The 278,073-nt window shown below is 33.0% G+C and overlaps 20 protein-coding genes, 9 long non-coding RNA genes, 1 other non-coding gene and 3 pseudogenes across 41 annotated transcripts; 17 read left to right on the top strand and 16 right to left on the bottom strand.

Moving 5' to 3' along the window:
• Positions 1-6,055: 6,055 nt before the first annotated feature.
• On the top strand, positions 6,056-14,081 carry SCPL34 (serine carboxypeptidase-like 34). Its single transcript, XM_085702903.1, has 10 exons — positions 6,056-6,335; positions 11,073-11,183; positions 11,421-11,516; positions 11,587-11,679; positions 11,761-11,849; positions 11,951-12,226; positions 12,566-12,702; positions 12,846-12,938; positions 13,205-13,310; positions 13,816-14,081. The coding sequence occupies exons 1-10, from the start codon at positions 6,080-6,082 to the stop codon at positions 13,963-13,965; spliced, it is 1,407 nt and encodes a 468-aa protein (XP_085559029.1). The 5' UTR covers positions 6,056-6,079; the 3' UTR covers positions 13,966-14,081.
• A 7,052-nt stretch (positions 14,082-21,133) lies between these two features.
• LOC146931403 (NADH dehydrogenase ubiquinone 1 beta subcomplex subunit) lies at positions 21,134-23,135 on the top strand. Its single transcript, XM_085702904.1, has 4 exons — positions 21,134-21,273; positions 21,382-21,427; positions 21,525-21,584; positions 22,880-23,135. The coding sequence occupies exons 1-3, from the start codon at positions 21,167-21,169 to the stop codon at positions 21,573-21,575; spliced, it is 204 nt and encodes a 67-aa protein (XP_085559030.1). The 5' UTR covers positions 21,134-21,166; the 3' UTR covers positions 21,576-21,584; positions 22,880-23,135.
• An 11,875-nt stretch (positions 23,136-35,010) lies between these two features.
• LOC146931404 (uncharacterized) lies at positions 35,011-38,058 on the top strand. 4 transcript variants are annotated; one of them, XR_015006689.1, is made up of 3 exons: positions 35,011-36,497; positions 37,089-37,352; positions 37,621-38,058. It is a non-coding gene; the product is annotated as an uncharacterized LOC146931404 (long non-coding RNA). The 4 variants fall into 4 exon arrangements; XR_015006688.1 differs by having other exon boundaries at positions 35,011-35,193; positions 35,506-36,497; positions 37,089-38,058; XR_015006686.1 differs by having other exon boundaries at positions 37,089-38,058.
• A 4,845-nt stretch (positions 38,059-42,903) lies between these two features.
• LOC146931405 (uncharacterized) lies at positions 42,904-43,879 on the bottom strand. Its single transcript, XM_085707657.1, has 2 exons — positions 43,312-43,879; positions 42,904-43,241 (listed from the first exon to the last, which is right to left on the bottom strand). Exons 1-2 carry the CDS (start codon positions 43,877-43,879, stop codon positions 42,904-42,906), a joined length of 906 nt encoding a protein of 301 aa, XP_085563783.1.
• Positions 43,880-55,493: 11,614 nt separating this feature from the next.
• On the top strand, positions 55,494-57,639 carry LOC146931406 (uncharacterized). The gene is made up of 2 exons (XR_015006691.1): positions 55,494-55,696; positions 56,026-57,639. It is a non-coding gene; the product is annotated as an uncharacterized LOC146931406 (long non-coding RNA).
• A 4,182-nt stretch (positions 57,640-61,821) lies between these two features.
• LOC146931407 (uncharacterized) lies at positions 61,822-63,660 on the top strand. Its single transcript, XR_015006685.1, has 3 exons — positions 61,822-61,942; positions 62,199-62,409; positions 62,600-63,660. It is a non-coding gene; the product is annotated as an uncharacterized LOC146931407 (long non-coding RNA).
• Positions 63,661-65,123: 1,463 nt separating this feature from the next.
• LOC146931408 (putative protein FAR1-RELATED SEQUENCE 10) lies at positions 65,124-69,678 on the bottom strand (annotated as a pseudogene).
• Positions 69,679-77,641: 7,963 nt separating this feature from the next.
• On the top strand, positions 77,642-80,006 carry LOC146931409 (uncharacterized). Its single transcript, XR_015006690.1, has 2 exons — positions 77,642-78,286; positions 78,389-80,006. It is a non-coding gene; the product is annotated as an uncharacterized LOC146931409 (long non-coding RNA).
• Positions 80,007-88,482: 8,476 nt separating this feature from the next.
• LOC146931410 (uncharacterized) lies at positions 88,483-90,443 on the top strand. Its single transcript, XR_015006695.1, has 3 exons — positions 88,483-88,598; positions 88,909-89,810; positions 90,019-90,443. It is a non-coding gene; the product is annotated as an uncharacterized LOC146931410 (long non-coding RNA).
• Positions 90,444-90,451: 8 nt separating this feature from the next.
• Positions 90,452-96,874, top strand: LOC146931411 (protein FAR1-RELATED SEQUENCE 5-like). 2 transcript variants are annotated; one of them, XM_085702906.1, is made up of 9 exons: positions 90,452-90,837; positions 92,663-94,963; positions 95,046-95,132; positions 95,218-95,310; positions 95,405-95,614; positions 95,700-95,867; positions 95,959-96,123; positions 96,215-96,299; positions 96,631-96,874. In XM_085702906.1, exons 2-8 carry the CDS (start codon positions 92,663-92,665, stop codon positions 96,293-96,295), a joined length of 3,105 nt encoding a protein of 1,034 aa, XP_085559032.1. In that variant the 5' UTR covers positions 90,452-90,837; the 3' UTR covers positions 96,296-96,299; positions 96,631-96,874. The 2 variants fall into 2 exon arrangements, with proteins under 2 accessions (XP_085559032.1, XP_085559031.1); XM_085702905.1 differs by lacking the exon at positions 90,452-90,837 and having other exon boundaries at positions 91,054-94,963.
• Positions 96,875-102,006: 5,132 nt separating this feature from the next.
• On the top strand, positions 102,007-104,904 carry LOC146931412 (uncharacterized). The gene is made up of 10 exons (XM_085708330.1): positions 102,007-102,222; positions 102,376-102,631; positions 102,716-102,819; positions 102,895-102,985; positions 103,423-103,509; positions 103,608-103,697; positions 103,816-103,953; positions 104,031-104,158; positions 104,256-104,328; positions 104,529-104,904. The coding sequence occupies exons 1-10, from the start codon at positions 102,098-102,100 to the stop codon at positions 104,667-104,669; spliced, it is 1,233 nt and encodes a 410-aa protein (XP_085564456.1). The 5' UTR covers positions 102,007-102,097; the 3' UTR covers positions 104,670-104,904.
• Positions 104,905-108,782: 3,878 nt separating this feature from the next.
• Positions 108,783-111,948, top strand: LOC146931413 (uncharacterized). The gene is made up of 10 exons (XM_085702907.1): positions 108,783-109,013; positions 109,983-110,058; positions 110,144-110,247; positions 110,324-110,414; positions 110,499-110,585; positions 110,685-110,774; positions 110,892-111,029; positions 111,104-111,231; positions 111,314-111,386; positions 111,599-111,948. Exons 1-10 carry the CDS (start codon positions 108,889-108,891, stop codon positions 111,761-111,763), a joined length of 1,077 nt encoding a protein of 358 aa, XP_085559033.1. The 5' UTR covers positions 108,783-108,888; the 3' UTR covers positions 111,764-111,948.
• A 1,065-nt stretch (positions 111,949-113,013) lies between these two features.
• Positions 113,014-115,599, bottom strand: LOC146931414 (uncharacterized). Its single transcript, XR_015006693.1, has 2 exons — positions 115,370-115,599; positions 113,014-113,366 (listed from the first exon to the last, which is right to left on the bottom strand). It is a non-coding gene; the product is annotated as an uncharacterized LOC146931414 (long non-coding RNA).
• A 1,954-nt stretch (positions 115,600-117,553) lies between these two features.
• On the top strand, positions 117,554-118,444 carry LOC146931415 (uncharacterized). Its single transcript, XR_015006694.1, has 2 exons — positions 117,554-117,956; positions 118,079-118,444. It is a non-coding gene; the product is annotated as an uncharacterized LOC146931415 (long non-coding RNA).
• Positions 118,445-123,311: 4,867 nt separating this feature from the next.
• On the top strand, positions 123,312-124,102 carry LOC146931416 (thioredoxin-like protein YLS8). The gene is made up of 2 exons (XM_085702909.1): positions 123,312-123,463; positions 123,587-124,102. The coding sequence occupies exons 1-2, from the start codon at positions 123,344-123,346 to the stop codon at positions 123,794-123,796; spliced, it is 330 nt and encodes a 109-aa protein (XP_085559035.1). The 5' UTR covers positions 123,312-123,343; the 3' UTR covers positions 123,797-124,102.
• A 14-nt stretch (positions 124,103-124,116) lies between these two features.
• On the bottom strand, positions 124,117-128,066 carry LOC146931417 (NADH dehydrogenase ubiquinone complex I, assembly factor-like protein (DUF185)). The gene is made up of 10 exons (XM_085702908.1): positions 127,825-128,066; positions 127,680-127,741; positions 127,434-127,577; positions 127,229-127,339; positions 126,885-127,089; positions 126,656-126,714; positions 125,631-125,683; positions 125,330-125,552; positions 124,725-124,833; positions 124,117-124,622 (listed from the first exon to the last, which is right to left on the bottom strand). Exons 1-10 carry the CDS (start codon positions 127,943-127,945, stop codon positions 124,360-124,362), a joined length of 1,350 nt encoding a protein of 449 aa, XP_085559034.1. The 5' UTR covers positions 127,946-128,066; the 3' UTR covers positions 124,117-124,359.
• Positions 128,067-133,911: 5,845 nt separating this feature from the next.
• Positions 133,912-136,494, top strand: LOC146931418 (L-ascorbate oxidase-like; annotated as a pseudogene). Its single transcript, XR_015006697.1, has 5 exons — positions 133,912-134,052; positions 134,342-134,548; positions 134,672-134,879; positions 135,159-135,196; positions 135,442-136,494. The product of XR_015006697.1 is annotated as an L-ascorbate oxidase-like (transcript).
• An 836-nt stretch (positions 136,495-137,330) lies between these two features.
• On the bottom strand, positions 137,331-139,295 carry LOC146931419 (uncharacterized). Its single transcript, XM_085702910.1, has one exon. It carries the CDS (start codon positions 138,947-138,949, stop codon positions 137,603-137,605), a length of 1,347 nt encoding a protein of 448 aa, XP_085559036.1. The 5' UTR covers positions 138,950-139,295; the 3' UTR covers positions 137,331-137,602.
• Positions 139,296-144,075: 4,780 nt separating this feature from the next.
• LOC146931420 (small nucleolar RNA snoR126) lies at positions 144,076-144,169 on the bottom strand. The gene has a single exon (XR_015009275.1). It is a non-coding gene; the product is annotated as a small nucleolar RNA snoR126 (small nucleolar RNA).
• A 1,634-nt stretch (positions 144,170-145,803) lies between these two features.
• LOC146931421 (protein ELC-like) lies at positions 145,804-147,548 on the bottom strand. The gene has a single exon (XM_085702911.1). It carries the CDS (start codon positions 147,369-147,371, stop codon positions 146,130-146,132), a length of 1,242 nt encoding a protein of 413 aa, XP_085559037.1. The 5' UTR covers positions 147,372-147,548; the 3' UTR covers positions 145,804-146,129.
• A 4,318-nt stretch (positions 147,549-151,866) lies between these two features.
• Positions 151,867-155,638, top strand: LOC146931422 (Pentatricopeptide repeat (PPR) superfamily protein). Of its 2 annotated transcripts, XM_085702912.1 has the most exons (4): positions 151,867-154,644; positions 154,690-154,808; positions 154,878-154,942; positions 155,285-155,493. In XM_085702912.1, exons 1-4 carry the CDS (start codon positions 151,981-151,983, stop codon positions 155,356-155,358), a joined length of 2,922 nt encoding a protein of 973 aa, XP_085559038.1. In that variant the 5' UTR covers positions 151,867-151,980; the 3' UTR covers positions 155,359-155,493. The 2 variants fall into 2 exon arrangements, 1 of the variants encoding a protein (XP_085559038.1); XR_015006698.1 differs by having other exon boundaries at positions 151,867-154,949; positions 155,285-155,638.
• A 1,862-nt stretch (positions 155,639-157,500) lies between these two features.
• LOC146931423 (uncharacterized) lies at positions 157,501-161,231 on the bottom strand. Its single transcript, XM_085702913.1, has 7 exons — positions 160,902-161,231; positions 160,757-160,815; positions 160,197-160,256; positions 160,041-160,110; positions 158,618-158,687; positions 158,043-158,069; positions 157,501-157,931 (listed from the first exon to the last, which is right to left on the bottom strand). Exons 1-7 carry the CDS (start codon positions 161,136-161,138, stop codon positions 157,882-157,884), a joined length of 573 nt encoding a protein of 190 aa, XP_085559039.1. The 5' UTR covers positions 161,139-161,231; the 3' UTR covers positions 157,501-157,881.
• Positions 161,232-165,297: 4,066 nt separating this feature from the next.
• Positions 165,298-166,190, bottom strand: LOC146931424 (peptidyl-prolyl cis-trans isomerase 2). Its single transcript, XM_085702915.1, has one exon. The coding sequence runs from the start codon at positions 166,068-166,070 to the stop codon at positions 165,552-165,554; it is 519 nt and encodes a 172-aa protein (XP_085559041.1). The 5' UTR covers positions 166,071-166,190; the 3' UTR covers positions 165,298-165,551.
• Positions 166,191-168,292: 2,102 nt separating this feature from the next.
• LOC146931425 (nucleoporin (DUF3414)) lies at positions 168,293-186,112 on the bottom strand. The gene is made up of 32 exons (XM_085702916.1): positions 185,756-186,112; positions 185,503-185,676; positions 184,898-184,993; positions 184,086-184,155; positions 183,815-183,945; positions 183,276-183,416; positions 183,032-183,189; positions 182,226-182,394; positions 182,033-182,131; positions 181,803-181,880; positions 181,663-181,722; positions 181,400-181,557; positions 181,060-181,261; positions 180,317-180,436; positions 179,451-179,539; positions 179,224-179,328; positions 178,953-179,051; positions 178,335-178,423; positions 176,919-177,067; positions 175,905-176,048; positions 175,718-175,825; positions 175,400-175,510; positions 174,796-174,903; positions 174,595-174,705; positions 173,573-173,748; positions 172,942-173,413; positions 172,282-172,389; positions 172,037-172,095; positions 171,389-171,767; positions 169,243-170,769; positions 168,834-169,038; positions 168,293-168,725 (listed from the first exon to the last, which is right to left on the bottom strand). The coding sequence occupies exons 1-32, from the start codon at positions 185,861-185,863 to the stop codon at positions 168,643-168,645; spliced, it is 5,886 nt and encodes a 1,961-aa protein (XP_085559042.1). The 5' UTR covers positions 185,864-186,112; the 3' UTR covers positions 168,293-168,642.
• A 1,226-nt stretch (positions 186,113-187,338) lies between these two features.
• Positions 187,339-189,813, bottom strand: PRP4 (proline-rich protein 4). Its single transcript, XM_085702917.1, has 2 exons — positions 189,559-189,813; positions 187,339-189,066 (listed from the first exon to the last, which is right to left on the bottom strand). Exons 1-2 carry the CDS (start codon positions 189,728-189,730, stop codon positions 187,700-187,702), a joined length of 1,539 nt encoding a protein of 512 aa, XP_085559043.1. The 5' UTR covers positions 189,731-189,813; the 3' UTR covers positions 187,339-187,699.
• A 3,232-nt stretch (positions 189,814-193,045) lies between these two features.
• On the bottom strand, positions 193,046-193,769 carry LOC146931427 (small ribosomal subunit protein uS19x pseudogene; annotated as a pseudogene).
• An 18,585-nt stretch (positions 193,770-212,354) lies between these two features.
• LOC146931428 (translocon-associated protein subunit alpha-like) lies at positions 212,355-216,011 on the bottom strand. Its single transcript, XM_085702918.1, has 8 exons — positions 215,902-216,011; positions 214,983-215,144; positions 214,833-214,883; positions 214,546-214,634; positions 213,873-213,950; positions 213,551-213,754; positions 212,799-212,870; positions 212,355-212,663 (listed from the first exon to the last, which is right to left on the bottom strand). Exons 1-8 carry the CDS (start codon positions 215,969-215,971, stop codon positions 212,613-212,615), a joined length of 777 nt encoding a protein of 258 aa, XP_085559044.1. The 5' UTR covers positions 215,972-216,011; the 3' UTR covers positions 212,355-212,612.
• Positions 216,012-219,816: 3,805 nt separating this feature from the next.
• On the bottom strand, positions 219,817-237,121 carry LOC146931429 (MAP3K epsilon protein kinase 1-like). Its single transcript, XM_085702919.1, has 24 exons — positions 236,815-237,121; positions 235,835-235,969; positions 235,061-235,081; positions 233,344-233,417; positions 233,154-233,244; positions 232,981-233,064; positions 231,761-231,862; positions 231,402-231,533; positions 231,121-231,192; positions 230,180-230,283; positions 228,857-228,944; positions 228,351-228,698; positions 227,309-227,647; positions 227,167-227,211; positions 225,802-225,981; positions 225,612-225,695; positions 224,310-224,401; positions 224,140-224,223; positions 222,964-223,802; positions 222,232-222,620; positions 222,014-222,148; positions 220,964-221,370; positions 220,440-220,554; positions 219,817-220,261 (listed from the first exon to the last, which is right to left on the bottom strand). Exons 1-24 carry the CDS (start codon positions 236,872-236,874, stop codon positions 220,100-220,102), a joined length of 4,182 nt encoding a protein of 1,393 aa, XP_085559045.1. The 5' UTR covers positions 236,875-237,121; the 3' UTR covers positions 219,817-220,099.
• Positions 237,122-249,755: 12,634 nt separating this feature from the next.
• On the top strand, positions 249,756-252,242 carry BHLH121 (basic helix-loop-helix (bHLH) DNA-binding superfamily protein). Of its 2 annotated transcripts, none has more exons than XM_085702925.1 (5): positions 249,756-249,961; positions 250,531-250,648; positions 250,907-251,034; positions 251,124-251,591; positions 251,686-252,242. In XM_085702925.1, the coding sequence occupies exons 2-5, from the start codon at positions 250,549-250,551 to the stop codon at positions 251,836-251,838; spliced, it is 849 nt and encodes a 282-aa protein (XP_085559051.1). In that variant the 5' UTR covers positions 249,756-249,961; positions 250,531-250,548; the 3' UTR covers positions 251,839-252,242. The 2 variants fall into 2 exon arrangements, with proteins under 2 accessions (XP_085559051.1, XP_085559052.1); XM_085702926.1 differs by having other exon boundaries at positions 250,539-250,648.
• A 2,249-nt stretch (positions 252,243-254,491) lies between these two features.
• LOC146931432 (uncharacterized) lies at positions 254,492-255,127 on the bottom strand. Its single transcript, XM_085702927.1, has one exon. It carries the CDS (start codon positions 255,125-255,127, stop codon positions 254,738-254,740), a length of 390 nt encoding a protein of 129 aa, XP_085559053.1. The 3' UTR covers positions 254,492-254,737.
• On the bottom strand, positions 254,492-267,789 carry LOC146931431 (Urb2/Npa2 family protein). Of its 4 annotated transcripts, none has more exons than XM_085702924.1 (12): positions 267,739-267,789; positions 267,407-267,648; positions 265,392-267,000; positions 263,778-265,154; positions 263,208-263,575; positions 260,959-262,718; positions 259,912-260,353; positions 259,558-259,723; positions 258,837-258,940; positions 258,436-258,527; positions 258,259-258,354; positions 254,492-256,877 (listed from the first exon to the last, which is right to left on the bottom strand). In XM_085702924.1, the coding sequence occupies exons 2-11, from the start codon at positions 267,607-267,609 to the stop codon at positions 258,278-258,280; spliced, it is 6,198 nt and encodes a 2,065-aa protein (XP_085559050.1). In that variant the 5' UTR covers positions 267,610-267,648; positions 267,739-267,789; the 3' UTR covers positions 254,492-256,877; positions 258,259-258,277. The 4 variants fall into 4 exon arrangements, with proteins under 4 accessions (XP_085559050.1, XP_085559049.1, XP_085559048.1 ...); XM_085702923.1 differs by having other exon boundaries at positions 267,407-267,651; XM_085702922.1 differs by lacking the exon at positions 254,492-256,877 and having other exon boundaries at positions 257,808-258,354.
• Positions 267,790-272,712: 4,923 nt separating this feature from the next.
• LOC146931433 (uncharacterized) lies at positions 272,713-274,227 on the top strand. Of its 2 annotated transcripts, XR_015006700.1 has the most exons (5): positions 272,713-272,822; positions 273,038-273,135; positions 273,478-273,592; positions 273,689-273,753; positions 273,921-274,227. It is a non-coding gene; the product is annotated as an uncharacterized LOC146931433 (long non-coding RNA). The 2 variants fall into 2 exon arrangements; XR_015006699.1 differs by lacking the exons at positions 272,713-272,822; positions 273,038-273,135 and having other exon boundaries at positions 273,428-273,592; positions 273,921-274,221.
• Positions 274,228-274,274: 47 nt separating this feature from the next.
• LOC146931434 (uncharacterized) lies at positions 274,275-274,873 on the top strand. The gene is made up of 2 exons (XR_015006701.1): positions 274,275-274,479; positions 274,595-274,873. It is a non-coding gene; the product is annotated as an uncharacterized LOC146931434 (long non-coding RNA).
• Positions 274,874-278,073: the final 3,200 nt, after the last annotated feature.

Here is a 278,073-nt window from a genome sequence, read left to right on the forward strand (position 1 = left end):
CAATTTGTTTCGGAAGTAGAGATAAATATGAAATAATTGTTTCGGAAAATAGAAGAGATAAATATGAAATAGTTGTTTCGGAAAATAGAAGAGATAAATATGAAATATGATCAATGGCTAAAATTGAATGGCGCCTAAATGTGCAAGATCCAATTGCTTAGAAAAGTGGAGGGAAAAATGGGGGAAAAATATTAGGGTTAGGGTTAGATTTAGTTGTTTCGGAAAAATAGGGCTATAGATAAATATGAAATAGTTGTTTCGGAAAAAAGAAGAGATAAATATGAAATAGTTGTTTCGAAAAAATAGTGCTACAGATAAATATGAAATAGTTGTAGGGCCAATTTGTTTCGGAAGTAGAGATAAATATGAAATAGTTGTTTCGGAAAATAAAAGAGATAAATATGAAATAGTTGTTTCGGAAAATAGAAGAGATGAATATGAAATATGATCAATGGTTAATATTGAATGGCGTCTAAATGTGCAAGATCCAATGGCTTAGAAAAGTGGATGGAAAAATGGGGGGAAAATATTAGGGTTAGGGTTAGCTTTAGGGGTTAAGCTTTAGTAAGTAAGATGTTTCGGAAAATAGAATAGATAAATATGAAATAATTGTTTTGAAAAATAGAAGAGATAAATATGAAATAGTTGTTTCGGAAAATAGAAGAGATAAATATGAAATAGTTGTTTCGGAAAATAGAAGAGATAAATATGAAATATGACCAATGGCTAAAATTGAATGGCACCTAAATGTGCAAGATCCAATGGCTTAGAAAAGTGGAGGGAAAAATGGGGAGAAAATATTAGGGTTAGGGTTAGATTTAGTTGTTTCGGAAAAATAGGGCTATAGATAAATATGAAATAGTTGTTTCGGAAAAAAGAAGAGATAAATATCAAATAGTTGTTTCAAAAAAATAGGGCTATAGATAAATATGAAATAGTTGTAGGGCCAATTTGTTTCGGAAGTAGAGATAAATATGAAATAGTTGTTTCGGAAAATAGAAGAGATAAATGTGCAATAGTTGTTTCGGAAAATAGAAGAGATAAATATGAAATAGTTGTTTCGGAAAATAGAAGAGATAAATATGAAATATGATCAATGGCTAAAATTGAATGGCGCCTAAATGTGCAAGATCCAATGGCTTAGAAAAGTGGAGGGAAAAATGGGGGGAAAATATTAGGGTTAGGGTTAGCTTTAGGGGTTAAGCTTTAGTAAGTAAGATTTTTCCTTTTGTTCTTCTTTAAATTATACAAAAATAAAAACACGACAAAATCTTTTTTATTTTCCCTTTTCTCTCCTTCATATTGTCTACCACTATGATCTTCATCTTTCTCATTTAACATCGTCATAACTAAACACAAACTCAAAAAAAAATTCTCCTTTAGTTTCATCATTCTCTACACAGGCATGAATTTATCATCAAATCCAGAAAAATAAAAATAAAAATGAAAAACACGATTTCAATCTACCCTCAATTTTGACTCTTGCATCAAACTTTTTTTTTTAAACAAAAGGGATAAAAAGAATTAAAGAAATAAGATAATAAGAGTGCGGTGAGGAAAGAATTGATGAGTAGTATAATGGGGCAGAATTAAAGGAGGAAAATAAAATGAAAGAAGATATGACACTCATCATAAAAAATTCAACTTTGATTCTTCTAAAAATGGATGTTTTATTTTTTCTAATTAAATCTTGCCCCATGTTATATTTGCATGATTGCAAACCTCTACATCCATAATCATTTATGTTTTTCTTCTTTGCTAAGGTGAGGTAGTTCTCCTTTTTCCTTCCTTTCCTTTTATTTTTGTGTTTGGATTTACATTTGCAATCCATACACTCGTTGATATATTCTCTCAAAAACAAGTTGATATATGCCACATATATAGTGTAGAAGATCATACCTAAAGAACACATTATTTTCTTAGACTAATGTAATTTTGTGTTTTTGTTAATTTGATTTCAGGTTTTATCCATAACACTAGAAAGAGAAACACATGATTACTAATGGTGTCGATTTTTTATGTGAGTGACGCTTCGTCTATTTCCTATCTAATAATTTATTTTAGTAGTTTTTATCCTTTTCACAACTATTTGTTGATGCCTTTTTGATAGTTGAGTTTTTTTGCTCATACCTTATTATTAAAAATCCTTTTGAAACCAGTATTTTTTTTTATTTGCGGTATATTTTTTTGAATTAGTTTATTCATGGTCTCTACATGAAATTTATTATCTCAAATGTGGCTTTGTCTTTAGTTTTTATTAGTGATATTGCTCTATACATGATCATTATGTGTATTTAAAAAAAATGATCATTATGTGTATAAATGTATGGTTTTTGCGATTCGGTGATAAATGTCTGTGGCATACATTTTGGTTCATCTTCACTTTTTTTTTTTTAAAGAAAATCATTTAATTTTATATTGTGGTTTTTGTTTGCCTTTTTTACTCTTCATATGTGTTGACTATTCATTGGGTTATATAACAGGATATGGATTAAGTTATTCTATTGTATAGATTGTGACAAATGATATATTTTTTGTTTTGGTCTTTCTTACTCTACACATGTGCCTTGACTATTCATATGTTTATGTGGTAGGATATTGATTCAAAAGTTATTCTATCATGTTGATTGGCCAAATGTTTTTTTTTTTTTTTAAGGAGATTGGCCAAATGTTTTAGTCATACTTTTCTAGCTTTCTCTTCTATTTTCTTTTATTTCTTAGTATAAATTTAACGATTTTATGTGAATAAATAGATGAAGACAAACGAGGCTGCTATATTACTTATGTCGCATTCTTAGTGTTTGGAAGCATGTAAAGAATGACATCTTATGTATATTATTATTATTATTATTATTATTATTATTATTATTATTATTATTATTATTATTATTATTATTATTATTATTATTATTATTATTATTCCTTCGTAAGATGCATATCATTTTTATTCTATATGTCGAGTTTTTTTTTTGTTTTGTACAAAGTTATTTTTGCTTATATATATATGGTTACATTTTCATGTATTGATTTTTGTTGTGGTAGGTAATGTGTAGTCAATATCTTACGATGTTAAGTATGTGAAAAATTATTAAAGTCGATAAAGTATGATTATTTATAAGTGAATTTTTTTAAATAAAATAGAAGGTAGGTAACCATTGAACTAGTTAAAAATAATTTTTTTTAGATAATAAACAAACAAAAATAACTTATATATTTTTACAAAATCTTTAAATCTCTAAATATTTTTAACGCAACATCTAAAATTTTTTTCAGCCAAAACAAAGTCAATATCTTACGATGTTAAGTATGTGAAAAATTATTAAAGTCGATAAAGTATGATTATTTATAAGTGAATTTTTTTAAATAAAATAGAAGGTAGGTAACCATTGAACTAGTTAAAAATAATTTTTTTTAGATAATAAACAAACAAAAATAACTTATATATTTTTACAAAATCTTTAAATCTCTAAATATTTTTAACGCAACATCTAAAATTTTTTTCAGCCAAAACAAACACACCTATAAAGTGATTCGTTATCCCCGTCTTTGGTGAAATTAAGAGCATGGTCTATATCAAAAGAAATTGTAATTTATATAATTGTTTATATTTACTGATTTATTGAACTGTTTTTCTTTTAATCGTTAACATATGATAATCATATAATATCATCTAGCTTATATATTTTTTACAGGCATTTAGCTTATATTTTATATTTTACAGGCATTTAGCTTATATTTTATAGAAACCATATTGTGATCATATTCTAAACGCAATTATAATTTATTCCCATGAGTTTAGCTCAGTTGGTAAGGACAATGAATAATATATGCAAGGTCCGGGTTCGAAACCCGGACACCAAAAAAAAAACGCAATTATAATTTATGTTAAAAAAAAACCTTAATTTTAAATTAGACTCCTGCATATCACAAAGTTTGTTTGACTTTAGTGTTGAATTTATATCTAAAAACTAAACTACCACAACTTAAAATTAAGTGAAGAATTGTTTGATGAAGGATACTCCATCCTTTTCTATTCTAAGTAAAATTTACTTTTAAAAATCACATCAATTAACTTAAATGTGCAAGACAAATATCAATGACGGCTAATAACAAAAATAGTAGCAAGCAACAACGGATTTAGATCTGATCTAATAACCAAGTGTAAAGTAAAACCACAATCAAGCCAAAGAGGAACATGATAAAGAGAGTATAGAGAATAGAGAACAACATTCGGAGAATTGAGAATTTTTTCCACTTTGGTTCAATAATGACCTAAATCGGGAGGAGATAAATCTTTCCACTTCACTATCAAACAGTTAATTTACTTAGAGATACAAAAGAGTTACAAGAAGTTAGCTTCAACAAGCTCTCCAAGAGCACACCTAATTTATACCCTTTTTCTGAATATATTTGTGTGACCAAGAGACTCAAAGATTTCACTACCCAAGGCGTGTTTTCAAACGCTAGAATCTAACCGCAAAAGAAATCGACCCTTAACCTTTTATTTCCTAAGGATCTCCTCTTTTGGTCTCCTAAGATTCACCCAAGTTGCTCACAAAGACGTAAAATCTCATGTGTTTCCCATATTTCATAAACCATGAATCTCTCTCCAAAAGGCACCAGCCATCTTCCAAAAGCCCTATCTCTTGCTTCTAAAAAATTCACATTTTTCTCTCTGAATCTCACCCCAAACCCAAAGACCCTCAACTTTTAACTTCTAAGTTCCTTAAAAGTATCATCCTTGAGCTTTGAGATTCTGAAGCTCCTTCAACAAATAGGTCAAAAACTGCTTAAATTGTGCTCAAATCTAGTGCCAATTGCGCCATAATTACACTAGATTGCGCTACGATTTTCATTTTTGTACTCAATACCGTTGGCCCGTTGCTGCCGCCAGCTGTCTAATCTCGCCACGATTTCCCACCCAAATCTTGTTACGATTTCTTCCAATCACACCACGATTGCTTCCAATCTTACCACGATTTCCGACGAATCAAGCTCATCTTCCAGCTTTCCAGCTTCATCAAATCGAACCACAATTATTCCAAATCACGTCACAGTTTAATAGATTCAATAACATCAATCTTGAGTCACTTTTTAACATTTACAATAGCAACAAGAGGGAGTATATATACTTTTCAACTTGTAGTGAAAAAATTCCCCTCGTTTATTTCACCTTTGCCGTTTTGAGGCCGGCTTAATTATTTTCGCCTTTGAAATACTGTAGTTATTCTTCAATACAAAAAGGCCGACAGAAAATCCAAAGAGAATATTCTGCAATTGATAATAACTAATACTGTTTTGATCATGTTTAGTTTATTTTTTTGAAGATGCATTGATCATGTATTTATTTATTTTTAATAAATTTATGGATCATGTTCAGTGTCTACTGTACCTGCCATTCTAGACGATTTCTAGTATCTGTATATATCAATGACAATGTGATGGTTCATTAAAAAGATACTAACTTGAACCATATAGATATTGATATATCGTTGGCAGAATCTTCAAACATTTCAACCAAAAGCAATTGACCACTCCGTAAATCATGGCCCTTAAATTAAACTCCCTATGGGATATTCTATATGAAAACAAAATAATAATGAAATATCTCATATTACAAAGTTCCACTCAACCTCACATAAATGAAGCTTTGGAAAAGTCCAAATATGTATATATACACCATATAAGTATAATGTATGGAGTATGTATCTATACCCTTTATTTACAGTCAAAGCAATTATAAACAGCTAATTTGAAGGTGTATTATCTAACATTCAATACTATTAATATTGGAATCGTGATGTTGACTCACAAGAAAAACTTTTTGTTTTTTTTTCTTCTTTCTATCATTCTTATATACTCTTCCAAAAGCATGCTTTCAAAACCGGGCATGTCAATTGTCAAGCATAATTTTCATAAATTTTTTTATATAATTTTTTTTAAGGTAAAGCAACAGTAATAGCTAGCTAGCTACAGTAATTATACACATGACTCTTTGCCTGTTTTCTTAAGTCACCCTTCATTATATATAGAGACAGTGTCTTGTGAGGGAAATAATCTATCAAATCTATAAGATAAGATGGGTTTAGGTTCAATTATAAATTTTAATGTTGTTATTCTTCTTCTATATGTTTGTTGGACCAAACAAGCTTTTGGTGTGACTGAGCAAGAAGAGGATAGAGTGTATGGACTACCTGGGCAGCCTCCAGTGAATTTCAAACAATATGCTGGTTACGTAAATGTTAATGAAAGTCATGGAAGAGCACTGTTTTATTGGTTTTTTGAGTCTGTTGATCAACCTCAAACAAAACCTCTTCTCCTTTGGCTCAATGGAGGTATTTCTCTCACTCCTCTCTTAATTATAGGCATATATATAGAGAATTATAATTTACTACATATATATCAATCATGTTTTATTTATTTACACTACTTAGAAATAAAACTTAGTAGTGAGGAAAAACATAAAATCCCATATGAATTCATTTGTTTTTTAATTTTTACTTTGTCGTTAATTTTTTTTTTCCCTTCTAATAGTGACAATCAATAAGGTTGTAGAAAATAGAGGTGTTTCTTCAATTATCTATACTTAAGTAAATATAATCAACCATTGATTAATAACTGTTGATTTTCCCCTTTACACTTTATAAAGTCAAATAATGGTAAAATATCTCATTGAAATATGAAATGTTAACGAAACTAGGATGTTTCATAATATATGTATCCTCCTCTATAATTGGATTAACCGTTACTATTAATCTACCAATTTATGAATGATTGTGACAATGTTGGTATATGTGTATATAGTATCATTATCGATTTGATCATCAGTCACTACCATGTTTAATTATTTAAAAAATTGTTTGAAGAAAAACAAAACCTACTAAAAACAATTCTGGATAGGCTTAATCTGATTTTTTTTAAGGGACAAGAATTTCAAGATGTTTACCATAACAATAACTAATTAGAATATATATTGTAACATAGTAGTAACTATACCTATTACCTGTCAAGAAATCTACAACTATTAATATTTGCATAAGTGGGTCAACAAAAATTAATATTTGCTGAAAAGAACTCTAACTAATAGGTTGCAAGTTGAAGTGTAAGAACCAAACATCATTTTAGGTAAAATTGTTTGTGAGTAAGGATATATAAATATAAGATCTTAGACACTCGTATTATTATATACATATAAATATAAAGTGCTGCCAAATAGAGGGTTACGCTCATGCATGCATTTAATCCCATCCACTCACATGGCATGGTTTTCCAAAACTTATCATATTGTGCTACAAGCCATAACTGACAACTCACAAATTCCTAAATTGGCTTACAATTCTAAACCTTGGGTTTGTTGGAAGAATTGTAATTTGTAACGATTTTTCACTGTGTCTTTGTCAATAGTGTTTGGCATTATTGTATAGAGCTAAGAGAGACTTTCTTATATCAAAATGTGTAACCAAATTGCCCACTGCATCCTTTTAACAATTTTGTTGCTCTTTCTGTCAACTAATAATTGTTACATGTCTCTTTCAATTTTCAATGTAGTTTTAATTAAAAAAAATTCAATTGTACTACCCTTAAATTAATAATAAGGGCATCACTCCCTCAAAAAAAATAAAAAATTAAGGGCATCACTTCCATTTATATGAAGATGAAAATACTTCAATGGTTAGTAAGAATAATTTTGTAAAATCACCATTCTCTTTTTTTGGTTTTCATCTTATGCGTTGTTCCCTTGATTATTACTAGTAGTTATAAAATGGCCTATGAAGTTATTTACTTCCATTTTTATTAAGTAATTGGTGCCCTCGTTTTTAATATCATTTGCTTTGGCTTTCTTAAAAAAAAAACATATATCAAGTTCATTTACTTATCAATATAGAATTAGAAAAGTCATAAGTTGCAAGTTTGCTATAGTATTCAACTGCTTAAAACAAAATAAAAAATGGCAATAATTTGTATGTACAAAGACTAAATAATGGAATGAATATGGCCAAGCATGCGGGTGTGGGTGTTTGACCAAATTCTTAGTCAGTGGCTTCAACTTGCAGCAGAAACAGCCATGATGAAATTTGATAGAAGTAATAAATATTCCTTTGAACCCAAGTTATAACCCCTTTCTATTAGATAATGCTGATAGCAACATAAAGGCAAGAAAACTTTAGATCATCAGTGACCACAAAAGGAAGGGATACTTTAAAATAATTTCCATAAATCATATAAAAAAAAACTTGGGAAAATTTTGCTTATGAATATGATAATTTACTTTTTTTTTTTGCATATAAATATTGTTGATATTTATCTCAAAAGCAATTTTTTTTATATATTTTATCGTCACAGTTGAAACCCATATCTTAAAACATTATTTTATATGGTTAATTAAGTAAATTGTCCCTGTAAATATTCAGAATTTTGTTTTTAGTCCCTACAAAATAAAATCACACTTTTTAGTCCCTATAAAATTTTCCATCAGCTTTTTTAGTCCCTATAAAATTTTTTCATCAACATTTTTAGTCCCTGTCAAAAATTTCCATCAACATTTTTGGTCCCTAAAATGCTTAAGGAAAATGTCACAGGGACTAAAAAGTGTGATTTTATTTTGTAGGGACTAAAAGCAAAATTGTGAATATTTATAGGGACTAAAAACTTAATTAACCCTATTTTCTATATTTCATTAAAAGAATTATTTGTTTAATGTATTGTACTACTATAATTTTAAAGGTCATGCTAACTTGTGCCCTTAAAACACATGTTAAGGAACCCAAAAATAGAAATATTCCTTCAAGTTTTGTGCATTCTATTTAACACAAATTCAAAAATTAAATTCAATGCAAACATTTCAACAAAAAATTACAATATTTGATTCATTAATTTATGCATTAAGGGCACAAGTTTGCTTTTCCATAATTTTAAATAGGCAAAGTTACACAATTCGTCTCTTAACTTAATTTTAGATAACACTTTCGTCCTTTATTTTTTTTCTTCAATTTAGTCCTCTATGTAATAAAATGACAATTCTTATCATTTTTTATGAATTGTTTTCAATGAAATATGAGTTTCTTGTTTTGTATGATGAAGATTTGAGTTTGTTTATGAGTTTGATGATTTTTTTAGAGTTTTTGATGGTTTTAAAAAAGGATGATTTTGTTGATATTTTATAACATAAAAGACTAAATCGGGACAAAAAAATAAAGGACGAAAGTGTTATCTGAAATTAAGTTAAGAGACGAATTGTGTAATTTTGTCTTTTAATTTTTTTTTTGTTGTGGTGGCCGGGTTCGAACCCAAAACCTTGCATATATTATGCATTGTCTCTACCAACTGAACTAAGCTCACCAGGACTTCTCTTTTAAATATTACATATATTTCATTGACTATTATTAAATTAATGTGCCTATCACTAGAATATCCCTTACTTATTCTTCTAAAATTGATATAACATAGAATACTATTGACAACTATAATAATCGTAATCATAGAATACATAAGTGCAACTTGATGAAGGTTGTTGAAATGATCTCAACAGCAATGTGTCATGTGTGAGTGTCTATTCTATAATACTTCTGCATTTTCGTATTTTTTTAAGCAAAATTTTATCAATTAATGAGATTACAAAAGATACTCTAACTTATAAACATAGAGATTACAAGTTTAAATGTTATGCAAACAACATAAATGGTTACTCTATCAATAAGAGTATTGTAATTTGAAGTGTCTGTTCTATTTATGTCCCTAAAAGAGAATTTTGATTTGAGTCACCACTTTAATTGGGTATGCTATTTCATCTTTGAAGAGTATTTTATTTCTCATATCCCACAAGGAGCTCCTCAAGTTAGTTGTTATCGTTGATTATTTTTTGAAACCATCATGATGCTAGCTAGTAAGCTTTTAGTCTCAATATTTCTCTAGTTTGTAAACTTTATGTCATTTTCAAAGTTAGTTAGTTGTAGCTTTTGGTTTGTGCTTAATTGGGCATTTAATTAAATTGGTCTTTCTAATCATAGTTTGAACTTTGAACAAAAGTTCGAAAGACAAAATTGCAATCAAATTGTAGTGTGTAGACTTTTTTTTTTTTGAGAGATTGTGTAGACATTTTAGTCATCAAGTTTAATCCTGTCCACTAAATTGCCGGCTATTCCTTAAGTCGATTAGTTCATTAATTAAAAATGCTTTGGATCACATAAGTCATTCTCCTAATAATGAATTGGAAACATGAATTGGACTTACTTGGGCAACATGACGTGCCCCAATATTTGGCCCACATAAAACCCAGCTTTTCATCTTTTCACAATAAAAAATTCAGCTTTTGATGAGTCTACGCAATCCCGAAGTTGGAAATTCTCAGCAAAATGATATCATTCAAGTTCCAAGTGATTATTACCCGTAACTACTTGATCCACTTCTATAAAAAGATTCATTAAAGTTTTGCTTACCAATGATGAATTGGTTTAAGTGATAAGAGAATTAGACCTTTTAACCAAGTGATTAACAGTTTGATCCTGACTCTTACGTATGGAGAATTCTCGAGTCGAAACTTGATACAAATTACATAGTAAACATTTGTGTCTGTATTGACGCTAGCATGTGTGTGTATGTATATACACACACAACTAATTAGCGTTACTGTTGTGGTTTGTTTGTGAGGATATTCTATGAATAATTCCTGGTTTGAATCCAATCACCACATTTCCTATTGTCCGTGTGTGTTTCTTTGAATATGAGTTGATCAATAGACCAATAGCTAATAAAAAAAGGGTTTTGTTAACGAGTGTCCCCGGAGCACTCTTTAAGCATGTTAAATTAAGCAATTATTTTTTTAAAATGTCAAAATTTTCAAGTTTCAATGCACTGATTACACAAACTTTTATAAAAAGTTTCTATTTATGGTCCTTAACCAGTGCCCCGGAGCACTAGTTAACATTTCCCTAAAAAAAAATATAAAAGTACTTAGTAAAGCCTAAACAGTCATTGCATAAGAAACAATAATATACAATTAGCAATACGAATTGATAACTAGGTCTGAATGTGACATAAATGTGCATTATAGTAAATATGTATTAATGTTTCAGGCCCTGGTTGTTCTTCAATTGGCTATGGAGAAGCTGAGGAACTTGGACCCTTTTTCCCCCAAAATAGCAGCCAACCTAAGCTCAAGTTGAACCCATATTCTTGGAATAAAGGTGGGTCAATTTCAAATTGATAACTTTCACACGGGTAACATAATTTGAGATAAACTTGTATATCTTGCACAATTTTCTCGTATACACACACACACACACTTTAAATATTGCAATAAAGAAGTTCTCACATAATATTAATAATCTATCAATAATGTAGTTATTTGATTTTTTTTTATAAAAATAAACTAAATCTATTCTAAAGAAAAATAATAATCTCATACCATATGATTTCTACAGCTGCAAATCTTTTGTTTCTTGAATCCCCTGTTGGAGTGGGTTTTTCCTACACCAACACCACCAGTGATATACGTGAACTTGGTGACACCATTACAGGTAACAACAATTTTTATTAGTACTTTCACTTTAGATGATTTATTGACGAATACTTTATTTCATTGACCAGCTAAGGATTCACACACATTCCTCATCAATTGGTTTAAAAGATTTCCTCAATTCAAACCACATGATTTCTACATTGCTGGTGAAAGCTATGCAGGTATATTTAACTTCTAAAATAATTTTAATAAACACTAAGTTCCTAACTTTAAATTAATTTGAGTTTGTATTGAAATTTCAGGACATTATGTTCCACAACTTTCTGAACTCATTTTGGATAACAATCACAATTCTTCCCAGGAAGATTACATTAACTTCAAAGGGATCATGGTATAATCAAATTAATCAATAATAATAAAAGTCATAAAGAAGCTAACTAAGTTATAAACCAATATTAATATTAATTTGACACAATGAAATGTTTGGTACAGATTGGAAATGCTTTATTGGATGATGAAACAGATCAAAAAGGTATGATAGAGTATGCATGGGACCATGCTGTAATATCTGATGGTTTATACCATAACATCACAACCATATGCAACTTCAGCCATCCAATTCAAAATCAAACAGATGAATGCAATACGGAACTTAATAAATACTTTGATGTGTATAAGATTATAGACATGTATAGCTTGTACGCTCCCATGTGTTTCAGCAATATCAGCAACGTCAGAAGGGAAGCCCCTCATTCTTTTTCCAAATTTGTGAGTTTCATCAATCTTATACTTTCCAATTTCAAACTTAAAAGCTAGTACTTGTTAAAAAAAAAAAACTTAAAAGCTAGTATTTGTATTTTTTTTAAATTGTACCAAAAGCACAATAGTACACTGCTAAGATGAGGTACATTATAAATTATCAACAACTAAGAATACTTATCGAAAGTGAAGTGTGCAACTAATATGATTTGCAACATTGTATAGATCACTAGCGTATGAGACCTTTGTTCAGAACGAGTGTGACACATGAACTGACACAATGTCGATAAGCGAACTGTGTTTTATTAATAGTATGTTGTATGATGTTGGAATTGTCGATTTTAACAGGATGGGTGGCATAAAAATCTGGCAGGATATGATCCATGTGCATCAGATTACACTGCAGCATACCTAAATAAGCCAGAGGTTCAAAAGGCACTTCATGCTAATGTCACACAAATTCCCTATCCATGGAGTCACTGCAGGTATGTGATTCACTAATTTCATTCAATTTTTGTGAACATATTACATATTAGAATGTATACATATATAATCAAATCTACCTTATAAAGTGTCATTCATATTAATATAAATCAACATTGATGCTATCTTATGTTTTTGTCCTTAGTAATAATATAACATTTTGGAATGATGCACCTGTGTCCATGCTTCCTGTCCTCAAGAAGCTTATTGCTGGTGGTATTCGTATATGGGTTTACAGGTAAATAATTAATTGCAACATTTTTATTAATCCTCTATAAAAATAGACTAATCTAGTATATTTTTCTTAGAAGTTCTCTCACTTCATTTTTCATAAATATGTTTGTAGTAACTTTTGGACATTCAGAACCATACGCTTGTTTTATTTCTCTGTTTATTTTAAATATTTTTTTTATAAGTTGTAAGTTAATTCAAAAGTGATATTTTTATTTTCATTTTTTTGTTTATTTATTCTTTTTCTAATTTACTTTATTTTCATTTTTATAGTGGAGATACAGATGGAAGAATTCCAGTAACTGCAACAAGATACACATTAAGAAAATTGGGACTCCCTATAGTTCAAGATTGGACCCCTTGGTATACTAGTCGCCAGGTAAACCAAGTTGTTCTAAGTTGATTTATTTATCAAAAGTTCATATTATTCATTTTAATTACTTTTTAAAATAAATTGTTCACGATGTCTTATCAATTAAATTATGCTAGAGTATAGTAATATACAACTTCTACTTGAGGTTTTGTTCCCCTTAACTTCAACTTATATTCTTATTTGTCTATTAAAAAAAACTTGTATTCTTATTCTTGTGAATAAATAGAAATAGAACTAATAATGTTGGCTCAATGCGAACGTGGTGAATGAACTTTGGATTACATGACTGTTTTCTCTAAGAATCAGAGGGTTAACAAAAAAAAAGTGGTCTGACGAAGTGACTTTTCTAAAACTGTATACTCATAAAATTTCCTCAAAATTGTAATTTTTGTTTTAACATGAATTCATGTGGAATTGATATTCTTATTATTCCATTTTTTTTTCTTCTTATTATTCCAATTTTACTCTCCACTTTATGAAACATTTTTTTATTTGTGGTATGAAATTATAGGTGGGAGGATGGAACATTGTATATGACGGACTAACATTTGTGACCATAAGAGGTGCTGGTCATCAAGTTCCTACTTTTGCTCCCAAACAAGCTCTTCAGCTAGTTCGACATTTCTTAGTCAATAAGAAATTACCACAACATCCTATTTAATTACTCATCTCTTAATTTATCATTTTGATGTTAGTTTGTTACACATTAAGATTGGATATATGTTTGATTCTTTTTTGGGTTAAAATTAACCCATGATTGTTTGTTTGTACTATTCACTGAAACTCTCATTCAAGTGTGAATGGTAGTACTATATATACACACAACTTAAGTTTGAATCCAGTTATTTATTTTATTGTTAAAATGAATGAAAAAAAATATATTTTTACATTAAAGCTTTTATGTAATAGAAAAAATTATCAACAGTTTGAAATAACTTTTTTTCTCATTTTTTGTACACGATTCCTATATTCATTGATACCTTTGAATATCTAAGAACCATTTTTATAGCCATTAAATTTATCTTAATAGGCTTTTTGATATAATATTAAATAACAAGACTCATAAGAAAGATTAAATCAAGTCTAATTTGTTGTGAGATACATCAAAATTCCCACCATCTACTTATACTTGGTTGAATTGATCGCCTAGTCACATGCATCCTTGGATATAGAAAGTCTTGGGTGGTCGCAAGACTTAGGCATACCATTTAAGTATGTACATAAAAATAAAAAGGTTGAAGAAGAGATAGTTAAATAATTTGTATATTAAAAATAATTAAATGATTTGTACTTTTTTATGTGCATCCAAATAATTTGTATTTGGTTGTGACTACACAAATACTTCTCTCCTTGATGAAACTTACTCATCTACATGATATACTATGGTACTACTTTACTTCCTTTCATGCCAATGATGTACAACATTTTAATTTTGGCATATGCCTATTTGTTGATCACTTTGGAACGCCTAAATGATTAGAGGGTTCATGGTTTCAAGTGATTCGTTTAACCTACTAACCTAAACTAACTTGATCTTGTATTAACAAGTGGGGTGTACCTTCTGAGTATGAGGTGTGGTCTTCAAACTGATGAACAAATTCACTGTGACTAGTCATATGCTCCTTCTCCAAACAGGGGAGGGTATGCTTGTGAAAGACACTCAAATGTCCAAATAAGTAAGGTGCTAGTAGATAGCAATATGAGTAAAAGTAGGGGTGAGTAATATGTGATCATACCTGTGAGTGCGCTCCTTGGTTGTTGCGATCTTTGCTCTCTTAATTTAGTTCAGTTTGTTATTAACATGTTCCAACTGCTTGGAGTAATTTGATTCGAGACAGGAAGGAGCACATATCAGATTCAAATAAGCTCCATGTAAGTAGGAACAAGTCAGTTAGAATATGATAGTTTGTTGATACTTGAGGTGGTGGAACACGTTGCCGATTTGTTCATTCCTAGGATATGAACAAGGTAACTCCTATGATGGTGCACGAGTTGATGCATGAGGTAAGATCCTGACCTGCACCATGTTGTAAGATGAGGTAACTTGAATCTGGTCCCCTTATTTGGCTACATGGCATATTCTTAGTGAGTTTTCTTGTTGGGCGACCAAAGGGATATTTAGGTAGGGCATCTTAAACTCGTACTATTACACTATCCCCCAAGATCCTTAATTATTGTGATGGGTAATAAGTCTAAAAGTATGGAAGTGGAATTTTTTTAAAATTTTTGATGCAAGTGAAATACCAAAATTTTTCTACCGATGTGAAATTCCTGAGATGAGCTCTCACTTATATACAGTATTCCCTTCCATCAAGACTTGTAACTCAAGAATGACGTAGGAGTTTAAAGGGTTTCTAACGTGTTTACTGACTCAAGGGTTACTTTGCTTGGCTATCCGAGCTTTTGGACACGTGTTTATGTCATGACATTTTACCAACTTAACGATGTGATTGTTGCTTTTAAATGGGAGATTTGAACACTTGGAATCATATGTGTGAGATCGTACCGTTTGATTGAAATAATTGTTTTATTGTGGAGTTTTCATGTGTTATCTCTATTTTATATGTGTGATTTATCGTAGCTAATACAATATTTTAAAGTTACAATATTGATAAATGCCAGATAGAGAAGCATGATGGAATGAGATGAGATGTTAAAGTTCTTGATTAATAAATCCTACATGTCCTATTAATAACCTAATTTTGTAAAAAAATCAATTTGCACACTGAAATCTAAATTAAATGATTTACATATGTATGTAGGAATTAATAGGACAACTTAAACCAAAAGTTGTTCAACATATCAATAATCAATAGTAATTCCTCCATAATTATTGAAATCATTTAATAGTCCCCCCACGTTAGAGCAAAGTTAATTTGTTGAAATAATTAGTATTCCTTACTCAAACCGAGTAGTATAAGTTGAGCGATAGTAAGAATGCCTCTTTATTTCAAAGATCTAAATCCAAATGGCTTAAAGAGGGCGATGAAAATTCCAAATACTTTCATAGGTGTGTTAAGACTAGAGCGGCGAGAAGTTCTTTAAAGGCTATCAAGGTGGAAGGGGGTTGGGTTGATTCTCCGGCGGATGTGCGAAGGGCGGTGGTAGATTATTTTAAAATTCAAGTGGCGGATGATAAGTGAGATAGGCCTACTTTGGATGGGGTTCATTTTGATATGATTTCCGAAGAGGAGAATAGATCCTTAATAGCCCTGTTCTCCCTTCGGGAAATTGAAGTGGTGGTGAAGGAGAGTGATGGGAATAAAAGCCCGGGTCCCGATGGGTTTAACTTTGCTTTCTTCAAGGAATTTTGGTATCTTTTGAAGCATGAAATCCGGATTATGTTTGACCAATTTCATGCCAATGAGGTGCTTCCTAAGAGCTTTCTATCCTACTTTGTTGCTTTAGTTCCAAAAGTTCAAGTGCCGTTGTCATTGAAGGAATATCGCCCTATATCTCTTCTTGGAAGTCTATATAAATTCCTCTCGAAGGTGTTGGCGGCTAGGCTTTCAAAAGTAATGAACTCTATCATCTCCGGATCTCAATCCGCTTTCTTGAAAGGGAGGCATTTGGTGGATGGCGTGTTGGTAGTGAATGAAGTGGTTGATTTGGCTAAAAGATCTAAATGGGAATGTCTCATTTTCAAGGTTGATTTTGAAAAGGCTTATGATTCCGTTGATTGGGGATTTTTGGAGTATATGATGAGAAGAGTGGGTCTTTGTGATAAATGGGTGAGGTGGATGAAGGCTTGTGTGTTTGGGGGCAAGATGTCAATCCTAGTGAACGGGTGTCCCACGGAGGAAATTAGTGTTCAAAAAGGTTTGAAACAAGGTGATCCGCTTGCACCTTTTTTGTTTCTCTTGGTGGCCGAAGGCTTTAGTGGTTTAATGACAAATGCGGTGAATAGGAATTTATTTCACGGTTTTGAAATTAAGAGGGGAGGTTTGACCATCTCTCATCTCCAATATGCCGACGATACTCTATGTATTGGTGTGCCCACGGTGGAAAATCTTTGGACTCTTAAGGCAATGCTAAGAGGTTTTGAAATGGCATCCGGGTTGAAGGTAAATTTTCACAAGAGTTCCTTGATTGGTGTGAATGTCCCTAGAGACTTCATGGAGGCGGCTTGTCGGTTTTTACATTGTAGAGAAGGAAGTATTCCTTTTGTTTATTTAGGCTTGCCGGTGGGAGCAAATCCTAAAAAGTTTTCCACTTGGGAGCCGATGTTGGTGAAACTTAGGAATATGCTTAATTCTTGGGGGAGCAAGTATGTGAGCCTTGGTGGTCGAATTGTTCTCCTTAATTCGGTGTTGAACGCTATCCCAATCTTTTATTTGTCTTATTTAAAAATTCCGGAAAGGGTGGTAAAAGAGGTGATTCGTATTCAAAGGAATTTTCTTTGGGGAGGAGTGAGAGGTGGCCGGAAGATTTGTTGGGTAAATTGGAAGAGGGTTTGTTCTCCTAGAAGTAAGGGCGGATTGGGTGTGCGAGATGTTAGATTGGTGAATTTGAGCCTTATGGCGAAATGGAAGTGGCGAATTCTTCAAGAGGAAATGCCTCTTTGGAAAGTGGTGTTGAGAGATAAGTATGGGGATTCTTTTGCCACCCCCATTACGGTGGAGGGTTTTAGATGGCCGCGATTCTCATCCATTTGGTGGAAGGATTTGTCTAAGTTAGAAGGAAGTATCGCCGGTAATTGGTTTTTCGATAGGGCGGTGCGGAGGGTATCAAATGGAAGAGGCACAAGTTTTTGGCAAGATAAGTGGATTGGTGACCACCCTTTAGCTATCACTTTTCCTAGGCTCTTTAATATTTCATTGTTTAAGGAGGCCAAGATAAGGGATATGTGTGATTCCATTGATGGGGAGATTACATGGAATTTTGGTTGGAGGAGGGAACCTTTTATTTGGGAGCAAAATTTAATCGATAACTTGTTGGCCCTCTTAGAAGATTTCACCTTGGGGGCGGATATGGATAAATGGTGGTGGACGCCGGATGATGGAGGTAATTTCTCGGTCAATTCTTCATATAGAGTCCTAGAGGGAATTGTTTTATTGGATGATGGTTTGAATGACCTTGAGGAAAGAGTTTTTGGTGATCTTTGGAAGAGTTCGGCTCCATCAAAGGTGATAGCGTTCTCTTGGATGGCGCTTCTTGATCGTATTCCTACGCGATCAAATATTGCATTGCGTCGCGTCCTAACACAAGAGGATCCCCGGCTTTGTGTGATGTGTGGTCTGGGGGAGGAAACAACATCTCATTTGTTTTTACATTGTGATGTGGCTTGGTTGTTTTGGCGTTTGGTGTTTGATTGGTTAGGAATTAATTATATGACTCCGCAAAACTTGTATATGCATTTTGCTTGTTGGAGTGACGAGGTTAATTCAAGGCGGATAAGGAAAGCTTTTTGGTTGATTTGGTATTCCGCAATTTGGACGATGTGGAGGGAAAGAAATGCGCGGATCTTCAAAAACCAATTTAAGCACGTTGACGAGTTGGTGGATGAAGTCAAGGCTTTGTCTTGGTGTTGGGCACTTAGTAGGCTCCGGATTGCTTCTTGTTTCTTCTATGAATGGTGTTGGAATCCTAGGGATTGCTTGCTTAGGAGAGGTGGTCTGGCGCTTCGCGGTTAGGGGATTTTGACAGCAGCTTTGGTGTGTTTTGGGGACTGTCCAGGTGCAGGCAGCTGTGCTGCGTTTTCTGTTTTGTAGCCTTTGCTGTGGCTGTTTCTGCCTTTGTCGCCTGCTTTAGGGTGTATTGGCTTGTTTTACTTTTGTTTTTCTTTGCCTTTGTCACCTGTGTTATGGTGTATTGGCTTGGTGTTTGTTTGGATCAGCTGCTGTTTCTGTTTTCCTCGCCTTTGTCGCCTGTGTTTTGGTGTACTGGCTCTTGTATTCCTTGCCTTTTAGCACGTCTTGTGCTGGGCTGTTGTTATGTATATGCTGTTTCCAAAAAAAAAAGCACGAAGAAAATCAACATAGTTGAAAGAAACAATGGTACTGAATACAATGGTCAAAGTTGCAGTGGAGAAGAAAAGATGTGGTCAATATGGAGCTAAGATTTTTTTTTTTTTATATGTTGGTACTACCAATGCCTCATTTTTCCAGGAAGTTGGGCTTTAACAGAGTTCTCAGTGTACTGCATTGCTTTGAAGAAAATATGAACATAGCTAAAGAAACTTTTTGATGATGAATGTCATAGTATTTCAAACATCTCTTCACAATTTTTTAGTAAAATTTGATAGTATTTGAATTCATATAGTTTCACTTAAGATCTATTCTACTTATGAGTTTGAAGAGAATGTCGGATAACTTTTCCATGCTTAGTTTATGATATTTTCTTCTGTCAAATCCCTTTTCTCCTTAGCGTGTGTTTGGTTATGCGGTGACGAAAATTGATTTTGGTTGAATTGATTTTATAGAATTGATTTTGATTAAAAGTGAGTTGAATGAAAAGTGATTTGTGTTTGGATACCTTTACAATTGAAGTGATTTGTATGAAATATGATGTTTGGATATTTTAGGTCAAAATTACTTTTGGTTGTGTAAATGACCAAAATGGGTTTCTCATATGTGTGCATTTAAAACATATTTCATTTATTTGATTTTTTACAAATTTCATTTACATCTTTAGTTAGTTATTAAATTTTATGTTTCATTATTAAATTTAATACAATTGTGTAAATATTATTAAAAAAAACTTTATACAAAAACAAAAGATTGTTAAAAAACTATCGGTAATTAAACTACTAAAATTCATATTATTGTTTCATAAAAATTAAAATTAGTTGGGCTCTTAGAATGACATAGGGCCATTAAAAAAGCCTTTCAGATGGGACTTAGTGGAACAAGAAAACAAGAAGGCGTCACAAAAAACACTGTTTCTTCCCAACAACAGTGTCTTCTTCAACCTTTGTCCTTCAGATTTCTGCAACACAAAAATAATATTTCACAGCAACAAAAAAATCACGCATACCAACGGTGAGATGGAGTAGCGGGTTTCTCAGGTAGGTGAAGAGATTTGTCAAATATAAAAAGTATATAAAAGAAACTGATGAGATTCAAGGGCAAAAGAGACAAATCCTGATATGTACTTATGCGGTGGAAAGACTCGATTTCAAAAAGCTAGACATAGCAGCTTCTTTCAAAATCGATTCTGAAGAGGAAAACGTGCGACGGCGGTAGAGTGTTGCTCGAGAACCAAACACGTCGGAATTGCGTTTGAGAAATTGGACGTGCGTTAGACCGTTTGCACCGCGTAACCAAACAGGGACTTAACCTAACACTAAGTGAAACGTTGCTGAATAGATAAAGAAGTGACCGATTGATGACATGTATGGTTCTAGGTTGAAGTTGAAGTAAATGTCATTAGAAGAGGGGTTGAATAATGATCCTTTAAAAACGTCTCTGATCTCTTTGAAAATTAAACTCTCAAGACTTTGTTTGGAGTAAGATGATTAGTAAAACAATAAACGAATATGACTTAATTACAATTTTGAACCCTCAATTATCACTTAATTTGTCCCAACATTTTAAAATCATTTAGTTTTGCTTCATCTATGGCATTTTTACACTTAAAATTGATGATTTTACATATTATAAATGACGTGAAATACGAGTATACGACTGATGATGATGAAGATTGTAGAGTGATCAACACTCGTAAAAAGGTTAAAGAGGATTTTGATGATTTTATTTTAATAAAAAAATCGGATTGATTTTTAAAAGAAGGGATATAAATGGAATTTCACATATTAATAAAAATAAAAATAAAAATAAACTATGCTAGTTAGTTAGTTAATACGAAGGGTGAGATCTAGTGTCGGAACCAGAAGCATTTGAGTCAGAGAGAAATCGAAAGAGATGGGTGGAGGACATGGACATGGCGGAACAACCTACAAAGGCGTAACAATTCATCAACCTAAGCGTTGGCACACTGTCACCGGCAAAGGCTTGTGTGCTGTCATGTGGTTTGTTCCTCTTTCTCTTTTCATTTCTTACCCTAATTTTATTTTCAATTTCGTTAATTGAAATTTTTGATATTTAGCTTCTGATTTTAAATTAATTGTTTTTCTTAGGTTTTGGGTCATGTACAGAGCAAAGCAAGATGCTCCTGTAGTATTGGTAACACTCTCAGCAATTTGAAATGAACATTTTATGATTGCAAATAATTGTAACTTTTTTTTTTTTTATTGATTGATTTGTTTTCTTTTACATTTAGGGCTGGAGGCATCCTTGGGAGGGTCATGGTGATCATGGAGACGAGCATTAATTTTCTTAGGTATGATCATTGTTTGTTAATTGTGAATTCGAATACCTTTTTTCCGAATTGTGAATTGAATGAGTAAAAATGTCATTTTTAAGTAAACAAACAAGTGACTAAATAAAATTATAAGCCGATATGTCAATTATATCAAATGACATGTGTGGGTTATGGTTATACAATATTGACAAAAAAGTGGTTTCCTACACTATGTTTAGGCGGTGATTCATTAGAATGAATTGGGATTCATGATGAAATTCATGTCCAAATAGATAGATAGATACACACTAGAGGTTCATATTGATTGAGTTCAATTTAGAATCAAATTCAGATATTAAGTTACAACATTACAACTCATGTATTGTTTAGATACTGATAGCTATGATTTATACACCCAATGCATCTAGGACTAGGAGGGTTTGGCAGATGAAGCCTGTGACGTTTCAAAATCTGGGTCGTTTTATATGACAAAGTTCCCAGGGGTGGACACTGGATGGAATAGTGGGAGGGGACAAATAAGTGTAACTCTGGTATTCAAATATTTGGTTTAATAAAACTATCAATTTTGTTTGTTTGTTTGTTTGTTCATGAGAGAGTAATTTGTGTATCATACATTGGCTTGTTTTAACGTGTTATCAAATGTGTTAGTTTTCTGTCTAAAAGTGTAGTAAAAGTTGGTATGTACATGTGTGGTATTCATGATTTACCGGTAGAGATTTTTTTTTCTTCAACAAGAGTTAGAAAATGCCACCATAGAGCCACACCTAGGAGGCTAGGTCCACCCCTGATAGTTCCACATGATGTCCCCCGATCTTCTTCCGTTGAACCTGATTTAACCCCTGCTAAGCCTACTATGTACTTTGAAAATTAGGATTTGTTGACCTTTTCTTATGGGAGTATGTCTTGTAATTGTTTATTTAGTACAATACTTATTTTGTTCCCAAGAACTAATACTATTATTTAAGTACGATTTATCACCAACAGGTCATACTAAACTTCTACAATAACTGCTTTTTCATATCTGATAAGAAATAAGATCATTCACTTTCTTCAATTTTCATATGGTATACCTTTTAATGAAGCAAGGACAATTAAGTTCTATTATCCCTCTTTATTTTCACATTTGCAAATAAGTGCCTGTTAATTCATTCATATTTAGTAAAGGACATATGCTATATATGTATACAACTTAGTCTTTGACAATATTTGTAGAAGTGGGGTTGGGGCTGTAGACAATGAAATAATTAATGAGAATATTTGTAAGAACATAATTTGCATAATTATGATTAACATATGTATTGATTTCTTGGCAGGCTTCAGCTGCAAAATCAGGAGCATCAGAACGTGAAGGATCTGTGTTCATGAATGTGTTAATCAAATGTTTACTTTGTTTCATTCAATAAATTGACTATAAAAGAAGAGATTTTTTTACATGATTCCATGAACATAGCTATGTTTGAGCACCTTACTTGTTAACTTGGATGAAGCTTTATGGTCGTTGTTGTTTAGACAAATTATCCATGTTTCTTGTGAGAAGTTTATGTTAATATATTGAGTTTGTGTCAACTACGACAAGGTTGTTTCTATGAGTTAATAACAACACGATATTATAGTGTAGAATTGTCAAGGTGAGCCAGTCCTACTCACTGAGGTTGGTTAGAAAGTGAGCTAATCTAACCCAACTCATTTTTTTTTAATGAAGACATTATGAAATTGAAAAAATGCAGAAAAATACAAAACAGGAGTAAGAGATAAGGGAGGGAACTTGAAAATGGTGGCACACTTGTATGGTTTGTTGGTTGCAATTGGCAGGGGAAGATAACAAGAGTGAGAGGGAATAAACAATGAGAGTGAACTGTGAGTTTTAGAATCTGGGAGATTTCTGTTAGCTGTGTTTTGCCATTTAGGGAAATGAGGAGAGACTCTGTATAAGAATAGAGAACTTAGAAGATGTGAGTGTGGATGAGAAGCTGAGAAACCAAGAGGGATGGCTTGTTGTTGTGTGGGTGAGAACCTGCGAATAGGGAGTTGAACAAGAAATTAGAATTTTAGAAAGGGGGAGTTTGGTGTGCCGGTGTGGTGGAAACTAACAGAGTAGCAATGGCCGGTTGAGCAGAGGGTGATAAGTATAGCAGTGTGCAAATAGGTGTTTCTCTGATGTATATAATTGTTATTGTTATAATAATTTTTTTTAAAATTCATTCTAACTAAATCACATTCTACTAATCCACTTAACTTGGGGGGTTAATTGAACTGATCAAAATCACTCACAAAAATTTGAGCTGGTATTTTGAAACTCTTGTCACTGAGAATTTGGTTGACATGCAAGCCAGAACCAAAATTTGCAGCCGTTCATTTCCATTTATTTCAAAGAGCTTTCTTTGTAAAATCTTGATTGGAATTGAATGCCTTGGATATGTTAATACATTCAGAGGAATGTACTAATGAAGCAGCAAGGTTATATTCCAGACATACTGTGATGGTAGCTTAGGGCTAACAGGGAGTTTGTATCGAAGTAGTTAAAAATGAGAATCCGACTCATCTTTCTTTCATTCTTCTATTCAAACTTGCAGTAATCAAAACAGCATTGTATAGATACAGAGTTGATAGCTCTGGGATTCTGGTCAGAAATTCTTTAAAAAACATGTCAGTTTTTGTAAAAACAAAAGTTCCTAAAACAATTGGAGATCTAAACAATGCAGAGTGATTCTTGAATGACCACAATGTCTAATGTCTAGTATAAACATAGTTAATTAAAAGTATAATTGAATAAAAAAAGTTTAAGAAAAATGCAAGCCCCATGAACATTTGTTAAAAATCAAATATAGTAAAATTATCTTGAAACTTGTGTAGTCAACTTTTAAAAGTGTAAAAAATGTGTTTTTCAATTACAAATATATATATATATATATATATATATATATATATATATATATATATATATATATATATTTTTCTTAACAAATGCACCCGAAACACTACTTAGAATGACCCAAAATTTAATCACCGTAGATTATTTTGACACAAATAACAGTAGATAAAATTATAAGATGCAGTAACTATATAATATTTGATTTCTCTTATAGTTTTAAATCGATTATACTTTTGAACAATAAATCTTTTGTTTAAATATTTAAAGAGTAAATAGACAATTACCTCCTGAAATTGAAAGTTTCGTCATTTATTCCCATGAAATTAACAAAACTTCAACTACCCCTGAAATTGCACAACGTTAATCAATTTACCCCCTCCGTCAAATTTTTCTGTTAGTCAACATGACGTTTTGCAAATACCCCCCCTGAAGTTTTGCACTTATGTACAAAATGCCCCCCGAACTTGATTTTTTTTTCTTCTTATAATTGACTCAAAAGATATTGAAGACAAACAATTAACAGTTAGCTTTAATATCTAAGTTATTTAAGACGCAATCTCTGAATTATCATGATAGAAACTGATATCAAACATAGAAATATAACAGGAATAACTTACTTTTATTGATGATAGGAATAACAGGAATAGCTCTAATGAGTGTTTTGAACTGCTTCTTTTTTTTTTTTTTATCAAAACAATGCTGAATTGAAATTCTTTTTGAAATTCTAGCTTATGACTCCCAACATAGGTGTCAAACACATCAATATTGCCAAATAGTGTTAGGCTCCATAGGGTAATGCTTATGTTGATTGTCACGTGCTCATTGTATTTACAAACGAAGTATTATTGAGTTTGGATTTCCATATCTAATAAAGTATTACAAAGTGGTTATGGACTAGTATATTGTTTTGCTTTTTGTTATCTAAAATATTGAATTGTAATACAAGATCCAAATGTTAATTGTAATATTGGATTGTAATATTGTAGATTTTAAAGTATTAAAATTAACTGTTAATTGTTTGCTTTAATATCTTTTGAGTCAAGGATAAGAAAAAAACATATAAATTTTCAAGTTCGGGGGGGCATTTTGCACATAAGTGCAAAACTTCAGGGGGGTATTTGCAAAACGTCATGTTGACTAACAGAAGAATTTGACGGAGGAGGTAAATTGATTAACGTTGTACAATTTCAAGGGGGTAATTGAAGTTTTATTAATTTCAGGGGGGTAATTGATGAAACTTACAATTTCAGGGGGGTAATTGCCTATTTACTCAATATTTAAACAAGAGTACATGTAGTTGAACATATAATTTGATCAATCGCATGCAATTAGAAGGAGAAGAGAGAACTAAAACATACTCCCTCCATTTCTTTTCTTTTGATGTTTTAGGTGATTGCACAAGTATTAAGAAATCATTAAAGTATAGGAATAGTTGTAAGGTTTAGACTAAATTGCTCTTTCTCAAAATTTCAATCTCCTTAATTATCAACACTCACCATACAAATTGAAACTTCAATTGCATTTATTATTGAAACTTCCAATTAAATGTTGTGTTTTTCAACAAGGGTAAAATTGGATAAAAAATATTAAAAATCCTAAAACATCAAATATTTTGAAATAAAGTTGAAGTCCTAAAACATCAAAAGAAAAGAAATGGAGGGAGTAAAACATACTCCCTCCGGTCACTATTATAAGCAAATTTCTACTTTTTAGATTCATTCAATAAATGATGTATGTGGTCTATATTGTAGACCACATACATCATTTATTGAATGAACCTAAAAAGTCAAAATTTGCTTATAATAGTGACTGGAGGGAGTAAGAATTTAGAGTATAGTTTTTTGTGTTTTTTTTTGGAATAAGTAATATAGGAAGCTGTAAAATCAATTTTCATTAGCTATTGATTATGGAGAAAATGAAAGAGAGATAAAACTGAATGCAATTTGCATTTAATTTCATGAGAATAAACAAAAGTTTTTCTTGGAAAAGGTAATTTAAAAAAAAACAAGATTAGATAGGATAAATGATTGTTTTTTTTTGGCTTAATTGCATGTTTGGTCCCTTATGTTTATTTTAGTTTTCAAGTTGGTCCCTTATGTTTTGAAAGTTTCAAGTTGGTCCCATACGTTTATTTTAGTTTTCAAGTTGGTCCCTTACGTTTTGAAAGTTTCAAGTTAGTCCCTTATGTTTATTTTAGTTTTCAAGTTGCTTACATTTTGGGACAAAGAAATTGAATTTTTTTTTCTTACATTTTGGGACGGAGGAAGTATATATGAATCTAGTACTAATTAATTATTATAATTAGAGTTGTAGGGTCCTTAAAAAAAAAAATTAGAGTTGTAGGGTTTAGGGGATAAAATCAAAGTAGCAAGTCCGAATAAGGTTTTATGGGAATTTGATCGAGACAGTTTTTTTTATTTTTTATAAATGGATCACTTATTGTGAGACAAAGGGAGTATCATATTACAAGTGGATGATATCAAAGGACCACAACCATGTGAAATTTTGTTGGATCCATATTACTCAAAAACATTCATGTCAATTGAATAAAGATCCCCTCCATTTATAAAAACAAATGGAGATTGTCATTAAGAAAGCGATAGAAACAAAAAACAAATGACGAGTTCTATCATTAAATGAATCACACTATCATTAATTATTTTTAAGTTTTATTGTGTTTTACTCCATCCGGTCCTATTTATAAGAAAAAGTTAGGTCAACAAAAGTTAACGTATCTCGACTGAATTTTTAACTACATACATCAACTTTTGTTGACCTAAATTTCTCTTATAAACATGACAGGAAGGAATACTATTTCTTCAAATGCAGTGGATAATAGTACATACTCCCTCCGTGTTTAATTATAAGTAAATTTGACTTACTAGGTTCATTCAATTAATTATGTATGTGATTCATATTATAGACCATATATATCATTAATTGAATTAACCTAAAAAAGCAATCTTGCTCAGAAACGGAGTTTCAATTGCAAATGGATGATATAAATGCAAACCTTCACTTTTCATATGGTTCATGCGCAGTGACACTTTTATGCACATGCAGTGCAGTGGCAAGCCAATGTTAAACCAGAATCTTTTTTCTTCTTGAAAGAACCAAAATTTCAAGTTGTCATCAACATTTATGGTTCTTTTAATTTCTCAACTGGTCATTTGGTGAAAACCAAATATTTTTTCACCTATATTTACGTTACTGATTATGTCAAACCTCATGTCGGCAGCATACTAGTGCCATATGTATTGGGCCACATGACTCCACTTGGGCCACTTATGACAATTTCAATTCGAATTCTGCTCTTTACCCAAACAGTTTTGCTCACTCCCAAAGTAAAATACAAATATACCCCTACGCATGTTAACATGCGTTACGTAAGTTAACTTACGCTAGTTGTAATGTTAACGCAACTTAAGTCACGCTGCGTGACTTAAGTTGCGTTGCGTGATGTTATTAGCCCAGGCAGAACCTCATTCTGCCTCATTTTCATCAAACAACACACACAAATCTCAATTTTCTCTCAAATTACCCAACTCCAAAATTCCTTCAACTTCAAATCAAACAACACTACAACAACAAGAACAAGTAAGCTTTCACTTAAACTATGTTGTTATGATAAAAAAATTTCACTTAATCTAGAATTTTTTAGGTTTATTGTTTTGTTAAAATTTTAAATTTTTTTGCAAGAAATTATAGAATGCTACATGCAAATGACTTATAGTGTTTAATTCTTATGATGTTTAGATATTTGCATGATTATGTTAGATTTTTTACACTTAGATTAGATTTTTTTAGATTTAGGGTTTGTTTAATTTTTGGTTATTTTGTTTTTTGCAATATATGATACAATGTTACATGCAAATGAGTAATATTGCTTAATTATTTTGATCTTTGCATGTTTATGTTGTAGTTATCATTTTTAGGGTTTATGTATAATTTGCACTCCAAGTGTTTGATGAAATATTTGAATGAGTTTTTCATTGATTGTGTTTAATTTGTAATTGTGTAGATTTGAAGCAATGGCCGGGTGGATCGACGTTCATGCAAAATTCAACGGCGGAGAAACTCAGAGGTTGAAGGTTCGGTGCCTTGATGTAACGTTAAGAGGTCTCAAGGATCAACTGAATGAATTCTACCAAGGAGTCAACCCCAGAGACACAAGGAGGGTGCAAAATATTATGTATAAACGTCCAAAGCTCGACGAGGGGAGGGTATCATTCACTTGGGTGGAGTTAAAGAACGACGAAAACGTGACGAGCATGTTTTGGGAGCACACCAAGTTCCAGTGGATCGATATGCGGGTGACGTTGCTGAGATCAACTGAAGATATCATCAAGAGCTTGATTCCACCAGAAGATCGTCGTTAGTTAGGGTAAGGTGCATTCCAACTACAACAATTGTCTTACCTCTGAAATGAGGTAATTCAAATTTGCCAAACGGCGAGGACTCAAGCATTTCGCTCGGCATTCATGTTTTTCCTTTGAAAAGATTAAATTCTTGTTAGGCTGGTTTAGATGAAGGTATTAGGTGTCAAGGAATGGACCTCATTTCGGTGGCACTTGAATACCTTAATCTAAATCAAGCCTAACAAAAATTTATTCTTTTCAAATGAAAGCATGAATGTCGAGCGAAATGCTTGAGTCCATGTTGTTTGGCAAGTTTGAATTTACCCCATTTCAGAGGTAAGATGATTGTTGTAGTTGGATTGCACATTTCAACTGCAACAATTGTCTTACACTGGATGGGGCAATTCAAACTTGTTAATCGGCAAGACTCCAACATTCGATGAGCATCTTGAACGATGGTATTCAAGTGTCAAGGAATGGACCTCATTTCGTTGGCACTTGAATACCATCGTTCAAGATGCCCATCGAATGTTGGAGTCATGCTGCTTAGCAAGTTTGAATTTGCCCCATTCAGTGGTAAGATAATTGTTGCACTTGAAAGGTACATTCCGGAATGTAATGTAATTGTTGACATACATGTCGTTTATGTAATGTAACGATACCTCTATCGCAATTTTTATTTGAATTCACGCTATCGCAATTTTTATTCGAATTTACGCTATCGTACTTTTTATTTTATTCGAATTCACGCTATCGCAATTTTTATTTGAATTCACGCTATCGCAATTTTTATTCGAATTCACGCTATCGCAATTTTTATTTTATTCGAATTCACGCTATCGCAATTTTTATTCGAATTCACGCTATCGTACTTTTTATTTTATTCGAATTCACGCTATCGCAATTTGTATTCGAATTCACGCTATCGCAATTTGTATTCGAATTCACGCTATCTTACTTTTTATTTTATTCGAATTCACGCTATCACATTTTTTTATTCGAATTCACGCTATCGCAATATTTATTCGAATTCACGCTGAATTTATTCTAATTCTTCAATACGCAATCGTAAAATAAATGCAACAATTAACAAAAATAAAGAAACAAAAATAATGGATATAAAATATCATTTTATTAATATAATTCTTATTACATTTACAATGGGGTAAAACTAAATCTGCGAAAAAATAAAAACCACCAGAAAACCTATCTTCCTGGGGTAAAACTAAAAATAAACCACAAGAAAGCCAACCTTCCTGGGGTAAAACTAAATCTGCACATTTAGTTTTACCCAATGTGGTTCTTTTCCCAAGAAAGCTGCTCACTACTTATCTTTTCCCCAGCATTCCCAGTACTTATCATCCTTTCTTTTTTTACACCAAAATAAAGAAGGAAAAAGAGAAGGAAAGGAAGAAGATTCATAGGGGAGAGAGTGAGAATGGGAGATGGTGTGAGGAAATGGGGAAGTTTAGAGGTGTATATATAGGGGGAGATTGTAACATAGGTTATATCTACCATAAATAGGGTCAAAAAACGTGTAAAAACTTAACAAAAACGTGTAAAATCAATTAAAATGCATTGAACAAAGTCAAAAAAACGTGTTCTTGAGCCCAGGATTAACACTAGCGTGAGTTAACTCACGCCAAGGATTAACACTAGCGTGAGTTAACTCACGCACAGGTTAACACTAACGCGAGTTAACTCACGCTAGTTAGGCCGGTGGTCACAACTCAAGAACACGTTTGTTGGACTTTGGTCGGTTATTCAACCATGGTTTTATTGATTTTTACAAGTTTTTTTTACTGTTTTTTGACTGCATTTAGTGCATATAAAAACTATGCACTAAATAATTTTCAATTAGGCCTTTTTTTTTTGTTACATTTAAGAAATTTATTCTAAATTAATTTATTAACTTTATTATAATTTTTTGTTTACATTAATCTAAATTATTTTCTTAACTTTATTCTAAATTATTTTATTAACATTATTCTGAAATTATTTTGTTTACATTAATCTAAATTATTTTCTTAACATTATTCTAAATTAATTTTTTAACTTTATTATAATTATTTTTTACATTAATCTAAATTATTTTCTTAACTTTATTCTAAATTATTTTATTAACATTATTCTGAAATTATTTTGTTTACATTAATCTAAATTATTTTCTTAACATTATTCTAAATTAATTTTTTAACTTTATTCTAAATTATTTTGTTTACATTAATCTAAATTATTTTCTTAACTTTATTCTAAATTATTTTATTAACATTATTCCGAAATTATTTTGTTAACATTATTCTAAATTATTGATTCGATATTATTCTTTAAATAAATACAAATATAAATAAAAGTAAATGGACTAAATTAGCAAATAGACTAAATATAAATAAAAGCAAATGGACTAAATATAAACAAAAGTAAATATAACAACATCTCATTTCATTGATAATTCATACATTACAATTATTCATTACAATTATTCATACAATACTTTTGAACTAATTCACTAAATCTACTTATTTTATCCTTTTTGGGGTAAAAAGTAATCAATCTTCGTGGGGTAAAATAGTGAGCAGCCTTCTTGGGGAAAATACATCATCAACCCTTGAGCTAAATTTAAATCTGGTTTTTTTTTACCACAAGAAGTTCTTTTTACCCACGCTAAAAAGTTTCTGCGGTTAAAAAAGCAGATTTAAAATTATCCCAAGGGTCGATCACTTCCCCAAGTCGGCTACTCACTATTTTACCCCGGCGAATTTTGATCTTTTTACCCCCAAAGAGAATATTGAAAAAAAAACAAAGAAAGAAGAGAATTAGAGTGAGAGAGTGGGAGGAGATAATGTGAGGAATATGGGAAGTATGTGAGGGTATTTATAGGCAGAAATGTGAACCTTAGGTTGTATCTAACATAAATGTGGTAAAAAAAAAAACGTGTGAAAGTGGTAAAAAACGTGTATATGTAAAATAAAATTTACATATCCCCCTCGAATGGAAAAATAAAATTTAATGAAGATTTAGTTCACCCTACACGTACACGTCATGGATATCCTGCTTTTATATGTAATATAGACTTGTATGTAACTATTGAAAGTGACGATATTATACATAACGTGATTATTCCACCAAAAAGTTTTCTATTAGTTCAAAATGATCAATATGTAAAATCAGAACAAGTGATTGCTGAGATCCGCGCGGGAACATATACTTTTAATTTGAAAGAAAGGGTTCGAAAACATATTTATTCTGACTCAGAAGGCGAAATGCATTGGAGTACCGATGTGTACCATGCATCCGAATTTTTGTATAGTAATGTACATATCTTACCAAAAACAAGTCATTTATGGATCTTATCAGGAAAGTCGTGCAGGTCTGATACAATCCATTTTTTACTTCGCAAGGATCAAGATCAAATTAACATTGATTCTCTTTCTACTGGAAAAAGAAATATTTCTAATCTTTTAGTAAGTAATGATGAAGTAAAACGAAAATTATTAAGTTTGAAGACTTTTGGTACAAAAGAAAAGGGGATTAGCAATTGAATGTTGAAAAGCTGACCAAAGTTGGAAAAACGTTTGTTCTTCACCGGCCAACTAGCGTGAGTTAACTTGCGCTAGTGCTAAGTGGTACGTAACTTAAGTCACGTTCATACTACACTAACGCATGTTAACATGCGTAGGGGTATTTTGGACTTTTACTTTGGGAATGAGCAGAACCGTTTGGGTAAAGAGCAGAATTCTTTCAATTCAACATTCCGTTGGAATATAATATTAGAAAATTGCTTTTTTGACATAAAAAACTTCACAATGACACAAGTAAAATGCTAAAATGCCCTCAGCGGTAGTTAACTACCGATGAAATCTGTTCTTCAATTCACACTACACAGCACTCCATCTTCTCCATCTTCTTTGCTCTCTTTCCCAACCGTTCCATTACTGCTAGCATCAATTATACATCATACTTTCATTACAATACTCTTGTTTCCCCAATTATACAGCTTCACTAATTTTTTTTCCTCATCAATCTGTTGAAGAATTGCCTCTTTCTCCATGACCAAGCTTTTGTTTTTTTTTCTTCATATCCATAAATAACAGAAACATTGGACTTTTGTTTTGAGTTCATCTTTTCATTTGTATGTTGCAGCAATTCATATCCTCCAAATTTTGACAAGTAAATAACATAAGTTTTTGAGTAATTAATTTATGATTGTTTTTCAACAAATCAACAAAGATGAAAAACATTTTTGAGAAATTGAGAAATTTATGAGTAATCAAGTTGTTTTGGAAGTTGTTAATCTGCTCTAGCTCCTAGCTTCAAGAAATTGCTATAAAACTTCAAGCATCAGGTAAGAATTTTATTTGGGTAGTGAAGAAAAGCAACGAAGATGGAGAAGAAGAAGTGCTGTGTAGTGTGAATTGAAGAAAAGATTTCAGTGGTAGTTAACTACCGCTGGCACCAGCGGCAGTTAACCACCGCCGGTTTACCCAACGGTAGTTAACTACCGCTGGGGGCATTTTAGTATTTTACTTGTGTCATTGTGAAGTTTTTTATGTCAAAAAAGCAATTTTCATAATATTACTCCATTTGTTTCAAAATGAATGTCGCTTAAGGTTTTTACACACATATTAATAAATGCAATGATTAAAAGAAAGAGAATTGTTATTTTACCAAATTATCCTTATTAACTATTGGTTAGTTTTAATAATAATACTTTGGAAGTAGTGTGCATAGTATTAATTGGAGGGTACAATTGAAAAGAAAAAGTTATTGCATTGAAAACTGAAAATGACATTCATTTTAAAACAATTTTTTTTGGCTAAAGTGACACTCATTTTGAAAAAGAGAAAATATTTAATAATAAGAAAAGTTAATTAATGTTCCGAGAGCACTGGTTAAAAATATTTTGGCATTGGAAATTTTTAAAAAGTGGTATGTTCAACCATTTAAAAGTCAAAAGTTTGTTATTTCAAATAAAAGAAATTCTATTTTTTACTTTCTTAACTAGTGCTACGAGGGCACTGGTTAACATGACCTTTTAATTATACTATTTCAATGTGATTATATAGCCAAATATTTTTATAATAACTAACGTTTAGACGCTATCGTGTTGGTTCTTTTTATTGCACTAACACATATAAATTATGAACAATGATTTTTATGAAATTTTGTTTTTCTTTTAAAAAAAATGAAAGTTTGATTTTGATTAAAATTATCTTGATTTTGATTAAAAATATAAGTATATATATTTTGAATTTTCATATTGTAACAAATTATACTTCTTTTTTTCAATGACCCCAACAATATAGCAAATGTAATATAAATTCTTATATGTTTGAATGACACCAACAATATAACATTCTTATAAGCAAGTTTTTTTAAGGGTATAAATGAAAGTGAAAAAGTCGGTCCAAAACCATGTATTCTCTTTATACATTGTATAAATTATATTAGCTAATTATTAATTATGAGTTTTTATTGATTAGTGATCAAATAAAATAAAAAAGCTAATTAGATTTATATTTGGATAATTAATTATTTTAATTAATTGATAAGGACTCAATATAAGTGGATGTTTGGATGACTCATTAACGGAATAATAAGAAACCCTAATTAATTTTCATCCTATATAATATTTCTCCAATACACCGTACACACAGATATTCTTTCTACTTCCCCATCTGAACAGAATTTGAGGCATAACAAGTATCGAGTGAAAAAGAACCAAATTAGCTGGCGGAGGTCATTTTAATCATGGATCCAGATATTTTTTATACCTTTAATGTATATATTTGATAGATCAAACATGTTGTAGATTTAATCATATTCATGCTCAATGTTTTATTTATTTCCGCTATTTTTTTTTGTTTTTATTTCGTATTAAGCATGTCCTATGAAATTGTATCTCTATTTAGAACTAATTCTAACAAGTTGTATCAAAGCGGACCTTCGTGTTTAATTAAAAATGATATTTGAACAACCATTTTGTGACAACTTTTGAACAATTTTATCTTTCATACTCACATTATGTTTTTATTCTCTCTCTATTGTTTTTGACCAATAAAAAGAGAGAAAAAAAGGTTATCACAAAAATTGTCATCAAATGGTTGTACAAATATCATTACTCTTTGAAATATATTTTGACTAGAGCAATCATTAAACACACAAGAGAATGAAATTGACACAAGAGTGAGCTGTATGTGCCCATCAATTCAGTTTGTCTTATTTGTTTACTCTCTCTTTATAAACACATGCCATGCTACTTGTTGATGAACAACATAGGAGGTTAGAACACAATTATAAGAGAGAATGAATTGTTCTATAAATAATAGGAAATAGTGAACAAGAGTGTGCAACAAAGAGATTGAACAAAAACAAACTCGCTCATCAATCTCACTTGGTACTCTTTCATGCTTACTTTCACTTCCTTCCATGTTTTTTTTAATGGCCTCAACCCGTTTTTTTTTACTACAAAACAATCCATGCTAATATAGTACGCAGTACTTTTTAAATTGAATATTTATCGTTTTCTTTTAAAGTTTGAGATTTTCCAAAATTTGTACAGTGACCTTATTAATAGTTATTTTGAAGTAGTCACCTATGCATAATTTTTTTGAAGTATCTTTTTATATTTTCTGTTCTTTTCATTTTGTTTGTGATTTTCGGGGAAGAAATTAATGAATTAAGAGAGTCTAATTTGGTGTTGGTGCAGGTTCAACTTGTCGGAAATTATATGTCAAAGGAAGTTGTATATCATGTATTTGATAGTGTCAACTAGTACAAAAAATCTATCTATCTAGCTAACATATTTTTACACAATCAATATACGAGTAATGTGTAAAAATATGTTGGAAAGATAGGTTTTATGTACTAGTTGACATTATCAAATACATGAATGAACTTGAAAAGCGTTTGGAAGTTTTAGAAAAACAAAAACAGAGTTACGTACGGGCGATTCTGACCAAACCAGACCTCTGTAGCGACGACGATTCCTCGTCATTTGATGAGAGCATTGAAGGTGTTGTTGGTTCACCATTTCATGTGGAATTGCATAAGTGTTAGGGAAATATATGTTGATTTGGATCTAATGATAGGAGTACAAGGTACTTCTAGTTAAAATTATGGTTGATATTTAAAATTTAAACTATTTGTTGTCAAACGCAATGTCTTATCTTTTGGAGATTCCATCCTTGACAATATACGAGTAATGTGTAAAAATATGTTGGAAAGATAGGTTTTATGTACTAGTTGACATTATCAAATACATGAATGAACTTGAAAAGCGTTTGGAAGTTTTAGAAAAACAAAAACAGAGTTACGTACGGGCGATTCTGACCAAACCAGACCTCTGTAGCGACGACGATTCCTCGTCATTTGATGAGAGCATTGAAGGTGTTGTTGGTTCACCATTTCATGTGGAATTGCATAAGTGTTAGGGAAATATATGTTGATTTGGATCTAATGATAGGAGTACAAGGTACTTCTAGTTAAAATTATGGTTGATATTTAAAATTTAAACTATTTGTTGTCAAACGCAATGTCTTATCTTTTGGAGATTCCATCCTTGACATTACCATCGTTACTCACGCAGGGATTTTTTTTTTTTTTTTTTGTGGTGGCCGGGGTTCGAACCCCGAACCTTGCATATTTTATTTTTATGCATTGTCCATACCAACTGAGCCAAGCTCACGAGGACTTACTCAGGTAGGGATTATTATTAAACTGACAAATCGTTTTTTTAATTTTTGTTGTTGTTGTCATCATCTTAAAATAAGTATTTTTTATTCTAGGCTGTATTCCATTATATTTGCTAGATATATTCATTTTGTTGTCTTTTTATTTTGGGGTTTTTTGTATACGTATTATTAATTACCATTATATTTAATATTAATCTTATTTATTTTATAGTTGGGTGAAGGCTACAACTTGAGCATAAAGTAACTTGCAAAGAACCTACGCATGATAGCATTGAAGTTTATGTCGTCATAATAATAACATGAACACGAGCACGACACGAGTGTTGTTGTTAGCTTCCGCTGAACAAAAGTCACAAATATTTTCTTTATTTATCTACAACTTTTCGATAAATGTATCTTTGGTTTACCTCATTTTAAAAATTTATTTATCTATAATTTTCTTATCTATAATTTTCTTAAAGTGTTGAAACAATCAAACGAATATCTTCAACCTTACTGGAATATGCAAATCTATGTTTCCTTTTTCATTAAGATAGTATGTATATTGGACAAATAACAATAATTGTATTCTTATCGTCCGTTTTTTTTTTAAATTCAGTTAAGAAGGTGGATTTCTCGCACTGTGGGCTGTGATCCTCGCATCGTGAGGTAGAGCGACAAGGTCAAAGGAGACACTCTCACTCTACTTCGCATTGAGAAGTATATGCCTACATGACGAACCAATTTCCCTAAAACTGAGTGTAATGGACGCCTATAAATACTGAACTCTTAGGGCAGTAGAAAAACACATTTTGATGAGCAGGTGAAGGAAAAACCACATTTTTTGAAGGATTGGAGCAACCAGCGCCATTCGGAAACCAAGGTATCTCATCAATCAATGATCCTTTTCTCATGCTTTTTAATTATCCCTATATAATCATATGTTCTAGAAGCTATGATTACTTAATCCTCTTTAGGTTAGATCATGAATGAAGAATTTCATTAGTTGTTCATGTAACTTTAAATGATTGTCTTAATATTAAGTCAATTACTTTGTTATTTCATTTGGTTGATCTGTTCTTAATACTTTCCTATAAATTGATCATTAGGTCTCAATTATTACTAACCCTGACTTTGTTGCCTTGACCTAGTTAAACGTTTAACCATTCAATCATGACTTATTGTGAGACGGAGGGAGTATCATATATCGCCTGTGATATCAAAGGACTACAAGCATGTGATATTTTGTTGGATCCGTATTACTCAAAAGCATTCATGTCATGGATAATAATATTCAATTGCCTTGTTCTTGTCATCAATGATATATCAAAACTGATTTTTCTCTTTTTTCATATGGTTCATGCGCAGTGGTACTTTTATGCACATGCATGCAGTAGCACTAATGGTTGTAATTGTCAATGTTGAACCAGAATCATTGAAAAAAATTCTTAGTCTAAAAAAGGAAAGACCTCTGATCCGTCGTTTTCGTGTACCAAGCTATGTAATTTTACGTAGAAGCAACACTAGTGTTTCTCTTGTGTATATAGTAATTGTTATAATAATATTTTAAAAAGTTCAATTTAACTCAATCCCATCCACTTAACCTTGGGGTTTAAATGAACCGATCAAAATTACTCACAAAAATGTGAGCTGGTATTTTGCAACTCCAGTCACTGGGAACTCGGTTGACATGCAAGCCATAACTAATATTTGCAGTTGTTCATTTCCATTTATTTCAAAGAGCTTCCTTTGAAAAATCTTGATTGGAATTGAATGCCTTGGATATGTTAATACATTCAGAGGAATGTACCAATGAAGCAACAAGGTTATATTCCAGACATACTGTGATGGTAGCTTAGGGCTAAGAGGGAGTTTGTATCGAAAATAGTTAAAAATGAGAATCCGACTCATCTTTCTTTCATTCTTCTATATTCAAACTTGCAGTAGTCGAAACAGTATTGTTGCAATCAAAGTATAGATACAGAGTTGATAGTTCTGGGATTCTTGTCCGAAATTCTTTGAAAAACATGTCAGTTTATGTAAAAACAAAAATTCGTGATGCAATTGGAGATCTAACCAATGCAGAGTGATTCTTGAATGACCACAATGTCTAATGTCTAGCATAAACATAGTTAATCAAAAGTATATATTAATGGAATAAAAGTTATAAAAAAATGCTAACAAGCCGCCTAAGACACTTGTTAAGAAACTAAATATAGTAAAACTATTTTGAAACTTGTGTAGTCAATTTTTTAAAAGTGTGAATCTCCGTTCTTTTGAATACAATCTTTACTCTTTTAAAAGTGTGAATCCCATGTTTCATTATTCTTCTTAGTTGAACTTAATTCCTCAAACATATCATCTTTCCATTCTTGTTTCTTCAATGCATCTTGAACATTAACTAGTTCAGTATCAACATGCTCCCCAACGATGATGTGGTGGTTGCTTCTGTTTCAGCAGGCTCCTAGCCATATTCATTATACTTTAGTTGCTTCTTGCAAGTGTTTTGAATTATTTGAATACATTAAGGCATCACTCTTAGCATTAATCAAATACAACCAAAACATTGTAGAACGCGGTATTGAATATTCAACTACTCTTAAAGGAATTGTGTTTGTTAAAGTTCACATTCAATACGTAGTTGTATTGAACATAAGGGATTTTTTTTTTTACTCTCCAGAAGGACATGAATGGAACGCATGTAGCAATATTTCTTTTTGAAAAACGTAGTCACATGTTTCTTTATATATGTATATCTATGTATGTATGTATATGCATGCTACTCAAAGTATTTCTTTTATATTTATATCAATTTATCAACTATTTTAAACTCCTTAATATGCGCAAATTTGTACATGATAGAAAAACCCTTTAAATATTTGCTTGATTGAGGATTTATGTTTTGTTTGCAATTTTTAATTTCGAATATGAACTATAAATATTATGAGATTAATTGCATATTCTAAGAATTAAAAAGTAAATTGGTTTTAAAATCTCTTTGCTCCCCTTTAATCAAACATATAAAAAAGTTATCCATTTTTAAGTTCCATTAGCCTTATTGTTTATCTAGAATAGAATAAATTGAAGTACTATTGTAATATATGGTCAAATAATGTTTCCCTTATTTATCAAAACGTAGCGGTATTTAATCTATTTTTGTTGGTTAGTTTATAAAGATACGGCAAATTCTATGGTATACTCAATATATTTGAGTGTACACTCGCTCTTTAAATTATAGTTGAATGAGTTGTTTTTTGAAGATTTTTTTTTTATCATTTATAATAATAATAACTAAATCTTATTCATCAAAAGTGTCAACGAAATAAAATTAAGTCTTTTTGAATTTTTATCACTAATAATTGTGAACATTGATTATTTTTTACGATAATATGTAAAAAAATTACTATGATTCTTATAAATAATGAAATGATGTTTTTTCTTATGAAATGATGTTTTATAAAATATAAATATTGCCAAATAGCTATTTATTACATAAAAAATGATCGTTAATTTATAAAATTATGAAGCAAGAGTACCGGTACACCTCATTTTGTGAGTGTTGTAACACCCCGTTTTCCCAACATAAAAATTTCATAATAAAAATCAGAGTTTCTCAATCATAACGGAATGTCACATTCTTTTCTTAAAATCATAAAATGAATAAATAAATATTTATCCTTCAAAATCCAACAACGTAATTATTTTAAACTTCGCAGCGGAATAGTTTCAACAACTTAAACATAATCTTTGACACAAGGGCCTTAACATAAAATCTCATAATATCTTGGTTCATCAATAGCTCTTGGAAAATTTATAAGGTAATACGTAAGGAACAGAAAACAATGACAAAATTCCCATCCCGCTACGTATCAGAGCACCTAAGACACACACTTGTGAGGAGTCCACTCACGACCGCAACTAGTCTTGGTTACCTGCAAGTTACTCATACGAAGAGCAACATTTTCAAGCAGAAGGGGTGAGATTTCACAAACAACAATATTAAGCATATAATTCATCAATTACATTTAACAACATAAACATCATCAACATATCATAATAATAATCATGTAACATCATATCATCATCATAAACAACTTCGTAAATTAATCTTTAACAACTTGACAACTTTGACTCGACCATGCAACTTCAACTTGACTATGCAACTCTTAACATCTTAAATCATCTTGACAATGCAAATGCATGTGGTACCAATCAGGGCATCAAGCCCCCAACATATTTGAGCAAAAGCTCCAGGGCATCAAGCCCCCAACATATTTGAGCGTAAAAAGGCTCCAGGGCATCAAGCCCCCAACGTATTTGAGCAAAAGCTCCAGGGCATCAAGCCCTCAACTTTGAATGAGTATGCATGGACTCAACATCTTACATCTTAAAGATCTTGAACATCATGAACATCTTATACGACTCCAATATTTTGGACGACATCTTACAACTTTACAACTTAGACCGACATTTACAACTTTATGACATTAATGGTCAACAACAACAACAAAACAGCAACATATGCAGCAAATAACAGCTCTATACATCATATAATCATTAAAGAATGAATCGCATCAACATAATCATCATAAGTAATACTTAAGGTGCATCGAGCCCCCAACATATTTGAGCAAAAGCTCCAGGGCATCAGCCCCCGACATATTTGAGCGTAAAAAGGCTTCAGGGCATCAAGCCCCCAACATATTTGAGCAAAAGCTCCAGGGCATCAAGCCCTCAACTTTGAATGAGTATGCATGGACTCAACATCTTACATCTTAAACATCTTGAACATCATGAACATCTTATATGACTCCAATATTTTGGACGACATCTTACAACTTTACAACTTAGACCGACATTTACAACTTTATGACATTAATGGTAAACAACAGCAAAACAGCAACATATGCAGCAAATAACAGCTCTATTCATCATATAATCATTAAAGAATGAATCGCATCAACATAATCATCATAAGTAATACTTAAGGTGCATATTTAACAACATCACATTACTATTAATATTAATCATCTTAATTCAGGTCTTCTGGACAGCTTCTAACATCATCAATAACTGTCATTTCCTACCCCAAGGTCATCTCAAGACTACACGTGCGAAAAGGATCGCAAGGCAACAATTCAAGGCAACCTACCACTAGTTAGACTCATCACATCATAGGTTAAATACTCTTAAACACCTTAATTAAACTCATAGTACACAAGCTTTGAAGTTTGGAGACAATCCATAAGTTTTGGTTTAACTTAGAAATAGTTATGCTGAATTTTCATAAAGTTTTACTAAGACCCACTTGAAGTATTTTCATCATGATTCAAAATCTGAAAATCATTTTTGAGCCAAACCAAGACCATTAGAAAGCTAACACAATTATCTAAAACTTTCATGTTTACACCTAAGGCCAATTCAAAACAGAAATGTGTGAAAAGACACAAGAACGCAAAAATCGAAGTCTTGACAGCACGCAAACGAAGGCACAACAAAGCAGTCACCAATGAGGAGCTGCCTTGCTGCGCTCAGGCGCTGGCAAGCTGCGCCCAGGCGTGGGTAGGAAGTTGCCAGGGACCTGCGCTGCAGCTCTGTGCAGTCCTGGTTTTTCTCCGGTTTTACCGTTTCGTCCGTAAAAACCTAACCGTTACCCCGATTCCAATTCCGTTTTCGCCTACGCGTTCTATTCGACAAATCCTATCATATTTTACTGAAAAATCATATTTTCAAATCTCCAAAACAGCTTATCCCAGAATCACTTATTTCCCAAAAACACTTAAAATCACTTTTTCTCAAAATCTCAATTTTCATCAACCCAACCCCAAAACTGGTTCTAATCATTGTACTATGAAAGTTCTAAGGTCTGAACACTGTTTTCTACATCAATTCAACAGGTTTCCATCATCTAATCAACAATTTCTCTCTAAACCCTAATTCTCAAAATCCCACAAACTCAACCTACAACATGTTAAATCTAATTATCAGGAATATAAACTTAAAATTACTGAATGTTAGTCTCACCCTTACCTTAGAAAGTAGAAATCGCAGCACCTCTAGGTCTTCTCCTCTTCTCTTGACTTTTTCTCCCTTTTTCACCAAAAACTGATCGTACACGTTCTATGTCTTTCTAACCCAACTTCTCTTATTTATAACCCCTCATCTAATTTATCTTATTCCTCTTTCTACCACTAAACTTTCTAAATTCACAAAATAACCCCACAACTTAATATTTATTTTATTTTCGAATCTTATTTTATTAAACAATAAAATAAGTCACAACGTCTCATAAATTTCTCTAAAATCATATAAATCTCATATAAATCATGCCAATTATATAAATATGATCTAAAACTCATTAAAATAATTAAATAATCGAAACGGGCGTTACAATTCTCTCTAACTTATAGAATTTTCGTCCTCGAAAATTTACCTCAGATCAGACGATCCTCATCCTCTGTCTGAGTACCAGATAAAGCAAACACCTTCCCACTAGCCTGAGCCTTCTTAGGTTTCTTGCATTGTGAACCCATGTGTCTTTCTTCATTGCAATTAAAACACACCACATCATCATGCTCACATTCCGTAATAGTATGTCCCTTCTTACCACAACGGAAACATTGTTTCACCTCTTCAGTACAATCATTACTCTTATGGCCTTTCTCACCACAAGTGTAGCAAACAACCTCAGCAGTAGTATCTTTCTTTCCAGGTCTCCTCTCATCATTCCCTCTTATGACGATTCTATTGGTTCTTACTCTTCCGCTCATTCCTGATCTTGTAATGGGCTTTAGTATCTTCTTCATAAATTCTGCAACTGCTCACCAGCTCGGAAAAGTTACGGATCTTCTGATATCCAATGGCCCGTTTGATCTCAGGACGCAAGCCATTCTCAAACTTAATACACTTAGAAAATTCAGCAGTCTCAGCAGTGTAGTGTGGATAAAACTTAGCCAATTCCACAAACTTAGCAGCATACTCAGTCACCGACATTTCACCTTGCTTCAACTCAAGAAACTCAATCTCTTTCTTCCCGCGAACATCTTCCGGAAAGTATCTGTTCAGGAACTCCCTCCTAAACACAACCCGAGTAATAGCCCCATCTCCGTTCTCTAGGATTGGTTGAACACTCAACCACCAATCATCAGCTTCCTCAGCTAACATGTGCATGCCAAAGCGCACCATCTGAACTTCACTGCATTGCATAACCCGAAAAATTCTTTCCACTTCTTTGAGCCACGTCTGAGCTCCATCAGGATCATACCTTCCCTTGAAAGTAGGTGGACGATTCCTCATAAAAGTTTCCAGCATCCTAACTCCATCATTAGCACCAGCATTAGGCTGATGTCCCACAACTTGAGCTACAGCTACCAACGCAGCAGCAATAGCAGCATCATTTCTTCCAGCCATCTTAGTTCTCTACACAACACACAACAATCAGAATAACATAATAATGGTATTCCAACTGTTAGACGACACTACTCGACTCAACTACTTGGCCGGATGGACCGACATGCTCTGATACCAATTTTAACACCCCGTTTTCCCAACATAAAAATTTCATAATAAAAATCAGAGTTTCTCAATCATAACGGAATGTCACATTCTTTTCTTAAAATCATAAACTGAATAAATAAATATTTATCCTTCAAAATCCAACAACGTAATTATTTTAAACTTCATAGCGGAATAGTTTCAACAACTTAAACATAATCTTTGGCACAAGGGCCTCAACATAAAATCTCATAATATCTTGGTTCATCAATAGCTCTTGGAAAATTCATAAGGTAATACGTAAGGAACATAAAACAATGACAAAATTCCCATCCCGCTACGTATCAGAGCACCTTAGACACACACTTGTGAGGAGTCTACTCACGACCGCAACTAGTCTTGGTTACCTGCAAGCTACCCATACGAAGAGCAACATTTTCAAGCAGAAGGGGTGAGATTTCACAAACAACAATATTAAGCATATAATTCATCAATTACATTTAACAACATAAACATTATCAACATATTATAATAATAATCATGTAACATCATATCATCATCATAAACAACTTCGTAAATTAATCTTTAACAACTTGACGACTTTGACTCGACTATGCAACTTCAACTCGACTATGCAACTCTTAACATCTTAAATCATCTTGACAATGCAAATACATGTGGTACCAATCAGGGCATCAAGCCCCTAACATATTTGAGCGTAAAAAGGCTCCAGGGCATCAATCCCCCAACATATTTGAGCAAAAGCTCCAGGGCATCAAGCCCCCAACATATTTGAGCGTAAAAAGGCTCCAGGGCATCAAGCCCCCAACGTATTTGAGCAAAAGCTGCAGGGCATCAAGCCCTCAACTTTGAATGAGTATGCATGGACTCAACATCTTACATCTTAAACATCTTGAACATCATGAACATCTTATATGACTCCAATAATTTGGACGACATCTTACAACTTTACAACTTAGACCGACATTTACAACTTTATGACATTAATGGTCAACAACAGCAAAACAGCAACATATGCAGCAAATAACAACTATATACATCATATAATCATTAAAGAATGAATCACATCAACAAAATCATCATAAGTAATACTTAAGGTGCATATTTAACAACATCACATTACTATTAATATCCATCATCTTAATTCAGGTCTTCTGGACAGCTTCTAACATCATCAATAACTTTCATTTCCTACCCCAAGGTCATCTCAAGACTACACGTGCGAAAAGGATCGCAAGGCAACAATTCAAGGCAACCTACCACTAGTTAGACTCATCACATCATAGGTTAAATACTCTTAAACACCTTAATTAAACTCATAGTACACAAGCTTTGAAGTTTGGAGACAATCCATAAGTTTTGGTTTAACTTAGAAATAGTTATGCTGAATTTTCATAAAGTTTTACTAAGACCCACTTGGAGTATTTTCATCATCACTCAAAATCTAAAAATTATTTTTGAGCCAAACCAAGACAATTAGAAAGCTAACACAATTATCTAAAACTTTCATGTTTACACCTAAGGCCAATTATAAACAAAAATGTGTGAAAAGACACAAGAACGCAAAAATCGAAGTCCTGACAGCACGCAAACGAAGGCACAACAAAGCAGTCACCCATGAGGGGCTGCCTTGCTGCGCTCAGGCGCTGGCAAGCTGCGCCCAGGCGTGGGCAGGAAGTAGCCAGGGACCTGCGCTGCAGCTCTGTGCAGTCCTGGTTTTTCCCCGGTTTTACCGTTTAGTCTGTAAAAACCTAATCGTTACCCCGATTCCAATTCCGTTTTCGCCTACGAGTTCTATTCGACAAATCCTATCATATTTTACTGAAAAATCATATTTTCAAATCTCCAAAACAGCTTATCCCAGAATCACTTATTTCCCAAAAACACTTAAAATCGCTTTTTCTCAAAATCTCAATTTTAATCAACCCAACCCCAAAACTGTTCTAATCATTGTACTATGAAAGTTCTAAGGTCTGAATACTGTTTTCTACATCAATTCAACAGGTTTCCATCATCTAATCAACAATTTCTCTCTAAATCCTAATTCTCAAAACCCCACAAACTCAACTACAACATGTTAAATCTAATTATCAGGATTATAGACTTAAAATTACTGAATGTTAGTCTCACCCTTACCTTAGAAAGTAGAAATCGCAGCACCTCTAGATCTTCTCCTCTTCTCTTGACTTTTTCTCCCTTTTTCACCAAAAACTGATCGTACACGTTCTATGTCTTTCTAACCTAACTTCTCTTATTTATAACCCCTCATCTAATTTATCTTATTCCTCTTTCTACCACTAAACTTTCTAAATTCACAAAATAACCCCACAACTTAATATTTATTTTATTTTCGAATCTTATTTTATTAAACAATAAAATAAGTCACAACGTCTCATAAATTTCTCTAAAATCATATAAATCTCATAAATCACGCCAATCATATAAATATGATCTAAAACTCATTAAAATAATTAAATAATCGAAACGGACGTTACAAGTGTACCGTAGAAGTTCCCTAAAGATACTCCCTTCTTTGATTTTTTTTTATAAAACCAACTCTTTCTTTCGATTGTTCAGCCATGCTATTTTTAAATTTTGAAACATGGGTCCCAATAAATTGTGGCGTGGAATATACTTTTTCAAGCAAAAGGAGTTCATGGAGAAGTATGCTTTGTCAATTTCAGGTACAAGCAGGGTTAGAATTTGTTGAAAACGGTGGTGGTGTTATTTCCATTTTCCATCATTTTGTATTTACTTGTAAAGATAGTAGGACTTTCAATATATGTAGACTAATGATCTGTAAACGTTAGAGAGGTATTGATTACACAACAATACACAATCCTTTGTCTAACAAATCATTAAAGAAGAGTTTGAGGAAAGAAAGGTCTATAATTGTAGGGTCTGGGAGATAAAATCAAAGTAGGTAGGTCTGTATGCGGTTTTATAGGACTTTTTTTTTTAAGCAAACAGAGAATAAAATAAATAAAAAGAAAGATACAAAAACTGGGGGGACGTAGGACCTGACCCAGGAAAACCCAAACGTGGATACAACGTGATAAAACAACCTAGGTGGATCTTCTCTAATGTACCCTAACAAAAGTTCACTAATCACAGACGCAACCCAGCGAACCCGCGTACGGGCGCGAAACCAGGTTACAAAAAAAGAAGAATGAAAAGTGAATATCTGCACAGAATAATCAGAGTGTAGTTATGGCGAATGGATCGACCGCCAACACGGTAACAAAATCCAAGTGCCAACAGCTCCCTGTGCAAACAGCAAGTATAAAAGCTCTTTCGAGCAAGCAACACGTTAGAACTCAAATCGAGGGATGAGTCCAATACGTCAGAAAACAGACTCTTTCGGGTTATTGTAACCGACCCTTTCGGGTTTTGTGAAACCGACCCTTTATGGTTGACGAACCTACACCGCAACAAGTAAACAGTACCACATCAAAAAAAAACAGGTCTTCAGCCACCCCAACCTCTGCTAAACCAGAAAAAGGAAACACACACCAAACTGCCGGATACCCAAACAACAAGCGACACGACGGCGGCGAAAAAGCCACCCGCAAACGCCACCGACGACCCCACCCGAACAAACAAACCACCAACGAGCAAAAAACACAAAGACCCCGGAGGGAGTCTGCCACCAAATCAAACAAAAAGCCACCACCGAATCTGAAAAACACGGCCACCGGAGCAAACCACAACCACCGACACTAGCTACCACCACCCATCACGATCTTTGCGACGGCGATCTAAAAGAAGATGCGTAGAAGGAAGTTTAATCGTGAGAGAGGAAGAGGCCACCACCACCTACAGCTGCCGGTATAAACTCGGATCCGCCGTACCAACAAACACACCGGAAAACTGCTATAGATCTGGATCACAGACACCCATTGAGGGAAGAGATGGTGCGGAGGACAGAGCCACCCATCGCACCACCACCCACCACCACTACATCTTAGAAAAGGGGTTTTGGATTTGCAAGGGAAAGGTACGGCGGGGAGCAAGTTAGAGAGAGGTCAGAGAGGATTTTATAGGACTTTCATCGAGACAATTTTTATTTTACAAATGGATCATTTACTGTTGACAGGGGGGGGGAGTATCATACTACAAATTGGTGATATCAAAGGCAGGTCCAGCCCTTAGCAAACGCAAGGTGAGCTACCGCGTCGGGCCTCAAAAATTTTAGAAGCCTCAAACTTTTTTTAATATAGCATCCAAAAGTGTTAATTGCATATAATAAGATATAAAAAATCAGTTGACACCTCGTAACGGTTTGGTGGTAAAATAGAATCCATTTGAGTATTTTGTATTGATATTCAATCCAGAGCATTTGTGTGAACTTGAACCAAATATAAAAGTTTCATTTACATACACAATTATCAGACCATTACAATTTTTTTATCAAATTTACAATTTAATATGCATTTCAGAGTTATTTATGAATGTAGAAAACTACTATATACCATGAATTTTTCATCATTTATTTTCATTAACAACACAAATTAAATCCATTAAATAATTAGTATTTTTTTCTTCTATTGTTTTAAGTTTAATCATGCATGCTAGTACTAATTTGCTACTACTTTTCCCGGTATTAGTACTAGTTTGTCACTCTTTATATAGCAAAGACACTTTTTTAAGCAACAAGAACCAATATACTTAAAATCCATTTTGCACTAAACAAAGTGATGATTCTTTTTAAGTTTTTGGCATTTCTTTTTATTATGAACCCAATTTTTAATATTAAAACAATTAGTCGTTAGTAAAGTTCAACACAAGTTAGTTATTAGTTCCTCCCATACAAACTTATTTTTACTTAATTTATATGAATGGCTATTTTTGATGTTATTTACAACTTAAATAGATGATTACTATTGCTTAAAAAATCTTGTTTTTTCATTGGAGGCCCGTTTTTAATATTTGAACACGGCCACCAATTTTAGAATTTTGCTCTCCACCCAGCACGTTTTGCTCCCACCCTGCAGCCCTTCCATATTTACCCTTGCGCATGTTAACTAACGCAAGTGTAATACTATGCGTAGTTAACATGCGTTGCGCAACTTAAGTAACGCAAGTGTTAAACACTGCGTGAGTTAACTTGCGTACTCATTAATACTGCGTGAGTTAACTCACGCACCCGAATTGTACATGTGTGAGTTAACTCACGCACACTCTGTGCATACAACCAGAAGAGGCAGAAACCTCTTTTTTCCCTGTTTTTTCAATCATTCTTTCATACATTCATTCAAGAACAGAATTTTCATCATTCATTCAATAATACATTCAATCAACATCAACTCATAATTATATTACGAAAAATAACGGGATAAAATAAGCGAACAAGATAACGGATAATGTCATAAAAACGCTAAAAAGCGTAAGTGTAATAGGAGTACAACGAAATCCAACAAAATGTCAAACAAAAAATAAAACTACACAAGTCATAAAACATAAAAGCCAAGTCATGCTGGTCCATCCCGTGGACTCCTACTCCTCCTCCGCGGTGTCGGCATCTGCTCCAGCATGCTCCACTCAGACTGTATGCCCTGTATGATCCGAAGAACCTCTGGATTACCAAACACATCTGGATGCCCAAGTGCACTGTCCACTCTAGCCCTGATGTTGCTGATGATCTGGTATGGGTCCGGAGGATGTCTGGCCACTGCTGCTCAACAAGAACCTCCTCGTAAGCAGGGACAGGACGAGGAGGGGCATCAGCTGCGTAGTCAGGAATGGCCGCAGGGGGGTTCACAATAGGATGTGATACTCTAACAAACCATTTCATGTACCCCTTAGTATGAAACCACGGCTGGTTATCTGGAACCGGATGACCCCTCTGCTGATGGCTGAGGACATGTAGAGCAAACTCAGTGAAGGCCTGGGCCACATCATCCGCCGCAAGATCCTCTATGTCTGTAGGAGGCCTGGGAATTCTCTGGACATACCCGTACTGCCTAAGAACCCACTTTGGCAAGTGACGGACCATCCTGTCTCTGCCGGCCATGATCCATCCTGAGTACCAGCATATATCCTGAAAGGGCGTGAGGTGTCGTCGTCTCTCGTACGGCATCCAGGTGACATGAGAAAGGTCCATCGCATCGATGGCAGCTCTGTAGTGACGAGGATCAGTAAAGCCCCTGGGAGGTTTCCATTGACTCACAAGTGGGGAAACAGTAGGGTCGTAGGCATCATCATCAATCCTCGGAATGATGTTCGAGAAGTGCGCCAAAGTCCATCCCTGCAAACACAAAGAAACAAATATTTATATCACAAGCAATTATTACCACAAGTATTATTAACACAAAGAAACAAATATTTATATCACAAATATTTATAACACAAATATTTATATCCAATAAGTAAAAAAGAAGAAAAACAATTATTACCACAAGCAATGTCATGTAACCGCCAATGGAGGCCACAGCTGAGTCGGAGGTAAGAGATAGCTGCTCATATAGGAAAGCAAGTCCCATCCCACCCCACGACCAGTTGTCCAACTCGTCCATATCTTGCAGAGCAAGCAGCCAAAGCAGATTAATGTTTTTGCTGTTCTTGGCGGAAAAAATGGTCCAGCCAAGCAAGAGCAACAGAAACGCCTTAACGCAGGCTAATCTAACTACAGCTCGCTCGTTCTCCTCCTCAACTGTGTCAACCTCAAGAAGCTGATTACACCTATTCAAGAGCTCCTCATATCGCCTCTTCAGTACACCAAAACTGATGTGAGAACCACCCTGTTTTATCAGCTCCTTAGCGGCTTCATCCTCTGTAAACAGTAGGTCCGTCTGCATCATCTCTAACCCCTCCTCACGGGTTAACTCTCTATCAGGAAGGAGTCTCCCAGTGATGGGAATGCCTAGGAGATACGCCACATCATCTAGTGTGATGGTCATCTCTCCAACCGGTAGATGGAAGCTGCTGGTCTCCGCATGCCATCTCTCTGTCATGGCACAAACGAACCCGTGAGATATGTTCTCGTACCCACTAGTCAGGAGGGGAGTTAGACCGGACATATTCACTTCATTCCAAAACCACTCATTTTGTTCCCCCGGAATAAGCAATGCCAAATTTTTAATGCTCAGCTTCTTCCCGTGGGAGATACCTTTCACCCTATGTTTTCTTCGAAACTGAAATACAAAAACAAAACACAACAAACAATAAGTCGTTAAATAAATAATAAGTAAAACAAACATTAAATATATGCTAACATAAATGTTAATTCTAACATTAAATAAGTAAAATAATAATTAGAATAAGTTGTATAAATAGTAAAAGAAGTAAAATAAACACTAAGAAGTAAAATAAACAACATTAATTATTTTAATTGAATTTCAAAACAAAAAATAAGTAAAATAAACATTAAATTATACTTACATCGGCATCAAACCATATCCTACATGCCACATGTCCACCAAAGTTAGGTAAAAGCGAGAGTTCAGAAGGCCCCCCTGCATAGCCGTCCGGACCGGCCTCGTACACCACCCTCGGCACCCCCTGAAAACGAGGCTCGGGCTGCTCATGCTGCTGAGGCTGCTCAGGCTCATCATTCTGCTGAGGCTCCTCAATAACAGGCGGCTCCTCAACAGCAGGCTCCTCAATAACAAACTGATACTGGTGAGGCTGAGGCTCCTGAAACTGATACGCATCATGCGACTGCTGATAGACCTCATAATGCGGCTGATACTGCGTCGGGTCCATAGTCTGGGATGGACCCGTCTGCGGCGTTGACCCCTCTGCAACGTCATCTCCATCTCTAGCAAGTCTCGTTCCCCCACCTCTCCCTCGACCAGCCATAGGAGGGCGTACTGCTTGCTTCTCCCTCCGTGCACTACTAGTAGAATTCTGCACTCTCCCTAACCTAAGTCTGTCATTCGTCACCTCAGGCGGCCTCTGAGACGTATTTCTCCGAGACATATCTGCACAACATTTAAAGAAGAAAAAAATCAATGACACATTTTCACACAGACATTGTGTCATTTCTAACAATTCAACAACAACACTAATATTTCGACAGTGTCATTTCAATCCGTAAACTACCACATTGCAGTCAAACATGTTATAATCAAAATTAACAAATCATGTGTTAACTAATTTGTTAAGTCACAATCCAAAACAACAAAATAATTACCATTGAGACATTTTACCAAACACATGGTGTGCAATTTTCAAACAACTACCTTAATCTAACAATTTGTAGACCCTAAACTACCACATTCTACTCTAAACAACTTCTAAACAACAATTCCTAAGTTAATTCGTCACTAACAATCATCAAAACTAACATGCAAACCAAATCTATAAAAACCGAAAAATGTCATATTTCTTAAAAAAAACTAAAATTTCTACAAGTTAAATGCAATTAAGTAGGGTAATCATCACTTACTTGATAATGTGGGAGAAATTGGCTTTGAATGGTGCAAGAATGATGAAAATCGGATATGGGGGGAAAATTTTCGAAGTTGAGAAGTTGGAGAAATGAGGGAAATGTGTTTCTGTGTTGCTGATAAATGACTTAACTAACGCCGCGCAAGTTAACTTGCGCAACGCATGTTAAGTCACGCATAAAATATACCTTGCGCAAGTTAAGGTGCGCAGCGTGACTTAACTTGCGCAGGGGTAAAAATGGAATGGCTGCAGGGTGCGAGTGATTTGTGCTGGGTGGAGAGCAAAATTCCCAATTTTATCGGAACATGCCCAATCATAGGACTACAAACATGTGATACTTTGTTGGATCCATATTACTCAAAAACATTCATGTTATGGAATAAGGATCCTTTCCGTTTATAAAAACAAATGGAGATTGTCGTTAAGAAAGAGATAGAAAGAAAAAAAAAAGGTGACGAGTTTTATGTCATACCATCATCAATTATTTTCAAGTTTTATTGTGTCTTTATCTCATCAAATGAAAGAAATGGAGAGGATCTTAACTCCCATGTCATGGATAATACATATTCAATTGCAAATGAATGATATAAATGCAAACCTTCACGTTTTCATGAGTTAAGATCTCAACCGTTTTCATATGGTTCATGCGCAGTGGAGCTTAAATTTTAAGCGCATGCCGTAGCATTATTGGTTGTAGGCCAATGTTAAACCAGAATCATTGAAAAAAATTCAAGTAAATGAAAGGGTAGAGTGACTGTTCCGTACGTGGGTGAAAACCAAATTTCAAGTAAATTTCAACATTTATGGTTCTTTTAATTTCTTAACTGGTTATTTGGTGAAAACCAATAATTTTTTCAGCTGTTTACTTTGCCTCACTGTACGTTATATTGATGATGCCAGCCCTCATGTGGGTCGCATACTAGTGCATGGTTTTGTATAGTTTGCACCCATGGAAAGATTGGTCCAACTTCGACCATTTTTTTTTACGGTTAGATTAAACTATTGAGGAGTGATATTTTGACAACCAAAATCAAATAACTTTAATGACAACCTTTTTTTCTCTCTTCTTATTGGACAATAACAATAGAGAGAAAAAAGGAAGAGAGAGAATAAAAGTATAATGTGAGTATGAGAGAGAAAGTTGTCACAAAAGTTGTTTAAAAATGGTTGTTAAAATATCATTTCTCTAAACTATTCTATCAAACTTTATTATGGACCCTCTACAGTAAATCTAATCATCAACACTACCTTTTTCTTCCTTCACCTTGCTTTTTAGCCACAGCTCAAGCAAACAGTAACAACAGTGAAGTACTTATACATCCATTATCACCATAGCCACCACTAGATCCGAATTGGATAGCTTCGGGTCCTTCATCTTGAGTACTTGAATTGAAGTGAACTATACATTTTTTTTTACTTCTTTGTTCTTTAGATTTTTATATCAATGACATTGTTGAGGATGATAGAGATAACTTTAATAAGGGTGAAAAAAAAAGGAAAATGCTGCTTCTCAAGAAAAATAGCTTCAAGAATTTTTCAAGACACAGTTGACAAATTTTAATTGGATGATTTATTTGTCCACTTCCTATTTTTCAGCCACACCTCCTTGAATTGTGGCAAATAGTGCATTGTGATTGACTACTCTTTATTCTTGAAGAATTCTTGATGTTATTTTTCTAGAGATATAGCATTGCTCGAAAAAAAAATGGTCCAAGTTGGACCAATCTTTCCATAGGTACAAGCTAAATGGAACCCTAGTGCATATGTATTGGGCCGTATGACTACACTTAGGTCATTTATGACAATTTCAATGCACCTTCTCCTCAAATATATTATTATTTAATTATGGAAAATGCTAACCTGTATCCTTAAGGCACATGTTAAAGAACTTAAAATGAAAATTTTGTCGAGAAATTGTGCCAATTTATCCTTCTAAAAATTGAAAATTAATGTTTTGTAATGTTTCTGCACTTTTTATTACGCTAATACATATAAATTATGAACAATGGTTTTTACGAAAAAAAATCTCTTTTTATTTTATTTTATTTTGATTTTGATTTAAAATATATGTATAGATATTTTGCATTTTCATATTGTAACAAACTATACTTATTTTTTCAAAGACACCAACAATATAGCAAATATAATATAAATTCTCATCTTTTTTAATGACATCAACAATAACATTCTTATAAGTAAATTTGTTTAAGGGTATATTTGAAAGTGACAAAGTTGGTTCAAAACTATGTATTCTCTTTATATATTATATAAATTATATTAACTATTTATCAATTATGAGCTTTTATTGATTAATGATCAAATAAAACAAACTTGCTAATTAGATTTCTATTTGGATAATTAATTATTTTAATTAACTGATATGAATTCAATGTGAGTGGATGTCTGGATGACTTATTAACGGAATAATGAGAAACTCTAAATGATTATCATCCTAATCCTATATAAGGCTATGGTCCCCAATATATCGTACGTATACACACATATTCTCTACTCTCCCCATCTGAAGAGAATTTGAGGTAAAACGAGTGCCGATTGAGGAAGAACCAAATTATCCGCCGCTAACTTTTCTCATGTTTTTCATATCATTACCGGAGTTCCTTTTCATCATGGGTCCATATATTCCTAATATCTTTAATCTATATCTTTGATAGATCAAACATGTTGTAGATTTGATGATATTCATGCTCAATGTTTTATTTGTTTCCTCTAATTATTATTTTTTGTTTTGTATCGAGCATGTCCTATGAAATTGATCTTTATTTAGGCCTAATTCCAGTAAATTGTATGAGAAAGAACCTTCGCGTTTGATTTATTGGGATATATTTTGAGTAGACCAATTATTAAACACACAATAGGAAGAAGAAGTTGACACAAAAGTGAGCTGCATGTGCCCATCAGTCTGTTGGCCTTTTTTTCTCGGCAAACTATATCTTTTAGTCCTTTAAATTTGACAAAATATCATGTTAGATCTTTAAGTTTGTTAAGTTTCAAATAAATTCTTTAAATTTTTTAAGTTTTAAATAGGTCCTTTAAGTTTTTTTAAGTTTTTAAAAGGGTAACAAGAACCTATTTAAAACTTAAAAAACTTAAAGGACTAACATGATATTTTTGTCAAATTTAAATGACCATAAAATGTATTTGGCCTTTTACTCTCTCTTTATATACACATGCTACTTGTTAACGAACAAGAGCAGGTTAGAACACAATTATAAGAGAGAATGAATTGTTTTAGAAATATAATAGGGAATAGTGAACAAGAGTGTGCAACATAAGATTGAACTTGCTCACCAATCTCACTTGGTACTCTCTCACGCTTACTTTCACTTCCTTCCATGTTTTTTTAATGGCCTCAATCCTTTTTCTATTATTACTACAAAACAATCCATGCTAATATAGTACGTAGTACTTTTTCAAATGGAAGGAATATTCATCGTTTTCTTATAAGTTTGGGATTTTCCAAAATTTGTGCAGTGACCTTATTAATAGTTATTTTGAATTAGTCACATGAACATAATTTTTTTTATAAGGTCACCCCTCGTATCTTTTTATATTTTCTGTTCTTTTCATTTTGTTTGTATTTTTCGGGAAAGAAATTAATGAATTGAGAGTCTAATTTGGTGTTGGTGCAGGTTCAACTTGCCGGAAATTATACGTCAAAGGAAGTTGCATACGAAAACATACATATAAGCTCTATCATGTATTTGATAGTGTCAACTAGTACAGAAAACCTATCTTTCTAGCTAACATATTTTTACACAATCAATATACGAGTAATGTGTAATAATATGGAAATATGTTAGATAGATAGGTTTTATGTAGTAGTTGACATTATCAAATACATGAAAGAACTTGTAGAGAGTTTGGAAGTTTTAGAAGAACAAAACAAAAATAGAGTCACGTAGGGATGGTTCTGACCAAACCAAACCTCTGCGGCGACGACGATTCCTCGTCATTTGATGGGAACATTGAAGGTGTTATTGGTTCACCATTTCATGTGGAAGCAAGAGTGTTAGGGAAAGATATGTTGATTTGGATCCAATCACATGAGTATAAGGGATTTCTAGTTAAAATTATGGCCAAAATCCAAAAATTTAAACTATTTGTTGTCAAAAGCAATTTCTTATCTTTTGGAGATTCTATCCTGGACATTACCATCATTACTCAGGTAGGGATTTCTTTTTTTGGTCAAGTAGACTAGTGGGGTGTCCGAGTTCGAACTCAGATAAGAACTATTACTATTATTATACTCACAAATCTTATTTTAGTTATTATTGGTGTTTTTATTTTAGTAGTTATTGGTGTTGTTGTTGCTATCTTAAAATAAGTATTTTGTTCTAGGTTGTTTTCCATTATATTTGCTTGATATAATCATTTTGTTGTCTTTTTATTTTGGTGTTTTTTGTATTCGTATTATTTACCATTATATTTAATATCAATTAATCTTAATTATTTTATAGTTGGGTGTGAAGGCAACAACTTGAGCATAAAGGAACTTGCGAAGAACCTACGCATGACCACATTGAAGTTTATGTCATCATAATAACATGAACATGAGCACGAGTGTTGTTAGCTGCCAGTGATCAAAAGTCACAAATACTTTATTTATTTATCTACAACTTTTCGATTAATATATCTTTGGTTTACCTCGTTTTAAAAATTTATTTATCTCTACTTTTCTTAAAGTGTTGAAACAATCAAACAATCAAACAAATACCTTCAATCCTACTGGAAGATGCAAATCTATGTTTCTTTTTTCTTCTTAATTAAGATAGTACTATGTATAATGGACAAATAACAATAATCATATTCTTATCGTTTTTTTGTTGTTGGTAATTCTAGTTAAGAAGGTGGATCTCGCATTGCGGGCTATGATCATGCATCGCGAGATAGAGTGGTAAGGTCTTCTGTCTACCTCGCATCGTGAAGTATAGGCCTACATCACGAACCATTTTTCCTAAAACTTAGGGAAATGGACGCCTATAAATATTGAACTCCTAGGTCGGTAGGAAAACACATTTTGAGGAGCCGACGAAGGGATTGGAGCAACCGACACCATTCAAAAGCCAAGAAATCATCAATCGATGATCTTTTTCCCATGCTTTTTTATTCCTATCATCATATGTTTTAGAAGCTATGATTACTTAATCCTCTTTAGGTTAGATCATAAAAGATGAATTTCCTTGTAATTAGTTGTTCATGTAACTTTAAATGATTATCTTAATATTAAGTCGATTACTTTGTTATTTTCATTTGGTTAATCCGTTCTTAATACTTTTTTATATGATCAATGAGTACTAACTATAAATTTTTTCTATAAATAAATTGATTATTTGGTCACAATTATTACTAACCCTAATTTTGTTGGCTTGACCTAGTTTAACCTTTCAATCGGTTAGGCTCTGAACTATAAGACATTGGGGAGCAGTAAGAGTTGAAGAGTTAGAGACCAAAACATATTGGCCTAACTATTTTGATCAAAAGTATTGAAATCATGTAATCAGTAACACTGTATTCAGAGTTTGTAGTTACTCAATTAGTTCGGGGAATGAAACCCCTTTCCACCAAGAGGACGTCGGGCCCACCTCTCATCCCAATATGGCAAGAAGTCACCACTGAGCCATACCTAGCTGAGAGAATGCTCACCGCAGGCAACTTCTTGTGTTAAGTGTCCTCCACCTCTACGCACAATCTTTTACCTTTGTAGTAAGCTGATGGAAATTTTCCAACTACCATTACCAATAAAACTATAGACTTAGCTTTCGAAACGTAGCAGTATTTAATTTACTTTTGTAGGTTCGTTTATAAAGATACTCGCTTCTTTATTTTTTTGATAAAACCAACCCTTCTTTTGATTGTTCAGTCATGCTATTTTTAAATTTTGAAACAAAGGGAGTTCATGCAGAAGTATGCTTTGTTGTTTTGATTTTCTTAGTTCGATCTGTGGCTTTTGCAACACTAACTGATCGATTTTTTTATTTTCAAGCAGGGTCAGAATTTGTTGAAAACGGTGGTGGTGTTATTTCCATTTTATATCACTTTCTATTTACTTGTAAAGAAAGTAGGACTAATAATTTTACCAAACCCAGTTTTCAAAACTAATATTAAGAAAGAAAAAAACAATGATAAATCATGAACATGTCATATTCAATCGCCATGTTCTTGTCATCAATGATATATCAAAAATGATTTTCTCTTTTTTCATATGGTTCATGCGCAGTGGTACTTTTATGCACATGCATGCAGTAGCACTAGTGGCTGTAAGCCAATGTTAAATCATTGACAAAAAAATTCTTAGTCTAAAGGACAGATCTCTGATCCATCGTTTTCGTGTACCAAGCTATGCAATTTTACGTAGAAGCAACATTTATGGTGCCTTACATTATTTTTTGAAGGAATGGTGCTTTTAATTTCTCAACTGGTCATTTGGTGAAAACTAATATTTTTTCAGCTGTTTACTTTGCCTTGCTGTACGTTATATTGATGACGCCAGGCCTTAATGTGATATATATATATATATATATATATATATATATATATATATATATATATATATATGTATATATATGTCATGTTAACTTGTGCCCTAAGGGCACATGTTAAGCAATCAAAAGTAAAAACATTCTCTTGAATTTTGTGCATTTAATTAATCAAAAGTCAAAAAATTAAATTTAAATGCATTAATTACACCAAATTATTTCCACTTTTGGCTCATTAACTTGTGTCTTAAGGGCACAAGTGAACATTTCCCTATATATATATATATATATATAGGGTTTTGCTAGTATACACACACTTAAAAATTAAAAGGTGTGTTTTAGCATCCTACACATATTTGATTTAGACAAAAAATACCCTTCCTCTCTTTTTTAATTGTCCTTAAACGCATATCATTTTAGTAATTTTCTTACATATGACCCACCCATATGTTTCTCTCTCCTTATGACATCACCATTGTTGACTTCAAGGTCTGCCATTAGCACAGCTTCGACTACCATAATCAATTTGAAAGGGATGGTGATTATTTTTGCAGCATAGTACTCCCGTTTTCATTCACTATTGATGACCATCACAGTGGCCATACGAAGGTCAGAATGGGACCACGATCGTCAGAGCGGCGTGGCGACGACAACGGTATATATATATGAGGCATATCAAGTGAGAATAACATTTGTTTATATATATATATATCCTACTAATTTTCACTTTTTTTTTTATGTTTGTTTTGTATTTTTTTATTGGTTCAATATCTTTTTTTTTTTAACAATAATATAGGGGTGAATTGGATTGAGATTTTAAAAAAGTCTTTAGGATTTTAATAGACTTTGTAGGATTGTATTGATTCTGTGAAATTTTAAAAGACATTTTTTTAAAGGCTTTTTAAACTCAAGATAACACAGATTTTAATGAATTTATAACACTGATTTCAATGGATTTATAACATTGTTTTTTTGTTGTTGTGTAAACCAGGTATTCTCCGTGCACAACTGTGGAGACTAATCCCTCGAGCATAACATTGACTTTTACACTAAAGACTTTTAAGATTTTTTTTTGGTACAAAAGAGGGCCAAAGCCCATTTAAGATTTTTTTTATAATTTGAATAAAGAAAAATAAAACCGATACAAAATTCTGTACTAACTAAGTGATTATTGCTTTTCCGTAAAAAAAAAGTGATAATTGTGTAAAAATCTGTTCAACATTTTGTTTGCTGAACGACCCATTGACATCGCATCTATTTATAGGGTCCACAAGGAGGTGCAACAACTCAGTAGTTTTATCCATGGTTCAAATTACGCAACTATCTTTATCTTTACCCTTTTCTCGGTTATTTTCTTGTTGTGAATCCCATAAGGAACGAACTAGTTATTTCACTAGAACAACTGTTAATTGTTTCCTAATTGTCAAAAGCATGGTGACTATATACCAAATAATTTTTTTGTTGACACAAACTATATACCAAATAATATATATTCAATAAAAATAAAGAAAAAAACTACCTAATAATAAAAATAACTCTCATTTATTATATCAATGAAAAGATAATAATTAATCAATATAAGCAAATAATATCAGTGAAACAATTTTCAAAAGAAAAAATAACAACAAATCATAAAATAAAACAAGAACAATGAATTGTTGTTCCTTCATACAAAAAACAATGAATTGTTTGTAAAAATAAAACAAATTGGAGAAAAGAAAAAGACGCTAAAAAACAATAAATTGAAATGAAAAAAACATGGCATAGAACGAATCAGACAAAAAAATAACAACAAATCAGACAAAAAAAAAGCAACAAATCATTAAAAAAAATCGGTAAAATAAGAAATCGGAATAGAAAAACATGGCATACAAAATGACAAGAAATCATAATAAATATCTATAGATCTTTGAAGAATTTGACAGAGAAAAAGAAGAAGAATTTTTTTTTGGCATAAAACAGATGACGACGGCAAACAAGGGTTTGAAAGAGAATGACAATATCTCAAGGGTTTGTGTGAGATTGTTTGATGAGAACAGTATTTATATTTTTAACTAAAAAGTCTCACAAAATCCATTTCATCCAAAAATCCATCAAAATCTATAGACTTTTGAATACCAAGAGACAATTGATAAGCCATGAGAAATCTCAATTGAATACCAACGGATTTCGTTGCTTTGAAAAAAAGTCATGATTGTTTTAATTGAATACCAAAAAATTTCTTTATATTTTATAAAAGTTTTGATTGAATACACTAGACTTTTTTATTATAAAAAAGTCTTTTAAAATCTCTTCAAATCACAATCCAATACACCCCCTTAAACTATAAGTTTTTTTGCCAAATGAAGAGAAAGTGTGCTATAAAATAATGCTGTATGGGTTCAACTTTGTTGATCTAAAACTTTTTTATTGTTTGTATTTTCACACAACTTATGGGTTTTGTCATTGAACTAAAGAAGAGATTATACTTAAGATAAAAATATGGGTTGTCACATAAACCTGAAAAAAAATGTTCTAAATATAGATCTTTACCATATTTAATAAAAAATGAATTTTATAGTTGGAAGTATTGTACCTCCGACGAAAATCAATACCCACCTCACAAACTAAATCAATACCTAAATGCAAAATACACAAATTTTTCATCCATGTCTCTCCATTTATATGAAAAGTACACAAATTTTTCTTTATCACTGTCTCTCCATGTTTACTCTTCCAAACAATAATAACAGCACTTGCACTCACAACCTTCCAAGAATCCAACACATAACACATGTGTAATAGCTGAAATTGGGGAAGATTTTTTTTTTTTTACTAGAGTAATTATTAAACACGAAAGAGGAAGAAGAAATTGACACAAGAGTGAGCTGCATGTGACCATCAATCATTTGGTCTTATTTTTCTATCTCTTTATATACGTATGCTACTTGTTGATGAACAATAAACGTGGTTAGAACACAATTATAAGAGAGAATGAATTGTTCTAGAAATAATAGGAAATAATAGTTAAGGTACAAGAGTGTGCAACATAAGATTGAACAAAAACAAACTCGCTCATCAATCTCACTTGGTACTCTCTCACGCTTACTTTCACTTCCTTTTAATGGCCTCAATCCATTTTATTATTTTTTTTACTACAAAACAATCCATGCTAATATAGTACGTACTTTTTCAAATGCAATATTCATTGTTTTCTTTTAAAAGTTCGAGATTTTCCAAAATTTGTGGAGTGAGCCTATAAAAAGTTAATTCGAAGTAGTCACTCATATATATATATATATATATATATGATATGCTGCTCATAAATGCATAATTTGTTGATGCAGGTTCAACATGCCCGAAAATTCTATACCAAAGGAAGTTGTATACCAGAACATGCATACATGATAAGCCGTGTTTGGATTTCTATCCCAAAGTTGAACATGACTTCCATAGAGGAAGAGTGCAATAAATTTATCATAAAGTCAATAAACAAAAATTATGTGGACATGGATGAGCCGCAATACTTACTCATCCTTCCTGCAAAGAGCTAACCAGGTAGTGTAATTTGATAGTTTGTATAATAAGACAACACATATATACAATTAAAATGCATTACTTTTCAGGTGCAATCATACCTAACACATAAGATATATATATATTTTTGATTATTCTCCAATATACATCTTTGAAGTTTGTGCGAATATTGAACTAGTTTAAAAACTCAAGTGTGTTTCATACTATACAGGAGGCAATGGTGACTCCAGACAAATAAATTGGCTATGGTTCACGTGATGATCAACTAGATGAAGCTGGTCTCACACCAAGTCACATTGCAGGAATTATTATTTTTAGGGTTTTAATACGGTACACCCCATCCACCTCATTTACATCTTGGATGGTTCCCACGTACTTTCACTCTCCAAGGTAGGAAATAAGGATAGAGGGGAGAAATCAAATGAGAATAGAATTGTGAACTGGGCGGAAGGGGTGTCCATAAATCTTAGAAGGCAAAATAAAATATAGGGTTAAATATGTTTTTAGTCCATATAAATATACCAACTTTTCGTTTTAGTCCCTCTAAAATTTTCCTTCAACTTTTAGTCCCTATAAAATTTTCAATCTTTACTTTTGGTCCCTCGTTTAAAGTAAACTCATACGTAGAATTCATATTTTTTTAATAAAATTTTGCAGAAAAATGTATAATATTATAAGGACCTCTTCCAAAAAAAATTAGAATTTTTTACCAAAACATGAATTAAATATGAATTTTTATATTTTTTTCGGTAAAAAATTCATATTTAATTCATGTTTTGTTAAAATATTATAATTTTTTTTGTGAGAGATTTTTACAATATTCCATAAATTTCTGCACAATTTCATTAAAAAATACAAAAATTTACTTAAAAATAGGGACCAAAAGTAGGGACTGAAAATTTTATAGGGACTAAAAGTTGAAGGAAAATTTAAGAGGGACTAAAACAAAAAGTTGGTATATTTATAGGGACCAAAAACATATTTAACCCTAAAATATATTAACACAAGACTCAATTTAAACCCAACACAAGGAGTCTCCTGATAGAAATCAGGAAAAGTCAACAAAGGAGTTCTATGATTATTATTTTTCCCTATGATTATTTTTATTTCTATTTTGATATAGAAAAAGTATTCCGATGATTATTGTGACACAAATAATAGTAGATAAAACTATAAGATGCAAATAACTGTAGCAACTACCTTCGATAATTTTTTTTTTTGGGCAGTGTATTTGATAACTACCTTCGATAATTGAATTGACTATCTTTGTGACATCGATTGTACAAGTCTGCGAAGAGGCTGGACAAGTGGAATGAGGGAAAATATTTGATTTCTCTTATAGTTTAAATCGATCAAATTTTTGAAGAAGAAACTATTTGTTTAAATATCTAAACAAGAGTACTTGTGGTTGAACATATAATTTGATCAATCACATGCAATTAGAAGGAGAAGAGAGATTCAATTAAATACATGGATATAATACTAATTAATGATTATAGTTGAGGGATGCTATACCAAGCGAAAGACAATTTCATGAGAACCCACGAAAGTATATTTTAACACAAGTTTGCTCCCACTTTAACCCCTGATTTTGTGGCATTCATGCAGGTAGTGGGACATGTGTAGCAATTAACACTTTGAATAAAACTTTCACTATACATATATTTTCCTTTAATATAAATGTCATGTTGGAGCAGTTCATGAACTGAAACCCCTTGGTTTAGTTAACCGAAACTGTTTGCAAACACACTGACCACCAACAAAGTTGTTTTGATGCATACACAAGTTCTTTTTTGAGTGAGCACCAACAAGTTACTTCGATATTAACCCTAGAGTTTAGCACGGTGGAATAGACTTGCGACTTAGAAGTGTTTTTTTTTTTTTTTGAAAATTGCTTTTCTGACATAGAAAACTTCCAATTGACATAAGTAAATGACTAAAATGCCCCCAGCGGTAGTTAACTACCGCTGGTTAATACGCCGGCAGTTAACTGCCGCTGGTACCCAGCGGTTGTTAACAACCGCTCACACCAGTTACAGAACCAGTGCAGTTTGTAACTGGTTTTTCCAAAAAATGTGTCCTGTTTTACCTGTAATTTCAAACGGCAATTCCGGAGGAAATCAAACCGAAGCAACAACATCCAGCAATCACAAACATCAACATTTCATAGTTTATCAATTATTCGGTAACATTACACAACCGATAATGCGTTAACGTTTAACAATTGTTTGAAATTCATCAAATTTTCCACATTATGCAAAACATTACACGTAATGTACATTAATTACTAATAAATGCGAAACTCAAATATATTGATATACATATAAATAGTTGAAGGTTAGTTACATTATATCACCCAAAAAATTGGTCATTACATTATATATCCAAAAAAATATGTCGGCGCGTATCAACCAAAAAACGGATTAACACCGACCAAAAAGTGTCACATTTCATCTAATAAAAGCAAATCATCTAAATGTTCCAGAACATCTTCAAATTCAGTGTTTTCTTTAACCGGAGTGTCATCAAACATAATTGAATTGTCTTCATTTGTTGGCTTTTTTGGTGGAACCGGTCTCTCTTTGAGCTCAATGTCCATGAGTGTTTGGAAACGATCGTGTTGATCCAAAAATTCATCCTCCCATGTTGCCGCCTCTTCGCTCCTGTGATTTCTCCACTCCGTGGATGTTGGAGGTAGTGGGCAACCATCTTTTAGTGAAAGAAGGACAAAATGATTAGGGATTAGACCAAAGGCAAATCATGTTGCTTTTCGGGTTAACCGGAGGCCGTCCTCTAAGTGGGAAAAAAGTCTCGGGGATGTAGTCTTTCCATGTAGTCATCTCTAACACAACAACGTTTTGTTTAACTTTGCAATCGGTGATGATTCTTGATCTAACATTTTTGCCAACATGGAAATAACAAAGTATTGCACTACTACCGGGGAGAACATTTTTTACGGCATTCATCATACCCGTGTCCCTGTCGGTCACTGCCACCTTAGGCATATCACTATTTGGTCCAAGAAGTTTAAGCAACATTTGCAAAGCCCAAGTAAAGCTATGCTCCTTCTCGGACGTCATAAATGCAAAACCAACCGAATATGTCAAATAGGTTGAGGTGACTCCAACTATTTCAAACAATGGCATCCTATACAAGTTGGTTTTGTACGTGGAATCAATTATCAAAACAGTAGGAAAATTGTTAAACAACTTTACTGAAGTTGGATGAGTCCAAAATATGTCTTGAACGGTTTGACTTTCCTTTTTTTTCTCTTACGTAATAAACATATCCATTCTCTTCCAACTTTGTGATTAGATATTGCATCTCCGTCAAGTCACCCCTTTTTGCCTTTTTGAATTTATGACGTTCATTGTAGACTTGCTTGATATTTGTCATGGACTCTTTCCTTTTATTCCTCAAGTTTGTCAAAATATTTTTTGGTTTCACCGAAGAATTGGTCAAGTCATGTACAATCTTCTTGTCGTCCTCCGTTAATCTTCCGGCAAGAAGGTGCCCTGCTACATACGGCACCATCTCATGGTTGTGAACGCCATTAAGAATAGCCAATTTCCAAGCATTGTCTTCCCTAACGACATATCCACGCACCTTGAACAAACACCCACATTTTCTTGATCCCATTCCTTCATGCTTCACTTTTGTCTTCTGTACTTTGTGCTCGCCGCTCCGTTCACAAACCAACTCCAACATAGCATTTCTTCCTTCACAAGATCTTCTAATCACAACCGTAAATCCAGTCCTATTTGCTTGTCGACGGATCCAACCGAGCAATTCGTTTTTATCTTTCCATGTGTCTTGGGTTGAAAAGAAATGAGTTGTGTCCACTTCGTTGTCACGAAGTTTCCACACATCGGAATTGACGCTTGAAGCCTCAACTTTAACGGAGACTTCGACCTTAGCGGGAGCTTCAACCTTAATGGAATCGACAACTCTAGGTTTTCGATCACCCGAATCATCACCCGCATTCTCAACATTATCTATAAATAAACAACATACAATTACTAAACTAATTAATAAACATCTATCTAATATCATATATTAACATAAACAAACAAAAGAAAAAAAATGGAAAAAAAAATTGGGCAGTAGCTACTGCCACTTAGAAAATTTTGAAAATTTTCTGAGTCTCCAGCGGCAGTTAACAGCCGCTCACTCCCAGCGGTAGTTAACTGCCGCTACAATGCGTGTCAGAACAAAAAAAAAACCAGAAAAATCAATCAAATGCAATGGATTTTAACGTTGTAATACATGTTCTTTGATGCATTTTGTGTGTAGAAACGTCTTAGCAATCGATCAGCAATGATTTGGAGGCATGATTTTAACACAACAATTTTGAAATGGGTTTTTTTTTTGGTATGGTTTTGGAAATGAGAAAGGTGATGAATGAATAGGTGATGAGTCATTAATTAGTCTATTTTATTGCTTTATTTAGTTTAGTTTTATAAAGATTTGATTTTATTTTATTGCATATTTATTTCCTTTTTGAATATTTTACTTCAAATTGCTTTTTATTATATTTTAGGAACGAATATATGGTGGAAGGTGTCTTGGAGCAAAAGAAAGAGGACTGGAGCAAATACAGTATGAAAATACGAAGATACGGAACAAAAATATGTTCCCACCAAGTCAGAAGCTTGGCACGGCCAGTGCCAACATGTGGCACGGCCGTGCCACCTCCAGAAGCCACTTTTGCTGCTTTTTCTTCAAGCCCAAGTTACCCTGTTGCAGCTTTACTGTTTTGCCCTTTTAGTTGCTTAGTTTCTAAGTCGATTGTAAAGCTATAAATAGAGTAGCTCTCCACCATAAACATTCACCTTAGCTTAGAATATTTCAGTATTATTATTTCAATAAAGTTCCTTTCTTTTATTTCTTTCTCGCAATTTATTGTTTTCTCTCTTCTTCCCCCATGTCTACGATGAACATGAGTGAGTAGACTTCTTTGTCTTGGGATTGTTGGGAAAGTCTAATGATATAATCCTAACAAACCAAACTTTAACCCTAATTCTATGTAACCGTAATTTCTAATTTAGATTCACCGGTTTAACGTGGATTAACCATTATCAAACTGTAGAAGCGAAAGTGGAGGGTTTGATAATTGTTAATCCATCATCCCAAACATCAATTCATAAAGCGAGAGCGGAGTTTTGATGTTGGAACAAGTGAATCTAGACAATAATTGCAAAGGCAGCGAAATAGTCTTTGCAATTATTGAGACACAAGTAGTTTCAATCCTTATAAGCATCCTCTAGTAATCAAGTCAGCGAAATAGGCTTGGTTACTAGAAGTAAACTCTCACCGGACTTTCATCGGAAAGGTGAGGGGCTAAAGGGAAACTGGTCTTAAGAAATTACGGTGTAAACCATAGAATTAGAAGTTAAAGTCTTGTCTAGTGAAAGATTTGTTATTATGACAAACCAATAATCCCAAGGCTCTTTATTATTATTGTTAATTACTTTCAGCAATCAAACCTCCTTTTTTCTCCTCTAATCATTCTTTTTAAGTTAATTAAGTTGAACAACTCCCTAGCGGAACGATACTCTTCTTACTACTATTACTTCGATAGACCGTGCACTTGCGGTTTGGTTCTATCAATAGGTGAGGTAGGGGTTTGCTGGTTTTGGGAGGAAAGACTTCAGCGGTAGTTAACAACCGCTGGGTACCAGCGGCAGTTAACAGCCGGCGTGTTTCCCAGTGGTAGTTAACTACCGCCAGGGGCAATATGGTCATTTCCATGTGTCAATTGGTAGTATTCTTTGTCAAAAAAGCAATTTTTTTCCTTCAAGTTTTAGATTTGAATCCTTTAAGTGCCATATAATTACTGTTTGGATCAATCCACACATGATTTTGTTCGTGCTTCAATTGAATCATTCGCTAGTGGATCATGAGAGAAAATTGCTCTTTAGGCACTTATACATTATCCACGTGCACCCCCGAACTAACGAAAATGCTCTCATTGAAAATTAATTACCATTCGCTGCTGAATAATAGTTAATGTTGAATTGAAAAGCTAAGACTAATACGTGAGATGAATAGCAACAATTAGAAGAAGAATGAAGAGTATGAATGGATAACTATGTAAATTGTATTGAATAGAGAATTAAGATTGATATTTTTACAAGTGCAATAACCCTTTTATATAGATTGAATTGCGCCAACTAACTATCGTTACTTGACTAACAAGTAAACCCTATGATCAAGCTAATCTCTAACTAATTCAATCTTATTCAACTAACTTCTAGTTCATGTAACTCAACTCTAACAAACTTGTGCTAATCTACAGTGTAACAAACTTGTGCTAATCTACAGTGTATATAACAACATAACCATGCAATAGGCTAGTGAACCACTACATCCTCTATGGTGATCCTCTGGGGTTCATCCTCTGTACCGTACCTATACTTTGAATTATACCACCAATACTCCTTCTAATTAATTCATACTATAAAAACTCACCACTCCTATTTCTCTTAGTTTCAAAATCTGATTTCTATTCAAAGCTTTTGTGAACAAGTCTACTAGTCTTGTGTAAGACAATACTCAACACTTAGCTTGTTCTTGTTGACTTGATTCCTAAAAAAGTGGAACCTTGTTTCTATGTGTTTACTCTTTCTATGGCAGATATGATTCTTAGCTAAGTTGATTGCAGACTTGTTATCAAATCATTAGCATGGCTAGAATAGGGATGGCAAAAAAAAACGTATCCGCGAGTATCCGCAAATAAAATTCGTCACGGATATGGGGCCGGTAGCTTAACATATATGCACGGGTATAACAAACGGATATTTATCTACCCGTTATTTTGTGTGTGTGTGTGTATATATATGTCTTTCTAAAATAACCCTAGTTTCTAATTAGTTGAAAATCTGTATAAGTCTTTTTATACATAAGGTTTTGGCTTTTTATACTTTTATTAAGCTTGGAATACACAAATCTTTTTATTAGATGTTGATTAGTTGAAAATTTGTATTGCCCAAAAAAATTTGCATATATATTATGTAAGGACTATGAAATTTGTATTGTTTAAGAAATTCGAAGGGATTATGTTTGACTTATGAATTTAAAATGGATGTTTTTTTTTTTGAGCAAAAAATGGATGTTTAAAATTTAAAGTTTTTAGGTAATTAAAAAAAATATTTTTTCAAAAATTCATTGATATCTTCGAATATTCGTGGTACCTAAATTCCCATGGATTACTTGTATTGTGATACCTGCGCGGGTATGAGTATGAGCACAGGTACCATATTTATCCAACGAGGCGGGGACGGATATCATACTACCAATATCTATGGATATCCATTGACATCCCTAGACTAAACTCATTAGCTATCTTCAACTTAAACATGAATAATTGCAGCCAATTTTCTTGACAAACAACCAATGACCCTACCATACATTCAGCGGCGAAGCTCGCAAAAAATTTATGCAGGGGCCAACTATAAAGAAGAATTTTTTTTGAAAACAGACGTATTAAATTTAAGGATAAAATATATTTTTAGCCCCATAAATTATAATTTTTTAGGTTTAGTCTTTAAAAAATTATTCAATTTTTGTCTCAGTTTTTTAAAATTTCACAAAAAAGTGTTTTTAGTCTTGAATTTAATCTCTAACAAAAGATTAAGGACTAAAATTAACAAATCTTAGAAACTTAACATAAAAATCGCTATTTTAAAACGTTGGACAAAATGCATTTGAAGAACCCAATTTCATCAATAAGTCCCTGTATAATAATAGATTAATAATGTCTTTTCAAATGTAAATAAATAGTTTATTTGCAAGAAACTCATTGTCCATTTAATTTGTCTATGACTATTGTCTTGATAATTTTTATTGTTGAAAAAGGTTTCTCTATTGTTTTTATTGAGACCTAAAGTATCAAACCAATACAAATAAATCTGTCAATTTTGTAGTAGTTTTTTTACTTTATTATTTATGCTAATCTTTGCAACTAAACTTATTTGGGGTAGCTCAATGTTTATTATTTGGAGTAGCCGGATATAAATACATACCGACTAATTCAAGAATAATATTTTTTTTTGGGGTAGCCAAGGCTACCCCTCCCTTATGAAGGGCTACGCCCCTGCATACATTCTCTCACATAGCTAGATAGAACACTCGCAAAAATCCTTTTTTAGGGCACCATGAAGCTTGAAGAAAGAGCCATTTGTGCTCCTTCTATCTACTTTGTCTCTACACCACTCAGCATGTGAAAATCCTTCCAATTCCAGCGCTCCGTTCATTTGAGAAATAGGAAATAAAATTCCATATTGCATTGTACCATTAATGTATCTTAGGATACGTTTTGCAACAAATTGATGAGTTTTCATATGATTGCTCGTGAATCTACTAGCAAATCTCATTGCAAAACATATATCTAGCCTACTTTCGCATGTTCCATGATCTTGGAGCTTGTTCAACATTGCATTTCTTAGATCCTTGCTGAACAAAGAATTCGTCAATTCTTTTATTCCATGATCTTGGAGCTTGTTTCAAGCCATAAAGAGTCTTACGTAGCTTATACACATGTTCTTCTTTGCATTTTATATCAAATCTAGTCTCTTTTAATGGACCATTCAAAAAAGATAATTTCACATTCAAATGAATTAAGGGTCATTTCCAGCTACAAGCTAAAGCAATAACTAACATTATAGTCTCATGCCTAGCTATAGGGGAGAATACTTCATAGTAATCAAATCCTTGTCTTTATATGGAACTCTTTGCAACCAATCATGCCTTATGTTTCATAGTTTTTCCTTCAGGATCATGCTTGAGCTTATATACCCACTTCACACCAACTGCTTTCTTGTCTATTAGTAAAATTGACAAGCTCCCATGTTTTATTCTTCTCAGTTCAACTGAATTCCTCAAGCATAGCATCTTTCTATGCTTGTTTCTTCAATGCATCTTGAACATTAACTAGTTCAGTATCAACAAGCATAACATAGTGGACTATTCCACTGTGCTCTAGTTACTAATTGAGGTTGATCATTGAAACTACTATGAGTGATTGAATCATTATAGTCATATGTGTTCTGTGTGTAACTTAACTTGTCATCCACGTTAACCGAGCAGTTTGAATTTTGCACAATTAGCTTCCAATTCCATGCTTCATATTTCACCACCTTCACATCCTAGCCATATTCATTATACTTCAGTTCCTTCTCTCAACAAGACTATTATGATGGGGAGTGTATGGTGTTATAATTTCATGTATGATATCTTGATCTTTATAGAAAACTTCAAAATCCTTGGAGGTGTACTCAGGATTTTGATATTCATACCACTTTGCTTCTTTGCAAGTGTTTTGATTTGAATACATTAAGGCATCACTCTTAGCATTAATCAAATACAACCAAAACATTGTAGAACGCGGTATTGAATATTCAACTACCACTCTTAAGGATTTTTAAGGGGTTTATGTGATTTTTAAAGTTCACATTCAATACGTAGTTGTATTGAACATTTAAGGAATTTTTTCTCTCCAGAAGAAGGACATGACATGACTGGAACGCATGTAGCAATATTTCTTTTTGAAAAACGTAGTCACATGTTTCTCTATGTATCTATGTATATGTATCTATTTATGTATGTATATGCATGCTACTCAAAATATTTCTTTTATATCTATATCAATTCAACAACTATTTTAAACTCCTTAATATGCACAATTTATGTTTTGTTTGCAATATTTAATTTTGAATATGAACTATAAATATTATGAAATTAATTGCATAATCTAAGAATAAAAAAGTAAATTGGTTTTGCCATCTCTTCTATCTACCAAAAAAAAAAAGTAAATTGGTTTTAAAATCACTTCGCTCCCCTTTGAATCAAATATATAAAAAAGTTATCCACGTTTAAGTTCCACTAGCCTTATTGTTTATCTAGAATAGAATAAATTGAAGTACTATTGTAATATATGGTCAAATAATGTTTCCCTTCTTTATCAAAACGTAGCAGTACTTAAGCTATATTTATTGGTTAGTTTATAAAGTTACTCCCTTCTTTGTTTTTTTTTTTTTTTTAATAAAACCAACCCCTTCTTTCAATTGTTCAGCCATGCTATTTTTAAATTTTGAAACTTGGGTCCCAATTAATAAATTGTGGCGTTGAATATACTTTTTCAAGCAAAAGGAGTTCATGGAGAAATATGCTTTCTTGATTTGATTTTCATGTGGCTTTTGCATTTCTCAACACTAACTCATTTATTTATTTTCTATGTGGGTTTATCAATTTCAGGTACAAGCAGGGTTAGAATTTCAGGGTTAGAATTTGCTGAAAACGGTGGTGGTGTTATTTCCATTTTCCATCACTTTGTATTTACTTGTAAAGAAAATAGGACTTTCAACATATGCAGACTAATCTTACTTACTAAAGTTTGTCAGGTCAAGCTAACTCTAACCCTAAAATTAACTTAGCATTTTCCCTCCTATTTCTAACGCATTTATTCCAGTTTTGACCTCCTCACCCTTAATACACGCCATAAATACATTTAAATTCAGGTTGTTTGGCAATTCATTTCATTTAAACCCTTAATACACGCCATAAATTCATTTAAATTCAGGTTGTTTGGCAATTCATTTCATTTAAGAATACAGTTGTTTGGAAAATAAAATAATATGGTTGCAACATTTCAATAATAGAACACGGTTGGAAAATAAGATAATATGGTTGCAAATTTTCAATAATATGGTTTCAAAAAAATAAACACGATTCAAATAAAAGAAATGCATTAAATAATTTTTTTTAAAAAAAAATAAACGATATTGCAAATTAAAATAATATGGTTCAAGTCAAATTATCTTTGTTTCTAAAGCTTGTCTGGTCAAGCAATCCCTAATTAACCCTAATTTTTACCTAGCTTTTTCCCTCCCATTTCAACGCAATAAATTCGCAGATTTGACCTCCTCACCCCTTTGTCATGCAATAAATGTCATTCATTTCAAATTCAATTGTTTGAATTTCTCATTTAAATGTCCTTAAAGCATTTCGAATTCTCACATTTGACCTTCTCACTCCTTTGCCATTCATTAAATGCACTTTTACCATTCATATCAAATCTGAAAATTCTCTCCTCATTTAAATGCAATTGTTTGACATTCTTCTTTAAGATCAATCTTTTAAATGCTCCTTTACCACACAATAAATTCTAACATTTGACCTTCTCACCCCTTTGCACGCAATGAATTTCATTCACATCAAATCCAAAAAATTTCTCCTCATTTAAATGCAATTGTTTGACCTTCTTCTTTAAGATCAATCTTTTAAATACTCTTTTACCACACAATAAATTCTAACATTTGACCTTCTAACCCTTTGTCATGCAATGAATGTCATTCATATGCTCACGTTTATCTCTTATTATTAAAGCGTAACCCCCTTAGCAGAAATCATCTTCACCCTCTCATGGGTCAGCATAGTCAAGGAAATGTGTGTTTTTTTTTTGAGGTATTTTAGATACACCATATTTTCTTTGAGTCAATCCATGTTTTAGAAATTTCTAATTTGGGTTTTTCAAGTTGTAGATAAAATCGAATTTTAATTGTATTACACGAGATTCAGATGTGGTTAGTTCTATGTATTTTTCTTATGGAAAATGCTTAATGGCACGACAGCCATACAAGCACGAATGGGCACGACACATTACAGACCGTTGGATGAGCTTTTTTCCTTTTATTCATTATTTTCTCTTTCCCATGTTTATATTTGCCAGAGACTTGATTGCCGCGTCGTGCTACATTCGTGGGCTTTTGAGTCGTGCTGCATAGCACTACTCTTTTCTTATATGTTTTTAAGTTGTTTCTGTTTTTAATCTCAGACTTACCAATGATGATTTAGAGATGTATTTTTTTTGTGTTAAGTTATATGTCCACCTTTATTTTTATTCAGTATAATGTAATGTATTTGCAAATTATTCCATCTGAATGTGGTTAGTTCTATGTATTTTTCTTATATGTTTTTAAGTTGTTTCTGTTTTTAATCTCAGACTTACCAATGATGATTTAGAGACGTATTTTTTTTGCGTTAAGTTATATGTCCACCTTTATTTTTATTCAATATAATGTAGCGCACTTGCAAATTATTCCATCTGATATAGTGTTAGAAGAAAATATAAAAGACAAAAAAATTTATGCGCTGACATAGCGTAAACAAAATTTAAATAAGTTAAACGAAGTTTGGATACATCGTTAATACTCAAATTTAAATAAGTTCAACTTATTTTATGATTTTAAGAGATAGAAGCAAAGTTATAAGACATCAAACAGGCTGAGATAGAAGCAAAGCTACAAGTTAACAATTATCGGACATCACATAATATATAGTTTAAGCAGATCACCTACATATAAATTTAGAGGATCTAAAATACTCAAATTTGAACAAGTTCAACTCAGTTTGGATACATTAATAGTACGATCAAGTTTTAAAAAGTTCAACTTATTTTATGATTTCAACATGCATCCATATGGAATTTCAATCCGAAAATGGCCAAGATACTTTTCTATCATTAGTTATCCTTTTTTAATGTAAGTTAGTTGGTCATAAGGTAAAGCACACCTGACTATGATTGAATGTATATGTTTGAAACCATTTATTTTAAGTAACATAATGTTGAATGAACGTGTAACCTCTCTTAAGCCTTAGAGGTTAGCATGTCTCAAACATCTGACCTCCACTATCTTCATTCCCATTTAGAGTTCATAAAAATCAAATATAGTTATATATTCTAATGTAGTAATAATTTGCTTTGTAAATTGTCCATGTAAATCCAAGAACGTGTTTGCATAAATTGTTCATGTCTCTTATTTGTACTTTAATGATGTCATACTCTAACGATGTCAACTTAATACTAATTATGTAATACATCATATTCCTTATGGAACTATTAAATTACAACCCAATTAGACGATATAACTTATTCGTCGCTTTTCTTCATTGGTTGGATCCGTGCGTCGCACGGGTCGATGTTCTAGTGATCAGTAAACGTTAGAGAGGTTTATAGTAGTAGGGTTTAGGGGATAAAATCAAAGTAGGTAGGTTTGTATGAGATTTTATAGGAATTTCATAGTGACAATTATTTTTTACAAATGGATCATTTATTGTGGGACGAGGGGAGTATCATACTACAAGTTGGTGATATTAAAGGCAGGCCCAACCCTTAGCAAGCGCAAGGTGAGCTACGACATCGGGTTTTGAAATTTTGGAAGCCTTAAACTTATTTAATATAGCATCCAAAAGTGTTAATTATATATAATAAAATATAAAAAATCAATAGACATCTTGTAATGTTTTTGTGGTAAAATAGAATTCACTTGGATATTTGGTATTGACGTTCAATCCCGAGCATTTGTATGAATTTGAACCAAATATAAGATGAGATACCAGAAGATAAGCCAATAATGCAACAAAGGGAGAGAGGAAATAATGTCTACAGATAAGATGAGATACCAGAAATGAAGATGATCTTATCTCCCACGTGGATAATACATTCAATTGCAAATGGATGATATAAATGCAAACCTTCACGTTTTCATATGCTTCTTGCGCAGTGGTACTTAATTTTATGCACATCAACACATGCATGCCGTAGCATTATTGGTTGTAGGCCAATGTTAAACCAGAATCATTGAAAAAAATTCAAGTAAATGAAAGGGTAGACTGTTCCGTCATGTGGGTTAAAACCAAATTTCAAGTAAATTTCAACATTTATGGTTCTTTTAATTTCTCAACTGGTCATTTGGTGAAAACCAACATTTTTCAGCTGTTTACTTTACGTTATACTGATGATGTGTCAAACCTCATGTCGGTAGCATACATTTGGGCCGCATGACTACACTGGGTCACTTATGACAATTTCAATGCACCTTCTGCTCGAATATATTTCATCCGTTTCAAAATACATGTCCAATTTTTGTAATGTGCACTATTCACTTGACTTACTTTGACCATACTTTTTAACTAATGTATAAATACAAATATTAGCATGTAAGATGTTGTTTGATTTGTCTCGACAAATATTTTCAAAATATTAAATTTTTATATTTTTTTTACTTTAGATAATTAAAGATATTAACGGTCAAAATTGTGCACTGGCATGTGTGAAGTGGTTGACTTGGACATGTATTTTGAAACGGAGGGAGTATTATTAAATAATGGGAAATGTTAACCGGTGCTCCGGGGGCACTGATTAACAAGACCCTTAAATAATTAGTACTTCCTTCGTTTTTAATTATAAACAAATTTGACTTTTTAAGTTAAATTTGCTTATAATTAAAAATGGAGGGAATACATTTCAACATCGTTATACGAGCAAATATCTTTGCAATAACTAGCGTTTAGATGGGCATCGTTTTCTGCTCTTTTTATTACAATAATACATTTAAATTATGAACAATGATTTTTACGAAAAAAATTCTCTTAAATGAAATTTTGATTTAAAAAAATAGGTATAGATATTTTGCCCTTTTATATTGTGACAAACTTTATTTATTTTTTCAAAGACACCAACAATATAACAGATATAATATAAATTCTCATCATTTTCAATGACACCAACAATATAACATTCTTATAGGTAAATTTGTTTAAAAGTATATTTGGAAGTGATAAAGTCGGTCTAAAACTATGTATTCTCTTTATATATTGTATAATTTATATTAACTATTTATCAATTATGAGTTTTTATTGATTAGTGGTCAAATAAAGTAAAAAGGCTAATTAGATTTATATTTGGATAGTTAATTATTTTAGTTAACTGATAGGAACTCAATGTGAGTGGATGTCTGGATGACTCATTAACGGAATAATGAAAAACTTTAATTGATTATCATCCTATATAAGGTTATGGTCCCCAATATATTGTACACAAACATATTCTCTACTCTCCCCCATCTGAAGAGAATTTGAGGTATAAAGAGTGACGGTTGAGGAAGAACCAAATTAACTGCCGCTAACTTTTCTCATCTTTTACATATCATTACCGGAGTTCCTTTTCATTATGGATTCAGGTATTCCTAATACCTTTAATCTATATATTTGATAGATCAAACATGTTGCAGATTTGATCATATTCATGCTCAAAATTTTATTTGTTTCCTCTAATTATTATTTTTTGTTTTGTATTCAGCATGTCCTATGAAATTAATCTTTATTTAGACCTAATTCCAGCAAGTTGTATCAGAGAGAACCTTCACGTTTGATTTATTGGGATATTTTGAGTAGAGAGATTATAAGAAGAAGTTGACATAAAAGTGAGCTGCATGTTCCCATCAATTTGTTGGCCTTTTTTTCTCGACAAAATATCTCTTATGATCCATTAAATTTGACAAAAATATCATGTTAGATCTTTAAGTTTGTTAAGTTTTAAATAAATTCTTTAAATTTTGTAAGTTTTAAATATATAGGTCCTTTAAGTTTTTTTTTTAAGTTTCAAATATGTTATTAAAAGGGTAATAAGGACCTATTTAAAATTTAAAAAACTTAAAGGACTAACATGATATTTTTGACAAACTTAAATGACTAAAAAATATATTTAGCCTTTTTCTCTCTCTTTATATACACATGCTAATGAACAAGAGGTTAGAACACAATCATAAGAGAGAGTGAATTGTTGAACAAGAGTGTGCAACAAGATATTGAACAAAAACAAAATCGCTCACCAATCTCACGATACTCTCTCACGCTTACTTTAACTTCCTTCCATGTTTTTTTAATGGCCTTGATCCTTTTTTTTACTACAAAACAATCCATGATAATATAGTACGTAGTACTTTTTCAAATGGAATATTCATCGTTTTCTTTTAAAGTTTGAGATTTTCCAAAATTTGTGTAGTGATCTTATTAATAGTTACTTGAATTAGTCACATGAGCATAATTTTTTTATAAGGTCACCCCTCGTATCTTTTTATATTTTCTGTTCTTTTCATTTTGTTTGTATTTTTCGGGAAAGAAATTAATGAATTGAGAGTCTAATTTGGTGTTGGTGCAGGTTCAACTTGCCGGAAATTATATGTCAAAGGAAGCTGCATATGAAAACATACATATAAGCTCTATCATATATTTGATAGTGTCAACTAATACAGAAAACCTATCCATCTAGCTAACAAATTTTTACACAATCAATATACGAGTAATGTGTAAAAATATGAAAATATGTTAGATAAATAGGTTTTATGTAGTGGTTGACATTATCAAATACATGAAAGAACTTGGAGAGCCTTTGGAAGTTTTAGAAGAACAAAACAAAAATAGAGTCACGTAGAGGTAGTTCTGACCAAACCAAACCTCTGCAGCAATGACGGTTCCTCGTCATTTGATGAGAACATTGAAGGTGTTATTGGTTCACCATTTCATGTGGAAGCAAGAGTGTTAGGGAAAGATATGTTGATTTGGATCCAATCTCAGAAGTACAAGGGATTTTTAGTTAAAATTATGGAAAAAATTCAAAAATTTAAACTATTTGTTGTCAAAAGCAATGTCTTATCTTTTGGAGACATTACCATCATTACTCAGGTAGGGATTTCTTTTTTTGGTCAAGTAGACTAGTGGGGTGTCCGAGTTCGAACTCAGGTAGGGACTATTACTATTATTATACTGACAAATCTTTTTTTAGTTATTATTGGTGTTTTTTTTTTTTTGAAGTAGTTATTGGTGTTGCTGTTGTTATCTTAAAATAAGTATTTTGTTCTAGGTTGTTTTCCATTATTTTTGCTTGATATATTCATTTTGTTGTCTTTTTATTTTGGTGTTTTTTTGTATTCGTATTATTTACCATTATATTTAATATCAATCTTAATTATTTTAGAGTTGGGTGAAGGCAACAACTTGAGCATAAAGGAACTTGCAAAGAACCTACGCATGACAACATTGAAGTTTATGTCATCATAATAACATGAACATGAGCACGAGTGTTGTTAGCTGCCACTGATCAAAATTAAGTCACAAATACTTTATTTATTTATCTACAACTTTTCGATTAATGTATCTTTGGTTTACCTCGTTTTAAAAATTTATTTATCTATACTTTTCTTAAAGTGTTGAAATAATCAAACAAATATCTTCAATCCTACTGGAAGATGCAAATCTATGTTTCTTTTTTCTTCTTAATTAAGATAGTATGTATGTTGGACAAATAACAATAATCGTATTCTTATCGTTTTTTTTTGTGGTCATTCCAATTAAGAAGGTGGACCTCGCACCGCGCGGGCTATGATCATGCATCGCAAGATAGAGTGGTAAGATCTTCTGGCTACCTCGCACTGCGAAGTATGGCCTACATCGCGAACGACTTTTCCTAAAAGTTAGGGAAATGGACGCCTATAAATATTGAACTCCTACGTTAGTAGGAAAACACATTTCGACGAAGGCAAAAACACGATTTCCAAAGGATTGGAGCAACCGACGCCATTCAAAAGCCAAGAAATCATCAATGGATGATCTTTTTCTCATGCTTTTTTATTCCTATCTAATCATATGTTTTAGAAGCTATGATTACTTAATCCTCTTTAGGTTAGGTCATGAAAGATGAATTTTCTTGTAACTAGTTGTTCATGTAACTTTAAATGATTCTCTTAATATTAAGTCGATTATGTACTTTGTTATTTTCATTTGGTTAATCCGTTCTTAATACTTTTTATATGATCAATGAGTACTAACTATAACATTTTTTCTATAAATAAATTGATTATTAGGTCACAATTATTACTAACCCTAATTTTGTTGGCTTGACCTAGTTTAACCTTTCAATCGGTTAGGGCTCTGAATTATAAGACATTAGGGAGTAGTAACAGTTGGAGAGTTAGAGACCAAGACAATAGCCTAACCATTTTGATCAAAGGTATTGAAATCATGTAATCAGCAGCACTGTATTAAGAGTTTGTAGTTACTCAATTAATTCAGGGAATGAAACCCCTTTCCACTAAGAGGAAGCCGGGCCCACCTCTCATCCCAATATGGCAAGAAGTCACCGTTGAGCCATACCTAGCTGAAGAAAATTGTTGCTGACACATATGCAAAGGCTGAAAAACACATGCAAATTACTCAAATGCCCCTCGGCAGTAAACTATCGAGGAAAACTTCGGTAGTTAACTGCCGAACATTTTTTTTTTTTACAAAAACCATAAATTGTCATTATTAATATTTATTGATTTTGAATGTTTCAATCTTTATTTTGGTACTTTCAAATAATTGCAGTATTATAGTTATTGATAAGTGCTCAAAAGTAACATATTTTATGTGTTAATATAGGCATTTTAGTGACTTGTTCTGCAAGTTATCTAACGAAAAGCTACCATTTGATTGTATTTGTACCATTTATGCTTTACATGCTGATTCTACCCAATTTATGCAGGAAATGACAAGCAAGGACCAAGAAAGAAGCTCCTGAACAAAAGTCAGCACGCTTAAGCGACCTCAGCTCGCTTAAGCGTGCGAGTTCCAGTAAGCAACTTTTCTGCAAGCATTGAGGACGCTTTCAACACGCTCATCCAAGATTCAAGCTGCACGCTTAAGCGACCTCAGCACGCTTAAGCGTGCACAATGTCGAGAGCACCCTAGTTGCACGTTTACTGCTGGCTTCCCACACGCTCAAGCAAAGTTCATCAGTTGCAAGTGGATAAGGCACACGTGGCAGCTCTCAATTGGCCAACGGAAGATATTTTGCTGACGCGTGCAGACACGAATTCTGCCCATATAAATAGTTTTCTTCTCTCTTTCCAATGGACTTACTGTTTTTATTAGATATTTTCTGGTTTTTAGAGAGAGAATATGGCATTTTCTAGAGAGAGAAACACAAAGCAAGGTAGGTAGGAGTAGATTCAACCCAAGATTTGTTGAGACATCATGGATCTAGGCATTGAATCTTCATCTTGTCTTCATCCTTTGCAAAGCTATCATAGACATATGTAGCTACATCTACCCTTGTGGGTTTTGAGGTATTCAAACAAGCTATTATGTAATCTTTTGATCTTTTAATATATGGCTCTAGCTTATTTATTCAATATATGGTCTTTTAATGATATTGACAAATGATTTTGGATCTAAGAAATAGAATAACAATCTATCTTAAGTTATCACTCTAGACATAGATGTTAATATTTGATAATCACTTTTAATCTGGAACTTAATGCTTTTGGGTCATTTAATCGGTTTGGAAATCGTCGATTAAACGATCCAATCGACTTTGTGATTGTTTTAATGTTTGGGAAATCGACATTTAAACAATCCCTTAGAAATAACGATATCATTTGGACACGAATGATATTGTCGAGTGATTGTGATAATATCGTTTAAAAAGCTAGAATCCGTTAATTGATCGAGAGATTGCAGCTGTTACGCTTCCAAGCGAAATAGCCCTATCTCTTCTCGTTTTACTTTTATGTCGAATAGAAAAAGAGTTTTACTCAAACAAACAATTTATACCCAAACACTTAATGTGATAAATATTGTGAAAATGCTTATGAAATACGCAACTCCCTGTGGAAACGATCCTATATTATACTCACGTGTAAATAGTTTTATGACATGTAAAAATCTTACATCACTTATGCATATATATCTTAATAAGAATATCATTTAAATCTTGACCAAGAAAATAAAGAGCATTTAAGTTCTCAAAAAACATTTCAATGAATGTAAAAATTAAGCATTTGAATATTATTTTGCAAATTACTTAAATAAAAAATTAAATCGACGTGCACAATTATTTTAATGTAGAAAATATAACAACATAGTATACCTTAAAAAAAAATCGTTGTGCACAATTATTTTAACGACTTTTTTATTATTATTTTTTTGGTACAAATTATTATTTTTATTTAAGTAATGTGCAAAACAATATTCAAATGCATAATTTTTACACTGATTTAAATGCTATTCTTATTAAGATATATATGCATAAGTATAATATTGCAATTGTTTGAAACATACCAAAATAATGATTGAAACATTCAAAATCAATAAATATTAATAATGACAATTTATGGTTTTTGTCAAAAAAAAAAAAAAACAGGTTTGAGGTTTCCTCGGCAGTTAACTGCCGAAGTTTTCCTCGGTAGTTAACCGCAGCCGGTTCCATAATTCGGCAGTTAACTGCCGAGAGGCATTTGAGTAATTTACATGTGTTTTTCAGCCTTTGCATATGTGTCAACAACAATTTTCCTAGCTGAAAGAATGCTTACTGCAGGCAACTTCTTGTGTCAAGTGTCCTCCACCTCCACTTTCCAATAATGGCCAAATTAAATAACTGGAGATCTCTCACCCCCAAACCACCTCTACTTATCGGCTTACATACCTCAACACAACTCACCGAAGAGATTCTGCAACCCCCCTTCGACCCTCCCCACAAAAAACGCGGTTAGAACACAATTATAAGAGTGAATGAATTGTTCTAGTTCTAGAAATAATAATAGGAAATAGTGAACAAGAGTTTGCAACAAAGAGATTGAACAAAAACAAACTTACTCACCAATCTCACTTGGTACGATCTCTCTCACGCTTACTTTCACTTCCTTCCATGTTTTTGTAATGGCCTCAATCCCTTTTTTTTACTACAAAACAATCCATGCTAATATAGCCCGTACTTTTTCAAATGCAATATTCATCGTTTTCTTTTAAAGTTTGAGATTTTTCAAAATTTGTGGAGTGACCTTCTTATTAATAGTTAATTGAAGTAGTCACTCATATGATATGCTGCTCACAAATGCATAATTTTTTCTTTCCATAAGGCTACCCTTTGTAGCTTTCTATATTTTCAGTGAGTTTTTTTTTTTTTTTGTGGGGAAGAAATTAATGAATTAAGAGTCTAATTTGGTGTTGATGCACGTTCAACATGCTCGAAAATTCTATGCCAAAGGAAGCTGTATACCAGAACATACATGATAAGCCGCAGTTAGATTCTATCCCAAAGTTGAACATGACTTCCATCCATAGAGGAAGAGTGCAAGAAATTATTTATATTTAATATTTTTAAGTCTTTTTTCTTTTGAGGGACTTTCTATAGGTCTTACTTGAATGTCATTTTCAATATTTCTTTAATAATGCATTGATTCAAGAGGTCAAATCATTTTCAATATTTCCATGCGGGTTTATCAATTTCAGGTACAAGCAGGGTTAGAATTTGTTGAAAACGGTGGTGATGTTATTTCCATTTTCCATCACTTTGTATTTACATGTAAAGAAAGTAGGACTTTCAACATATGTAGACTAATGATCTGTAAGCAAACGTTAGAGTGGTGTTGATTACACAACAATACAAAGTCCTTTGTCTAACAGATCATTAAGAAGAGTTTGAGGGAAGAAAGATCTATAGCTGAAGGGTTTAGGGGAAAAAAAATCAAAGTAGGTAGGTATGTATGAGGTTTTATAGGAATTTCATCGAGACAATTTTTTTATTTTACAAATGGATCATTTATTATGAGACGGGGCTACAAGTTGATGATATCAAAGGCAGACACGGCCCTTAGCAAGCGTAAAGTGAGCTACAGTGCTGGGCCTCGAAATTTTAGGAGCCACAAACTTTTAATTAATATAGCATCCAAAAGTGTTTATTATATATAATAAAATATAAAAAATTAATAGACACCTTGTAATAGTTTGGCGGTAAAATAAAATTCACTTGGGTGTTTAGTTTTGACGATCAATCCCGAGTATAAAAGTTTCATTTAAATAATACACAACTATTAAACCATTACAATTTTTTTTATTATCAAATTTACAATTTAATATGTATTTCAGAGTTATTTATGAATATAGAACACTACTATATACCTTGAATTTTTCGTTATTTATTTCCATTAACAACACAAATTAAATCCGTTAAATAAATTAGCAAACTATTACATGATGAGCACTATAAAAGCGGAAAGACTGACATGTGGTGTATTTAAATAAGCACTCACGTGCCAGCCTTTCCGCTTTTTTTTATTGTGTTAACGCTTGTATATTACCAACGATATTTTATCGAAATTTGCGTGTAAATTACAAATAATATTTTATATAATTTTTTTTATATAGATTAAAATTATAAGTATGGATATTTTGTGACTTTCAAATGTAACAAACTCAACAAATCATATTTATCTTTCCGTATTGACAATAATAAAATAACAAATATAATAAAAATTCTTATCTTTTTTAATAACACCAACAATATAACATTATTATAGGAAAATATAGTGTAATTGGAATAACAAAAAAACCAACTAAAAAGAGCCGAAACATGCTATTTTCTTTATATATAGTATAGATGACTATTTTTGATGTTATTTACAACTTAAATAGATGATTACTATTGTTTAAAAAATCTTGTTTTTCCATTGGAGACCTGTTTTTAATATTTTAACATGGCCACCGATTTTATCGGAACAGATCTAATTAAATGACTACAAACATGTGATACTTTGTTGGATCCATATTACTCAAAAGCATTCATGTCATGGAATAAGGATCATCTCCATTTATAAAAACAAATAGAGATTGTGGTTAAGAAAAAAATAGAAACAAAAAACAAATGGTGAGTTATATTATTAGATGCGTCCCATCATCATTAACTATTGTTAAGTTTTATTGTGTCTTTGATGAAAGAAATGGAGATGATCTTTAACTCCCATGTCATGGATAATACATATTCAATTGCAAATGGATGATATAAATGCAAACCTTCACGTTTTCATATGGTACATGCGCAGTGGCACTTGATTTTATGCACATGCAGTAGATTATTGGTTGTAGGCCAATGTTAAACCAGAATAATTGAAAAAAATGTCTTGTTAACAAGTGCCCTAAGGGCATTGTTTAAGGAATTCATAAAAAGAAATTATACCTTAAAAATATAAGTCAAACACTTGTAGAAGTTATAACCGTACAATTTCCAATACAAAAGTTGCTACTTTTATATGCTTAAACAATGTCCTTAGGACACTTGTTAACATTTTCCTTGAAAAAAATGGTATTTTAAGCGGTGCTCTAAGGATATTGGTTAATGAATTAAGGCTAAAATATAGTTTTTGTACCTGTAAATATGTCTTGTATTGGTTTTAGTCTCTGTAAAATGAAATTGTAGAAAAAGGTCTCTACAAAATATTTTGCAAGGACTTTTTTAAAAAACAAAATATTTTGCAGGGACTTTTTCTACGAAATGGGTTTTGTCATCATATGCCGCCTATGCAAATCATCACAAATGTGGGACCAGAGACTATTTTTAAAAACAAAATATTTTGCAGGAACTTTTTTTTAACAATTTTCTTTTTGCCATGACTAAAACCAAAACGAGACATATTTGTAAGGACTAAAACCATATTTTAGCCATGAATTAATTAATAAAAATTTTATCTTGAGAATATAAACTTTTACTTTTATCTTAACAATAATTACACCATATTTTAATGTAAACTTAGTAATTTTAATACCTTAACCAATGCATCAAGGACACTCATTAGCATTCTCTTTAAAAATTTAGTACTCCCTTCGTCCATGTATGTAATCCCCTTTTGCTTTTTTCACACTTCTTAAAAAAAAATGTTAATGTAATTAATGTGTTTATTTTATTTGTTAATATTATCAAATTGTCTTTTGTTTGTATATGTATTAAATTTGATTTTTCATATTTCAAGACAAGTTAATAGTATTAATTAGGGGTATGTTTAGAGAAAAAATAATAAATGTATCTAATAATTTAAAAAGGGTTTATATTTAAGAACAAAAATAAAATCAAATGGGTGTATAAATATAGGAACCAAGAGAATAAATAAAAAGGTAGACTGTTCCGTCATGTGGGTGAAAACCAAATTTCAAGTAAATTTGAACATTTCCTCAAAAAAAAAAAAAAGTAAATTTGAACATTTATGATTCTTTTAATTTCTCAACTGGGTCATTTGGTGAAAATCAATATTTTTCAGCTGTTTTCTTTACGTTATACTGATGACGTGTCAAGCCTCATGTCGGTAGCATACTGTGCATATGTATTGCGCCGCATGACTCCACTTGGGTCACTTAAGCATCCACAATGGTAGCTCCCTAACAAGGACTCCTTAAATGGACTCCACGTGACACATCACTTATTTATAATTTTTTAATAAAAGTACATATTAAAGACTCAATGACTCCAATGACAATACACTAATAAGGACTCCAATGAAAAGTACTTAAATATGTCCCAGTATCTTTACATATTAAACAAAAATAATTTATCTATTACTCATTTTTACAAGTGGGACCAAGTAGTACACATTTTATTACTTCTTTATGCAAGTGGGACCAAGTAGTACATATTTTATTACTTCTTTATGCAAGTGGGACCAAGTAGTACACATTTTATTACTTTTTTAAACGTGGGACCCGTTAGTTACTTAGGAGAGAGAGTCCTTATATAGTTGTCCGTTCCTTAACGGGGACTCAATTTTTCTTCCTCCAATGGAGGGTCCTTAACCGGGAGTGGTCCTTGTTAAGTAAGGACCCCCATTGGAGATGTTCTTATGACATTGACAATTTCAATACACCTCCTTCTGCTCTAATATATTATTATTTAATTATATCCTTTAAGGAATATTTAATTATTACTTTCTCCGTCTCTAAATAATAATCGTTTAAGATTTGTGCATTATTATTAAGCAAATGATTAATTGTTGATTTCAATAAATTAGTTTTATTCATTGAAATACCCTTATTAATTTTTAGTTAGTGGAGTAATTAAGTGTAAGGGTATAATAATGAAAAAAGATAATAAATGCTGTATTGATATTCTAAAGTGACAATTATTTTGAGAAAAATAAAAAATGCTAAAATGACAATTATTTAGAGACGGAGGGAGTATATTTCAACATCGTTATACGAGCAAATATCTTTACAATAACTAGCATTTAGGCGGGTATTAAAATGAAATTTTGATTTTGATTATATATATATATATATATATATATATATATATATATATATATATATATATAGCACTTTCATATTGTAACAAACTGTACTTATTTTTTCAAAGACACCAATAATATAACAAATATAATATAAATTCTCATCTTTTTTAATGACACTATCGATATAACATTCTTATAAGTAAAATTGTTTAAGGGTATATTTGAAAGTGATAAAGTCGGTCCAAATCTATGTATTCTCTTTATATATTGTATAAGTTATAACAATTATTTATCAATTATGAGCTTTTATTGATTAGTTATCAAATAAAGTAAAAATGCTAATTAAATTTCTATTTGGATAATTAATTATTTTAATTAATTGATAGGAACTCAATGTGAGTGGATGTCTCGATGACTCATTAATGAAATAATGAGAAACTTTAATTGATTATCATCTTATATAAGGTTATGATCCCCAATATATTGTACACACAGTTATTCTCTACTCTCCCCCGTCTGAAGAGAATTTGAGGTATTAGGAGTGCCAATTGAAGAAGAACCAAATTAGCAGCCGGTAACTTTTCTCATCTGTTTCATATCATTACCGGAGTTCCTTTTCATTATGGATTCAGGTATTCCTAATACCTTTAATCTATATATTTGATAGATCAAACATGTTGTAGATTTGATGATATTCATGTTCAATGTTTTATTTGTTTCCTCTAATTATTATTTTTTGTTTTGTGTGGAGCATGTCCTATGAAATTAATCTTTATTTAGGCCTAATTCTAGCAAGTTGTATCAGAGAGAACCTTTGCGTTTGATTTATTGTGATATATTTTGAGTAGAGCAATTATTAAACACACAATAGGAAGAAGAAGTTGACACAAAAGTGAGCTGCATGTGCCCATCAATCTGTTGGCCTTTTTTTCTCGGCAAAATATCTCTTTTGCTCTTTTAAATTTGACAAAAATATCATGTTACATTTTTAAGTTTGTTAAGTTTCAAATAAATTCTTTAAATTTTTTAATTTTAAATAGATCCTTTAATTTGTTTAAGTTTCAAATAGGTCTTTAAAAAGATAATAATGACCTATTTAAAACTTAAAAAACATAAAGAAGTAACATGGTATTTTTGTCAAACTTAAATGAAAAAAAAATTGTATTTGGCCTTTTTTTCTCTCTTTATATACACATGCTACTTGTTGATGAACTAGAGCTTAGAACACAATTATATAAGAGAGAATGAATTGTTCTAGTTCTAGAAATAATAGGAAGAAGCGAACACGAGTGTTCAACATAGAGATTGAACAAAAACAAACTTGCTCACCAATCTCACTTGGTACTCTCTCACGCTTACTTTCACTTCCTTCCATGTTTTTTTAATGGCCTCAATCCTTTTTTTTTGTTACTACAAAACAACACCAACAACCCATGCTAATATAATATAGTACGTAGTACTTTTTCAGATTTTCCATGAAAATTTGTGCGGTGACCTTATTAATAGTTATTTTGAAGTAGTCACTTGAGCATAATTTTTTATATATAAGGTCACCCTTTGTATCTTTTTATATTTTATGTTCTTTTCATTTTGTTTGTATTTTTCAGGAAAGAAATTAATGAATTGAGAGTCTAATTTGGTTTTGGTGCAGGTTCAACTTGCCGGAAATTATTATATGTCAAAGGAAGTTGTATACGAAAACATACATATAAGCTGCATTTGGATTCTATCTCAAAGTTAGATCCAAATCAACATATATTTCCCTAACACTTTTGTTCCACGTGAAATGGTGAACCAACAACACCTTCGATGCTCTCATCAAATGATGAGGAATCATCATCGCTGCAGAGATCTGGTTTGGTTAGCACCACCCGTACGTGACTCTATTTTTGCTTTGTTCTTCTAAAACTTCCAAACGCTTTTTCTCTATCATGTATTTGATAGTGTCAACTAGTGCATAAAACTTGTCTATCTAACATATTTTTACCCAATTAATTAGTGAGAAAGTAACACGAAATAGTGTTTTCAAAATTATAATATATTTATCATAAAGTCTTTAGTGTAATGTGTGTGTGTGTATTTTATAGGTGTATCAACTTAAAGCCTTTATGACGAATATATTATAAGTTTGAATACATCATTTCGTGTTACTCTACTCACTAATTGATCGTGTAAAAATATGTTAGATAGACAAGTTTTATGTACTAGTTGACATTATCAAATATATGAAAGAGCTTAAAAAGCGTTTGGAAGTTTTAGAAAAACAAAGCAAATCATAGTCATGTACGGGTGTAGTTCTGACCAAACCAGACCTCTGTAGCAATGACGATTCCTCATCATTTGATGAGAGCATTCAAGGTGTTGTTGGTTCACCATTTCATGTGAAATTGCATAAGTGTTAGGGAAATATATGTTGATTTTGATCCAATGATAGCATTACAGGGGACTTCTAGTTAAAATTATGGTTGAGATTAAAAAGTTTAAACTATTTGTTGTCAAAAACAATGTCATATATTTGGAGATTCTATCCTTGACATTAACATCATTACTCAGGTAAGGACTATTACCATTATTATAATGACAAATTTTTTTTTTTTTTTTATGTTTGTTGTTGTTATCATCTTAAAATAAGTATTTTTATTCTAGGTTGTATTCCATTATATTTGCTGATATATTCATTTTGTTGTCTTTTTATTTTGGGTTTTTTTTGTATACGTATCATTTACCATTATATTTAATATTAATCTTAATTATTTTATAGTTGGGTGAAGACTACAGCTTGAGCATAAAGGAACTTGTGAAGAACCTACGCATGACAGCATTGAAGTTTATGTCATCATAATAATAACATGAACATCAGCACGACACAAATATTTTCTTTATTTATCTACAACTTTTCAATAAACGTGTATTTGGTTTACCTCATTTAAAAAATTTATTTATCAATAAAGTGTTGAAACAATCAAACAAATATCTTCAACCCAACTGGAAGATGCAAATTATGTTTCTTTTTTCTTCTTAATTAAGATAGTATGTATATTGAACAAATAACAATAATTGTATTCTTATTGTCTTTGTTTTGTAAAGCGATAAGGTCATAGGAGACACTCTCAGTCTACCTCACATTGCAAAGTATAGGCCTACATCACGAACCAATTTCCCTAAAACTTAGGGTCATGGACGCCTATAAATACTGGCAATTTCTATGGTACTCCAAACAAAATTGAGTGTTTTGGTACTCTCAAATGTTTAACCAATAGAAGAGTGTCATTTCAATTAAATGATCCATGTCAGCATTATTAAAGATTGACTTAAGGGAAAGAGTTTTGGTACACTTCTCTATTCAATTTAACCCCCCAAAATTTATACAAATTATTATTTCATTAAATTAATTAATTATTTTTTTAATCAAAACAAAATTAAATCATTAACCGCCATCACAATTTTCTCTCCAACATTCATCATCTGAAACCGTAACCTCCTTTTCTTTTTCTTTCTGGGAACACAAAACTTCATGTACCAATTTTGTCTCAAACATCTTTGAACAAAGCTTCTTTTAATAACATTCTTTCTCAATCAGGTATTATATCTGTTCCTTCTTTCTTTCTCACCATTAATTTTGCTTACTGAATTTTAATTGGCTTTGTTTGTACGTGACCTTTTTTCTTGTATTTTAATGGTACAATTTTATGTTTTTTCTATTTGTTTTTCTATCAGTATTTTCAAATATAACTGATTTCTACTTTGCGTTATAAATAAAGGAAGTTATGTGACCCACAGTGTTTTTCTTCAATTGAAAGAGTTAGTGTTATTTGTTTTTCTTCAATTGTTTCGTGACATTTTAAACGTAGGTTAGTTTAAAGTGTAATCTTCATATTTTATAGGCATATTTTAAATCTATTTAAACCAGGGTAAGTAAGTCTTTTTTGGTCGTAGGAATTGTTAATTGTTGTCATTGTTTTAGATCTTGGGCGAATCAACATTTTGTTTGAAGCTTCATTGTAATTATGCAATTTGATAGATTAAGGAACTATAAAAGAATTGGAATTTCAATTAGCAAAATATTGTGTAGATACGTTCCTTTTAAGCTTTGCATACCAAAGTAATGAACTTGACCACGAACAGAAGGCAAAGGCTAGCGTGCACAACCTTAACATGTCGCCTACGGTACATTTGTAACATTATAAATACTTCCTTTAGAGAAAAACCTAGTGATAGTGTGTGGCTAGGATATTCTCATTTTTGGTTTCGGTATCAGCGAGAAGCTTGCTGCCTGTTGTGGTTGTTTCAGGCATGTGTGCGGCTGGTTGAACTTGTGTTGGAATATGCTAGCATTATTGTTAGAGGGGTTGGGCTGTTTTGTGTTAGTTGTGTTTTCTTTTTGTTCGGCTGTTTTGCTGCTACTGTGTGTGTTTTCGCCCTTCAGCAGCAATTGTTTCCTTTTTTAGCTTTGGTTTGGGTAGATTTGGTAGGGTGTTTGTATTAGTATTCCATTGTATTAATCTCTTCTTTGTTCGAATTTTGTCGGCGAGGTTTTGTGTTCCTTATACAATCTCGACGACAATAATATTTGCCGTTCAAAAAAAAAAAGTGTGGAATGTTTTTCGGTGACATGGTGTTTTTGTGTATTGTTTTGTTCTCACTTGCCTGTAAACTAGGTTCATGGACTTCATTCAATTATTTTCACTATCTTTACTAGTCAATAGGATTGTAGTCAGATAGGGGATGCAACCACTTAGATATCAAAAACCTTGATATGTTGTTGTAATTATGGTTGTGAATTGTATTTTTAAACTTTTATTTGAAATACTTGATCCATAAATTTGAGGTTTTGTTTTCTATGAATGACATTATTTGATGGGTGACGATAAGCCTCTAGGATGAAAGGAAACCATTAATTTACTCTAAAGAACTCAAGCTGATAGTGAGAATTTCAGATTTAATGTATAAGGAATTTACTTGTTTAGTATTTATTATACTTACTTTGGTGTTAAGATACTTGTAATGGAAGAGTAGTGGCAGCGCCGCCTTAGTACACCATTTATGCATTTACTTAACACAGTGGGTTAACTAATTTGTTGCAAGAATTCAGCCTATAAAAGGTACTACCAACCAAAATGTAGTATCAATTCACGTGAGTGAAAATACAGTGTTGAAGCAAACTTTGTTAATCCATTTTCATATTTTTCGTTGCTGGCTTTTATGTTTCTATGGGAAAATTGATATGTATATTTTCTTCACATGTAAACCAAAAACTACTAAAATTAAACTTTCTCTGTTTTTACTTTCTTTTTTTTTGACAAATTCTCTGTTTTTACTTGAAATTGAGGTTTTGGAGTATAAAAATTTCAATATGAACGTGCTGGTTTATTAAGATTTATATGCAATTGTTGGTTATTATGCAGATGGATAGCTCTGATGATTCTGATTTTAATTTTGATGAGGATGGAGATAATGGGTATTCTACTTCTAGTGAAGACGATGAAAGTATAGAGTCTAGAGACCACGATGTCTCTGGTGATTACAATGAGAATTTGGATTCTTGTGTAATAGATGGTAGGTTTGTTAAGATTAATACCATGACGGCGGATGATATTATGAATCTTGATTTTGGTAGTGAAGAAGAAGCTTATGCCTTTTATCAAAAGTATGCAAAAAGCACCGGTTTCGTTGTTAGGAAAGATAAAGTGTACCGCAGCAAAGTTGGGAAACAAATTGTAATGCGACAGTTTGTGTGCAATAAAAATGGATTAAGAAGCAAAAAACACTTGACTAGGGTCAATAGGAAAAGAGAACATAGACCCCTCACCCGGAATAATTGTCCAGCTCGCCTTCGTATACGTTATAATCCAGAAAGCTTGAGATGGAGAGTGGTAATTTTTGAAGGGTGTCATAACCATGAACTAACCCCATCAAAATATATACATTTATTTCCTGCATATCGGGGATTGACGGACGCTGATAAAGCTCAAGTTGACAGTATGCAATCGTACGGTATCAAAACATGTCATATAATGGGGTACATGGTGGCAAACAAGGGTGGATATGATGCTGTTGGTTTTACGAAGAAAGATTTGTATAACTATTTTGGCAAGAAAATGGGTATTGATATTAAAGATGGTGATGTTGTTGCTTCTCTAAGCTATCTTCGGGGGAAGGCAGGCTTGGATCCTATGTTATATGTAAAATATGAGAAGGGTACCAATGGAAAATTGAAAAGATTGTTTTGGGCAGATGGATGGAGTCGAAATGATTTTTTGTGTTATGGCGATGTTATTGCATTTGATACCACATACAAGAAAAATAAATACAATCTTCCTTTGGTAATATTCTCTGGCTGCAACAACCATTCACAAACGATTATTTTTGGGGCTGCTTTGGTTTCAGATGAAACAATAGAGACATATACATGGGTGTTGAATTCATTTCTAGAAGCAATGGGAAATCGACAACCAAAAGCAGTAGTGACGGATGGTGACATGTCTATGAGGGACGCAGTAAAAGTTGTTTTTCCCGAAGCATTTCACAGACTGTGTGCCTGGCATTTGCACAAGAATGCTTATGAAAATGTTAAAAATAAAGAATTTTTGACAAATTTCAAGAAAGCAATGTACTCGGATTTCACCCCAGAGGAATTTGAAGAGTTTTGGGCAAGTGCTGTTGAGATGAGTGAGCTACAAGGTAACAATTGGGTTTCCAAAACATACGAGAACAAGAAATTATGGGCAACCGCATACTTTCGAGATAAGTTTTTTGGTCGCATACGGACAACCTCTCAGTGTGAAGCAATCAATTCAGTAGTCAAGAAATATGTCAGAAAGAAATGCAGCATTTATGAGTTCCTGCATAACTTTGACCACACATTGAGAGAGTATAGAAACAACGAACATGTTGCTGATTTTAAGAGTAATACCTCTGATCCGGTGTTGATAACTGGTCTGGATAATATTGAGAAAGATGCTGCAAAGATTTATACATCCGAGATATTCAAAAAAGTTAGAAAACACATTGTCAAGTCTTCTGCGTTAATTGTTCATGACCAACTGGATGTTGAAGATAAGTCAATGTTTAAGTTAAGCAAAACATGCAACGAAAAATATCGAAAAGAGGTTGTATACGACACTGCAGACTCTTCTTTTCACTGTGAATGTAGATTGTTTGAGTCTCGCGGATTTCCATGTTCTCATATTATTTTTGTCATGAAAGTAGTGCACATTGATCATATCCCAAGCAGTTTGATATTGAAAAGGTGGACTAAGAATGCTAAGATTCCAATAATGGGAACCAGTCATGGGAATGGAATGGATTCTAATATGATAGAGCTTGCTAGGTGTGGTGCATATTCAGCAGCATGTGATAGGTTTTGCAAAGTTGCAGCTGAAAGTGGGGCATGTTTTAATGATGTAATGGATGATATTTTGGAGCTTACCGAAAAGTATTCTAAACTAAAATTGGGAGGTGCTGTCAAGACACAAAATTCAGAAGGGAACAGACATATTGGTGATCCCGATGTTATACGATCTAAAGGGGCTCCAAAGAAGAAAACTTTTTCCATGAAGAGGTTTAGACACTGTTCAAATTGTACTGGTGCTAACCACAATGTTAGGACATGTCCCAAGCGTAATGGTGTCGATGGATCGCAAATCGACAGTGATGAGGAATCTGAGTCAGATGCTACAAAATTTAGCAATGCAGCAGATAATATTGTAAGTGTATCTGTCAAATTGTTTTTGTAAATCTGGTGTTATACCTTTTTTTTAATGAATCATCATTTTTAACATCTTGTAGGACAAAGAAATGTCTAAAGGCGATTTAAACAACATCCATGGTTCCGTAAGATCAAGATTAACAGAACATGGAAGGCAAATTGATAAAGTGATTGAATCACTACCTTATCAACTTATGTGATTGTTATTTGCCAAAATTGTCTATAGTAATTTATCCTTTTATGTTTTTACAGAATGTGAAGGGAAGAAGTAATTCTAACCCGAAGCAGAAGAAGACAAAAGAGTTGAATGCAGTTAACCATCCTATTGGAAAGCAAATTGATAAAGTGAATAAATTATTGCCATATCAATTTACTTGATTTTTATTTGCCAAAATTGTCTTTAGTAATTCATCATTTTATGTTTTTACAAAATGTGAAGGGAGAAAGCAATTCTAATCTGAAGAAGAAGAAGAAGAAGTCAAAAGAGTTTAATGAAATTAGACATCCCGATGAAAGTCAAGCTATTATGTCCCAAGTGCAGCCAAATATACACCAAATGCACCATCCAATGCCTCCTTTTGTCAATTCAAGCCAAAGACTTCCTCCTACAAATGGTCAAACTCCTCCTATTTTGCAGCAACCACAACAGGTTTGTATTCTATAATATTACTTTGCTGTTATAATGTTAAATTTATGACAAATTTATCTAAAATTTGAAAATGTCATAATTTCAGAACGAAATAAACCATCCCATTGCAAGTCAACCTATGATGTCAACGGTGCAGCCAAATGTACACCAAATGCACTATCCAATGCATCCTTTTGCCAATTCTAGTCAAGTACTTCCTTCTATGTATTCTATAAATGGGCAAACTCCTCTTATTTTACAGCAACCACCACAGGTTTGTATTGTATAGTATATTAATGATTTTTCTGCTATTATGTTAATTTTATGACATATGTGTATGAAATTTGAAAATGTCGTCATTTCAGAATGAAACAAACCATCTTGGAAGTCAACCTATGATGTCTCAAGTGCGACCAAATGTACACCAAATGCACTATCCAATGTATCATTTGGCTAATTCAAGCCAAGTACTTCCTCCTATTCATTCTATAAATGGCCAAACTACTCCTATTTTACAGCAACCACCACATGTGTGTATTATATAATATAGCATTGCTTATGCTGTTATTATGTCATTTATATGACAAATTTATCTAAAATTTGAATATGTCATGATTTCAGTATTTTTTTGGAATGCCACGAACTACTAATGGCTCATCTTGTACTGACATGCTCCAACAAGTCATGAACAAAGGTCGTTAATATGGTAAGATTAAAATGGTTGTTTGTATATGTTGGAAATCAATTTTTGATCAGGCAACATTTGGTGCATGACTTAGTTATATAAGTTGTATGCATGATTTTGGGGACTAACAAATTTTGATCTCTTTAAAGCATGAAAGTTGTTTAATAAAACTGGCTTGGTAAATGGATGTTGGTTAGTACTTTGTTTTTTCTAAGAGTTGTAGTTCTTTTTTCAAAGTTAGGTTCTAATTGTTATTCACGTTTGTTTCATTAGTTGCAAATTGTTAATTGTTGTTGTTGTTGTGGTTGTGTATTCAAAGCGGATGTATTTTGAATAACTGTTAATGTTGTAGGATTCAAAACCATTTCATTGTCAATATGCAATGGAGAAGTCATAGGGTGATTTACTTTGTTTTAAATCCCATGGATGAAGATTGAGCAATTTTGTTGGTGGCGATGCATCTCAGATGGAGTATAGATTGGTAATGATTGTTGCCGATTTTCCTATCAAATTTCAAGCACCAGTGCGTGTACAAAAATGTCAAGTATTGTTGTTATGGATTATAATTGGCTTATGCATGCATTTGATTTATGTTATTGTTGATTAGATTGATGTGTAGATGTGTAGACACGATTGTAAAATGTAGTGGAAGGGGCAGCCAAAGTAGTTGAAAAGTAAGAATTTTTTTAGTTTGAGGATTGGCGTTCACATCAAGTTCTAATTGGTTGCGAATTATGCAACAAAATCAATTCCAACTATTGTTTTACTTCAACCTTAGGATTAATAATAATAATAATTATAATAACAACAATAACAAGGGTTAATTAAGTTTTTAGTCCTTATAAATATAGCGGATTTTGTTTTTAGTCATCATAAGAAAAAAACTACAAGTTTTGGTCCCTATAAATATTTTCACCACATTGTTTTAGTCTATGTTCAATTAAAATTTGTTTAATTATGCTTAAACTTCTAAAAATTTTAATGATTTTTTTACAGACATGTTAATATCATCATAAGCAACTCTTTTATAAAATGTTTTGGTTTTTTTAAGATGTCACGAATTAATTGTGGATTTTTCTAAAAGTCAAATTTTCAAGATTAAATTAGTGAAAATTTCGACCTAATAATCAAATTTTGAGCTACTTTTTTGCGAAGGAACTTTGTACTACAATGTTCTAAATAAGTATGTAAAAAATCATTAAAAAAATTAAGATTTTAGGCATAATTAAACAAATTTTAATTTAACAGGACTACAACTACGTGTTGAAATTTTTATAGCGAACGAACTATGTCACTTTTTTATATGAGAATGATTATATTATATTTATAGTGATCAAAAACTTATTTAACCCTAATATAAGAAGAACAACAACAAGGATTCAATTTCAGGAATAATAGAAACAAAATTTATGAACCAAAAACTTATTTAACCCTAATAATAATAATATATCAAATCTTTCAAAAAAAAAACAAGAAAAAAAAATCCTAAAGGAAATTTAACGAAAGGAAGAGTAATGTCAGCAAATGTCAATACCATATCTGATGCTATGAAAATTATTGAAGGCTCTGGAAGAACTAATATATCATTATATATGGAGGAACAAAGTTATATAATGAAAATGTGTTATATTCCTCTAAGTTTTGTAAAAATTTATTAAGTTTTAAGGACACTAACCAGATACCGTCTTGAAACAAGAAACGAATGAAGTATTGAATACCTTTTGTATCACAAAACATGATTTGGATAAAACATGTGTATTGAAAAAGTTACTCGCATTTTCTTCTAGCTTGTACTACACTTATATTGGTACAATTGAAAAACATGTGATTGTAAACCAGAAGTTTACAAATCATGATAAATTTGTGGTTTGACATGATCAGTTGGGTTATCCCGAATCTATAATGATGCAAAAATTAATTGAAAGTTCATGTGGTCATCGATAGAAAAGTTGATAGATTCTCCAATCTAATAAATTTTCATATACCTCTTGTTTACAAAGGAAGTTGATAATTCGGCCATCACCAACAAAAATTAGAAATGAATCTCTAATTTTTTTAGAACGTATATGTTGATATTTGTGGGCCAATACACCCATCATCTATATCACTTAGGTATTTTATGAATTTAATTGATGCATCAACTAAATGATCACATGTATGTTTGTTGTCAACTCACAACCAGAAGTTCGTGTAATTGTTTTCTAAACTAAGTTGACCAAGAGTTTGTTTTATGAGCTTTTCATAAAGCATTTGATAAGTATAAATCATCAATTGAAATTGATAATGAATAGCTTGTAGCATATCATCGTAAAAATGGACTTATCTATTCTTTAGATGTCTAAAGTTAATTGTACGATTGATATTTATGAGACCATACCTTCAAAACTCTACTTTGGGAATCACCAATCATGTATGTTGAGATATTTATTCGCATCAAGCCAACAAGCTATTATATGTAAGCTCCCCCCTTAAGTTAATTGTGGATGTGTTGTGTATATTACATTTGCTCCAATATAGTGTACTAAGATAATTGATTTTTTAAGTTTCAGATGAACTGACCAAGTACCTGAAAGTATGAAAAGTAAAAAGATCTCGATAAATTATGTTGGAACAAAATGTGTTTAACATTGAACCTTGAGAGTTTTGATGATAACAAGGTATTAAAAATTGTCAATTGGACTAGCTATTATTTGTTCAAGCGTATAGGAGCATAGTCAAAAATTTACATCATATATGGGTTCTGAAGAACAAAAGAGAGCTAAGAAATCAACAAAAAGGAAGCTTTAAAGCGTCTGAAGAAAAGTGCTCCTGAAGTCGAAAAGTGCTCTTGAAGACAAAGTGCTCCTGAAGATGGTGACGTCATCAGAAGCTGAAGTTCATCAGAAGCAAGTTATTCAGAAGCGACCTCATCAGAAGCTGAAAATCACCAGAAGCTGAAGATTAAATAATTAATACTTCAAAAGTTGTTCAATGGATTCGAAAGCAATGCAGAAGACTGGGAATACAAAGTAACGGTCATTTGGTGAAGATTTGAAGGCTTTGGACGCTTATCTTCAAAAAGCGTTGACAAAGTACAATTGTACGAAGTGTACAACCACTACTCTGCAGTGTCCATACTACAAGAAAAGAAAACAGCTCTGAATAACAGCTACGCCTGCAATGATGTTCCTTCACAATGGGAATGAATTTCAAATTGGTGGTGATTGATCAAAGCTTCAAACTACTCTTTTGATGTGCTGGCAATTTCACAACGTCTCTTTCACACCTCTATATAAAGGAGTGAAGACTTGGAGATTGGTAGAGACTGAATAACAATTTACAAGTGCCAAAACTCTCCTGAAATTGTTCTGCAATCAAAGTTCACTTAGAATTTCTGTTTTCAAGTTCATATCTTAGAAATTCTAGAAGTCTTAAGAGTCTGTATCTGATTTGTATTGTGAACACCACTGATTGTATATCAAGTGTTCAACCTCAAACATTTTTCTTTGTAATCTTGTTTGATTAGAAGTCTCTTGCAGTTGTGCTTGATCAATAGGAGTCTCTTGATTGTGTTCAGGAGCATAGGAAGTCTCTTGCAGTTGTGCTTGAGCAATTTGAAGTCTCTTGCTAGTTGTAGCAGTGAGCAGTTGTAATCAGATATTACATTTTTAGTGAACTCTCCTTGGAAGTGCAAGGGGGACAGGACTACTTCCGGTTTGTGGAAGGAACCTGTATAATTGCTTTGTGTCTTTCTTCTCTCTCTTTCTGTTTTTATCCGCTGCATCTTAGTTCTGAATTTCAGTTCAGAAGCAGTTCTTATTTTTCTCCTGATTAGTATTTTCAGCTTAGGAGAAACGAAGAAAAATCTAACACAATTCAACCCCCCTTTCTTGTGTTTTTCTCACCTTCAAATTATGTCATAAATGTAATGAGATGAAACCAAAATGAAAGTCAACGGTTGACGATATTTTTGCATATAACATAGCGTTGTACGTGATAATCGATAACGAGGATCGTGAATTAAAACTTGCTTTGTAAAGATGAACTTTTTGGACTTGTAGTCCGCACACTTGTAGAAAGTCGACGATGCTCTTTAATTAAGGATTGTAGGTTTACACATACAAGCAACTTGTGATTTTATTATTCTATGAGGAGACATGTTCAACAACTCAATATAAGATAATATCTCAAGCACTACTAATTAGGAGAAGAGTATGGAGATAAACCATACCTCCCCATCATCACACCGTAGTGAATTCATTTAGCCATTATCACCGCATGGTTCTCATATCAATGATACAACAGTCTAAAATTGTTGAGTCTCACGCCTCCTTTATTAGAGGTAAGCCCTAGAGGTGAATAGTTTTATGTCTAACTTATTTTATGTATCATGATTTTTATTATTAAGATTAATAAAATTTCTAACTTCATTTCAAATTATTATTCATCTTTAGTCTGCCATATAACATATATTCTTTGAAATGAAATAGAGAGTTCTCTCTGAACCTTTTATCGCTTGCCTAGCACTAGGAACCATACGAGATTTGTTTGTTTGGACAAGTAAAGGCATTGTTGTGTTGTTTTTTTTAGATCGAATTCGTTCATGCACTTCAAGAGGTAGCAATACCTTCATCGACTATTGTCAAGTTTGTAATGATCCAAAGAAGGAAAAATAATATTTTAAATTTTATTCCCCGTTTTGTATGATGATTTCCATTCACCTCCAAACCAACCCCTACAATGCGATTTTTTTCTCCAACCCCTAACCCCTTTCTAGGTGACTCAAGTGTTGGAGTAGTAAACACCACCATCGTTCCAAGCTTGCAAACACCATAAACCGCCGCACCAAATGTTGTTCTCCTGATCACCACCACAAGAAATTTGCCATATAGCAACGAACACCATTAGCAACCGCAAAAAAAGTGTAGTTATAGATAAAATATAGCAACTAAAATTCCAAACAACCGTTGCTATAGGCAAAATAAGAGTTTTTCTATGACATATTATCTCTTAATTTTTCTGTACTTTCTAGAGACAAACATTATATATTATTTCTTATTTTTTGTATGATTTAGTTCATAGTTTCTTTCATAATTTAGCCACACATGAACACTATTTCTGGATCCGTCCCTGACCTGATAGCTGAAAATCTGGCTTTTAATTGATAGTTGATGACTTATAAGAGAAAAGCTAGTTGATTAAAATTTATGTCTTTAATAAATTCAGCTGTTGTAAATATAAAATGGCATAAAAGTACATTTTAATTTTTCTATTTATAAATTACATTTATAACCATTTTTACTTAATATATTTATTTTAAAGAATTTTAATTCATTTCAATTTTTTGTTTTTGACAAAACATTTCAAATTATTATTCATCTTTAAAATTGTAAATTTGCTATATGAATTCAATCGATATTTTTTAATCTAACTAAACTTATTAACTTCATCAATATAGATTTTTACTGACTAATAAGTATTTTATGAATTCCAAGAAGAAGTCAATAGTCTGTAAAATCCACAGGGGGAAGAGCTAGCTGCTTCCATAAAAAATAAAAAAAACAAAAAATAAAAAGAAGAACAAGGTGGTCGCTCATATGACAAGAAGGTGGGTAGTTATTGTTTGAGTGGGGGCAATAATTTTTTTTTTTTTTAAGGAAGAGTGGGGCAGTTTCTTATTAGCAAAAAAATAGCAAGGTTGTGTTTTATTAACACGTTTTTGGGGCAGTTTCTTATTATCAACAAAAGAGCAAGGTCGTGTTTTGTAAACACAGAGTTTCTTCTATCAAAACATCAAAAAAGCACCTAATTCTCTACAAAAAAAAACAACAAAATCAACCATGGCTGGAAAGAATAAGAGGTCTGATAGCCCACAAACCCGGAGAAATTCAGTTCGCTTATGTGAAAAACTGGCAGAGCAAGAGAAGAAAGAGAGTGAGACTGAATTGATCGTTCTCTCATCCAGGTAATTTTCTATTGCATTACACGAGTATGCCATTTATTAAAAAAGTATACATAAGTATTTCATACAAAACTATGTATTTGAAACCCATGCATGCCCTCCCATAAATTCCACTCTCATTAAAGTATTGTTTTTTATGTTGTTACTGTTTTGAAGTTCTGAAGAAAACAACAAGCAGCAGAAACAAATTGACCAGGGAGAGAACAGCAACCCAAAAACTCCGCATGAATCTGAGGCTGAATCAAAAAGAAAGTTGTCAAATTTCAAATTTTGTGCTGAATATTATGAAAAGAGAGCACATCCTGTCATAAAAAGGAACATTTTCTCTCCCAAAAATGATTGCTACATTAACTACCAACCAATGAATCTAACTGGAATCGAAGGGATCACAGACGGTGTTACTATTCCGGAGGTTATCATTTTAATTTCACTAGATATTTAATCATTAATACTTCTATGTAATTTAGTTTAATATGGATATCTATTTTTTTTACAGTATTTTCCTCTATCGATCAAGCCGTTCCCGTATTTGATCATGAATGATTTATCAGCATCTTTTGCTGCATATATATTTATTGCTGATGAAGAAAATCAATATGGGTATGTAACTTTATTTTATTTGATTCATACAACTGTTTGATTTCATCATTTAATGTGTTACTCATACCCATGCAGGGAGGAAATACTGGCTAAAACTGAACTTCGGTTTGTAGCATATAGGAAAACTCTCAAATCCTTAATGCCTAATTGCTGGGTTGACCAAGAGGTACATTTTAAGTTGCATAATGATTCTTCATGTAATGTCTAACAAGAATTTTGTACTAATATAATAATACACACATAAAGTTTATATAAACTCCTGTATTAACTTCAGTGTTCTACACATGCCAAGCATGTATTTCCCTTAATTATTTGATTTTGTTACAAGTTTTCTTGCATATAATCGTCAGCTAAACAAAACTAGTAGAGCATGAAATCTATAGAAAATTGAATGCATTTTCATACCAAATCCAGATCAAGAAAATTTAAAAGTCTAACCTTAGCTGCTGCTTTTAGTGCATCATCTTCACCACAAAGCTGATGTATTTGTTCATATGCCTCAACAACTTCATAATTTTGGCAGTTAGCGCATTTACAACAAATCCAAATTGGTAATTTGCTAATTTTGGCAATCATTTCATTAGTTTTCTCTTTGTTTTATAGGTCATCAATCTTCTGTGTTGTAAACTAACACAAGAAGAACGATGTGTCGGAAAACTATCTGTGTGGTACCTTCCCACAACATTTTCGGTACAAACTCTACATATATGTTTAGTTTCTATTTTTATTAATATTGCAAACTTAGAAATTCATTTATTTGATTCAAAACTTTGTGTTTCACATAAAAGCAATATGCATTTGATTGGGAGCGCAGTCCTACGGTAGTGAGGAAGCGTTATGAAAAAGACTTCTTTGACAAAATAGAGAACGCTAGAAAGGTGAGATTTGTGTGATATATTCCATAATACACTATAATTATCCATACTCTGCCATTTTCAAATAGACATGCACACTAGTACTTTAGTTTTCTAAATGTTTTTTTTACAACTTTTGCAGATTTTCATTCCCATTAATGACCAAGGTGTACACTGGTATCTTATGGTGGTTGATTTTGTTGAAAGAAAGATATATTTGTTGGATTCATTACCGTGTGCACCAAGGAAGTTGCTTAGACGAAGAGATGTATTGAGAGTGGTATTTATTATTCAGTATTATTTTTCTATTTTTCTTTCTCTCTTCTAACGGATACTAAAGTCAAATTTACTACACAGGCCTTATTTTTGGAGGAGATGTTTATTCATGATTCATTTTATGATTGTGGAATCAAGTTAGAGAACCATCTTATCTCTAATTTCCCAATTGTTGAACCCAGGGGGCTCCCAAGGCAGAGATATGGCTCGTAATTATCTTTCATCTACTCTTCTTACATTATAGTGAATAAATCTACTATTACTCTTTTAGTTTGTATTCTTCTGAATTATATTCTTGATGTCTAGTAACGACTGTGGAGTGTTTGTTGCAACTTGGATGAAAGAATGTAGCTGGCTAGATTATTATGATTGTGTAGAAGTAAGCCCTTTTTTACTTCTTTTTTTGTGAATTTTTTTTTCCTGCGTCAAACAAACTTAAAAACCATTATAAATTTTATTCTTTTGGTTTGCAACTTTAAGGTTTATTTACTTTTTATATTTAATTTTTTGACCATAAAGTAGTTGTTGAATATTTGTAATTTTTAATCTAACATTTTTTATTGTTTACAATGTTTTCAGGTTCGTCCTGATTCGAGAATCAAACTTGCCATTGATCTGGTTGCTAGTAGTTACAATGAAATGAAGGGAAAAGTTATTGAAAGAGCTAATAAACACTGGATGAACATGGAAAAAATGAGGAATTCAATTGTCAAACAGTGATCGTAGTACTTTGACTTTGATGTTTTGGTTTTTTTTTTTTTTTGGCTACATGTTTTGGTTTAGTTTGGCACTTCAGCCTAGACAAATTTATTGAAATGTTTTAATTTGGTATTTCAACTTAGACAAACTTATTTATTTGCATCTTTTAATTTGGCAATTCTGCGTAGACAAATTGATTTGAATGGTTTAACTTGGCAATTCAACTCGAGTACATCTCATTTATCTTGGATTTCTACTTGAATAGTTCTATGTTTATAGTGGTGATTACAAAATATCAATATGTCGATTTCCGTTAAACCATGGTACAGCGACACTGCCACAAACAATAAGGGTCATGATAATTTGTTGACATTATTAGGTATGTAATTTAATAGTATATATTTACCTTATGAATTACATAATATATTATAGGCTGAAATACTACATTTCTGACACTCTTTTTTCTTTCAATTTAGACACTTGTTATCAACACATTGCATTCTTACTTGCATGAGTTAATAGTTTGATGAAAGTTTTTTTTGAGGGAAATAGTTTAATGAAAGTTAATCGCTAAATTGAAAATTTTATGAAGGGCTTGTTTGAAATAGTTTTTGTTTTCAGTTTTTTAAATATACAAGTCATCTTTTCACAATGGTTATCCTTTTACATGTTTTAGTTTTTTAGTCCCCAAAACTAAAAAATTCAAGACAATTTCCAAAACTGTAATTTTAAAAATAGTTTAACAAACAAGTTTTTAATTTTCAAGTTTTTTAAAAACTAAAAAAGAGTTTTTGGGAAGTGTTTCAAACAGGCTCTAAGTTTATGAAATTTTTATTCTCCATAAATTCCCAAAGAATTCAATTCAATGATGATGCATTTGAAAGATCGCACAAATAATTGATTAAATGTTATATAGTTCTTGTATAATTAATTTTTAATACTTGAATAAAATCTAGCCGTGATGTTGAATATATATTTTAACTTATTCATAGTTAATTGAAAATTTTCAGAAAAAAGATATGAAATAGTTAATTGAAAATTTTCACAAAAGACATGTGAAATTTGATATATAAATTTCCTAAATTTGTTCCTTAATATTCTAATGAAGCATTATTTTGTTATGTGAAATCTTAATGTTTTATGATAATAAGGGTGTGTTTGGTAAAAATAAGCTATAAGCTAGCTTATTAAAATTAAAGTGTTTGGTAATATTAGTTGTTGAAATGACTGATAAATATAAAATGACATAAAAGGACATATTTGTTTATTTTTATTTCTTTATAAATCACATATATGATTTTTTTTCCTAATTTATTTCTTTTTAAATATCAAAATTTATTTCCAATTACTTTAAACTCTAAAATAATGAATGTGCTTTATGAACTCAATTAACATTTTTTATTCAAAAAATTTCATGTTTTGACGAATTTTATTTAACTAAACTAGCTTCACAATTTATTTATTATTATATTATATTTAAAATTAAATACTACATTAATTAAAAGCAATGCCATAAACAAAAGTGAACAACAAAATATAAAAAAGTATACCGTGTGGGTATAGGTTTGTTGCAGTAAACTATAAAAACATGGGAACGTGGGTAGTTTAATTTTCTTTTATAAAATGTTAAAGTTAATGTAATAAGGTTAAAATTGAAAAAATTATAAAATCTATAAGCTCAAAAGCTACTTGAAATAGCTTTTCAAAAAGCGCTATAAGCTAGGGGGAAAAGCTTTTTACCAAACACAACTTATTCTATCAAAACAAGTTTATAAGTTAATCCAACAAGCTATAAGCTAGCTTTTTGTGTTACTAAACACAGCCTAAATTTTTCCGTAAATCTCTAACAAACAAGACCATTCATAAATAATTTTTTCTCTTTTTTTCCTTTGACTATCTTTTTTTTACCTTTTCTCTTTAAAAATAAATAAACAAATGAAAATAAATCGATAGTCTTTTCAATTTGTTAAAGAAATTTAGGATAAAAAAAGGAGAGAAATTTTAGAATGATTTGTTCAGCAATTTTGTTTTGGTTTAAAAAATTGAATGTTCTTTTTTTCTAAATTCATGGATTCAATTTGGCACGTCATAATAGATCCAAAAAGTTTTTTTTTTTTGAGAGAAATAGATCCAAAAAGTAGTTTGTTTCCTTAATTTTTGATAGTTAATTTTCCTTAAGAAATCTGATTTTTTATATTTTAAGTTTATTAATGCATCATTTGATTGTAAGTTCTTAAAGAACTACACCTATACAACTATGGAATATATTTTTCCTAAATAACTATCATGCTATAAATGTATAAGAATCATTTGATCTTTTACATTGTTTTGGAAAAGAAAAGGAACATAAGAGAAGATATGTGAATTTGTATACCACTCAAATATGGTATTAAAGTAGCAAAACAAGTGAATATTTTAAGAATATTTTTGAAAGATTAGTCGTGTTTGTAATTGAGCAAAGAGTGATTCTTGATTAAAATAGTGAAATGACACATTGAACGTCATAGCTAGAAGTGAATGATAATTGAAAAGTGAACCTGAAGCTCAAATAAATTATTTGAAAGTAAATATTATTGTTTCATCGTAATCCTTAAGATATAACACATTTGCAAAATTGAAAAAAAACAAATATCAGCAACCAATGCTCCAAATGATAGAATAGAATATTTGTCATAATTAACTTTAATGATTTCCCTGTCATAATTATGTTGTAACATAATTAGATAGTTGGCCTACACTTGTATATATACATTCTATTCACTATTGAGAAAGGCAAGCATTCCCTTATCTTACACCAAACGAAATAGATATCCCTGTCGGATAATCTAATATTGCAAACAAGTCAGTCGTGCACGAAGCATGGTAGATCAATCGACAAATATAAAAAACCTCGAAGAAGAAAATGAGTTAAACGAAAGATAACCCTGAAAACTCTAAAAAATCGTATGGCATACTTGATATTTAAGTTCCAGAAGAACCGATTAGGTACCTGCAATTTATGAAAATAAAGAGATCTCGGTAATTATGTCATGAATGAAAGATACTAATGGAACGGATGGAACTGAAATGAAGTCAATGTTGACGATCTTTTTGAATATAACGTAGCGTTGTATATGATAACTGATAAGTAATAATGAGGATCTTGAGCTGAAGTCTATTAAATATTATAGATAAATAAAATATCTACAAATAGAAAGAGACAATTCCAGTGAAATCAAAATCAAACTCATAAAACATAATTTGTTTGGAAAGGTAGTCCGCACACTTAAAGATGTGAAATCAAACTCGGGTCATAAGCTAGCTATTAGTCCTTATCAAACACATCCTAAAATTAACGCGTTTGATAAATTTAGTTGTTGTAAATATAAAATGACATAAAAATACATTTTATTTTTTTATTTGTAAATTACATTTATAACCACTAAATATATTTATTTCTCTTTCAAAAAAATATATATTTATTTTAAATTATTTTAATCCATTTCAAATTATTATTTGTATTTAAAATCGTAAGTTTGCTATATGAATGCAATTGATATTTTTTTTTTTATTTAACTTCTTTAATATATATTTTTATTGATAAATAAGTATTGGAGAATGTTAACCAGTGCCCCAGGACATTGGCTAAGCAGCTAAAAGTGATAAGATTTTATTAAAAAGTGGTGTAATAATTAGTTAGTCAAAAGTAACAGTTTATATTTTCAAGATAATTTTTCTACTTTTGGAAGTAACAATTTATATTTTCAAGATAATTTTTCTACTTTTGGATTCCTTAACCAGTGTCCCATGTGCCCCATGGGCACTGGTTAACAAAACCCATAAGTATTTTATGAATTCGTCCCGTGAGCATAGCTCAGTTGGTAGGACAATGCATTGTTATATGCAGGGTCTGAGGTTCGAACCTTAGACACCCCACTTATTCACCTTATAAGGTGAATTCTAGCCACTAGACTACCTGACAAAAAAAATTTATGAATTCCATCAAGAAGGCAAAGAAGAAAAAAACCACGGAAAAAAAGAAAAAAAAACCAAAGGAGGTTATAAAGAAAGAGTTACTAGCTTCCATAAAAAATTAAAATAAATAAATAAAAAGATCGTGTTCTATAAGAGAAGAACAGAAGCAATCACATGGGTAGTTGAGAGGGACAGTTTCCTATTAGCAACAAAAGAAGAGAACGTGTTCTACAAACACAGTTTCTTCTAACTTCTAATTCAGAGGACCAAAACAACAAACTCAACCATGGCTGAAGAAGGTATGAGGTCCAATAGCCCACAAATCCAGAGGAATTCAGCTGGCTTGTGTGAAAAACCGGCAGATCAAGAGAAGAAAGACATTAAAGCTGAATTAAGTGTTCTCTCACCCAGGTAATTTTTTATTGCATTTATAACAAAGGAATTGCATTTGACTTACATAACATCCATTGATTGTGTGGCTGCCCATTCCTTCAATTCATTGATTCCCAAAACGTGATGATCCCGTAATTTGGCATCTCTATGTTCCAAAACATGCATCTCCTGACTCTAGCATGCTTCATTTATATTTATATGTCAAAGAACAATGAAACCTAATTCTCCCAATTTGTTTTCGGTTCAGTAACAACATTATTTAGCACCAGTTCTCTCTTATCAAGTGGCTGGGTGATCTTTTTAAAAAAGTTTGGCTGTTCAAAAAAAAAAAATGAAAAATTATTGAAACCAATGTCACATTCTTTTCTTTTCTTTTAATTCTAGGAAACAACGCCATATTCTACTTATTAAAGTAGTTATCACATATTTTTGCAGCTGGAAATTTATCTTACAAATTAGTTATATGTGTTTATCGTTGACTGATTATACTCACCTCACCATCTATCCTTTTTATATATCATCCATTTTAGAAATATGATCAAATTTAATGCTGGTGGGTTTTGAAAATAGGGAGTATATTGCTAAGGTTGCAGAATATTGAATAGGTATCATAAGAAGGTTTTCTAACAATTGAACTATCAACACCTGTGTCAGGTTTCTTTAAAATCATATTAAATATGATTTCAGTTCATTTGCTTGTTTGTATAGGAAGTTTGGTGGTATTTAGTATGAAGGTATTAATGTAGTATTGACAAAACTAATATAGAAAATGAAATTCTCTCAAAAAAAAAACTAATATAGAAAATGAAATTATGTTCTATAAATGATATAAAAAACAATACAGGTTGGTTTACTATATTTTCTTTTGAACAAGTAGGGAGTATAGATAAGTGAAAATAGTAAAGACTAAATAAGTGTTTTTAGCATCCAACTTAGAGAATGAAAAATTATCTAATATGTCAAATTATCATTCCAATTATCTTGAAGGGATTGCTATACTGACTGCCACCCAATGAATCCAACTGAATTTGAAGGGATTACAGAAGGTGTTACTATCCCGGAGGTAATCATTTCCACTTGACTATAATTTTAATCATTAATTATGCTATGTAATTTAGTTTAATATGAATTTGTATTTTTTTCTTCAGTATTTTCCTCTATCAATCCATCCATTCCCACATGTGTTTAAGAATGATATGGAAGCATATATGGCAGCTTACATATTTATTGCTGATGATGAAAATCGTCATGGGTATGTTATTTTATTTAGTAAAATTCGTACAACTATTTATTTTCATCATCAACATGTGTTACTGACACTTACACAGGGAGGAAATATTGGCACAAAGTGAACTTGGGGTAGTGGGATACCGGAAAACCCTCAAGACTCTGATGCCTGATTCTCCGGTTGACCAGGCGGTTAGTTATAAATTGCATAATATTATTTTATATATAGTTAACTTTAACAGAGCACGTATAATTGGTTTCCTGGTTACTGTATAGGTCATTAATTTAGTGTGTTGTAAACTAACACACCAACAAAGATGTGGCGGAACACCATCTTTGTGGTACCTACCAGCAAATTTTGCGGTACATACTCTACATATTTTATGTTTCATTTTACTATAATTACAAAATTTATAGTCTTTTATTTCATTCACGTTTAACTTTTTTTGTTTCACTTGAAAGCAACATGCACTTGACTGGATGCACAATCCTAAGGCTGACATGGAGTTTTTTCAGAATGCCTTCATGGGAAGAATAGAGGACGTTCGAAAGGTGTGATTTATGAGATGTAGTTAGTACTATAGTATGCATGCTATACCATTTTATTTTAGTTTCTTACATAATTAAGTACATTAGTTTCATAAAAGTTTTTTTTACTAATTTTTGCAGATTTTCATTCCTATGAATGATCAAGGTTTGCATTGGTATCTCATGGTTGTTGATTTTATTGAAAGAAAGCTTTATGTGTTGGATTCAGCACCATGCGCTGAAAGAAAGCTGCTTAGACATAGAGATGTCTTGAGAATGGTATTTATAACTTATTATTTTTCAATTTTCCCTTCTCTTTTCTAACAGATACTAAAGTTAACAATACTATACAGTCAATATTTTTGGAAGAAATGTTTATGGAGAATTCATATTATGATTGCGGAATCAATTTAGAGAAGCGCATTATCTCCAATTTCTCAGTTGTTGAACCCAGAGGACTCCTAAGTCAGAGATATGGATCGTAAGTTTCATTCACTTACTCTTCTTACATTATGTTGAATAAATCTACTGATAGTCTTCTCATTTCTATTTTTGATTTTCAGCAACGACTCCGGAGTCTGGGTTGCTGCTTGGATGAAAGAATGTGACAAGAAAAATGACTACAACTGTGTAGAAGTAAGCACCTTATGAATATTTTTTCTGTCTACTTCAAACAAATTTATAATTCACAATAAATTATATTTTTCTGGCTTGCAGCTTTAAGGTTTATTAGTTTTTGTGGTTAACTTTTTTTATTAGGAAACACTTGGTGCACATGATTTGGTTATATAAGTTGTGGAATAGTTGCTATATTAAATCTAACATTTTAATGTGCGCATTGTTATCAGGTTTATCCAGATACAAGGGTTAAACTTGCCATTGATTTGGTTCATAGCATTTACAATATAAAGATGAATAAAATCACTGAAAAAGCATGCGAACACTGGAAGAATGTGCAAGAAAAAAAGGATTCAACTCTCAAATGGTGGATGGATCTGCAAAAAATCACATGACTTTGCTTTAATTCGGCACTTCAGCTTGGACTAATTTATTTCAATGTTTTTATTTGCCATTTCAGTCTAGAAAATTTTATTTTATTTTATTTTGACAAATCTAGACAATTTTATTTGAATGGTTTGATTTGGCAGTTCAGCCTAGACAGATTTGCTTGAATGGTTTAATTTGGAAGCTTTTTAAATTTCACGTCTCCGTTTAGTTTTTTTGTTGGTTTTGTTAGATATGATTTCATCTATACTGAGTTTGTGGATGTCATTTGCATAATGGTGTTTGTGGTAACATGTGATATTTTCAGTGACAGTGAGTAAACCAAATTTTAAAGACTTACCTCTTAACATTCGGTTTTATCAGCAAAAGTTCTCCTTACTAATTATGCTGACCCACTCAATGAAAACCAAAGTTACCTGCAAATACTATAGCAGAAAGATGGCTAAAAAGCCTAAAATACATGTTTTGTCCCTTAATTTATTTTTAAACTTGGTCGCTTAACTTTAAAAAATTTTAATTGGATTTCTTGTCTTACTTTTTAGTTTCAATCTGGTCTTTTTTTTTGTTTTGTTTATATTGTGTTAAAAATGGCCACAGTGGTATAACTTTTATAACACAAGGGAACAAAACATAAAAATAAGGGTCAGGATTGAAACTTTTAGATGTTAAGAGACCAAGCTAAAACTAAAAATTAAAGAAAGTGACTGTTTTGGTGTCCGTTTGGCGTTGTGGGCTGCTGGTCCAGAAGTTATGGCAGGCCACTTTTGATTTTTCTGCTATGGTTTGTCTTTCCCTCGGCTGCTGGTTTTTTCTGCTATGGTTTTGGTGTCCGATTGGTGTTGTTGGCTGCTGGTTCAGCAGTTGTAGCAGGCCAATGTTGGTTTTTCTGCTATGGTTTGTCTGTGCCTCGGCTGGGATTGCCTTTAGGGTCCATATTGGCGTTTTTTTGGTGGTTTAGGTATGGCAGTAAGCTGTATGACAGCAGCTGTATGATGCTGCTGCAACTTCTGTTTCGGCATCTTTCGTTGTTTGCTGTCTACACTATTATTAAGAATAGAAAACTCTTTTCAGAAACTAGAGAAATGCTATTCTTCAATAGTGCATAGATCTTAAGCTCAGTAGTACAAGAAACCTAGAATCAGTACACACTTCAATTTAATTATCACGTACTAGCACTTAGCATTTCAATTAACAACCTTAAAAGCACTTGGCATTTCAATTAACATCCTTAAGAAAATGTTAAACTACTTGTAGAATCTGACATCAAATGTAATTTTATTTATTTATTAATAACAATATATATTGATCTAGTCTCGACCAGAGTAATTTAATTTATTTATAATATATATTGATCTAATCTCGATAAGAGATGTACACATTACAAATTCAAAACTATAAAACAAAGAAATTTGAGAGTCTTCCAAGAAATTGATGAATGAATAATACGGCTTTCAAGTTCTCTGAGTTAAGGTTCCTTAAGTTATGAAGAATGTGTATACGGTTCACTGAGGCATCTGGTTAGTTGTCATGTTTGCTCCTTGGAATTCTTAACCAAAATCTTGACTCATCCTTTAACACCCCTTGAAGGCGCTACATGAAAGGTTTTGGAACCTATAAAATCATCTGGTTATTATTAGTATAAATACTGAATTAAAAATAAAATGTTATCAAAACATAAGTTCATTAAAGAGATGATTGACCAACTTTAAAGTTTAAATAACCAAGAGATACATAATGAAGAGACCAAACCAAACATACCCAACAAACAGATAGATATATTCAGAATAATTATTACAATTCCAAACAGTCCCATCAAATACTATTAAAAAAAAAACAGCCATATGGAGAGAATAAGTAAGCATATGCTACAAGCCTACAAATGTAAAAGCATGTGTATCTTTACTTAGGGGCAGTTAGTAAATTACTATATGTTTCTGTCATGTTAAACCAATCCCAATCAAATATGTTAGCTATTTGGAACCAAAATGTAGTATATTTATGCATTATTTTCGAAGATTCTAAAAATAAACCAAACACAAAAAAGAACAAATATGTTTTAGACGTTCATAGGTTGAGCATGAGATAGAAGACTTGGAAGATAGTCTGCAACTCATTTTAACCAATTTGTTTTTCACAAACCTCTCTGGAACACTTTGAAAGTGCCTTAGAAAAAGTTTGTCTAACATTGAAACAACAATCCCCTCAGTAAAGCGAACCAGAAAAATAAATAACAAATAAGAGCCTAAATGCTAGCACATTCTAAACTGATTTCGAATCTACGTTTCCTTCTCAAATTTGGTCCTCAATCCCTCAAACATAGACTTCAATTTTGAGAGTCAACAAAAATTATGCATCTAAGTTCTGATGTTGTTTTGGACAAATTGTGCAAAGAATGTGGTAAGGGTTTTCAATCTCGGAAAGCTTTGTTTGGTACTTGAATTGGCATCGAGATAAAGAAAGATTTTTTTTTTTTTTTGAACACCGAAATATATTATAAGCCCAACACCACTTAAGATAGGCAGCTAGGGACACAAGAATACAATGCAAATAGCCAATACACCAGAAAGCAATTAGCCAAATCCACAAGACCACAAACGGTATGGAACAGGGATAAAAGCACAACACCACCACTAAAAACAGCTGCCTATAAACACAACCAACAGGGCAAGGGGAAAAGAAAACAACGCCCCCGTCTCAGAAACAAACTAACAGAACTCCCCACATCAGACTACTTGCACGCCCAACACATAACAACTAAGACGAAAAAAACAACCGAATTAGACAATCCCCACGGGTTCCAACACCACTCATAAAATAGAAATGACGGAATTTACAACTGGGATAAACTCCAAACCCAAGACTGAACCTTAATTTTCTCCACCATATCCTCTACATCAGTTACACCATTCTTGAAAATCATCTCATTTCTCACCTTCCAAATCACCCAAATTACAGCATGCCAAATTAAACCAAAACCTTGTCTAAGCTTTTTCGGTCTAACCTCATTAGACCAACAATAAAGAAAGAGTATCTGATAATAAGAATAATGGTTTTATATGGGATGAACGAAATTCTAACGGTGGCGGCAAGATTAGACAATTTGATACTGCTTCAACTTCTCTTCCAAATAGAAACAGAACATCCAAAAGAAAATTAACAATAAGACACAAATATCTTCATTCTTCTTCCCCTTCACTGATTACAACCAATTTTGCAAATATCTCATCATAATTCAATTTTTTTTTATTTCAATATGGAAATGTAATTTCAATAAGACTCAAATAATAACAAATTAAGTTAAATCAAAATTAAATAAAATGAACAAAACAAAACAAAAAACAAGATAGAGAAAAGAAAAAAAAAAGGCTGAATCATGTTAAAAAAATACACGATTATAACCTCCAAGAAAGCAACACAAGAACACAAATCATTGTATTACAATAATAGAAACACATAGATCAAGACGAGGCTGATGAAATTATTAAATAAATTACAATGAAAAACAATAATTCATGAGAAGCAACATTCATGTAGATGAGTGAAAACATCTCTCTCACGTACAAATCATTATCGTGAAAATTGAAAAGGAGTGAGATCGAAATGCAAACCCATACCTTGAAATAGTAGACTCCTTCTTCTTCTTGCTGTCCTTTTCAATTTTCAGACCACTGCAGCGCTGGTTGCAATGAAGGAGATGAAGAAGAAGAACTGCCATGAAAGAGAAGAAGTAACGATTTAAATTTGTTTTCTGTTTAATCAAATTAAAATTAATTATATCATAAAATAAAAGCCCCAAAGTGCAAAATTCATAAGTTTGGTGGTGCTAATTTTATAATCCAGTCAAACTTACTTGTTCCATGCTGTCAAAAACCTATTGGCCATTTTAATTTGGAGTATTGGTACATACAAATATATGGGTGTACAGTAGAAGGAGCCATAAATACTGAACTCTTAGAAAAACACCTTTTGACGCGCAGGCGAAGGCAAAACCATGATTTTCGAAGGATTGGAACAACCAGCGCCATTCGGAAACCAAGGTATCATCAATCGATGATCCTTTTCTCATGCTTTTTTATCCCTATATAATCATATGTTAGGTTAGGTCATGAATGAAGAATTTCCATGTAATTAGTTGTTCATGTAACTTTAAATGATTGTCTTAATATTAAGTCGATTACTTTGTTATTTCATTTGGTTAATCTGTACTTAATACTTTTTATATGATCAATGAGTACTAACCATAATTTTTTTCTATAAATTGATTATTAGGTCACAATTATTAGTAACCCTAACTTTGTTGTCTTGACCTAGTTTAACCATTCAATCGGTTAGGGTTTTGACTTCTTGTGGGATGGAGGGAGTATCAAATTGCTGGTGATAACAAAGGACTACAAGCATGTGATATTTTGTTGGATCCATAATACTCAAAAGCATTCATGTCATGGATAATAATATTCAATTGCAAATGGGTGGCAAAAGCAAACTTTCACAACCTTGTTGATCCTAAATACCGTAAGAGGTATGCTATATAGTGCGACAGAATTGAAGCACGAATAGCACACGATACATGCTGGTAGTTGTATTAAATTTTTGGCTTAATTGCACTTTTGGCCCCCTATCTTTTCAAAAGTTGCGATTTTGGCCCCCTAACTAATTAAAATACAAAACAGCCCCCTATGTATTGGATCTTTGGCAGTTTTGGCCCCCAAGGCCACTTTTGACTTAAGTGAGGTGCCACATGTCGACCATTGTGGGTGCCACGTCAGCGAAGACTAAGTCAAAAGTGGCCTTGGGGGCCAAAACTGCCAAAGATCCAATACATAAGGGGCTGTTTTGTATTTTAATTAGTTAGGGGGCCAAAAGTGCAATTAAGCCCAAATTTTTAAAATAAATAAAAGTCAAAAGAAATTACAGTTTGAGATTTGTCCTATGGTCAATATCAGTTGTTGTTTTTCGCACATGAACATGTCGCACTAAGAAGCTTTTTCCATACCGTAAAAAACCCATGTCATCGAGAATGAGCATAATATTTAAGGGTCATCTACAATCAATTCATCTCAATTTTACCAAACCCAGTTTTCAAAACTAATATTAAGAAAGAAAAAACAATGATAAATCATCAACATGTCAAATTCAATTGCCATGTTCTTGTCATCAATGATATATCAAAAATGATTTTCTCTTTTTTCATATGGTTCATGCGCAGTGGTACTTTTATGCACATGCATGCAGTAGCACTAGTGGCTGGAAGCCAATGTTAAATCATTGAAAAAAAATTCTTAGTCTAAAGGACAGATCTCTGATCCATCGTTTTCGTGTACCAAGCTATGCAATTTTACGTAGAAGCAACATTTATGGTGCTTCTTTTTTTCTGTTGAAGGAATGGTGCTTTTAATTTCACAACTGGTCATTTGGTGAAAACCATTTATGGTGCTTTTACTGTACGTTTATATTGATGATGCCAGCCCTCATGTGGGTGGCATAATTATCTCTTACTATTTTTCACTTTTTTTTTTGTTTCTTATGTATTTTTTTATTGGTTCAATAATATCCTTTTTTTAACAATAGTATACTTGTTATTTAAACTTAAGATAAGGAAGTGGTATAAGCTTTTTGCCAAATGAAGAGAAAGTGCGCTATAAAAATAATATTCATGAGTCAGAGAATACACATTTATACTACATGGGTGCTATAAATTGGGGAAGATTTTTTTTTACTAGAGCAATTATTAAACACAAAAGAGGAAGAAGAAATTGACACGAGTGAGCTGCATGTGGCCATCAATCATTCGGTCTTATTTTTTTATCTCTTTATATACATATCCTACTTGTTGATGAACAATGAATTGTTCTAGAAATAATAGGAAATAGTTACCCCTTGTAGCTTTATATATTTTATGTTCTCTTCATTGAGTTTATTTTTTTTTTTGTGGAGACGAAATTAATGAAATAAGATCTAATTTGGTGTTGATGCAGGTTCAACATGCCCGAAAATTCTATGCCAAAGGAAGTTGTATACCATAACATACATGATAAGCTGTTGTTGGATTCTATCCCAAAGTTGAACATGATTTCCATGGACGAAGAGTGCAATAAACTTCTCATAGAGTCAATAAACAAAAATTATGTGGACATGGCTGATTATTTGATGAGTATCAACAGAACCAAACGAAGCAAATAAGGAATAGCGTTGGTGGAAAAGGTGAAAGGAGATTTTCTATGTTTAATTTTTTTTTTTTTTAAATTATTTTCCAATATACATCTTTGAAGTTTGTGTGAATATTGAACTAGTTTGAAAACTCAAATGTGCTTCATATTATGCAGTGGAGACAAATCATAAATCCCGATACCTACATATGCTAGAAGAAGCTGGTCTCACCCCATACCACATTGCAGTATATGTTTTCCAAATTCTTGGACAAACAAGAGAGGAATTAGAGATAATGACAATGGTAAAAAAGAAATTGTGATGTCGGGTGTTACATTGCAAATAACACAAGACTCGATTCCTACCCAGCACAAGGAGTATCCGGATAGAAACCAGAAAAAGACAACAACAGAGTTCTAAGATTATTTTATTTTGATAGAAAAAGTATTCCAATGATTATTGTGACACAAATAATAGTAGATAAAATATATATTAAATTTTATTGCAATAGAAATAGTATCAAACACTATAAGTTGACTTTATTTTGATCTCATTAGCCATACCTTATTTAATTGTATAAGCCAAAACATTATAGCTAGATGCAATAAAATATACAATTAAGCGCAATAAAAAAACGGTGTGTCCGTCTTTATGCTAGTATAAATGACGACGATCGAAAGAAAAAGGCAAAGTACAATTGTTCAAATCTTGGTTAAGCATAGGGTGAAGGTTATAGTAGTCTGCAAATTGGTTAGAGTTTCACATGACTTATATGATTCTTATAATAATTTTAAAATAATAACAAAATCAATCTAACTCAATCCCATTTCAACTCACTTAACTTTTGGGTTAATAATGAATTGATCACAAAAAATATTTGCAACTCCAGTCACTGATTGTTGGCAAATAATAAAACTCATAGTAAAGATGAGTTTCATACAAGCTTACTTAAAACTACTATATTTTATTTTTCAAATTAAATTTTGATATTAATAATATCTACTTCTTTCCTAGAAAATGGTAAACAAAATTTTATTTAAATCTCGTTTATGCAATGATAAATAGATTTAGAGATACATTTGATGTCTGCATATGCAGGATCCTCATAAAAAATTGAATTTTTTAACTAAAATGTTTTTAATTGTATATCATTTTTTTTTGTAACCACTAATAGTTAACATTTTTAAAGTTATAATATGCTAATAAATATTAGTTTCACACAGAACACAATAAATATTAGTTAAAACAAGATTACTTAAAGCCATAAGTAATAAATATTATCAAGAGTAAACTTGAAAAAAGTTATAATTTATTTTTAAAGCTCTGATTCTTAAAGGCCACCCCTTGTATCTTTTTATATTTTATGTTCTTTTTTTTTCTGTTTTTTTTTTTTTGGGAGGAAATTAATGAATTAAGAGAGTCTAATTTGGTGTCGGTGCAGGTTCAACTTGTCAAAAAATTCTATGTCAAAAGAAGATGTATACGAGAACATAGTACATGATAAGCCGCATTTGGATTCTATCCCAAAGTAGAAGAACATGACTTTCATGGAAGAAGAGTGCAACAAGGGTTGTGTTAACCGGTGCCCTCGGTATCTAAAAAAGGAAATATTAAATAAAAAAAGACACTTTTTTGACTTTTGAAGTCTTGAGTACACAATTTTCAATGCAAAAGCTTCTACATTTGCTTCCTTAACCAGTGCCCCGGGGCACCGGTTAACATTTTCCTAAATTTTACTATAGAGTCAATAAATTCTACCCCTTTCAATGGGGAGCACCAACAGTCGATGTAGGCAAAGCCATTTATTTGCTATTATGATGGCACCTGCGCGTCTGTGGATGTAAACTTTTGCTTCTCAAGTCAGTGAATGTTAATTGCTCTATCAATAATATTAAAAGCTCTCAGTTTTATTTTTCTCTCTTTAAACAAAAGTTGTTTTTGTATGAACTTGTAAATTTGCTTGTAGTATACTAGCGAAAAACACCACCGTTTGAAAATTATGAACGGTTTTTTTTATATGAAATTTTAATTTTGATTAAAAGTAAAAATATAAATGTTTTTTGCTTTTAAATTATAACAAATCAAATTAACCATGATAATATATTTCAATGAAACAAACAATATAACAAAAAAAATATAATCTAAAATCTTATTTTTTTAATGACATCAACAACGATCTTTATATAGAAAAAGTTGTTATTTAAGGGTATAATTAGGATAATGAAAAAATAAGTATAGATACACTCATCTAGATTGTTATACTTTTAAATGATAAAAGAAAAAATTGTACATTTGTGTTTGTTACACTTTTATTTGAATATTTAAATTTATTCTTATCTATTTGTTACATGTGTTATTTATATTGAAAATTAAGTGTATTTTTGAAAAGAAAATACCAATCCAAAAGAGTTGAAAGAGATTGTTTTCTTTATATATAATATAGATTATATAAAATGTGCCATGTTGTACAAATCCATGAAGTTTTAATATAATGGATGTTGTTCAAGGATAGTTTGTCTTGAAATATGATATGAATTCACGTTTTTAGTAGAATTGATATTGATTATGGATGATGTATCTACTCTCTGTGCTATTGTCTTGTATTCTTTTGCTTCTGTTCAGGATAGCTTATGCTGATGGTTGCTTATTATTCTAATAAATTCCTTTGCTTTTTCAAAAAAAAAAATATAAAAAAAATCACGTTTTTCCTATGGACTGTTATTAAAGATTCGATAAAAGTTTTTTTTTTATATATAAAAAGGACTACAATTTTTTTAAATTGGGAAAAACTTTAAAATGGACCTTATTTTAAAAATGAACCTTATGATATTCTCTTATTTTAAAAACTTTAAAATGGTTATTAAAAAGTTTTAAAAAATTAAATAGGTCAATAAATAGGCTATCAAATCCGGCTAGCTTTTAAGAAGGTCAGGTCAAGCTAAACAAAGGCCTATGGAAGGTTATAGGCTAGTTCAGGCCAGCAAATTTTTCGTAGTTCAAACTTTGGTCTTTTAAAATCTGGTATGACATGGTCTATTTCCATTTTCCACCCACATCTTTCATTGCTTTTGAAGATGTCATATTTTTCTTATGATATTCTCTTTTTTAAATCGGAATTAGTTTTGGTTTTTGCAATTACTTACAAACAATATTTTTGAACATTAATTAATTACCGATTTGAACACTAATTTTATCAAACATTGCAAATTCAATTTGTTGGTTTATTAGCTATCTTATTTTTTTAGCGGATGTAAACTCATTTGCTAGCGAATATAAGTTCATTCTCTATCGGTTATACTCTAGATTTTATAAAACAAAGTCTTAGTCACCAAAATCATATATTTGGTAATGAAGATTAACTTGGTAAGGACTGTTATCAAACAAATTTCTCAATTCATGTTGTCCACTTGAAAGATCTCTTTCGTGAATATTCTATTATAATTATCTTAGCAGTCAGAGTGCTTTGATGTTTTCTCTGACCCTGATGAACCTCCGGAACCCAACTCATCTAAACTTTTTCTTATAAAAAAAATCATATTTAAGTTTAAGACAAAATATTGTATTAATGAAATTATTTAAATTAAAAAACATATGGCTAATTAGATTAATTTTTAAATAAAGTTTGGGGGATGGTTGTGTTATGTGAACGTTTGGAATAAGGAAATTAGAAGGAGAGAAAGAACAGGGAGTTTCCAGAGACTTCTTTTGGCACCTTCCTTCATATTAGAGTGAACCATCAAATTAGTCCCTAAATTTTCACGCGTCGGCCAACTTCGTCCCTCAATTATGCGAAATATCAAATTAGTCCCTGAATTTGTCAGACGTCCATCAAAAAGGTCCCTCCGTCCAAGTGCTCCGTTAGGCATGCTGACATGTCGCCCTGCATGCTGTGTTGTCTTGTACGCGTGGCAAGAAGGAAGCCACGTGTTCAGGGACTAATTTGATTGATTTGGAAAAAGTTCATTTTTCACTTTTCAGTTTATTTTTTTTCCTGCTTTTCCCATTTTGCCCCTACATTACATATTCCTCCTTCTTCGCATTTCAGTCAGAACCATCAAAAACATCCTTGACCCTTCTCCTTCCCGCTAAAAATTTCTCCATTCTCACCCCTCCAAAATCATCATCATCTCCGGCGATTCTGACGTTTTTGAAGTTCCTCTGTTCGACTGTGATTAAAGGTAACGCCTTTCTTGTTGTTTATCAAGATTCTGTGTTCGTTTTGACCCTGTTTTTGTCCATTTTTTGGTTTTTTCGTTTTAAGTTTGGATCATCTTGTTTATTTTGTTTCTGTGATCGTTGATGCTTGCATTGTTCTTTGTTTGTGTTTGTTTTGCGTTTTTGAGACAGGTAGTTTGATTATTCGTTTTTAGGGTTTTGGGTTAAGTTGTAAAAATTTGAAAATATGATTTTTTTCTGGTTGATTACTAAAGTTGATGAACATTTAACTTTGTAATGAAGGAAATTACAGGTTGAATAAAACAGTTTCTGAATAGGGTTTGTATTTTAGGGTTTGTGTTTTGTTGTTGTTTTGTTTGTGATTAAAACTAAGCTTGCCGAAATCTGTAGGATGGAAGACCATATCACACTAATACTGCATCATGGTGGTGATTTAGTGCGAAATGAGAATCGGAGGCTGCAATACGTTGGTGATTTTGTGTGTTCTGTAATTTCAAGGATCTATTTGATATATGATTAAAAAATTCAGGGACTTATTTGATGGTTTTTAATATTACGTAGGGATGTATTTGAAGGTTACATTTCTAAATCATCTTCAACCTCTTTTCATCACCATTAAACTTGAAGCTTGAAGATGAAGCTCGACTTTAATAACAGTTTTTTCCCATATTCCCACCCCCCATCATTTGAGATTCAATTTAAATAGTTTTGCTTCAAGAAATTTTGTGGATTTTGGCTTTCAAATTCAATACGAAAAAATTAGGGTTTCAAGTTTTTTAAATTGGGGAAGAACTGGAACTGGACCACTTATTATTGGAGGAAATTTAGGTGATATTAGAATGTAGATTGCAGATTGTTTAATTAGGGTTCCAATTTTATACAATTGGGGAAGATAGATACGTTGGGGAAGAAAAGAGCTGTTTGGGAAGAAACCAAAAAAATTTCTGCAAATCAATCAATTTAGTCCTTCAAAATGTTTGTTATTTTCGGCCAAATTAGTCCCTGCCTACGTGGCGTATGACATGTGAGAGGTTAACGGCCACGTCATCCCCGTTAACCCTCTGTTTGAACAGAATGACTAAATTGATTGACAATTAACAAATTCAGGGATTAAATTGATATTTCGCATAATTCAGGGACTAAGTTGGCCGACGCGTGAAAATTCAGGGACGAAGTTGATGATTCACTCTTCATATTACTATATATCCCTTTGGAGCATTGCATTTTTGTAGCTTCGTTATTAGAACAGGATAGAGAGAAAAGGGATGTCGTACTTGCTTCCACACTTGCACTCTGGATGGGCTGTTGATCAAGCCATTCTCTGCGAAGAAGAACGACTCGTTGTTATTCGCTTCGGCCATGATTGGGATGACACTTGCATGCAGGTACCTACTTAGTCCACATATATCAACTTTTCAACTATATTTTTTACTTATATTTTATTTCGGAGGGAGTAATTAATCTTTACTTTCTATCATTCAATCCCATGTTAACTTGTAACTCTTCAGATGGATGAAGTGCTGGCATCAGTTGCTGAGACCATCAAAAATTTTGCGGTCATATACTTGGTGGACATCACTGAGGTGCCTGATTTCAACACCGTGTATGAGTTGTATGATCCCTGCACGGTTATGTTTTTCTTTAGGAACAAACACATTATGATTGACCTTGGAACAGGTAACAACAATAAGATTAATTGGGCTCTCAGAGACAAATAAGAGTTCATTGATATCGTTGAAACTGTCTTCCGTGGTGCAAGGAAAGGACGCGGTCTCGTCATCTCTCCCAAAGATTACTCTACCAAATACCGCTACTAACTTTGTGTGTATCTATGAGCCACACGGACATAGACAACCAGATACGGCACTAATACTAACATGTCGAACACTGAACACGCCTTTAATGTTAAGTGTCAGTGCAACATATCTAGATTGCGTATTCTTCTATTGTATCCTTTCTTGTGATAGTAAGAATGTACCCAATTCTTTTTCATTATATCACGTCACAAGTTTTGTGCTTTAAAATTGAATTATTGTACTGTAGGGCAAAGGGACGTATGTTTATTACTTCCTTAAATCCAGTAATACAATGCAATATTAAAATTATTAACGTTTTCTCTTGCATGCATCTCTTACAATACAGAGCATACCAAGAAGCTATTGAACAAAGATTTCAAAAAATAATTAAATAAAAAGAGAAAAGTGTCCTATAATATAACATGCACCCAAAATCAACTCTGGTATGTAATATAACGCGTGATCATTTTAATTTGATTAAGCTATTACTGAAAGGGAACTGGAACACCTTGGTTCTTGTTAACTATAGCCATTGCCTTATAGCGAGTACCCATACCAATTGGAGCGCTATCATCAGCTCCTTCCCAAAATGGGGCTTCACCATCGCCTACAAGACGCCAGTATCCTGTCCTCAGAGATTCAGCCTGCTCTTCTGTGCAGTTTTGAAGGAGGGATTCAACACGAAAGTTTATTCCGAGTGCACCGAGAAACTGAGATTGAGTCATTGGCCCGTGGACAGACACTTCTCCTACATATGGAAACAAATATTTAGTTATTGAGCAGGCATGTATACTTCTGATGTTTTAATTCTAATCATAAAACTGTGGCATATCAACATGTGAAAAAGCACCTGAAGCTTCCTCTGCAGAATGTCTAATAGAAGCAAAATCAACGTATGCACTAAGATCTGCAGATCCGGGGTCATCTAGAAGATTGACAAACTTGTGTTTCCGTATTGCCTGCATAATTCAAAAACTGTTAAAGACAGCATACAGAATAAGGATAATTTTAATATAATATATCAGCCACCACATCAACTTAGAGGATATACTCAGAAATTGGACTTTACTTAGTACTGTAACAAAACAAAAAACGTAACAAGATCAAATGAAAACAAATTGCAATGTTATATTTGGAATGACAAATGTTGCCTAGTGGCAGCATTCCTTACCAATTCACCAACAAGGATGCTTCACTTCTGATTATATTCCCAACTCTCACATATTCCAATGCACATTCATTCATCTCAATGATAAGGTATAACCAAGATTACAAGTTACTAATACAATCATCAATTTTAATCAGAAACTTAATGTGTCGTGTGTGTATTCATATTCCTGTGGTAGTACAATATAAGACGAGATAGAAAATACTCAATTTAGGAGACAGAGCACGGTAAAAACTAGAAACTAGAAAGTTATATGATTTAACGATAAGAAGGGAAATATGGTAGACCTGGAGACTATCTGAGACTACTCCATCTGAGCCATAGTCAATGATTAGAGCTCCACCACCATCAGAACTTATCCTTTCTACAATGGTCTGAGTCAAATCCATAGCTTTGGGGCAAATTTCTATTTGATTGAGCTTTGCAATCTCCTCAACTCCAGCCCACTTGGCTCTCTTCAATAGATACAAAGTTGCAGGTGTAGGATGTGGAGATAGAACAAAATGTAATCTATCAGATATATGTAAGTATCAGTGCAATAAACCCAGCAGAAATACAATCTCGAGTAGATTACATTACAATACTTACGATGAATCTTCTGCCACATCAACCATTTTCTCACACCAGCCACGGGATCCTTTCTGCAGACCAAAAATATAAATCATATTTCATAGACCTGTGATGCCAATAAGTAATAACAGTATAAAAAAGGTTGGAATACACAGAAAATTGACGTTTCATTTTCTTTTTCCACAATTAGGAAAGGTATGTGTATGACATGGCATTTACTCTAATGATATGTTAGGAACCTCTCTTTAGATATATCATATATGGAAAGAAATTCCCAAAACTAGGCAGTATTGAATAAACAAGATTTCTTTGAATATCTTTCTGTTCCTATCAATTGAATGAGATAATAGAATTTAACGAGAAGATATACAAAAGGTATACAATGAAGATGATAACCTTGGACTCAAGGCTACCCCAAAGGAGCACTCTCCTTTCAAACTAGAGCATTCTCAAGTCACTAAATTTAATTATTCAAAGCTATATTTCCCTCTATCAATTGAGGGCTATTTAAAGACTTTCTAAGAATAACCAAAATAATAGCTCTTAACAATCACCTAACATACTTATCAACTTAGTATCTAACTTCTACCAACTCTTAACCGCTACTCTATATCCTAACAGGATATCAAGGAACACAGATTTTTTGTCATGCCCAAGCTCTTTAAAGCAGGAAGTTATTGGAAATCGGAATCACGTAAATATGAGATGCAACAATATGGGCAAGAAGCATTGAACATAGATTTCATTCATCCCCTTAGCGATATAATCGTAAAAGTGACATAGTTAAGATAGACCAATATTGTAATGCACTGGTCTAGCAGAACTTCCTAGGTGGACGGACACAATTGAAAACAGAAGGTAAAGCTATATATCGGTTACCAGAAAAAATGGAAATGAACAAGAGAGGATGAGAGCATGCTAAAAGAAAACAATTAAGGCACCATGGAAGAAAGTGAAAACAAAAAAAAAATGCAGAATTTCAAATTTCAAAGTTTAATTTTGGCATTTAATGTATACCCTTGGCTTTAAATTTTAATGTTTACCTGAAATTGATGGACTGGAAGAGCATCAAAGAACTCGTGTGCAATGATAATTGTTGGCGCTGGAACACAAGAAAAGGAAAAACTTGGTCACGAAATTATTCAAATATCTTACAATAAGATATATTATTATGTTAGTTCATGACAGAATAGAAACATATATTTTCATATAAGAAGTCAAACTTTGTATTTTATTTCAAAAGCCTATTTTCATTCGAAAAAGAATACATACATCCTGAAGGAACCTGCTCCAGTGTAGCATGCCATGACACAGGAGTGCCAACCAAAGAGCTTACAGTCCTTTTATCAGTATCTTCATCTTCATTCTCTTCATCAACACATTTCAAATTCTTGTGCTGAAGAGTTTTTAGTGCAGGACTACACTCCACCAAGTGTACATGTAAGGACTCGGTGAAGTTCTTAAATTTCGAAGCACCCTATAACAAATTAAAATACTTTGTTCAACCATAATAATAATGCCACCTTCTTAATTGACAATCTAAACACAAGATCAAAACATCGAAATTGAAATTTGAGAAACCGCATCATATCGATAACGTGGTTTCAATTTCATACCCGAAGAAGATCAGCCATAAGCGTTCCTCGTCCTGGACCGAGCTCAACTAAATTTACTCTTTCGGGTCGGCCCATTTGCTCCCACAAACACATCACCCATACACCAACCATCTAAGTTTACACAAAATACCAAATTAGAATCCCTCAGTCATTGAAAATTTTAATGAAGAATTGCAAACACAGTTCAGGAATAATTATGGCTAACCTCACCAAACATCTGGGTGACTTCAGGAGAAGTGATAAAATCACCTTGAGCTCCAAAAACATCTCGATTGATGTAATATCCAGCTTTAGGATTAGTCAAAACTTGAGACATATACTCACCTAATGAAATAGGACCTCCACGAAACTGAGAAATAAATAAATGAATGACCCAATAAACGAAAAGCATAAAAAATCGAATTTTGATGATGTTGGAAATAAAAGAGAAGAGAATTGAAGTGATGGGTACCTTGATAATCCCTTTGAGGTGTTTGACGAGTTCAGAATCGGAAGTGGGTTGGTGAGAATGTTCTGCGAAAAGGAAGAAAAATGAGAGATTGAAGAAGAAGAAGAAAAGAAATGAGAGAATGAAAAGACTAGAGTGTTAGAATTACCAGGTGGGTTGTGAAGGGAAGAGCGGTCGATGGAGATTGTAGAAGAAGAGTAATGGCATGTTGCTGCTGTGATGGGACGATGAAATGTGCGAAGAGATTGTTGAATTACTCTTCTCAGCATTTTGCTGCAATCTCTACTCTTTCTTTCTTCTTTCTTCTTTCAGTAGTAATTTGTAAACACCTCTACCTAAGTTCTTCTCACTCTGCAAATATCATGGGATGAATATTGCAATGTAGGGTGCCTTTGTTTCAGCTTTAAAAAAAATAGATTTTATGTTAAAAGAATCTAGAGATTTTTTTTTAAAGATTTAAAAAAAATCTGAAGTTATTTTTGTTTGTCTACTACCCATAAAAATCCATTTTTTCTAAAAAATGAGTTTTAACTTGTACATGTGTTACCTCCTTCTTGTTGAAAAAAATGGATTTTGAAAAAAGCTAATCCTAATAGCTTTTCATTTTATGATCAAAATAGATTTTTTTGATAAAATGATTTTTCTAAAAATCCAAAACAAACACTTAAAAATGAAAAAAGTGATTTTTTTAAAGGAAAAAATAGATTTTTTTTTTTGGAAAAAATCCAAAACAAACGCACCCGTAATATGAACAAATTACTAAATCCAAAAAAAAAATTGAAAAAAAGTAAATGGAAAATGTAGAAATAGACAATAATATATAGGCTTAAATGTAATTTTGCTTCTTTAATTTTTAAAAACTTGCCAATTTGGCCATAAGAAAAACTAGCAATTTTGGTTTCTAACTTTATAAAACATTACGAGACTGCTTGAGAAGACGTCACATATCTAAAATTTATAAAGTAAATGTTTTACAATAATATATATACACAAAACGAAATACAAAAATTCATATAGACATGCACTAATGTCACTTTTTTTTGTTAGTACTTATAAAATCAATTGATATTATTTTTTTGAAAATAATAACATAATGTTATTTTGAATTTGACTATATAAATTTATTTTGAGTGATTAGATTCTAACAAAAAAATATAAAGTGATTTGACTTATGTTTGAATATATTCATGTACAATTCAGACGAACAATAAATGTAAATATTAAAATTAATTTTGGAATTAAAAGTTATTGTTTCCAACTTCAAGTTAGAAACTTGTCAAAAAAAAAAAAAAACTTCAAGTTAGAATCAATTATGAATGCAAAATCATTTTATTTGTGAGCAAGACAAAATCAATTGTAGAGTTCAAATATCAATTTTGTCTCCTCCAAAATGAAACTAAATATACACCTATTCTCACTAATAACATCCTATAGTCACATTGATCCTTAATGATTGAAAACGTATAGAAGAATGATGATATCTAACTAACGAGCCAAAAGGGATAACTAACAAACTATAGGTTAACAGCATAACTGATATAACTGTATAACTAACAGGCTGTTAAGTTAATATCTCATACTTATACGCATATTAAAAAAATTAAGAAACTTATTGAAAAAGAAAAAATCAAGAACCGATTTTTTTAAATTTCGAACAATGAGAAATAAAACATTATATGTTATATCCTAATCAAGATATTAGAAAGGAAAAGAAAAAAAACACCTGTTTAACATTAATGCAACTCAATAACTAACAATGTGTGTATCAGTATATGTATATAAAAGCTATGATCATATCCATGGCAATACAATCAATGTCAACTACCAAAAACTCTAAATTAGAATTGCTAGGAGGAAAAGAGTTTCAAGGCACATTCAAGACAAAACCATTTTTCCTCAAAGGAAAATGCATCAAGAAGAGAAAACTCATCTCCATTAGTGTGGTTGCAACGAAAATAAAGTCCAAAGAAGAAGAAAGAGTTCATGATCATGAGCAAACTTGTTACAAAAAATTAGAACGTAATTTTATTGACGATCAAGAAGTGAAGATGACTTTGTCTCACTGGAAAGAAATGAGAATACCGCTGAAAATAAAGCATGAGAGACAAATCTCTCGACTCCAACTTGAGCAAATTCAGAACACCGCTGGCTTTAACGACGACATGAATGCTATGCATGAATTCGAGAAGCTTGTTGGGTGTTCCATGACTTATCCCACATACACAAGGATACAATGTTTTGGTATTGAGGCTAAAGAAAATGAAGAACGTTTTCTTGATGGTTCTTGAGATATTGAAATGAAGTGACATTTCTCAATATAGATTATCTTTCATTTTCAGTTGCTTCAACATGAAAGGAACAAGGAATAATCAAAAAACAAATGTAAGTTTTTGTCCAAAGATCTTTGTATTTTTTTTTCTACCAACATTTAAAGTGAAATTATTTCTTTTATTTTGTTTCATTAGTTTTAATGATCTATGAAATTATATTATTATTATTACCAGGTGGGTCAATTATCTTCAACTCAAACTATCTACAACATCATTGAATGGAGACGATGTTTGTTCAACAAGTAATCTTATTTTCTGGTGAAGATGGCTTACTTTGTAGAATTAATTGCTTGCTTCTTTTAGATTTAGAATAATGATTAGTATTTGGGATTCTAATATGGAGGAACTTAAATGTAAGCATTGTCTCTATATTTGTTTAGTTTCTTGTCACTTATGGATGAACTTGATCAATCGTTTCAAACATCCTTGTTATGAGTATAAATAAATCTGTAGTTTTGATTCATTATTTGCTTTTTGTTGAAAAAAAGTGTAATTATTATATTGAAGCACTTGTTAGTACTGAAAAACTGATGGTTAATATCTTTAATGTATTTTTCCTATCTTCATTGAACTTGTTTTATATGAGAAAAACTCAAATCCAAATCCCTGTGACCAAACTTGTGTATTTCTATGCAATCCAAATCAAAACAAGAGCAGCAAAGTTACAAGCTACCGTTGGTAATCTAGTACTGTCAGTAAAAGACCAACTGAGCATGGTAATTTAACCAATAGCATCGCTGTTCCTTCTCAAAGAGGCCTCAATAAGATTTAATTCTGTTCAATTATCAGAAGTCATAAGCTCATGAAAGTAGATACTTTGTTTCAAGTTAAAATTTGATCTATTTTAGTGTCCAGTTGTTATTTTTGGTGTTTCTATCTTTACTTATTCTGGTGTGTATTCTTGGTGTTTTCTTTATATTCTTAGGCAGCGCGATATTTGAATTCCTAGATACTTTTATCATGAATTTCACGATAAGCCGCCTAATATTGTATACTTAGAGCATTATGTTTGAAACACATTTCCTAGCATTCTAACGAGTGCATATTTTCTAACAGAAGCAAAATATATTATCTGCAAAATAGTATTGAACCAAAGTGATTTGAGGAACAACGGACTCTATTTTTGGTTTCGATAATAACAATGTATAAGAAAACAATTTCCTCAAATGTTTGTTTCATGTGTAGATAGTCCTTTGAATCAACATCATAGATAGCTTCCCATTCAGAGCTAGTAAGACATGAAACTTCTGGTACAATAATTGGGTCGAGGAACCAGTACAATAAACAAAATCTTTCATTCATTAAACTCATCATTTGCATTGATGACAATAGACAAACAAAAAAAAAAATCTAGAGAAGTTTTTAAAAAAGTAGCTTAAAGATTATCCTTCTATCTTCAATCAAATGAGGCTATTGATAAATTTCAAGACATGGGAAAGTACAAATTATATTTACATTACATGAATAAAATCATTTATACATCCATTGGAATTAAGGAGGGATTGCAGCCAAGGGAAAGTCTTAAAAGGCAAACAAAGAGACAGATTTTGTTAGACAGAAAAATGATTTGCTACTGCATAAAAACCATTTTCCTATGTTTGTATTTGAGGAATTACACAAAAGGGTCTTATTAGGAGATAATGGCAGCAGCAAGGAAAACTATGTTGGTTCTATTGAGCTCGCCTTTAACTAGTTTGAAGATTATTTTCCAAGCCAAAAAGTGGACATGCAAAATGGAGCTTACTTTTAACTGATCGACTCCTTGATTCATAGCACTGAATCTTCTTATTGAAACTGTGTCCGGTGTCTGTGTTTTATAGTCATGAGAATATGAAATTGTTGGTTGGCACAGAAACCATTGATCATGATTTTGGGAGTCATTACTTCAGCTACGAGAAAACCATTGACCATGGTATTCTTCAAGCAATAAGCATTACTTTTTACTATCATTATCAACCATATATGTTTACTGCTAGTATGTAGTATAGGCAAAACGAACAGAAAGTATGACACTCTTAATGCACATTCAAATAACACAACTGATAACTAACTATAGGCTAACGGCATGACTGATGTGATATAACTGTATAATAAACAGACAGTGTTATCAGTTAATATCTCATACTTATAGTCGATATGTAGTCAAAGAAAAGATCAAGAAACTTATAGGTAAAGAAAGATCAAGAACCGGTTTTTAGATTTCCAAGATATAAAAACGCCACCTATTTAACATTAACTAACCACAAGTATATAAAAACTATGATATCAATGGCAATATAATCACGTCAACTACCAAAAACTCAAATAGAATTGCTACCAGGAAAAGAGTTTCAAGGTACATTCAAGGTAAAACCAAACCATTTTCCCTCAAAGGAAAGTGTGTGGGAAGAAGAGAAAAAGTGTTTTAGTTGCAAAGAAGAAAATAAAGTCAAGACAAGAAGAAGAAGAAAGAGTTCATAATCATGAAACTCCATAATGATCAACAAGTGGAGATAACTTTGTCTGATGATTGGGAAAAAGTGAAAATTCAACATGAGAGAAAAATGGCTCGACTCCAACTCGAGCAAATAAAAAACACCGCTGGATTTAACGATAACATGGATGCTATGTATGAATTTTACAACCTCCTTGGGTATTCTGTAACTTATCCCACATACACAAGGACACGATGTTCCGGTAGTGAGGCTAAGTGAAGAACGTTTTCTTTATGGTTCTTGAGATATTGAGATGAAGTGACATTTCTCAGTATAGATTATCTTCCATTTTCATTTTCTTCTACTTGAGTGGAACAAGGATTAATCAAAACATTCTTGTATTTTTTTCAATTAAAATGTGAAATGGTTATTTCTATTGTTTCTTTCGTTTCATTACTTTTACTGGTCTCTTATATTATTATCATTATTTTATCAGGTGAGTCAATCATCTTCAGCTCAAACTATCTACAACATTATTGTAAGCCCTGCAGATGGAAAACATATTTATCCTATTAATCTTCTAAATACTAACTGGGTTTGTATGCATGCTATTTTGGTAGGTCCAGACACCAGATTTCAGGTTTAATCAATCTATATGTTTACTAACTAACTACTGCTACCATGTTCACTATTTTGGACAGCATGTATGCTCATGAACCCTGAAGCAGCAAATCTGCATTCCATTTCCAGTACCCTAACTGACAAATCCACTGCTATCCCCTACCATTTTCGCCTACGCGCCTAATGTTTTTTTATAAGCATTGACATGCCCAGTTGAAACATTCAAAACAAATCTACTTCTACCACACACATGCTCCTCTGTGATTGTAAATAATAGTGCAGACATTAATCACATGTTCTTATATTCGTTAATTGATTAACTAAACTGGTGTTTCCACTTTTTCATAACATGATACAAGTGCGACAAGACACAAGAATGACCCATTTCATATAACAAAAGATGAAACTTCATTTTTTTCACTTGCCTTTGTAGTTATTACTACATTATCAGTAATTAATTACATAGTAACATATGACCTAAAAGTCATATTCCATATCAATAATTTCACGGGACTATCAGTGGCATGTAGGTGCAAGCTCAACAAGGGAACACATCAATGATATGGTCACATTCAAGAAATACATGTATGCATAATACATCAATATATGCTTAAGAAAGACTTTACGGAGTCCTTGACAAATGCATAAAGAAAAGGATATACAACTCTATGAACATACTTCTCCCTAATAGATTTTAGAAGTAAATGCAAGGAAGTTTCTAAAGTGAAAACAAACTCTCGATAGGATAGTCAGTCAGCGCAAATAATTTCAGACAGTCAAAGCGTCAATCAGAGCTAGAAAATACATATATACACATCATAATATACCGGATATTTGTTTTAAACTACAAAGTGGGACAAATCAATTTTGGTGCTTAATGATTAATATATAATGACTGATGTGGTTTGTGCAAGACAGATTGGAACTCCTTGGTTTTATGGAACAGAAGGGGTGTCTCAATGTCCTATACTACCTGGAGACACCTTTGTTTATCGATTTGTTGTTGATAGGGTAAGTTGTCAAAATGAAAAGATGAATGAATTCGTGCATGTTTAGACTCACCGTGAGCTTGACGAAATTATGGTAGCACCATGATTTTATTGAAGCTTTAAGTGTAGTTTTCGTCAAAATCTTAGTGGCACACCATGATTTTGCCAAACTCACCGTTGATCAAACATGATCTATTCAATATTCATTGATATGTTGCTCTTCATTTCAACACTAACAAACTATATTTATATCATCAATCATAGCGTCAAAATTGTTAATATCTAATTTGGTTACCTATTTAATGTTACAGCCTGGTACATATCTTTATCATGCTCACTATGGAATGCAAAGGGAAGGAGGGGTATATGGAATGATTCGTGTGGCACCTAATGACCCTGAACCTTTTTCTTATGACTTTGATAGAAGCATTATTTTGAATGATTGGTACCATAAGAGTACTTATGAACAATCTGCTGGATTGTCTGCAATCCCTTTTCAATGGGTGGGGGAACCAGAGGTAATAATTAGATGGATATACTAATAAGAAAAATACAAATTCAAAATCTTATATCTCAATTTTCTTTCTTCAATTTTCTAATTGCTGGTGTTATTGTTTCTTTGTATATTTGGTTTCCCTCAGACACTTCTGATTCATGGAAAAGGAAGATACAGCTGTTCGTTATCACCAAGCGTACCTGCTGGTGTTTGTAACTCATCAAATCCTGAATGCTCTCCCTTTTCACAAACAGTCGTCTCAGGAAAAACATACAGAATTAGAGTTGCAAGCTTGCTTTATCAGCACTCAGTTTCCAAATAGAGGTAATCATTCATTCACTCAATTATTCTAAGTATCATTCAAGTTTTTAAACAAGGTCTGCGACAATAATCTCAGTTGAGACACCATGGTTTTTGATGTATGCACGACAATGTTGTAAAAATCAGACCGACTGGTTTCACTGGAAACCAGCCGGTGTAACACATGGTTCAGCCGCAGACAGTTCACACTCACAGCCCTATAGAACCGATAGAACCAGGTTGAACTGCGGTTCAACCACAATTGGTTCAACCAGTCTGGCTTCTTTATAAAAAAAATATACATTTTTAATGTCTATTTATTTATTTCTTAGTCATATTGTTGAACCACAATTTAGGGTTAAGGGTCATGGCTAAACCGATTAAACCAATTGAACCATGACCCAAAAGTCTCACTCGTTTGATCACCGGTCTAGTTTTGACCACATTGATCTACTATCACAGAATGACTACGACTACCATTAAGGCCACATCAGCACATACGATTCTTAGCAATATCAAAAGATTGTGACCCGACTATTACCACAATTTAACCTTGTTTAATTTTTCTCACATTTTACATCCAGAACTAGTTTTGACATGTTTGTAATAACGCAGGGCCATATACAGGTGAAACATACTCAGTTCTAGTCAAAACTGATCAAGACCCATCAAGAAACTACTGGATCACCTCAAATGTTGTCAGCAGAAACAGAACAACCCCACCTGGTTTAGGCATTTTCAACTACTACCCAAACCATCCAATGAGGTCGCCACCAACATCTCCATCACCTCCACCAGCTTGGGACAATGTTGAGTCAAGACATACTCAAAGCCTTGCAATCAAAGCTCACCAAAATTACACAATCAAACCTCCAACAACCTCAGATAGAGTCATAGTTTTGCTCAACACAGAAAACACTATAGACGGTGTTCGTCATTGGTCTGTTAACAACGTATCATTTTTCCTACCTCACACCCCTTATCTTGTTGCACTTAAAGAGAATATAACTGGTGAATACAACCAAACACCTCCACCTGATGGCTATGATTTTAATAATTATGATATTTTCAGTGTGGCTAACAACACAAATGCTACTTCTAGCAATGGAATTTATAGACTGAAGTTCAATAAAACTGTGGATATTATACTACAAAATGCAAACACTATGAATAAAAATAATAGTGAGACACATCCATGGCATCTTCATGGACATGATTTTTGGGTACTTGGATATGGAAAGGGTAAGTTTGATGTGAACAAAGACCCAAAAAATTATAACTTGGTAAACCCCATTATGAAGAATACTGTGCCAATGCACTCATTTGGTTGGACTGCTTTGAGGTTTCGATCGGAATCCTGGTGTGTGGGTTTTCCATTGTCATATAGAGTCTCATTTCTATATGGGAATGGGAGTGGTTTTTGAAGAAGGAATTGAAAGGGTTGAGAAGCTACCTTCATCCATCATGGGTTGTTGCAAAAGCAAAGGTTTCTTAGGCCATAATTAAACAAGCAATTTCAATTTTTCCTTTGTTACTTTAGAACATACAAATTAGCTTTAAGCTCAGTTTAAACCAATTCTTTTCTTACTCCAAAAGAATCATCATGATATATTGTAGTATTTTTAAAATTTTAGTATTATACAAATTGTGCTGGCCTCATTGTGTAAATTGTAAAGTGTAATTGTAATGATTCCTCAGACTCTTTTCTGTAAAAAATGGTTAGAGCAACTCAAAATTGCATAATTGCAGTAGACTGCTACTTCTCTAGTCTCCTCCACTCATTGTCACTACTCACTGCCAACTTTCACATGAGTTACATACCAACTTTACAAAGTCAATCCCTTACGTATATCTTTGACCAAGTAGCTACTTCTATGCAAGCTATCTTCTGTCATTTTCAATACCTATCATTTATTTATTGTATTTTCTTGGTCAAATATGATACTATGCACCAGCTAGCCCACCATACCATACAGTTGGAATGTTGGATTACGTTGTAATCTAGGAAAGTTTTTTAGATCAACATAAATCCATTTATTATTTGCCTAAAAAGTGTTAACACTGGTCAAGCAATCCTATTTAAGTAACTTCAGAGAAAAATTGTAGCTCATTATTAGAGTATATAGCCAGCCTAAGAAATAACAGTTTGGTAGATCTAGTTAGAAGGATTCCCCCTTCCCTTCCCATTAAATACTTTTCAAAATGTACTGATCATTAACCTTTGCATAATCAAACAAATATTTAGAAGGATCCACTGCACACTTATTTCACATTTGTAAATAAATTTCAAATGGATTGTTCAATTTGACTACTAGTTACTAAATCATTTAACCCAAAAATTATCTCTGGACTTTAAATATCACTCTAGCAACTTGGAAGCCAACAAGAACGCGCAATGATATCAAAATAAACAAATTCTTGAAGGAAAACTCATTAGTTGACACCAAAAGACTCGCTGAGCAGAAACCATGAATTGATACACAAGATAATCTCAAGAAAATCTGTAAAGACTAAATCCACAAATTGTTTTATTAACGAACTATTTAAGCAACATAGAGTATATATGGATAATAGTGTGAATTAATTACAAATTCAGAGTTTCACTTCATGAGACAAAGAAGTGCAGCACAAACTAAAAAGAACTAAGCAACGGTGTGAATTAGCTACATTAGATGAACAACAGTGTAAACTTATTAACTACAAATTTCATATAGTTTTACTTCAGCAGAGAAAGAAGTAAATCGCAATCTTCATCATCATCATCGAAGCATCGCACTCACAGGCCATGGTGATCTTCAATCTCAACCGTTGGCCTGACCTGAGGCATGGGAGACACACCTGTTGCAGCAGTGACATCAGCAGCACAGCCACCACGTCCATCAAGAGCAGAGCAGGTTTCTTCCGTCGCCTGACCAGCAGAATCTGATACAGTAGCAGCTCTGGCTCCTACACCTGCTCCTTCCGATGCTCCTTCACCTCCTAAGATAGTATCATAAGCAGCCGCAATAGGATTGATATGCGGAAAAGGCAAATACACACTGTGCACAACTATCTTCACATTACGGATGACGTCAGCAACCTTCACCCTCACATAGTTAATCCTCATCGGCACTGATGTCACTCCTCCGCCGGAAGTAGTGATCAGAAGCGGCTGACCTCGCTCCAAGGTAGGCAGAGCAGTTCCAACTGGAAGCTTCTCAAGATCAGCGATTGACAAGTAACGATTCGGTATGATATGGAATCGCACATTGCTGATATACGATTGAGAACCGGAGAATATAGAAAGATCATCAACGGCGAAAATAGTCATGTTGTTGAGAGTTATGAGCTCTGCGTATTTTACCTTCATCGCAAGGGAGAGGATGCTGAAACCGTTATTACGGAGCCTGAGCATTGCGTCTCGTAGCATGAGGCGCATAATAGCAGGAAGCACGGTGGCGCCGGGAGTGTGAACGTGAGCACTGGAACGGTGATCAGGATGAAACGGAAAGGAAAGTGAAGTCATTCTCTCAACGTCGCAAGAAAACGGAGAAAGCGTAGAGGCGAAACCTTGAAGGCCGTGAACAACAACCATTCCGTTGTTGAATAGATCTGGTTGAGTAATCTCAATGCCTCCGATGAAGACTTTTGGAGCACCGCCGGAAGTGTTGTTCGGATGAATCGACTCGGAAGTGACGGTTACGCAACGGCCGGGACTGAGAGTCTCGATCTTGGTGCCAAAAGCAAGACGCCGGAGATATTCGATGGTGAATATACCTGGAACGATGTGTTCACGGAGGAGATTGGGAACAGAGCAAGAAAAGCAAGTGCGAAGTGATGCATCAGAGGGAGCGAAAATGGTGAAAGGACCGGTCCAAGCAGGGGAAGTGGTGGTTGCAGAGTCGGAGAGCGACGGAGCGGCGGTTGCAAGCTCGTGAAAACCGAGATGAGACAAGATCGGTGGAAGTAATGCAGTGTGAGAGAAGAAAGAATGTTCTTGAAGATCGTGTGGAGGTGGCGGTGGGAATGAAGCTTCGATTCCTTCAGTGGCGGTGACGTTGTCACCGGAAAGCATGGCGGTGAAGAAGATTGCGCAGAAGAGCATTGAGAATCGCAGAGAGGAAAAGGTTGAAGAGTTTTCCATGGCGGTGAAGAAGATTCAAAGATTTTAAGTCTCAAGAGAGTGAATTCGAGTGTGAAATGAATGGAAATGCAGGGTGAAGTATTTATATACGCGCGCGGGAAATGAAAGAGAGTATTGTAAGCGTGTGAGTTTGTTACGCGGTTGTTATAGATTTAAACGTTTTCGAATCTTTGGGGATGTAAGCGTGCGAAAGATATTAAGCTCTTATTTTTTGTTTTTTTTTTTACAAAGGAAATAATTAAGCTCTTAAATGCCCTATATTTTGTATTCATATATTAATACTATTTTTTTCTCCATGTGTCAATAAGGGTAACAAATTTTTTTCTTAAAACTATACATGTGTTTATACTTTTATTCATATATTAATATGAAAACCTATTTTTTTTTAATTTATACATTGGCTATATTTTTACTCATATATGAATGCAAATATCTAATTTAATTTATTAACAAATGTGTCTAGATTTTTATAAAGAGCAAAGCATAGCAACCAATATCACTTTAAAAACAAGATAGAAGAGGACATAAACATACATTACTAGCGACAATGCAAAGTAAAAAATAACAACCAAATAAATCTTAATACAATAATTCAAAAATGCTTATGTACAAAAAGGAAAAAGGAGTTATCTAAAACCTACAAATACTATAAACAAATTTAACTTAACGAGTCTTCCTTAACAATTTCAACAATATATTGCTCTAATTTGACAACATTTTATGTCTCACTTAGAAATCATTCTCTAATATTATACAAAGGTGATAGGGATTGAGTTTGAGCTTAGTAACAATGGCATGTTTTTCTTATTATATCTTGCAATTTAGTTTGGTTTGATTCGGTTAGTAAAATAAAAATCGTAAACTAAACTGAACCGCACAGTTTAATCAAAAAATTGATTGAATACATTGGAATTAAATATGGTTTTTTCAGTTTGTGATTTAGGGTTGAAAGAGAAACTATTTTATTTATTTTTTTGAGCTGATGATTATTTTAGATTAATTTGAGCCACATGGTGTAGAAAGGATGGTATGCCACATTGAGTTACACATATTATCACTCTTTGATATATCCTTAGAGAACTATATAAGGGTGAACGTGGTTTGCATGTGTAGAAAGTCATTTGAGTCAACATCATAGATAGCTTCCCATTCAGAGGTAGTAAGATACCTAGGAATATAAGTAGTCCTAGTACAATAATCGGTGGAGGAACCAGTATAATAAACAAATCCTTCATTCATTAAACTCGTCATTTGCATTGATGAGAATAGACAAAAAAAAAAGTGGCTTAAAGATTATCCTTCTGTCTTCAATCAAATGAGGCTGTTGATAAATTTCAAGACATGGGAAAGTACAAATTATATTTACATTACATATGAATAAAATCATTTATACATCCATTGGAATAAAGGAGGAATTGCAGTCAAGAGAAAGTCTTAAAAGGCCAAAAAAAAACTTCTGTTAGTTCTATTGAGCTTGCCTTAAACTACTTTGAAGATTGCTATCCTCATAAGTTAATCCAAAAAATGGAGATGACCCAGATTATGCACCGAGTAATGCAAAAATGGAGCTCACTTTTAACTAACTGTCTCTTTGATTCATAGTAGCAACATTTCTTACCAAAATCTAGTCCATTGTCAGACACTACGCCAACATATGTGATTACATTCAACTATTAATTGTTGCCGATTATTATTGGTATTCACCCCGGCATTTGTGTTTTATGGTCATGAGAATATGAAATTGTTGGTGGGCACAGAAACCATTGACCATGATTTTCTTCAAGCAATGAGCAGATTTGAGGATGCATCTTATCTAGTGAATAGTTGGATCAAGGCCGCACCAGTCAACCACATTACTTTCCACAGTTTCTCGTTCCCAACACCTTATTAGCTCCAAAAAATAATTGCAAATTACTTTGCTCTTATTGTGCACTTTGGCATTGAGTACTGAGAAGCAAAAATCATTCAAGTTATCACAGTTTCTCGCAGAGGTACATGGTGAGTTGCTACTACCAACCATATATGTCTCTGCTAGTGTGTAGTGTACGCAAAACAAACAGAAAATATGATACCCTTAGTGTACCTTCAAACAATACAGCTGATAACTAACTAACTATAGGCTAACAGAATAACCAACATAACTGTATAATAAACAGACAGTTATCAGTTAATACTATTTCATACTTATAGTGGATATGTAGTCAAAGAAAAGAACAACAAACTTATAGGTAAAGAAAGATCAAGAACCGGTTTTTAGATTTCCAAGATATAAAAACGCCACCTGTTTAACATTAACTAACCACATGTATATAAATGCTATGATATCAATGGCAATATAATCAACGTCAACTACCAAAAACTCTAAAATAGAATTGCTAGCTACCAGGAAAAGATTTTCGAGGCACATTCAAGGGAAAACCATTTCGTGTGTGAAGAAGAGAAAAAGTGTTTTAGTTGCAAAGAAGAAAATAAAGTCAAGACAAGAAGAAGAAAAAGTTCATAATCATGAAACTCCATAATGATCAAGAAGTGGAGATAACTTTGTCTGATGATTGGAAAAAGGTGAAAATTCAACATGAGAGACAAATGGCTAGACTCCAACTCGAGCAAATAAAAAACACCGCTGGATTTAACGATAACATGGATGCTATGTATGAATTTTACAAGCTCCTTGGGTATTCTGTAACTTATCCCACATACACAAGGACACGATGTTCCGGTAGTGAGGCTAAGTGAAGAACGTTTTCTTTATGGTTCTTGAGATATTGAGATGAAGTAACATTTCTCAGTATAGATTATCTTCCATTTTCATTTTATTTTATTTGAGAGGAACAAGGATTAATCAAAACAAATGTAAGTCTTTGTCGTCACCAATCTTGTATTTTTTTCAATTAAAATGTGAAGTGATTATTCCTATTGTTTCTTTCGTTTATTGAATGGAGACGATGATTGTTTAACAATTTAATCTTATTTCCTGTTGAAGATGGCTTACTTTATAGAATTAATTACTTGTTTATTAATTACTTTTTAGGAAAATTGTAAACAGTTTCTTTGTTTGTTTATTTTCTTGTAGCTTATGAACGAACTTGATCAATCGTTTCCAAGATATCCTTGTTATGGGCACAAGTGTTTCTGTAGTGCCATTTCTACTTTTTCCTTTACCATTTTCAATTTTTTACTTTATTTTCTTTGATATCATTTATCATATAATAAACTACTATAAACAACTGTAACCAAAAAAAAACTACTATAAACAACTAGGTTTTTTTTAAACGGAAAATATACAGTATGACTCCACAAAAAAAATAGAGTAGGAGTATTCTATCTAAGTTATATCCCAATATATAACAAGAATCAAACAAGTGTATCCAAAAGCTCCTTAGGAAGCGACAGAAACAAGGACACCACATGCCATTCACTTATCACTTATTAGTGCCGCCTTATTGTTGCAAAAAGAAAATTTTATACGTGCATACGCAAAAAGGAGATTTCATGGGACAGCAACGACAACAGTTTAGTTAATCAATGAGGCATGCCAATCAATGAATGTGAACTATATTATTTTAGGTGCATACAAACTCATTTGGCAAATAATCACAGGAGAAAAAGATCAAAATGATTAACATATTTCTATCCGTTCATCATAGGTACAAAGGAAAATCAAGCAAGAAGAGAGTTATAAGACACATAATATTGATTGGTTGTGCCTGCAGGTAGAAAGATTGCAAGAGTGAGTTTCTAGAGATGACAATTTAAGAGCAACCAAGTTTACTCACAAAGTCCGAACAGAAGTAGTAAATAGCTAGCACTTTCTCTGAATCATAACATCAGTTTACACCAACAAATAATCCTTTCCTGATTATCCATTTGATTTTATCAAATAGCAGAGATGGAGAAAGAAAAATTTCAAGGAGGAAATGTACTATGAAATGGATTGTACTTAAACTAGCCTCTTCTATAATCCTAGGATATCTAATTCACACACGTATTTTGGCCCTGCATATGAAAAACAGATTTATCCTATTGATCTTCTAAATACCAACTGGGTTTGTATGCATGCTATTTTGGAAGGTCCAGACTCCAGAGATTTCAGGTTTAATCAATCTTCATGTTTACTAACTAACTACTGCTACCATGTTCACTATTTTGGACAGCATGTATGCTCATGAACCCTGAAGCAGCAAATCTGCATTCCATTTCCAGTACCCTAATGGCCAAATGCACTGCTATCCCCTACCATTTTCGTCTACGCACCTAATATTTTTTATAAGCATTGACATGCCCGGTTGAAACATTCAAAACAAATCTACTTCTACCACAAACATGCTCCTCTGTGATTGTAAATAATAGTGAGACATTAATCACATGTTCTCATATTCGTTAATTGATTAACTAAACTGCTGTTTCCACTTTTTCATAACATGATACAAGTACCCATTTCGTATAACAAAAGATGAAACTTCTTTTTTTTTTTCATTTGCCTATTAAGTTATTACTACATAACCAGTAATTAATTACTTAGTAACATATGACCTAAAAGTCATATTCCATATTACTAATTTCACGGGACTATCAGTGGCATGTACGTGCAGGCTCAACAAGGGAACACATCAATGATATGGTCACATTCAAGAATCACATGTATGCATAATACATCAATATATGCTTAAGAAGGACTTTACGGAGTCCTTGACAAATGCATAAAGAAAAGGGATGGTTATTATATTGAAGCACTTGTTGGTACTGCAAACTCATGGTTTGCTTTTGTTCCTTTTCAAGGAGATATATCTATTTGTATGTATATTTCCTATCTTCAGTGAACTCGTTTTATATGAGAAAACCATTCTTAATATCTATCTTACATATTAAACTACTGTAAACAAGGTTTTTTTAAACGGAAAATATATAGTATGACCACATACCATTCACTTATAACTACTATAGATTAGGAGTATTCTAAGTTATACCCCAATATACAACAAGAATACAACATGACATTAACTTGTAACTTATTAGTGGCATCTTAACCATGTTGCAAAAAGGAAATTTCATAGGTGCGTACGCAAAAAGGAAATTTCATAGGACAGCAAAGACAACAGTTTAGTTTTTTTTTTTTTTATGATCAAGAGGCTCAGACACGCACAAACACGGTCATCAAAAAACAATATATTTGCTTTTGTCATTATCAGATTCGAGAAATGTTGTTGTTCATCACAGCCTCACTTTTCACAAATTTACAAAATAAACGGAAAATACGCAAAATTAAAATCATCATCCAATACAAACAACAAAGAATAAAAAAAATTGAAAAAATCGACTCAGGAAAAATTGCATTGCGAAAAGCATAGAGATGGAAACAGAGTTGTCAAGACAACAGTTTAGTTAATCAATGAATGTGAACTATATTATTTTAGGTGCAAACAAACTCATTTGGCAAATAATTACAGGAGAAAAAGATCAAAATGATCAGCATATTTCTATCCGTTCACCCTATTTCATCGTAGGTATAAAGGAAAATCAAGCAAGAGGAGAGTTATAAGACAATATTGATTGGCTGTGCCTACAGGTAGAAAGATTCCAAGAGTGGGTTTCTAGAGATGACAACTTAACAGCAACCAAGTTTACTCACAAAGTCCGAACAGAAGTAGTAAATAGCTAGCACTTACTCTGAATCATAACATCAGTTTACACCAACAAACAATCCTTTCCTGATTATCCCTTTGATTTTAGAAGGAGAAAAGAAAATTCAACGAGGAAATGTACTATAAATGGATCGTACTTAAACTAGCCTCCTTTATAATCCTAGGATATCTAATTCACACACATATTCTGGCCCTGCATATGGAGAACAGATTTATCCTATTAATCTTCTATACCAACTGGGCTTGTTTGCATGCTAGTTTGGTAGGTCCAGACTCCAGAGATTTCAGGTTAATCAATCTATATGTTTACTAACTACAGCTACCATGTTCGGTAGATAAAGAGGACAGTGTTAGTTTCCTGGTAAGATGAAAAATTCAACTACCAGACTTTTTAGGCCACACTTCTTTTGAAGGCTTTTATATGTACTGGATTTTCCAGCATTTGATTTTTTTCACAATCAAAATTTTGTTATTGATCTAAGGAGAGAAAATCTGCAGCAACTTCAGGTGGCTAGTTGATTTGAACCTGAAGTTTTGATCTGTGTGTGTTAGACTAGGTCAACATCATTGCAAATCAAACAAAACAAACAAATGCAATCAAACTAATAGTTCTACATGGAGGTTATTCCTATTTAACTCTAAAAATAACAACAGAATCCTCTATTTTTTAAAATGTCTAAACTTGGACAGCATGTAACTCATGAACCCTGGAGCAGCAAATCTGCATTCTATCTCCAGTAGCCTAATGGCCAAATGCACTACAATCTCCCACCATTGCCGCCTACGCAACTAATATCTTCTATGCGCATTGACATGTCCAGTTGAAACATTCAAAACAATTCTACTTCTACCACAAACATGCTCTTGTGTGATTGTAAATAATAATAATGATATATCACATGTTCTCATAAAACAGGTTCACAAGGATACACTGTCAGTAAAAGACCAGCTGAGCATGGTAATTTAACCAATAGTGTTATTGTTCCTTCTCAAAGAGGCCCCAAAAATGTCTAATTCATTTCAATTACCAAAAGCCATAAGCCGGTGAAAACAGATATTTTCCTAAATACAAAATACACACAAACCAGGGTATACAACTGTTTGAAAATACTTCTCCCTAATAAATTTTAAAAGTAAACATAAGTAAGTTTCTAAAGTGAAAACAAACTCTCGATAGGATAGTCAGTCAGCGTCAAACAGTCAAAGCATCAATCAGAGCTAGAAAATACATATATACACATCATAATATACCCAATATTTGTTTTAAACTACAACGTGGGACAAACCTATGATCCATAGCATGTATACCTTTAAACAAAATTTTAACCAAAATCATATAATTAAATCTGTATAAGAACAATAGTACAGCCTCATGCCAATAAAAATCTCAAAGTTGTTCAAGGCATATGGGGCTGCCAACTTACGCTACTGAACAGAAGCAGCGACTAAAAAGCCAATAAACAAATACCAATCTGTACCAAACAAAACCAACAATGAATGATTCCAGAACCTGCCGACATAAAGCTATCCATGCCTCCTCAGCTACCATAATGATGATTCCTAGCAGCCATATTCGCAACCTGAGCCTGCAACTGAGCAGCTCTAACTTTAGCAGCCGTAGCACGGTGGAAGAACTGCTCCCTTGACAACGCTCTCACACTCCTCAAATACTGATCAAACGGTACAGCCCCAACCTGAACACCCTTATCTAAAGCATAAAGCGTATCTTCAATAGCCAAATCAGCAGAAGTACAATCAAGCATCTGTTTGGAAAGCACATCCACACACTCAAAAGCCTCCTCGACATTCTCCAAACTCCCCATTTTCTTCCCTTGATTCTCCCTCAACCAACCCTCCAAAACATCCGTATTCATCAAAACCATCTGCAACTGCTGCTCCAAACCCTCCATCTCATCTTGCATCTCCTTCACACCATTATTCAAAACCTCCTCCCTCTGCTTCAATACCCCTTGCAAACCAAACAACCCCTCCATTTCACCTTCTCTAGTCTTCCTCAACGCCGTCACATCATTATGCACCATCTCCACAAGCTTGTTAATAGCATTCCTCCTAAAAACCTCAGTAGGATCCTCCGTATGCGTAGGCCGAGATGGCGCAGGGGAATAAGGCGAAGGAGGATAACTATTAATATTATTATTACTATTAATCCTACCAGGATGAATATACCCAGATGGAGGATTAGTTCCAAAATTAGAACTTTGATTGGTATTTGGATTTGGATTAGGATTATGATTTTGATGAGGATTAGGGTTAGGATTAGGATTGGGATTAGGTCTACGTTGAGAAAAAAGAGGTGGATCACGACCAAAAATCAAACTCAAAGCAAGAACAAGATCAACCAAATTAGAACTAGGGTAAATCCAATTATGCAAATAAGGAACAGAAACCAATCCAGAAGGATTAACATGAGGATGAGCATGTTTAATAATCATATCCCTAGTGGGATTAACATAAACACGAGGAGGGTGACGAGGGTAAGATTCCATAAGCCAGATAACAATTGGGATGTTGTATGTGACGGATTGGTAGGTCATGGGGATTGTGCCATCGGCTTGAAGGAGATTGACGGCACGGCCGTCGTTGTGAGTGTAGGTGGCGGTTTTGGGTTCGAGAGAAGGGAAGGTGGTGAGGAGAGAGAGGAGATGTTGACGGATAAGCCATTTGGTGTCTTCGGAGTAAGGGAGAGCGGAGGGGCCGCGTTGGGAGAGGATTGAGCTGAGGAATTGTTGGGTTTCGGGGTTTGGGGGTGGTGGAACCATTGTTAGGGTTTTGAATTTGTGCGATGATTGAATTGAATCGAATTTGAGAATTGGAAGGAAGGAAGATGAATGTGGAGTGATGGAGACGGTGACTTAACAATCTGGGTTACGCGTGTGATTCATTTCGATGATACTTCCTCAACACTTTACTTTCAATTTGTTATTTTAAACGACATCGTATAAGTTTGTTTTTTTTTTCTTTTCTTTTTTTGAAAAATAAATAATCATTTGAGTTGCAATTAGAGATGTCAAAATGGTTGACCCAAAAATAATCAATACTCCCTCCATCCCTATTAGGGGTGGACAAACTCGGATCAAACCGAATGTACCCGACCAACCCGATGCAATCGGGCTCACTCGGATCGGGTTAATACGGGTTACGGGTTGATCGGGTGAATTTTGCGGGTTATTACGGGTATATTCGGTTCGGTTCGGGTGACTATTTTGAACCCGTTGGAACCCTAATTAACCCGACTAACCCATATGAACCATTATTATTATTATTATTATTATTATTGTTACTACTACTATTACTATTACTATTATTATTTATTATTAGTTTTTTCAGGCTTGTTTCTCACTAGGCCCAAAACAGAAAAATTGATGTTTTTTAACTCAGCCCAAACCCATTTCATCTCACTCATTCATATGCCTCTTAACCCTAATTTTACATTATGATCTCATCTCATAAATTTGGGCAACGTTGTTTCTATTCTCTTCATCTCATTCACATTCAAATTCAATAACTAGATCTGTTTCTTTTCTTAACTTACTTATTACTATGAAGTTTGGATTAGATTCATTCACATGATTCCCACAGTATGCCTGGCCACAAGTAGAAGAAAAAAACTGGTTGTTGTGATTGTTTGTTGTTGTTGGCTTAGATTGGATGGTGTCATTGTTGTTGAAAAAAACTATTGTTGCTGTCATCTGTTGAAAAATATAGTGGTTGTTGTGTTGTTATTGCATATACATGAAAGATATTTCCATTCTTTTTGTCTGGATTTACGGTTTCATTTATTTTAGTTGTTGAGTTTTTCTTCATCTTTCACAACCCGTTTGCCCGAACCGGTTCAACCCGAACCCGATACAACCGAACCCGATCAACCCGATTCAAAAATTGGGTTCATTAGGGCCTTTGTTCATAACCCGTGGGTTAGTTCGGTTTTGGTGTTTGGGCCCGAACCCGACCCTACCCGTACCGATGCCCACCCCTAATCCCTATATCTAAAAGAGTCCTGCTCTTTACTCAAACAGTATTGCTCAGTCCCAATGTAAATGTCAAAAATACCCCTACGCAAGTTAAGTTGCGCTAGTGTTAAATTTGCGTGACTTAAGTCACGCAGCGTGACTTAACATGCGCTAGTGTTAATTTTAGCGTGACTTAACTAACGCAACGTGAGTTAACTCACGTAGCGTGAGTTAACTCACGCTATTGTATTTTTTTCAATTATGTTCAACCTGCTCTCAACTCTCAAGTCTCGCCTTTTGGTTCCCTCTCTTCCTTCTGTCTATCTTTTAACAATCATCATCTTTCAAGCTCTCACCACCACTTGTTATAGTATCAATACCTTAATTTGTTTTTCCATCAATTTTTTTCTTCTTCTCTCACAAAACCACAACAAGTTCATAGTAAAAAATGGGAGTGTAAGTTTTAAGAGATAGAAGTGGTAAAATGGAATAGATGAATTTAATTTCATTTTGGGTAGTTATGAATTTCATCAACAAATAATAAAGGGAGAAAAATATTATATGAATCAATTTTCTTTCAATTACTATTTTTTATCTGCTGAATTTCTAATCGAATGAATTATATTGATTTCTTCTTCCACTTCTTTTCAAATTATTTTGAAGCTTCATTTTCTTCCCATTTTAAAACCTATGGGTATATGTTTGCTGGTAGCAAGTAGGTGAGTGTGATGATGTTTCAATAAGGATAAAAAATTGAAGAAGAAGAGAGAAATAAATGAAAAGGTTGCTCTATCTACAGAGGATGTTTATCAAAATCCATTTAAGACAGTGACATATTTAAGACTGTGATTGCAATATCATTGTGCCGCTTAATGCAATATTGTTACAGAGGATGTCTTATATTTGTTGCCCACAAGCCATGAAAACCAACGTGAGTTAACTCACGTTGGGATTTCAATGTGATTTTTGCAGAATTATAACTAACGTGAGTTAACTTAAGTTGCGTAACTTAAGTTGCGTTTCTGTTATAACTAGCGCATGTTAACTCACGCTACGCATGTTAAGTTGCGTAGGGGCATTTTGGACTTTTACTTTGGGAATGAGCATAACCGTTTGGGTAAAGAGCAGGACTCTATCTAAAACTTTAGTTTTTTTTTTTCCAAATGTAAACCTCTTTTCAAATTGTTAGATGCATTTATTATTGTCCCGTGAGCTTAGTTAAGCTGGTAAGGACAATGCATAATATATGCAATGTTTGGGGTTCGAACTCAGACACCACCAAAAAAGATGCATTTATTATTATTGTACTCGTGAGCTTAGCTCAGTTGGTAGGAACAACGCATGATAATATGCAAGGTCGGGGTTCAAACCCCAGCCAACACAAAAAAAAAGATGCATTTATTATTTCACTACCAAAAAAAAGATGTATTTATTATTTTTTTTCCCTAAACATACATCTAATTAATACTCCTCTAATTAATACTACTAATTTGTCTTGAAATATGAAAAGTCAAATTTAATACACATATAAACAAAGGACAATTTGGTAATATTAACACACAAAATAGACACATTAATTACATTATCAACTTTTCTTAAGATATGTGAAGAAAAAAAAACAAAAGGGGTTTATATAAGGACGGAGGGAGTACTTGTCAAATTGATATCAAAAGCATAGACATCCATTTTTTGGTATTGAAATTAGTTTCAGTGCACACATCATTTATTTCTTAATTCACTACCAAAAAAAAATCATTTATTTCTTAAATGAGGTCAAATAATCAATTAATCAATTAATACAGAGAAAAAAAAATTGGGACGCATGGCAAAGGTTGATGATACATTTTTTTTTGACAAAAAAAAGGTTGATGATACATGGAAGTAGAAAGAAACGCATATGTGTGCTGAAGAAGAAGCATGGTAGTAGGATAAAAGATTAATTATCTAATTAACAAGCTCCATTTCATTGTATACCTCTCATTTTGGGGGGGAATGACAATGGGATGGAATGGATTCCATCATATTCCATACCACTCCGTTCACTTTTTAAAAATCCAAACAATGGAATGTCATTAAATTCTATCAATCCAAACAAAGTTTAAAGATTTGACAGCCTTTAATGTTACAATGCTTGGAAAATAGGATTGGAAACTACAAACTGATTGAGACGGTTTAACTTCAAGAATCTTCAAGGATCGGTATTATTCGAACATCAGCTATTTGGAAGCAAAATTGGGACATAACTCAAGCTTTCTTTGGCGTAGTATTTTCAGAGCTAAGGTGGTTGTTAGGCAAGGTGCCCGCTGAAAATTGGTTTTGTGTTTAATATTCCTACTATTGGCGAACCATTGATAAGGGCAGGGTCTAGTATTCCTCTTGTTGGCCCTAGCGCACTGGCCCTCCAATCTTATATTGTGGGACATTTGATTGATCGCAGTACTAAAGTTTGGAATGAACAATTGATTTGACACTTGTTTTTAACAAAAACAGCTCAAAGTATTTTAAATACTCCTCTGCATCAACAAGTTCATATGTATAGATTGAGTTTGGAAGGTTGAAAAGAATAGATGTTACTCTGTTAAAAGTGCTTACTGCATTTATATTGAAGACATTGGCAGTAATGCTCATTTGCGGAAGCCCGAACACTGGAGTGGTATATGGAGTCTGAAAGTACCCCAAAAGTTAAGAACTCATTGTGGAAAGTTTGTAGAGATTGTTTTCCTACGTGAGTGAAGTTGAAAAGCAGATGCGTCAATTGTCAATTGACTTGTGTCATGTGTAATGACCCCCACACGTAACTCCAATTCCAGTTCACAAACTCTCATGTTGAGTTTATTAGGAAGGAGGCAAATGAGGTTGCCCATGAATTAGCTAAGACAGCCACATTCCTTTATAGCTTTGGTATCTTTGATGAAATTCTAGCATGTATTACTGACTTAATATTTAATGAAATGATATAAGTTATTTTAAAAAAAAAAAAAAAACTCCATTGTATTTTCTCTAAAAACCACACACGAGACAAATATTTTTTATTGATTAATTAATTATAAGATAAAATAGTCGGTTAATTAAAAGAGATATATATGTATTCGAATGTAGTGAATTTTCAAGATCTTCTAAATCAACACTATAAACAAATCATAACGCACTAATCATAATTTACTACATAAATCATACACAAACATTTTTTTCCGTTGATCAATAAGTTATAAAAAAATCATTAATAAAAAATGTAGACTATTTTTTAATCAAATCAAACACTGATGAAAAAATAGTTATCTTCAATATGAAATATTCAAAGTACACTTCCATTACTGTTAAAAAAAACAAAAACATTTTTTGTGTTTACATACGCAAAAAAAAAAAAAAACCAATCCCACTGAGGTGTTGTTGCGGCGGTGGTAGTTCATGAATTCCGATGAAGCTCCGCCATCTCCGTCGCGCACCCCTCTCCCTCTCACCTCTTCAAAGAACCTTTTCCACTTCCAAATCCACCAACGAAAACGACACTCATTTCATCACACACATTTCCGACATTGTTCGAGGAAATCTAAGTTGGAAAATCGCATTCAACGACCCATCAATTTCATCCACATTGAAACCCCACCATGTCGAACAAGTCTTAATCAACACTTTACATGATTCTAGATTAGCTTTACGCTTCTTCAACTTCCTCGGATTACACAAAAACATGAACCACACCACAACCTCGTTTGCTATCTTAGTTCATGCTCTTGTTCAAAATAAGCTTTTTTGGCCTGCGAATTCGCTTTTGCATACCCTTCTCCTTCGTGGGTCGGACCCAAAATTTGTTTTTGTGAAATTTCTTGAATCTCATAAGCAATGTAAGTTTTCTTCCACTTTGGGGTTTGATTTTTTAGTTCACAGTTATTTGCAAAATACAAGAGTTTTTGATGCTGTAGTTGTTTTAAGACTCATGCTTGGTAATACTTTGTTGCCTGAGGTTAGAACTTTGAGTGCAATTTTAAATGGGTTATTGAGAATTAGGAAATTTATATTGGTTTGGGAAGTTTTTGACGAATTTGTGAATGCTGGTGTTAAACCTGATCCTTATACTTGTTCCGCTGTAATTCGGAGCTTGTGTGAGTTAAAAGATTTTTGTAGAGCTAAGGAAAAGATTCTGTGGATGGAATCTAATAGGTTTGATTTGAGTATTGTGACTTATAATGTATTGATTCATGGTCTGTGTAAGGGTGGTCGGGTTATGGAAGCTGTTGAGGTTAGAAGGTCGTTGAGGGAAAAGGGTTTGAAGGAAGATGTTGTCACATATTGTACATTGGTGCTTGGATTTTGTAGGGTGCAACAGTTTGATGATGGAATTTACCTCATGAATGAAATGGTTGAATTAGGGTTTGTTCCAACTGAGGCTGCTGTATCGGGGTTAGTGGATGGGTTAAGAAAGAAGGGAAAGATTGATAGTGCTTATGATTTGGTTGTCAAGTTAGGAAGGTTTGGTTTTCTGCCAAGTTTGTTTGTATATAATGCGTTAATAAACGCTTTGTGCAAAGGTGGAGATTTGGATAAAGCGGAGTTGCTTTATAAAAACATGTGTTCGATGAACTTGCTGCCGAATGATGTTACTTACTCTATTCTGATTGATTCCTTTTGCAAAAGGGGGATGTTGTATGTTGCAGAATCTTATTTTGGTAGAATGATAGAAGATGGAATAAGAGAAACTGTGTATCCTTACAATTCCTTAATAAATGGCCAATGTAAGTTCGGGGATCTGAGTGCTGCCGAGTCTCTGTATAACGAGATGATCAATAAAGGGTTAGAGCCAACTGCTACCACTTTTACAACATTGATTAGTGGATATTGTAAAGACCTACAAGTACAAAAAGCATTCAAGCTATATAGGGAGATGAATAAGAAAGAAATTGCTCCAAGTGTTTATACTTTCACTGCACTTATTTATGGACTTTGCAACACAGATGAGATGGCTGAAGCATCCAAACTTTTCGCCGAAATGGTGGAAAGAAAAATCAAGCCAACTGAGGTAACATATAATGTTATGATTGAAGGGTATTGTAAGGCTCATAACATTGATAAAGCCTTTGAATTGCTTGAAGACATGCTCCAAAATGGCCTTGTTCCAGACACATATACATACAGACCTCTTATAAGTGGCCTTTGTTCTACTGGTAGGGTTTCAGCAGCTAAAGATTTTATTGACGATCTACACAAGAAGAATCTCAAGTTAAATGAGATGTGCTATAGTGCACTTCTACATGGTTATTGCGGCGAAGGAAGACTGACGGAGGCACTGAGTGCTTCTTGTGAGATGATTCAACGAGGAATTAACATGGACCTTGTTTGCCACGCTGTTCTTATTGATGGTGCAATGAAGCAGCAAGACATGAAAATGTTATTTGGTCTCTTAAAAAAGATGTATGATCAAGGATTGAGACCCGATAGTGTGATATATACAAGTATGATTGATGCATACAGCAAAGAAGGATCTTTTAGAAAATCCGGTGAATGTTTAGATTTAATGGTTACTGAGAAATGCTTTCCTAATGTTGTGACTTATACTGCTTTCATGAATGGTTTATGCAAAGTTGGTGAAATCGATAGAGCAGGTCATCTTTTTCAAAAAATGCTGGCTGCAAATATCTCTCCTAATTCAGTTACATATGGTTGTTTCCTTGATAGTCTCACGAAGGAGGGAAATATGAAGGAAGCTACAGAGCTTCACCGTGAGATGCTTAAAGGGCTTTTAGCAAACACTGCAACATATAACATTCTTATCCGTGGCTTCTGCAAATTGGGTAGATTAATCGAAGCCACCAAAGTTCTTTCTGAAATGACTGGAAATGGGATTTTCCCTGACTGTATAACCTATTCAACTATAATCTATGAGCAGTGCAGAAGTGGCGATGTAGGAGCAGCAGTTGAACTGTGGGATACCATGTTAAGAAAAGGTGTCGAGCCAGATTCGGTTGCATTTAACTTGCTAATATATGGTTGCTGTGTTAATGGAGCACTCGACAAGGCACTTGAATTGCGTGATGACATGCTGAGGAGAGGGTTGAAGCCAAGACAAAATTTACAATTGCAGAAGGTTTAATATAAGAGCAGCAGTTAAATTGTGGTATAACATGCTCAGAGAAAGGTCAGTGATTTGGATGTGTGCAACTTTCTAATGCATGGTGGCTGTGTTACTGGAGAGGTTGGCACGGCACTTCGGTTGCACCATAGCCTGTTAACGAGAGCAGTGAAGCTAAGGTAGAATCTCTTTTGGCTGAACTATCTGAAAATGAGGTTGATGCCTGAAGTTGAAGGTGGTTTCTGCAGCCTGGAAATGTGGAAGTGTTTGTATTTGCTATCATATGGTGTCATCTCCAAGTCAGAAGAGCTCGGTAAAAGGTCAGTATCTGCAGTGTTAAAAAACTGTTCTATTAGTTTTAATAACAATTTCTGAATGTGTTACTATTTGGGACTATTATCCTTTAAATGAGAAATTTTAATCATCGAGTAGAAAATCGATAGTTGAGATTGTGATACAATATGTTTACATGTATCACATACTAAGAAGTTGTTTATATCCACTCTTTTGATTTTTTTTGTCAACAGTTATATTACACGATTTTTCCTTCTAAAGTGAATCTTTCCCTCACGTTACCTCATTTTATAACAACAATGTTCTACAGTTAGATCCTTTACCTTGTATATGAACTATGTACACTTGCTTTTTTCTGCAGAGTTGAATGAGAGCATTACCAAACCGAGAATTGGAAAAGCAATGTGTCAAATTAAAATGGAAACAGAACATTGAATATTGCAGAGAAGAAACCAACGTTCAAGCAGCGACACTTCGCGAGTTATTATAAAACTGGAAATTTCGATTGAAGCTTGTTGCCAGGCTTAACTTGTATGTAGGCAATTCTTATGTTTAGTGTACCACTATTTTATTTTAATTTACTTAGAACTTGATGATGATTATGATGATGATGATGAAAAAATTCAATTACAAAGCAGTAATTCTTTTGTCAGTACTCAATATTGGTGCTTGTATAGTGCTGTGAAAATATACTGTTCGAAGCAGTTGATACAAATTTTGTTTAGCTGACTTGATTTGTTGCTATGAAGCTCGATACTCCAAAATAGGAGACTTATACGGATATGTATCAGATACCGGTATTTTTATGATACTTTTGGACGTGTCTTAGAAGTATTTGATCATTTTTAATTATTTAAAAAGATAAATATTATCGGATACATTTGAGATACTTCATGGATACTCTTAGGATTATGGTGGGTAACCCGGTACGAATCCTAGAAGTATCCAAACACTTCTCTAAAAAAAAAAAGTATCCAAACACTTATTGTCTTAAAAAATATTTATTGAATTCATTCTAAATAATTTGTGAATACACATCTTCATCTTCGGGAGACAATATAGACGCTGAACAATGAGAGCATTACATTATTTTTTTCTTTTGCTAGTAGAGCATTACATTTTTAAAACTGTTTTACATATTTTTGACACATTTGTCTATAGATTAAATATATTTTTAAAGAGAAGGGATCCATTGACTCCAAGAGTAAGTCTAAAGACTTACTCCCAATCTTGACCATTGATTTTAATATTAATTAATGGTTGTGATTAATTACTAAAGATTTCTATGGTAAAATTTTTATTACTAATTATTGGGAGTAAGTCTTTAGACTTACTCTTGGAGTCAATGGATCCCTCCTCATTTTTAAAACTATTAGTTTTACGTATTAAAATAAAAATTCATCAACCTACCATAAATAAAGAAGTTTCGCTTTTCTTTTTCGTGATGTAGACTGCATTATTGTGCTTTCATTGTTATTGTCAAAACTATAGTATTATGTTGAACAAGTCTCGCTTTTCTTTTTCGTGATGTTACTGGTATATTTCAATTTACGACTGCATTATTGTGCTTTTATTGTTATTGTCAAAACTATAGTATTGTGATGAACTAATACAAGTGGGAATTTGCAAATTCGACCTAGTGATAGGGAATTTTTCTAACGTAAAAACTTAGTTATGTTTCAATGCGGATCAGTTAAAAAGTAATGTTGAGCTTTGCAAACTGATAAAAATGACCAAAAATAATGAGAAAAAAATATAAAATATTTTTGTTTTATCAGAGCCTGGTTTTGATCCAGGGACCTGTGAGTTATGGGCCCACCACGCTTCCGCTGCGCCACTCTGATTTGTTGTGCTATTCTACTGATGAAAAACTATCTATATAATCGGCATATAGTTTCATCACGTGATTTTTTTGTTAGTTTTTTTGTTGAAAAATAACTCACGTAAATTAATTAAGTTTTAACACGTGTTGTTTGGTTTTGGGCTGTGATAAATTGATAATAGTGAATAACAGGAAGAAAACACTATTATTTTGGGAGGGGATTTCCTCCAGTTAACACTCATACGTTATCACATAGTAACAGTTTATGGCAATTTTAACAGTTTATCAAACTACACCTTAACACTATTTTTATTACTACTTGTGCTTAGCCTCTTGTTGTATGTAGGTTTGGTACTACTTATACTTTTTTCATCTATTTGCTTTGCTGCTAAAAAAAACTTTAACACCATTTTTATTCTATGTGAAATGAATTTACGTAGTGAAAGTGAATTGAGTTGAACTCGTGCACACCGCTTTAATCGAATTTTCATACAAACAACATTTTTTCAATGAGGTGGTATATACATGTACTCAATTCATGTATGTGTACCTATTCTACATGTGGTTATGTGTCCTACGACATCCGGGGAAAAAATTACTATAAGGCAAATGATTGCTGAAAAAATGGAATACAAGAAATGGTTAATAAAAAATGGTTTGAATTCGAATACGAGAATGAGAGGGAGGCAAACGAACTGAAAAATATAAGGGAGAGAAGGACAAAGGAAGAGAATGGAAGGAGGAGAGAGAGAGTAAAAGGATAATAGTTGAAAATTTGAATAGGAACTTGAGGTATTTTTGTCAATTAGAAGTACAACCAGAAAACAATCATGGTACTTCTAGGAACATAAGTTTTGGACAAACAACATTTAAAACAATGAATTGGACCTTCTGTATTTACTTAGTCTCATGATTCCAGTTATTGTGGGTGAGGATACCCAACAAGAAGTTTTCATCATCATCATTACTGTCAGTCAACTAAAGACTAACTACAAATTCTTGTGTTGGGGAAAAACATGCAAAATCTTCCCGGGATACCAATGAAATAATGTTCTGCATAACGTTTGATGTGTGGTCCTTCATGAACACTCAACCCGACCTCATGGTAAATAATGAACCTCCTTCACTGGACACGATTATAGAAGTTTCAGTCCACCTGTTACCTCATCTACCACTTCAACAGGTCCTGCACATGAACATCATGTTAAATCGAACTATTTTGAGCTGTAAAAAGAAAAGGAAAAGCTAAATTGACATGAAAAAAATAAATGGTCATTATATTAGAGGAGAGTGTTACCGAGAATTGCCATCACCGTTCTGGAATCTAGAAGAAACAAAAAAAAAAAAAAAAATTAACTATGATAAGCACATTAAATATAAACAAAACCTTCATATCATACAGATACAAAAGTAGAAAATGCAACGAAAAAACAAAAGAAAAGGCAGTTACTCATTCTGATTACTATTTAGCATACATATCTTTTTTAAAATCAGACACAGTTATAGACAATACAAAGGAATAAACTGCATATTTATTTTCTTCAGAAAGCAAGCATGGATAGGCATTTTCAAGCATGGATTAAACTTCAATATATAAGATGAGGATAATGGAGGGATGTATATTTCATTTTAGGGGATTGCTTGAAAACTATAACTATTTCAGATCTAATTGTACATGGCTTTTATAGACACGATCTAATTGATACCCAGCCAATATACATGACAATTTGCATCGAGTGTGATACGTTCATTTTTTTTTTTTAATGCTACTATAAGGCAGTAAAATAACACACAGGTAAAAGTTCCAATTATGTGGAGAACATTACAAATCAATCAATTAACAAGAAGATAAGGGTAGTTCCAAATACTCACTTGGTGCAATCTGTGTTCTACCAGCATCAATTGTGATATGAGTAGGCAACTTCAGAGATTTAGCCCTTTCCTAGCACAGCAAAAGACAGTATTACTAATACAAAAGCTATCTTTAGAAAGGAGAGTTATGCATAAAAATAAAATTTAAGATAAAATGGATGAAAAACATGAAAGAACCTAACTTTGGAGATATTTAAGCGAACTATGGAAGAGGATACTAAAGAATACGACAAAATGATTTGTAGAAAAAGATAATACCAGTCAATATATCAAATAAGTTTGTGTAAAATCAGTAAGCAAAACAAAATAGTCCAGCCTATTAGAGGTTCTGACAGTATCTTGATAATAACATAATAAACCTTGTTTATGCTATACTTTTTTATTGAAAAATAGCCTAGTGATTTACATCCCGGTAGATTACCAAAATATCTAACTGAGCTTATTAAACCTTCCACAAGAGTTCCTTTACAATAATAAAAAGACATTTAATTTACAACTTTTAAGAAAGCAAATACAACCATAGTGTCATTAGAATAATAAAAAAAATACAAAATGCTCATTTACTTCTAGTTCAAAGTTTAAACAAGAACAGTTCGTCTTTTAGGGTGGATAAATTGTATGCTATTCATACCTACTCTCCCTTGCTTTTCATTGCATATAGCACAGATTACAAAATCTTATTCAAAGTTTTCAAATCTATAACTTCTTTTGTATTTTTTCATACAATTTAATCCAGCCTAGACATAATCCTAATGATATCATTTGATTAATCTTTTCAGCCTAATAAATTAAAAGGATATTTTTCTTTTAATTTGGTATTTTTTATCAAAATATTTCTGCTAAATGAATTTCTCCACTTCCCTTCCCTGCCCAATCATTGTTTAAAGCCCAAATTATACACTGCTACGTATAGAGAGCTATCACCTCACAATGATTAATCAGCCACAACATTTCTTTTGAAACAGCTTTAAAGCCTAATATGATTGCAGTGTTAGTGAGCATAGAGGTTCATTCTCCAAGTTTCAAGTTTGAATATAATATTTTCAGTTAAGCCTAAGTTTCATGTCTTGCATTGCTCAATAAAAGCAACCCTTTTCTAGTCCTCCTTTACTTTCATTGATTAAACAAGCCTTAGACAGTTTCTACAAGTATAATAACTGACCAAAATCTACTATTTCTTGCCTAGTTCAAATGTCAAAAGGATGTTTATTTTCTATTTTTCTCCTGGTTGCTGAACTTCTCTAGTTCTCTTGCATACTTTCCCACCAAAAGCAACCATAATAGTGTTTATTTGGTGTCATAATCACATTCAATAACTGACCAATGTACAGCAAGCAAGTATGCAATAAAGATCTTAGAATAGATTGAAAGAGAACATAGTTAATGTTGCACAGGATTTCCGTAAAAATCAAACAATACTTACTTGCAAAGCCAGCATATCTTCTTCACTTTCAATTTTGACAACAACCTTAGGCTGTGCAGACATCTCCCACCTGCACATTGACATTGAAAAACTTGAGAATGAACTATGAATCTATATAATTCAAAGATGACCAACAAGCTCAACCAATGACATTACCTATTTAAAGCCTTTGGAGCTCGGTAAAGAACCTTTTTGTAGAGACCCAATGTTGCATGACTACAAAATGAAAGAGAGATAAAAAACTGAGCTTGACCGTTTATATTTTTTTCTGGATTAAAAACAAAACAGGAACAATAAAAAAGATGAAGTTCACCCTTCACGCGAATGAGGGATCTCTGTTAGTGTGCCTCTACAAACTAGTAGAACAAAGAGTTTTAATTAGCCTAGCGTGTCGCAATCTAAGCAAGAACCTAATTAGATTGACATATTTGAGCTTACCTACAGGCATAAGCACTTACGATATTTGTTTGCGAGAGCTTATGGAAATAACTTATTACATGTCCATAAACTGTTTTCAACTCATTTTCATAACTTATCCAGGTTAGCTCATACAAACAGCATATAGCTTATAGAACAACAGTTCCGACTTTATTTTAACTTTCATTATCAAAATAGCTTATACACAAATCTTTATACGATAAGCACTTAATTAAGTAGCTTATCCATTAAGTGCTTATCCAAACAAGATCAAATTAACACCAACAAAGATTACATACCTGCATTGAGCTGCAATCTTTCCTTTACCCATTTTAAGATCATTTCTAACAACAAGTATCTACAAAAAAAGGAACAATTTTTTAAACAACCCATTAAAATAAAGCTAGTAATTTGAATAAAAAAGAGAACTTTTTGTAAATTTACCATCTTAAAATCTTCGAGAATATCAGCAAGCTGTTCAACCTCAAGTTGGTCTTTGATTTTGGGCTTAGTATTCTTCTTCTGCTTATTTTTCTTGTCATCATTGAGAAGTGAAGCATCTTTGTCTTTAGAGAATGAAAATTTCTGTGAGAAGATGAAATTTTTACGAGAACCAATGAAGTAACCCAAAGCAAGATAACCAGCACCAACCAAAATTGCACTCAACCATGACATTTCCATTTCAATCAGGTGAGGATCAGAATTGGGATTTTAGGGTTCCGGGGAAGTGAAGAGAAAAACAAAATCACTGTAATTTTCGTAATTTTCGGCAATAACGCTCGCAGGGACGAAGTTAGGGTCATATACTATGGAAACTGCTGGTTACACCCCCACATAATCCTAGTTACACATCATAAATACAACTATAATTAATTAGTGAAATAAAATGTCAATTCTTTACTGTTTTATATTTCTTTTTTAAAAATAAAAATAAAACATTATTTTTCTTTTGAAAGATTACTATTTTATAATATTTATTATTTATTCTTTTTCCTAAGCATTTGCATCCATAATGTAAATCTTTGTGTGTACATAAAATTTTCACTATTCTTTCAAAAATATAAACTTACTCCGACTTCCTTCAACAACAAATGAATATACTATCCCTTCAAAAAAAAAAAACAAATGAATATGCTAACTACTACAATACAATAAATTAAGGGTTTTAAAATCTTACTCAAAGTCAATTCAAGTACATTTATATATAGAGTAGTGATATATGTACAATTTTTATGACAACTTTGGTTTTCTCTCATTTGATTGGTCAAAAATAATAGAGAAAGAAAAATGAATAGAGAGAATAGGAAGATAATGTGAGTATGAGAGAGAAAGTTGTCAAAAAGTTGTTGAAAAATGGTTGTACAAATATCATTTCTCTTACATATAATCAGTTCAATGATGTTTGTCTATAGTTCTTTTTGTGATCAAGTGCATTAACATAATTTCACTTTGCGTGAACATACTTGATAATAACATTAATTTAAAATAAATATATAAATGCATTTAACACTTTTTTGGAGGGAAATCCATTTAAGACTCTTATTATATATATATATATATATATATATATATATATATATATATATATACACATAAAAAAGACATTCTCACTAGATATGTCCTATATATATATATATATATAATAAAACTACAAATTTATTTTATATATGTATTTTTTATTTTATATCTGAATTGCTTTTCCTTATTTTTTTTAGTTAAATAAGTGATTTCCATAAATTTTCAGATGTCTTTCGTTTGTTTTTGTGATTTTACCGTCTTTGCACGACTATGTTTGTTTTAATTTTCCATCTTTATGCAGTTTGTTTTTTATTTTTCGTTTTAGTATGGTGTTTATTTGATTCAAGTTGAAAAATTAACTTTGAGCAAATGTAGATCCAATCAATGACTTTGATGTCGTTAACGTTGCTAATCCAGAAACATAAGTATTCTGAAGGCTTGAATATAGTCATATTTGTAGGCATAAATACTTTTCCATTTTATGTTATTAACATGGATGTTGTGAGTTTGTTTGCAAATTCATCTTTTTCGTTCTTAGCAACTTTGAATTTGTGTTGTATCGATGTGATCTATCAATTTAAATGAATGAATATCGTTTATTTTATCAAAAAATATGAACTATAAAATGATTTGAAATAAACTAGAGTGTTTGTTTTTTAACAATCAAAACGTAACTCATATTAAATGTGATCTATCAATTTAAATGAATGAATATCGTTTATTTTATCAAAAAATATGAACTATAAAATGATTTGAAATAAACTAGAGTGTTTGTTTTTTAACAATCAAAACGTAACGTAACTCATATTATTTATTAAATAATGTTGAATACAAAGAGAAACATAATCATAAATGTAAGGATTAACATTTGTAATGATCACCGTTGCTAAAACAAGAGCATCCATTTTTGTTTGTCATCATACAAACTTAACATCAGGGGGCGAAGCTATTTGTTGCCAAGGGGTAGCTTTGGCTACCCCAACAAATAATTTTTTCTTTGACTAATTTAGTATATTTTGATATTAGCTACCCCAATAATATATATTTAGCTACCGCAAAAGAATTTATTTGTCAAAAATCAGTAGAAATAGGAAAGCCAAAATATATTTACTTGTTTAATAGATATATTCTGTATTATTTTGACACTTTTGATCTCTTAAACAACTACAATGAGAGTTTAGTTAACAATAAAAATTATCAAAAAAAGTCAAATTATATTTTATTTCATTTATTTAGATTTGGCCCCATCGTGGAAACATAGCTAGCTTCGCCGTTGCTTAACATCAAAGTTGTAATGTACAACTAACAAATCTCTAATATTAGAAAAATATATTAGACCGCCTATGGCGTCGTCACTAAACGTTGCATACGATTTGGATTAACGCCTCCAATCCCACGATAGTCAAACACTACAGATTTGTGGTACAAAACTCGCGACTTCAAAATTATGTCATCCCATGAGAATTAACCAAGATGAGAACATTATGCTTATTTGCATCTTGTTTACGACTAAAAATATTTGGGGAAATAGAATTGCCACGAAACAGGAGAATAACAATCTAAGTGTGGGGTGCCACATATATCCAACAACCGGAAGGAAACATTGATACAAACATACCTTTTTTTTTTTTTTTTAATTGTTGTATATAAACTTCTTTGATGGTTATAAACTTCTATGAAGTCATGACTAAGTTATGATGAGCTAGAAATTGAGCATTTATTTACAATATGCAAAGAACACATGCTTGGTCTCATTTGCTTTGTTTTGATTTTAAGTTTGTTTATAGAATGGGAATAGAACTCTGTTTTATTTTTTTATAAGTCAACTAAGTTTGAGATATTAGTACTTTTTATTATAATGTTTTAGTGTCTCGGTTATAAACGAACTCCGCTTTGGAAAGTTGAAGTAGTAACTCTTGTGTAGAATTTGGGCATGATATAAACTCCCATGAGAATAGCAAAGCAAAAAAAATGATGGTTCTCGCAAACAAAAGAATTTGTTTCTCTCAATAGACATAAATTACCTCTTTAAAAATAAAAATAAAAGACATAAATTACCGAACACAACTCTTTCAGTGTTACAGAACAATTGTAATTCATAAACCAAAATTCAAACACATTCACCTACTCTAATTGTCCAACAATTGACACACATCACGCGCACCTTAAAAAAAGATTTGTTCTTCTAATGACACCTTAAATTGACAAAAATACCCTTAACTCATTTTCAACTATTACCTTACCCTTAGTTTATTTTCTTCTCTATTTTTCTCCTCTTCCTTCCTCTCTTTCATTTTTTCTCTTCCTATATCTTCTCATTCCTTCCTCAAATTTTTTAATTCAAACCATTTTCTCCGAGCTAATGTTTGCGTTTCACTTTTTCTTGCAATCATATGTGACAGACGTGAATTGAACTCCCATATCTTTACGTGAACTTAATTCAGATACCTAATTGATTTTATAATTGTTTCAGATGCAAGAGGAAATGGAATTGGGCTTTGGAGATGTTGATCAATATACATTGTAACACAAGTAAAAAACTATGTAACCATGACCAAAAAAGACACTATGTGACATGTATAAACGACGTTGAATCATGAAAACTTGTTATCATGATAAGATTTGCTATTTAGAGAAACATTTGACAATACGATGAACAGTACCAGAATATTCTACCCAAATTAGTCCATTGTTGTCAACTTAATTACGTTCAAATAGTATTCCTTTATATCAAAAGAGTAAACTTGAATAGAAGCACACACGTTACACAATATAATAAAAACTCGTGGCAGAAAATTTGCGGTTGTGGTTCTCCGCATCCTTGGGGAGTTGATTATTAGTGGTGCCACCCGTAAAAGATATTTTCAATTTCAATTGTCCTTGCACTATCTATATGCAGACACGACTACAAAACAAGGCACTAGATCGTGTCATGTCATCCATCCCATCCCCAACAAAATAATATCGTGAATCACGTGTTAATCCAAAGTACAGTTACGCCAAATGCTAAATCACCAACTCAAACATAAAGTGATTTTCATATAATACATGTTTAAAAATTATAACTAATTTAGTTTATAAAAAACCAAAAGGTTAAAAATTCATACAACTTCATCATAATTCATCATATGCATGTGAATAGATAGAATTGTTAATATTCATTCTTCGAATTTCGAAGATCATAGACAAATTGTTTACCTCAATTTGCAAGCGCTGTAAAGATATAGTTAACAATCGATCACCAATCAATATCAAAGTAATAATCACAAGATACAAAATTAAAAAACAATTAAACATAAAACAGAGATTAAAAATTATTGAAGAGAATAATCCTAGTTTATTGAAGGTAGCTCATCATTTGTTTTATGTTTAACACAACTGTTTAACATAACAGGACTCAACAACACACTCAACTAATAGTAACAGAAACACAAAAAGGAAGGGGGTTCAATACGATCCAGAAATAGCACCACCACCACAATCCGTAACAGAGGAACAAAAATTAAAACTGACACAGAATAACGAAAACACAGATCAAATCTAAATTCAGAGCCACCATAACAAATTGCGACCGATCTAAGAGAGTTGACCGCAATCGGCGATCACGACTGGCTTCGAGGTCTTTCCAGATCCAGATCCGACTTTCTCGATCTCCTTCACAACTTCCAGACCTTCAACAACCTGACCGAATACGACGTGCTTTCCGTCGAGCCACTCTGTCTTAGCGGTGCAGACGAAGAACTGAGATCCGTTGGTTCCTGGACCAGCGTTCGCCATCGAGAGGATTCCAGGACCGGTGTGCTTCTTGATGAAATTCTCATCAGCGAACTTTGATCCGTAGATCGATTCGCCTCCGGTACCGTTTCCGTTGGTGAAATCACCTCCCTGACACATGAAGTTAGGGATCACACGGTGGAAGGAAGATCCTTTGAAGTGGAGTGGTTTGCCGCTGCGGCCGACTCCTTTCTCGCCGGTGCAGAGAGCACGGAAATTCTCGGCGGTGCGGGGAGTGACATCGGCGAAAAGCTCGAAGATGATACGTCCGGCAGGGTTGCCACCGACGGTCATGTCGAAGAAAACCTTAGGGTTAGACATGGTTGCAGGGAGAGTGAATCGATTGAAAATTCTAGAATGGGAATAGGGTTAGGGTTTGGGGTTTGGTGAAGAAGAGAGTGGCTGTTTATAATGGCGTGTAGTTCTGAATATCTTTGTTGGTAACCGTTCGATTGAGACACGTGTCGGGTTTTGAGAGATGGAAGTAACTGTGGTTAAGTTTAGATTTGACTATGGTTAGTGAGCCGGATCCGAGGATATGCTCTCTCTCTTCACTTGACTAATAGAGTGTGGACTTTCTTTTCACGCCCAACCAAACGACGTCGTTTCCTGCTTATAGAATGTATTTTTTTTCCTTCAAGGTTTAATTAGAATTTTAATTGATTAATTTTTTATGATGTTTAAAATTTGTTCCTCAAATCTCTTTGATTAATTTCAAGTGTATTTGTTAAGTATTTAAAATTAGAAATGATTGATGAAATTAAAATTTGTTCCTCAAATCTCTTTGATTAATTTCAAGTGTATTTGTTAAGGATTTAAAATTAGAAATGATTGATGAAATTTAGGTAAAAAATGTTACTACCTCCGTCCCAATTTAATTGACACAATTTTGTTTTTCACACATATTAAGAAAAATGTATAAATAAAGGGGAAAGTGAAATATATTGTATTGGGAATGATAAAAGTAGTATTATTTAGTGTTATATTGTATTGGGAATGATGAAAGTTGTATTGAAAATTGAAATGTGTCAGTTATTTTAGGACACTTTTTTTTAGAAAATATGTCAGTTATTCCGGGACAGAGGGAGTACTTTTTGTTATTTCAACATGTTGAATGCACAATTTTCAAGACAAAGTTTCTTAAGGATACTTGTTAACATTTCCTTAATTTTAATTGCAATTTTTGTGTTTTTGTGGCAAAATTATGCAAAATATAGAAACCAAAGTAAAATTCACTATGAATTGAACTTAAAAAATAATTTTATAACTAAAATTAATTAAATATGAAGAATTTTGTAGAATTTGATGAAGGCTAGCTTGCTAATAGAAGTTCAAGAGCATTGTGATTGAGGGGCATAATGCCAAGGAGACATTCATCCTAATCATTATCATCGAGTTGGTTGAACTGAGTCCAAATTTACACCAATCTCAAAGCTATAAATAGTATGCAATGTTGTAATCCCCCCTCTTAATGATTAATTGTGTTGATTTTAACGATAAAATTAATATTATTTATTAAAATACTCTTATTAATCGTAGTTAGTGGAATATTTAAGTTGCATGAATTTTTTTTCCTTCCTACCATAGTAGCTAACCAGATTATATGAAAAATAGACTGTAATTTCTTCAAATACCCGCATAAATGGCCATATTGGATAACATGTTCAGAAATATGCAAGTGACACATCAATTGAAGGCCTAACCATTGATGAATTAAGTGTCAGATAGCACCGAAGATCGAACAACCCAGAAAAAGATGATCATGTTTTATAATTATCACCAGTCGAACAAAGATCGATCAACATATATCAAAAACTCAAACTTGTTGCCACTAATAATTTTTGTTATGTGCATAAAATACCATTCGAATGTTTTGGACTTCCATTCAAATTTTGAGAAATTCAAATATTATAACCACCGATAATCTTTGTTATGTGCATAAAATACCATCAATTAAATTTTATCAAGCGTTAATATATTCTCTTTTCGCTATAAAAAAAATGAATTGGTCACTTTAAATAAGTTTTTTCAGGAGCAAGACATAGCATAATATTAAAAAATAAAAAGCACTGCATCACTGAAAACTAAACTAAATGACTAAAGAAAAACAAAAGTTTGTGGGGGAAAAAAAACGGAAAGCAAAAAGATCATGGCCATTGAAGTTGTACTTTTGGCTGTCTAGACACACATAAAGGGCAAAGTAGAGGCGCGAAACAAGCATTTGATTCTAGAATTGGCTCCACAACATTATTAAAAAAAAAAAAAGTGATTGCATGCCCCCAAACAAGTACATTTTGGTATATAATTAAAAAGTTTTTTCAAATGTATCTATTTCATGTTAAGTATTGACCAAAAAGTTGCGTAAAATGAACGCTGTATGGCTAGTAATGCCAAATGAGAGAATGTTGTCATAATCATTAATTACCGTCTAAACTCCCAAGTAACGACTGGACTTGTGAGTTAAGTACCCAATATTAGAAACGTATTATCATACAGTATTTTAAGCTATTTTTTATTAAACAAAAACTGCAGAATTATAGTTCTTTCTTTTTGACAATGACTAATAGTTCTTTCTGATCATTCTTAAGTCCGCAGTTCGCTCTATCAATATTTAAGGTCAATGATGCCTTTAGAGCAGGAACAAAATTCAATTACTTTATATTATACATATTATATTATTATAAATAAGCAAACCTTCGGGATGTGATTTGCAATCTGGCAAGTAAACTACGATTACATGAAAGCTCTTTACTACCAAAGCTACATTTATACATCAACATGAGGAATATCTAGCTATAAAATAGTGGAAGAAGAAGGCTGACTAGGCGACCCTGTGAAATTATGTACAATCAACAATTCTCTTCTGTCCACGGCAAATCTCATCAAATTCCGCTTACAACAATCCAGGATAGATATATGATATCATCTGTTTTAAAGAATTGCTAGATGCTTTCAGAAAAGCGTGACCCTCCAATGCTGCACAATGAACCAATAAATAATTAAAACTTCCTCAAAAGACAGAATTTAAATAATTATAAAAATAAAAAACAGGTGCTGTTTCAGAAGGATGAAGAATAATATTACCACTAAATAAAGATTTGGCTTCCTTGGAGAAGTCTTCAACACGCCCTAATACAGGTCTTATGCCACAAATTTGCAAAACACAAAGTTCCAACTGCAAAGCCATTTCAAGTATTTGCGACAATAAGTTGCAAACATTCTTTATTTCCAAGGAATCCGTCAGTTTGTTGGCTTGACAGAGCTCCGCAATAATGGCAATTGCTTGATCCTGCACCATAAAGAAATTTTACTCAGATGTACATCCATTTCTTTGCTTTCCAGATTCATGTGACCCTTAACATTAAATGTGTAAAGCAAGGCATTAGCACACTTGCATAATCCAACCATTGATAAAACGTTGCATTTCTTTATATGAAAGCGTGTTACAAAAATGAAATCAACATATGCATGAAATTTGGGAAGCTCACTTTACCTGCAGTCCATGCAGGATTTCTGGCATTGGAAGCTCAGGAAAATGTGCAAGATCAATAAAGCCGACCTCCTCAGCCCTTTTAGCAGCACCCTCAGCTTGCAAACACAGAAATTTTAATAGAAGAAATGTGATTCTATATACCTGTACAGCAACAGTGTCAGAGAAGCATGTTTTAGAAACAGGACCAGTAGTCTCATCTGCTTGACCATAGATAGATAATGCAGTTGAGAAGGAAGAGATCTTTGGTTTTGGCACACATCCAGGTGGTGAAAGAGCAAACCATCCATTTCTGCTATTGATATATGAAGGCTTTGACCAAATTTCAAAATCCTCTTTAAGGGTAGGTGGACACAGAAGAGGAGGATTCCTAATTGATGAATCACCAAGGCGTTGAGTTCCCCTGCTAATGAAGGCTAAAAGATGAATGCACTTTTCTCTAAGCTGTGTATCCACATTTTTTATCGCTTTAATCCATGAATTCCAGTGTTTTGCTAATTCACACATGAGCATCAAAGTATGTTCTGTTTCTTTAAGATTCGCAAAAGAAACCCATGGCCTCTGTGCCCGAGGTCTTTTCTTGTCATGATCCTCAGAAGGGAAGTCTGGGGCATCAAGAGAATTGAAGATAAGATGAGCTTTCTCTGAAAAAAAGTAAGGCATCATGCTTTCCACTATAGCAGTGCCAGAAGAACTATCGCCCAAGGATTGAACCATAGCAGTAACCACAGCTAATCCAAGTCCCCAAATGTCTTGAGGTATTTCCAACTTTTCACATGCGCTGTTAAGATTCGGACTACCAATTCTTGAGAAAGCCTCACCGGACTGAGCAAACAGCACTCTCAACGAGGACAAGAAGCCAGAACAATAAAGCATTTCAGCACCTCCTCTAGTCCGGGCAATGGTCAAAAATAACTTCATTATAATTGGAATGGAAGAAGAATTTTTATCTTGGAGTTTTAGCATAACAAACTGCATATGGAGATGATTCTGCAGAATAGGTAACCACGTCCTCGGCATCAAGAAGCTTCCTAATATCAGGTCCATGACTGACAAGGCGAGCATGCAAAGCTCAGATGTAGCAATGCAGTTGCAAAGAATGGGTAATAGGCCAAGGGTTGCATTTGAAACCCTTGAAAAATCGTTACCAGAACCTTCATCTGCAGCCGCATTAAAATGCAAATTGAGGGAGTTGGACTGAAGTACCAAAAGCAGCAGCGTGAGTAATAGTTTCATGATCAAATTGGCTTTGGAAGGTAACAGCTTGAGTTCACTCAACAGCTTTAGGCCTGAACTTGCGCATTTCATAACAAGTAGTGATGTATCTATGGATAAACCGTTGCAAACGGTTCTAGTGAACAGGAGGAGTAATTCTACTTGGCATGCTAGAATGTTGAGCATATCTTCAGATGCATCCAGAACTGGTGATAGCCTCACAATGGTATCCAGGAAAGATTGGCATATATTATCTATACAAGTGAATATGAGTTCGTTTGGGATTCTCTCTCCAGTGGTAGCCCTCCCTTTTGACTGCAAAATTATGTACAAAATAAATATTAAACAGATATAAGCTAACCACCGAAGGACAAGATGAAGAAAGTTGCTAAGAGTAATAACTAAACAGGAAAATCTCAGTTAATTAAGAAACCAAAGAAAGTACAAGAAAACTGGAATATTAATGTTTAAACACCTTTTCACTCAATATTTTATGAAATAAAAATTACCAAAAAAAAAAGTAATCATCCCTTTGACATTTTTCAATTGTAGTAAGAAAAGATAAGATTAGTTTAGATTTAAATACTGCTTCATGGTAAAGCAGGATCCTACTTTCCAGTTTCCACATTTAAGAATCATGCATAAAGCAACTGCAGAGTTCAACTTCATGATAATGTGGAAGCAGTATAGGAGCGGTTGAGCTAGCAAGCCAACAATTCAACCTATAACTTTCTAAGTAGCTGTTGGTTTTAGCGGTGAAGAAGGAATAAACGCACGTTAATTCTAAAGCTCCAATGTTTAGCTTCACAAAAACCATGGCAGAAGGATAGTGGGACGCGAGAAATGGAAGGCTAACACAGTTCCAAACATGCAATAACTCTATAGTTCAGTTAGGAAAATGGAATGAAAAGAAATTAAGATTTTAGATTCTCACATCATCATGATAGACGGCCAACACAGCTATCAATTCTTTTAATGCGGACAGCTTTGAGCTTGAAAGCAACATAACTGCGTTTGCGTCCTGCACGAAACGCATCATGGTTTCTGCAATATCCTTAGATGTTCTCCAATCAGAACAATCCCAAGCACCTAAGTTCAAATCTGCTTGCAACTGTGTAAGGTCAAACAAGTACATATTCTTTGCAAAAAAATCTTCATTGAACTGGTGTTGATAGGATGCCAAAAAACTTGATTCAACAAGATACTGAGATAATTCTTTGAAGGGTCCGATACCCATTTTTCTCCCTTCAAGCTCTCCTTGTAAATGATAATAAAGGTCATTAAGAATCAACTTCTTTAGTTCCTTCCCCTCACTGTACAAATCAAGAATAACGACCATATTATGATTGATATATAAAATATAAACCTATTTTAGTCGATAACATAAATCCAAGACATGAATCATTTGGTGTAAAAAAAGTGTCCTAAAGTTAATTGAATATCCAAGAAAAAGGCATGCATAATTATATGCAGCAAAATTAATTGTTAATTGTCTTTACAACAAGCACAGATACCATGTAATTGATATAGAAAACGTTTATTTCAGATCTTAAAACTAGAAGCACCCAAAAAGTCTAGTAACCTGTAACCACGTTGTGAATACTGAGATAGCAATTCAGAGAAAGCAGGATGAATTGTCAGCTGCAAAGAAGAAACATTTTGTTAGAATACGTTGACAAAATGGTCTTAAGGATGAAAGTTTAACTTTCTGAAGGCTAACATATTCATCAAGATTTGTATGATATCAAGATTAACACCATTTAACATGTTATCAGAGTAGAGTAGAATAAATTACTATCATAGATGAAAGTAGAATAAGTGTTAAACCTTCGTAAAAATTCCATGAATCTTCTGAAGCAAGGACACAGATAAACTTCCAGAGTCGTTAACTGCTAATTTTAACATCACATGAACACAGAATAAACTGGTGGCAACCTGCAAATTTTCATGCACTTCACATTTGAATAAGCATTACAAGTTTATAATGCAAATCTATAATTTAGTCACAAAAGTATAACAGGGAAATAAGAATTTTCATCTTTTGATTTGTATTTTACAAAAGGATATGTTTAGGAAATAGAACCAAATGAATATTCCCCATTTTCAAGTAGTTTGGATTATGTATAGCAAGTAGAATAGGTTCAATGCATCTTAGGAATAGGGATACTTTAACAACTAATCTCGTAAATTGTATTATTATTATTCTTTGGCATCTTTGTGTATAAATTAAACATTCCGCTGGGAGTTAATTCACTCAAGCATATTCGGAAAACCAATCTGACTATTTAATTCTCACACATGTAAGCACTCAACAATTAGACTATAGGAATAGAGAATGGAACATACACTGAACTTTATAACTAAACTATAACATAGTACCATGTAAGAATTGTAATGTAATAGAATTGCTATAAAATTAGCCCTATCATAGTAAAGAATACCACAACTGTTAATTTAAATCAACAAGGAAAATCACATCAAGCTAACCTTTGCACCGTCGTATACATCACTATTATGTCCACAAGAAGTATATGTTTTTATTAGCTTCTGTAAAACAGAATCTTTGAACCATGAAGACCAAACTCCCTTAAGATCATGAAGATCCACGGCTTTAGATTTTTCAGTTCTTGTGGCATTTTGCTCCTTGTCCTTAGATTCAGCTGTATTCTTCTCAAGTGACTCTGCATGCAACAACTTTTTCTGCAAGAATAATTCATATGCCATGATTCCCAGTATTGCAGATTGACAACGGAAACTGTATGCCAGATTGAGTGCATCTTTTTCTTTCAGACTCTCGAGTAGAGGAGTTTCACTGCTAGCAGTATTCGTGATTGCATTGGCCAAGTGCTTCCAGAAGTTTACACGGCTTCTTAGAGACTCCAAGAGATTTGCATACTGGGTTGCCCCTTGCCATAAGGCAGTCATGAAGTTAAGCACGCAAAGCAGTATGCGGGGCTTACTGGAGATAAAGAGAAAAATACAATATGAAAATTTATTCAAAAGATATATATGACAAGCAAGCTAATCTACAAAAAGAAGAAGCAATAAGGATGAAAATCGAAGTGAAAAACAGAGAAACAACCCCCTTCACCCAACCACAAAACCCTTCGGATCGTACCTTTTGATCAGATCATCTGCCCGTTCAATATAGTTTATAAGTGCATCTACCAGAACTGAGCCTTTAGAAACAGGTGGTACCACAGAAGTTTCCTTCCTTTGCAGGTTTGCATCACTAATACATGAGCGGTCCTCATTGTTCTCCCCCGGAGCCAAGATGGCAACAATAAAAGAAGGCTGCAGAAACAAATGTTGGAAATTTAACGCATCTAATTACAGTGAAACAAGAGTGTAACTGAGCCCCCCAAACAAAATACTATAACAGAGTTCTGATCCAGTAATTTGTAATCAGTATATTCAGGATTCCAAGCTTGCAAAAGTCAACAGCATTTTTAGAATATACAAAGAAGTATATCAAAATATTAGTACTGTATCTTAGATATTTTAATCCATATTAATATTATATCTTTAGGGGTTTTCATATTTCCTTACCTTTTATGATTGGTTTCCTTATTCAATTAGAACTGAGAGTTAAGTACAACAACAACCAAGCCTTACCCGACCAAGTGAGGTCGCTACATGATTCAAACACTGTCATAATGTTCTATCATATCCCTATCCAACTCATTAATCTATATTAGAGAAAATAAAATAGAAGTGTAATATATAGCTGCCAAACACTCCCGTATGTTGGCCTCTCCTTTGTTTGGGAGTGTTATAAAAAGTAGGAAAGGCATTCGGGATTTTTTAAAAACCCTCCAAAACACTCCTTTACCAGTTTTTATTAGTTTCCCAAATCGGGAGGTTTCTGACTTTCAAATAGGGTGGGAGTCTACCTTCCCTCGTCCCTTCATTTCCTTCCCCTCCCTCCCTTTCCCTTTTCCTCCCAACTACTATGCAAATCCTACGGTTTGTAAAATGTTGGCAACAAAACAAAGATTTGTGCTACTAAAAGTCTAAGTGACTGAAATTAGAATTTACAAACAAAAAAAAAAAATGGTATTACTTCAAGTAAACTAGCAGCTTCTACCCAAAAAATGTAAAAACCCCATTTCTTAAATTCACTTTATATATAATTTTAACCTGGTAATGTGCTGCAGAAGTAAGCAGATTAACTGTTGCAACCAAAAGATCTTCATTTAATTCTGATTTCTCCTTCAATATGTAGCTCATAGAGTGCCTCAAATTAATGATCTATATCCAACAAGAAAAACCATCACTCAAATCAAGCTTATAAACCAAAAGAACAATAAATTTAAAGAAATTGAAACTAACACCCCAAACCTCCTGATTATCTGGAGCAAAGTATGTGGTTTCACATGAAAATGATTGGACACAATCTGTTGCTGTAAATAATGTTGAAATAAACCTGACAGCACCAAGTTGGATGACCTGCATAAGCAAAAAATCTGTTGTCAAACAGTGCCATAGCAAATCAGGTATAGTCAAGTATATACTTGCTGACAGGGAGGTATAGTAAGTAATAAATAATCTATCAAGTATCAACAAGGATATGCAGGGGCATCTATATTATGACATCAAATGCACTAAATTATGTATAGTTGATGAAGGAAAAGCAAGCATGAAAAAAAAAGAGAAATACAACATGAAAAAGAGAGATGACAAGTTGACAATCCAAGTGTGACAAATATGATCAATCTAATTAATTATGCAGCTAATGCCAGTAATACCAATACTGTACACTGAAGTGTTCACAGACCCCGAATTGATGGAAGAAAACAAAGTGAACAAAAGGAAGACGCTCATTATTGTTGAATAAAAACTCATTTACCACCACTTCAAGTGTATTGTTAACAACAAGTAGCTATATTAAAAGAATCAGAAAAATATAATGATACTCGGATTTGAGAAAAGTTGTAGTTCATACAGGATCTTGGAAGTATGAAATCAACGATATAGCAGAAGTGACAACAGAAACTGGTTTGGTTGTGCATGAGAACACCGCCTGTAGAAAAACAGGAATGCTCGATGATGTATCCTGGACAAAATAAAAGAAATTAAATTAGTGATTTATAGTACAAAAACAACAATGCTTGAAACTTAAAAAATGCTTAACATAAGAAAAATATGACATTTCATCAAAATTCATTGTCATCCCATGAAACTCTGTAATTAAATGTGACTAAAAACTACTCAAATTAATAATGATTATTCAAGATATAACATTGGTGGTTTTCCTTTGTACCTTAGAAAGTTTGGTGGTCATCTCTGAAAGAATATCGAAAACAGAACCAATAGCAAGCTGCAACCCTTCAATTTCCATTGGATCAAAGAAGCGGCTTGCATGCAATTTCTGTTAAAACAAAATGATTTTGTCAATATGATATACAATAACAAAATTACAAATAAACAAAAGGATTCAAATTATGCACCTCCAAAGCATGTGCAGTAGTGCAAGCAATATGGAAAAGCGTGTTGTGGATGGAAGAATCAGAGAACAACACATTGTGTATGATCTCACCCAACTTTCCACAATAAGGCATTGATATAATGCATTTTTTCATCAACTCAAGAACCTACAAAAGTATCCCATGGTTGGAAATAATCAGAATAGAATAATTGTTAAGTCTTAATTGTGTAACACCTGCAACGAAGTACAATCAACTGACTAAACTTCAGAGCAGCAAAACTATTTCACCTAATTTATTGTCACGGAAATGTCTTTTCAAGTAAGTAAAAGCCATATAAAATAATGCAGATTGCATATAATAAAATCTTGTATTTCAGTTGACCATAACAGTGAAAGATAAGATAACTAGTGAGGATCAAACATACATAAAAAGTCTTTTCCTGAACAATAAATATGCTAAAAGGACTATTACAAAATTACAAAAGTAGAAACAGACTGGCATAATTCAACACAAATTAGGCATTCATAGCCAATGCTGATTTTAATGAAAGAAAATAAACATGAAACCACAAAACTGTCCCGGAGGAATGGAGAAAAGTATTATTGATGGTTCAATTCAGTTCACTGATAATAGGAGAAGAACTATTGAAATTTCATATTGTTATTCAATAATAGAGTATCAGTAGGCTTAACTAACTCCCTAGAATCATGGAGGAGTCAGGCTTAAATTAAAGCCTAATATTGTATCGGAGCCTATCAATCCGGGCCACCCACCAAGCACAATAGTTCTGGCCGTGAGGGGGTGTATTGTGAAAAATCAAATTCTCTAATGGGATATAGATACGGCCTGAAATGAGTTTATAAAGAGTGGCACACCTCACCTTACAAGCTGGTTTTGTAAGGATGAGCTAGGCCCAATATAAGATATTAATAAGAACTAACAGAAAAGATGTCATTCACAATCTTAGAATTTCTTCTCTAAAGAATAATTAAAACAATATAAAATTGAGTAACTTTAAAAAGAAACAGGACATACCTTCAATGTTATTTTCCATCTAATATGCTTTATCCTGTATTTCCAATTCTCGTGATTAACCAGGACATACTGGAAAGAGAAAATGATCAATGCCAGAAGAACATCATTCTCTACTCCTGTTTCGACAAGTTGTATGGTGAACTCCAGCACTGCAGGATTCAGACTAGAACATAAGACCAAAATAAAAAATGGACATAATATAACAGAGAACTTCACAAAAGCATGCTAGATCAACAATTCCTAGAATTAATCCTATATTGAAAATATAAATCAACATAGATCCATATCAATATATTGTCATAAAGTACTGAACAAGTTTAGGATTGTGAGAATTTAAAAGGAATGAACTGAAGAACACCTTCAAATATATGGTGTTAGTGTTAGTGTACACGACAAGAGCGTGGAGTGATGAACATTATATGCCTTTTCATTCTGTTATAGGCAGTTTCTGACAGCTGTCAGCAACTGAATCTGTTATGTTAGTTTCTGTTGTACAGAGCAATAAGCTTCCCGTATAAATAAATGTACCCCTACCATTGTTCAATTAATGAAAACTTATACTAACGGTTACCGTTGGAGTTGGTTACTATTGTGCTCTTCCATCGCTGATACCACGAAGAAGTTTAGGTTTAAGAGAATTTGAAATGAAATAAATGAAGAATGTTTTGTAATATGATTGAAATGATTTTCTGCTACTAGAGTAAAAGGTTTACATCAGTTATTTGTAAAAATCTTACAGACCAAGTCTTTAACAAAAAAGTTGAGTAGCTATATCTAACTCTTTGTAAGATAACAGAAGCTAACTACCTCAACAGAGAGATACAGAATACAAAATGCAGAATGCTATACTATTTGCATACACTATCAAGCAAAAGAGTTATTATCGTATTTTTCTTCCTTTTCTAGTCTTTGGTCATTATTAAATTACTATCTTGCAGTAAAAGGAAAAGACACAGCATCTTATCAAAATTCTAAGTCTAATGCGGCACCAAGACTTACAAATCTTTCAAAACAAGCATCCAATAGATTAAAATCAACATAATTTTTTTTGGTGGGGTGGTGGTGGGGGTGGGGGTATCTTTAAAGATAAGCACAAGAATGCAAGAGACACAAACAATCTGACAGGTTCCGTATCTACAACCATAAGCCCAATTGTCCAAAGGGAGAGTTAGTTACAGAGATAGAAAGAAGGCTGAGCATGTTATATAGGGAGGAGGAGAGAAGAATGAGATATCAAGGAAAATCATTATTGAGTTGCTTACGGGCAGGGAACAACCTTCTGTAATAGTTTCTTTTACAATAAAAAACACCATTTTTCATTTTGCTCTTAACCCAGATTCCCATCACAATCAGAAACAAATAAATGCCATTGTCAGTTGTCACAGTAAAATGCATGAGATATCATGTTAGCCATACCTGATATTGCCAAGGGGTAGTCATTACTGTTTTGCTCACAGTCAATTAAAAGCATTCTAGCCAGTCTGCCAGAAAGCATCCATGACCCACTGGAAACAGACAGAATAACAGGGAGATATCAATTAAAAGCATTTTATAAAATACAGTAATAACTACAAGCCACTGAGAGTATAAGACCAACAGAAAAAAATGCAGCAACACGACGTCATAAAATAGAGGACAAAGGATAAAAACAACCCATGGTCAACAATATCTTATGATACGTGATTCATATCTCGATTCAAAGAAAAACCGAACCTAATCAACACAAATTGCTGTGAGCACAGTATACCTTATTATTATACCTTATTACATGGGAAATAGGTTTAACCAAATACCTATTGAAATTGGTTTAATAATAGGTATTTGAAGATCTTAATCATAATAATACCTATTAATAGGATCTTATTCATAATAAGATCTTGTTAACGATTGGAAAATAGGTATTTGATGAATGATTTGAATCTTGATCGATAACCATCCCTTTGTTTTTACATGGGAGATAATTCAGAGCCAATTTCAAAAAGATGATAAAGTGCCCATTTGTATATGGATGCTATTTTACAAATAGGGTTTTACCTTGACAAGCCATTACTGCTTACACTGAACACAGTTGTCTGCAAAGTGATATCAAATAGATTCGCATTTAGAGTGACTGCTGTAACAATAGATGGAGAACTGGATAGAAAGGGGAAAAAATTAGTAAACCTTTCCTGACAACACAATTAATTCCAAAACAAATGAAGATCCAACAAGGAAACAGCCTTAAACGTTCCTCCCGAATATAAGTGTTTTACTCGAGACTCAAGAGATACAAATACAGATCAATTAAGAGAATAAGTATAATTACCAGATCAACATGATACCCAAAATCTTAAGGCCCATTGACATAAGTGCAGCACCATATGAATTCAAAGGCGGGTTTTTGACTAGATTGCAAATCATCTCAACCACCCTGTAAGACAAGGAAAAGGAAAGTAAAGCATTAAAAAATATAACAGATACTGAATAAGTGAAGAGAAAAGGTAAATACATTATATAACTAATAAAGGACAGTAATCCAAAATGAAAATTTACCAGACATTCTTTTCAACCTGCTCATTCGGCAGGCCAATAGCATGAAATTGCATAGAGTTGCTAAGGTCCATCATTGCAAAACAAACAGCCTGCACATGGTAAGTAAAACTGTGAGAAAAAAAAAAGGGCAAAGTCATGATACAGAAAAAGTACAAGAATTTTATAAAGCTTGGACTACATTCCATGAAAATACTATTTAGTACAAGCAACTTCAAGTATCAACAGAGTCCATACTTGATTCAGTCAACCAAGTAAAGACAGAGAACCATAACAAGTTCATAAATCAGGGCTTAGAAAAACAGAATATCCGAAGAGTTAAGCAGAATATAGCCCTCATGCCAAAACAGACAATAATAAAAGCAAACTCCTCATAAATATCGAGAGCATCATGATACTCAAAAGACAGACTATTGGGGACCAAAACCATTGTGTCACTTCTCTAATAATATGTGGATTATTAACATTCTAATTTTTTCCGAATATTTGATAAAGTTACTACAAAGCTGAGAGGCTATGAAACAATCAGCTCTAAAATACTAGAAGCAAGATGATAACTAAATCTGATCCAACAAATAATAACAACAAAGGTAAAGTCAAATTAAGCCAAAACAAACAATCAATGACCAAACTCATTAGGTAGACAAAAAGACAACCCCAAGACAATTGCTGCACATATCTTATCCTTAACTTCAGCTATTCAACACATTTAATCTTATAATGAGAAATATTATACTGGACTGTTTTTAAGTGTTCATTATGCATCCATAAATCAGTCATGAAAGAAGTTGCAGCAATTAAAAGCAATTGATGTATTCTTTTAAAGAATCAAAGTGGAAATAAATGGTCAATGAAACTAACCAACTTACAGTGTTAAAGGATGCCAATCTACTGAGCAGGTCAAGAGTGAAAAAAACTTCCTCCTTGTTATTCAAATACATATCTTGAGCCAAATGTAGGAGTAACACAAATACTCCAGATGGAGAATACTAGAAAAATGAAAATTTTGTCAGCAGGGAATTGTGCAATTGAGATATATTGATGAGATGCAAAATCTTTAAATTACACTAAAAATCATAATGAGTACAAAACATTTTTACAATTTCCAGCTAAAAAAAACGTCAATAATGGAAAACATAAACACCGGTATTTATTTTATTATCAGTGAAGAATAATATTTCAGATTGGAAACCCGTCACCAATTCATAGAGAATTTTTAAATATTGTGCTAGTTTGGGATTGGCAAGCAAGTGATTTAGTTGTAACCAAATGTAGATAAAACAAATACCTAAATTAAGCTTAGGTGAACAGAAACAAATTGACTTTTTTTTTAAATTGATACAATACTAAAAAAAATTGATCTCATTCTGTTAGCAACTTTCAGAACCAGCCTCACTAGATGTGCTGAGCAGGACTCTCTCGTTTTACTGGTTATTCCAAAAATTTGGTAAAAAGGAGACAAAGTAATACAAGAATAAGCAATAACATTATAAGAACAAAAAAATTCAGTAATCTATTTCCATACTGCCTGAAATTGGCTGTGAAGAGAACATATGATCATAGATCATCAACAAGGTTACAGTAGGCACTCTAAAATATAAGGAAAACTCACCTCCCATCGTACAAGGGCAGCTTTCTCTCCAACAACTTTCAAGACACGCCCACGAGTTCCAGACGGAACAAACAATCCCTCGATTCCAGGAACCTGCACTGTATGTGGTGCCTCAAGAATATGGTAGACATCATCTGCAAGCAAATCACTGCTGATCTCGAGCAAGGATGATATACCAACAGACCTATCTAGAAAGGTATACCTGTTCAAAAACTGCACCCATGAGAAAGGCAGCCAACAATTGAAGAAAAGAAAAATGTCCCCACGAGTTTGAGAGACCAATTGCAGTGTCATACTCATCCCAATATATGAGATAAGAGAGAAAAAAAATTGTACTTACACACACTCTGCAGGCCAAGTTCCTTCGCTAAGGGATGAAAGGAGTCTAACAAGTTCTACGGTCCTGACAGGGAACTCACTCTCTAGGTTGAAAAGAAGAGACCGAATTGGACCATCAATAACACTTCCCTTGTCCCAAAACTGAACACACAGAGATTCCTGAAAGTATACGAGCAGAGTCCTTTAATCAATAAATGATCACCAGCAGATATTGTGATAATGGAGTAATGAGTGAACTGAAGGGCTACGATTATACATCCAAACCTCTCCACGGTAAATCTTGCAGATAATATCCAGTATCAGAGTGGAGTTATTGTCCTCAGGCTGTACATTTGTTGAAGCAGATCAAATGAGAAAGAAGTAAAACAATTCCTTAAAGCTAAATATAGATTTTACAACCATACCTGAAGGTTGATCTCATAAGATGCAATAAATGCAGATATGAATGTCCTCAAAACACTGCGATAACCGGACACTGGGCCCTGAATGGACATGGTAAAAGCATAAAGCCGTAAGGGCAATTTAGTATAGCATAAAGTCAAATGCTTTTAAACAGGAAAAGAGGCCCCGGTCAAGGTTTAACAAAAACTCATCCATTATAACAATTTATGCAGCCCAGGAAAGAATGACTCACATCATAATCCTTCAAAATGTCACACTGGAGAATTTTGAGACAGTAATGTAATGATCCAGCCTCAAAGGCTTGACGAACATAACCAATGTGATCAATATCCTGGAGGCAGAGAAAATAAAAACGGTAAAATTTGTAATAAGCACATAAACTGCAGTAGTAAATAAAAAATTTCAAATATAACTTAACCACATACAATGAGCTCGTTGTTCCCATCTTTTCCCGGAAGTGTAGAGAGTAAATAAAGAAATACTGCCCATGCTAGAATTAAAGGACCAGCTTCATTCATTTCAAAAGTACTGAAAGTAGAAACTAGTGCATCCATCTCTTGCACATCAGTAAAGGAGAAAGTAGATGCACCTCTCCTGGAAATCCAAACAAATTTTGCAACAATAAAACAATATCAATTAGAAAAACAACCATGAAATACAAAGAGACAGATAATGTCAGCCTATAGAACTACAATAAGAAGACCACAGAAGCATCACTGTGAATGAAGAATTAGGCTTAAAACCCACAGTTCCAGCCAACGAATATCAAAGACTGGCAAATGAAAATAATCAAACTAGATGGCACTAAACTATAGGTAAAATCAAAGAAATCTAGCAATGACTTTAGGACATATAATTTACATCGCAAACAAGTTACAAAAGTATAAGCCATCAGGGAGAAGGTTTGACATATTACAACAAAGAACAGAACAGGAGAAAGTATGCAATTTCTTCCGAGGAAAATGAATGAAATCAAATAATTAAGGCAAGACTAAAAGGATGGAACATCTTCCCCGTGATTGCCTTCTCAACTAGAATACACTCTAACAGACAAAGTGGAATTAATATGGCACACTGCATTCAGTTCAGCACTTAGCCAGTCCATCAGAATGAGGCTTAAGATTACGGCGTTGCAACTCGCAGTATTTCATTGGTATAACTATCTGTCAGTTACACAATGTGTATTCTTCATAAGTACTGTATATATGATAGAAACAAAGACTAGTCTAACCTGTAAGGTGTTTCGTCATGAACCATTTGAAGAAGGTTCTCCAAGTTTAGGGTTTCTATCAAAATAAGCAGCAGCTGAACTTTGACATGATAAGACAGCTGCTGTGACTCTGTAGTAATTGCCAGCTTTCCCAAGTTATATTCACCAGCTAAGATCCCCTGAATCAAAAGATAATCTTGAGCAAGGTTCTGACTTGTGAAGATATCACAACAAATCAAGTATAAGCAGATGTATATTAGTATACCTTGTAAATAGAACCAAACTTCTTCCATATCTCACTACCACAAGTACAAAATGGGCCATCATAGGCCAGGAAAAGAATGTCTAAAACCAAATTGTCTTCAATTAGAGTCTCCTCAGCCCATAGAGTAAACAGATCAACATCCTTCAAGCATTCCACAGTTCAATAAATTGTGTCATCAAGCAATGAAATTTTCGGTTACACTTCATATCATGAACATACCAATTGAAAACAAAGTAAATCCCCATAAAAAGTTCCCAATTTTAAGTTCTTCACATGTTGCACAAGGTAATCTACTGGTACAACATCGCAGAGCTTGGATACGCGAAACACTCTAATCAAGACTAAAGAACGTGTAAAAGAGTGGCAAGACAATCCTATACAGTAAGAGTTGGCTATTGATTTTACAACACACAGAGATTGAAAAGGTTACATCTAAGCTGTGTGACGATCACATGTTGAAGACAAGTTAACTACCCGTCTACCCGTCTTATAGAGCCATGCAAAATTAAAGAAGGATGGTGCATGGAGACTGAACATACCATTTGCTCGGGGTAACTGCAAGATAAAAGACCCTCCAAGGAAGATACTAATTTACTTTCCAGTCCATCATGAAATAGCTTTTTTGCCTCCTCCTTCACAGAGTTGTTTTCAGACACAGGACCAATGTATACTGCATGAAATGTCCAGGTCTAAGTAATACCAACAAGAAAATTCAACTAAGAGAAAGTAGACATGTAAGTATGTTTGCCATACAAAGAATTGACAGAGCAAGTACCAACTACTAAGTTGACATAAAAACATGACACTTACTAGCATGCATGAGAATCCACCTGATGCACTTCAACAAACACTGCCGCTCCTTGTAATATTCAATTAATATCTTCATAACAAGATAGAAAACAAGTCATAAACAGGATATCAAAAACATGTATCACACAGGTAAAACTGTCAGCAATTCTGCCCTACTTTTTGAGCAAACAATTTTCCATGTGAAATATCTCTCAAACAAGACTCTTAAATAGTTTGGAAGCAGCTAAAATACCAATATATTATGAACTCTCTCATATATGAAATACAAACGATATAGAGAAGCAAAATATAATTAATATTAATAACTTCAACACATTAAAGATAAACGACGTAAAGAGGAAAAGCCGGAAAGGTTTTAAACTGAGAACACGAAGACAGGGAACGTTTTACATGTCTGTGCACAACAAGAGAGATCGTGTAGTGGGATTAAAAGGAAAAATAATGCATATGCATGGAATTTGTGGAACACATGGCATTAGACCTTCTACCAAAGCCAAAATATGTAGCATTAAATATAGTGTGCACAATTATAAGTCATTTCAAATATTATGTCAAATACCAAACTCCCAACCACTACTAGTCTAAAGTCTCAAACAATAAACATGTCACCAAAAATCTACAAATAAATTTTGGGAATCCATCAAACAATGACTTCATACATGATTCACTTTCGTTGTTTTATTTGCAATATGTCAGTGACAACCTATGAGATAAGCCAAATCCTGAGACTAAATAACCCAACATATGACCATTGTATAAACTATAAAGCACAATACAACTGCAATGTTATATATAAAGGAATAGCTACTTACAATTTGAATAAACTCTGGAGCCGTGGAATCAATAGCTGCATTGTTATCTTCAATGTACCTTTCAACAAGTATGTACGACTGAACCTCGTCCAGTAGCTGAAATAAACATGAATAGCAATAAAAAGACAACTCCATAAATCAATCAACATACAGAATTTTCTCGACAACTTAACACTAAAAAGTACATTCCCCAACCCATCATCAAGAAGACTAATAAAAAAAAACAAAAAAGAACTATCTATTCAATGGCGTTAATATAACTTCCAATCATGGGGATAATTTTTCAAATTTCAATGTTAGAAACATAATTTAAATTTTCTCTCGGCAATTAAAATCTTTTCGTCCACCGTAAACTTTTGAACCTCAAATAAAAAGACAATGACCTCTATAGCACCGACACTTTTGATGTAATGGTGTGTCTGGAGTCTGACACCGAAAAAATGTGATTAAGTTCAATTACTTCATTTTTTTTTTTTAATTTTACAGTGTGACGTGTTCATGTCAATGTCGTGTCCAGTGCCTATGTCAGTGCTTCATAGATAACGAAAAATTGATAATTCAGTAATGATCATTAAGAACTACTATGAACGCAAAAAGCAACTAACCAAGCATGAGCTAATTTGCAGAGCTTTATCTTTCAACTGAGGTTCAATAGTCATTTGGTGAGATCCAACTTTCACATTCTTCGAATTCAAAGCATCCTTAGATTTCTGATTAGGCGGTTTGAAGCAGGAAAGTGTATCCACAAACCAAGCATGATTATCCTTCAACTTCTTCACCTAAAAGCAGCAAAACGAATCGTGTAAATGCACAAATTGAAATGCAATTGAAGACAGTGAGAAATAACGGAAAGTGTACCAAATTGAGTGGGAGATCTGAGGAGAGAGAGGAATCTTCAAGCTCGGTGACGAGGAGAGTGAATGAGTCCCACCAGAGAGAAGCGTCTACGGAGGTGGTATCGGCCATTGTTGGAGGAGAGAACGAAAACGATAACGAATGAGAAGTTAAACCCTAAAAACCCAGAAAATTGAATTGAAGGGTTTAGTTTAATCTTTTTATTTGATTTGATTGTTCTCTTTTTCGCGCTTTCTATCAGTGTGTAAAGCGTGGACTCAACGCACTCAAGGTGGTGTTAGTGTTACCAATTACCAACACATTTTCTTTTTCAAAACACACACTTTTTTCATTTTTTAGGGGATACACACACTTTTCTTTGCACATTTTTTAATTTTAAAACTAGCGTATTTTACATGATTTGGAATATAGTAGTAGTAAACTAGACTTTTGACCCGTGCGTCACACGGGTTTTCTCGACTATAATAGAGACCAATAAATAATTTTTAAACCGTAAGATCATTGATATGGTAGAAAATATTTTCTTCAAAAAAAAAATGGCAAGCGGATAGGAATGAAATTGGTGTGCAATGCATTTTTTTAGATGAAATTTGTTAGGTTAAATAATTGCATACCTAATAAAGCAAATGAGCGGGAAAAAATTAGGTTAAGTTGCTACAGACGTAACAAAATTAATAAATAAGGATATTTGAAGTATATCACAATTAAATAAATATTTAATTTATATTCCCCTCAAAACAAATATTTAATTTATATTATTTGTGATATGGTTTATATTATAATAAGATTTGAAATATTATTTGAATTATTGTTAATTATTTTTTACATGTGGCTCATAATGAAGCTTTCACTATCCTTATGATTAGAGCTCGTTCATAAGGACATTATAATGTATAGGGATTGAAGTTTTTAAGGAATGAAATTCCAATAATTAGACTATTTGATAAAAAAAATTAATCATTCACTGCTCTGTTTTCTTTTGAAGAATTTAGAGATAACATTAAATTAATTAAGTAGCTGAGTGTAGTGTATAAAATTTTATGCTAAAGTGTGTAAAATTACCTTTTATATATGTAGAGCCTAAGGGAAGTTGTCATATTTAAACCAAACAATAAACCAAAATATTTTATCATATAAGCATATATAATGCAATGTTCTTATCGATTTGATTTGAGTTAAGCTCACCGAAACATATGATAGCTACCCTGTAAGTGTGATAATTGTTTTTGTCTAACCAGGAAAACTTGTTATATAAATTTATTACATTGTGATAAGAAAATATAATATAGATAGAGAAAAATAGAGTGTAACCTGGTGTAAATTAGAATGGACAGGTAATGGGTAGTAGCCAACACCTTTTTGTCTATAGTGTAGTATTTTTCATCAATTCAATGGCATTCAATTTACATTTTAAATATACTATGCTACAAATATTTTTATTTTGTTGAACCATATTTGTATGACAATTATTGTTACGTAAAAATCTCTAATGATTTTTTTTCAAGCAATAATGTTATTAACGTACTGGAAAAAAGGCTTAGGCTTTAGATCAAAGTGTGCAGAATACAACTTTTTGGATGCAATAATTAACGATACGAATGGATTTATTAGTTGGAGATAAAGTAGGAATTAATAATACACGACAGAAAGTGAGAAAAACTAGCACAAATAACACATTTATATACACATGAAAGTAACTTTTAAAAAATACTTCCAGTGATCTTCACACAAGAACAACAAATGATTACACTCAGATTCATCAAACTTCTTCAGACATCATGCTATTTTTGTTTTCTCCATTATCCCTTGATGCTCTTCTGTCTTCTGTTCAGTGTTCACATGCTCTATCCCTTGAAGGCTTTATTTGCAAATTGATGGTACTTGATAGAAAATTAAAGAAACGAAAAAACAAAGAACAATGAATATTTTGTAAACCAAAAGAGCCACCTAATTATGAGGACTTAGTGGAGGCCATGATCCAAACTTGGGGTGATGGAAGAGGCTTTTTGGATTAATTGGTGGCCACTTTCCAAACTTTGGGTGATGGAAGAAGCTCTTATGAGGTATTGGTGGCCATTTTCCAAAATACTTGGGGTGGTGGAAGAAGCTCTTTGGAGGCAATGGAGGCCATTTTCCATACTTAGGGTGATGGAAAAAGCTCTTTGGAGGCAATTTTCCAAACTTGGGGTGATGGAAAAAGCTCTTTGGAGGCAGAGTTGGAAGAGGTGGACATGGTGGTTTCTTGAATGGAGGAAGAACAACTGGTGGTTTGTAAATTGGAACAACCGGTGGCTTTGGAATTACTACTGGAGGCTTATATATTGGAACAGGTGGTAGAACTGGGTGCTCAATCTTTGGTGGACATGGTTTCTTGATCGGGACTGGTGGTGGAAGTGCCTTTGGAACCGGTGGAGGTTTGTATACTGGAACGGGTGGTAAAACTGGATGCTCAACCTTTGGTGGTGGACATGGTTTCTTGACCGGAACCGGTGGTGGTTGTGGCTTTGGAACCGGAGGAGGTTTGTATACTGGAGCAGGTGGTGGAACTGGATGTTCAACCTTTGGTGGTGGACATGGTTTCTTGACTGGAACAGGAGGAGGAAGAGGTTTATGATATACAGGCGTAGGTGGAGGAAGAGGTTTCTCATACACAGGTGTAGGTGGAGGGAGAGGTTTATGGTAAACAGGCACAGGCGGAGGAAGAGGTTTCTCATAGACAGGTGTAGGTGGAGGAAGAGGTTTCTCATAAACAGGTGTAGGAGGAGGGATAGGTTTTTCATATATAGGCACAGGTGGAGGGCAAGGTTTCTTGTAGATGGGAATATGAGGAAAGGGAGGTTTGTAGATAGGAATATGAGGAAATGGAGGTTTCTTGTAGATAGGAACAGGAGGAAAAAGAGGGTGTTTATGGAAAATCTTTGGTGGAAATGGTGGAAAAACTTTAGGGGGGAATTGAGGTAAATCAGGATGAGGATGCTTAGGAAAAAGAGGATGTTTGAAGAGAGGCCAAAAGAATTTGGAGGTACATGTTGCTGATGAAAATTTGAGTTTACCAGCAGCAGCAGTACTTAGGGTGTGTTTGTCATCAGATTTTGACTTGATGACAATTTTGGTGTTTTGCAGGCCATCATGAGCAGGACAAGGTGCAGCTGTTGCACTATGTAGCTGAGCATAACATTCTTCTTTCAGTTCACCTTCTTTTACAATTTCTTGAGGAAGGGATACTTTGAAATTTCCATTTTTATCAAGCTCACCTGCCCCTCTTGTTTTAAAATGTCCATTTGCTTCTTTGCAGTCAATTGTTACATGTAGCCCTGCAAAAAAATTATGCACAAGATTGTTTATTAGTAGTTATACATATTGTAATCTCTTTGTAACAAAATATAAGGAAAAAATTACATGCATCTTGTCAAAATTTAAACCACATACATGTACTTCTTTTGTTTATATTTTGTTAGAGAGGAGTAACTCATAATAGTTAAAAAAAGAAACTATGAGTATCAAATTCATGGATCTAGTTATTATAGCATAGGATTTGCTTGCATTGACCACACTTTTCAAACAAGTTACTATATTGATGCAAAATAAAACCACTTTATGTCTTCACCTAATATTTAGAGATACTTGATAAAAGTGATATAGTAGGCCCTATGCATTATCATCTGTCCACACTTCAAATGACTTATGGAAGAATTTCTTTGGTTAAAAATAAGAGGAATGTGCTCATTGTACATCTTACCAAAACATTTTTTTTGATAAAACTATGTACTATATGCATGTATACTATGTAAGAGCAGACAAAGTACCTGAGAAAGCCTGGCTAGTCTTAATATTGTTCTGAATGCAATCTGCGCATTCTCCAAGCCCAACTACCTCAACTGTACTATGGTCTCCACCATAGCAAAAACCTAGTACCAAAAAGACAACAAACAGCCAAGAGCACAAAAGTGCTCTTTGGCGCAGAGTGAAAATCTGCATTACTCTTCCTAAAGCAGATCAATCAATACTTGGAACTCAAGAGAAGCTACTAAGCTTCTTTGGTTTTGTGCATGTAATAATGTGAGTATACTACTAATTTGAGAGGTCTAATATATAAACAATGTTGGATATTATCTCCAAACCAAACCGACAATGAAATTTAAGAACCTCACATGGTTCAAAGGTGGACATAAAAATGACATTAGCATTCATACACCAGCTATACTATTAACAAAATCACACTGTCTATCATTGAATGCATTATAGTTGATCTCAACTACACTACTAACTGTGTATTACTAATCTTTATGTGAAACATATCTGTCTCTACCTACTTATGATACTAATAAATGCTTTTTACATTATAGTAGCAGTATAGTATATCACTGAAATATGAAATGAAATGTTCTTTTTTAGCATTTCCCTTTTATTTTTGACAAAAAAATAAAAATGATAACGCAATGTTTCTGTCTACTTTTAAGTTTTCCACACATGAATGGATGGATCATTAAGTTTTACTACTTCACAGCCAACACATTAATCAACTTTAAGCTTTTCGTCAGGGTTGACAATGAAACAGTCAACTTGGCTTATTCTTTATGATTATCAACTGTACAAGTACAAGTGCAAATATAGAAATTTTACAGAATATCATGAAAATAGTAATGATGTTCCTGCTTTGGACACGAGAAATACAATGCCACCACACATTGTCCTCATCTTCATATTTCATTTTCAAAGAGTACCACAATATTTATTTCATTCGAGATTATACCACAATATTTAGTTTATTTTCGAAAGTACCACAATTTTTCATCTGTTCACATACAATAATGAAATAATAAAGAATAGGTCATTGGCTTCAGTGGTTTGTGATGGACCAAGTGGATTGCTTATAACACTACAAAGACAGTAAAGGTCTAGAATTATGAGCTTGAAGAATAAGCTTCCTCTCTGAGGTTAATATGAAGAGAAAAACATTTAAATTTCAGGCACCGTCACGATTCAAGTGCAAAAAGTTTTATACTTTTAACCTATGATAACTAATAATGTGTTTGATTTTAGAAGTAGTTATCATAAAAGTTAAATTTGTCTAATAATCTAATAACCATTGTGATTGATTGATTGATAGTGTAAATTTTATTTATATTAATCAGGTGAAACAATCTTTCATCGGACTATACTTATCGCGTGGTCGAACTCTAGATTACTAAAGTCAATTTTTCACGAGAATGGGAGACAGCGGATAACACAAAAATAAGGTAGTGTAAAAACTTTTTACATTAACCATGTATATAAATTAGGTTTTGTCTAACATGTAAAAGTAAATTGATCTTCCGCAATGTATAAGTTCATTTTCCATCATTGGATCATAAGTTTCTTTATATTTCATTCAATTTAATAGAGGGCTTTATTAATCAAATGATGAAAATGGCTTTGTATATGGTGTAAGACTTGTCTTCATCGATCATGCATCATATACTTACATATAATTTAAATCATTTATTAAATTAGCACTCAAAATTAGTAAAGTTGTTCCTACCGTAATTTAAATTTTCATATTTTCCTTTTTTTCTCTTCCTTTTTTGACAGAAAACTAAAATGAGAGAATGCGCTTGTTTGTCAATTTAGTTTCACCGTCAACAGTTTTGACATGTGACATAACCTGTGACGTGAAGTTTCAAATTAACTTCTACGTATTCAAAGACGAATTTGATCGAAAATTTTGAAAATGATTTTTTTCACGGGGAGTACTATTTTGATTGCAAAAAAAAAATCATCAAATTTAAAAAATTTTCAAACCCAGAAACTCTTCGATGTTCATACATTCTTCCCCTTCAACTCCAAACACGAAACACCCGTTTTCCACCACCATTTTCCAACGGATCTATCCCCTTCTTCCTGGATTGTTATAAATTTGAAACCCTAATTTATTAATTTTCCCCATTAACAATCTCTTCATTTTCATTCGAAGTAAGATTTTATATATCAATGATTAATTACACATGACTAGAAGGCAAGCGGGCAACAAGTTGCGCCGCTAGGATTTTTTGGATAGCAAAATCAATCCTCGTAAACACAATATTCATGGACCTAGGAGTCATACGACATTGATCTGCATGACCCTTTAGACTCTATGTAGAAAGTCAACAACCTCTGGTGCTAGGAAGCCAAAACTGTCAAAAGCAAAAAGTATAAAAGTATGTTGATTGTCAGAACACACTTTCTTTTGTTTGGCCACTTTGCTTGACACAACTTTTAGGGTTGTATATCATACCGTAAAAGTCCCGACCCCTAATCCCACGAGTGGTCGGTGAAACCCCGGTCAAGTTCATACACTTTTAGGGTTGTATATCATACCATAAAAGCCCTGACCCCTAATCCCACGAGTGGTCAGTGAAGCCCCGGTCAAGTTCACACATGCATATGTTTTCCTCATATCCATCCATACGCCATAACATATGCAGGTCTAAGTGTCGATCTTCTATCTAGTGGGTCAGTCAAGAAGTTCACAGGGGCCTATTTCTTCATTGATACTCCCGCACCGCAAAGTCATGTCTGTACTTAAAGTCAAGAATCTTAAATTTGTAATTTATACTCCCTAGAAGTTGTTTAAGTGGCCTTTGCCAAAGGTTTGTAAAAATGTGTCTGTCCTGTTTGTTCATGATTGTTGACACCATGGTTATGAGGTTAACATCATCAATGGTATGGGGTTGAAGATAAAGTATTTTGTTTGAAAAAATGTCAATTGATATTACTACAATCAGTATAGCCCTTGTGTCCAAATGAAGCAAATTCGTCCTTGAACTATAAAACTTACTATAACATCTATATCCTTACAGAAGTCTACTATGCAGCTTATTTTCTTCTATTTATTTCATGCACTTGTTGCTTTCCATAAAATTGGTTGTTACCATAGATAGATATTGTACCTTAAATTGTACTGCTAGTGAAAAATACCATTTCAATCTTATTACTCAATCATCATCGTGTGTCACCCTAAGTTGAAGCAACTCCTAAGCGTGTGTTTGGCCTAGCGTTTTCCTAGACGCTACCGTCCGTTTTCCTTAACTCTACAATTAGAAGCTTCGGCAAATCACGTTCATTTATGCTTTGGGACGCGAGATCAGTTTCAACACCGCAGATCCAAACAAGTTATAAGTATTTCCTTATTATAAACTGATTGTATCCACATCAGTTTTTAGTTGTATCCACATCACATGTTAATGTCACACGGAAGCAGACTTGAAAGTCACAAATCAACACACTTAGGTTCTAGCTATTTTGATTAAAGAAAATTGATAGTGGTCAAAATTCGAGGACAAACAAACATACTTAAACAAAAACTTCAAAAAACATCAATAGACGATTGAAATCCAAAACTTTAGTTCACTGATATCCTAAATAAGATAACAATATCAAATAGAAATGAAGTAATTAAATAGTATGAGTAAAACAAGCAAAAGTTTGCATTGAAATATAGAGGGAGGGCATTGATGAGAGTCTTCACTTGAGAGGAATAAACCTGGAGGAGTTAGTAGCACCGATACCAGGCCTACCGTGCTTAACAGGCTTGTAAGAGATTGAGAATTCAGCAAGATAGTGGCCAATCATTTCAGGTTTAATTTCAACCTGATTGAAGGTCTTTCCATTGTAGACACCAATAATGCTACCAATCATCTCAGGCACAATGATCATGTTACGGAGGTGAGTCCTCACTGGTTCTGGCTTCTCACCAGGTGGTGCCTCACGTTTCGCCTTGCGGAGCTTCTTGATCAGTGCCATAGGCTTGCGGGTTAAACCACGTCGAAACCTTCGTCGGGCACGTGCAGAGAAAAGCTTCACAAGTTCATCAGTGGGCATATCCAAGAGAGCATCGAGATCAACTCCACGGAAACTGAACTTCTTGAATGTTCTCTTCTTTGCCACTCCATGTGCTGCTACCTCTGGTTCAATATCCGCCATGATTGCAAACCTTGGATCTGCGGCTGCTACTCAATTCTCGGGATAGCTAGGGTTTGCTTCTTTTTCTTTTTTTTTTTCTCTTATGCAGTCTTTTAAATAGTAAATATTCTCTCTTTTTTTTTTTTTACCAAAATAGTAAATATTCTCTTATGTTTGTCTTACTTAAAAAAAAAAAAAAAAACTCTTACGTTTATCATTTACTAAATATTATTGAATATACTTCGGTTCCTTTTATAAGGCTCATTTGATATTTTGAAGTACAATCATTATTTTTTATAAACATATCTCTATTTATTTTTTATTCATAAAAAAATATCTCTCGGTGGGTCGTCCATCCGCATCACCTCTCGGCCCAGTCCTCTCGGTGGTGATTCGTCGAGGCACAGGTTTCTCAGCGCTCTCAACTGCGGATCTTTTGCTTTATTTTTGCTGCTTCGCTTCCGTTTCTTTCCGTTCCTGCTTTGGGTGTTGTTGGGTTACGGAGTGATTGCTCAGATTCAGCGTCGATCTGTGATTTCCATAGGTTTGGTTGTTGTTGACTCCTTTGGGTTGCTTTCACCTTCCTTTGTGGTTGAACAGATCTTCGTTTTTGTTCCGTTGCGATATCGCTGAGTACGTGTGTGGGGATCTCCGATTGTTCTGTGGTCGTGTTCTTGGCTGTCGTGGTGTCGTTTCTGCATCGTACTGTTTTTATGTTTTGCTGTATTGTTTGCTTTGTGTTTCAGATCAGAGACTTCGGGTGGTGATAGATTTGGCCTTTTTGCGGTGGTTCGGTTTCGTAAACCCGAAAGGGTCTGGTTCTTTTAACCCGAAAGGGTGGTTTGGTGAAATCGGTTAGGTTGGTGTTCTTGTGTTTGACTCTAATGTTCCAGGTCTACTGAGATCTGCAGGCCAAGTCTTCAGGGTTACCTCCTCTTCGATACTGTCTTTTTATATCCATCTCAATCATATCGACTGTTATCAGACTGTTAAGCTCGAAAGAGCTATTATACCTGCTGCTTGGTTCAGGGGGTTGCTGGTACGTGGATCTTGATACCGTGTTGGCGGTCTATCCATTCGCCAATCTTATACCTTTGTTGATTCTATGGAGGTCCACTCTTCATATTTTTTGTAATCTGGTTTCGTGCTCGTACGCGGGTGCGCTGGGTTGCGTTCGTGAGGAGTGCTCTTTCTGTTAGGATTAATTAGGTTGAACTACCAGGTCTGTATTGTATTGTGTTATTCCCTTTTGGGTTGTACCTGGTCAGGTCTAATGTCCCCCAGGCTTTGTATCTGATATGTTTTATTTAATTTTATGAAATTTTTGCTTAAAAAAAACAAAATAAAAAATAAAAAAAAATCTCTATTTGTACCCAAAAAATATATATCACTATTTTATATCTTTTGCTTCAATCAACCTTAAATACTATGTTGAATATAAATTGTCTCTCTCTCTTAAAGGTTACATTTTTCTATATGAAAATATGTTAATATCTAAATAAACATATAAAAAAAACAAGATTACACACGGGAATGACATTTTTATATATGAACTATTCTAGACGAAAATATGTTAATATATGAATAGAAATATAAGAACCATAAAATTACACACGGGAAAGAACATTTTAATATAAGAACCATAAAATTACACACGGGAAAGAACATTTTAATTGAAAAGTATATCATATCTCTCTATGAAAATATATTAATAACTTTGAACTTTTATTTTTTTTTCACTGTCAAAAAAAACTTTGAACTTTTTTTCAATTTATTTTCAAGATCTTTATGTTATATTTTTTATTAAATTTGAGGAGAGAAGTCATGATTATTTAAAGTGACAGTAATAGTCGTTTTAAAAAAATTTGTTCGTCACAATATAGAAACTAAAATATGTTAATTTATTCGTTATATTTAAAATTTATATAAGCAAATATCACAACTTTTATCTTTTTTTTTTTACAATAAAATATATTCATTGGTAAAACAATAATAATATAAAAAAATTATATAATACACCATCCGAGCACTATTATAATCAAAAATCAACATTCCCTAAAAAAAATCAACATTTTAGATTCATTCAATTAATGATGTATATAGTCTTTATTATAGACCACATACATCATTTAATGAATGAATCTTAAATGTTAATTTTTGCTTATAATAGTGACCGGATGATGTAGTCCATAAGATCTATATTTTTTAGTGAAAAGCATGGTCATTTACGCTGGTATAAATCAAGATCACCGAAAAAAGTTTAAGAGGTGCACTAAATTTGCGGAACACGTTCAGTGATCAAGGCAACAAAGTAGCTAACAAAGACTAAGGCTTTGTTTGGACAACCAAAGAAAGTGAAAGGTAAGAAAGTATAAGGAAAGAATGTTGAAGGAAAGATAGTGAGTAGAAAGTGAATGTAAAATGAGATGATTGTTTTAGTTGTTTGGTATGAATGAAAGTGATAATAAAGTGAAAGGAAATAAAGTTATAATTTTATGAGATGACATAAATGTCCTTATATTAAAATGAAAATATATGTATATTTTTTTTTTTGGAATGAATACATACATGTCTATAGACTATAATATGCACAAAAAAGTGACGATATAAAATAAAAATAAAACAATAGCAAAGCCTTAGTTTTGTTACCAGGATGGATAAGATAACAAGCTTGAAGCCTTGTGACGCAGAAGAAAATCAATTGGTAGTAACTACACATGTGTAAAAGAAAGTCTTCAAAAGCGAGGGCTGTTTAGTAATTATACCAAAATGGATGTGCTGCTCAACCTTTCTTCGCACTTCAGAGCGGATAGTTTTTTTGATGTGGGACCCACCCAAAGAACACTTTCTTTCCTCTCTGACAGTGCAACCAAACAATGGAAACACAAATTTTGATGAACTTTCTTTCCTTCCTACTTTCTTTCCATTCACCTTCCCTAGAACCAAACAATGTCTAAATAAGGGCATTTCCCTTGAGAACCAGATAGGGATGGCAATGGGTACCCAATGGGCAGGGTACTATGGTACTCATCCCCATATCCGCGTTTGTAAAAAATACCGGTACCCTCGTGGGCAACAACTTTATTGCCCTTCCCCATACCCTATGGGCATCTAAATGCCCGTACCCGCACTCATTACTCAAACTTTAACTATAAAAAGACAATAAAAAAGCACCACAATTGAAATAAAACTGTGATCCAAAAAAATTTCAAATCAACTATTAAAATAGTACGAATCGTAGTATATATACAAATAATAAAACATCCAAAATATCCCTCGAAAATTAAAATAAAAACATTCAAAATACGTATAAAAAAGTACATATTAAAATAAACATCAAATTAATTTAAATCATCAATTTTTAGCTCCTAAGCCTATGTTCTCCATATCCTAGAAAGAAAGAAATCAATTTGATGATTTAATTTAGTTAGGTAAATTAATTAATTAATTAATTAATATACATAAATTATTTATTATATTATATAAATACATATATGCGGGTTGTGGGGCTGGGTAATATAGTGCCCATACCTGTGCCCGTACCATTTAAGTTTGCGGGTAATTACCCAGACCCGTGCCCAGACCCATGAAAGCGGGATTTTACCCTACCCATTGTGGATATATTTTGAGGATACCCATCGGGCCTGGTCCAATTGTCATCCCTATGATTAACACTAAATGAGTATTTTCATTTCAAAAATTGTTATTAGGGTCTTAGATATTTTAATTGAAAGTTAGTATAGTATGACGATACGTGTCATTTATTTTAAAAATTTGTTGGGACAACATTTTTTCTCTTTTTTTATTGTTCAAAAACAATAGAGAGATAACGAGAAAACATAGGAAGAGGGAATAAGAACATAATAAGTCTATGAGAAAATTTTATATAAAAATTGTCATAAAATAGTTATACAAATATTATTTATCTTTTTTAATATAAGATTAGATAGGTTTTTTTCTTCAAAATATCTTTCACTTTCAATATTACTTGACTGGATGATTCGGTTGATAGACTTGATATCATCTTTCCAACATGAAACTTTTCATGTTTGTTTTTTTTTTTTTAAAAAAAAGTAAATGTTTTTCAACATAGAAACATAATATTAAAATCAATAATAAATCGGTTCAAGTAATAAGAAATTTGGACTCCTTAAATATTCATGAGTTTGATTCATGTCTCATGCGTTAAGAAAAAATCCAACAGGAAGGGAAGAATCCATCTAGCGTGTCTTACAGATTTCCCAATATAGATTAGTTATTGTTAAACAGCAATGAACACTTCGTACCAGTATTATGGTAAAAAAAACATAATATTTAAGAGAAAACCAACAAACTTAAATGTCATTAGGTAGTAACCAAAAGAAAAATGTTAACCAATGTCTCCAGAACGTACTGGTTAAAGAAACAAATATAATAATATTGCAATGAAACTTATGTATCCCTAACCAAAAAAAAATTGTCATTAGGTTTTGTGGCCGGAAGTAGGGATGTTAATGGGTATCCATGGGTACGGGTAGTATGATATTCGTCCCCGTCCCGTTGGATAATTATGGTACCCGTGCCCGTCCCCGTATCTGTGTGGGTATCTCTATACGGGTAATCCACAGGTATTTAGATACCCATGGATATTCACAGGTACCCATAGATTTTTGAATTTTTTTTTTTGTACAAAGAAAAATACTTTTTTAATTACCTACATACTTCAACTTTTAAAGATCCATACATAACATATTCTATTCAAATTTCATAATCCAACAAAAATCATGATTCTTATATAATCCCAAGCAAATTCATCATACCATAATGCATATGATTCTTACATACTCCATACAAATTCTTGAAATAAAATAAAAGGATAAAAACATTCAACATCCAAAAAGCATAAAAACTTCCAAATAAAAGTTAGAAAAGACTAAAATCCAAATAAACATCCAAATATTCATATGCATTCCAAGCTATTTTATATATACACATGAATATTTTAATAATTGACTTAATTTATTAACGGGTACAGATATCCGCGGGCACGTGTATCATCAAATCCGTGTTCGTGTCAATAAAACAACGGATAGTTAAATACCCGTTTATTATATCTGCGGGTATCCGTTTAACTATCCATCACGTGCCCTTGACACATTTTATCCACGGATACTCGGAGGTACGGATTTTTTTTTTTTTTGGTCAGGTAGCCTAGTGGCTAGATTCACACACATTATGTGTGGAGAAGTGGGGAATCCGGGGTTCGAACCCCAGCCCCTGCACAAATTATCCCTGGTAGCTACCAACTGAGCTACACTTACGGGACGGAGATACGGATTTTTTTCCACCATAATCAGAAGATTACAACACTTAATTTATTTGCACTTACTTTTTATTCATCAAACATGTACACAATTCATGTCCCTTTCAAAAAAATGTATCCGTGTCGTGTCTATCACGTGTCTTTTGTACATTTGTTGAGAGAATTTTAAAAGAATATTGCAATGAGAAAAGGGAAAAAAAATTAAGAAATTGAGTACATTATTTTTAATACAATGTTATTAGGGTTAATTATGTTTTTGGTCCCTACAAAATTGCGACCTTGTAAGTTTAGTCCTTACTTAATTTTAATAGCATTTTTAATCCCTACAAAAAATTTCTGCACTCAATATTAGTCATGACTCAATCCAAATTTGTTTAATTTATGCTTAAACTCTTAAGTTTTTCAACAATTTTTTACAGGCGTGTTAAGAACGTTATTAAAAGGTCCTCCAAAAAAAATATCGCAAAAATTTGATTTCTACGTCCATATTTTTGTTACGTATATCTTAAACTTTTGTCGTTTTAAAAAATTCATATTTAATTTATTTCTTGTTAAAAAATTATAGATTTTAGTAAATGAACCTTTCATAGGGTTCTAAACTTGTATAAAAAGAATCATTAAAAAATTTAAGAGTTTAAGGATAATTAAACAAAATTTATTTTAGCAGGGACTAAAATTATAGGTAAATTTTTTTTTGTAGGGATTAAAAATGCTATTAAAATTAAGTAAGGACTAAACTTACAAGGTCGCAATCTCGTAGGGACCAAAAACATAATTAACCCATGTTATTATATGTGTTTTCTAAATGAGTACCTTAAAGATATCTATTGGTTGATATTTGCCTTATTTCTTTAAGCTTAACTGGACGTTTTGAGTTTCAACTCAGCTCTAAAATTATAGTAGTGTTAAATTTTTTAAGAGAAAGTTTTGTCTTCGATCTACCCAACTTAAAGATTTAGTTTATGCAGTTGCAGAGATATTCCAGTGGCACAAAAAAAAATTACATGAGCCCCTTACATATATTATGTCCAGATTATTTATTTAATTGCCGTAGTTTCTGTTTTGCATTTCAATTACTGTAATTGTAATGAAATTTCTGTCTATACCCTTTAACAGGTTTGATTTGGATATATCACCTAAATTTTTTTTTTCAATGGCCAATTTGGTCTTTAGTTGTCCATGTTAGTATCTTTCTTTTTCAAACATTATAACTCTCAAAGGAGACAAAGATATTTACTTAATGTATTATATATGATTTTTTTTCTAGTTACACCCAAAATATATCCGGATACACTTAAAATTATTTAAAATTTAATTATATTATAATAAAGCCTTTAATCATATAAATTTCAAAAATACTTTCAATAAACAAGACAAAGGTTGGTGAAAGGCTAAAGATTTTCAATAATATTCCACTGCATGGTGTCAATATTTAAGTGATTTTCATTTTTTTTTTTGCGAATCATACACGAACTTAGTTTATGGATGTGTTTTTTTTTTTTTTAATTTTAACTTTAGATTTTATGTTAATTGAATTCATGTAGACATTTTTTTTTTGAAGAAAGAATTCATGTAGATATATGTGGTCTAAATTCACTAAATACAATAAGTTTAGAATTTACGGATCGTCAGTGAACACAAATCAAGTACGTGAACTACAAATCATGTACAAGACACAAAATGATCATCAAATACAAATTACCAATTTTTCTTTTGAGAGGTACAAATTAGTGATTACCACTCAAGTGTGTGGTTTTTTTTTCTAGCATAGGCGTACTATTTTTTTATAATGGCTATTTTTTTGGGTGAATCCTAAGCTGCAGGTATTAATACAAGTCCAAGAAAAAAGGCATTTAATTCAAACAACAAATTAAGCATCAGGCTGCCAATACCGGTGAACATTAGGGTCGGCAATGACCTTTCAAAAATAAATAAATTAGGGTCGACAATGACTAAGATCCAATTATATCAACATTGTCTACAATGAGTGTCACAATTATTTCCATTGATGGTATGCATGCATGATGCATGTGAGGATTAGGACCCTTTAAAAAAAGATCATCATTAAACACCGAATGTTTAAGTGGAGGATGAATTTTTTTTGTGAGAGCGTGTGATTTTCCGAGAGCTCCTCCAAACTTTATTTTTTTGAAGGTGCAGTTTTCTAGGTTTGAAGTAATACTAATGATCCATCTAGTTTTTATTCGGTTAAGTCAGCTTGTAGCTTCCTTCATAAGAGAGTTAGTGAGGTGAATGAGAGGTCAAAAGATACCGTGACACTTCTTTTAAGTATGTGTGAGTCTTTTCTCTCAAGGTGGAAACTTTTTCGTGACATCTGCTTCAAGATAGGATTTTGACTAGCCAGAATCTCTTTTAAAGGAGGATTATAGTTGACCATATGGTATTTCTTTTGTTTTTTGTATAGAGAGAATTTGTTTGTCACCTTTTTTGTTAGATGTCTTTTTTTAGATCAGGTGTGGTATCATGTGCTTAGATGATTGGAGTGAAAGTTTGTTTCACTTTCATATGTAGCGAATCTTCTTAATATTTTGTTAGACTTAAGTGGGGTAAAGGGAAGGGGTTATATTTCGTATTAGTCATGTAAATTGTTGTGTGGTTATTGTGGAGATCTTGTACGTTCACATCTTCTTAGGACAAGAGACGTTTGTGATTCAATTGATAGACATGGTTAAAATCACCTCTTAAAAGTGGTTTCTAGAAAAACATTTAGGCTTTGTTTGGGAGTTTGGAGGGGAGGGGAGGGGAGGGTTTTGGAAAAAATGAAGGAGCAAGTGGAAGAAATAGAAAACATTGGAAGGAGAGGGCTTTGGAGGTTAATTTTTTACTCATAATAAAAAATTCCCCTCATTTGGGGGAACTCAAAAATTGTATTGGGGGAGGGTTTTGGGGAGTTATGGAGGGTTTATATTAATTTTTCAAATCCAATCTATGTTGTTATTATCTTCTTAAAATTAAAAGTATATTAATCATAATTAGTATTAGTTTATCATACGATCTAAAAAACTGTTCTTTCAAAAAATGTGAATTTTTTGTCCATTTTTCTATATATTTCCAACCCCCCAAAGCCCTCCCCTCCCTTCCCTTCCAAACTCCCAAACAAAGCCTTAATTGGCGTTTGCTTTACTTTAATTTTTAAATTAAGGTAATATTGCTAAAAAAATTACTAAAAACCAAAATTGGGCACACTGCAGTTTAGAAGATCAAATCCAAAAGTGTAATTAGTTTTAGAACATAGAACTCATGTTAGTTGGTGGAAAAAATGTACAATGATTTATCTCTTACAAAAATAAATAAATCGGAACATGTTAATCATTTTCTCAAAACTTTGAAACATCCATTTTATGTGTGTTTCTGATGTAGGAGGGTTTCCATAATATTTTCTATAGTATTTTTATTTTAGCCCAATTTTAGTAATTTTTTATTTTTTTTGTTTCAGTTTGTTATTTTCTATAGTATTTTAAGATTTGTTATTTTTTTATTTAAGATTAACAATGTAGCCTAAGAGGCATAACTATTATTCAATCAATAATATTTTAGAGAGCTTTTCTCAATTTCTGGTGGATTCCATAACCCTATTTTCACAAGTTTGTCGCTTGCAAACGTGTTCTTTTCAATCTAGGTTTAGCGCTTGCTAGCATACGCTTCCGTAATACGTCAGTTGGTATCAGATAAGGTTTCTTATGCTCTTTTCCTAACGTGATCAGTCATGGGAGATCAACCGGTTACGAGGGCAGATTTTGACGTTTAATTGAGGTCGCCAAAGCTTTGTTAGATCAGATGGCGGTGTTGACAGCTAAGGTTGACAGCCGCAACAACAACAACCGCGACTACAACAACAGAAACAATCAGAACAGGGGAGGTGAACCAATTCCGGTTATTAGAGTTCGTAATAACAACCATACTATTGTTTTGTACCGAAAATCAGAACATACCCGTGAATCTGATTTGGAATACTATGAGCGTAGCTATTACAACAAATTGAAGGATGATTACTACAATTTTAAAATCTCTGGTTCGATATATTGTTGTCCGTTTTGTTACAACAAAGACTACTCCTTGACCGACCTTTTGAGACATGCTTCCAGAATGGTAGGTAACTCGTGTAAGACGATTAAAGATATTGCTAAACATTCTGTTTTCATAACGTATATTCAAAGTTATCTTAATGTTAAAGTCGATGAAAATAAGCCACTGATGTTAATATCATAGTCACATAATTCGCGGTTCGTTCCGGTACGCGGTATGGGTACGGGTTCGCGGTACGCGACAGGAGAAGAATTCGGTACGTATAGGGGTATACAACTTCGGTTCGCTCCGGTTCGTAGTAGTAATAATACCTAAATAAATATAGTGATCTATAAAAAAAAAGTATTTTTTTTACCTAATTTCTTCTACCAAGTTTCTCACTCTCCACTCTTTGTTCATGTTCTTCTCACTCAGTCCTCAACTCATAGTGATTCATTTTATATTTACTTTGTAGTCTAAACCTTTTTTTCAACGAATCAGCGGTAACCATGCTTTGGTACGCTTGGTTCGCTGGTTTGTGCGTACCAATACGCCGAAGTACCCGAATTCGGTACTCACGTACCAATTCGCAATTCTCCCTTGATTACACGAATTATGTGACTATGGTTAATATTGTTAGTGATAAGCCACTTGGTGTCGGTTTTGCTAGCAGTAAGCCAATTAATTTGAGTGTTAATCAGAAGTCGCTTGGTGTGAAAGTAACTAAGGGCCAGTTACCTAACGTGAATGTTACTGATAATTTTGTTGCTACAATGGAAGAACGCATTAAAGAACCGGTCGAAGGACATTCTCTCACAATACATTAAACTTAAAGAACCAGTCGAAAGACATTCTGTCACTGATGAATATGTCCAGATGAAGAATTTAATTGTGATATCAGTTCCTCCATTGGATTTCAAAGGTGGAACCACAAATCTATTTGATGAAGATACTACTCCAGATGAATTGCGGCGTGGCTGTGGAAGGCCTCATATTCCTAGAAAAGATCCAAGAGACAAGCCAGAGGAAGAACCTCTATTTTCTAATCATCCATATGTTGAAAAGTTGTGGCAGATTAATGTATCTGAGCAAATGATTTTGAATGATATGGATATTAATCCTGATAAATATAAAGGCAAAAAGCTATCAGACGTGGTTGACGAAAAGACTGATTTATTTGGAGATTGTAATGAGTATTCTTCTGACTGTGATGTCAAACCTGTGGACATAACAGATGACGTAGAACTAGTGGAAATTCATGAAAAGGAGTTAGAACACTCTTCTGCACAATAAACGTTGGACATGGAGCTCAAGGATTTGGACAAGAAACTTGAACAGATGGAGGCTGAAATGAAGTTGGTTAATAATGCTTCAGTTCTCAAGCAACATTATGAAAAGAAACATAATGAGTTGGAACATGAGAAGAAATTTTTGCAGAGATAAATTGAAGAAAGAAAGAAGGAACTAGAGGAAGTAAAGATGAACATTGAAAAAGCAACCAATGAGGTTAACAGCATAAGAGGATATTCAATATTGTTTCAATCATAACTAGAGGAAGAAAAGTTAATTCTCAACAACCTTAAAGAAAGTATTCGACATGCTACTACATTTCTTCAAGGGGATAAATGCAACTTCTATATTTTTCAAACCAAACCATCTTTGCATTTCACTCAATGGGATCCAGGAGGGTGGTCTCTTGTTCGTTGGATGAGTCAACATCCATTGGAAGCTCTTTATCAGAATGAGAACTCGGGATCGAGTTCTTCAGATGTGGAGGAGACTGACGTAGGAGGGTTTCCATAGTATTTTCTATAGTATTTTAATTTTAGTCCAATTTTAGTAATTTTCTGTTTTTTTTTTCTTTCAGCTTGTTATTTTCTATAGTATTTTAGGGTTTGTTATTTTCCTATTTAAGTTTAACAGGTGTAGCCTAAGAGGCATAACTATTATTCAATCAATAAATATTTAAGAGAGCTTTTCTCAATTTTTGGTGGATTTCGGAACCCTATTTTCACAAGTTTGTCGCTTGCAAACTTGTTCTTTTCAATCTAGGTTTAGCGCTTGCTAGCCTAAACTTCCGTACTGCGTCAATTTATGTCTAACGATTTGGGAACAATCTAGTCGCCCAAACAATTTTTAAAATCTTCTTGTCTAAAAAACAATTTTTAAAACCAAAATAAAAAAAATTCATCTTCATTTCCTCTTTTCCCTCAAATGAGCAAAATCACATTTAATCCTCTTCAATTCCTCTTTCTTCTTCCACTAAAGATCAAAAGCAAAAAAATTGTTTATACTATACAGTCAACCCTAACCTCCTCCATCACGTTCCAAACACGACATGTGTTTGTGTGGAAGTACATCAAGTGTTGGTACTAAGAAAAAATGTGCATGCGCTCGATCGCAAGGGGCATTGTATGTTGCAAAATACACCTAAGAATCCAATAGACAGTTCTTTTGGTGTTCATAGTCCCAAAAGAACGATTGGGATAATCCTCATGTGAGGGTGATGATATTTAGACACCCCATCCCCCATTCTACACCTCAAGTGGGTCCCACGTTTCCATCCTCCAAGACACAAAAGAAGGAAAGAGGAGAGAAATCGGTGGCATTTACTCATGGTCTCTCAATATCAGATCTCCAACAACAACACTAGTTTTAACATTCAACATAAACCCAGAACAAATTATTATTCATCTTCTTCATCATTATTTTCATCTTCACCAAATTAACTACAAATTCAGAAAATTATGAATGAAGTGAGACATTACCCACAAATAGAAAAAACATTATCAATACCCACAGATTAATTTATTCATTCACTCTCATTCTTTCAATTCTCTAAAAACCCAACTTCTCACTAAAAACAATATCCACAAACATTGATACCTTTTGCTGGATTTCAAAGCTTCCAACATAGATTTACGGTTGTTCATGCTCACATCACAATAATCAGTACCACTTTTTTTTTCAAAAAAAAAGATATGCGTAAGATTTTAGATCTTAATAAAATTCTCCTCAAATACCCTTGTTCAAGACATGATCAAAACTTCGAGCTTCAATCGGTTCAACATTAATGATTATTTCATTTTTTATCTGTTAAATTGTAAGTTTTTATTTTATTTAATGAAATTAAATTCAAAATAAAAAGCATGAACAAGAGAAAGAACGAGTTTGTTGTTGTTGCTGGTGGTGGGTAGGGATGAAAGAGAGAGAGAACATCAAACTTTGTGTCATAAGCATGTGAGGCTTGTTCAGACACTGAGTTTTCTTCCACAGATCTCAAATTTCAGCAGCGAATAGACCCCATGGTCGCTTCGTCACGCCGCAGTAACGGACTTCTTTCACCGCGTCGTAATCGTGCTTTTCATCGGTTCTGCAACTTCTGCTTTTTTCGCGGCTCTAGATTCAGTGGCGTAACGAGCAACGACTGACAAATATGAAAAATTCACGATCTTCTTTCTTGGCATATAATTTCTTCCTTCCATTGGCGAAAACAACAAAATAAGAATTCTTATTTTGTTGTTTTCGCCAATGGAAGGAAGAAATTATATGCCAAGAAAGAAGATCGTGAATTTTCCAGATTTGCCAGTGGTTGCTCGTTACGCCACTGAATCTAGAGCCGCGAAAAAAGCAGAAGTTGCAGAACCGATGAAAAGCACGATTACGACGGCGGTGAAAGAAGTCCGTTACTGCGGCGTGACGAAGCGACCATGGGGTCTATTCGCTGCTGAAATTTGAGATCCGTGGAAGAAAACTCAGTGTCTGAACAAGCCGCGCATGCTTATGACACAAAGTTTGATGTTGTCTCTCTCTCTTCCATCCCCACCCACTAGTAACAACACCAAACCCGTCTCCTTATCTTGTTCATGCTTTTTATTTTGAATTTAATTTAATTAAATAAAATAAAAACTTACAATTTAACAAATAAAAAATGAAATAATCATTAATGTTGAACCATTTGAAGCTCCAATTTTTTTTATCATGTCTTGAGAAAGGGTATTTAAGGAGAATTTTATTCAGATCTAAAATCTTATGCATATCCTTTTTTCTTTGAAAAAAAATGCTAATGATTATAGTGATGTGCGCATGAACAAACACACATCTATGCTGGAAAACTTTGAAATCCAGCAAAAGGTATCAATGTTTGTGGATATTGTTTTTAGTGAGAAGTTGGGTTTTTAAAGAATTAAATCAATGAGAGTGAATGAATAAATTAATTTGTGGGTACTGGTAATGTTTTTTTTTCTATATGTGAGTAATGTCTCACTTCATTCATAATTTTCTAATTTGTAGTTAATTTGGTGAAGATGAAAATAATGATGAAGAAGATGAATAATCATATGTTCTAGATTTACGTTTAATGTTAAAAAAAGTGTTGTTGTGGAGGAAAATTTGTTGTTGGGGAGGAGAGAGGATGTAGAGAGAAAACATGAATGAAAGTTTGTTGTTGGGAGGAGAGAAAGGAGATAGAGAGAGAAAGTGAGGGAGATCAGATACTGAGAGAACATGATAAAAACATGTTCTTCTTTTAATCTACTGGTCACAAGAAAACTTATGCATGGTGCACAAATTTAGTATTTGTGCATGGTAAATGCCACCTTCCCCTAAACCTTTATCTTATACTAACTAAATCAATCAACATGTCAATTATTGGTCTATATGTCAAGGTAATACATGTTAGAGGGGGTGAATAGGGATTTAAAAGTTTATCGAGCTTGTAGCGTAAGCAATTTTGAACAACAATTGACGACGTATTGGATTTATGCTTGATTCAATGGCAATGACAAATGTAACAAGACTATGTTTAATTAATAAGATTCATTAGGAATTGAGAGATTCAAAGTCAAATCTTAACACAATCTATTATTGATAATTCTCACACAAGTTACAAAACAAGAAAAACTTCAAACCAAACCTAAGAGCAATTAAACAATTATACTGGTGAACACAATGTATATGTGTTTGATAAATTGACAATAGATTGAAACCAAATGTGATCTATGTGAAATAAGATAAAACATAATTCAATGAATTAAGTCAAGTTTAACAAGATAAACCTATATCACACTCAATTTCTATTCTAGCAATTTATCAAGCAAACATATACATAATTAATCAAAATTAAATACTGGTGAACACAATGTATATGTGTTTGATAAATTGACAATAGATTGAAACCAAATGTGATCTATGTGAAATAAGATAAAACATAATTCAATGAATTAAGTCAAGTTTAACAAGATAAACCTATATCACACTCAATTTCTATTCTAGCAATTTATCAAGCAAACATATACATAATTAATCAAAATTAAAGAGGATAGGGAAGAGAAACGACACCGAGATTTATAGTTGTTTGCCATTTCGTCCTCGCGTCGGGATACATCTACTCTTCTTGATGGAAAACGTCTCCACCAATGACTTCCACTGAAATATGAATGTTTGATTACAATGTGATTACAAGAATTTCTTGAAACTACCCTGGTTCTTCAATTCATATGCATCCACTCCCTCAATCTTCAAATACCCTTTGAAATTGGTGTTTCTTGATGTCTTCGAATCCTCAATCACCCGTATGAAATTAAAGGAACTAACAAGCCTGACCTCAATTGAAAACTTGTAGACATGCAATGATAAGCACATATACAAAGTATGGGCATGCAAAATGAAAGAAATATACAAGGTTGAGTCCAAGCCGATGAGAATAAACACAGATTGAGTCATTAGTAGATGGAGAGTTCTTACCAATTTTGTCGAGATGCAATAATGTTTCTAGAAACATAGTTGTTAAATGCGGCCGTGCGGCCCGCTATCGCGGCGCGTAGCGGAATTTTCGAGGGCAGCGCACCAGACCGCGTCGGCGCGTGTCGGTTGGTCGTAGCGGTCAATTGTGGCCACTTTTTGTCGAAGCGGTGCGTTTCTGATGCCGTCAAAGCGGACGCTCCGACATAATGAAGAAAATTCAATTTTGTCAAAGCTTTTAAACCGTTTTCAAGGGGAGATCTGTTAATACGATCAAAGTTAAGATGAAGAAGAAGAAGGGAGATCTGTTAATACGATCGATGAACATGAAGATAATTGTGATTTACACTCTATTTCTCTCAAAGACACTAGGGTTGATGGGAGAGAAAGCAGAAGAACAAATCATGAAAACAAAAACCAGATCTGTGGCTGGCGGCTGATGGGAGATAAAGCAACTAGGGTTGATTATTATTTCATTCTTTTATAGTAGAGATGGGATTGGGCTAGGCCCAATGACCTAAGCTAATCAATTGGGCCTTCTCTTTATTACCATTTCTTTTTACTGTTTTGTTTTTGTTGTATAAGTAAATAAAATGGTTCTAGAAAAAATGGTTTTAATATTAAATACTAATACAAAATATATTAATAAATATATGTTTCATTTTTATTAATACTAATTATTAAATACATTGTTTTTATAATAGTATTTAATACTCCATCCTGTCCTATTTACAAGAGACAATTTACTTTTTAGATACATTAACTAATTTATGTATTTGGTTTATGTTCTTGACTAGATACATACATTATTCAATGTATCTAAAAAGTCAACTTTCTCTTGTAAATAGGATCGGAGGGAGTACTAAAAACAATTAATCATCTTTAATATGTCATTTATATTAAAACTAAATATTTATTATTTCCATATTTTCTTAGTCCTAAAATATTTAGTTTTAGTGTCTGCGTCATGAACTAGCACCCGCATCGCTCCCCGTTCCTGCTCCGCTCCAATTTTTTCTAGAAATGCCATGGACAAAAGGTAATAAATATAGGGTTTTGCTTATTTAAAGCAAGAGGTATCTAAGATACCTAGTTCCCTGCGGATCTTAAGAAAGGAGTCGGATGGTAGAGATTTTGTAAAAATGTCAGCAAGTTGACACTTAGTGTCAACATACTCGAAAGTCACATCTTTCTTTTCAACATGATCCCTAAGGAAATGATGTTGAATCTCGATGTGTTTAGATGTGTTTAGTTAATGAATGTAAGACTAGGTTTTTGGTGAGATTGATAGCACTAGTGTTTTCACATTTTATTAGAACACAACCTAGTTTTAAATCATAGTCAAGTAGTTGTTGCTTAGGCCATAAAATTTGTGAGCAACAACTACTGGCTGCCACATATTCAACCTCAGAGCTAGAAAGAGCAACGCTATGCTGCTTTTTGTTATGCCATGAGATTAAACAATTTCCAAACAAATGACAAGTCTCGCTAGTGCTCTTTCGATCTGATTTGCAAGCGGCAAAGTCAGAATCTGAAAACCCAACTAGACAACAAGAGCCCCCCTTTGGATACCATAATCCAAAATGAGTAGTTCCGCTTAAGTGGCGCAAAATTCTTTTAACAATTTTTAAATGAGATTCCTTGGGGAGGCTTGGTATCTATAACACATTCAAACGCTAAAAATGATATCGGGCCTACTTGTTAAATAAAGGAAAGAACCTATCATGCCTCGATACCTTTTGCTGTCAACGTCAATGCTGAATTCATCCTTGTCGATTGAAAGAGTTGAGGCCATGGGAGTGGAAATTGACTTCCAATCTTGCATGTCGAACTTCTGGAGCATCTCCAAAGGCGTATTTTGTTTGGCTAACAAACGTTCCCTATTTGGCTTGCTTTATTTGGAGACCAAGGAAGAAGGTGAGCTCCCCCATAAGACATTTCGAACTCACCCTGCATTTGCTTAGAAAATTCACTACGCAATCTTTTATCAGTAGACCCAAAGATGATATCATTAACATAGACCTGAATAAGTAAAATATATTTTTCTTTACGTTTACTAAACAAAGTAGTGTCTACACTTCCCCATGAAAATCCCTTTTCTAATAAACACTTGTTCAATCTCTCATACCAAGCTCTAGGAGCTTGTTTGAGACCATAAAGAGCTCTTTTTAACTTGAAAACATGATCCGGAAACTCAAGATCTTCAAAATCTGGTGGTTGTGACACAAATACTTCTTCATTTAGTAAACCATTTAGAAGAGCAGATTAAACATCCATTTGATAAAGTTTAAAGTCAAGACAACAAGCAAATGCCAAAAGAAGACGTATGGCCTCAAGGCGGGCTACGGGAGCGTAAGTCTCCTCGTACTCAATCCCCTCCTCTTGGTTGTACCCTTTTGCCACAAGCCTTGCCTTGTTTCTTATGATTATGCCATTTTCGTCCAATTTATTCCTGAAGACCCATTTGGTTTCAATGATTGACTTTCCTTTAGGACAAGGAACTAAATTGATTTAACTCATCTCGCATAGCAAGAATCCAATTTTCGTCAATCATTGCTTCTTTTATGGTCTTAGGCTCACCGCATAACTTACTTACCTGAGACCGAGTACTTACTCCTTTTTTTTATGTCGCCTATAATGTAGTTTTTCAAAGGGTGGTCTCTTGTGGCGATCCAATCATGAGAAGACAATGGTGAGGTTCCTTATTTTTCATCCTCGGGAACGTCTTCCTCAAATTCCTAATCCTTGTTGTCCTCGTCTTTCGGAGGAGCTTCTTGTTGGTCACCATCCTCGACAATATCCTTTGTATCAATTCCTGCAACATCAGAAGAAGTACCTTTCCCAACCACTTGGGGAGGTGTCTCATCAAAAGCAACATGAATGGATTCCTCAACAATGAGGGCCCTCTCGTTATAAACTCTATATGTCTTGCTAGTAGGTGAGTATCCCAAGAAGATGCCCTCATCCGCTTTAGCATCAAATTTACCAAGCTTATCCATACCATTGTTTAAGACAAAAGATTTACATCCAAAGATATGACAAGTTTGGCTTCCTTACTTTAAGTCAATTTATAGGGTGTCTTATCTAGGATAGGTTTAATGAGTTAACAGGAAATTTTTGGAAAGACTAAAAATAAAAGTAGATATATTAAAAGGGTTGAAAAGCACATTTAATCCTATTTTATTAAAAATATGTAATATTGATTTATTTGGGCAACTATATTTGATTATTTTATAGTTTCGTGGTCTATTATTTCACAATAAAAAAAATTGAATGTCCAAACTCAAACATAAAAGCCCGTCATCAATTATAATGTTTAAATAATTATTTGTGGGGTCTAATTTTTTGTAGTTGCTTTATTGCCAAAAAGTTGCAAATATGGTGCCATCAATAGATCTAAGCCATTCAATTAATATTATATCAATGGCTGAAAATGGTACAAAAACATACTTTTCAAAGGTGCACAAATTTATCATTTGTGCATGTTAAATGGCACCCTAATATCTTCCCATAAATATAAATAAAACCAGAGAATGATAAAACACAGACTAGAAACCTATATTGGGAATCCGCACAAGATAAACAAAAAAAAAAAAAAAAAACACAATATAGATAGTAAAATGAACATTATCTAACAAAAATTGTGCCACTTTTCAAAAGTTCTATCCTTCCTAACTCAGATCCCTGTTAGTTTTTTCTTAGAAAAAGCTCAGCCTCATTGGAAGGGAAAGAGAAAAAACTTTAAACTACAACACAAAAGGCAGGTAAATCATTCAGCCACAATTCCTTGTGCTCTCTCAAACTAATTAACATGGTGTGTTACATCTCTAGTCATGTGTGGCTGAGAACTTGAGAATAATCTTTTATCTACTTCTTCTTCTTCGATTTGCTCGACAGAGACTGAGTATATGCAGTTCCCTGGATGACAATACAAGGCAAAAAAAGATATTTCGTTTCAGATGTCTGGTTTATGCTATAGGTTTAAATATGAAAAACTGAACAACATGGCATCCAATAAGTATAGAGATAATATACAGCAACATAAGACCATACCTGTAGCCATTCGTCTGTTGAAGCATCTGTAGATCTAGTTCCAACTTCAACTTTAGGAGCCCTCTTTGTTTTCTGATAAAATATTCATATAAGCAAACACGAGAATATCAGAGGGATGAAGGAAATATCAAAGACGGAGGTTTTCTTTGAAGATTTTCTTTAAAAGCACAAGCTGGAGCAATAACCAGGACCAAATCAAACGTCAGAAGTTTAGGGCCTTTTGGTATTGGAAAACGTTTGTTATTTTCATTTTATTTTTCACTCTATTTTTTGTTTTCAAATGTTTGTACTGAAAGCATTGAACACAACTGCTGTACAGTGTGCAGTTTAAGCCCTGTTTACTGTGAAAAAAAAAAAATTTAATTTTCTAAAATATGTGCTCATTTAACTTGCTAATAAGAATATGTGAGACTCTTAGAGTGAACCATTGTGATCGAGAGAAGATGAAATGCTAGCTAGGGATGATGCATTTCGTTGTTTCCAAAAAATGCACATATTTGTTCACTTCAAGAGTCTATCAATATTATGTTTTTGCTAGCAAGTAAAATTAACACATATTTTAGAAAATGAAAATAGAAAATATTTCACAAGGTAAACAGGGCCTTAATTTTGTAAATTGAATACAAGAAATGAAAACAAAAACCTCTTCATAAACCAAACAAACCATTATGAGAAAAATTAGCAAATTCAAAATGTGAAGGCAGTCAAATAATAGCAAATTATCTGGAAAAAAAAAATATAGATATTACTACCTTAGATAGGTTTTGTATTTGACCATGAATCCATAGCCCCAGGAGGACAAGGAGGGCAACTCCAAGAGTAACAAGAAAGACAGATTCGATGCTAAGAATACCACCAGCTTCAACAACTTCAACAGTGCCGTTAAAGAAGGTGCTTTGGTATGGTTGCTCGTCTATCTCATAAATAATAGTGCCGACAAGATCAAAACTCCCAGGCTGCACACGGAAAAATCATTAAGTTGTTATGAGATCAATGAGTATATGTATGGAAGTGCTGTCTATCTTGCCCTTGTTCAGAAACTAAAAGCAGTTGCCTTCAAGGTAATGGCAATACCTGCAAGAATTTACTGACTGCAAATATGTATGGGAAAGTAGCTTGCGCTGAGGCTGGTACAGAACCATTGTTGAAAACCTGCAATCAGAAAGAAAAAAAGTTTGCTTTATATTTATTGTGTACTGTCATTTACTGGATCAGAACAGGTGATACTGACACAACATTGCAGAACCGTATTTCCTTCACAAGAAATGCAAAATCATGTACAAACATATAGAACTCCTTCAGATGGCCGACATCATATATCCTAGCAAAATCTTTGGCTACTTGCATGTATCAAAAATATCACAAGTGCAATCTAATGCTCATTTTTGGCACAGGGCAGTAACTGGGTCAGCACTATGACATTCATACACGATTAAAAGCCATCTCCTACAGATGGCAAGTAGACCAATCTTTGTCACGTGTAGATCAACAGGAGGATTTGAAATTACTCCAAGGTACCTTTCAAGGGAACACAATATACTTTACTAATTACTATCCAACCTCTTTCCAGGAGGATTTGAAATTCCCGTTTCGTATAAATGGCTTTCATCAATTTGAGCATTAGAAGATTAAGATTGACTACAAGGAAGATAGCATAAATAATAATCATTTAAACTAACATGAGCAGTACAATTTTTGACAAATAAATAGCCAAGTTTAATTTAGATGTTCATTAACCAATTACTACCTGAGCAGTAAGATTTTGAACAAGCAGACGATGATCAACAGGAAGGTGAACACTAGCCTTGATTGCAACAACATTCAAGCTGGAGTCTCCTGTTATTAGCACAAGAAATAAACGAAGTCAGATAGACTACAAATAAAAGGGACCCTGATTTGACTCTTGGCTTCGCCAAAAAGAATGTAAAAAAAGAAAAGGCATAAAATATAAATACTAAACAACGAGAACAAAACATTTAAGAAGCTTGAAATCACAGTGCTGGATACACCAAGTATCCAATATGATTGAATTACCGTTATTTTTTACACCCACAAGCAGCTCTGTGTCTTCTCCAGCCGTAACCACTGCATTGTATTCATACAAACAGACAAAATCAACACATTATCAAATACAGAAAACAAAACTAAAGCTAAATTATTTGTACCAGACAGAACGATCCTTACATTTTGCAAAATTTTTTGGAAATACACTTATTGTATCAATTCCTGGAGCAGGAGAAAAGTCCCCAATGCTATCAAAGTCTTGGGCATCCTCACCAACAACGCCAATATCACTTCCTTCTTCAGTAGTAGTATCCACACCTTCATCTGACTGGCACCTAGCAACTAGCAAATGGAAAAAACCACAATCAAAAACCATCATGCACATAGCATAAAAACATTCTTATCAAGTAATTTGCAAAATCCGACAGGGCAAGTAAAATAACACATAAACCAAATGCTGAATCAAGCTTCCATCTAAAAAGATACAGATTTAGATTACTGAACAGTGAAATTTAGATTAAATTAAATTAACAGAACTAGACTAATACAGAATTCATTCAATTGCACCATGTTGTCGTCGTTCCTTCAAATAACTCTACCTCAGTATTTGCAACCACTTAAATTAGGAATTCCATTTGAAATCTATATTAAAAGTTCATCATTGAATCTACTTAAATACAAAGAATCCTTTCAAAAATAGATCAAAATACAACCTCAAAAAAAAAAAAAAAAAACTTAAAGTGCCATGCACAAGATTAAACAATGCCCTTTGATCAAAAAATAAAATAAACAATACCCAATATTAAAAATGTGATCGTTTCACTCTATATAACTTCAAACTAGTAATGTAGGTGCAGGCAATGAAATCATAAAATCATAACAAAACACATATATTCCCAACAAAGATCAAAATACCCCAAAATAAAAAACCAATTTTTAATACAAATTATAAATTATAAATCAGACCAAAGATCACAATGCATGCAAAAAATAAAAAAGAAGCAATTGGGTCGGCACAAAAGTGATCGTAACATGCAGAAAACGAAGCAAATGGATCATAGATAAAACGGATCTAGATCTATAATGTAGAGAAGCAAACCTTGAATGAACGGTGAAGCGATGAGGAGAAGAGCGAGAGAGAAAATCCAGAAGGAGTTGAAGGAAGCCATGGTTATGGTTGGTGTGTTATTTTCCGAATGAATTTTCAACGATGAAATAAAAACAGAGATTTGTAAATAAGGTTATTGTTCGTGTCGCAAACGATGTCGTTTTAATGTTGGAAAAAAAAAGAAATATTGTTTGTCAAATTTTCATTGGACGTTTTTACGTGGTGCCTCGTCACATTTGCTTTTGCTGCAATATATAAAGAAAGTAACCAAAAAAAAAAAAATCAATATATAAAGAAAACAAACAACATTTTCGCCTGATTTATTTGTTATTTCAATTGTATCTTTAAACAAAATTTTTTATAATATTGTTATAGAGTTAATAGTGTTTTTCACACTGTAATATAAATCATTTCCGATTTTCGCCCCTGTAAAATTTTCGATTTCATTTGCATCCTTGTAAAACTTTTTTTTTTCAGAAAACACTTCTCCCCAGTCCAACTCAGCAAATTTGCTTACGTGGCGCTGATTTGGCATTTTTTTCATTTTTTATTTTTTTATTATTTCCACATTAGATTTTAATTTTAAAATATTTGAAAATAAATTTTAAAAAATAAAAAAAATCTTAAAAATATTCAGTTTTTTTCCAAAAATTTAAAAAATCGAAAAATAATTTTTAAAAAATTCAGAAAAAATATTAAGATTTTTTCCAAAAATTAAAAAACAGAAAAATAGTCATATTTTTTTTCCAAAAAATTTAAAAAACAAAAAAAAATCTTCAAAAATTTAAAAGAAATTATTAACATATATTTTCGAAATTTAAAAAATTATAAAAAAAATCAGAAAATATAATCAGATTTTTTTTAAATTAAAATGATTTTAAAAAATTCTGGAATTTAATTTTCAAAATTAAAAAAAAGGTCATAAATTCTGGAAAAAAATTAAAAAATTCTGAAAAAAAATTAATTTTTAAAAATCTGGATACAAATTTAAAGGGTTTTATAAAAGTCGTGGAAATTCCATTTTTCCTAGAATTAAGCTCTTCCTTAGAGGAGGTGGAAATCATAAATCTTATAAAATCTTTCCATGACGATGGCAAAACCCTATGATATTATTTGAGAAGAAAAAATCTTATTATAGCCCCAAAATGGATTTTTGTTAGAATCATTAGGCAAAAAAAAATTTGTGGAATGAAATGATTTTTTTCCCAATATTTTATTAAAATTGTGGTATAAAATTTTTGAATAAAAAATCTGAATTTTTTCTATATTTGTATACAGATTTTTTTTTCAAAAAATCAGACCTCTTTTGTAATTTTGAAAATTAAATTCCATAATTTTTTAAAATCTTTTTAAATTTTAAAAAAATCTGATTATATTTTCTGATTTTTAAAATTATTTTTTTTCGATTTTTAAATTCTATTTTTTTTTATATTTCAGAAAAAATCTTAATATTTTTTCTGAATTTTTAAAATAAAATTCGATTTTTTAAATTTTTGGAAAAAAACAGAATATTTTTATGATTTTTTTTATTATTTAAAATTGATTTTCAAATATTTTTAAAATAAAATCTGATGTGGAATTTTATTTTTTACACTTGGCAATTTAAAAAAAATAAAAAATGAAAAAAAATGTCAAATCAGCGCCACGTAAGCGAATTTGCTGAGTTGGACGGGGGAGGGGTGTTTTCTAGAAAAAAAAGTTTTACAAGGATGCAAATCAAACTGAAAATTTTACAGGGGCGAAAACAGGAAATGACATATATTACAGGGGTGAAAAACACTATTAACTCTATTGTTATATTATTGATGTTATTAAAAAGGGTTGTGTTAACCGGTGCCCCGGGGGCACCGGTTAAGGTATCTAAAAAAGGAAATACTCAGTGTCGTTTTAGGTGTTTACACACATATTAAGAAATGCAATGATTAAAAGAAAGAGAATAGTTATTTTACCAAATTATCCTTATTAACTATTGGTTAGTTTTAAAAGTAATACTTTGGAAGTAGTGTGCAGAGTATTAATTGGAGGGTACAATTGAAAAGAAAAAGTTATTATTGCATTGGAAACTGAAAGTGACATTCATTTTGAAACAATTTTTTTTGGCTAAAGCGATACTCATTTTGAAACGGAGGGAGTATTAAATAAAAAAAAGATATTTTTTTGACTTTTGAAGCCTTGATTACACAATTTTCAATGCAAAAGCTTCTACATTTGCTTCCTTAACCAGTGCCCCGGGGGCACCGGTTAACATTTTCCTATTAAAAAAGATAAAATAAATTCAATTTGTTATATTATTGTTGTCATAGAAAAAAAAATATGGTTTGTTGAATTTGTTATATGTTAAGGTCACAACATATCCGTTTTTCGCTAGTATTTATATTATATATAAAGAAAATAGTCTATTTACGGTTTTTTTGGACCGTCTTTCTTTCTTCCAAAATTACTCTTAACTTTCAATACAAATAACATATGTAACAAATAGATATGAATAAATTCAAATATTAAAACAAATGTAACAAACTTTATATGTCTGATTTTTTCCTTATCATTTAAAAAAGATAATGAATGAGAGTGAATTCAAATATTAAAAAATTTGTATCAAACACAATATTTATTTATTTTTTTGTAAAAACTATTTATTTTTTTGTTACCACACAAAATATATCATATAACAAACACAATATGAGTTGTTTTGTTGGTTCAACGTACAGTTTTGTATCTTTGAAAGGAGACTTTTTTTAAATTAGTTTGTATCATATTTAAAAGTTAATCCTCATAACTTGCAAGAAGAATTGAGGTTGTAGTTTCTACCTTTGCGATGAAACCACGATCCTAAGGCACTTAAACATTTATACTCTAAGGCACTTAAACATTTATACTTATAGAAAACCATTCATCCAAACATTATTAACCATTTTGTTCAACTTCACCACCACCTTGCATATCAGTTATCGTAGAAGAATCAAAACCAATGAAAAAAGCTCTTGAAATTTGCTCACAAGATCTTTCTAACTCTAAGGATAGAATCACATTCACATCCAATTATACTTGTATCCAAATTTGTGAAGGAAAATTTTCAAATTCAAGTTGAGGAAATTTGTAATCAATGTTTACAAGATCCAACTGAATCACAATTTTTGAAATTTTGGATTGTAGACGATGATTCACATGAAAAACAAAGAGAAACATAGAACATGAAAGTGCTATCTTTAATTAATCTTTGAAAAAGAACAAGTGGAGACAATTCTTGTGAAAAATGTTTGTATCACCTTCCTTGTTAAGAATTGTGACAACTTTTAACCAAAGTTAAATGTCTGTATCCCCTATTTATTTAACATTGGGGGAAAACTGAAAAGACATTTTGGGACTAGATACCGATTGCGAGACCACACTCTTTAAGTTCTTAGATGAATGAGACCCAAAACTTTCAAATTTCTCAGGAACAAATTGAAATTAAAATCCATTTTCATTTTTCTCATTCCCTGGTTAGTTTCTTATACTATTTTTGGTGTAATCTTTATGTTATTCCATCATCAATAAAAGTCCATTCTAACTATTTAATTCCAATTCCGGTACTAGTTCCTATCACATTGTTATCAATAATATTGAAGAAACAAGTAATGTTGTATAATCTCCATATATTTTGTCTAAAATAAATCTTCAGATATTATAATATGCATTTTTTTTTGTAAAATAACCAAGTCGCTAAGGCTCGTACATTTTAAATGTGAAGAAGTGGGTGGGAAATCTGGAATTTGAACTTCGGACCTTGCATAATATTGTCCTTGCAGCTACCGACTCAGTTGTGCTTACACGACATTACAATTAATATGCATTTACTCAGTAGTTCATCAATAACTCAAGTGGATATTTTGTAAAACAAAAAAATCAACCGAGTAAAATAAACAGTTCTCTAAAGCAGTACCTTTATATTTTTCAACCCTGTATCCATACATTAAATATACATACCTGGCCAAAAATAAAGGCCATTGAGCATAAGAAATCAGCCACCCACTTAAATAACCACCAAAGAGTAAAGAAAAACTTTTAGCCCTATGCTACATTTTTTTTCACTCAACCAAACGCAGTAAAATAAGCAAACCAAATAAAGGGGAAACTTCTATACAACAATTGAAAACCTTTTCCCCAACGAAATAATATACATACAGGAAAATGGCCATTACAAACTAATTTACAAAACGGTGTTTATGTGTAGTGCTTTAAGTAATGAAGTTGCCATCTGTTTGACCAACACTTGACCATCTCTGCGTTCCCCTATCAAGTTTTGAAGTTTCTCGGGTAGATCGTTCTCCACAATCAGTTTCTTGGGCTGAGGGTGATGCTCATAAACAGCCTGCCAGAACATTTTGAGATAATGTAAGTATAGTTGCTTTTGGAGCAAAAAATCCGTTCAAACACAAACTTGCATGTTCCATTCATACAGGATTTGGGATAAAATGTTGTGTGTCTATTTAGCCTGATAAACTTTAGTACCAACCAGATATTTTATAACAAGTATAATATATGCATACCTTTATAAGCCTGAGTAAATTAAGCCGAGCTATAGCATCTTGATGATCAAGCCTTGCAACGAGTAATGGAGTTAATCCATTAACAGCCAAAGTGGTATTGATCCGGGCAGATTTTCTGAAATATGGTTATTATATGACATTAAATAAAAACCCAGTAGAATGAAAGTAAAAATAAAAACATTAGGAGAATAACATAGAAAATTATATTTGGCTACGTAAAATATCACATAACAAAGATCTCTAGGTAGTTCTGTGAGCTAACATATCTGAATTTCTGACTTCCCCCCCCAGGAAAATATCTATCTATCCTTCTCACTTGTAATCCATTTCCTTTCCTTTCCTTAAAAAATGTGAAATACTTGTCTATCCTATATTCATTAACCTCATAATAAGAAAAGGGATTTTGATGCAAACCTTTGTCTGTAACCCATCAGTGCAAAACAACTAAAGGACTAAAAGCACTATAGGACAAACAACTAAATACTTAATTGGACAAATGAAGAGAAAGGATTTAGAATTTATACGTGATGATTTTCAAGAATGGCTCCAATATGTGTACAAAATGCGGCTCTGGACAGCTCTGGAAGAACATCACAAGCTTCTGAACTGCATCCTTCCTCAGCAGTGCTTGTTCAACCTTCCTATTATCATTGTCATGGGCTAAGCAAACAGCAATTGAATCTAGTGCTGTCACAGACCAAAACTCATCCTCAAGAAGGTTCAAATAGACATCCAAACCACCATGAGCCCTTAACTGCTCCCTTGAGTTACGAGATGCATGAGCCATGTCGCACAACAGAGGCAATGCATATTGCTTCAGAGGAGAGTTTGATGTGATGAACTGCATCAGGTGGGGAATGATTCCATTTTCGGCTGCCTGTTCCTGTCTCCGCTTATTTATCTTGCATAAGTTGAACAATGCGTTCAGGACCTACGAAAGAGAAATGAAAGATGTGATTCAAGCCGCAATGCTAGAACATGCTAGACTTATAATACTGTTGGGAACATGCTAATATTTTATTTATTTTTAGCATAGCAAAAGAACCCTGTAGTTACTACAAGACAACTGCTTTTTTTTTTTTTTTTTTGACTTGGTACAAACGCAAGTAGTACTAGTGAGTAAACATGGTACATAAAGTGTCAAGATAGGGGAGAAGGGAAAATTAGCTGGCAACAATTAGGATAGTTAGTTAGCAAGATGATATTAGTTAAATAGATAGGGGATGGAAAGATGGAAGACATCGTTCTGTATATTTGATGGCATGTGTGTGAAAGGAGATATCCTCCGTGAAGAGGATACCCTAAGGAAGAATATTATGCTCCATTTTCTGTTCAGTTTTGAATAATACAATTCTATTCTTATGATTCATTCGATCTTTAATTTCAACTTCACTAACAGAAAGTTAACGAGAAATACATGCATGTTCTATACGTTTGTTACCTACCAGTACCACTAGTCCACTACCAATCAATCACGTGTAGAAATAAGTTTTTAAAATATTTAATAAAAAATAAATAGCATTTATGAGCCACAACTAAATTTTAACAATATCAGGAAGGTAAGTATGACTCACCTCGTGATGTATCTCTGATACAAGAGACCCTTCTTTGAGTTCAAGATTTGGTATCAAGTATTTTATTGCCTCAGCACGCTGAAGATTTTCTAAGCAATTTGGATCAGTTGACAGGTGATTAATACACCTCAGTATCTAAAAATATGCCAATGCCAAAATGGTTAGAAACTATGCAGTGGAATATATGCTAAATTCCTAAAGGATATGTTGTGTAGTACCTTCAACAAAATAGGTGGTTCTACCCTATTAAACATCTGGAAAAGTCTACTGAGCAAGCTTTGGCTACACATGTAAGACTTCACTGTTGTGTCTGCTTGTGCAAACTCAAGCAGAAGATCTGCCACTTTTTCAAGGTACTCTTTTGCAACTTCTGCATTCAATGATGAAACCATGTGGGAAAGTAGTCCAGATGAAGTAGCACTACCTGGTCTAGCATTTAGAACACCTGAACCAGACAATACACCTGATGCTGTCTGAGATACGATCCCAGATGTGGAAGCAGCACCTTCACTAGAACCAAAAGTCCCTAATTTCTTGGGAGCGACTCTTTGAGACACTCTAGCACTGGAGTCAAGATTTCCGTTTTCCCTTCCACGTTGAGAAACATCTGCACAACCATAAAAACGTCCACAGCAAAACAAATAAAGACAACAATCCCACAAAGAAAGCATAGAAATGAATCTAAAAAAATAAAACAGTGTTTCTTTGTTGGCTAATTATTCTATACTCTCTTCCATGTATGTGTTTTGTTGTAATCTAGATTATTCACCCTCAGTAACTAACTAAACTACCTCCAGTCAGGTATTTACTATTGTAATTAGTTAGTTAGTAATTCAGTCATTCGATAAAATTAAGTTTACTCTCACTGTCATCAGAATTGTAACAGGTAGATTTCTGCTATTTATACATTTGAAATATCTTCATCAAAGAAGCAGACAGATCTTTATTACCTGCGAATTCTGCCATCAAAAAGTCCAGTTCACCATTTGTTTTATTCTCAGAGGCATGCAGCAAAGGGAGTACACTTTCATGTCTTTCTAACGCTGAAAACTGACGTACATATTCAAGCTGTCCAGAGAAACGTCCAGATCGGGGCTCTTTCTCCAACAAGCTAAGAAGAGGCCTAACTTGCTCTTGCTGAGTAGCTCCTGTTGCTGATAACCCGTTCGAGGAAGTTTCTGTCAATTTTGAAGACCTATCTGTTGATGTCCTGTTGGCGGAAATACCAAGACGTTGTTGTCTGAGTTCAACATCAGCTCGAGAAGGATCACTATTCCAACGATCCACGTTTTCTCTCTCTTTCAATGTACCCGCTGAAGATTCCCTGGATGCAAGATTCAAACTCTTCTCTGGTGGCACAGCTTCAGCTGCAGCTGCCGCATTGCTTGATTGAGGTCTATCAACATCCATTTGGTAGTTAGAATCTGACCTTCGAGGAATGGAGGACGAAGAATGGGAAGGCTCTAAGTGATGATCAAGTACTCCATGCCTCAGTTTAGTGAGATCATGCTGATCTGCTGAAGAGAGCAATGCCTCATTCTGACCGAAAAAAGGATGTGTAGGATCCAAGATACCAGAACGTGGCCGTTGAGTCGAACCATCAACTAAAAATCCACCCCCAACAGACATAGATGCTAATCGTGTTGACTCATTTAAGCTATGAAGTGTATTTATAAGCCTAAGGAGTATTCCATTTTTTGCGGCTATGCGACAAAAATCATTTCTAGGTGTTGATTGCTGAAGCTTAAATACCTGCCACATGCCATCAATAGCGAGATGAACCATTTCCCTGAGACAGAAGTTGAGTCAGACAGTTTTCATTGTACAAAATATGAGAATTTACTGCAAATTACAAGCTTAAACTCATGCAAACTAGAAGTAGCAAATAGAAAAAACAGGAAAGTCTGTTTTGTTCTGAAGAAAGCATCATAATAATACAGATGAAAAAAGAGCCTTATGTGGTTTTAAGATGACCCCAAATCAGATAATTTGTTTCCCAAAAATAGCCTCAGATAAATCCATATGCCATTTCTGTTGCAACGCCACATCTAGGCATAACCATAGCACTGCAAACCATAATTGTAAAATGTAATCCTACCTAAGCAAAATTTATAAAAATAACTGACCTGTACTTGGCATAATCAGTTTCAAGAAATCCCACCAAAACAGGTATTCCACGGCAAGCTATAAACATTTGTAACGTCAAAGAACTGCATCAAGTGTTAACAATCTATTCAATGCCTTATTTTTGAAGCATAAAATTCACATAATGGTAACAAATAAAATAACTTGAAACCTTGACTGACAAAGCTGCTGTAAAAAATAAGCTGCTTCCATACGAATCTCCCGGGGACGATCGGGTACAGCAAAGCTCATGACTGCAGGAATCTACCAAGAAATTTTGCATTAAATATAGCTGAACCAAAATATTTGAGGACACTTTAGGATAAAATCAAGCATATAGAAAATCTATAATTAAGGCAGTCTCGTTTCAATTTTTTATCCTCGGTCTCAATCCTGGATAAAAGGAGAGGGTTGTGTAATTTGACAGCCAATGCAAAACTTAGTTATATAAAAATGAAATGGATCAAAGACGCATAATGTTAATGCTAGGATTGTGGAACAAGACACCTTTAATGTGATCGGTGCTTACACACCTTTTGGGAGGATTAAGAAGGCTCAATTTAGGAAATACCACTAGGAGCAAGGATTTTTCAATGAGGCCTCTAAAGGTTACGTCACGACTTATGAGGCTTTACATCAGGTATATGGCCTAAAGCAGGTAAATTTTAAGGGTAAATCTATCCAAGATTTTTCATCTGCTTTGATCTTACTATAGCCAATACATGTTTTAGGAAAGGAGATGATTATTTTATCACGTACAGAAGTGAGACAACATGCTCTAAAGTAGGTTTGCTTAGACTGTAAACCTAAAAGAAGAGGGAACAAAAGATTGTCGCAAAAATGGTTGTACAAATATCATTTCTCAAACAGATTATATGCTTCCTTTAAAGGAAATGATCATTTCTATGAAATATTCCAAAATAGCGTTCTACTTGGTCGGTTATGCAATCAAACCAAAGGTACAATTTGACCCACCAAATCAAACCCAGAACCTTGATCATGCAAGAAGATTGCTAAATAACACTAGCACACATAAAAACAACAAAAGCAGCATGTCAATGATATAAAAAATAGATAATTTACAAATTAAATAAACCTTAATTCCCAAACCCAGAACCTTGATCATGCAGAAGATTGCTAAATAACACCAGCACACACATAAAACAATAAAAGCAGCATGCCAATGATATACAAATTTGATAATTTACAAATTAAATAAACCTTAATTCAACAGTGTGACAATGAAATTGCTATGCATTATTGATTTATTTCATAGAAGGTTTGTAAAATTCTTCCTCAAGATTACAGCACTGTCATGTCCAAATAATAATAATGAAGATTACTAAGTGTAACCAACAATTAGACCAATGAGCCTCCCTAACATTATTCAGACAAATTTTAATGTAGAATTTAATCCAACATATAATCAAATAGAGATATAGGGAAAGGAGCATAAAACATACATAGGACTTACCAATCCAACAAGACAAGCATTTTCTTGAAAATCAGTGTTGTCTCTAATTATTTGATTTATAAGCTGAAGCACAGAACATATGACCTGAAACATCCATTGAATTTAAGATGTTTCCATCCGAATTACTTATTTGTCAGCTGTGTCATTCAATAATTAAAAGTCAAATAAAGTATCAAGATGGACAGCATACACGTGTTTTAGGAACTTCTAGCAAGTCAGTTAGAGGAAGTAAACCATGCTGGGTAACAAAAACAATCTTCTGCTCTGAACGCTGCTGAAAAATACCAATGAGTTTCTGACAAGCAGAGACAATCACGTCTTCTGATTCCTCCGGTTTTAATGAACCAACTAATTTGCTGAACTCAACGGCCTACAATGTAATGGTAAATACATCACAAATGCATGCCTCACATACAATAACATTGATAGGCCAATTTTAAAAAAATTCTCTGCATGGAAGCATGTTTCACATACAGAAGATGGTTGTTAAACATCTGAGGCTAAAGTGAGGGGCAGCAAATAAAATGTCACTATAAAATTGAAAAGAAGTAACATAGCAGAGAAAAGTTATGCCTGAAAAATTGGAACTTGAAATTTTTTTAAATCAACAGAGTCTAGAACTTGTTCTTTTAAAAAAAAAATCTGAAAGCATCAAGGAAACATACACTATTGAGTTCAAGTGTTGGAAGTGAATAGAAGATGCCAAAATTCAATTTTTTAGGTGACAGGAAAAGCAACTTGAGTTACATTTTCAGTTAGAAAACAACGAAAGTAGACCTAGACAAAAAACACACAACTCAGACAGAATTGTTAGACCCCTCAAGGGAAAAAAAAAAACTAGCAGTCATTTTAATAAAGGGTTAAATATATTTTTTAGTCCAAATAGAATTGGAAATACGTTACATTTTGTCCTCATAAAAAGTTCATACATTTTGTATCTAACAAAAATAATAGTAGTATATTTTTTGTCCCCCAATACTCTCTTGTCAGGAACTAAAAGCACACAATATTTGGGACTAAAAAATACTTTAGAGGAACTAAAATCAACATGTTGCTGGTTTTATAGGGGCCAAAAACATTTAACTCTGAAAACAATTGAAATAAAGGACACCAAACACATCAATACATTAGATCTCACACGAATTGGGGACAATATATGGAGTGCAGTGCTTTTTTCTCTTCCCTCCCTGCCTCTTGCCCTCTACCACTCTCTTCCATTTGTCAGATTATTGTACACCAAAGATGTGATGTATGCCTCACAAGACGACCATGTACTAAACCATACCCATGGTGTGTAGCACGGAAACAGAGGGTTAAACAAAGAACAAAAAAAAAAAAATCTTCCAAACATAGGTTCTAATAAACAGGGTATAGAAACATAGCCATTTTTTAAGAACAAGTGTATTCTACCTTACATTCAATGAAGATACACCCACATCCATAACAAAAAATACAAACTAAGAGAAAGAATATTTAAGATGCCAACAAATTATTAGAGCAGACTACATGAGATAGGTGTATGTTATGCTGAGGACAGAGGAAAAGGCCTTGGTACCTGCAGAGGAAAAAGGTTCTCTCCAGGAAGTTTTTCATCAAATACCTGATAGAAAAATGAGGCCACAAAAAGTTAAAAGGATACAGACATGAGATTTTAAACAGAGAAAAAAGAGATTAATTGTTAAAACTGATGAACATACCAAACCATCTATATCAATTACATCGTCTTTTAGAACACCTATCATCACTCGGTGTAAAAGGTTCCCGCCATTATTTGCCTGTCCAATTTCACTCTCTTTCTCCCATTGCTTTCGTGCAATTGTAGCCCTCAACTCTTTTGCCAGGTCCTTTTCTCCTCCATCAATCATAGATGCATTGCCTTTTGCCATATGTGAAGTGGATGTAGATGTGGATGCCTCACCTGCAACCTCCCCATGTTGTTTGTCTGACGGAAATAAATCATCCAAGTACGCATCTCCTGGAGGGTCACTAAATTTACTCAGCTCATTTCCTTCCGCAGGGTGCAGCATCTTCATTGCCTTCAGATTCCAACCAGACAGTTTATAAATTTTATCTTTCAAAAAAGAAAAACATGTTTTCTAGACGAGTTATAGCATCAATAATTAAAACCAGTGAAGCTTTAAGCAACACCTCAGTAGACTCGATCCAATCTCGTGTCTAAGGGTTGCAGAAAAACTTGTCACGTATATCTGGTAAAGAACTACCCAAACTCCCAAAGTATTGCTCAGAAGCGCTTAATGATTTTATAACTCAATTTCAAAGTGAACAAAATAAAAATTGATGTCTGTGCAAATTTGATTCTCTAAAATGGTGGATAATATCTACAAAAGGGAAAGCAAGTTCAACTTAAAAAAATGCATGCCAGAAACTCATCCAAGGTGATTATCTCATTTAAGAAGTACCGAGGGGCATAGTTGCCCAAAAGGGATCAAAATGAAGACAATCCAATTTAAAATGAGAAGAAAAGGACTCAAAAATTGGGAGAAACAATTAAAAGGACCATACTCCAAATGGATTTATTGTAAATTTGGTTTCCAATAGAGCACAAGTGTATCATTTGATCTCACTTAATGGGGCAAGGCTTGGTTTATCATATTATTATATATGTGTGTGTGCGCGCGCGTGTGTGTGTGTGTGACAATACAACAAAATAATCAATAATAACCAAGTCAATAATCAACAAATCTTTGAATCAGCCATAACAAATATGAAATACTTTACCTTTGCGGGACCTTTATCATGACCTCTTGGTCCAAAAGCAAATGATTTTCCTCCAACCTTATTAGTCATTCCTCTTGACTGTGGTGATCCAACTTCTCCATTCATCACGACTTCATGAAGGTCTTTAGTGTTTGAAATTTCATGATTACCAGTTGGCTCAGTGCTACCCATTTCTCCATCAGAAGAGGGTTTGCTAAAACCAATTTGTTGAAAGGACTTCTCGTGAATGGCTAAGGTAGGAACCTCATCCGATGGGACATCATCAACCTTTTCTGTACTTTCGTTGGGAAAATTAGAATCTGAAGCACTTCCATCTTGACATCTGCTGCTTTCAGCAGCCGCAGTGCCCTACAATATAAAAATTAAAGTTGAGTGTACCAAACTTACATTCAGTTACTCCCAGTATCTAGATTTATTCTCTATGGTTAGTTTCAATTAATAAAATTATCAGCTCCAGTAGAAAAGAGAGAATAGCAAGTTCTTATAGCTCCCCCATCAACACTGACCTCTTTCTCCACAGAAGAGTTTTCACCGGCATGCTTATGATCACCATCAGAAGCTTTTCCGTTTGTGGAATCACCTTCCTCTATATTTCTGCAAGAGGTAGCATCATTCAACTAAAAAACCATAGCAATTACAGAGCTAAAAGAAAATGGCAGCATACAGTAATTAAAAAAAAAACCAGCAGTATAAACATCAAAAACCAATTAATCTTCCATTTCTTGAATTAGAGAAAATTTATCTTCAAAGTGACCACCAGTAGTTGGCAGATATACTACAAATCCACAGCGGAAAACTAATAAAACATGCATAATATGATCCACGTTACTTTTCCCCCATTCTTCTCAAAGAATTGTAAGACAAAATAGATATTTATGAGTATGAGATTTCAAGGAAACTGACAATTTGATTATGCATCAGGTATGAAAAATGATTTTGACCCCACTGTCGTGTTAATATTCGTTATTTATAGTGTAGTCTAGATCTAACTAACTGAAACAATTATGTAACTAACTCAGACAGATACAGTAATCAGACAGCTAGACAAGTGTAAAGAAAGGGTACAACCAGAAGTAGTACACGAGAAGTGGTAATCTCTATTCTCTCGCAGTGAGCAGCTATCCATTGGGGAATGTCAATGAAAAAACTATTATGTCAAGCTATCTGCTATAGGGGAATGAAACCAAAGTAGTCCTTGGGGTTCATCGGGAAAATGAGAAAAGCAGGATACACACACACACACAAACAAAGTCAGGGTACTCCCATAGACATGGATGTGAGAGACTAACCCCTTGGATAGGGGTGATTATTAGGTAAAGCACTGTCCAATCAATTAGAGAAAAACTACTGTAAGAAATGGCCGAGTGATACATACTCTAATGCCAATAATACAGATCTTAGCACATCTCGTTATGCCTGAGATTGAACATCAGGAATATGGACAAATATGGGTGGCCTATTAACAAATCTATGATAGACTCTGATAGCATCTTAAATATTGAGTATATCTAACTCGACTCTAGAAGCTAGTTCAAAAGGTGAAGATTGTCCAAGCCTTATAATGACTAATTTGGCCATACCTCTAGTCAATATGGGTACTCAACAAACACCCTAACGGTTACAAATATAGCATGGACAAAAATAGGTGGCCTTGCAGAGATCTTAACATCCAAAATAGGTAGAGGGCAACATCACTTGTTATAAGTACAATTTCAATAGAATGATGTGATCTGACAGGTTTCAGATCACAAATTAAACTAAATACTTATATGGTTTGATTCAGCTACTATAAATAACATAATATGACAACAGATCCCCACGCTGTCTACCTTAATGTTCCACTATGACGAAGAGAAGACTGCAGGGCACGTCTGCAGTTTTGAATCCAAGGGTGGGACAACAGCGTTTTAGCATCAGGCCTTTGTCTAGCATCCTGACATATGCAACAAAAAGAATCAAAATAGGATATTATTACAAACAAATAAGAAAGGATGAAAATAAATGATCGGTTAATGACTTAAGCTCCAGCATATCTGCTACGTTCAATTCTTACCAAAAAAGAATATCACTTTGTTCATATAATTCCCTTAAAAATTTAAATTATAAAGTCATACAAGTGTGTGACCATAGCAGAGCCAGTAATTAAGAAACGGTTGGTGTACGCAAACATAAACACAAAATAGGATAATAGTATTTTAGTGAGTTTTCATTTGTCGGAACCTAATATTACTGGAAATAGTATTACCGTAATAGTTGGCCACATTTTTCGGAAATTATCCTCATTTCCCTTCTTTTTCTCCAATCATTCAAATGACCAAGCAATTCGGCAACAGTCCAGTAGCAGAACAAGTTATGTAACTATGAAAACCAATCTAAAATATTGTGCAGAATTATGCCCACATAACAATTCCTAATTCCATTTTGGAAGATCCATATTGTAAACATCAGTTCTCTTTCTTAACTATTGTGCAATTAATGAATAATCTAACCATATATGGTAGAAACAAAATTCTTAAGGATAAGTAATATAACATCTTTCAAGTTTTTATTTGTTATATATAGAGATAGAGTCTAGTGCAGAAAAAAAAATCCTTATACTGACAGCAACAATCGACCAATGTCAGATCGTGGATGAGGGTTGGGAACAAAGTCCAAGATAGACGGAGAGAATACACCAATAGAAGTTATACACAACCACAACGGCATCCAAGTAAAAGACATCATGTTCATTAAGAAACATTTTCCAATCAACGGTTGATATTCAGTTTACCTTCTTAAAGCATTGATGCAGAAAATCAGTAATATCAGGCGAAAGGCTATCAGGAATTGGAGGATTGTCATCCTGAGAGAAAATTCAAGAGAAACAGATCAAATTATAATTGTGTAATTGAGCATATTAAGATTGCATGCTAGCAAAAATTGTTCCAATTATGAACTCGGTAGTTGTGCAATCAAGTGCAAATATCATTATCTAGACAATTCTAAAAGAAACCCAGGTCCAAAGAACCTTCATAGATTGAGGAAACAATGAATGATGGCACATAAACAAACCTGGACAATACGGAAAAGAGCCGGCATAGGTTGCAAATCATAATAAGGAGGCACACATGTAAGAAGCTCGATAACTGTACAGCCAACACTCCAAATGTCAGAAGCTGCACAAACTCCAGACATCTCTATAACCTGAAAAACCAAACCAAAATGAGATAAGGAACACAGTACATCTGGGATCAAAAGAAAATTTCTCCTAAAAAACACAAATTGAACAGTGAGGTAAAGTTGCTAAAAACTGCAACAGAGTAATCTAATATCTTCGCATACCAGTCTGGTCTTAGAAGAGAATTTAGAAACGATAATGGTCACAAGCTCTAACCAAATGATTTAGCGGAATAATATCATAATATTAATACCTCCGGCGCCATCCAGTATGGTGTTCCAACAACTGAATGAGTATTAACATCAGCTTCTGTTAATTTTGTTGCAACGCCAAAATCAGCTAGTTTGACAAGACCCTGAAAGCATAAATGACGAAATTAAAGCAAATTTTCTAGATGAATCTAGAACATAGAAAAAAAACAAAAACAAGATACAGTAATGCAAACATAACGCAGTTTATGTTTAAAAAGAGACTTGAATAAAAGGGAACCCGTGGTGACACTGTAATGCAGACATAAAGTAGTAGATATTTTTCCACTGTTTAATTTGTTTTTTTAGGAAAAAATTTCGTATTATCCCAAGTTTTTGTTCCACAACATTTTCCCATGGCTTTCATTAAAACTGCATGGGAAAATATTGTAGAACTGTGGGTGACGTAAATGGAAACCTGTGGTGACACTGTATTGCAAACATAACGCAGAGTGACGAAAATTTTTGTTCATTAATGAATAATTTACCACAGATGATTAAAAATGCTGATGTATAAGAAATCCTCAGCAAAGACAGCAAAAGGAGACAAAACAGACACAAAATAGGGCATTCCTTAAAGAAAGTAAAAAATGGTAACTCTCTATTCGTGCTGTTTTATTTTCCTTTTTACACTTTATAGAGAATGCATTATGCTCCACATTCCCAGTAATTAGCTGATGTTTGTATTAAAACATATACATGTCATTCTGAATTTAATGCAAAATGCTTAAGAGTGATAATAATGCTCAAAACAACGCAAGGCATGGACTCCTTCCTTTTGTCATCTATTTTCTATCTGCGTTTATTTATAGCTATAAAGGATAAACCGAATATCGACACAAACAAGATACAGTAAAGAAGCATATAAGTAATTAAAACAAAAAACAAAAGTTGATGCAGCAAATAATGAAACATAAAGGCAAGGATTATACAAAATGTACTTTTTCACAGAAAGATTCAAAATAAAATTACACACTGAAAATCCACACTCTAGAGCTCAACATGGCTACACGGTGAGTTTAGATTACTAAAAACAACCATCTATTACATCCAGATGAAACACAGTTAATCAAGTCCAAAAATAAAAGGATGAATTGTTTGATGAAAAACTAACCTATGAACAGATATACCTTAACATAGCGACGAAATCAATTTGCACATAAGCAACCACTAAAGTTTCTAAAATACAAAGCTCAAGTATGCAATAGGACCATAAAAAATTTACCTCTTTGGTTGTCAATATATTTGCACCCTTAATATCCCGATGGATAACACCTTGCTCATGTAGGTACACCAAGCCTTCCAACACCTTTCACGTTATATAATACTTTTAGCATGAAATTCAAAAATAGCCAAATCTTAGAAAGACTTTTAGCACAAACAGTTAAGCCTACAAACCTGGGCAATATAAACTGCAACCAACGATTCTGGAAAGGGTCCAAATTTATTTGGCTTGATAATATTTGCAAGTGAGCCATTCTCAACATACCTATGAATTTGCAAACAATGTGAAGCAAAATCAATTAACTACTCTAAATACCCTCACGATTAAATCTTCCAACATTGAGAAAGAGTTGAGCTCACTTACTCAAGAATTATGTGTAGGTGACTCTTTGTCTTCAAAGATCCAAGATATTTTACAATGTTTTTGTGATTCAAATTCTGCAAAGTAATAATCATTTAAAAAATCACGATATCATATAATAAGTTTACCAATTCCATCAATGCTCAAAATCTCAAACTTTTCAGAATTGTACCAATCCAAGACTAAGACAATAAATTATTAATTATTACAGCATCAGCAGACATGGAAAAGTAGCGTTGTAGTCAATCACGGGGCACTACCTACCCTAGCATCATGGCACCTAACCACTGAAACCGTCACATCACGTCACATTTTAACAGTTGTGGTTGTCACGGCCAATCACAGCCATTGTGGCCATTACACTCTGTTGAGATATTGAAAAGTTGTGACTATTTAGTTTTTTTTTTTTTTAAGCAAGTGACTATTTAGTTTTAACTTCACTATTTATTGTATTGATCTTCCTTATTAATTAGGGATTAACTAGGAGACTCCTACCCATATAAATGTACATTCTCCCCGCATAATATGATATGATAAACATATTTTCAGTCTTAAGACACTATATGAAAATGCAAAAGAACCCAATGTTGCCCCTAGTGGTATACACCAGGTCTGTTTTAGCTGGATTTGTTGCATGACCCAATCAAATTTCATCGGATTGGGTTAAAAACATGTAGCTTTTATGTCAAAACCAACTCAATCCAGTGGTAAGCGGGTTGCTTGAGGGGGTCGGATCATAAGACCTAACTTTTTTACTTCAAAAAAATAAATAATTAAATGAGATTTTATTTTATGATAATTCCAACACTTGACTAAATTCCACAAATTAAAATTTTAGCACTTGAACTTAACTAAAACACTTCTAGATCAACACATAAAAGTCTTAAACTACATTGACAAAAATTAATTAAAAATGGGTCGGGTTTGCGAGATTGAAAACATAACCCCCATTATCCGAACCAAACCACTTTGGGTTTGGTCGGGTCGATTCAGGTTCTACCCAAACAATTAAAAAAAAAACTTCAGATTGGGTTGGATTGCCCCTATTGTCTATGGTTTCCCACCCTCTTTTGAAGAATTTTGTGATTCCGCAAGCATGTTCATGGCACAAATTTTGAAGAATTGTGTATAGTGCATAAGAATTTGATCTTTGAAGAACTGTGTATAGTGCATAAGAATTTGATTTTTGAAGCATGTATGTTAGACGGCGACAACAACAACAAAGCCTTTCCGCACGGTATGGCTAGCTACATGGACCAATCAATGTTATAAAGCCCTTTGGTGAATTTAGACCATTTACATTGAAATCATATATGTTAGAATATCTAAAAAATATATTGCCATGTCATTATTCTATCATAAAATATCTTAAGAGTATCTCTGAGAATTGGTTCTATCTTTCTTTATTTTCATTATTGTTTTCAGTATTAATAAGGATTAAGAGTCAAGCATTAAGAATTCAAGCAATGACTTTTTTTTGTATAGTGCTCTGTCTCTACAATAACATCCAACACATCATTCATGTCAATATTAATATAGTTTTAAGAGTGCTTTTTAATGCAAGAACAGCTGTATCATGTCATTCGAAATCATTGCCTAAAGCTTCAGCCACAATATATACATAGGAGGAATAGAACAAATAAAACCCTGAGAGCTATCAAGCAAAAGAAAAATTAACTGATAATGTACTGCAAATCTAACATTTGAGGAAAAGAATTACCTTTAACAAATCAATTTCTTGCTATAAACATTGAGTCGTCCATCCAATAACAGCATAGTCACAGGTAAACAGCACCCGAATTAGTGGTTAAAAAATTGCATTAAAAAAAAAAAAGCAACAATAAGAGGCGTTACAATCTAGAAGAAACGTTAGTGAGTTTGCTAGTTGTTTTATCTGTTGTAAATATATTTTGGGAATTTAAGTGTGCTTCAAAAAGCCCAACATAAAAAGTAACGAACTAACGAAGAGCAGTATAAGTGGAATAACCTACGACACTAATGATGATATTTTCATGGAATCAATCTCCCGCAAATAACTCCAAAAACTAACCAAAGTTGGAAGTTGCAGGCCCTAAAACTTTAGGGTGTGTTTGGATTGAGGGTTTAGGAGGGGAGGGGAGGGTTTACTTTTCTTTTTTAAATTGCGGACTATATAACATGTTTTTCTAAAATAAATTGTGATTGAAGTATTATATGATTGTTTATCATGTTAATATGTCAACTTTTTAAAAAATATTTCATAGTGTCCGTAATTTAAAAATGAAAATTGAACCCTCCCCTCCCTTCCCCTCCTAAACCCTCAATCCAAACACACTTTTAGGGTTTTCAAATTTCATACGATTTGCACATTCCTAGTAATCCCGCTTTAATCACACAATCATTGGTGTGTCCCATTTCAATTGGGACTAAAATTAACTCCACCAAGGATGCCATCAAGACCTAATCATTTATAATTAATAGCTACCGTAAAATTTTAAAAGAAAACGGATGATACCATGATAATGTTGAGATCCTCCTGAGCAATATTCTCCAAAGAAACTTGTTTAATTGCAACAAAATCTCCATTCTCCAAGTCCAAACCTTTGTAAACTCGACCATAAGCTCCTTTCCCAATCTCATCTCCCAGCATCTGCTCCAAAGCAATCAGCCATCAAAATATCAAGCCATCAAACAAGCCAATTCCATATGCAACTTAAAAAGAAAAAAGTTGCAAATGATACTCATACACGTGAATTAGAAATACAATACTTCTAAGTGCATTCCCTCTACACACTCTCCAACACTTAAAAAGTTCAATTAAAAAAATCAATCAACAATAATAAAAATCACTTGTAAAAAAACAATGATAATAATCAAAATAAAAGACATTTAACACGCGTTCGTCCAAAAAACATTTAACATGTGTTCGTCCAAAAAACACTAAACACTCGATTACGCATTTAAAATAAAAAAAAATAGATAGATTATAAACTTCCAGCATCCAATTCAGCAGGAGTATCCCTTGCCTCCAGCGCACGTCACAACTATCTTAAACACCAGCATATTATCGTGAAATCCTCTTTAGCTCATTACTGCAACCACCATCTCTATTTCAATTGTACTGCCTACCAACCACCGTTCAACATTACACCTGCGAAGTCAATGCCGCTGCAACGCTACCAGCTACACTACCATCAGCTTGCTTTCTACTATTCACACAGCCACCGCAAAATACTAGGGTTTCAATTCAACTACTAAACTATCAACCTCACCATTACTACAATCATTTCATAATCCATAACTTCATCATTCATCATATCACACTGATTAAGCAAAAACTATACTAAAATTTCTCTGACTTCAACTAAAAAACCAACCTAAACCTTCCACTAATCAAATTTCAAATTTCAGTGTTTAATTTAACAATCTACAAAGCAATAATTCAGCATTTTTTTTCTTCAATTACAAAAAAAAATGTATGAAGAAACGACATACATATTTATTATCAAGAGTTTTGGATTTGGTGAAAGCGGAACCAGTAGACTGACGCGACATCTCTGCAAACGGCGGTGGTGGCAGTGGCGGCGGTGATAGGATAAACGAAATCCTAAACGGCAGTGGCTGAGCACACTTCTCCCTCCCTCAAATTTCCGTATCCATGTCGCCGCCGATTGAAAGGGGGTGGAAAACTATTTGACTGAAGCAAAAATGGGGGTATATGGATAGTAAAAAAGTGTGTGCTATTATAACGGAAATGGGTTTTAAAAAATTGAGAAACTTTTGATAAGTAAAAAACTGTGTTAATAATGAAAAGTGTGTGTTATATTTTATTAATGAAAATTAGTTGAAAAAGAAGAAAAATGCATGTTTGTAAGAAAGTGTACATGTACATGACAATGCATGCTTAGTTGTATTTTGTAAATAACGGTCAAAATGGAATGAATGTACTTACTGCCATATAGCTGGCAATGTCAATTCTTTTCTTTTTAAGGTAAGTAGATAATATCTATTCTTTTTTGCTAATTTTACTTTTTAAAACAATTTATTAGTATACCTATACTTTCCAATGTAACCAAAAATAAATAAATACTTTCCAAATTATATTAAATATCAAAATTAATTGATTAGTATACTCTACTTTCCAAATTATATTAGATATCAAAATAATTTATCTTTGTGAGCTTAGCTCATGTGGTAGGGATATATTATGCAAGATTTGGGGTTCAAACTCTGTCCACCACAAAAAAAAAAAATCAAAATAATTCACTTTTATGCACACTTACAAAATATGGTTTTTAATATTTGGTTCAACAGACAATGTTTAAAATGATATTTATTTATTCGATATGATAAAGTACATAAAATACAAAACTTTAAAATAAAAAAAAATTAACATCGTTTGAAACGTAAAAGAATAACAACCTCGCATCATTGAAGTTGATAATATATAGCGACAAAATACATGCAGATAATATGATAAAATCAAAGTGACCGGAATAGACATGACTCTGGATCTACAACGTTGACGCTAGAATCATTGATTAAATGGGTAATTGGCTAAAGCCGATATTTCAAAAAGAATCAAGCGAATTTCGCAGCAAAACAGAAAATTAAACAACATCACACAAGACGAACAACGCAACACAACACTCAAACAACAAAATCACGAAGGAAAAAAAACTTAAATCTATGTGAAAATCACTTGTTTGGATTAAAATAAGAGAAACATATAAAGATGAGTGATTTTTGATCAAAATTGAGTCAAAAACACCCCCTCAAGGAATATTGTTGAAGAAAAAAAATTATGGTCGGCTTATTGGAATGAAAGAACATATAGAGAGATGTTGTATGGTGTATAATATTATTACCTACAAAACATGTTACATAACAACTGACAACGTTGTTATTGTTATGAAACATATTTCAAAAGGTAAAGAAACTAAACGCCACTATTTATAAACTAAACGCCACACAATCACGCAAACAAAAATAATGAGAAAATTTGTTCAATTGTTAACTGCTCGTTTCGAAGATAGGATTGACTATGGATTTGAACAATAACACGTGATTTCATAAAACCATGTGATTTTCCAAATCAAAATAAAGACAAATTTGTATGAAAAGGTTTGGTTCGGTGTTCTATTCGATAAGCGTAAGAAAAGAACTAACTCGGTGTTCTAAAAAAAAAAAAGATAAATTGGAACTAAGGCAAGACGACATAGACAAACCCTTATTGTAATGTGTGAGGGATCTTACCAATTCTGAATATACGTCATCTATTTTTTCATTTTCACTCGAAGAGTTCTTATACTTTTCTAGCTTCACTCGAATTTTAACACAAGACATCGCCATTGTATATGTGCGTTTTAGATTAACGTCTATTGCTTCATATAAATACTAAAGCGAACTCGCTAATTGTGATTTGCGAGGGTCTAAATTTTATAACTTGCCATTTTTGAAATAATTATTTTGGATAGAAAAATCAAGAAAATAAATATTTAATCGATCAACTGCTTCATCGTTCACTTTTTGTAAGTTTTTTTTTTTCATTTTTCACAAGTATTAGAATTTTTTTAATGACAACAACAATAAATATTACTATGGAAAAAATTGTTTAAGGGTATAATTGGAATAATAAAAAAGTCATCCCAAAATTATAAATTTGTCTACTACTCCCTTTGTCTATTTTTTTATTGCGCTAAAGTATATAAATTACAAAGCGTGGTTTTTTTTTATAAAATTTCGATTTTGATTAAAATTATTTAGATTTTTAATAAAATTATAGGTATAAATATTTTACACTTTCATATTATATATAATAAATTATAATTATTTTTTCAATCACACCAACAATATAACAAATATATAATATAAATTCTAATCTTTTTGAATGACACAACAATTTAGCATTTTAGGAAAAATTTGTTTAAAGAAGGTATAATTTGAAGTGAAAGAGACAGCCCGAAACTTTTTTTTTTAAAGAAGACAACCCAAAATCATGTATTCCCTTCTTTCTTTTTTTTGAGGGAATGTATTCCCTTCATATATAGTATAGATATAATATATATATATATATATATATATATATATATATATATATATTATAATTATAAATTATAAACAAAATAAGGTAAGGAGAGGTAATTTTTAAGTGGCACCCTAATATTCATTAAATTCCCTTATGTTTCCTCTTTGTTTATTCAAATAAATAAATAATAGTGATTAAAATATACAAAACAATTCCCTCAAAAAAAAATATACAAAACAATTATAGACAATTTTATATGGAAATTTATTTTAGGAAATTATTTATTGTCACAAAATCTTAAAATTTATTTTAAGAAATTTTCATATGGAAATCTGTAGTCACAAAATCTTAAAATTTATTGTCACATACCTTCCTTTGCACAGGAAATCTGTAGTCACAAAATCTTAAAATTTATTGTCACATACCTTCCTTTGCACATAAGTAATTGTCACATACCTTCCTTTGCACATCACATAAGTTCAAAAAATGATAATTTTAGATTTTTTTTTTTGGTGGTGGCCGGGATTTGAACCCCGGACCTTGCATATATAATGCATTGTCCTTACCAATTGAGCTAAGCTCACGAGTACTAATAATTTTAGATTTAATTATTTAGATAAAATACAATAATTTTAAAAAATTACTTAGCACACAAAATTATTTTAAGAAATTTTCATATGAAAAATTATTGTCACAAAATCTTAAAATTTATTGTCACATAAACCTTTCTTTGCATATTAGTTCAAATGAATCAAATAATTTTAGATTAATTTCATAAAAAAAATTAATTAATTATTTAGATAAAATACAATAATGTTTTAAAAAAAATTGAGAGATGATTTTTAACAATATTAAGCTACTCGGATATTAATTAATTGAGTAAAGAACCATTTTAGTCCTTGAGAAAAAACATAAGAACCGAATTAGTCCCTAAGAAAATTTAAAACCCGTCTTAGTCCTTAATAAAAAAAAAAACCGGGATACTTGACCAAAAAAAAAAAAAACCGAGACAGCATAATCACTATATTCTTTATTTATTGTTTGGTTGATGGAGGAAAGAAAAGAAAGTGAAGAAAAAAAGAGAAAAGAACATGGTTGTTATACTTTTGTATTAGAGAAAATGAAAGGAAAGAAATATATTTATAAAATGACTTAAATGTCCTTAAGTGAAAAACTATATATTGGTAATGTTCAATAATTTTAATGAAATACTTAATTTAATATTATTTTTTAAGGAACTTTAATGTATTTTTATCATGTATATTTTTTTTGCTTAAGGACATTCTTGTCATTTTTTAATACACTTGTGTTTTTCTTTTCATTTTCTCCGAACACGAAACTACTAAACAATTATCTTATTTTCTTTTCTCTCGATTTTATTTTTTTTCCTCTATCTTTCATCCATCAACCAACACAAAAAACAAAGAAGGTAGGGTATGTTTTGTCTTGGTTTATTTTTCTCATAGACTAAAAATGGTTTAAATTTTTTTAGAGATTAGTTGGAGTCTCAAGGTTTTCTTAGGGACTCAAATTTGTCTTTAATTTAATTAATTTGTCTTGTAATTTGACAAATACTGTAATATTAATGTATGATAATATTTGACAAATCACATTGTATGCTTTAAGAACTAAAGCGAATTTTAAAGAAAGGTCGTTGACAACAAAAAGATAACTTTTCTAATACTAATATATTATTGTGATTTTATCTAAATTTCATCCTTTTCCTACTTGAGATACAAAAATAGTTTAATTAAAAATGTCAACTGGAGTAACATATACTCCGCATTAATTGTTTGATAAATTATCTGCAAGACCTAACTCAAGTGATATTGCTGATATTATTATGTGGAACGTTTTTGCTTGGGTTCAAACTATTTATGTCTATATGAGTTTCAGACGATATTTGTCACTTTATATTTTTTGGGTATCCAACCCTTTGGTTTAAAGGAGAGGAGACCCTAATAATCAGAAGTTCAGAATGAAGGTAAGTAAGGTATAAACAAGAATGGTTCCCACCAAAAATCGAACTCAAAGTTCCGCCGAACGATTCCTGTTACGGAAATCTCATTAATTATAAAGTCAAAACTATCTGACAAAATCAAAGGATGTTGTATAGATATACACACACTATAAAGTAAAATAATTCTAAATACGATAGTTTTTGTATAGATTGAAACAAAATAATAAAATATATTCACTACAAAAAAAGAAAAATCAGCGAGAAAAATTTAGAAAGGAAAAACATGGAATATCTCTCTAACTCTGTAATTAAATTTTACGATGAGAAAATTGGTAAAGAATTTCATAATTTCCGTCTTTAATTTTTGGTTTTACTAGTACTGATGTATGTTTTACTAGTACTGATGTATTTTTGGTTTTACTAGTACTGATGTATGTTTTACTAGTACTGATGTATAGATCACAATCGATAAATATTGTTATACATGAGTTCTTTTTTCTTTTTTTTGTCAAGTAGCTTAGTGGTTAGAACTCACACAATTTAATTGTGGAGAAGTGGAGTGTCCGGGGTTCGAACCCTGGTCCCTACATATAAAATGCGATATCCCTACCAACTGAGTTAAGTTGACGGGGATTACATATAGTTCTTTAGAGTACTTAGAAATAGACAAAATTAAGTGAAGCTCACATATTTCTCGACAAGTAAATATAAATGATACTTTTTTTTTTCTTGATAGATTAAACAAGTAAAAATAATAGGTGTAGTACAAAATAATCACATAGATAAGCTTTTGCATAAAAATACATTCATATAAAAGATTATTTGTATTTAAATTTAGACAAAAAAATATTATTATCAAAGATTGAGTGTTTTATCAAAAATAATGGTAATACAAAATGGTTAAGGTAATGTCTTGGCCGCTAACACTCTCCAAAATAGTTTTAGTAAAAAAAAAAAAAAAAACTCTCCAAAATAGTTAGCAATGTTGTATCCAATAAATTTTATGTAAAAAATCTTGGCTTAATTGCACTTTTGCCCCCTATATTTTGTCAATTGTGCGATTTTGCACCCCATTGTTTCAAACGAGCGATTTTGCACCCTATATTTTGCCAATTGTGCGATTTTGCACCCCATTGTTTCAAACGAGCGATTTTTCACCCCATAGTTTTTCCCCTTTCAGATTTTGCACCCCAAAAAATCATAAAAATATTCAGTTTTTTTCCAAAAAATTTAAAAAATTAGAAAAAAATCAGAAAATATAATCAGATTTTTTTTAAAATTCTGGAATTTAATTTTCAAAATACAAAAAAAAGTAAGTTTTCAAAATTTTAAAAAAATCTGACCTTTTTTTAAATTGGTATCCAGATTTTTAAAAATTAAATTTTTTTCCATAATTTTTTTAAAAAATCTGACCTTTTTTAAATTGGTATCCAGATTTTTAAAAATTAAATTTTTTTCCAGAATTTTTTAAAAAAATCTGACCTTTTTTTAAATTGGTATCCATATTTTTAAAAATTAAATTTTTTCCCAGAATTTTTTAAAAAAAATCTGACCTTTTTTTAAAATTTTGAAAATTTACTTTTTTTGTATTTTGAAAATTAAATTCCAGAATTTTTAAAAAAATCTGATTATATTTTCTGTTTTTTTTTAATTTTTTAAATTTTTTTCGATTTTTTAAATTTTTTGGAAAAAACTGAATATTTTTTTTTATTTTTTGGGGTGCAAAATCAGAAAGGGGGAAAACTATGGGGTGCAAAATCGCTCGTTTGAAACAATGGGGTGCAAAATCGCACAATTGGCAAAATATATGGTGCAAAATCGCTCGTTTGAAACAATGGGGTGCAAAATCACACAATTGGCAAAAGTGCAATTAAGCCAAAAATCTTAGGAGTAGCACATTAAACTCTTGTGTGCACGCTATACTCATATATGTCTCTATTTGCTCAAAAGTGTGCACGCTATACTCTTATATATGTTTCTATTTGCTCAAAAAAAAAAAAAAACTTAGCATATTTTCTACCGTTTCTATCATAGTTAATATAAGAAAATTGTTGTTCACACATTAGAGAAGGCTGGGACACACATGTAAAATACGCTTTTGCCCCCTCGGCAGTTAACTGCCGAGGAATTTGAAATCCGGCTGCAGTTAACTGCCGAGGAATTCCTCGGTAGTTAACTGCCGAGGGTTATGTTTCGTCAGATGAAACAGGAAACCTGCTCCCCCTACACACTATTTTCATCAACTTCCATACCATTTCATCCATTCCTCCCCAAATTCAATAATTTTTTTCCATCAAATCTTTCCCCCAAATGATTCAAGCATCAAGAATAGGAGCTATCAACACACTATAGACGTAAAAAAACAGGTATTGAGCATTTTAATCGATTTATTTTTTTGTTATTGTATGGGTATCTACGTCAGTTACGTAGAACTCTGGCATGGGGAATCTCGGTAGTTTACTGCCGAGGAAAACCTCGGTACCTTACTACCGAGGAAAACCTCGGTAGTTAACTATCGAGGAACACTTAGGAAAAAAATTTGGTGCGAAAAAATGGCAGCTACTGCCATTTTTTCAAAAAAAAAATTTCTTTGTTTTTTTTTTGTTTTTTTTTGTTTTAGTTCATTATGGCATTGATGTTTATGCATTAGTTAGTTGGTAATTCATATTTATGTGTTGTTTAATTATAGTAATGACCGAGAACGCGGAAGATGTTTCGGAAGAGACAAAACGTAATTTTGTCCAAATTTCCGGAGATGTCAAGCCGCCTAAGGTTGAAGTCAAACCAAACATTGAACAAGCTTCTAAATATGTTAGCCCCGGTGTCGTCCCACTTCAAGCCCACGAAGTGGACACGGCTAGGTTTTTTTCTGACGACATTAAGTTTCAAGATAGAGAAGAATTGCTTGGGTGGGTACGTTGTCAAGCAAATAAGGCGGGATTTACAATTGTTACACAAAGATCAAGCTTGATCCATCCAATACTGCGCCTAGTGTGTGAAAGGAGTGGAGCTCACAAAGTGCCTAAAAAAAACCAAAGCATGCGACAACGGGCTCAAGAAAATGCGGGTGCTTGTTCATGATTAGTGGATATCAAAGTACGCAAACAAAGGAATGGGGATTGAACATTCTTAATGGAGTTCACAACCATGCGATGGAGTCGGCTTTAGAAGGACACATTCTTGCCGGTAGATTAAAGGAGGATGACAAGAAGATTGTACATGACTTGACCAAGAGCAAGATGCTTCCAAGAAATATTTTGATACACTTGAAGAACAAAAGACCACATTGCATGACAAATGTGAAGCAAGTGTACAATGAACGTCAAAAAATATGGAAGGCAAATATAGGTGACAAGAAGCCGTTGCAATATCTAATCTCGAAGTTGGAGGAGCACAACTATACTTATTACTCAAGAACACATGGTGAAAGTAATACAATCGAAGATATCTTTTGGGCTCATCCAACATCCGTTAAGTTGTTTAACAATTTTCCAACGGTTTTGGTTATGGACTCCACCTACAAAACCAACTTGTATAAGATGCCAATGTTTGAGGTAGTTGGGGTAATTTCGACCGATTTGACATATTCGGTTGGGTTTGGATTCTTGATGCATGAGAAAGAGGAAAACTTTGTTTGGGTTTTAAAAATGTTGCGTAAACTTCTTACTTCAAAGATGAATATGCCTAAGGTGATTGTTACCGACAGAGATGGGTCTTTGATGAAAGCGGTTGGAATTGTTTTCCCGGAAAGTTATGGTATGAATTGTTACTTTCATGTGCAACCAAATGTTAAACAAAGGTGCGTCTTAGATTGTAAATATCCTATGGGAAAAAAGGATGGGAAAGAGGTGAGTAATCGCGATGTTGTCAAGAAGATCATGAGGGCATGGAAAGATATGGTTGAATCGTCCACTCAAGAGTTATATGCAAATGCATTAGTGGAGTTCCAAGATGCTTGTAGTGATTTCCCACCTTTCCTAGCCTATGCCATGACCACCTTGAATGAAGTGAAGGAGAAAATAGTGAGGGTATGGACAGACCGTGTGTTGCATCTTGGTTGTAGATCCACCAATAGGGTAGAATCGGCTCATGCTTTGGTGAAGAAATATTTGGACAATAGTGTGGGTGATTTGGGTACTTGTTGGGAGAAAATACATAACATGTTGTTGCTTCAACACACTGCGATACAAACAGCCTTTGGTCAGAGCGTTACCGTGTTGGAACATAGATTCAAAGATGTCACTTTGTACTCCGACTTAGGTGGTCATGTGTCTAGATATGCTTTGGACAACATTGCTATGGAAGAGTCGCGTTGTAGGGAAACGTTGTGCATGAACAAGGAAATTTGTGGTTGTGTTCAAAGGACATCTTACGGCTTACCATGTGCATGCGAAATTGCAACTAAACTCCTTGAAGAAAAGCCAATTTTATTGGATGAGATACACCACCATTGGCAAAGGTTACGCATGGGAGAAGAAAGTAATGAACTTAGTTTTTCGGTGGATGATGAGTTGAAGGGTATTGTAGAACGTCTCAAGAAACTCCCTTTCCAAATGAAGCTTGAAGTCAAGGAGGCTTTGCGGCAATTGGCATTTCCTGAAACCACCATGATGTCTCCACCACCACAAAAAGCAACAACCAAGGGAGCCAAGAAAAAAGTGGACATTGCGAGGTCTAAAGGAAGAATTACATCCACTAGCCGGATCCCTTCTTCTTGGGAGGTTGTTGATTCCCAAAATCCGGATAGTCAACCGTCACCATCACCAACAACATCATCATATAAAAGGAAAAAAGGTGCTCGTCTTGGTAAAGCACCAATTTCCCCACTTCCACCACCTTCTCGGTATCCAAAGCCTAAGGCTATCCCGGTTATGAGGCCTATTGATTATATGCCACGCTTCATGCTTCCATTTATTGAAAAAGTGGTGGATGTTATTGGCGATGGACATTGTGGATTCCGGGCTATAGCTGAGTTCATGGGCTTAACCGAACAAAATCATCTCATGATTCGTACACATCTTATTCAATAATTAAAAGATCATAGAGATGATTATGTTGAAGTATTTGCGGGTGAGGATCGTTATAACTACATTTTAAATGGCTTACATCCTCCCGCAAATACAAAAAGTTGTGCACATCTTGTTGATAAGTGGTTGACTTTCCCGGACATGGGGCACATTGTTGCCAATTATTACAAAAGGTGTGTGGTTGTGTTGACAAATCTTGAACTTGGTAACTCGGAATCTTTTTTTCCACTAAGAGGGCCACCACCACCGGGTAAGCAAAAAACTCCCATCATGTGCCTTGGGGTAATTCCTAATCACTTTGTGCTTATTTACTTGAGGAATGGTTGTCCACTACCTCCATTATCTACGGAGTGGCACAATCACAAGAAACAAGATGCGGTGACTTGGGAAGATGAGTATTTGGATCAACATGAGTTGTTCCGAAAGCTCATGGCTATTGAAAGTGGAAACAAACCCCCAAAACCACAAAAGGAATCAAACAAAGCGGCGCCTATTTTGTTGGACACTCCCGAAAAACCAAAGCAACAATTTGAAGTTATTGCGGAAGATGAGGAAGATTTTATGTCACTTGATCTTCTCCAATCACTTGGCAATTAACAAGGGATTTTTTTGTCGGTGTTAGTCCTTTTTTTTGGTAGAAATTACACCGACGTATATTTTGGGGTCAAAATTGTAATGCCAATTTTTTTGTGGCCAATATATAAGTAACATTATGTAATTGATATTGATATATATGATAATATGACTTTTATTTACTTGAAACTAGTGTAATACTTATTTATAGCTTATTAATGTTTACGCTTTTGATTTATTCGTTATTACATTCCATTTAATTTTGTTCTAATCTATGATTATTTTGTTAAAGCTTTTGTCAAGTGAAACATGTCAGAGGTTGCAAGAATTGAAGGTCGTGTTAGGTATTGCTCGTTTAAAAAGACGGTTAAGGTTATGATAACACCGACGGACTCTATTGATGATTTGAAGACACAACTTAACACTTATTTTGAGCATCTTGGTGAAAATCAATATACACGTCACTTGTCTGCTCTAATGCCAATGATAGACCTAGGAGAAGATAGAGATGAATTCGCATGGAAAACGGCAAGCTATATGCTTTGGCTTATTAAAGACGATAGCGACGTCGGATTTATGTTTAGGAATATGGTGGAAAATAATGTATTATATATATATATATATATATATATATATATATATATATATATATGTTCGTTCCATATGCAATTGTAATGAATGTAAGTAGGGATTTAATTTAATGATGTGTAATGATGTGTAATGACTTGTAATGTGTTGTTTGATTATGGACACTATGTTCCATTTTGATGAATTTCAAACTTTTGTGTGGTTTGAACCAAATGTCGGTTTGATTTAATTATGGACATATGTAAAAGATATTGTATTTTTCTTGTTTATGACCGAGTTTCATTGTTGTATAATTTGAATTGCCTATGGAAATGCTCTGGTGAAATTACAGGTCAAAACTGGCCTAAAAACGGCTTGGTAAGGGTTAGCATTAATGCAGGACCTGCTGTCTGCATAAATGCTTTCCTCGGCAGTTAACTACCGAGGAATTCCTCGGCAGTTAACTGCAACCGGATTTCAAATTCTAACTGCCGAGGGGGCAAAAGCGTATTTTACATGTGTGTCCCAGCCTTCTCTAATGTGTGAACAACAATTTTCTTAATATAAACCGCTAACATGACAATGTATTTTTTTTTTTAAGAAGTTAAAATGAAATAATATTGCCATAGAGCCAAGTCTTCCAGCACAAGGTGTACCAGAAAGAAAAGGCTAAAAAGTCAAGTTACAAAGATATTACATAAGCAGCAAAAGAAAGAACACCTTAAGTAATAGCTTTCAAGCACATAATTGGATTAAGCCGCCAAAAATGATAATCAAACATTACATTCATATTTCAGGCTAAGGCATTGTATACCAGACGACAAAACAAGATCTTATACTTAGCAACACAACAATTCTCAATCACAAATATAAAATTAAAATTCACAATTAAAATTTATACAAATTTGAAGGTAGTGTGAAAGCATACAAAATTTGACGAATGAGATGGTTTGGAAGGATTCAAAGAGAGTAAAATTTTTCATGTGATGATTAACGATGCTAATGTGGTCCGGTCCGCTCCGTTTAGGCTCGGTCCGTCATTAGCCCACCAAAAACAAGGCGGGTGGAGGCCGCCCAACTTGACGAGACGGGATAAAACTAAGGATGATAAAATGGGTTGGACCCGTATGGTTGGCCTGTTTAACCCTATTTTTTTAGAAACATGGTGGGTTAAGATTTTGAATCAGTCACTAGTATGGTGCCCGTTTCGCTTGACCCGCTAAAATGTAGGACGGTGACGAGGCGGAGCAGGTTGGGTTGTTGGGTTGATATGTTAAAAACAAACTCTCTTTTTCACTTTTTTTATAAGTCACAGTCTATTTTCCAATTTTCTCCTCCGTATAGTGAGGGAAAAAATTCAATTAATTTTATCTGTTTTGTTTCATGATTTTAGCCTCATATTTTTAATGGCTAGTCAATTGATAACTCATGAAGTTTTTAATTTGAACGTCTTATTGATTTATTATAGATTTTTAGATGATGTAAATTAGATGTTTGAATGATTATTTTCATATTTTTAGTGGAGTCATTAGTTATACTCCCTCCGTCCGTATATGTAAGCACCCTTTTATTAGAGGCAAATGGTGCTTACATATAGGGACTGAGGGAGTATATTTATATTTTCTTAGTAATCGTCTTTAAATTTATATATCTTTACATTGTTTATGTGATGTTTTTAATTAATATTTAAAAAACAAAACATTGAAGGGTCAACTTGCCGATCTGAGATAAAACAAAACGAGATGAGATTTTCAACCCTACATCTCTAGTTGGTCTGCCCCTCTTCGTCCCTTTTTAGACAGGTTATTGACGGAGCAGACCAGACGGGACAAGTTGACCTTTTTTGTCTTCCCTAGCTAAAACACGGGATTAATGGGTTTAGTGGTTATCTTGGTCCAAAACGTTAATCACGTTGGAATAAGTTAGTCATTTCCATCACTTAACGTTGAAAGATTTGGGTTGACAATAAGGGTGATAGAACCTTAACTTATTTAGAAAATCAGTTTAAAACATTTTTGTAATTTTTTTGGTTTTATTAAACTCAATATCATGTCACAAAAGGGACTAACTTATTCCAACGTGAACAATGTGTTGGACCAACTTGAAAACTAAAATAAACATAAGAGATCAAACATGCAATTAAACCAAAAATTAATAACATCATCTAATCACTTTTTTAGGGATGGTGGGAGTAATAATTAATTAATTGATTGATAAAAATAAGAAGAGATGGTTATCCAAATGGGATAGAATATTAGAATATTGTTGAAATTTGAGAATCAAGAGAGCACTGTACGACAGCACAAATCCGTCGTTTGCTTGCTGTGATCCAAAACGACAACTCTTCCACTATCCTTTCACTTTTACTTTTTTTTCACCTTTTTCCGAAAAACACAATTACAATTCACAACTCAATAGAACAAGAACAAGAATAAGATTGGGAATTGCGAAAAAATTGAAGATAAGCATCAACCATAGATAGATAAGGTAAAATCTTCTTCAATTTCAATTTTGGCTTCAATTTGTTATCTTAATGCGTTTTTCTGTTTACAGTTTTCCATCTTTATTGTTTAATTGACATGGATTTTGCTCATTCCTTTTAAAAATTTGAGCTTTTTTCTCATCTTCATAGTTGAAAGCCCTAAATTACTTTGATTCAATGTCACTTATAAGTGTATGTACCAGTTTTGTATAATTGGTTAATCCCAAATTGGTGCTGTGTAGTTCATTGATTGTGTGCATTGTGAGAAATTTAGAAGCTTTGTATAAATTGATTCAAATCAATGGTTTGAGTCCTATTGAGAATTGTATGAGTTTATCTTATCCATTAGATTTCTTAGAAGTTAGGGTATTATTGGCTTCATAATGTGTAGGAACAAATTTTCAAGCAGTGGCTTTTGGACATGTCAAAGGTCACTGCTTGAAGAGTTGATGTAAATTAGTCTTTTCTTTCTTTTTTTGATCATTTTGGTTGTTATTATTGAAGGCTTAAATAAATGATCTTTCATTGATTTAATTATTTTGTGTTTTTGGATTTTATGTGTTTACTGCCAAAGGTCTGAAGTTGAACCCCAATGGAAATTACACCTGCTAGAAAGACACAAAAGGCTGACCGAGAAAAGTTAAGGAGGGATCGACTCAATGAACAGTTTTTAGAGCTGGGTAACATTTTAGGTACATGAAACTTCACTTTCTAATATAGCAGAATAGCAAAATGTGAGCAGAGTCACTGGTTCTTGATATATTCTATTGTGATTTTCAACTACATGTTGCGAAGGTTACAGTCATTGATAAATTTTACAAAACAAGTTATTGCTTGTTGCTTCTCTAGAATTCATTCATGTGTTAGGCATTTGATGCTTAGAAGTTAGAACTGATAAAACAGAATTCCTCTTGAATTACTCTGTGCTCTGTGGTAAATCTGAAATGCAGACCCTGATAGGCCTAAAAATGATAAAGCGACCATTCTAGGAGATACAGTTCAATTGCTGAAGGACCTTACTTCTCAAGTTAGTAAACTAAAAGATGAATATACTATGCTAAATGAAGAATCTCGTGAGGTAATATTATATCTCGGTTTGATGAATCACCTTGATGCTTCTGGGACATAAATTTACAGAGGAAATAATTTATTTCGTTCAATTTCCAGTTGTCTCAGGAGAAAAATGATCTCAGAGAAGAAAAAGCTTCTCTTAAATCAGATATTGAGAATTTGAATAACCAGTATCAGCTGCAACTAAGGACTATGTATCCATGGCCTGCAATGGATCATTCCGTTATGATGGCTCCACCAACATATCCGTATCCAGTTCCAATGCCGGTACCTGCTGGTTCAATTCCCATGCAGCCGTACCCCTACTATGCTAATCAACATCCTGCAGTCATCCCTAACCCTTGTTCAACATATGTTCCCTTTTTAGCTCCGAATACAATTGTTGAACAACAATCCACTCAATACGTATCCCCGCCTCTTCATCCAGGTAGCCGGTCCCACGTATCAGGAAAACAAGACTCCAAAAACAAATCATCCATGGAGAGCAAGGCTCAAAGAAATGAGGATTCTAATGATGTAGCCACAGACCTTGAGTTGAAGACTCCTGGGTCTTCCGCAGATCAGGTTAGTGCTGCTTTTTTCTTGGGAAATCATGTAACCTATAGATGCAGTAGAAGAGGTATTGAATTAAAGCTGTTTTTGTTGTCGGATTTTGCAGGATTTAACATCCGCACAAAAAAAATCTAGTAAGTCGTCGAGGAAGGAAACCAGTTTCACAGAAGGTAGTTCGTTAGGCAAGTGTTCTTCATCTCACAGTGTTCAGGATAGCTCATCAAGTAGTGTAGTGGTGAGCAGAAAGGCTAGTGAATGAGAATGGACATAATTTTAGACAAGTGATTATGCCTTTTGAAGCTACTGTGAGGGTTTTCATTGGGCTTCTGCTGCAACTATTGTAGAGGTATATGTCCCTTCTATTCTCGTCCAAAAAAGAAAGCCGCTTCTGTTCTCTCTTCTTAACTAGGAATTTTTATTCTGAGTAATGTGTAATTTAATCATAAACTTTTCTTTGAGTTGTGAGGGAAAGGCTGCGTGAGGTTCAATTGTTTATATTCCTATTCCTTGTGACAAATTGAAATTGCAGATGGAAAATCTTCAAGTTGAGACCAGTGTGGCTAAATGTAGGTTTGTAAATCCCTTAATCACAAACTCTCCTAAAAGGACCATGCTTATTTCATCTAGTCTTTGTTTGGATTATAGTTGAAAATGTTGAACGTACGTCTGGACTCGGTATATGTGTAGAGTTCTTTTGAGTCAAACGTAAATGAAGAGTCAAACGTAAATGAAAATTTACAACAGAAATCCAAATACATCTACTCTAGATAATGGATAATGGTATTTATTATGAGTTAAAATCATGCGAAAGCGAGTGATTTTAGCCCTAAAACCCCATACACATTGAAGTGTATGTGAGGGATATGATGTACTATGGTCGAAAAACTTGGGAGTGACCTGTGATTATAGTCTTGTCTTGCTCTGTGATACAGAGAGTGTTAATTTGTTGTGTCTTTAACAAATTAAAAAAATAAGGTATTATAATGCTCGAATCATAAAAAGTTATTATATTGCATTTGTGTTTACAATGGAACGAGTGCCAGCACGCCAAAAACACTCTTCGCATGTAATATTTTAAAAAGAGAAATGTTAGGAACACTCTCTTGTTAGCACTCTCTCTAACACTCACTCTCCTTTTAAAAATGTTATATATAACTCAAATCTTGTGCGAGGGTTTTGTGCAATTCTAAATCAATTTAGTGGGTTATAGTTCTTGGTACAAATGAAAATATCATCAACCTTTTTATAGGTTAGTTGAAAATCTTGTTGATCAATCTAACGTATTGTTGTGTTCTCTTTGTTGGTCATTAATAAGAATATCAGCAAAACATAAAAAGTGGTAATAGCATGAAATAAGAAGAGAATAAGAAAAAACACACCTATCAATTGTAGATACAAATGCATAATATTTTGTGCAAAATATTATATGGCGCAATTTTAATTTGGTATTTTTGTTTAGTTCAATCAAATTGAAAATAAAGAAAAGAAAATGATGGTATAGCTCCTTACATTATCATCAGCAATATTAAATATAAAAAATTGTTTCAAAGTATTTGAATTTGAATGATTCGTATGGTTGCATCAAAAGCATGGTCTTGACTGATGAGGGTTTTTCCTTTCTTTTTCTCGACTTTGAAGTGTGTTGAATAAGGCCAATGATAATTCTTTGCTCTCATTCTTCTCAATCAAGAAATCTCTGTTGTACTTGTCCAAAAAAGGAAAAGAAACACTGATACCCGACACTGCAAGTTCTAGCACAGAAAAATTTGTTGATAGGATAGGACATAAGTTACACTCAAAGAATAGATGCCAAAACCCAAAACCAACCTTATATCAGAAGCAAAAGAATCTCAAAGGCACTTATATAACCTTAAGAACAAGCTGTTCCTAGTATGCTCTGTTTCTGCATGTTTCACTGAGTGAGAAAAAGAAAGAGGGGAACATGGTGTGGTTCTTTTCCAAGAAGAGGAATGCAGGATGGAAGCATGGATACGCGGAGCAGAACATGGAAACTGTTTCTCCTTCTCCAACTCTTCATTTGTTTGTGATATTTGGCATTGTTATTAGCTTGTTGTGGTTCTCCCACTACACCAGCTACAAAATTTAGCAACATCTCACAGCCATCAATCTTCACTTGCTCCTTTTGTTGTATCCCATTTTGTTGATTTTCTTCATTTCATGTTCTACTTTTCATAATTCATCTTTAGCTTCACACGTTAAAAGTATGGGTCGCTACAACGAGCTATGGCGTCTCTCTCTAACTTTGCCATATTGCTGATGCTGCTGTAATGCTGTTGCTTATTAATCTCAATACCATTCTAAGTGGTTGAGTCTTTTGACCCTTGCTGATAGTGATGACCCCTCAAGTTGAACTTCATATATGAAAATGACTTGTGTTAAATACAAATTTATTTGAAGCACGTATTTCTCTTTCTTTTTTGTTTTGTATGTTACTATCTTGAATGTTTACTGCAAAACACATTATATTACATTTTTAATAAGTCGTTCTGAATATGTCATGTGTAAGAACATTGTTGTTATAAGAATAGCAAGAACGCCTTTGAGAATAATTAAACCTTTAAGAAGACCAATGAATTTCATGATTTCATGACATAAGGACAAGCGTATTCATGATAGTTGCGTTCTTCTCCTTTTTTTTTTTCTTTCAGTAGAGTAGTAGGTCATGTCTTAAACGGTCAATTAGTTTCTTAAAGCAAGGAAAAAATGGTTGGTTTGTTTCGTCATGACATCATTTTTTTATTTAATCTTTCGAACAACCATGATTTTTGGGTATGCAGAAAATTTGATTGAGATGAGAGAATCCACTTAAGGTGTCCAATATGTTCTTGAAGATTAGTCATTATTAAACAGATGTCGATACCTCCTACTTACTAGTAATAAACATGAAAAACTTATGCAAATAGCAAATCTATTTTCTAATAAAAAGTTATGAAAATCTCAGTTACATCTTTGCCATCATTTTGAAGGAAGTATACAGCATCTTCCTTTCTTCATCTAAATATTTACAAACAACACCATAAAGTGTATCACATATTCATACTTCATAATCAACTACAATTAAAAAACTAAAAACAAAACCAGCTAAAACCAAACCAACCTATAGGGAAAAAGAAAAAAGCTAAAACAAGAACTCCAAATCAATAAAACCAGCTCTCTAGAAAAGAAGATTGAAAGTGCACCAAAATCAACAACACAACAATCAAAGCAGCCACACCCCATGGAGAACTCCCTTCAGAGGGACTTTGGTAGGTTGTGCTGCGCCTGTTCAAAACAGAAGGACCAGAAAACCAACCCGAATCTTCCATTGATGATACCAAACGAACTATAAATATCAGCACCACTGGTAAGGCAAATAGAATCCAACCAAATTGTTCTTGAGCAGTTTCAACAACATCTTCATAAGAAAAGTACCATGAAGTACCAAGGAAGATGAAGATCACTGCTAAGATCAACAGAACAGGATATGGTAGGGGACTCAGAGTGAATCCATCCACAACAGAAGAACCATTGTTTCTGTTATAAGACATTGAGTTTAATGGTTTTTTGAGTTTTGGAATTTAGAAGTGTAAAGCTATAAAGAAACCCTTCTGAGGAAGTTACTGATATATGCTAAGTTAAAGAATCAAAGGTAGTGTTGTGTTGGCAGGTACAAAAAAAAGTTGACAGGATTTTGTTCCTTAAAAGGGGTGAATGGTTTTGTAGGACATTATATAGCAAAATAATGTTATTTATCTTTTCAAGTTATAATTAATTATTGATTATGACCTTTAATAATACTATATGGTTGTCCATACAAACAGGGTTGTGTAAACATGTTTGTTAGATAATTACAATAATACAAGTATTGGCAAAAGTAAATTTTTTAAAAGCATAGGTAATAGGAGCACACTTTTTCCTTTAATGCCAACACAAACACGGTTAAAAAATGACAATGGATAATTTTTGTCTTAACCATAGTGCTCTCAGGGGACGAGGTCTTAGTAATCAGGAACACGGTAAGTAAACTCTAGCTAACAATTGTTTTAACTTTTAATCACTTGAGTTCAACCACTCGATTAAATGACATGAACTTTTTACCTAGTATGAACTGATATCACTCTACATGGTTTGAGCTTCATGTTGATATCAAAAGTTTGATATTTCTTGATGTCACTTTTGCCGACTTCCTAATCAAGTGATTGCATTTACACACACCTACTATAGTACGTTTGAAAAAAAGGAAAAGTGATTACCACCAACACAACACTATCTGCATTTTTAACGCATATGGCTGTCTCTTTCAAGTGACTCCTCCAAATGCATTCCCACCACTACTGCAAGTATTTAACTTTTGCAAGTATTATATAACCCACTTAAGTGCCGACACCGTGTTGGAGTGATTCACATTGTTATCATAGAAAATAAATAATTGTGATAATGTGTGACAAATCAGCCACTTTAAGATGTTGGGTGGTGATTATTCATTGAGCCATTACAATACCTACTAATAAAATATCTTTATTTCTCCTTTTTCCTACTTCTCCGTACTCTCTCTCCCTCTCTTTCTCTCATGGAGTACAAGATTCAATGCATTCCCCCGGAAAAACCTGTGTGTTGTAACTTGTGTAACACTAAAAGTCAAAACTTCAACAAATTATTAATTATGAACCGTTTTGCTCAAGATTCCTCAATTTTTTTTAAAAAAAAAGTATGCAACCATAAAGAAGACCTTCATTGATTCCAACTCTAATCTACGTGGAAGCATCACAATTCACATGCTTTCTTTTTACATTTAAACTGCAGAGTCCTCATTTCAGAAATGCTAAAGCAAGCAAGAAAACACAACCATATAAAATAACATGCTTGATTTATATTATTATGTAATTTGACACAAAAAGAGTACACTAATAAACAAACATTGAACATTCATTTTAATTATCATACGAACCAATGCGAAAAGCTCATCCCATGTACCTATGCAATATCTTATTTACTAGCCTGAGATGAAGGGTGACAAAGAATACAATACCGTTCATCATCACACATCATCACCACCATCACCACCACCAAGCTCTTGGACAAATACTACCTACCGATAACAGTAGCAGGCATGCGTGCAGTAACAGTATCGTGGCTTGGCACAAACCCTTTTACTTGAGCTTCCCAACCATGACACCAAAAGCACCATCAATAATACGAGTATTGGTAGTACAAAAGGTGAGGAACCACTCTCTACTTCAACTTCTTCCTCTGGTTCACTTGAGAAGAGCTTTGGTATAACCAGAAGAATCAATGCCACTGCCAAGAACAGAACAACATTGGAAGTATGAGTATCATTAGCCCTGGGTTTACAATAGTAGTAACCCATCAAGTGATTAGAAAGGAAGGTCTAAGAAAGTGGGAAGAGTTTATTGAAGGGATTCACAATGATAAAGTCGGAGAATACAATGAAGACAAGGGAATTGCTCCAACCATATCAACATGGAATTTTATGAAAAAAAGGTGGAATCTCAATAAGAACAGATACCAAACATAAAATTATTGTCCGCCACACAACTTTTTGGTAGTTGCTCAATTAATATTATCTTTTTAGTTAGGCAATCACATTCCGTGAGAAAGAAGATATTACCAATCGCATATACACAGCTGTGGGGTCAATTGAACCATTTATAGAAGATCTGACTTAAGGCAGCGTTTGGAGCTTAATATTATGATTTTCAATTTGCTCTAAAATTAACAATTCTTATACTGCACCAATCTTTGCTGAGCAGGAGTTAGGAATGAAATGTGCTATTCAACGACTCCTTTTCTAGAATGAATTATTAACCAAAAGGTCAATTCACATTACCAACTTATTATTTACCCTGTGACTCGTGGAATTGGCTTTTACTTGAGTATAGAAGTCTAATTGTTAATCAAAAGGTCAATTTACATTCCCAACTCATTATTTATCCTGTGACTCATAGAATTGGCTTTTACGGAGAATAGAAGTCTAATTGTCTTGTATCATTTTATATAGGAAAAAGAAGAAAAATAATTCAAACGTTGGGGCCCACTCACAAAACAGTAGGGATTAAGATAAGCTTGGATATTTTGTCAAAAAAGAAGATAAGTTTGGATATTAAATATTAATTTTAATCATATTTGGAAATATATGACCTACAAGAAATTGGCTATCGATACACCTCATTGCCTGCTGGCAACAAATAACACAAACACCAGCCAAAGTAAACCAATTTCTGCACATTTGAACTGCTAATGTTGTCACTGAAATGATCGTACAAAAGTACCACTTTGTCACAAAACTTCAAATTAGTCAACCAAAAAAGCTATGGCAATTTATTTGAAGCTATTTTCAAACTCCAATTGAAAAAAAAATACAAAAATCAGTTAAATAAGTATATAAGATAGCGTTGAACTAATTGTAGCTGAACCTAGTGATTTCAATGGCGCTAGTAAATTCCTCAGTCTAATGTGTCTTCCTTAAACCAATAGACGGGGATTTGGTAAAACGGCCACCCTGGGTGTTGATGATCTAGTTTTGTCACAAAATTGACATACAAAATGTTCCCCATGAGAAAAATGTTGGCTTTCCATGAATATGAGTTGAAACATTAAGTTATCAATCTCATGGAAACCATTCTGTGTGGTAATAAAATGAGAGGGCACAAAAATTTACCATCTACAGAATTTCAAGGTCACACTTTTCCTTCATATTTGAAATTGAGTTTGTAATCATGTTGAAGAGTTGCCAAGGTATTTCTGCAAGGTCCCTCTACAAAATGAAGGAAAAAATCGAAATTAGATTCTTCCTTTAATTACTTCGCTAGAATTTGTTCTTGTCAAGATTGCTTACCTCCAAAAACAGTATGAAGATATTGAAGATCATCAACTGAGCAAGCATCTATCAAAGCATAGACACCCGGTCTTAAAGCTTCATCTATTTCTCTGCAAATAATAATGCAAATAATTATTAGTATTTGCTAATGTTTATTTAGCTAAACTTTCCTAAAGAAGTCAGCCACACTCAGCCTACCAATTTTCATATGTATTTATAATTTTTCATTGTTATTCATTTCGAAATATGGACAAAAGAAAAAATTTAATACATGCATGGATCAATATCAGTATTTTGAGAAACTCAGATGATAAAGTTTAATGATAGTCAGGAATAGAAAAAGGGTATCTGTGCAATTGAAAAGTGTAAACATGCAACCAGAAAAAAGAAATGAGTAGACAAGGAAAGTAATATACAACCTTCTAATACCACTTCTTTTGGGACCATATCCTGAATATACCGATATGTAGTTCGATAAAAACAGACAACATTGCCGACCAAATATATCCTTTTGCTGTTTTATCTGCATCATGACCATAGAAACAAACTAGGTAAGCAAAAGGAACATAAAAAGAATAAGCCATCAAAAATAAGAAACAAATAAATGATTTGTTAAATAAAGGCTGATCTTTTTTGGTGCTTTTTTTTCTTGATTTGCTAAATCAAGAAGGTAAACAAACACTAACTGGTAAAGTAATATGCCATATCTACGTTAAGAATACAACAGGCTTAGGAACTACAACTGCCTACTACCAGCAACATATAGACGGTGTTTCATGCAAGCAAGCTGAAACAGGCTTAGGAACTACAATAGAATAATATTCTGTCTGTTTTTGTCGTTTTCTCTTCTATGTTGGTCTGAGTTCATCAGTACAAAAATAGGTGAAGATATATTGATGTATAGAAAGCATAACATAGACTGTTTGAAATTTGACCCACTTACCTCTGTCCTTTGTCAAAATTAACATTAACAGAAAGCAAGAGTGTACAAGCAATTCATGCATAAAATAAAATTTGGCTTTGAAAAGGCAAGACAGGGAGAGTATTTGGGAGGAGGAAAATTACTAACATGCATTGCACAAAATGTTAATAATGCATTTGTGTTCACTGCTCAAAAGGCATATACATGGATGTGCATACCTCTTCATAAATTCTACGAAGAAAACAAGCACATTTCACTCCCTCGTCTATTTCCCAAGAAAAGCAACCTTCATTCACAATGGATTTATTCTCTAAAACAGTCTCCAAGCAATTAAGAAGAACAGTAACAGAAGCTTCAAGATGGGCAACGCACTGCTTGCACTCACTGGAAAGATTATAAAACAAGCAGAGTATCATCTAAATGTTGGGATTACAATAATAAGCCAGCTTACACAAAGATGCTATTAAGTACATCAAATAACAATATCATCACATATTTGCTATCTCTACCCATTCAATACGTGAAGTTGTACTTAGGCACAGTGAGCCAAAAGGTCCAAAAATTAAACATACCTTGGGCGATGCCTTATAATGGTACACAATAGTTGACAACATGCAACAAATAGGTTAACTGTGAATTGGTGATCTACATGACTGATATTCACTCGCTCTGCTGGATGATAATTTTGCTCTTCTGAGACCATGAATGAATCTGATGGACCAGAAGCTTTAGAAATTCTATGCTGATCGAAGTTTTGAAAGAGTGCTGCAGGGATATGTAACATGTGTCCCACATGCCCCACATCCATCGAGAATAGAGTATGCTTCCTTGAGACTGTCGCTAGCACTTCAACACACATGAGAATGGCTGACCCTGGATCGGGAGTAGCCGTGACAGTTCTACATCTCAAGCTACCATTAAATATATGTGGGCTCTGTAAATGCACAATAATGCTGAAAATAGAAGATACTAAGTTCTGACTGTGGCTTTTGATGAGCTTCAAGCTTTTCCGACCTTAAAAAGGGGGGAAAATGTCATAAAATAACAAAAATAGATATGCATTTTCCCTCTCCCTATTTTGTACTGATCAAGCATGCAATATATTGATAAAACATAGAACAGCAGTATTCAATAAAATGTAATCAATGTCAATCAGATAATCCAAGTGTTTCAACTGCGGATTATGAATAGGGAATGTGGTTATCGTAATTCATAATGTGAAAACTACAGACAATGTTAGGATTCCCAGAAAGTGATTATAGATAACATATGAGTGAGCATTTAGGGTAAATTAACAAAACAATGAATAAGTGAATGACCCGAATCCGGATGACTGCTTTATTTTAGAGAACAGAAACCATAATAAATAATATTCCTGTGTGTGTTTGTATAACACGTACTGGAAGATTAATCACAGGTTTGATTTATGATAAGATATTATGATGTGAATCAAAACATAGTACTACTTTACCAACTTTAACAATGACTAAAAGAATATTAAAGAGATGTAGTTTCCAAACATTAATAATGACTAAAAGGATATTAAAGGGAAGTAGTTCGCAAACATTAATTAAACAATGGAATGAAAATTTTATTTTCAAAATAGCCATAGTATGTACCTGAAACAAATTCAATAATCATGTCCAAGCAATCAATGCCAGCTGCAACAAGTGTCGAAATTTCACCCCCATCTTTACTTGTTTTTATGTCATAGATTACAGCAAATCCTTCTTGTACTCCAACTAGAGCTCTCTCCACGGCCTCTATAGTAGACAAAAGATGCAACTCTGATTGCCTCTCTATATATGCTTTGAATGACACCCGCAGCCTAGTTTTCAATTCATTCAAGCAAGAGTCGTATATTTCATTAGAAGAGCAAGTTTCAAATGATCCTTTATGCAGTGTCTTTGTACTTGACTGTCTTTCATGTAAGGTTAGTGTTGCCTTTTTTCCTTGCAACAATATAGACTTGCCTATTGCCCTCATGTGAATTTGTACTAATTTTGTATAAACTTTACTTGATGAGGTAGGATCCGTGGAAGGAAAATAACTTGCTAATTCTGTCAAATAGCTGAGAGCACCATCTAACAAAAGAAACGCAGATTGTTGTGGGACTTCAACCATCTCTGTAAATTCTAATAACAAGACTTGTGAGATTTCAATAAAAGCAGGCACAAAACTTGAAGTCAACGGCGAATCATCCGACAGCAAATTTAGCCTCAAAAGAGACGCAGAAGCTATTAACAGTTGTCTTAGTAAAATAGCTACTTCAGGATTATCACCTTTTACCAAGCTTTGTAACAAAGGTTTATTCAAACCCAATGGCACCGGGGAATCATCCGTAGCCAAAAGACTGGCAACGAAGTTTACATTTTCTGGATTTGACAAACTTTCAACATCACTGCCAATTTTGGACACAATATCAATTGCTGATGAAGTGGAGCAAGTAGCTTCCCTTTTAGATTCTTTTTGTGTTCCAGCTGAGCTATTAGCCTTAGAAACTGAGCATTCAGGTGACAAACTATTTGTACCAAACAGAGATAAGTTTAAGATTGGCTTCTCAAAATTCTGGGTATCATGTAAACTTTCGGAGAGTTGATTATTCTCATTGAGCAATTTGTTTATAAAGAAATCAACAACTTCCACAAAAGAAAATATACAGCTATTTAGTTCAGAGCCATGCTCACGTTTCCACATCAACACTCTTTCTTTATGACCACTATCTTTAGCATCTGTTTGACCCAGCGAAGATGTTAGGCCCCACAAGACTCCACTAAAGCACGAAACTGCAGAAGACAATCTATTAATGTTTTCGTACGAAAGACCGTGTCCCACGTTGACATGGCAACGTATACCCTTTTGAGAAACAGGCAAGTTTTGCATATGCTCTTTCAAATTGTCAGCCATTAAGGTTAAACACTTCAATTCCTCGAGCTTGGAAGAATCTACATACTCAGAAGGTGAAAGCAAATGATTCTCTGCATGGCTTACTTTGTGATCAGAGATCTCTTCACAAGACATCTCAGCTTCTTTATCAAAAGAAAAAGCATGGATAATTTGATGTTTACCAATGAACAACAAGGCATATGACGTGTGATCCATTAAAGAAAATATTAGTGATTTAAATGGAATATTTTCTGCTGAGAATACCTCTTGAATTCCAACAATCACAGATAATGACTTTGAAAGCCACAAAACAGGAAATGAACTTCCAAAAATAACCAAGTCTGGCGAGGATTGAATGGTGTCTGTCTTCTCACAGAATCCCATTAATATATACCTTAAGGCCTTCCGGCAAGAGACAAACAACCTCAAATATTCACAATAATAGTCCCGGTACATTGTGCTCTGAAAATATACCAAGGCATTTACAAGAAGCCTGCAAAAATTATGCAGACAGAAATTGAGGATTAATCATGTCTTTCACAAATTACGCTCCAAAGAAATCATTGGCACAAATAGCTAAATGTGTCTAAGACATCTTTATCAAAGGTTCACAACTATTTGGTTTTTCTTCTCATCAGCAAGGAGTGTATAATAAACAAAATTGAAAATCTCTTTGCAAATAAAGATGCTTTTGCATTTTCATCAAATTAATTTGAAGTGCATATAAGCAACTGATCAAATTATGGCATTGGATTGTGTTTCTGGCATGCAAGTTCTCTTTCACAATATCAGCAAAATTCAGAAACTGTTGTGGCATTTTTTATCCCTTTAATTCACGCTCTCTTTTAATCAATTTCTGTGTTTTTGGAGCAATTTTATCCTAGGCACTAATTACAAAATTTCTCCTTAGTAATATAATTTGTTCTTTTATTTACACACATAAAAGACAATAAGGTAGTATCCAACACAGAGATGATTGTACCTTTCAAGGTTGAAAATACAAGACACAATATCTGAAAAAGAGCTTGCATTTACATCCGACATCAAAGATAGGAGATTAAGCAACTGGTGGCAATCTGTAAAACTCTTGACGTTAAGAGGGGAGGAATTTTCTCTGCTGCTGACATCTGTATCGTCACATGAATGAGCGACTGGTTTTTGAATTACAAAACAGTTAACTGGAACCTCTTTATTTTCGACAAGTGCTGAGTTGTCGAGGGCACTTAAGAACTCAACCCAGTTAGGTTCTGATAGAAGCTCGACAGCAGTACATGCAATGTTTCTAAACAATGGTAACACAGTTTCCTCTAAAGCACTGCAAAAGATTTTGGCAAGATTCCTGTGGGCAAACTAAAACAACACAATCTAATGAATACATATAGATAAAGTCGTTTTCTTACTCAAAGTATTGCATAAAAGCATCAAACAACAAACAAATTGAAGTTTACAGAACTGACAGTAAATAAACACTGGAAAAGATTAATATGCAATTCTTTACTAGATTATTCATGAGTGTGTGATAAAAAAAAAATGCATAACCAACGCATCTCACCTTTTGTTCATACAAAATTGAATCACTTAGAAGGTCTGATGATATATGCGGTAAAGTGACTCTCTTGAGCAGCATACAGTCAACTAGAATGTCTGGCTCTTGAAAACTGCTTGATACACAATGAAGGGAAATACGAAGTAAATGTGAGAAGAATTCTTTCAACTGCTTCTTGGAACCATGGTTTCCCCAAATATCAATATTTTTGCAGAGATTTGACCAAATGGCTATCGGCAACGAATTTTTGTTAGCAACATAAATTCCTTGATTCCATTTGTTGATTTGAGGAGCCAAAGAAACTAAACCTTTGCACCTTACATCATCAGAAACAAAGACTGGGGACTGGTACACGCATGCTAAGTTTTCCATAATAAAACTAGCAAGTCCAGCAGCCTCTTCCTTCAGGGCCTTGATTCGTGATTTGTAATGCTTCTTTTGCAAATACGTCAACAATATAATGTGTCTATCCAAGTCAACAAGCCTCTGAAGAGCCATAGACTGAAATATATAAACCAAAGGAGAAGAATCATCGGAGCCATACTTTAGATAGAATTTTGAAATTAATTTCATAACAAAAAGGAGGGAAGCAGAAGGTTGGGCAATCCACGAGAAGAAACCACTGTCAGTATCATCAGCTCTCTCCATCAACTCAAAGGCAGAATATGCTGAGTAATCCCCCATCTCAGCAGACATTTTTTTTGACAAGCGAGGAGGCATAAGGCTGATTGCTTGCCTAAGCAAGCTTCGGCTGGACACAAACAACTGCAAAAAGAAAACAAAGATCCATTGACTGGACCTACCAAATTTCTTCAAAACCTTGCCCTTTCCAACAGCCCGATCAACAGTTTCTCCTATAATAGGCGAAAAAAACTTGCAAATAGTATCTAGGCAAATAGTATCTGGGCATATAGTATCTGGTTGTTGTCCAACTAGAATACTCAAGTAGGGACGCAATAATGAAATAAGTTCTTTAACAGCAACTCCGACAAGATTGCTATTGCCTTCAGTTATAGTGGCTGAATCAAGCACTAAAGAATACAGTCTGGAGAGCCCTCTACCCAAGAGTTCTGCCTGCAGATTAATCTTTCGCCATTTGTTTCCATCAACCAATGGAGAGCAGTCTTTCATCCACCTAAGAGTTTCAGATATATCATCTGTTATCTGTCTAATAAACCCACTCACTTGCCCTTCTGGAATATATTCCATGGCTTTATAGATGGTGTGGATGAACTTGTGTGAAGATAACAGCCTTTCAACTGATTCGGAATAAATATCATTAGACAGAAATGTCAATAACTTAGAAGAACTTTCTTCAGCATCACCATCACAAGTCATCATGAGCCTTAGCGCTTTGCACAATGCTAAAATGGCAATTTGTACCTACATCATTAACAGACAAAATGTGGTGTTAGCTTAATAAAACCATGAATATAGTAAATTTCAGTAAGACTTTCCCTGACCATCATTTCCCTTCCCTCTGCCAAATGATCATACCTAGAATTACTATGAGTTACTGACAGTCTAACACACAGTATAGTAATGAAACCACAAGAAAGACAAACCTATGCAAACCTTTAAAACATAAGTTGCTATAGTAATCAGAGTTTGGATACAAACCTGACGAAGTTGACTGTAGAGATTAACTATTTGGCACCCCAATGCAGGAATAGTTGAAGATAATGAGCTCTGATCAAAAGCATTTGCCATATTACAATCGATGGCAGAGTATGATAACAAAATAAGCCATAAATTCACCAAATCTTCTCCAATAACTTCATACTCAATTTCCAAAAGATAGCCCATTGCAACTAACGTCTCGTTAGCTGATAAAATAAACATTTCCATCTCCATCTTGTTAGCTGTATCGTAGTTGGACAAGCAGAGTATACCAGTGGAACTAGCTATCAATGTATTAAATATTTTCTTCAAAAAATTAAGACAAGCTCCTCCAGATGTGTCCTCTGTTTTCACATATACTTTCTCTTGCATAAAACTAGCAAGCAAATTACCAATAGACTTCAGTATACCACAAAGATCAGAAAAAAGGAGCTTGGCATCTATTTTAGCTTGGATACATGCATTCATTTCAAGCAAAAGAGGCTCCATAATCAGCACCAAAAAATTAAAAAGGGATTTTTGAATATCGACAGAAGTATTATTGGAGCTACTAGTTCCTCCTGGCACTGGTTGCTTTAAATCATTTATTTTCTCTGTTGTATTGCTCCCTTCATACGAAACTAAAATTCCCTTGAACTTTCTTGCGGAATCAGCATACAAACGAAATATCAAACCTAAGCTACCCATTGCTATAGCTTTCTTTCTGGATATAATTTCATTCAGCGCATCAAACAAATGTCTATGATAGCTCTTAATAGTTGCTTTAGAATCTTTTGATTTATCATCACACGAAGCAACATACTTTTCTGAACCATGTAAGCTTAAAAATTCATCAATATGAACTGGATGAAAAAGTCCATGAGAAAGAACTTCTTCCACCACCTTCACCAATCTCCCTGTCCAAATAGGATCACTTCCATTAACCCGACAATGCAACTCACCCGACAAATGCAGCAATGGCTCAAGAAGTTTAACCACAAAACTTTCAAATCCTTTCCTGGCTGGATGGACCCTCAAAAACTTGGAGAAGGGCTGAAGCACCAACCACAAAAGGCGTAATGCACAAGCACCCACACAACTTCTGCCAAGGTTCTTGTCATACACTTTTTGGACGAGCCCAAGCACTGCCCCAGTCGTTTCAACCCATAAATCCAAATTTTCATTTGACAACCCACCATGAGAGGAGAACACCAACGAAACACAATCAAGAGCGGTCTCGTATAATTTAAACGTTTCATCAGATTTAAAATGTTCTTCTGAACTGGTAGAGAAGGTCTCTAGCAGCAACATAATATTTCTGACAATAAATTGAACAGTCTGTAGAAGATTCCGCGACATATTCAAAGAGACGCGACACTTCAAAGACTCATCCAAGCAGAACTTGAAAATCTCCCAACAACGAAGATCCATATATGCCTCAACTCCGTCAAGCTGGGGCATTTTTCCTTCGCCCCAGTCTTTCTTCCCATTTGGAGGGAACAAAACTGTCAAGATCCAATCATTAAGATAACCTAGCAGTCTTGGTAATTGTATAGTTTCACAATTCTGATCAATGTGAGCACCATCGTCCACTCTCGAACGCACAAAATTGAATGCTTGATTAAGCTTACTGCATTAACACAAAAAGCAGGATAGAAGAAGTTAATTTTTCACCAAAAACATTAACACACACTGTTGAAAGGATTCAATTACTTGAAAACTTGTCTCATATTACAAGATATAAGGTGTGTATGGCAAGCACAATAACCTAGCTTATATGTTCATATGACTAAATAAGTCCCGTTTTTGCGAACTTATAGCTTATCATTTTTTTCTCTCAATTTTAAGTGTTTTATCTTAATTTAAAAATAAATAAAAAAATATTAACTAAACATATATTTTTTATGTCATTTCATATTTATAAGCTAATTCGACAACTAATTATGTTAAACACTGCAAATTCAATCAACTATCTTATCCGCTAAAAGCTAGCTTTAGGAAACAGAGTGATTAACTAAAAGATGAATGAAAATAACCTGTTAAGATCAAGGTTTTTGTCTTGGATGCAGAGTATCAACTGAAGATTGTTCCATGGAGTGGAAGATTGTCCAGGTTGGTGATCCTGAGACTTCTGAGCAGAGTCGGAACGATGCAATTTGGAAGGCTTTTGGGGTTGTTCATGGATTTTCTGCTTTCGCTTGCGATTTTGCTTCATTTGATTCGCTTCCAAATCGACCATTGTAGAGTTTAAATTGAATGATGTGTATTATGATAAACCCTACTGCACAATCGAAATGTTAAGGGTTTAAGCTGTTATCAGTAGAATAAGCTATATATAAGATTGGTTAGGGGAAAGTAATAAACTAACCTGAAGCGCAGAGAATACGGGCTCGGGAGGAAATAGCGGCGAGCTGAACACACAGAAGGTGAACGCGACTAAGCGCGAATAATAGGTCAAGGGTTTTTACTGTGGGAAAGAAGAAGCCACAACAAAATCAAATTAATGGGCACTACAGTAATTAATGAAAATATATTTATACTTTTTTTTTCCTTTTTATATTATTTGTAATCGCATTTTGTAATTTTGATATAAATTTTTTTTCATTTGATACGTAAAATGCGTCTGTCTCTTACAATTGAATTATTCTTTTTTCCTTAATCTCAACTCACTTGTTAAAGGGGTCCAAATCACTTATTGAATAATAACATCAACATAATTAAGGTTAGAGAACTTTTATTTCTAGCGAAAATAAGTTCAAGAACGGATCGCGGAGCTTCAATCAAAATTTAATCTTCTTATATATAAAAGTTAACCCAAGTGAATACTTTAGCCCTAATTTTAACTTAAACCTAAGGATTAAATTTTCTGTTTTAACCCTAAAGCTTAATTCCAATAAAAAAGCGAAAGATGCTACCTGATCCACAATTTTAGCCAGAATCCAAACAAACAACACATCACTCCTAATCTCCTATTCTGTTGCAAATCTATTCCTTTCCATCGTTCCTTTCTTCTTTCAGAAAAAAAAAAAACTATCGCTCCATCTATCCATCCCATACTCTCTCTTCACTTCGTGTCTCTCTCTCTCTGCATGAAATCTGCTCCATCTATCCCTCACCGCTGCCGCGAACCACCGCCTCCGGCGAAGATGATAGCAATTTCAGTTATGGTTTTCTATTCGCTTTCGGTCAATTCCGTGATTTCTTCCGATAAATATTCGATTGGTGCAGTTCCAATAATTCAGGTTCCTTCAATTCTCAGATTCTTTTTTGGTCAATTTTTATTTTTAGGTTCTGTTTGATAGTTGTGCAGCTGATGTTGTGGAGTTTGGTTTGGGGTCGTGACATCTCTGTGTGCGTTTAGGGTGTTTTTATGTGTGTATCTCGGTTCTGTTTTTCTGCTTCCATACTTTTGGTGTTGTATTTTGGTATCTAGAGATAGCTGATGTTGGGTGTAGTCTTTTTGAGAGCTATGGTGAGGTATGGCTGATGCACCTTTGTGTTTTCTGCCTATGTATGTTGTTTGTGTTGTCTTTGTACATCCATAATTTCTTATGTCTTTGCAATGATTTTGCTATTGTCACATGTGATGAAATTCTTCTTCATGCAACAATCGAATGAGAACACAGGTGCTGCACTTAATTAGTTTATTAAGGTGGAGGACCAATCAAGAAAATCATCGATATATATTTGATTACTATTGTAACGCCCAACTTTTATTATTTATTATTTTATTGAGAATAGATGCCTTTTTATAATTTAGTCGATTTATTTTGATGAGTGATATTTTGTTACGTTATATGTTGGTATTTACTAGTATAATATATTTGTTATTTTGTGTGGAAATATATATGTTATTTGGTGTAGAAATATATTTGTTATTTTGTGCGGAAATATATATATGTTATTTGGTGTAGAAATATATTTGTTATTTTGTGTAGAAATATATTTGTTATTTGATGTAGAGATATATTTGTTATTTGTTGTTAAAATATTATATACATATATATTTTGATGAAATATGCTATTATGTGTTATTTGGTGTATTATTATTATTTAGTGAGAAAATATATTTAGTGGAAGAATATATTTAATGAGAGAATATATTTAGTGGAGAAATATAATTATTAGAATAAGTAGATTTGGGGGCTGAAATAGAAAGAAGAGAAGTTAGTATTATAAATAGAGGAGATATTAGGTTGAAAGACTAAATATGCAAAAACAAGGATTTAGAGAAAACAAGGTTTAGAGAGAAGAGAACAAGAAGAGAGAAGAACCAAGAGAAGGGCTGCCAATCGATAATTCTAAGGTAAGGGTGAGACTAACTTTCAATATTATTAAGTCTCTAATTCTGAATTTGCAATTAACATGTTCTAGGATTAGTTTGTGAGAATTTTGCGGATTAGGGTTCTGAGAGAATTGATGATTAGATGATGATAAGTTGTTAGATTGATGTAGAAATTGTGTACAGACCTTAGATAATCCATGGGTAATCATAATCATAGAGCTTGAAGTGAATTTATGTTGTTCTTAAAGGTTTTCATGAAAAATGGGTCAAATGGTGATTTTTGTTGAAAGGGTATTTTAGTTCAAGTTTTATATGGATTTAGGTGTCTTTTCATGTTTAGAAACGTTTAAACAAACTTTGGGACCAAATTTGGGCTTAGGGGATTCAAAATTGGGATTTTGGGATGAAAAATGGAGTTTTCCCGAGAGCTATCTCTGACACCATTCTCTGTTTCATGTTTTTGTATCTTTTTCACACATTTTAGTTTTGAATTGGCTTTAGGTGTAAACACGAAAGTTGTAGGTATGGATGTTAGTTTTCTAATGCCATTGGTTTGACTTCAAAAGGATTTATACAACTTGAGTTATGATCAAATTACTGCACGTAGGTCACAATGAATTTTTATGGACTTTCAGCACAACTTTTCCATATTTAAAATGAAAACTGGTATTGATCGGTACAGAATTGGTCTTAGGCGTAAACATAAAAGTTTTAGATAATTTTGTTATCTTTCTAGTGGCTTTGGTTTGACGTGAAAATGATGTTTGATCTTTGAGTTATGATGAAAATACTACAGGGAGGTCTTAGCAAAATTGCACAGTGACAGCATTCTTTGTTTCATGTTTTTGCGTTTTGTTCATATGTTTCTGTTTTGAATTGATCTTTGTTGTAAACATGAAAGTTGTTGATAATTGTGATATCTTTCCAGTAGCCTTGGTTTGACATGAAAATATGTTGTGCATGATTATTTATGTTCTTACAAAGATGCATGATGAATTGTCGATACTTGAATACGATGATATATGATGAATTGTTGATGTTTGAATACGATGTTATATGATGAATTGTTGATGTTTGAAATATAATATTAATGATGATCTATGAAGTTGTTATAAGATGATTTAATGTTGTTACTGATGATATATATAATCGTATATGCATTATGTGTTATTATGATGCTTATGTTGATGTGATGCTTAAGATGCTATTGTTATCATTTGATGCTGTTATGTTGTGATGTTGATATGAAATGAATTTATAAGTGCTGCATATGTTGTTGTTGATCTTTATTAAGATGAAAATGTCGGTCTAAGTCAAAGAGTTGTAAGATGTTCATGAAGTTTCTAAGACGTAAGATGTTGAGTCCATGCATACTCATTTAAAGATGAGGGCTCATGCCCTGGAGCTTTTGCTTAACGACGATGAGGGCTTATGCCCTAGGAGTATATTTATGCTCAACGACGATGAGGGTTTATGCCCTATGAGTATATTTATGCTCAACGACGATGATGACTTATGCCCTTGATTGGTACCACATGCATTTGCATTTCATGATGATTCGAGATGGTTTAAGACTTTAAGAGTTGCATAGTTGAGTCAAGATGATTTAAGATGAACAGTTGCATAGTCGAGTCAAGTCGTTAAGTTATGATGCTTAAAATGATGAATGATTATGATGTTTATGATGAAAGATTATGAAATTGTTTATGATGATTGATTATGAAGTGGTTTATGACGATGATGTTATGTTGATGCTATAATGATAATTATTATGATAAGTTGATGATATGATGCTATATGATTTATGATATGATGTCTATGTTTATTAAATGATGATATGTGACGATGTTATGATTATTATTGATGATATGTGAAGATGATATATGATGTTACGATTAAGATGATATGCGATGCTTGTGATTAATATTTGATGATATGTGATGACTGTTTGCGATTAATATTTGATGATATGTGATGATTGTTTGCGATTATTAATTGATGATATGTGATGATGCTTTTATGAATATATTTATGATGATATATGATGACGTTTATGTTTGTGCTTATGATGCTATAAGATGATGTTTTATGATTATATTTATGAAGATATATGATGATGTTTATGATTGTATTTTTGATGATGTATGATGAAGTTTATGACTAATGTAGGAAGATTAATGATGCTAGTTAATGAAGTTTAAGATGTTAGATATAATTGTTGAATTGTATGCCTAATATTGTTGTTTGTGAAATTTCACCCCTTCTGCTTGAAAATGTTGCTCTTTGTATGGGTAACTTGCAGATAACCAAGATTAGTTGGGGTCGTGAGTGGACTCCTCACAAGTGCGTGTGTCTTAGGTGCTCTGATACGTAACGGGATGGAAATTTTGTCATTGTTTTTGTTCCTTACGTATTACTTTATGAATTTTTCAAGAATTATTATTGAACTCAGATTTTATGAGAATTTATGTTGAGGCCCTTGTGCCAAAGATTATGTTTAAGTTGTTGAAACTATTCCGCTGCGAAGTTTAAAATAATTACGTTGTTGGATTTTGAAGGATAAATATTTACTTATTCAGTTTATGATTTTAAGAAAAGAATGTGACATTCCGTTTATGATTGAGAAACTCTGTTTTTTATTATGAAATTTTTATGTTGGGAAAACGGTGTGTTACAACTATCGTGGTTGTAGTTGTAGTTGAAATGAATAGTTTTATTTCAATAAGAGGTTTATGCATTGGTTATTGCTAATCATACAATTCTGCTTATTTATAATCAATTTACTTCCTTCCATCCTTGCAGCAATATGAGTGGACTCAGTTGTATGTGTGGATTTGAAGACAATTTGCTATGTGTTAGGATATTGATATCGAATGAGAACAGATGTGCTGCACTTAATTAGTTTATTAAGGTGGAGGACCAATCAAGAAAATCATCGATATATATATTTGATTACTATCGTGGTTGTAGTTGTAGTTGAAATGAATAGTTTTGTTTCAATAAGAGGTTTATGCATTGCTTATTGCTAATCATACAATTATGCTTATTTATAATCAATTTACTTCCTTCCATCCTTGCAGCAATAGGAGTGGACTCAGTTGTATGTGTGGATTTGAAGACAATTTGCTATGTGTTAGGATATTGATGTTGGATCTTTAAAATTGATAGTAATTTAATTGACTCAGATGTCACATCATCGCTAGGCTTTTTAGTGTAATTTTGTCTACGTATTTGTTCCTGTTATATTATATAAGTTGAAGTTATTGGTCATGACTTTATTTGCAAAGATGACTAAAGTAGATAACATTGCTATTCTTTCCCTCTTAACTTTTAAGCATGTTTACTATATTCAAATTGCTTATTTCAGTTGTTCTTTATGAAGGAATGTAATCAAATTTGAAGGCTATTAAAGAAGGAGTTGAGGAGCGCACAACATGATGATGTTACATGTTAAGTAAACAATGTTAAGAGCTTAAATTGGTATAGTTTCTGTCCTTTTTTTTCCTTCTTGCAATGGTTTGATACCTTCTCAATATAAGGAACCTTGAAATTAACTTGAAAGTTGATAGAGTTGGATCAAAATAACCTGTTTTATGAGGAAACCAATGAGTGAAACAATTTCTAAAAAGAAGTTCAGGCATCCAGTTTTATCAATTGTTTCTAGAGTTCTTAATGTGAGTTTTTTTTCTTATTTTTTTTTTGTGATCTCCCCTTATCTGTTTCTTTTTCTTCAACAAGTATTTTATGTTTCAGCAAAAATATGTATGGTTTTCAGTTTGTTGGCTGAGTAGATATCTTTTGCCATGAAAATTCTATTGACAGATGAAGATGGCAATTGTATGAATACTCTACATCAAATGTTGTTTATAAAGAAGTCTTCCGCAATTTGTGATGAGTCCTGCTGTCTGACTGCTATGCTACTTTGTCAATGAAATAGGTAATTGCTGAACCAATAATAAACAGAATTTGACATTGTTATAGTTTTTCTCCAAGGCTGCAAATTATAACTATAGTAGCTGATGTGTTTTTTCAGGTCAAGTTCAGTATGTACCAGAAGTTCTTGGTTGTTTGTGCGTCATTCATAATCAAATATCTAAGGTACCCTATCTAAGTCCAATGGTAGATATTGAATGGCATATTACTTATTGTTTTTTTTAGGACAGATTGCATATTCAAGCATGTTAATGTTAATGGTTAATTAGGTGTGTTGTTGTAGATGCCATTGCCTCTAATTGGATTTCCCTTTGGTTGTTGTTGTATTGCAGATGAATTGGAAACTAATTGACAGGACTTTCATGCCACTGTTGTTACAAGACAAATGCCACAGCTTATGAAATTACTATCTGTTTAATGGCTTTGAAAATATAAGGAGGTATTTCGCAATGTGTGATATTCAATACCTGATAGTAGCTTGACGATGGAATCAATTACAGGTGATATTTCCATAAGGCATTTTTCCTGTATGAATAACTATCTGTTGTCTGTTTAGTTTGTTTATCGTATACTAAGTGTGTATATTAGTACGCAGGTTTTTGATTTATGACATTGTTTCACAAAACTTTGGCGTACACCTTAAACATGAGTTGAAATACAATTTTCAGATGAGATAATCTTTTTCCTGAAGAATGGTAAGTTTTGTAATAATATTCATTGTTACTAATTGAGGCCGATGAACTGTAACTGAATTACTGCCACTTTATGTTTTTTCAGAGTATTTTCAATATCATCCAGTTTTTTTAGCAGTTTTTTCACCATTTTTACAACGGAAGAACAATCATGGCTGCACTGTTCTGTTGTCAATCTAAAGAAGAATTGTCACCATTGGTATGTTCAGCTATACTATTCATATTTAAGTTTCCACCAATTTTAATTCAAGTCATGTCTGCTAAAATCCACACACACCCCTGACAAACTTTCTGACTTTTTTATTCCTTTTCAGATTGTTCGTCAACTGGAGCTGTTTTCTGTTTGTAATCCTTTCATAATATGCGTTGTTACATTGTTCAAGACTTAATGTATGCTCTTTCTCATTCTGCTTATGGCTACTACAACTAATGTCATCATACACTTAGACCAATCAGGCCTAACATTGTTACAACAACAAGGAGTCCCAGTCTTTTTGGGTTATATATGTAATGCCATTGTTGATGCATTGGTATGTGCTCATTTTGGTGATTGTGTATGTTTGCTGTTTTCAAACACCTTATTAACATTTAAATATTCATTTTCCAATTTTATTTTATTTTATTAAACCACGTCAACATGATTCGAGATGATATTTCGTTAGGTCAACGGCCTTTAGGGTCCGTTTGATGGTCAGGATATGATAGAGATAGGATATGATATGAAACTGGATAAAGACAGGATAGGATATAGACAGGATAAATGCTTATCATATCATGTGTTTGATACACACAAGATAATAAACATGATAGCATATATATTAGAATTAAATGACAAAAATACCATTACAATTAATTCCCCCTTGAATACAATTAAATTCATATTAATGATATAAAATTATAATTTCCTTTATTAATCATCTTCTTCCTTTGTCAGTTACAACACTTCTTCGTCCATTAGAAACCATTTTTGTAAATTACGAGTAAATGGGAAAGCAACATTAATTGCATACCTTATACAACCAACAATTAAATAAAATCTCCACCTGCATATGTTATAATTGATAAACAATAAACTCAAATTTTTCTTCTTAATCGAACACCAATTGACATCTTAACAATTTGTTTCAATTTTTTTTTTTGGCGTTAACAAAAGAACAATTATTTTCAATTTGACTTCACTGCAACGTAGATAACCAAAAAAGAGGGAAAATTGAGAATTAAGCATGTTGAGGAAAAGGGGATTATATTGATGAATTGAGATTAGATTTGTAACACATAGAAGAAATGATGTTGAAGAGTTATGGAGGAAGAGGTAGAGCAACAGAGAGAAGAGTCGATCGATAGAGAGGGGAGTGGGGGGTGAGGGCAAAATAAAGATTTTAGTTGTTACCTTTGATAGGATAATTCTAACCCAGCTTAAACTTAGGATATAAATTACAAAGAAGTGATAGGATATGATAAATAAATGGAATAAATTATCATATCTTATTGGTGCATCAAACAAAAGATTGCAACAGGATATGAAATGCTTATCATATCCTGACTCTCTATCCTGACCATCAAACGCACCCTTATAATACAATTTATGTCTTATATAGATTAAGTAGTTCATGGTTCTTACTATATATGGCCCGTGCTGTAGCACGGGTGTAAAGCCTAGTTTTTAATGAATATTAGAAAGCATGACAAAGTAAAAAAGTGATTCCTTTTCTCTTTGACTCAATACACGAAAGTTATCAAGTGATATGCCGAAAGTGAATGTTTCAGGCACGTCATTCGCAATGCATTCACTATGATATCGTTCACGAGATATATCATTTTTCTTAAGGTTTTTCAATAGAAAATAAATAAGATATCTCAAGATATTACTCCCTCCGTTTCAAAATATAAGCAAAATTCACTTTTTAGGTTCATTCATTTAATAATGTATGTGGTCCATTATGGACCACATACATCATTAAATGAATGAACTAAAAAGTGAATTTTGCTTATATTTTGAAATGGAGGGAGTACTTGTTTAAAAGAATGTTTATAATAAACAAATCTCTCTTCTCTCATTTATCACAATGAATTTTTTTCTCCAATAGCTTAGTGATCATCTCAGACATCAAATGTCTATGCAAATACCATTTGGATTTTGGATTGTACTTTAGAAGAAACTACAATAGATTTTTTAATATGATATAAATACCATTTAATACTCCATCCGGTCTTTATTATAAGAAAAAGTTGACCTTTTAGGTTCATAGAATAATTAATGTATTTTAGTGTAAATATAAACTAGATATATCACTTACACAATGAACCAAAAAAGTCATTTTTTTTTACAAACCAAAAAAGTCAATTGTTTCTTATAATAAGGATCGGGGGGAGTAAATTTTGTTATTTTTGATGAAATTATGTGTTTTCTAATACCCTTAACAATTTATTATTTCATTCTATTTTTTCTCTCTCTACAATAAATATGTAAGGGTATTATTGACAAGACAGTAATTAATGTGCATTGAAACTAGAAAGTGACAAATATTGTGAAACAAAATTATTCTCCAAAATGGACAAATATTATGAAACGGATGGATTAAATGATTGAAAACTTTGAAGCCTAGATAGTCTCACTTTTTTCAAAATTAAAATTTACGTTGCAATAAAGAAAGGAAAATTTACTTTGCAAAATTAAATTATATGCGACTATAGGGACAAAATTGTCATTTGATATAAAAAGGAGGGCTCCGCCCATGACCCGCTAATCCGCTATGTTGCAATAACAAAAGGGTTTGGAATAAAGAGGTTGTTGACGGCGGATTGACTCACCATCTCATACTATCAAATCACACCATCTCATATTGTCAAATCGCATAAATCCCAAAAGATAATTGAAAGGTCAGATTCTTTTTCCAAACTCCAAAAACAAACATATGTTCCAATTGTTTAAATTTATTACTACCGTAATTTTTTATTTAGATTCTAGATCTGTTTTTCTAAAATAGGGTTTTAAGAATGAATTAGGACAATAATAATCATGTCGCTACTTTTTTATTACTACCGTGCTTTTTTATTTAGATTCTAGATCTGTTTTTCTAAAACTAGTCGACCATTTTGGGAAACATATAAGCAATAATCCACAAGAAAGGCAGAAAGTTAAAACATAACCGGATATTACGCAATTAAAATACCACTCTAACATCAAACACATAACAACAACATTAAGTAACGTACATTCTTAAAAACTTGTTGGTAAATTACAAAACTTAAGAAAACAACCATAACAACATTAAACATAAAACAGCAATATCAACTAACGAACATTCTGAAAAACTTCCTTGTAATCAACATTCGATGTAACATCAGTATTAAATTACATCGAATTGACAACATTTATTGAATTACATCGAATACAATAACATAATACAAAAAATTACAGAATGAGCAAACAGATCAATAAAAAAAACACCATATACTTAATTATGAATTTGGGATAACATGATTATATTTTACCTGCAACTATAAAAAAATGCATAAAAACAATTATTATACTCACCTTTAGCGATGTTCGACAAATGAGTTGTATCAAGCACTTGCATGGACGAAGATTGGCCTCCATCAAAATGATTCTCTTTCAGATGCTTCACCACACTCCTTTTTTTTCAAGTATCTTATTTGCGATGAAGATGAAGAAATTGTGGAAACACATTGAATAATAAGTAAATATTAATTTTTGCGTACAACACAAAACAAAGCATAAAATAAGGACTCAATTGAACTCTTAGTAGTGTTAGTAAAATGATTCCTTTCA

This window comes from Medicago sativa, chromosome 4 (assembly GCF_051527215.1).
Source record: "Medicago sativa cultivar Bolivia chromosome 4, Bolivia_mono, whole genome shotgun sequence".
Classification (NCBI taxonomy): domain Eukaryota; kingdom Viridiplantae; phylum Streptophyta; class Magnoliopsida; order Fabales; family Fabaceae; genus Medicago; species Medicago sativa.

What these genes read in the sequence shown, in the direction of transcription:
- SCPL34 (XM_085702903.1), top strand. Translation starts at nt 6,080, where the DNA reads ATGGGTTTAGGTTCAATTATAAATTTTAATGTTGTTATTCTTCTTCTA. An exon ending in TTAACTTCAAAGGGATCATG is followed by an intron (nt 11,850 to 11,950) that starts GTATAATCAAAT and finishes TGTTTGGTACAG; the next exon opens with ATTGGAAATGCTTTATTGGA. An exon ending in ATTCGTATATGGGTTTACAG is followed by an intron (nt 12,939 to 13,204) that starts GTAAATAATTAA and finishes TCATTTTTATAG; the next exon opens with TGGAGATACAGATGGAAGAA.
- LOC146931403 (XM_085702904.1), top strand. Translation starts at nt 21,167, where the DNA reads ATGGGTGGAGGACATGGACATGGCGGAACAACCTACAAAGGCGTAACA. An exon ending in GGCTTGTGTGCTGTCATGTG is followed by an intron (nt 21,274 to 21,381) that starts GTTTGTTCCTCT and finishes TGTTTTTCTTAG; the next exon opens with GTTTTGGGTCATGTACAGAG. An exon ending in AAGATGCTCCTGTAGTATTG is followed by an intron (nt 21,428 to 21,524) that starts GTAACACTCTCA and finishes TTTTACATTTAG; the next exon opens with GGCTGGAGGCATCCTTGGGA.
- LOC146931405 (XM_085707657.1), bottom strand. Translation starts at nt 43,879, where the DNA reads ATGGCTGGAAGAAATGATGCTGCTATTGCTGCTGCGTTGGTAGCTGTA. An exon ending in CATTGGATATCAGAAGATCC is followed by an intron (nt 43,242 to 43,311) that starts GTAACTTTTCCG and finishes TTACAAGATCAG; the next exon opens with GAATGAGCGGAAGAGTAAGA.
- LOC146931411 (XM_085702905.1), top strand. Translation starts at nt 92,639, where the DNA reads ATGCAATTGTTGGTTATTATGCAGATGGATAGCTCTGATGATTCTGAT. An exon ending in ATGGAAGGCAAATTGATAAA is followed by an intron (nt 95,133 to 95,217) that starts GTGATTGAATCA and finishes ATGTTTTTACAG; the next exon opens with AATGTGAAGGGAAGAAGTAA. An exon ending in TTTTACAGCAACCACCACAG is followed by an intron (nt 95,868 to 95,958) that starts GTTTGTATTGTA and finishes TCGTCATTTCAG; the next exon opens with AATGAAACAAACCATCTTGG.
- LOC146931412 (XM_085708330.1), top strand. Translation starts at nt 102,098, where the DNA reads ATGGCTGGAAAGAATAAGAGGTCTGATAGCCCACAAACCCGGAGAAAT. An exon ending in ACCTTCCCACAACATTTTCG is followed by an intron (nt 103,510 to 103,607) that starts GTACAAACTCTA and finishes TTCACATAAAAG; the next exon opens with CAATATGCATTTGATTGGGA. An exon ending in ATTATTATGATTGTGTAGAA is followed by an intron (nt 104,329 to 104,528) that starts GTAAGCCCTTTT and finishes CAATGTTTTCAG; the next exon opens with GTTCGTCCTGATTCGAGAAT.
- LOC146931413 (XM_085702907.1), top strand. Translation starts at nt 108,889, where the DNA reads ATGGCTGAAGAAGGTATGAGGTCCAATAGCCCACAAATCCAGAGGAAT. An exon ending in GATGATGAAAATCGTCATGG is followed by an intron (nt 110,248 to 110,323) that starts GTATGTTATTTT and finishes ACACTTACACAG; the next exon opens with GGAGGAAATATTGGCACAAA. An exon ending in ATGACTACAACTGTGTAGAA is followed by an intron (nt 111,387 to 111,598) that starts GTAAGCACCTTA and finishes CATTGTTATCAG; the next exon opens with GTTTATCCAGATACAAGGGT.
- LOC146931416 (XM_085702909.1), top strand. Translation starts at nt 123,344, where the DNA reads ATGTCGTACTTGCTTCCACACTTGCACTCTGGATGGGCTGTTGATCAA. An exon ending in GGGATGACACTTGCATGCAG is followed by an intron (nt 123,464 to 123,586) that starts GTACCTACTTAG and finishes GTAACTCTTCAG; the next exon opens with ATGGATGAAGTGCTGGCATC.
- LOC146931417 (XM_085702908.1), bottom strand. Translation starts at nt 127,945, where the DNA reads ATGCTGAGAAGAGTAATTCAACAATCTCTTCGCACATTTCATCGTCCC. An exon ending in TCACCCAGATGTTTGGTGAG is followed by an intron (nt 127,340 to 127,433) that starts GTTAGCCATAAT and finishes GTGTAAACTTAG; the next exon opens with ATGGTTGGTGTATGGGTGAT. An exon ending in TAGTCTCAGATAGTCTCCAG is followed by an intron (nt 124,834 to 125,329) that starts GTCTACCATATT and finishes TGAATTATGCAG; the next exon opens with GCAATACGGAAACACAAGTT.
- LOC146931419 (XM_085702910.1), bottom strand. Translation starts at nt 138,949, where the DNA reads ATGGAAAACTCTTCAACCTTTTCCTCTCTGCGATTCTCAATGCTCTTC.
- LOC146931421 (XM_085702911.1), bottom strand. Translation starts at nt 147,371, where the DNA reads ATGGTTCCACCACCCCCAAACCCCGAAACCCAACAATTCCTCAGCTCA.
- LOC146931422 (XM_085702912.1), top strand. Translation starts at nt 151,981, where the DNA reads ATGAAGCTCCGCCATCTCCGTCGCGCACCCCTCTCCCTCTCACCTCTT. An exon ending in AAAATTTACAATTGCAGAAG is followed by an intron (nt 154,645 to 154,689) that starts GTTTAATATAAG and finishes TAACATGCTCAG; the next exon opens with AGAAAGGTCAGTGATTTGGA. An exon ending in CTCCAAGTCAGAAGAGCTCG is followed by an intron (nt 154,943 to 155,284) that starts GTAAAAGGTCAG and finishes TTTTTTCTGCAG; the next exon opens with AGTTGAATGAGAGCATTACC.
- LOC146931423 (XM_085702913.1), bottom strand. Translation starts at nt 161,138, where the DNA reads ATGGAAATGTCATGGTTGAGTGCAATTTTGGTTGGTGCTGGTTATCTT. An exon ending in AAGATATGCTGGCTTTGCAA is followed by an intron (nt 158,688 to 160,040) that starts GTAAGTATTGTT and finishes TTGCTGTGCTAG; the next exon opens with GAAAGGGCTAAATCTCTGAA. An exon ending in AACGGTGATGGCAATTCTCG is followed by an intron (nt 157,932 to 158,042) that starts GTAACACTCTCC and finishes GTTCATGTGCAG; the next exon opens with GACCTGTTGAAGTGGTAGAT.
- LOC146931424 (XM_085702915.1), bottom strand. Translation starts at nt 166,070, where the DNA reads ATGTCTAACCCTAAGGTTTTCTTCGACATGACCGTCGGTGGCAACCCT.
- LOC146931425 (XM_085702916.1), bottom strand. Translation starts at nt 185,863, where the DNA reads ATGGCCGATACCACCTCCGTAGACGCTTCTCTCTGGTGGGACTCATTC. An exon ending in GCAAGATTTACCGTGGAGAG is followed by an intron (nt 181,558 to 181,662) that starts GTTTGGATGTAT and finishes GTATACTTTCAG; the next exon opens with GAATCTCTGTGTGTTCAGTT. An exon ending in ACTTGGCCTGCAGAGTGTGT is followed by an intron (nt 181,262 to 181,399) that starts GTAAGTACAATT and finishes GTTTTTGAACAG; the next exon opens with GTATACCTTTCTAGATAGGT.
- PRP4 (XM_085702917.1), bottom strand. Translation starts at nt 189,730, where the DNA reads ATGCAGATTTTCACTCTGCGCCAAAGAGCACTTTTGTGCTCTTGGCTG. An exon ending in GACTAGCCAGGCTTTCTCAG is followed by an intron (nt 189,067 to 189,558) that starts GTACTTTGTCTG and finishes ATTTTTTTGCAG; the next exon opens with GGCTACATGTAACAATTGAC.
- LOC146931428 (XM_085702918.1), bottom strand. Translation starts at nt 215,971, where the DNA reads ATGGCTTCCTTCAACTCCTTCTGGATTTTCTCTCTCGCTCTTCTCCTC. An exon ending in TCCAAAAAATTTTGCAAAAT is followed by an intron (nt 214,884 to 214,982) that starts GTAAGGATCGTT and finishes AATACAATGCAG; the next exon opens with TGGTTACGGCTGGAGAAGAC. An exon ending in TGTGGGTGTAAAAAATAACG is followed by an intron (nt 214,635 to 214,832) that starts GTAATTCAATCA and finishes TGCTAATAACAG; the next exon opens with GAGACTCCAGCTTGAATGTT.
- LOC146931429 (XM_085702919.1), bottom strand. Translation starts at nt 236,874, where the DNA reads ATGTCGCGTCAGTCTACTGGTTCCGCTTTCACCAAATCCAAAACTCTT. An exon ending in TGCATCAATGCTTTAAGAAG is followed by an intron (nt 230,284 to 231,120) that starts GTAAACTGAATA and finishes TGCATATGTCAG; the next exon opens with GATGCTAGACAAAGGCCTGA. An exon ending in AACCACCTATTTTGTTGAAG is followed by an intron (nt 222,149 to 222,231) that starts GTACTACACAAC and finishes GCATATTTTTAG; the next exon opens with ATACTGAGGTGTATTAATCA.
- BHLH121 (XM_085702925.1), top strand. Translation starts at nt 250,549, where the DNA reads ATGGAAATTACACCTGCTAGAAAGACACAAAAGGCTGACCGAGAAAAG. An exon ending in AGAGCTGGGTAACATTTTAG is followed by an intron (nt 250,649 to 250,906) that starts GTACATGAAACT and finishes TCTGAAATGCAG; the next exon opens with ACCCTGATAGGCCTAAAAAT. An exon ending in CTGGGTCTTCCGCAGATCAG is followed by an intron (nt 251,592 to 251,685) that starts GTTAGTGCTGCT and finishes CGGATTTTGCAG; the next exon opens with GATTTAACATCCGCACAAAA.
- LOC146931432 (XM_085702927.1), bottom strand. Translation starts at nt 255,127, where the DNA reads ATGTCTTATAACAGAAACAATGGTTCTTCTGTTGTGGATGGATTCACT.
- LOC146931431 (XM_085702924.1), bottom strand. Translation starts at nt 267,609, where the DNA reads ATGGTCGATTTGGAAGCGAATCAAATGAAGCAAAATCGCAAGCGAAAG. An exon ending in AAAAACCTTGATCTTAACAG is followed by an intron (nt 267,001 to 267,406) that starts GTTATTTTCATT and finishes GTGTTAATGCAG; the next exon opens with TAAGCTTAATCAAGCATTCA. An exon ending in TGTATTTTCAACCTTGAAAG is followed by an intron (nt 262,719 to 263,207) that starts GTACAATCATCT and finishes TAATTTTTGCAG; the next exon opens with GCTTCTTGTAAATGCCTTGG.